The sequence below is a fragment of the Vulpes lagopus genome, chromosome 3, assembly GCF_018345385.1.
Source record: "Vulpes lagopus strain Blue_001 chromosome 3, ASM1834538v1, whole genome shotgun sequence".
NCBI lineage: Eukaryota > Metazoa > Chordata > Mammalia > Carnivora > Canidae > Vulpes > Vulpes lagopus.
The window spans coordinates 150,081,816-150,370,173 of NC_054826.1; the positions used below are offsets into that span (position 1 = coordinate 150,081,816).

The 288,358-nt window shown below is 37.6% G+C and overlaps 2 protein-coding genes and 1 pseudogene across 3 annotated transcripts; 2 read left to right on the forward strand and 1 right to left on the reverse strand.

Moving 5' to 3' along the window:
• Positions 1-2,615: 2,615 nt before the first annotated feature.
• On the reverse strand, positions 2,616-176,704 carry HS2ST1 (heparan sulfate 2-O-sulfotransferase 1). 2 transcript variants are annotated; one of them, XM_041749034.1, is made up of 7 exons: positions 176,204-176,704; positions 42,368-42,606; positions 33,168-33,253; positions 22,659-22,797; positions 10,473-10,570; positions 9,018-9,175; positions 2,616-7,640 (listed from the first exon to the last, which is right to left on the reverse strand). In XM_041749034.1, the coding sequence occupies exons 1-7, from the start codon at positions 176,325-176,327 to the stop codon at positions 7,411-7,413; spliced, it is 1,074 nt and encodes a 357-aa protein (XP_041604968.1). In that variant the 5' UTR covers positions 176,328-176,704; the 3' UTR covers positions 2,616-7,410. The 2 variants fall into 2 exon arrangements, with proteins under 2 accessions (XP_041604968.1, XP_041604969.1); XM_041749035.1 differs by having other exon boundaries at positions 2,616-7,637; positions 176,204-176,702.
• Positions 176,705-177,084: 380 nt separating this feature from the next.
• SELENOF (selenoprotein F) lies at positions 177,085-226,224 on the forward strand. Its single transcript, XM_041749680.1, has 5 exons — positions 177,085-177,382; positions 185,897-186,064; positions 214,059-214,122; positions 222,932-222,981; positions 225,390-226,224. Exons 1-5 carry the CDS (start codon positions 177,308-177,310, stop codon positions 225,519-225,521), a joined length of 489 nt encoding a protein of 162 aa, XP_041605614.1. The 5' UTR covers positions 177,085-177,307; the 3' UTR covers positions 225,522-226,224.
• Positions 226,225-231,707: 5,483 nt separating this feature from the next.
• LOC121487159 lies at positions 231,708-234,022 on the forward strand (annotated as a pseudogene).
• The last annotated feature ends 54,336 nt before the right edge of the window (positions 234,023-288,358 follow it).

Genomic DNA, 288,358 nt, shown 5'->3' on the forward strand with positions numbered 1-288,358 from the left:
CCACCACAGAAGAGCACGCTAGCACTTCTTCAGTGATCACTATGTAGCAGGAACTAAGTACCAGGTTTACACGCACATTATCTCAATCCTTGAACTAACTGTCCATTTTACAGATGAGGAAACTGGGTCTCAGAGGTTGATGCTCGTGAGCAGTGGTGCTCCAGAGCCCGTTTTCTAACTCCCGTGAAACTGCCTCTCTTTCGCAGCCTATCGTGGGACTCTATTTTGTAACTGAGTCTTTCTAAGGTGACTGTGAGCAGTCCAGCTCTGAGGGTCTGCAGAAGCAACGTGGTGCCTGGTGAAGGGCCCTGGGGACACGGAGGGGGCACTGAATCCTATAGGAAGAGGGGAGATCAGGTGAAGGTGGAGAGCTGTTTTCAAGGTGAATAGCAAGGATATCAAGTTTTTCAGAAAGGGGTATGATGATCTCACCCAGATGGTCATGTGGTTTTGAATACACACAGGGCCAAAAGCTGGAAGGAAAGGAATAACCACCAGTCAGCTCTTAGCGGTTATCTTCTCGTGATTTCCCACAGTCATCGTTTTCAAACCAAAAATGTCATCTACTCAAGGGACTTTATTCTCTCTTATAAAATGACACGGATAAAAGGTGGCAGCAACGACAAACTCAACTTTTTTCCTGTTGTTACTCCTTGAGTGGTATTTACATTCATTATTATCTAGAAGTCCACTGTACCTTATATACGTCCTTGGAATATTTTTAAAGCTTATATTTAGTTTCATGCTACTAGAAGAAATATAGCAAATCACAAAGAGAACAGCCTTTATAAATTTTTCCTTGTTTGCTCATTCCTGGAGTAGAAAGGGGGAAAACCTGCATTTTGAATTTTGTTTTTGGTGCTGTTATGATTTGGTTGCATGGTGACACACCTGTGGTCTGTGGTAACAAAGCTGAGACAGGGCATGGAGAAGACAATGTCAGGCAGTGGTGGGGAGATGCCTTCAGAGAAAGAAAACCCAGGGACAGTGACTTGGCATGTGCATTTCTGTACGTGTTACTGGGGGAAAGTTCCAGAAGCTGAACTGCTGCTTTAAAAAACAGGTAGTGACAGGCTGCCTGGCTCAGTCGGCAGAGCATGCAACTCTTGGCCTTGGGGTCATGAGTTCGAGCCCCATGCTGGGTGTAAAGATTACTTAAAAAATAAAGAAAGCTCACTAGCTTAATTCTATTTTTTTAAAAAAAGGTAAGGACGATGAGAGTACGTGAAGGTTTAGGCAACAATCACTGGGTATTAAATTTGATCTTCAGATGTCCTAAACACCTGGAAATCTAACATGATCACCTGATTCGTAAGTCTAAGGCAAATGTTTTCTTAAATAGAGTATAGGTTTGTTTGTTGTTGGTTTTTATGTTGAAAGAGGGCAAACCATTTTAGTCCAGGCATCCTCAGCTTTACACAGTACTTCTTGGCAGTCCACACTGTTCAAATAGAGTATGTGGGCACAGCCACTTCTGGAATATGCAAGTCCAGCCTCCTTCAGCACAATTAGCACCTCCCACCTCACACTTTTCTCATAGGAAATTTGTAGTTGGAGACAAGAGCAGGTATCAGAACCAAGAATATGTTATGGGTGCACAGGAGGCATCACAATAATAACTTGTCAGTAAAAAGTAAAGTTCAGTGGCATTTGAAAATATTTATGGGATCCCTGGGTGGCTCAGCAGTTGAGTGCCTGCCTTTGGCCCAGGGCGTGATCCTAGAGACTGGGGATCGAGTCCCACATCGGGCTCCCTGCATGGAGCCTGCTTCTCCCTCTGCCTGTGTCTCTGCCTCTCTCTCTGTGTCTCTCATGAATAAATAAAACCTTAAAAAAAATCTATAAGATCTTCTATAAAGTGACACAACTAGCGCTCCGCAGGGTCAGAAGGGCAGGCCAGCTTCCTAACAATATTCTAAGAGAGCATAGAAGAGCTAGTAGTTATTAGTCTGCCCCGGGCCAGCAGTTCATATCCCCAATGTCCAACCTTCACTTCACAGTACTGTTCTCCCCATTTACTAACGTCACACCATAAATGGAGGCCCTTCTGACTCTCATACATGTACAGACCAAATTCTGTTTCCAATCTTTTCAGTGAACTGGTATGTTATTCACCACAAGACTATATAATACAAAAAGAAGCAATTACTTGCTCAGAACAATGAGCCAGTGGCTGGAAATTGGCAATCTACACAACTGAGAGTTTCTCCTTTAAGGGTGAAAAAACAATGATTAAAAATGTATATTCTGAAAAAGCATCATGGGCATGTCTGCACTGCGTATAAATGTTAATCAGATTACCCCCCCACCTCCTTCTTATTCTAAGAAGATAGCCCTTATTTCCTTTATTCTTCTAATTAAGTGTATGTATTAAGTATACCTTGTACATTTTCTATCTGAAATTTCAATACTAATGATGAAGTACCAAGCAAAAAAGCGGCAGGGGCATGTCTGTCTGCATGTCACAAATAAGCCAGAAAATCATTACAGACCAATGATGATGCATACGTTTCTTGAGGCGGTGATAGCTGAGACATCCAACACCGAGTCCACTTGGAAAACGTCCATCAGTGTCAAGGCTACGGAAGAAAATATTAAAACAGGACACCAAACCATTTTTCCCCTTCCCACTGAGTGTTTATTTTATAGCTTTTGCATCAGGTAATCAACTGAAACACTTCAACAACAGAAAGCTAGCAGAATGTTAAGGAAGAGGAGTGATTATCTCTCCAACAGATGTGACAAAATGGTTTCAAGTTGGAAACAGTATTGCATAAATGAATCAACTGCGTGGGGGGGGGGCTGGGGGAGAGGCGGGAGAGCCGAGACAGGAAGGCCGAGCATCTTCCAACATGGATTGTGGTGGGGAAGGCACTGTTTAGCTCTCCGGAGTATTCATAAAATAAAAGTCAAAACATACAATCCATGTTTCTCAAAATTACATTCAACGCTGCTGTAGAGATGCTCCCATACCCGACTCTCAGTGGAAAGCTAGGGAGGCTGTCTAAAAAAAAAAACCACATAGACAGCACCGGTGGCTCTAAATCACAGGCTCACCAGTCATGTGTCTTAAAGAGATCATCACCATCAGGGTCCTTCTATAAATAGTACCGCAAAGGTCACAAAGCTGCATGAACTTAAATTATAGGATAAATCTGACTAACCGATCGCCCATTTCAATCTCTAAAATTCCCACTGCGGGAAATCAGAAAGCTCGCTCCACTCCAGAGGAGCTGAATTGGCAGTGCATTTGAAACAGGGTTGCTTTTCCCTCAAAAGGCTGCCTGAGCAGCAGTCTAGTTGGCGAGGTATAGCAATTCCGCAGAGGGTAAAAAGATGCAAAAATCTCACAGCAATTGCCCTGCTTCCTCTCAGAGTAAACAACACTAATTTAGGAAGAGGCAAATTTTCAAAGCATAAAGTCGAAGCACCTGGGCCTCTTACAGACAAACTTCATAAAAGGTTACAGTACCGTACAGCCTGGTACTTCTCCTAATAAAGCCTTCTAGGACCATAGGTGTGTTGGAGAATGATCAGTGGGAAAACCTAGATAGATGGCTTACGCAGATGTTCTCTATGTGGAATTTGAATATAAATTAAAAGACCAGCTATGCACTTGGGAACCAGCCTTTAAATTCTCTAGCGCTTTTAAGAATTTTTATTTCATTTTATTAGAAAAAGAGAATCATTGTCTACAAACTATTTTCTTTCTAACTATGCAAATACAATGAGCAAATCATCTGCAATATCAAAATACTGTTTGTAAATCACTGATGGCACTAACAATTTTAGGAATTTCCAACAGGACATATATTGAGAAAGAACAACAAGAGATTTCAAATTATAGGCATTAACTGAATTTTAAGAATAGAAAATAAAATTTAAAGTTTAAAAGTAAGTTTAAGTTCTCTGATTTTCAATTTAAACCCAATCATTGAGAATTCAAAAGCACCCAATATGTTCAAAGTTGCACAAATGGGTATGGATGATAGAAAAGTAATCCCCATGCAATATTTTAAGTGTTGCTATCAGATATATTTAAGTGATACTTTACAGATTAAAGCTCCGTAAAATCAAAATATATCCTCCCCATCACATTTTAAAACAGTCACAATAATTTATCAACAGTTGCCATTTCACAGCAATTAGAAAACAGGAGTTGATACAAGTTGAACAAAAAAAGTACTTTTCCCTCTTTTAGGAAATAAACATATGTATATATTTATACACACACACACACATACACACATAACATCATCTTTTAAAATTCAGAGTGGTTAATTTGCTTTTGTATTATAAAAAAAAAAAAAAAGAATTTCCCTATGGTCAAAATACTGAAAAGCCCAAAGGCTGAAAAAAGAAAACCACATTTGCCACTTTTAAAAAATACATTATTGTCTCAGTGGTCCTATTTTTTTTAATTATTATTATTATAAAGTTAGGTATTACGAGGACTCTGCACTCGTCAGACTCTTAGGACTGTACTGGACCAGATGGAATTAAACCTAACCCTTTATCCGTCTCAAGGAAGGATACTCCTTAACCAATCCTACTAGATGATAGAATAAATGCCTCTATTCTGAACTGTTAAACTGGGAAAGAAAACATGCCCACCTGGAAGCAATCTAAGTCATAAAAGTTTATGAATCTGGGGTAGAGACTGCCTGAATAAGAAAGCTATTCTTTGGATATAAGTTAGGAGCTTTTGGAAGTATATAAACTCTTTTCGGTCACTAGAATACAGATTTAAAAAATGATTTCTCCATAAATAATGATCTAATACGGGGGTTGGTAAACTACAACCTGTGGTCCCTATCTGGCATGTCACCTGTCTTTGAAATAAAGTATTACTGGAACACAACCATGCTCACTCATTTATGTGTTGTCTGTAGCTGCTTTTGTGTTAAAATGACAGAGTTGAGTAGTTTTGACAGAGACTGTATAGACTGCAAAGCCTAGAACAGTTACCCTCTGGACCTTTACAGGAAAAGTCTACTGCACTCATGACGTAGGGCACTGCATGCCACTCTAGTTTCCTAAGAGTTAATGCACCTTAAGATTTTAGCATGTGCTCCAAGAATAACCTGCATCTTGGGGAGTTCCTTAGCAGATTAAATGTCAAACACCCACCTGTGAAGTGGTGCTTTCCTTTTGGGCAAGGGAATAATTTGTATAAATTTCCCATAAATATCCGTAAAAGTTAATAAATACACAAAAAAAGCAGAAAGCCAGATAAGGAAACTATATGCCTGTCAACGTTCTCTTAATGTTGTCTAATTGCTGGGAGAAAAGGGTGCTAAATGATTCTGGAAACTTCCTTTTTAGCTTTTCTTTATATTTGTTTATGGATTGATAAGTAGTGCTCCCTCCACCCCCCTACCATTAATAACCTTTACAGCAGCTTGCCTAAAATGTTTACTTGCCTAGTTTGGTGAGGCCTTGTTCAGAAACAGTATTTATTTAAACTAAACACAGTAAAGATTAAATTTTTTAGGAAATGTTTCTGAAATTCTTCACCTCTGTTACTCTATGAAGGGTAAGACGGTACAGGGAAATTAAACTCTGCGATACATACCTTGACAACCCAGAGGTATAAAATAGCTACCATTTCTCAATGGTGATGTAAAATAAAAACAGACAAATCTCCCAAATTTGAAGAGTACATTTTCCCCTGCCCTGAGTCAGCTAACGAAGTGTTTTTCAAGAACTCAAACCTCCTGAACTCAAGCAGCTGTTCATGAATCTTTAAGAGTTCACAGGTGTTTCATATTTCCAAAGTTGTTGAAACAGGGAAGATACAACGTGGAAGATATTTATCAAACATAAATTTATATCAAGATTAACCACTTTTCCAACCAGCTTAGAAGTGGACTTTTCCCTTTCTTTGTCCCAAAAAAAAAAAAAAAAAAAAAATGAACGTTATGGAACCATACGTGAAAGATGTTTCCATCATCCCTTACTTTTCTAGAGCGCGTTAACAGTTTTCAAAGTGCCTTCACGTGCCGTCTTGTTTATTCCTCACAACACCCCTGTGAGGTAGGTACAGCAGGTATTAGTCTCCTCATTTCAAGATGAGGAAATTGAGGCAAAGAGAGGTTAAGTGACTTGCCCAAGATCACACAGCTGAAAAGTGGCAGAGCCGGGACCAGAAATCAAATTTTCTGACTCCTTGGCCAGTACTCTTTCCACTCTGACTACTGCCCCCAATTATGAATAATGTACTGTGTATCAAAATTGAAAGGTTACTGAAGTTCATTTCAGTGATGTCTTAACAGTAAAGTTAAACAAGAACTACAAGAACAGTAGGTCTGATGATTTTACTTGAAATAATAAAACTGGTGCAAAACCACTTTTACCTAATTACTTATAACCTTTTGGTCCAAATACATAAAATATGCAATATTTACAGCATTTTCCTTTCTTTCTTTTTTTTTTTTTTGTAAATGCAATGCTTTAAAACACATTATAAAGCACCTTAGTAAAAATAGTCTACAAGTAAAAGTACAGAAGTAGGGAAATCCTACCCATACCACAGCTCACTAATGAGTCATAATATGGAGTCACCAATATGTCAGTTTACCGCTCTACAAATAACCCATGGAGGAACGAATACTAAACTTACTTTTTTGATATTAATGTGTGGAAGCCTTAACTAAAATTCCAGAAAGTGTCAACATTCTTTGAAGTGTCTTCCCAGTCTTAGAGACAGGGGAGACAGGAATGAGAAATACTGCTCTCTTTTAAAATTGGTTTTTAACACTAATGATCAGGTTTGGTTTGTTTTTTTTTTTAAGAATATTCAAACAACCTACATAAATATGGGCAATTCCAACTATAGCAGAAACATTCTTAGCAAACAGTATCAAACATTCCAATAAATTTCATGAGACATGATTCACAGAAACAAAGCACACACTGCCAAACAGTTAGTAACACTATTCAGTAGAGGTGTATAACCCAAACCTCCAGGTGAAGGTGGAAGGAGCAAATGGATTCATCTTCATTCATGGTTAGGTGAAAAAAACAAAAAGCTTTATCAAAAAGAGAATACCAGAACTTTTTTTGAAATTGTATTTAGCCTCCAATGAGACCTGCTATGTGTTTATTTTTGGTGATGTGTAGGCTTTTTCCAGGCAGGAAATTATAACTCCCACCAAAATTTAACTGGGGGGTGGGGGGAGAAAAAGGAAAAAAGAAAGAAAGAAAAAAAGAAAAAAGGCAGAAACTTAAACCTCTTAGGCCACTGAAACTTACCAGCCAGTATCCACTTCCTCCGTGTTACTGCCCCCTAATGTGGCTCAATACACATGGTCTTACACACCGATCCCCAACCCGACTTGTGGAGCTGAGTACTAAGGTGAAGACAGGGTCAAGGTTTTAGTTCAAGAACCTAACAGTCACACCTGGCACTCAGTTCGATTTCGGGTAAATCTTTTCATAGAAAAAGTTTTGTGCGAGGATGTAGAGGTCTCCGTCTTTTTCCCGTACAGCGTGGGCTCTGATGAACTGGAACTGCTCTAGCGCAAATTCATAGAACTCATTCTCCATTTTCCAAATGTCAGATTGCTGTAGTTTTGCAATGGTTTGTTTAGTTGGGAGTTTCTTCTCTGTGGTTTTCCTAAGATGAGATTTCTTTCCTACTTACAAAGGAAAAAAAGAAAAGGTGAATAATTCTGAGAACACACAAAAGAGTGATGCTTCTTTATGTGGAGAGATGGATTGAGTTGATGTGGCACACTGAAGGCCATTAACAACTGTTTTTGCATTAATATCATTCAGGCAAAATTGGTACCCTAATCATACTAGAAGTGTCATTTAAAAAAAAAAGATTTATTTATTTTGAGAGAGAGAGAGAGAGAGAGAGAGAGAGAGAGTAAGTGAGCATGGGGGGGGGGGAGAGTGCAGAGGGAGAGAATCTTTCAAGTAGGCTCCCTGCTGAGTGAGGAGCCCAACTTGTGGCTCAAGTCCCAGGACACATGAGATCATGACCTGAGCCAAAACCAAGAGTCAAACACTCAACCGATTGAGCCACCCAAGCACCCCTAAAACTGTGATTTATTCCTTTATAGTGTAAATCCTTAACCTGTTAAAGACTTAATGAGGGATGTCTGGGTGGCTCAGTGGTTGAGTGTGTCTGCGTTTGGTCATGATCCCGGGGTCCTGGGATCGAGTCCCACATTGGGCTCCCTGCAAGAAGCCTGCTTCTTTCTCTGCCTATGTCTCTGCCTCTCTCTGTGTGTCTCTCATGAATAAATAAATACAATCTTAAAAAAAAAAAAAAGAGATGCCAAATAATAAAAGTAAGGATTACCACTCAGTAAAGTGTAGGCTGTCACCTTTCATGTTATACTGTTCTAATCTCAAATTCTTGGTGCTCTGACTAGTTTAATTTTTCAATATGATAGAATCTCTACTTTCAAACTTAATACTAATTTACCATAACCTGTTAGAACGTAGGGCATATGCATACTCTAGGAAGAGTTACTATATTGTATCTTACCAAAGAACGGGGGAAAAATCCACATTAGATTGGACCAGAGCCCTGTCACTTCCAGATATGTCATACAGTCGAGGCTGCTGAAGCACACTTCACCAGGACAGACACAGCACATGCTGATTATCATGGGTGGGACTCAGTCTCACCATCCCATCCTTACTCTAAACAGCATTAGGCAGGACTCAGGTGCAATATGGTCATAATGTTTGGTGTCTGGCATTAGCTAATATTACACATTTCTAACTAAGGCTGGTTCTGCAGATCATATCTTTCCACTATCCCTACAATACCTTCTAACTATCATGTTTATTTGCTCAAAAAAATATGTAATGAACACCAGCTGTGTGCCAGGCACTGTTTTGTATTGAAAATGGTTAAGAAAAAACAGGCAATATACCTTCTTTACTGCAGTTATTTCTCGTGCTTTGAGTTACTCAAGAAACATTAAATCCCACATTTTTCAGGTTCCAAACAAACAAAGTTAAAGACAGCTTTAACAAGAAACCCATCCTTTATATACCTGTACGGTAGAGTTCTGTAGCGCCCCTGAAGAACCGGGGCAAAGCTGCCTCCAGCAACATGATAAAATCTTCAAGTTCTTCAGTAACTCCCACCAGAAAGTATTCATTAATTAGGTTATACTTGGCTTGATCCATAGCCCACCTGCTTCCCACATTCCTAAAACCAAAGAAAAGGAATTAAAAACCTAGCTGTGAAATCTACTAAGTATTTTTGATGCCTCTGACACTATATACTATGGAGAAAATAAGCACATGTCCATCCAAAATCTTAATGCCCTTTTATTAATGTCTTTGGTGGGAGGGGAGTAAATTACTTGATTTCGAAGGTCCTTCCCAGTTCTATGAATCTATGAAACATACTAAAGAAGTTCAATTAAAATCACTTCACTAACGTCCAAAAGAGCAGTACCCTTTTATTGCTCTAAGGCGGGGATTGGCAAACTTTTTCCTGTTAAGTGCCAGAGAGTAAATATCTTAGGTTTTGCAGGCCATATGTTCTTGGTTACAAATATTTAACATTGCTCTTGCAGCATGAATACAGTCATAGACAAGAAGTAAATAAATGGAGATGGCTGTGTTCCAATAAAACTTTATTTATAAAAAACAGGTGATCGGCCAAATTTGGTCTCCAGGTTGTAATTTGCCAATCCCTGTTCTAAGGAAATGATTAAAAATTGAGATGTTCTTCCTATGATTCCAATTCTTTTTATGGTGTTATTATGATCTGATATAGTCTACTGAGTAGGACCTTACAGTTCACAATGATCTAATAACATGTTTCATATAATAAGGTAAAGAATTAAGGGATTCCTTGCATTTCTCATCATGGTTTTAAGGAAGAGATACTAACTTTGAATGCGTTCCTCTTTCTGCTTTTCCTATTAAAATGATTAGAACAAATAAATATATATAAACATGTACTGTTTTTTAAAAACTGAAAACTCTGCACATTCAGAGGAAATAAACTCTTCCTTAAAGATAAAATTTATTTTCCACCTCACGTTTATTAGCAGACTAAACCATAACCTTGGCTTTTCTCAAGGTAAAAAAAATCAGTTAACAGTAAAACCAGGTGAATAATGTACTCACTAAGCCTTTTCTTGATCTAAAATGAATGGCTAAAACAATAAGCTTAGGAGAAAATGAGGTTTATGAAATGACCCCTGGCCTCTAATTAAGAGCTCTGCTGGAATATAGCAAAACTTGGTAATACCAAAAACAATAAATTAAAAACCAGCATCTGTGAAAACACTGCAAGGATATGATGTATGAAGAATCTTTTCTATGCACTTAAAGGTAACTATAAAACTAGATATTTAATTACATGCTATTTTTAATCCGGTCTTTCACTAAATGCCCTACATCTAGCCCTTGACTAGTATGTTCACACTTGCGATATACAAAATACAGAGATAATAAAGAAGATTATCAATTTAAGCTAACTATGTCCCTACCAGCATTCCGAGCTATGGCCACAGAAGAATGGGATTTGAAGCCAGAGCTTCTCCGGAGCACAGTCTGAGCCGCCTTCAGCTACACACTCATCAAAGGTCTAGAACAGACACAAAGCAACATAGGTGAGCCATAAATGGAGGTCTTAGTTATCAAATACCTTAAGAGGGTAAGTTATGAAATACACAGGCAGCAGCTGGTGGGATGAGCTAGTGAATGGAATAGGTGGGTTATAAAAACATACTTCAGATATTAAGGAAAGTTAAGCAGATTTTTCTCCTATCTTTGTTTAATGCCAATGTATATAGGAGTTTGGGGGGGGGTTGTTTTGCTTTGTTTACTGTATGAGTTAAATCCTCCCCTCCCTCAGGTAATAATTTGTCCTTGAGAATAAGTACTAGTTCATGTTGAACTTGTGTATTTGCATTTTCTAGCCCCCCTACAAGGGAAATTAAATAAAAACAAGGCTAAAGATTCTCTATGTGAAATCATTTGAAATGAATATAAAGGAGGACTACATTTAAGTCTTCTCCCCTTTTCTCATTAAAACAAACAAAAATTCATTGTACAAAGCAGAAATGACTTCAGATATTGATGATTTGTATACCCTCCTGGCCAGGGCATCTGACTGAATTATTTAAAAGGGAAAGAGACTCACAGGTTATCAAACTAAAATTAATCAGCTTCACTTCCTCAGGTACTTACTGTTTGTCACAGGCATTTTAACAGTAGGCACTACCTATTTGAAATGATACTGAGATCCCAGAGAACAAACTTGGGAGCTCTAGTTGTCGTTGTGAGACTTTTACAAATGCCACCTGTTAATGCTGAGAAGAAAAAGTATGAAAGAATAGAAAGAGCATGAGAGCATGAGAGCCTCTTGAGTTTCTGGAACCAGGTTTGACCTTATAAGTGTCTTTAAGGACTCCAAACCTCAGTTCTCTGAGAATAGAGCCAAAAAATCCTTACAGCTGGTGTCGGGTGGCACTAGACTGGAATGATTCTCTTTATCCTGGCAACATTCAAAAGACAACAGCAGACCACAGTTCAAAATTTGCCCATTGGTTTTACAGATGATTTTCTCCATGATATAGCAAAAAGGTCAATGACTTGGGTTTGAATCCTGAACCCAGAAAATGTAAGCTTTGCATTTGTTTCCTTATGTAAAAAAAGGAGGACACGATCTTACTTTGAGGAAGAAATAAGGGGCAGCCAGGGTGGCTCAGCGGTTTAGCGCTGCCTTCAGCCCAGGACAGGATCCTGGAGACCCAGGATGGAGTTCCACGTCTGGCTCCCTGCGTGGAGCCCGCTTCTCCCTCTGCCTATGTCTCTGCTTCTCTCTTTTTCTGTCTCATGAATAAATAAAGTCTTAAAAAAAAAAAAAAGCAAGGAAGAAATAAAATCATGGATGCAAAAGAATCTACCACAGTGACTGTTCATTGTAAGCATTAGATAAATGGAATGTGTCTGTCTGTGCCTGTCTCTCTCCCTGCCTTGCCTCCCTCATAGTCAAATACAAGGTCTTATTGGTTCTTGTTCTCCCTGACCTAGATAGCATTTGACCATCTCTCGTTTCTGAAAATCTCTTGGCCTCTCTACCCCTAAAGGCTTCTTGTCTATGTCTTTGGCCACTCCCCTTTCTGGCTTTGTTGGTTCTCTGTACCTTTCTGAATGCACTATCATCATCTTCTTTGAAGGCACGTCCTTCCATCAGGTATGGAAATTCATCTCAGTGATCTTCTCTTTTCCCACTCCCTTCTTAACTTATTCACACTTCTTACTTCCTTGGCTTCATTTATCATTTCTAGGCACAAGACTTCTACAACTGTACCTCCAGATCAATCACTTCTCATCTTCTAATACTTAGTGTGCATTTTCATTTAACTTTCCAATATTACTTCATACTCAATACTCCTGGCAACTGCAAGGACATTTCTAAATCTTTCTTCTACAGACTACATTTAAGTCTTCTCCCCTTTTCTCATTTAAACAAACAAAAATTCATTGTACAAAGAAGAAATGACCTCAGATATTGATGATTTGTATACCCTCCTGACATCATTGAGGTAATGTCTTTCTTTTTTTTTAATGTTTCTTTATTTATTTATTCATGAGACACACACACACACACACACAGGGAGAGAGAGAGAGAGAGATTGAGAGAGAGAGAGAGAAGATAAGGGCAGAAGCACAGGCAGAGGGAGAAGCAGGCTCCATGCAGGAAGCCTGACATGGGACTCGATCCCGGGTCTCCAGGATCAGGTCCTGGGCTGAAGGTGGCACTAAACTGCTGAGCCACCCAGGTAATGTCTTTCTAATCCATCTCTTCTTTTTTCAATCTTGGTCCTCTCAGGGTCCTTCAATGCCATGTCTCCATTGTTACAATCATTTTCTAATGGGCTCCCTTCACTCCTTCCCTCAATTCCTTCACCTTGCTCTGTACAGTTACCAGATTAGTCTAAGGAGTCACTTCTAACATTCTCTACTCAGAAACCTTCAATGCTTTCCAATGTCTCAACAAAAAAAAATCCAAATTTTTTATCCTGGCTTTAAGAAATGCTTTATACTCTGACCTTGAAATGCTAGTCTAGCCTTATCTCTATGTGTAACTTCCACGTTTGCCAGATTAGCCTGTTTTACTGTTTCTCAAGTATGTGATATGTAACTTAAATCTATATACCTTTGCTGACTACATTTTCTTCCTCTAAAAGCGCCTTCCTTCTATGAATCTAGTTTACATGAAGACTATCTTTCCAATGATTCTGGCCCAAAGTTACTCTTATTTTCTTTGGGCTTGTACAAATTAATTGTATACTACCTTCTAATAGCCAGCTCATAGGCTCCAGTTATGTGTATCTATCTATACACCTTTATCTGAAGAACTTGCTTCATGTACTTTTTTTTTTAATGTGTATTATATTCTCACCCAACTACAATGAAAACTTCTTTGAGGGATCATGCAATATGCATTTGTGTCCTCCACAGCATACAATCTATTGCTGTACAAATTGTCTGCAGAGTTGGTAGTTGTAAACGACTGGAAAGACTGTACTTCAGCGATTTACGGAATATTAAAGGCACAGTTCTAGTGAAGATGAAGATAGGACAGGAACATTTTCTCGTGAAGCATTCTGACAGTCCTTAGAGTTCTCTCAAATTCTCTTAGGTTCTCTCTGTAGCTAGCTAGATACACATACACAATTACACACACACACACACACACACACACACACACACACATACATACACACATGAAATGAAAACAACTGAGTTTACTTTTAAGACTCAATAAACCCCATTTCAGTGGCCATAACATTATTTCTGAATTTTATGACATGGTCTGACTTAGATGTGCTGGCCTAAGTCACTTTCTAAAAAGTCGTTTTATTATCATTTATGCCAACTTGTAGCTCATAAAAATAAAACAACCGATGTATGTATCTATCTCAACCATGTTCCAATTTCCAAGAAATCTTTGGCTCAATGAACTGAGTGATGATATATTGGAAGGTTTCTGATTCCATGCCTATCCAATTTAAAAAAGATCCTAGATCATAGTGAGGTGCCTCTGAAGCTCAGAAGAAGCGCTCTGCTTCTTTACACCTCCATCTGATTAGAGTTCCTGATAGAAAATAAATGAATTATTAAGGTGATTGTGGGTGAATGCACAATCTCTACCACCATTTTGTGTGTGTAAGACACTGAAAAGATTTTCCTTAAATATAAGAAACTAGGGTTTTAAAATGCTGCAGTATTGAAAGTTTCCATAGAGTTACTCTATGGACAACTTTGGGAATTCAAAGATTCACTATTGGAATAAAAACTAATGAATAGGGACACCTGGGTGGCTCAGCCGTTGAGCGTCTGCCTTCGGCTCAGGGTGTGATCCTGGGATCCTGGATCGAGTACCGCATCAGGCTCCCTGTGAGGAGCCTGCTTTTTCCTCTACCTGTGTTTCTTCCTGTCTCTCACTGTGTCGCTCATGAATAAATAAATAAATCTTTAAAAAACAAAAAAAATAGATAAAAAATAAAAACTAATGAATACGCATGAATTAAATTCTCTAGTTAGCTCCTAATTCCTGTGCTCTTCAAGTATTTTAGTACTGTAGATAAAACAATGTGTAGTTAATCTTCAAGTCTATTTCTGGCCAGTAGTTTTAAATTTGCTAGCCCACTCTGGCAGTCTACAAAATTCATTCTTCATCCTTCCGGAGTCATATAGTTTTAGCCTCTCTTGCAGTTCTTGTCAGTGGACTGAAGGCAGAAGTGATATGAGCAGGCCCTGGGTCATTTGGTTAAAAGGAAACTGCTTGCCCTCTACTTCCTTCCTTCACACAGGCTGGAATGCAGATGTGGTGATGACCCAAATCCAACCAAGCACATAATGACAACTTCCTAAAGAAGAGCAGAGTAACAACACAGTAGGAAACTAGGTCCCTGAATAACAGTATGGAGCAAAGTTGCTCTAAGAGCCTAGGCCCCTCACTTTTAGGCTTTCAAGTATGATAAAAAATAATCTTATTTGGGCACATGGGTGGCTCAGTTGGTTAAACATCTGGCTTCAGCTCAGGTCATGATCTCAGGGTCCTGGGATGGAGCCCCATGTGGAGTCCTACAACCTGAAGTCTGGAGCCCATCCCCAGGGCTCCATGCTCAGCAGGAAGTCTACTTCTCCCTCTCTCTCTCCTTCTGCCCTTCCCCTCACTCATGCTTGCTTGCTCTCTCTCTCTCTCTCAAATAAATAAAATCTTTAAAAAAATGAAAATAATCTTAAATTACTTGGGTTTCTTTTAGAAGGCTAGCATCTACTTTAATTCACCAAATACTTTATTAGACAATAGAAAAATAGAAAAATAAATTGGGTTTTGCTTCTTTTATCATTTGGGAGAGGAATTTTGCTCCCATCAACTAAAAGAAACAATCCAAATATGGCCAAGTAGCAAGAAGGCATGGAGAAAACAAAAGACCATGAAAAATCAAAATTTGGTGAATGTACACAAGTGTGCCAGATCTTAGCATAACAGAAGTTCTCTCATTTCTACATAAGTATTTGATGAATTAAGTAAACCAAGTATTTCCCAGTGAGAGAAACCAAATTAAGACATCTCAATTCCATCTTTACCACATACACCTTGATGATTCAGTCCACTAAGATTTTAATCAAGATGAGCTGCTGCACGGACTTCCCAACACTGACCTCACTCAGCACCTGGGCTTCTGTACTCCTAAGGCTCAAGACTGTCACTCAAATGCATGGTCATCAGAATTTTCCCGCTTATTTCCAAATTCTATTAGCCTTCTCCTACACATTTTGGTCATATTTCAGAAATAGGATTTTCTCTACATAAATATTTTTCTCTTTTAAATTGAAGTCCTTAAAATAACAGAGCAAAAACAAATGAAAGCACTCCAGACTCTCTTTCTCTCCCACAAAACCCAGTTCAGTACACCACAGAAACAAAAAATTATGATCAGTTCTCTCACTTAAAAACCATCTATTTTTAGAAAGAACAATTCAATATGAGCAAGATACAGATGTTTTTAAAAGCATGAAATATCAAAATGTTCTTTAGACTATTTAGATTATTAGTTTAGATATTTAATTCCTAAAGCTGAAGTTTAAGAAAATTAATCAAAATTCGATGCTTGATAGTGATGGCAATTATATTTACACTCAAATCCTTTTCTGCAAATGATCTTACTTCACACTTTATATAAAAAACTGAGGCTAAGAGTAAGCTCCCCCAATTTCCTGCTTAGACAAAAGCTTATCTGCATTTCTAGCCCCCTGCTGCCCTCATCTTTAAAGAGGTAATTCTTTCTCCTATCTTTGAATACCATCCTCACCCCCTTCTGAGACCCTGCTCCATCAATTTTTCTCTAGTCTCTTGTATCAGCCATCACCCTTGCTCTCTTTAGATATATAATATGCCCAAGTGTCTGTCATCTTAAAGAAATATTCCTGATGCTTTTTGTTCCTTCTAAAGCCAAACTTCTATCTCAAGAGTGCTCTTTTCTCTGGGTCTTAACTTCATTTTTCAGTTACTCCTCCACCCTTTGGATTCTACTTTTCTTCTTTTTTTTAAGATTTTATTTATTTCCTTGATAGAGAGAGAACAAGCAGGAGTGGCAGGCAGAGGGAGAGGAAGAAGCAGGCTCCCTACTGAGGACATCTTGTCTTTGAAGACAAAGACGAAGATGAAGATGAAGATGCAGGGCCCATCCCAGGACCCCGGGATCATAACCCGAGCTTAGTCTTAGTTAGGCAGACACCTAACTGACTGAGCCACCCAGGCATGCCCCTGGATTCTACTTATATTACTTTCTCAAAAGCCCTAATGACCTCCTCATTGACAAATCTAAGGTACAGTTTTAAATCCTCAATTCACTAAACCCTTTGCAACTGAAATTATTTTCCTATCCATTTGGACTCATTGGGTCTATCTTCTGATTCCCTGACCTTAATCTCCTTGCCATGCTCCTCTTTCTCTGCCTACTCCTTAAATGCTAGCACGACCCAGAGCTACACATTTGCTCCCTTTCTTTTTCTTCTTCCTTTTTTATTTGGACCTTTTTTTTATTTTCCATATTCTAGGTCTTCTAAGTGCAGTTTCATTAACTCCCTTGTTTCAACTCCCTTCCCAACTAATACTGATGACTCCCAAATCTATAATTTAGTTGCTTGAGATACAAATACAATTTTTGGAGGATACCTAAACTGACTTGTACATTACTAAAAATAATATTCAATTTGAACTCATCATCTCTTTCTTCAACTCCATGATAACTGACTCTTCTGTTTGTTCTCTTTTGGTAAAAGGAAATACCTATGGTCCCATCAGATACCTGAGAAGAAGAAAAGTCAAGGCTGACTCTAGGTTGTTCACCTTTTACTGAGACAAAGAATACTAGTCTATATGTATGAAGCTTTCAAATAAATATGAGCTATAACAAATTATATTGCTTTCCTGTGATGCTTTCAACATATAAAGTACTTGCTATGCAAACAATAATTTTTTAAATGCCTTTGTGAGACAGAATTGTAAAAGTCATGTTCCATAAACAAAGCATGGTCAGGGGATTGTGAATTGTTAAGAACTGTACAGGTAGTATTTTGTAAGTTAATGACTGAATTGGCTAGCACTAAGTATAGATTTCTTCTAATCTCATTACTATCTTTTATAAACTAATATATGTTTTTGGGTAGAATATTCTAAATTCACTGTAATACTTAATAGCTGTCAATAAATCTAGTTAATTTAGAGTAAGAAAAAAAGAATACAAATTGGGGTAGAAACTGTGATCCCTGGGACTAGTGAGTACTTAAACATAAACTGATTCTCCTTTAGATTGTTATTTTGAGCACTTAACTATTTACTCTTAGAAATATGACTCCCTCCCACTTGGTGTTAACAAAATAATAGTTAATTTAAAAAATGTTGGGATGCCTGGGTGGCTCAGTAGTTAAAGCATCTGACTTTGGCCCAGGGCATGATCCTGGAGTTCTGGATTGAGTCCCACATCAGGCTCCTTGCATGGAGCCTGCTTTTCCCTCTGCCTGTGTCTCTACCTCTCTCTCTCTCTCTCTCTCTCTCTCTCTCTGTGTGTGTGTCTCTCATGAATAAATAAATAAAATCTTTAAAAAAAGTTTAATAATCTATAGGGCAGTTCAAAGCTGAAATATTTATAATATTTAGACAATGTGAGTGATGACTATTACAGGCACAGTTAATATTACTTAGAAGCTATACGAAGGCTCACATTGAAAGAAGGACTGAGAGACAAACTATGGATTCAAACTTGGATATTTGGTAGATTATTTTCTCAAAATGAATGAAGTGCACCTGCCACTTGGCAGAAAACAACTGACAGTATTAGTAGCCCAGTGGTTCCCAAATGAAGCTGTTTTGACCCAGCAGATAACACCTGGCAATGTCAAGAGACATTTTGGTGCTTACAACTAGAGAGCGTGGAGAGGATGCTATTAGTTTGAGGTCAGAATCACTGGTTAACTTCCTATGTGTATAGGCAGCCCCTTACAACAAGGAGTTGTTTGGCCCAAAACAACAATAGCGTACAGGCCAAGAAATCCTGTGGCAGGTGATGACAAAAGTTAAGCTTTCAAGCAAAAAAAAAAATAAAATTTTGGAAAACCTGATCTGTCACCACAGGTTTGATAGTTTCCCAATATTTAAAGACTTCTCTGATGAGATCTGTGGCAACATTAATGAATGTGAATTTCTGATATTGTACACAAAAATGTGTCAACATTTGGAAGGTCCACCTAATTTAGTGTATGAATGTTTCCAGTGACCAATGCATGATGTTATACAATTATGCTCAGTTGAAAAATCCATTGAAAATATAAAATATATCAAAGGATTTTAATGTAGCAGAGCATAAAAAGTTCACTACTGTGGTTTCAGATTCCATACTTCAACAACTTTAAGAAGCTACTACTTGTCAAGTTTTAGTGTAATATTAAAGAAAAAACATCCACAATCTTCTAAAAAGGCTATTAAAATCCTACCTTTTCCAATTACATATCTATGTAAACCTGGATTTTCTTTATATACTTCAACCAAAAGAACATACTCAAACAGATGGATTCAATAGCAGATATGAAAATCCAGCTGCCTACATTAAGCCAGATATTTAAAATAATTTGCAAAAATGTAAAATACAACTCTTTATGCTTTTTTGAAAAATGGTTATTTGCATTAAAATATGTTACCATATGATAGGTTTCCTATTGTTACTTTTAAATTATTATTTTTAAGATTTCCCAGTAAATTGGTATATTTATTGATACTGATAAATATCACCCAAACACAGGCTCTTTGGGGTCTTCAAGAACTTAAAAGTAAAAGGAGTTCTGAGACCATAAAGTTTGAGAATCACTGATTTCTCTATATAGTTCCTTAGCACTGACCTTTGTATTATTTAATAAAGCTTGAGAATCACTCATTTCTCTAGTTCTTTAGCGCTGACCTTTGTATTATTTAATATCCCTATTTTCCAGGTTCTGGGCAGAGATTACACTAAGTAAACCTCTAGTTACAAATATAAAGAACAGAGTATTTGAAATCTCCCAAATAAAACAAATCTTTTGTTTCTTACAAGATCAACTGAAAGCTATCATAGGTATACATATGCCTGAAATGTGTTTGAAATTACTGTTTGACAGTGTAAGGAGGAAACAGTTTAGATTATGAGGTATTACAGTTTAAAATACAATAGTTGCCATGAGTGCTGAACTGAATATTATCTAATATGCTTTCAAGTATCACATGAGGTGTAAACAATATACAATTTAATGGAAATGAAGCCAATGCAAGGTATTTCCAACCTTTGCCAGGTATTTCCTACATCATCATAGCCACCTATTAATCCCCCTTATCTTCAAATACCTTGCCATTTAAAAAATGTTGTATGTCATGTAGTCTTATCAACTCTATAGATATGAGTTTATTAATGAATGAAAGCTCTTTCCAGTTTAAGATATGGAGTTATTTGCAATAAAATAACATCATTTAACTAATTAGGTACCAGAATGTTGCCAACACTTGAGACATAATAAGCCGTTTTTAATGTGTATGTTTCAAGACCAAAAGGTCCATTTGCCTAACACAAAACAAAGTAATTGTTTATTTTAAAAAAGCATTTGTAGATGATAACACAAAAGTATTTTGCTGATGTTACTAATATTACATCAAAATATTACAACTAAATAAAGTAGTGTATTAATATGTATTTTGCAATGACATAAAAAGACAAAAACAGGGATGCCTGGGCGGCTCAGCAGTTGAGCACCAGCCTTCAGCCCAGGGCATGATTCTGGAGTCCTGGGATCGAGTCCCACATCAGGCTCCCTGCATGGAGCCTGCTTCTCTCTCTGCCTGAGTCTCTGCCTCTCTCTCTCTGTGTTTCTCATGAATAAATAAATAAAACCTTTAAAGAAAAAAAAAAAAAAAAAGACAAAACAAAAACAAATCAAGCTCCATCATTATCAGAGTAAATGGTTAAGTCTCCAGGCTTGAGAGGGCATATATACCTAAAACTTTCAAATACAAAAGGAAAATGATGTTAAAACATCTGCCTGAATTTTTCTGTGGGTATTGAAAATGCAACATGGGAACATCTCTCACAAATAAATGTCAGGTAACATGTTGTATTCCCTCTCTCCTTTTGAAAGAGAATAGAGGGCTTAAGACGGTGAGCTCTGGAATTAGAGTACTTAGGTTTAAATTCCAGCTTTACCATTTACTGGTAGTATAACACTGGACATGGCACTTAACCTTTCTGTGCCTCAGTTTCCTTATCTGTAAAATAGAGACAAGAACAGCAGCCACCCTACAGAACTGCTGTACAGGCTTCCTGAAAAAATACACACATCTGTACATATATAAAACAGTACTTGATACACAATAAGCATTCAAGAGATGTGAACTATTATTGTTGTCATATTAAATATTATGATTACCCTAATTATCCCAACTACATAGGGCAACAATCACTAAACCATGGTATCCAGGGCTTACAGTGACCGATGTTGCATATAAGACCTGATGTGATTGTACATCTTCTCTTTACCCACATTAATATTCCTTTGGTCAAACGTGTGAAATGGACACTAACATTTACTGAGTAAAAACACTGTAAGTGAAAGGGCTAAAATAAAAAAAATAAAAGAAAGAAAGAAAGAAAGAAAGAAGAAGGAAAAGGAAGGAAGGAAAGTAGGAAATAGTGTTGGAGTGAATTTAGAAATAACTATCAATAAATTCTAAAGTACAAAGTCACAAAAGAGTTACATTATTAGATTTTATAAAACACTGCAGAATCACCATAATAACTAAGTATACATATTTTTAGAAGATTAAATAATGCTAAGAGATCAATGGACATTTAAAAAAAAGATCTGGTCAGTTATCTGTGTTTGAATCAGTACTTTTTGCCTAAAGCTTTAAGATTAAGGAAAGAAATAGCAATTTCTAACAGAAAAAAGTAAATTAAAAAAACCCCACTGCCTCATGTGACACAAAAGGCACATCCAACTTAAGAAAAATTAATTGTCAGATCAGGTATCCAACATCATGATTATGCAACACTTTAGGTTTCAAAGATGCAGGACTCATTCAGTCAACTCATTTGCTAATAAGCCCTTCACTGTGCTGCACACTAGGGAAACGTGGGAGAGTGAGATACAGCCCCCACTTCAGGAAGCTCACAACCTTCTGAAGGAGACAGATATGTAAACCAGTAACTCAAATACCACAAATAAATGCTTTAAAAAGGGGTTTGAATAGAGTGCTCTGGGAGCCTTCAAAGAAGCGACATAACTAACTGCCAATGGCGCACCAGAAAAGACTTCATCAAAGAGCTACCATTCGAGCTGGACCTTAGAAGTGGACGGTTTTCCAGAGGGAAGGGGAGACGTTCTAAGCATGGGGAACAAAGGTGCCCAAGTATGGAGCGACAGTAAGTTTGGAGGACAGCAACATTTTATGCGGCTGAAGCACTGGGCGCCCCAAGGACAACAAGGCCGGAGAAGTCAGTCTCAGGTGTTGTCAGATTGTGTCTCATGTGCCTGGGGCAGACTTGTGAGCAATGGGGTCCCAGTAAAGGTGTTCCACCAGAAAAGTGACAAATCAGATTGGTTTCTCAGAAAAGTAAAAGTGGTGCTACTCTGAAGATGCACTTAAACAGAAGACAACCCTTTTGAATAGAAGACAACCCAAATCCAAACCTGCTAATAAGTAAGAACTGTTATTCTCATCTTGCCTGAAAAAACCCAGCTGCTTTAGCAAAACAGTGTTCTTAAACCAATGAACAGATATCAATATAAATTGCCATGATTGAGACTAAGAGAACCAAAGGACATATACAAAATCATCACATGAATGAATAGTTATAATGGTCTCACAGAAAATTGTTAGGACTATAGTGAAAGGAATATTCAGCCGTGGAACTGAAGTATCGTTTTTTAAATGACCAAAAGAATGATGTGTACTCCAAAATATCAACTATCGTTTTACTTTTGCTTCTTCATATTTTTGGGTTCTTTTCCCAAAAATTCCCACCATTAGCAAGTAGTACATTATAATTAAGAAAAAAAATTTAAAGCGCACTGTTCATTGCAGTTGATAAACAATTATCTTTATAGACATCTTAAAACTAAAATATTACCTTTTTGTCTCCTTGTTTTCGTCTTCTTAATCCTGGTCTATAATCATCTCCAAATCTCAGAAAGTAATAGTAAGAAACTAGCCTCTCAATAGGATCCCTTATGACATTAATGTAAATTGGCTTCTTCTTCACACCAAATCTGAAACAGAAGAAAAATGTAAAAGGTAAAATCTGTATTTTCACTTGGCTTAGGGGGGGTCCTAAAATTATAAATTCTATATGGAAAGAAAAACATGAATTTAAATAAAACAGAGTATGTAGAGATTAGGAAATAGTTTATGATTATTTATGCTATAATACAGTGAACAGGAAATAATTTAAAAATTACTGCTGACGATAAAGACGGGAAGTTTGTATGAAAAACAATTTTACATTTTACTGGTAAGAATTACAAAAAACATTTTCATTTTATGTAGCAATGATTTCTCATTTCTGGCTCACTGAACGAGACACATGTTATCCATGGATTCAGCTTAAATCCATGTAAGTGTGACCACTGGAGTCTACCTTCTGCCATTGCTGATTTTAAAGACAAGAGTGAAAGACATTCAGTTTCCAGCACAGTTTCCTTAGGGAATGAGAAAGAGGTGATAGAACAGAGGAGACAGAGAAGGCTTTCACTGTAGCCACCGGGGCAGCCCCTAGAAGCATCCAGCTGGCTCCTGTTCTAATATCCGCACTGTCCCAGTCTTGAGACCTTCGTGTTATCTTGACCTTTATTTTCCTTTATCCTTCATTTAGTACAGTTACCAGGTCCTTTTGATTCTTCCTGCTGTTGGCTTCCCCACAGATCTGACCTGTCCTCATTGCTCCCTTCCTTTCCCACTACCACCCTCTCCCAAGGCCTCTTGTTTGGATTACTCCAATAACCTCATTGGTTTTCTTGCCTCAGGCTTACCTTTTCAACCTACCTTCCAGACCAATTCCCAACTGATAATCCAAAAGCACCACTGGTTAGATTATTCTTCTTAGGAAGCTGGAACAACTCTACTGTTTATGTTGATATCAAACCCAAACTCCTTTGTCTGGTTGCTAATGACTCAGGTACCACCTTACTGTCCTCAAAGAAGAAACCATCCATCTGTTACAGTTTGGCCCACCTCTTCTATCTCACCCAACATATATTTATTCCTATTTCTCCTTACACGCCTCTGCTCCTTAACTAAAATGCCATTCTCATTTTTCTATTCTATTACATTAGTTCATTTTAAAAAATACTTTTTTGTGTACCCAATACATGCACCAATATTCTAATGCTACGATTACAGCAGTGAGTTAAAAAAAAAAAAAAAAAAGACTAAATTCCTTGTCCTAATGGAGCCAACGTTCTACTTGGGGAAGACGGAATATAAACAAATAAGTAAATATGTGAGATGGTAAAAAGTACTGAGGAAAAACATGATGCAGTGAAAGGGAACAAGGACCAAGAGAAGTGGGGACAGAGTACAATTCAAAATAGGCAGGCCTCACTAGTATTATGTGATGAGAGAAGGGAGCCATGGAGCTATCTGGAGGAAAATGTTCCAGGAAGATGAAACTCTAGGAGTATGAAACCCTCACCCCAAGCTGCTAAGTGCCAGGCATTTTCAAGGAACAGCAAGATTAGCCTAGCTGCAGCAGAATCAGAAAGCAAGGAGAGAGAAGGAGGGGGAGTGGAGGAAGCACAGATCATGTAGACCTTTATAAGCACCAGGAGGGAAGCCTGAGTCAGCACTGAAGTGTCATGATGTGGGTTGTAGTCAACAGCAGGGTGACTAGAGTTACCAACACTGTATTGTAAACTTGGGAGTTCCTACGGAGAGTAGATTCTAAATGTTCTCACCATAACAACAGCAACCACAAGATAGTAACTGTGTGAGGTGAAGGATGTGTTAATTAACCTTATCCTGGTAAACATTTTACAATACACAATGTATGGTAAAATAGAATCACACTATACACCTTAAACTTACACAGTGTATATGTCAATATATCTCAATAAAGCAGGAGAGGAAAAAACAACTGGCTGCTGTTTGGGAATAAAATGCAGTGGGGCAATAATGAAATCTTGTACAGCCTAGGAAGCCGATGGCACACGGTACTATCTATCACTGACACCTGCACCCAGGAGTCACTGCTCTGGCAATTCTACTCCCTGCTTATCCTGCTAGTGTTTCTCTTCTTTTTCTCCTAGTATGATTAAAAACCACTTGAGAACAGGCACAGTACTGTACCCTTATTTTATATATTTCACAGGGCCTCATATACATAAATACTTGCCCACTCATTAGTACTAATTTCAAAGATTAAAAAAAATATTAGCAATTTCTCCTAAAATAGGAATCACAATGAGAAACAACAGAACTATGCTTAGGTTGTGTGACTCTGGTAAGAGATGGTGAAAGCTGCTTATTCTTTTAACCACTTTTTAAAAAAAATATTTTTATTATTTATTTGAAAGAGAGAGAGTGAGTGAGTGAATGAGCACAAACAGGAGGAACAGCAGAGGGAAAAGCAGACTCTTGGCTGAACAGGGAGCCTGACCCAGGGCTCGATCCCAGGACCCTGGAATCAGGACCTGAGCTGAAGGCAGATGCTTAACCGATGAAGCCACTCAAGTGCCATTCTTTTCAACCACTCTTGATATTTTCACTCATCTGTTCACAGAAACCTTCAATTTTAGCCAATAGATTATAACTGAAATTTCCCTTCTTACTAAAATCTTTTTCCAAAGGCACTAAAAAGCATATAGCTGAACTAAACAATTTCACATTTCCCTGTCTTCTGCCCACTGCAATCAATGTCTTGTACTCAGCAGGCATTCTATAAATGTTTTCTACTTTGTTCTTAAGCAATTGAGTAGAAAAGAGATAATAGAAGAGAAAAAAACAGGGTGCCTGGATAACTCGATTCTTTCAGCCCCTGAATTATTGAAAATTAACTAACCAGGAAGTTTCTAATTTACAAATAGGTTGTAATCTATAAGAACCACTTTGTGTGTAAGAAGGGGTCAGCAGTCTTGACTTCTAGTTCTTTTCTCACTATTAAGTGAGTGACCCAAAGTCACTAAAATTCTGTGTACATATGGAAATACTGCAAACTACAAAGAATCCTTTGTCAAACATTATAATACTAAAGCTGTGAGTTGAACAGAATTAGTATGCATTTTTTTCAATCATAAAACCATAAAACCAATAACACAGTAAAAAATTTTCACCATTTGTTAAAATAGGAAACAGTATCATTGCCAAATATATGGCACTGCCATGTTGGGCATTACAATAGAAGCTCCTTGAGGGCAGGACTGTTTCCCTCGTATTCATGGCTTTATCACTAGTTGTTCAACATAGTGCCAAGACACACTTGTTGAATATTATAGAATTAGGCTGAAGAGACTGCTGGGAAGTAACCACTTAGGAAGTCTTTCTGTAGGAGAGCGAACAAGGTAAGAAGAGGCATCAGAAATGCACAGTTGTGGGGTGCCTAGGTGGGTCAGTTTTGTTTTTTGTTTTTTGTTTTTTTTAAAGAGAGATGTGTTTATTCCATGATTAGTACAGACCAAATGCATACTCACCATATGAAAGTCAAACCAGTCAGTGACTCCAGAGTTTGGCTAACACTGAGGCACCAGCATCATGGTGTAGAGTGGGTTCTCATGGCACACGTAACCTCACCAAGGGCTCCAATTATAAAATTAAAAAAAAAAAAAGTGGGGGAAGGGGCAGCCGGCTGGTCGGGCTGGGTGGGGAGCTGTGGCTCCCCAGCCCCCGGAGCCCGCCTCATCCCCTGACCCTTCCTTTCCTGGTAAAAAACAACTCAAACAGATTTGACATGAAAAACAAACAAGGGGAGAGGGAAAAGAAAACATGGCTTTATAATTAAAAATAGACTAATAAAGTTTGAAACTGAGTAAAATATAGGCAGGTTTTTTTGTGTGTGTTTTGTGTGTTTCTTGGTTTCAGCTTAGGTTGGATCTTGGGGTCCGGAGATCAAGACCCGAGTAGAGTTCCATGCTCAGTGTGGAATCCACTTCAGATTCTCTGCCTCTCTCTGCCCTTCCCACTCATGCTCTCTCTTTCCCCTTCTTTTTGTCTCTCAAAAATAAAAAATAATAATAATAATAAATCTTAAAAACGGGGGCAGGGAGCCTGGGTGGCTCAGTGGTTGAGCATCTGCCTTCGGTTCAGGTCGTGATCCAGGGTCCTGGGATCAAGTCCCACATCAGGCCCCCTGCAGGAAGCCTGCTTCTCCCTCTGCCTATGTCTCTTCCTCTCTATGTCTCTTGTGAATAAATAGAATCTTAAAAAAAAGAAAACAATTACACAGTTGCTACCTTAACTGAGAGTGCAGAGAGTCTTGTAATAGGAAGCTACAAGGAGGAGAAAGCACAGGACGATGGACAATGACTCCAATCTTAAACCTGTAGGATTCCCTGGGAACCCCCTTACCATCTCCATTATTAGCCAGTGACCACCCTGAGTCATTCTTATGGGAATTACCTCCCCATATCATCTCCCACCATTGCTTCCTCTTTTTCCCTTCTCCCCGATCTCTGACATGTGGGACAGACAGCAACTCTTACCAAGTGGCACTAGAAAGGGGATATGGCGCTTTACAAAATTCTTCTTGCTGTCTGGAAAATGACTTTCTGGGGCATGGCTTTGGGTGACATTTATGTGTATGAAGTATGATTTTAATGAGATAACGTGTGAACTCATTCTGAAGATGGAGAGGATTATTATTTATAAGTTAGTATGGTTATATAGACATGGAGACAAGAGATTTTTTTTTAAGATTGTATTTATTTATTTGAGAGAGCGATTGAGACAGTGAACACAAGCAGAGAGGAGGGGCAATGGGAGAGGGAGAAGCAGACTCCCCAATGAGCAGAGAGCCCGATACAGGGACTGATCCCAGGACCCTGGGACCATAGCCGAAGCTGAAGCCAAACAACTGAGCCACCCAGGAGCTCCAGGCGCCTGTGTTAGTTAGAATCTCTAACAGAAAACAGACATGATAAAAATAGCATCTGGGCTATTCAGCTCAGCTGGTTAGGAAACAAGCATCCTTTTAGGTTTGTAGGTTTAATTCTTTTGCCAGCCAGGTAGTTTTGTACACGGGGAAAATGTGTTGTGTAGTCACAAACTCTACCTTTAACCTTGGCCAGGCATCTGAGCTGTTCCTCAGGAGGGCTCAGGTGAAGAAAGAGACAACCTATCTTCATTCCAAAAATAGAAACTATTATTGACCTGTTAGAAAATGATCTTCTTAGGAAAAGAACAGCATATTGGGTAGGAATGTTCTGTAAAGATCAAAAGGCAAAAAATATAATCTGAGGAGCAGGTTGGTAAGAAGACACTTTAGAAACCTTATTCTTGCCACATCAGCATATGTGATACGACACAGCAAGGAATACAAGGTAGGCTCCTGTCTTTACAACTACCCTCCATACAGTTTGGATAAATGGGTAAACATCGAGAATGGTTGAAAGAATTAGTGCACACTCAGAACATTTGAAAGGAACTTGTCCTTAGCTGGCCAAAGCTGACATGGAACATGATGAAGCTGAAAGAGGGCTGACTAGCTTTGGGAAGCACAATGCTTTGTGATTTTTTTTTTTAATATTTTATTTATTTATTCATGAGAGACATAGAGAGAGAGAGACAGACACATAGGCAGAGGGAGAAGTAGGCCCCCTGCAGGCAGCCTGATACAGGATTTGATCCCAGGACTCTGGATCACGACCTGAGCCTACGGCAGACACTCAACCACTGAGCCACCCAGCGTCCCTGCTTTGTGATTTCTGCTTCATTTTGGATTTAACATCTCTAGGAAAGCAGCAGTCTCACTAGGGACACTGGTATCATATATATATTTGTGCTGGACTTTCTTAGCCCTTCACAGAAACTTTCAAATGCTTCCCATGAGACAGGTTCCCATGGCCTTGTTTCAAAAATAGTGAATGACCTGTTGGTATTTGGCACTCCCACTGGTGATGTCGTTTTTGTAGTAATTACTTACCTCTTAAAAAGGGCATTCATCTACTATGTATCTATTAGAATGGCCCAAAATTTTAAAAAAGAAACAAAAGAGGTCTAACAATAACAGATGTTGGCAAGGATGCACAGCACCCAGAACTCTCATACACTGTTGGTGAGATTGCAAAATAACACAGCCACATGAAAAACCAGTTTTGCAGTGTCTTAGAGAGTTACTATACAATCTAGCAATCCCACTTCTAGGTTTTACGCAAGAGAAATGAAGACATATGTCCACATAAAACCTATGTGCAAGTGTTTTAGCAGTTTTACTCATAATCACTAAAAGCTGGAAACAACCCAAGTATCCAGAAAATGGTGAATGGATAAAGACTGCGGTGTATCCACACAATGGCATACTATTCATCCAAGAAGTACTAATGGATGCGTACAATAGATGAATGTCAAAAGCCTCAAGCTAAGTGAAAGAAGCCGAACTCAAAAGACCTGGTGACTGATGAAATGTATGTGGTAAGGAAAGGGGTTGAGTTTTTGGCTTCGAGGTTTTGATAAAGAAAAATGGGTAAACTTCCCAAAAGGGAATACTGAGGCAAAGATAGAATCTTGAGCAATGCCTTATTAAGAGTTGGGAATAAGGGCAGCCCAGGTGGCTCAGCAGTTTAGCCCCGCCTTCAGCCCAGGGCGTGATCCTGGAGACCCGGGATAGAGCCCTATGTCCGGCTCCCTGCATGGAGCCTGCTTCTCCCTCTGCCTGTGTCACTCTCTCTCTGTGTGTGTGTCTCTCATGAATAAATAAATAAAATCTTAAAAAAAAAAAAGAGGGGACTAAGAAGCGCCAGCATGGATTCAGACTGGGAGAAGAAGAAAACACCAGTAAGACAATGTGGTTACCGAGAGAAGACAGAATTATAAAAGAACATAACACTGCTTTGTGTGAGACACAGAACCTACTGCTTCACATACATTTTCATATTTAATCCTTGCAACCACCAGGAAGTAGTTACTTTAATTATCTTCACTTTACAAATCGGGAAAATGCAGATCTGAAACGATGTGGCTAAAACCACAGAGCTGGTAAGGAAGGGGTGGGGGTGGAGGGGTGTTTACTGCAGATCCAGCCGGCTTCAGAGGCTGCTCCGGAGCAGTCTACAGGATCAGTGCTGTAGAAAGAGCTGGTGGTACAAGGTCAATAAAAAGGCAACTCTTACATATTGCCTATAATGATTACAATAACTTAAGAAATGTTTCTATAGTGTTGTGACATATTTGCTGAAAACGATAGAAAATGGTGAAACTTCAATTGGTTTAGCAGAGAAGCACAAGGTAAAAGGGACAACCTCACATAAATCTAAAGACTCACAAACTATATTAGGCCTAAAAATATTGTCATTTTATTACTCTCCAAGATACTTCAGACCTAGTGAACCATTTGATTATGTGTTTCTTGTCCTGACATAGATGCTCTTTACTGAGTCACCTCAATTGTTCTGAGAAAGACAACGGGTGATATGGAGAAACCAGAATGACAGCGATTAAGACACACACTCATTCCTGGGCACAGCCACAAAGGCATACACCTGACAGGCACCTGGATATGACTGCTGTCTGTATCAAAAATAATTTCCAAAGATCGAAGAGAGATGCTGACATGTCACCCATAGGTAGCTAGATCATAGAAAATCTCAGCAGACTGATTGAAACCAGCATTCACACAGTTTTCTTTCAGCTGAACATTATTCACTATAAAGGAAAATGTCACTGAAATAAATGAAAGGGATATTCTAATGTTTTTATTTTGTAAAATCTGAAGAAAATCAAAGTGGAGGTAATAGATGCCTCTGGTAAAGGAGTATGAATTTAAAAGGCAGGATGATCTGTAATATTTTCACTGTTTATAATGAAACATAATGAACTGATAATTACAGAAAAAAAATGGGATTTCAGTGAACTCACTGAGGACAAGAACTACAACTTATTTATTCAACTTTATATTATCTGCACTCTTGGACATTTTGAAAAAGTCCAACCTACACACAACTTTATATTATCTGCACTCTTGGACATTTTGAAAAAGTCCAACCTACACACATTTTTTAGTGAAAAATGTTTAAATTTTAAATTTATAACATTAATGATCCTATCCAATTTAATTTAAAAATTGTGCTGCCCACCAATTGAAATGAAAACAAAAATTAATTGAACACTAAAGAGAAAAATGGAAAAAGGAACTAGGAAATGTGCTAAAACAAACAAACAAAAAAATCGAGAATAAGACCATGAGAAAAAGGAGCAACATAGAACAGGAATATAAACTTGAAACAAGGAGATGTTGTTATTATGCTGAAGTTCTGAATAAAACCAGAAAAATATAACCAAAACATGGCTTGAGCACATATAGGCTTGCAAATAAAATGCTTATTTCTTAGTGATCAGTCTAAACCAAAAAAACCACTTTTCTTTTTTTATTTTCTTTATCTTGCTTCCTGGGTTTCCTGGGATATACTGAATTTATATGCTTTTTAGGGACTCTTTTAAGGCAATTGAAAAGCTAAGTGATTAAACATTTCTTTCACCAAAGTCAACTGTTTTCTCCTGAAGGCAAGTATTTTAATGGATTCCACAAAGTACTATGGCAGTCGAGAATATGTTTTGAAGAATAAAGCATTTTAAAAATTGGTGATATTTCTTTCCTCTTTCTTACTCATTCATGGTCAGTATGTCTGTCAAACTAAAATTAATTTTAAAAGATACTGGTTACATCTACAGTAGTTCTTGACTATATACTTCAAAATATATTTCTTTTAGGTGATTTCTTTAAGGTGTTTGTTTAAAATCTTGTAAAAGTCTATTGAAATTTCTTACAATAATTTTCACTTCCAATAACATGAGACCCATTATGAAAATATTCAAAACCTTAAACGTTCATGTTAGTATTTAATAAATGAGATTAATCTTTTCAAGAAACTTTATACTTTTTCAACTGCAAGAACCCTAGCATATACCAGAGCTACAAGTACAAGACTTTTGCCAAAAGCAAAAGCACTCAATATATTATTTTAATAATGGAAACTTCAAGTATTAGAAACCAAGCTGTGTGTGGAAAAAAATAAATCATTTAGGTGAAAGGGTAACAAACATTCAATTGAAGGATAATGCAGCCCTGAGGGAAAATATGCATATGAATGGAGTTTATGAAATTGGTTCAGTGCCTCTGCAAGGAAAAAATAATTAGTTTATTTTAAAGCTGCCTATAAAATGTTTTCAATATTGCAGTATGAATTATTTACAGAAAAATGTACATCTAACTTTATTTTTTTATTTTATTTTTTTTACATCTAACTTTAAAGATACCATTTTACTGAGACATCTAGAGTATTGTGGAACTAGAAATAAAAATATATCGTTTACTGTACGTAGTATCTGGGAGATTCTCTTTTAATTACATGCCTTTCAAAAAGTTCAGGGCTAGTATCTAAATCAGTGGTAATTCAACTCTTTCTCTTCAATATAAGAAGTTAAAGTGACTGGAATATCAATTTAATTTTCAACTTTGATACAGAATGTTCTCTAGAGCTGACAAATACTTGAGAGTATATTACTATTAAGTCATGACTGCTAATGAAATGACTGAGGGAACATATCTTAGATGAAATAATTTTTAAAATACTTATTAAATATGTCTTTGAAGTTAGTACAGGTTTTTGGGGAAAAGATTTGGATTTGAGGTTTTAACCATAATGCTACTCTATGTGTTACAAAAAATATTCAAATGGATTCACAAAATAACCCATGTTTAGAATATTCCTTTACCCAGTTTTTTGAATAGTACCTTAATGTGGCACAGACTGGGGGGGATTGGGTTGTGTGTGGGAAACACAGTGCTTGGATACCATGCGTAGGCCTCTAGTTTTATGAACTTTTCTTGAGAGAATCATGATAGAATTACCATGAACCCACTCTACTCCCCAAAATATGGAAAATCAGAGATACTTATCATCAGTTTCAAGCAAATCACTAAAGGAAAATCACTATGTTTTTTAAAAGTCAATTTTGAATATATCACAATTTTAAAGCTAAAACTAGGGAGCCCAAAACAAAGTGTACACTTTACTGTGTCCTGGCTGAAAAGTAGATGCAAAGTAGGTATTGGAGTTCTTCGCTTTCTCAGCTCTCAGTCAATAATGTAGTAAGTCAGAATCTGATTGGTCTCTAGGTTAAAACGTGGGGCTCTCCTAAAACAGTGTCACGTGCTTATACAAGACACACAAATAGAATAATGTTAAATAACTTTAGAGTATTATCTGTATTGAGTCTACTTTGAATTTCTAAAATTAATGTGACAATTATCAATTTATGAACACTAGAGGGCAGTAAAACACTAGAAGGTGTATTTAAATTACATACCTAAAAGTGGCAAAGGCAAGCCAGTACACTTTTTTAATCAAAATTCTAACAATTTAATAAACTCGTTTCTTTTTAGGTTGCTAAAGTACAAAGCATTCTTCAGTGTGTCATTTTAGGTATAACTTACTTTGCAAAATCCAAATAAGAAACATGTCCATGATAAAACCCTGGTTTCATCTCTTTCCAGGAAGTTATATTCTTTACAAAGCGTACCTAAAACAGGAGAACACACTCATTACTGAAGTTCAATATAAAGGAAAATGAAATCTGATGATAGCAAAATACTTTCCATTTAGACATTTAAAACAAATCACACCAGTTTGACAATTACAGTGCTTGAAACACAGGTTTCAACTAAGGAGAGCACAGTGTGATCTGTAATTACCAATTCATCACAGAGAGAGCTATTATCACCACACTCAGAAAAGAGAGAGAATCCTGAGAGAAAAACCCACACAGTGCAATCATTTACAATGTTGCACTGTGAGTAATTCACATGGGCGAGGGGAGAGTGGGTACCAACACATATGCCCAAGTCTGTTTTCCACTCCCAGAGACTTGTTATTCATATAAACTCATACTTATCAACGGTTCAACAAATTAAAACAAAAAGTAATCCTTAAGCCAAAATGATTAAAGAAAAGATGATAATTATCAGAGGACTTAACAAAGAACAGATATCATAAGCTTGTTGATAAAAGAGATTAATAAAATTAGAGAGGTGATATTTTTTGGGTAAAATTTTTAAAAACTTGAATATCTAATTATTACTATTTTAATTTGCTGGAATTAAAGGTGCTCAAAAGATTAGTTAATAGAAAAATTCTTTTAGTGTAAATGTGCTAAAAAAATTTCAAGAACTGATTAATATAGAACGTGATAAGACTAAGTATCACCAGCTGCAAAGCAGTGATACACAATTTTTCAAAGAAATGTGGTATATATTTTTGATGAGCAAATTTCTGCATTATAAGCAGCAAGTGGTTAAGACTCTCTTCTGGGGACTGGCTGTCGGGTGGTGGAGAAGGGCTGAAAGGAAGGGGATCCACCACCTTAAACTGCGCTAAGGCATCTGCAAGCTGTGACCTCAGCCTCTGGAACACAGGCCTGTCAATTGCGTACTTCTGACAATTTATCAATCTTGCATTTACATTTTAGAATAGCGTATGTCACATGTAGATATTCTGGACCACTTCTATCAGATTAGCCAATAAATTAATGGCAATGAATGATGATGGCCACCTCCTAGAAAAGGCTTATTTGTATGGCAGAGTACAAAACAGTGCAGAAGCAGCCATATGTCAGAGAATGTGAACTAGGGAAAAACAGAAGGTTCTGGGGAAATTTATTTTTTAGGGAAAGCATTAATAACTCCGATACTAAGGGAAATAATGGAGTTCTTAGAAGGAAAGTGATATGAACCTTATCTTATTATCTTATGTACACATACACACTTAAATCTGAAAACTGAATGTAGATGGTAAAAGTATGTTGCATTAGAAAATACACAATTATATTTCAACAGATATTTACAATTTTTCCCACTAGAAAAAAGAGCCAAATAAATGTGTGATTTGAGGTTCTCATGTTCCTTCCTATCTGTTCTTTAAGGCACAAGAGAATGAAAATATCAAATGGCAAATGAAAATTAAACAGAAAATTAAAATTATATAACCTAAAACTGAATCCTTAAAAAATATCACGTTGAACGTGTAAAGTCCTTATAAACTGCCACTTACTGGTAAATTATTTCATGTAAGCCTTTGGTTCTGTGAAAATCAGTTCCATTATTTTAGCTGAAAGTGAGGGAGAAATAGAAGGAAAAGAGAATAGGAATGGGAGGTGGTGGTTTGAGGGTATTTAAGGCATATTTAGCAACTGAGCTCTATTTTCCAGAAGCCCAGATTTAATGTGGAGGTGATGCTGTAGGAGAGAAACGAAAGGAGATGCTGGATTGAAATCTGAGAAAATGGTGTTATGTAAGCCAAATGTTAGAGAGGATCAATAGTACAAACTTAAGAGTACATGGTGCGGTGAAAGACGGAAATAAGGTGGAAATGAGAGTTAGGTATGAATATAAACTTCAAGGATACTTCTTTCTTGCACCTTTCCTAAGGATGGTCAGGATTAAACTGAACCCTCCTAAGGACATACTTCATCCAATATGTGCCCTTCAGTGTCAGGTGAAGAGCCCAGGGAGCTGGACAATATGTGGACTGCTGCAGGGCTTCTCAAACAAATGAATCATCTGGGACTCACTCCTGATAAAACAAAGATTTTGATTCAGTGGGTCTAGAGTGGGGCCCAAGGTTCTGCACTTCTTACAAGTCTCCACATGATGGCAGGTCAGCGGACCACACTGAGGAGCACAGGTAGGCAGGCCCAGGAGCTACTGTGTGGTTTTATTTACATGAAGCTTCTTTTTGTAGTTGCTTTGCAAAGGAGGCCCTGAGGTCTATAAAAGCTCTTTAGCAGAGATATACTCTCATGTTCACTACTTTTATGATAAGGAAAAAAAAGTATACTGAAATATAACTGATTTTTAAAGATCATCTTGTAAGCCACCACAATATACAGAAGTGAGGACAGGAGCAGAATGAACTCTGCTTGCTCAGTCTCCTACCCGCACAGTGACGCCTGAAGCATACTGGAACTGAAGCATTCCAAGAAACACAGTTTAAAAACTAATGAAGTGAGAAAAAGGGTTGTACTTCCAGCTGGACTCAGGGAAGAGTTGGAGATGGGCGAGACCAGAACAAAGCATGAATCTTCCACTGTTGTCACCAACCTCAAACTCTATAGTTTAGAGAATCAGCATTTTAGAGGTGGAAGGAACTTAGGATATCTTATACTCTTTATTTTACAGATAAAAAAAACTGAAGCTCAAGAACCACACACCTTAAATTTTGGTCTAATAATCCTTCTAAACCACAAGATAATTTCTTAAATTTATTATTGTTCAAATTAAGTTGAGAGGAAAAAAACCCAGAAGGATGTGAAAAGAGAGTAATTGTATCATGACTTTGATCAACAAACTTGGGCACTGAGAATTTCATGTTTTATCCACTGCTAAGGAAATGTCTCAGATCCAGTCATTCAAAACACCTCAGGCACCTGGGTGGCTCAGTCTGTTAGCGTCTGCCTTTGGCACAGGTCATGATCCCAGGGTCCTGGGATCGAGTCCTGAGTGGGGCTCCCTGTTCAGCAGGGAACCTGCTTTTCCCTCTACCCCTCCCTCCTGCTCCTGCTCTCTCTCTCTCTCTCAAATAAATAAAATCTTAACAAACAAACAAACAAAAAAAACACTCCTCAACCCACAAGATCTCAATCCACCTGTTCACTACTCTTTATTGGACAAGGATTTTGTAACGACTGCTGACTTATTCTTGCCTTTCTACTATCTTGGGTAACCTCAGGGGTTGTTGAACACTGCTAGTCAAAACTAAGAGACCTGATTTAAAAGTCTATATAGGACTTTACATTTTATTTTCTAAATTCATTCCGAGGTAAATTTACATGGGTTATTATTGCTTTTAAATTCTCTATATTATTACTATTAAAGTCTCTTAAAACACACAGAATCTTTCTCTAATCTCCAGCTACAAGAATATTGAAGGCTACATATTTAATATATATGTGCATATGTTTTTCTTTCATCTCATCAATATTTAAGGCAATGTGGTAAAGTCTCATTAATAAAGCTGTGGCTGATTTACAATTTGCAATAAATCAAAAGATGCTGAGACTGACCTTCCCTTTACAGAAAAGAAAAAAGTGCTAAGCAAACAAATGATGTCGATAAGGTTCGAGCAGCAGTTCAGACTAATGTGGCGAACAGGTGGAGCATTTAAAAGTGCCATTTACATACTGCTGAAATTCTAGAACTATCCTTTAACCCCCTTTGAAGAACAACCTTTTTAAAGTTCCTTTTTTTGAGGGGCCTGGGTGGCTCAGTCGGTTAAGCAGACGACTCTTGATTTCAGCTCAGGTCACAATCTCAGGGTCATGAGATGGAGCCCAGCATCTGGCTCCATGTTCAGCAAGCAGTCTGTTTCCCGTCCCCACCCCCAACTCCCTCTCCCTCTGCTCCCCCACCTCCCCTTAAAATAAATAAATAAATCTTTTAGAAAAGCTTCCTTTTCAAAGTCTGAATTTAGCCACTTCTTTTAGCCATGTTCACTGGTTCTCCCCAGAGTTCCCCCTGCAGGGTTTCCCTTGCCTCTCCTCCCTCCATCCCCATTCTCACCCTTTCACCAGTCAGCCTCACTGCAGTTCCTGCCCTATCATTTTCTGCCTTCTGCCCTCTCCTGTACCATTCACCTAGCCTTTCATTTTTCTTCTGGTTTTCCCCTGCAGTGGGGCGTTCTGCTCAAGACCCTGAGACAAGGCTCTGGAATACAGAGGAATGAGTGGACATGGAGATTAGATGAGCAACCTTCCGCACCATTTACTGTGTGGACTCTCCCCAACTAGACCTGACACTAGTGAAAGAGAAAGTAGTAGGTGAAAGGAGCAAAACGTTAACAGTAGCAAATGAAGTGAAGGAGAGACTGAAGAAGACACTGAAAACAGTGGCTTGGGGAGAAGAAAGTCACCATACTGAGTTTATTCAAAGAGTATTTTCATACTCTGATTGAAAGAGACTATCAAGAAGGATGTTTCAGAAGTAGTTGTTAGATATACTACATAAAAAGAGACGTTTTTATAACTAGCCTGGAGCAGATCCGAAACTGTGATTTCTGTCAGATTTTATAAGTCAAGCAGAGTCAGGCTAGCAAGTAACCAGAGAAGACCTTTAGGGAAAACACAAGTGGTATAGGGAATGGTGCTGTGATTCATCTGCTAGTGGATTCAGACCTGAATCAGCGCTAGAGGAAAAAGCTAAGAAAGCACCATCTTATAACAGGGTACTCAGACCTACATTCTTAATAAGATTCATCTTAACATTAATTATCTGAAAGAACTTGTTTTCATTATCCATAAGTAGGAATGTCATCCTGACAATCCTGGCCAAATTCCAACTTTGTAATTACTACCTAGTGAATGAATACTACTATTAACTTGGGTAATGACTATATACCAAACTCCTACTCATGAGTATACTTAAAATACACATCCACTGTAAGGCTGTGGGTAGTTTTATGAGACAAATCTAGAGAAGAAATTTTCTACACAAAAAGGAAAAATGAATAATAATTGGATAAAATATAAGAAAGATCCAGCAGCAATAAAACATAATATTTTCACCAAAGTCCAGAACTGTATTGTTCAATCCTTTCTGCAGAGGCAGGGTGGGTGTGTCCCAAAACACCTGAGGTAAGGGGAGACCATATTACTATCAATCAGAGGGGCTCATTCTGCCAGTAATCATCATTATTGGCATTGTGCTCCACTAAGAACTACTTTCAGTACCTAAGCCCATTCATTTGTTCTCTCATGTGTTCATTTAACAGAATTCATAAAACATGTACTACGACTCAGACACCATTCTAAACACAAGGAATACAGTGGTAAATAAGACAGGAGCTTATACAGAAGAAAAGACCAATAGTAAACAAATAAATCAGTAAGTAACAGGAAAGATACAGAAAGAATGGTGATGGTACATAGTAACCTGGAAGATGCATTTAATACATAGGATGGCCCAGTAAGGTTTTTCTGAGAGGATATCATTTAGAGAATGTTAAAAGGATAACTAATATGAAGTCAATGGTGAGAAACCAGGAGACGTGCATTCTAAGACAGAATGGTTAAGTGGAGACAGCTTGCAATGAGAAAAGCTTGATACATCCAATGAACCAGAAGACTAGGCTAGTGTGGCTAGTAAACAAGAATTTGGAGCAATGGACAAAGACTAGATTTAAAAGGGCCTGTTGGCCAAGATAAGAATTCTGGATTTTGTTGGGGAGGTTGGAATTTGAATTTATTATTTTTTTTATTTTATGTATGTATGTATGTATGTATGTTTGGAATTTGAATTGAAAGGTAAGTACTTCACTGTCCTGGGAAGATTATAATATGCATCTTCTCATAACCCACTGAGAACTGTGTTTTGGTCTTTGCTACTCAAACTGTGGTTAAAGGACCAGAAGAACCAGTTTTGGCCTCAGGTTCCATCCCAGTCCTTCTGAATCAGAATCTGCATCTTAACTAGTGATTAATATACGTATTACAAGTTAAGAAGCACTCATCTAAAGTGATGCTCTAAAAAATCAGTATCTGAAACTAACACCAAATCATGGACTGTAATGCAAAAGACCAGAAGGTGCCTTAATAGTGAATTAAGAGGGGGAAAAAATTACTATGTTGTCCTACAGAGAATGAAAATTCTGGATATTTCCAATGCTCAGAAAAGGGTTAAATATGATCACAAACCTAAACAGTTAAGAGTAGAAGAGAATTAAGAAAGATCCTAAAAGATGCTGCCACTTAATACTTGACAGTTAAAAGCAAGATGTTCTCTAAAGCAGAGAGATTTTCATGATAGAAGAGTAAACTTCATCTTCCAACTACAAAAGCCAACTAATTACCTGTCTCCTGACAATCCCTGCCTATTCACTGAGTAAAGCCTGCCTCACAGATATAACTCCCACAACTCAGTCCATCTCAGTCTCATTGCATCCCACACTTCATATTCTCAAATGTTTATCTTTTCATTTCCTAGTTTTAACTTTCCCTCTTATTTTATTTCAATTTCTTAACTGTGAAAAAATCCCTGAACTACAGAAAAGTTGAAAAATAATATGGTCAACATCTGTACACTCATTCACCAAGATTCACTAACTTCACATTTTGTCAATCTGCTTCTCTCTTTGTTCTCTCCATATGCATGCACAAACTTAATTTTTTCTGAACCATCTGAAAACAAGTAGCAGACATTTTTGATCAAAGATCCAATTACAAATCACACATTACACTTGGTTTTCATATCTCTTTAGCCTTCTTACTTCTAAAGAGGACTGTCCTGCCTTACCCCCAACCACATCTTGTTTGACTGTCATGATGTTGACACAATTGTTCAGGACAATTATTCTGGAGAATGTTCTAACAAGACAGATTTATTTGCTTGTTCAAGATTAGGTCTAGATTAAACATTCTGGTGAGAAACAGTTTGGTTTAAATAATTTGGTAAGAATAACATAAAATGATGTTTTCTTTAAACAGTCCTCATGATTCCTACATCTATGTTTTATGTTCCAAGTTAATTACAAATAAGCTTCTTGAAGGATGTAGCCTTACTTTTTAATTTCTTTAAGAATGTAGCACAATCTCTGTACATACTATATACTCAATAAATGAAAACTTGAGAGCATAGTTGACAACTGTTTCTAAGGATCAGAGGATATGCAGAGATAGCTATTACTCACTCAACAGTTTTATACCAGACTCAAAATATTTGGACTCTGCCTCTAAAATTTGAGAAATAATGAAGTATGTGAACAGTTTAGCACAGTGCCTAGTACAGCACATACAAAATACATCCAGGGAAGAGCTGGAGCTAAAGACTATTTCTCTACTCTGCCCCACACAAACATGTTTTAAGTGTTCATTATGAAATCCAACTGCTTTGAAGATAGTGTTTATGCCTCTCCTCTAATGGTTTTTTTTCTATATATAACTAACGAGGTATTGAAAGAAAAACAGAAGGTTTATCTCATCCAAATGCAACTGGGAAAATGTATCATTACATGATGCCCGTAAATGTCATATGTGGAGAGCTTCCATAGATTCTTATTTCATGAAAAAAATGGTCGGTCAATGTCACCATCAGACATCTTGTAGCTGCCATACAATTTTGTAATGCTGGACACAAAATAAACAAGGTAACTTTATTTTCCTAAAAAATATTACTGAAATAAATCTAAAATTACTATGTATTAAGAGATGTTCCTTTTAAACCAAGATGTATTTTGAAAAGCAATCAAGCAAAGAAATTTAAAATCTACCACACACTATATAAAAACAGATTATTTAGGATACTTGCCCTTGAGATATACAATATTACATAATGAATAGTTTTTATGATCCACTTAGCTTAATAAGCTCATGTTTCTTCTCATTTACAGAAGAGTTGTTTAGTTTGGCTGATGGATGCAGATTTTTGGTTTTATGAAAAAGAGTAATTGAGGATGCTGCAGAGAGCCAAGAATTATATGGCCAGATGATATGCTATATACTATTAGCCTTTATAAACAGCTCTTGTTTTGGTTAAGAAACCAAATCTTAACCTTATGAATCAATGTTATTCTCTTGCTTCAGTGTAAGGATTTTAAGTATGCTTAAGAGTGGGATAAGAGTAAATTCTGTAACAATTAAACAAGTTCAGCTGCCCTCAAAGAGATCAATAATTCTTAACTGTCTATCACAAAACCTTTCCAATAAGGCTACCTTAACATGGTATTTAATCCTAGATAGTATTGTCAAATATTTTCTCCTCATAAGGCCCAATTCCATTCCCTTCAATATTTATAGAGAATTCTTTTTTTTTTTTTTAAGATTTTATTTATTTATTCATAGAGACACACACACAGAGAGAGGCAGAGACACAGGCAGAGGGAGAAGCAGGCTCCATGTAGGGAGCCCGATGTGGGACTCGATCCCAGGTCTTCAGGATCACGCCCCAGGCTGCAGGCGGCACTAAACCGCTGAGCCACTGGGACTGCCCTTTTCAGAGAATTCTATTTATAATTATAATCAGAACTCCGGGTGTGGAGAAAATGTGTGCGACTACTGCGAAAGAGATAAGGGATTTTATTTCATGAGATAATTTCCTCCACTTTTCTTAAAGCTATTTATCTAAAGTTTCTTAACAACTTAAGAGGCAAGATTATGTTAAAAATATAAGCCACAATCTCTGTTCTCCAGGAGTTTGTATCTAATATTATATAAATTACTAGTAAGGATAAGATGAAGTTTAGGAGGCTAGTCACAAAACTGAGGATACAGAACATAGGTATTCATTAAATAAAGATTTCTCTATCATAAAATGAGATGACAGAATGATTTTATTGCAAGGTATCTTGCTAAAAATATTTCATATTTCTAAAAGGATACCATACTAAAGAGCATCATTTTCTCTTCAAAAATTCAAGCTTTTAATAAGTTCATTAATTTTATGAATATTTGAATATATACAATATGCAAAGAAATGTATCAAATACTGTGAAAGATATAAAATTACAGAAAAGTTGTTTGGTACTGTTCCCCAAGAGACTTATAATTCAATGAGGTCAGTACACAAATCCCTTAAAATGCTTTTTCCTCTTGAGATACAAAATATGAGTGAGGAAGTGTCAGAAAACATTTATTCATCCTCTACGAGTTTACCTGGTCTTGCAGTGACATCACTGGATTATTTTTGGTAGTGTTGATGTGAAGAACATGGTATTTATTCTTTGCACACAGGTCATAGGCAATATTGGTAAAAGAGGTGCTTGCAGTTTTGGGGACTCTGTTATAAATGATCACCATGTCCTCTTCCTCATCCAGTGCTGCCTCTTGCCGAGGGCCATCCATCGTATGTCGCTGCTCAATTTCTCGAACTTCATGTCTTGCAATCGCCCTTTCTGCAAAGAAAAACAGTTACGAACTCAGATTTTAAAGACAATGAAAATAATTTCCCATTCCTGGAACATAATTTTCCTATTCAAGAAATGTGTAAGAGCACTTGAAGAAATGTTCTGAAGACCGAACATTTAGAATTACTCTTCAAAGGATAATACATATGCATATACAGAACAACTGAATAATCAGTCATCAACTTTAGAATACCACAGACCAGAGACCAGTGCAGTTCAAAAGTCATACTACATCCTAACAGAATTTCTACAGCCTGAATTAATTCTCAAGTACACAAAGACAGATTGCATGGAATACTAAACTTCACAGTAAAAATGCACTTAGAAAGTCATTGTAACTTAAGCAAAGATTCTCAAATTTATACTTAGTATTTAATTACTCCCTGGTTTATTAAAAAGTAGCAGGGTAGTGGTTATAAATGCTGGAGTGATTTTAGGAAACAAGAGTAGAAACTATACCATTACAAATCCTTTTTCTTTTTGGTGTTGCATTACATTCTAAGTCCTGGCTATGCTTACTCCTTAAATTCTATGGTTTGTCTAACTCAAATCACTACCATGCAGTTTGAAAAATAGTTAGCATTTTCCATTCTATTACTATTATTCTCTATTTAATACAAACTTCAGCTTTGGATGTTTTTTAGAATAAGGAAGCAAGAGAAGGGAAAGAGAGAAATTAGAGGATAAAAACCTCTAACAAGATTACAAAAGTTACCTTGCACACAGACAGCTGCCTACACATACTGTGCACCCTCCTACCACCAGATCTTTGTGCAAGCTGTCTCACCTGCTTTGCACACTCTTCCATTTCCCCTATACCCTAATGCTGCCTGGTGAATTCCTCAGCCTCCACACAGAATGCCCAAAGGGGAAGTATTATCTGATCTCCCTAACACAACACATTCATGTATACCCCATGCCACAGGTCTCATAATTGCAATTTTTAAATATCGTGTTACTGATGGTCTACCATCATATCATTATGTCTACCATAATACCAATACTCCACTTAACATAATACTCCATAATACTCCACTTAACAAAATGACATGAAAAAGCAATGAGGTACAATTACAGTAACAAGTGCAGACTTCAAATATGGTCAAATCATGCATCTTCTATTTTGGTTCAGAAGATATGGTCACCACTTTATAGAAAGTATACTCTGAGCTGAGATTCACAGTCACAAGACTTGAATAAAAGTTCCAGGCCTGCTCTTATTAGGAGTGGGCTTTCCAAAACAGAAGGAGAAGCACATATATTCTATATGTCTATGCATATATGTGTTCTTTTCTTTTTGTTTTCCTCTTGGGAGTGTTAGATGGGAATGTTCAGTGAACGAAATGAGCTTAATGATGAACACACTGTTAGATTGCCTGGGATATCCAGATGTTATGTAGATAACTGGGCACATGGGTCAAGAGTTGAGAATAAACATTCAACTACAAGACATCTGGGAAAACCACAGAAAAGAATGAAACTGCCTAGATAATCTAGAATATGTAGCATGGGAAAGAGGCTGTGGGACAGAATCTTAGGAAATGCCAGTATTTAAGGAGCAAGTAGAGACAATCTATAGAAGGAGGCTAAGAAGAAAAAGAAAAAAACAGGATAAACTTTTAAAAAAGCACATGCCACATGACAGAATACTTTTCAAATGGACCTATAAATCAAGGTAATACACGAGGCTACAAGCATCTACATAGGATTTGGAAGCTACCTCAGGTTAAATTCAACAAGCATTTATTGAGAGCCTACACACATCATTATATTTAATAATTTTTAAGGACTCTAATCTCCCAAACCTCGAACTGTCATCATAGTCCAAAACTCTTACGATATTGTTATATACACATGCCATCCTCTTTCCACAAAAGAAAATAAAACAGTGCTGCTGTCATTCAGGTGCTAACAGAAACATAAGAAGTCCCCTTTGGCAGCCCAGACATGCATAAAATTGCCTTTAAAAGATTCACCTAAAAAAAAAAATTAAAAAAAAAATTAAAAAAAAAATAAAAGATTCACCTAAAAGCAACAAGGCTGAATTCACTTTAACTAGTTTTTCTGACATCAAGCATTTGGAAAAGAAGATTTTAGGTGTTATTTCATAAGTGAGTATTCATTTTACCTACAGACTACTTAATGACTAAAGAAAATCTGCACTATTAATGGTTTTTATAATTATTCCATCTATTTAATAAAATTTTACAAGCTCAGTAACTGCTGGGAAAATTAGCTACTAAATTAAAAATATTTTTAAAAAGAAGTGACCATTTAGTTCATGGATTTTTTTATTTCTTAAAGTGGTCACATGTTATAAAAATTAATCATAATTCTTGGCTCATCGTGTGTATTAAATTATATGACTGTATGTTAACACAATTTAAAAAGACTTCTATGAAAAGGTACAAATATGGGAGTCACTACTTTCCTGATTCAAATTATATATTCATATGCATTTCCTGTTTTTCAAGCATCTTTGCTTTGACAAACAGAATAATTATTAACATAGTGTTATGCCTAAAACTACATAAAGATAAAATTGCGTGTAACGTCAAGAGAACTTTGGTTAGTAATATTTGCTTATAAAATCAAATCTCGGGGTGCCCGGCTGGCTTAGTCAGTTAAGCATTCGATTCTTGATTTCGGCTCAGGTCATGATCTCAGGATTCTGAGGTAGAGCTGGGCCCGTGTTGGGCTCTGTGCTCAACAGGAGTCTGCTTGAGATTCTCACTTTCCCTCTACTTCTGCCTCTGCCCCTCCTCCTGTTCATGCTTTCTCTCTCTAAAATAAATAATCTTTAAAAAAAAATCAAATCTTTAGTTGAATAATAGTAACAACTGGTGATGGTAAAAAAACTCTCTTTCCACCTGGGACAAATGTAAAACCAGCAAGGGTGTTTGCAACATAGCCATATTCTTTACTTACTAGGTATTTGACATTTCCAGTCTTTTTTTTTTTTTTTAATCAGAGATGCTCTGCATCTAGTTAGTACAGCTTCTTCTGATTCTGACTCTCTTAAATCAATAGGGAAGCTCTATTAGTTACAGCACATTTGTTGTGCACTTAGAGAATGTAGGCAGTAATTTAAAATACTTACGATGTTTTCTGAAATAATTTTTTTTCATGTTTGAGTAACGAATTATAAAGAATCTGCCATGCAAGCTATTTCAGAACTACCACAAAATGTATAGCAACATGGGATGCGATCTGAGAATCATGAAACTACAGAGAGGCCAGGTGCCACTGGCACTAATGCTCCCAACACTGAAGAAAGATACCGAATGTCATGGTAATTCTAGTTCTTTCTAGGCTCCTGTGTAAGGAGGCATATCTTTCAGCCCAATGAACCTTTCCATGTGGCAGATTATCAACAAACTTAAGTCTTTTAAAAGTCCATTCATAACAGCAGTGATTACCTACTTCTGAACTGGAAGGGCAATAAAGGTCTTATTTAGTCCAAGAACATAGTGATGAAGCTACATATAAAACACTGCACTAAATACACCAAGCCAGATCCTACACAGCATTAAGTCACAAAGATGTATGTATCAGACATCTGATACATATAGAAAAACGGAATAAAACAGAAAAAGAGTTTTTTTTTAATCACAACACAACTTTTTTTTAAAGATTCTATTTATTTATTCAAGAGAGAGAGAGAGAGGCAGAGACACAGGCAGAGGGAGAAGCAGGCTTCATGCAGGGAGCCTGACATGGGACTCGATCCCAGGTCCCCAGGATCCCACCCTGGGCCAAAGGCAGAGCTAAACCGCTGAGCCACTGGGGCTGCCCCACAACACAACTTTTTATGACAATTTTTTTTAATATTATGATTGTTGTTTTGGGGAAACACCTTTCCTCTTTGAACACGTTATTAAATGTTCAATGTACACATAATTTAACTTATATCTTTATAGAGAAATAAGAGAAATTATAGAGAAACAAGTTTTGTGTTTTATACAAATAAAAGGATCCATGCATATGTAACTCTCCCCCTGCCACAGCTCAATTTTAAAATGGTCTTAGCAGGAAATAAATACTTCACAAATGTCCAAAATGTGTAGTATTTCTGTATTGTGGATAACAGATTAGGGCCTGAGGGACAAAAAAAAAAAAAAAGAAGAAGAAGGAAAGAGCAATACATTGCCTTGTCTTTAAATACTGAAACTTCTGCATTTTCAAATAAAAAAATGTAGTTAGGTAACAGGTAAATAAGTAATAAATAAGAGAATACTAAGAAAAAATTACCAACTTTTTTCTAATTATAAGAAAAAACGTAGAAATTGGAAATGACGCTACTAATACTTCAGTAGATAATAAGGTTTAAAAGAGATATAAATCATATATGCATGATGCAGGGCGGAGCAAAGGTATTAGTGGCATTATGACTTTTTGGGTCATGGAATCTTTTAAGAGTATGATGAAAACTATGGACGCTTTCTCCAGAAAGACTGACTTGTGCATTTCAGGAAGGGGGCTCTATGACTCCAGATTAACTACTGGGGGAAAATAAAAGCTCCAAGGACAGCAAGCCTAACAGTAAACTGCCTTTAGGCAGTAGGATATAATAATATATAGGAAAAAAATAGGTTACTCATAAGTAAGGATTGTAGGTGGAAAGAACTGAGGAAACCAGCAGTGTCCATCTGAGAAATAGCTATGGGTGAGGATGCCCTGGCACAGAACTTGACCTGTCCAGGCCCCATGGCAAGTGTGCCTATTGCACAGCTAGATAAACTGGGCTCTAAGAGCCTGGTGCCATCAAATACCCTAATTAAGGTGGATCTTCAGCATTCTCTAGGGACAGACTTTCAATTGTGTAAATCCCTAAACCGTGTTACAAAGTATAATTTATTCAGCAGGCATAAAATGTGTACATTATGCAAAGTAGGAAGCGACAAAGTTGCACCAAAAGAAAATTATTATGAAGCTATTGAACTGGTCCTTTCTTCAGCACCATTCCCTGTGAATGTACTATCTAACCAAACACCACCTGACCCTTATGTACGTAGTACTTGGCAATCATTATAATTTAAATAAATTGGTTGCCTCACTGTATACATCACTTTCGTAAGAATATTTTTAGCCTAGACCAGCCTTCTTGAAATCAATCACCATGGGGACAAAATAAATTTCTATATGAAATGCTGAAGACTGGACACTTAACACTGGCAAGTGCTTTCCTGTGTGGCTTCCAAGCAGTCAATAAGGGTGCTTGAGCTATCATTAAAAGTTGTAAGTTTAAGTGGATCCTCCTGTAAAACGGAGCTGACAGCATCCTTCACTTTAAGGGAGATGGGGTAGACCAATGTTCTGCTATACTTTTCACTACGTACAACTAAAAACCCTGCACATTATATACAAACAAGCACAAGACTCTCAAAGACGGGGAGAGAAGGCAGCCAACGAGTTAGGGTTCTTAGGACTTAGGAATGACAAAGTGACAAGTTCCCTACCTTTTCTTTTAGCTTCATACATCCCAGATTTGGAGCAATAGAGGCTGATAGCCCAGAAATGGGCACACGCAGAAAGAACCCAAACAATACCCTATTCTCTCTAGCCAAAAGACCAAGAGGAGGACAGCAAGGCAAGATTTAAAACTGGTAGACAATGACTCTACTTTAGTCAAACCCTACAGAAAAAAACTGTGGTCTCATGTCCACCCTCAAAGGTCCAAGGACAGCAAGTCTAACAGGTGGGTAGCCCAGACTTCTACCCTCATCATGAAGCTATAAGAAGGAACTCCATTTCCCTGATAGGGTGGTTTCAGAGAAGATCAAGGAGGTAGTCAGGACTTTCATCCTGGGCAGCAGGTCTCATATCACCTCTACAGTGTCAGGGAGACCATGCAAACATACCTACTTCCACATGCCAGTAATGAGGGGCCTCTTCCCCTCCCCTCCTTGGTAGTGTTAGAGGAGACCTAGTGGAGAGTCAGACTTGCACCAACCTCCACAGTGATAAAGCCACTCACATCCCTGCCCAGCAGTCCCCCAGATCTTGACAGTGGCTGAGCAAGGACCTGGACTTCCACTTGGAAGTGAAAAAGAGCACACCTTCCCTTGTCAGAGCAGTGTCAGAAAAAAACTAAAAGAGAAGGTTTAAATAAGACTGAGTCTCACATAATATAAAAATGTTCAAGTTTCAATCAAATACTATTCAACGTACCAAGAACCAAGAAGATCTCAAACTCAATGAACAGAGACAAACAAAAAATGACAACACTCAGAAGACAGAGATATTAGAATTATTAAAGATTTAAAGTAGTCACGATAAAAATGCTTTCATGAACAATTATGAACAAGATTTAACCAAATTAAGAAACAGAAAGGTTCAGCAAATAGGCTCAGTAATGAAAAATATATATAAAAATAAGGACTTAAATGGAAATTTTAGAACTCAAATTTTTTTTGAATAAAAATTAAAAACTCAGTGAATAGGCTCAATAGCAGAATGGTAGGTAGGAAAGGAAAAAAGTTCAGTAAACTGGAAGACAAAACAAAGGAAATTACCCAACAGCAGTAACAGTGAGAAACTCTACTGCAAACAATAGTAGAACCTCAGGGAACTGTGGGATATAACAAAAGATCTATTTATTTTAGAAAGAGAGAGAGTGCAAGCACAAGCAGAGGGGCGGGACAGAGGGAGAGAGGAAATCCCAAACAGACTCCGCACTGAGTGTGGAGCCCAACATGGAGCCCAATCTCACAACCCTGAGATCATGAGATGAAACCAGGAGTTGGACACTTAACCAAACGAGCCACCCAGGCACCCTTCTGTCACAGAATCTTGAAAGGAGAGAAGGCAGCACCATAAGGGTACTGAAAGAATTCACAGCTGAAAACACGACATTCTGACAAGAGACCAAAACATAAATATTCAAAATACTGAATAAACTCCTAACAAGAAAACCAAAGATATCCATAATAGGACACATCATAATTAAACTCTAAAAAATAAAGACAAAGAAACAAATCTTGAAAGTAGCCAGAGCACATGAAGCCCTAACTATAGGAGAAAACTGTAATGACAGGAGAATAACAGCATGAAGTTGTACAATGTACCTCAAGTGCTGAAACAAACAAAAATCCAATACTCAGAGAAAATAATCTTCAGGAATGAAAAATATATTCTCATAAGTAAAAGTAAAAAAAGTAAACTAAGAAAACTTACCACCAGTAGATTTACCCTAAAAAACTGGCTGAAGAAAGTTATCTAAACCTTGTGTGATGTAGTTCTAAATATATACAGAGGAAGTATTTAAGACAATTATGTTGTAAATGGCAGATAGTAAAGGGATGTAAGTGGAGATAAGGTTTCTATACTTCACTTATGGCATCAATAGACTGTGACAAGTGATATTTATATAAATACATAAAGCAACCATAAGAAAAGCTATAAGAAGACATTACACTCAGAAACACTAGATAAATCAAAAGTAATTCTAAATAATAATTTTTAAAAACCTACAGGAATGCAGAAAGAACAAAACAGAAACAACAAAACCAGAGAAAACAAACAAAAAGTAAAAGCATCACGGGGAATTTTAAAAAGACAAGTGAATTAAAAGAAAATTTGTGGGATATGGCTAATGCAGGACTAAGATGGAAATTTACAACGCTGCATGCATACATAAAAAAAAGAACAGTCTCGGGGATCCCTGGATGGCTCAGCGGTTTGGTGCTGCCTTCAGCCCAGGGTGTGATCGTGTAGTCCTGGGATCGAGTCCTGCATCGGGCTCCCTGCATGGAGCCTGCTTCTCTCTCTGCCTGTGTCTCTGCCTCTCTCTCCCTCTCTCTCTGTGTGTCTCTTATGAATAAATAAATAAAATCTTAAAAAAAGAAAATCTCTAACCAATCATCTAAGTTCCTACCTCAAAAACCACAAAAAACAGCAAGATAAACTCAAAGCAAGAAGGAATGAAATAAAGAACAAAAATCAATGAAATTGAAGACAGAATAACAATAAGGGGGAGATCAATAAAACAAATACTAGCTCTTTGAAATAAATCAATTAAATTGATAAAATTTTAGCAAGACTGATAAAAACAAAGACAAATTACTAATATTAGGAATAAACAAGACACCACTAGAAATTCTGTAGAGATCAAAAGGTTAGAAAACTACAACTTAACACACATAAATTTGACAGCCTGATAAAATGGACAACTTCCTTGAAAAATAAACTGAGAATTCATTCAATATGAAATTTATAATTTGAGCTTCTTTGTAACTGTTATTTCATCTAGATGATTAGTGTTTTTCTCAGATTCATAATAAAGTTGTAACCTAAGAATTTCACATTTTAAAATTTGTGTAATAACTAAAAAACTATAACCAAGCTTAGCAAGTATATTAAGTAAAATATAACTCCTATGCTTTTAACTTAGTAACCTAACAACAAAAAGAATTATATTGATGGTTACTGGATTGATGAGATATTTAACAGCTACTTTAATATTCTTACCTAATCAACTCAAGAGCATTAACCAATATATTTTTAGTGGCAGTTAATCAGTGAGATGAAGTTTGGAAAGAAAATTTTATTTTTATAATGTATTCCATTAATGTTAAGAATTAATGTACAATTAATGTACATACATAATGTATATGTAAAACATGATTATAAGGTTTAGGAGAAGTCACTGCATGAGTAGAGAAACTCAGTAATTACCTGTTAAATTAAAAATAAATGAGTGCTGGGATGCCTGGGTGGCTCAGTGGTGATCCTGGGGTCCTGAGATCGAGTCCTACATTAGGCTGCCTGCAAGGAGCTTGATTCTCCCTATGCCTATGTCTCTGCCTCTCTCTGTGTCTTTCATGAACAAATAAATAAAATCTTAAAATAAAATAAAAATAAATATGAGTGCTTTATACACTGTTGAGTGTCTTAAAAATGCTTTTGTTTAAATATTAATGAACCCATGTAAGATCTTGTGAATGTTTTTGATAATTTTTAAAAGTGAAGTTCTTATAACATAAAATTAATCACTTTAAAGTGAAAAATTGAGTGGCATTTACCACATTCACACCATTTCTATCGAGTTCTGAACACTTTCTTCACCCTGAAGGAAATCCAATACCCAGGAAGCAAGTGCTCCCCATTTCCTTTTCACCTGCCCCCTAGCAACTACCAATCTGTGCTGTCTCTATGGATTTACCTCTCCTGCATATTTTGTTATGCAGTATCATGATGCTACATCAACAAATATTTATCCATATTCAAAAAATGAGCTGATAGTGAAAACTTAAGAGGTATGTTTATATGTAAATTTAAGCCCTCATTTTAACTTTCAACCTAAGTGCTACCTTTTTTTCTCCTCAGTTTAAAATTTCCTTTCTCTTATATATAACCTAACCTCTTATATATAACCCCCCTTATATATTTTAGAGGGGGAAACGCCAACTTACGCATATGAACACATACTGATTGTGAAGAAAATACTCACATGGGCAATGTACCCGAATAGATATTTCTCCAAAGATGATAAATGATCAACAAACATATGAAATAATGTTCAACAAACTAGTCATTAGGAAAAACAAATCAAAACCAGTCACACCCACTAAGATGACTATAATTAAACCAAACCAAACCAACCAACCAACCCAACAATAAGGATGTGGACCACTAGTGGGAATGTAAAATGGTGTGATGATGGGAAGGGGCTTGGAGGCACACTACTGAATGATGCATGTAGGCCCTAAAAGTGATTCTTGATAAGGTTAGAATTTGGGAGAAGGGGTAAGGGCAAGGGAAAACATGAGACGGACCGGTGGGCGGAGGCCCGATCACAGTGTCTTAATCACCACTGTGGGGATATGAACTTTGAAGTCAGCAGTTCTCAAACTTACTGATCTTGGAACTTCTTTATATACCTAAAAACTGAGGACTCCAAAGTTTTTGTTCATGTGGATTATATTTATCATGATCCTACTAGGAATAAAAACTGTAAAACTTAAAAATATTAATCCATTTAAAAATAATAAAACATATTAGAATAAATGACATATTTTTGTACTTTTTCCAAAGGAAAAAAAAAATTTAGTATAGAGTTTTTATGTATCTTTTTAAATGTTTGGCTTAATAGAAAACTAGATTCTCATATTTCTCTATTTCTCTATTCAAAATGAAAACATATTCTCTGGATTGGAGTCTATGAAGAAAATCAGACTCCTACAAATGCACAGTTGAAGAAGGAACATTTTAACAGCTTTTGCAAACAATTGGGAATAATCTTTTTTGATGCTACATTAAAATTCAAGAAGTGTTGGTTTCTTAGAGTTAATTACAATGGGATATAAAACCATATTAATAAACTTTTCATACATTGTTATATCGATCTACCTAATACTGTCACTTTAAAAATACTGGTTCAGGGGATCCCTGGGTCGCTCAGCGGTTAGCGCCTGCCTTTGGCCCAGGGCGCGATCCTGGAGTCCCGGGATCGAGTCCTGCATTGGACTCCTGGCATGGAGCCTGCTTCTCCCTCCTCCTAGTGTCTCTGCCTCTCTCTCTCTCTCTCTCTCTCTCTCTCTGTCTATTAAATCTTAAAAAAAAAAAAGAAAGAAAGAAAAATACTGGTTCATGGTGTTATACAGAATCTCCAAATATTAATACATTTAATGATATAATCCCACCCCCTGTGCAAAAAAATTACAAGCATTACATCACCATCATTCTCATGAGAAAAGCTCTTAAGTATTGGGAAGATGTCATGTTTGCGGTAGCAGTCACAAGTTTGTCAAATTTTAAAACAGCAATAAATACTGTCAGTCAGCTGGTTTTCCTTGAAATGACAAGTTCACTTTGTTTCTTAGGAAATATCTACCCAAGTTTGAATAAACACAGTGTACCTATTTATTTTTCTTTCAAGTGAAAACAGTATACTATGAAAAATCGGCTTGTTGAACTTACAATTAAAACAATCAACACAAGTACTTTTCCTTGTGTTGATGACCACTGTGCTTGGTGTACTTTCCATTTTGTCACAGAATATTAAAAATATATATATTAAATGGTCAAGATTTAATAGATTTAATAAGGTCAATGGTTTTGACTGCTTTATAAAGGATATTCTTACATGAAAATGGCTTCATTTTGTAACTATGAATCAATGTGGTAAAGAATACAAAGATTACTAGTATAGTCTGACATCACAATTGCTTTTGTACCATGAGTACAAATGGCAACTAATGGAAAAGGCAACTAACAACTCAGAATTATTATGGAAATAGTTGTGGACTACTCTCTGAACACCCTGAAAGGATCTTGAGAAGCCCTGATATCCATGGACCATCCTTTGAGAATGACTTTTTTGTAAGCAGTGTAGACACGTTCTTGAAGAGTTTTAAGTAACAGCCCATATAAGACCTCTACAATGCAAGGTTCCATGAAGCATCATTTTATAGAGGGATACCCCCCTGGAGTTGACTATTCATCTTCTGAAGACATAGTGGAGATGAAGACCTGAAGGATGGCAGTTGTAATAAGGATGAAGCTAGACAGGTAGGAGACAGGTGAAGAGAGTAGAAGCTTAGGAGAAAAAGTAGGTGGGAAGCTGGAAGAGATTAAGGCTTTTCTCTAAGCTTTTGTACCAAGAAGGAAGATGATGCCATTCACTGAGTTTGAGCATTAGGAACAGGAAGAAAAGCAATTGGGATAGGAGAAGAAAGGAATTCAAGACATTTGGGAATTGACACTGAAGTTCAAACTGAGAAATCAAATATGTAAGTGTTATGCTGAAGAGTCTATTTCATAAGGGCTTTTATCTTGAGCTTATATAAGAATACTACTAAGTTCAAGAGGTCTGGAAGACAGGGTAGAGAAAACACAATAGTGGGAAAGATCTGGAATGAGTGTAATATGGCATTTCCTCTCTCCCAGCCTCATGGACAGCTAGATATATATATATATATATCTCCATGTGTTTGAGCTGTTGGGGAAAGGAAATGCAGGACGATGATAAAGGAGCTGTTTTTAATGAGATCTGTAATACACAGGGTTACTATTTTAGTTAGGGAAACATAAAGTACTAGAATACATAAAATTTCAATCACTTACTACAACAGAAGCTTATTTCTTATTCAAGTACCAATTTGAGTGCTCCAGATTGGTAGATGGCCTTCTATATAGTGAACCAAGGAATCAGCTTCCTTCCTTCTTATAACTTTGACATTCCTCCAGGAACTCAAAGTATTTTGCAGCCAGTTAGCAGATATGGCAAGACAGAGTGGAGAAAACACAAAAGTGTCTCAACTATCTTGGCAAACATTAGTCATACGGCTACACCTAGCTGCAGAGGTAGTGGTAAAAAAATTTAGCTTTGGGTGGGCAGTTGCACCCTAGCAATAAAGACACACTATGAGAGGGAAAGCATGAATAGTTGTTATATAGTTAGTCAACTTCCTATATGGGCAAACAAATCAGATTTACAAGTGACAAAGTATGCCATGGATGGGGGCGGATATTAAGAAATTTCTCTATTTCTACATGAAACTTGATATCAATCCTGGCACCATGAAGGCTCCAGAACTTTCTGACATTTTCTCTTGGGGAAGTAGCAAAAACAATGACGCTTGACTGGGGATGGTTGCTCAGTTGACAAAAAGGAGATAGGGAAGATCTTGGAAGTAGAGAGGATTCTTTTTTTTTTTTTTTTTTTTTTTTCCCAAACACATTTGAGGTGCCTCTGGAAAATTTCTGAAGTATCAGAATGACATTTTAATGGAGAATAAGGTCCTCCCCATACATCTGGGGTCAAGACCAAGTGAAAAATAAGCTACTATGCAATTCTGATTCCATAAACATTCACAGAGCTAGTGCAAGGAAAACCTGGATTATCAGTTGTAGACATAATTGGTTTTAGGTGCTATGGAATATCCAGCCAATAATGTGTAGGTTGCTAAAAACATACAGCTCAGGAGAAATTTCTGAATTAGAGATAGAATTTTAGCAGTCACAACCAAAGGCAACAACTGATACCAAAGGAGTGAATAAGCTCATGAAGGAAAAGTAGGGAATTAAAAAGAGTATATAAGTTTCAAAACAGTATATAAGACCACCAGCCTTCAGTCTAAAGATTTCATTCACTAACACTACCTATATGTGCAATACAACCAAAACCAATCTAAGAATATTACTGCAAGATCATGAGTTTACCTACTAATAATAGACATTTCAAGTGTTTCTGACCACACTGACCACTTTTAAATATCCGTATTTAGTGCACTTCAACAAGCAAAGCAGTTGTAAGACCTATACCCTTGGCTTCAATCTTACTGATAGGCCTTTGGAATGCCTTTTGAGTGCTTGATGAGTTTTCTAATTCAGACAGTATATATTTGGGCCTGATTACTACAGAATGCTCTTTACTAAAATAAAACTCTGCTAGCATTCTTTTTGAAACGTAAAATAAAGATGTGATAACACGAAAGATGTGAAGGTAGAAAGTAAGTTATTCAGGGAAGACAAAAACGGTTCCCAAAGACTCAGATTCTAGCGTAAGTCCAAACTGCCATTAAAATAGATGTGCTTTGATTACGGAAATAAATACCATACCAAGAAAATTAAAGCATTTTCAAAATCAAGAAAGAAACGCCAATACTGTCTACAAAGCTGAATTATGTTCACACTTCAACAACTGCACCTGATGTTCCCTTGACTAGTAAGTAAAAAGAATAAGGAGTAACTAGGGCTCAACTCCAGCTGGGTTTGGAGATCATTAACTAAAACCTAATGCAACAGCTGTTTGAGTTAGAATTCGTGATGCTGAAAACTTGCCATTATTTCACTGGAGCTTGATATATATCATTCCATAAAGTAGTGGTTTTCAGTTTGAGCACATAACAGAATGACTTGCAGGATTTGTAGAAAAGATATTCCTGCCTTCCCACCATCTTCAGTTAATTAATTCAGGGCCCAAGGAATTTACATTTCTGTCAAGTTCCCAGGTGATGTTGATATGATGGTCCAGGAACTGAGAATTCAAGTTTTACAGACTATTTCTTTTGGATCACTATGAAGACAGTTGTAGATGTGATGAGCACTGGGTGTTATACTATATGTTGGCAAACTGAATTTAAAAGGGGAAAAAAAAGGAAAATGTATGAAAATGAAAAAGAAAAAAAGCCTCCCAATGTGATGGAAGACCCTGAGTGACCTAAAAGTTGTGCATATGAGTCGTTACAAAGCCTACTAAACAAGACTAGAACCTGGCTAATACATTTTTGTTAATTCTAGTTTATGACCCCCTAGGTATCATTCACCATTTTATCCTACATAAAACTAACATATAATGGAAGAATTCTCTGAGGCATAACGTCTGACCTTTGGAGGCCATTTGGTTTCTAATAGAGTCCCTGTTTATTTCTCAATTTTGCCTTTTTTTTTTTTTTTTTTTTTGTGGCTGAAGATAAACTGGAAATAAAATCTAAATATAATAAAGTGGTCTTAAGGACAAATAAATTTAGGAACAAGGTTACTTGATAGGATCTACTAAATAATTCAAATTCTTAAATCCTTATTTATAATTATGAAAGTTGATATTTGCACATTAAGAGCAAATAATATATAAACTGCAATGAAAAGGCAAAGACTGTCAAACTGGATAAAAAATTAAGATTCATCTATATCCTGCCTACAAGCAACCCACCTTAAATAAAAGAAACAAATGATTTAAAAGAAAAAGGATGGAAAAAAACATTTAACATGTTAACATAAATCAAAAGAAAGCTGGAGTAGCCATATTAATAATGAAGGACAGCTGAAGGGCAGGCAGGCAGGGACAATGGACCTTGATGCTAAGAGGAAACCACCCTTAAAAACATTTTATACCACCCTGGAAGGAGCCCCCCACCCTCTCCCACGTGAACAACTACCTGATAGATGGACACAGGCACAAAAACCTGGCTGGGTGACAGGCACATGGAGGACTCATCAGATTAAAACAGCCTGCCAACAAGCCCATAAAAGCCCTTAGACTTAGAAACTTTAGTGGCAACCCTCTTGGGTCCCCTCCCTCTTTGGGAGCTTTGTACTGTTGGCTCCATAAACTTTTCTTTGCTACCCACCACCCTTCATCTGGTCTACCTCTTCATTTTTCAAAGTAACCTGACCAAGAGCCATGGGCACTAAAAGACAAAGAAATCCTGTAACATTAGTAACATGGATTTCAGAAGAAAGAATACTGCTAGAGGAAAAAAAAAGTTATTCCATTATAATAAAGAGGTCAATTTATGAAGCAGACATAATGACCTTAAGAACCTGTGCACATTTAAGTCTCAAAATACACAAAACAACCTCAAAAAATAGACAAATCTACAAATATAATTGGTGATTTCATCATTATGCTTTCAATAATTGACAGAACAAGTAGACAGAAAACCAGTAAGGATACAGAAAACTTGAATAATACTATTGACTAAGTGGCCAATTGGCATTTATAGAACACTCCAACCAGATCACAGATAGACTTTCTTTTCAAGTGCACCTGGAACATTTAACAAGATAGACCATATTTTGAGTCATAAAAAACAAGGCTTGATAAATATGAAAGAATTCAAATCATACAAAGTATGTTCTCTGACTACAATATAATTAAATGAACAATAATAGAAAAGATATTTGAAAAGTCTACAAATATCTGAACTAAACAACATACTTCAAGTAATCCCAAGGACAAAGAAAACAATGAAAGGAAATTAGAAAAGCATTTTTTCAAACGTAACAAAACTGAAACATATCAAAATTTCTAAAATGTAGCTAAAGCAGTGCTTACAGGCAAATTTAATAGTACTACACGACCATATAAAAAAAGAAGCAAGGTCTAATATTAATGAACTAAACTTTGCCCTATGAAACTACAAAGAGTAAATAAGAGCAGAAATCAACAAAATAGAAAAGAGAAAATATAGGAAAATCAATAAACACGAAACACTGCTACGTCTGTAGCTAGACTGATGAGAAAAAAGACAAAATTATCAACATCAGGAATAAGAAGTCACTATAGAAAATAGAGTAACATTATATAAACAAATCTATGCCAATATATTTGACAGCTTAGCAGAAATGGCCAAATGTTTGGTAAACAAAATTAACAAAGCTCAGTCAAGTATGGGTAACTAAACTAAATAACCTTTTATCTACTAAAGAAATTAAATTTGTAGATGAGGGATCCCTGGGTGGCGCAGCGGTTTGGCGCCTGCCTTTGGCCCAGGGCGCGATCCTGGAGACCCGGGATCGAATCCCACGTCGGGCTTCCGGTGCATGGAGCCTGCTTCTCCCTCTGCCTGTGTCTCTGCCTCTCTCTCTCTCTGTGACTATCATAAATAAATAAAAATTAAAAAAAAAAATTGTAGATGAAAACCTTCCCACAAAACAAACAGACCTTCCCACAGATAAAACAGTAGGCCCAGATTGATTGATTCACTAGGAAATCTACCAAACATTTAAGAAAAATACCAATTCAACACAAACTTAAGGAAAACTGAAGAGAGAACACTTCCCAAGTCATTCTACATAGCCTTCATTACTGTGATATGATACCAAAGGTAAAGTTGCTTGCAACCTGCTATTCATGGAGATGAGAGTTGGACTCTCCAGTCGAGGCTATTATTGCTGGTGGTGATGTCATTCCACATATCCACAGATCTTTGATTAGAAAGGAAGGACAACTGAAAACTGTTGAAAGGATGCCTAGATTTCTTATTATCTCAGGACTCTAAATATTCTTAACAGCAGTCCAGTGTTGATGATTCCAGGGGACTATATCTCTGTGAAAAACACAATATTGCCTCTTTGTAATTCTATTTGAGAAAGTTAGAAGTTTAATTATCTTTCCAACCAACCAAATGTCTGCATTTGAGTCTCAACCATGTTTAAGTGTTACTGTGGCTTCAAAGAAGTTATTGATGCTGAAGTAGTGCATGTTGATTGAGTTGACTGTTTTTAAAAAATTGTTTGGATTTTAATTGTGAGGCAGAAGTTATAACAACAAATGTTTGGTTCCATACAGGAATTATTTCCACTCCAGTGGATAAGCTCAATAAAGATCATATTCTCCACCACCACCAAAAAAAAAAAAAGACTACAGACCAAATCCCATAAGAATACAGAGGCAAAAATTAATTTATTTAAATAATTAAGTACAATATATAAAAGGATAATCATCATACCCATGTAGGAATTCAAAGTTGGTTTAATATTCAAAAATCAACACAATTCATAATACCAAGCTAAAAATGAAAAACTGTATGATCATCTTAATACATGCAGAGAAAGCATTTGACAAAATCCAATATCCTTTCATGATAAAAATCTGAGCACAGTAGAAATAAAAGAAAATTTCCTCAAAATGATAAAAGTATATCTTTGAGAATTCTATAGCTAACATCATTATTAAAAATTAAAATGGATGTCTTTACCCCGAAATCAGCAATTCAGCACATTTCATCACTTTTATGCAACACTGTCATGGAGGCTCTAGTCAGTACAATAAGGTGAAAAAAAAAAATGAAATAAAGGCACAGAAATTAAAGGGCAAAAAGTAAAACTATATTTTGTTGCAGAAAGCATGGTTGTCTCTGCATAAATTCCTGAGGAATCTACAAGAGACCTAGGAGAATGAATGAGTTCAGCAAGGTCACAAGAAACAAAAATCAGTAACATGTCAATTTATTTCTATACACCAATAACAACCAAATATTAAAATTTCAAAAACTACCACTTAAAATAGCATAGAATATGAATAAATTTTCAAAAATATATATAAGACATACAGTGAAAACTACAAAACATCACTGAGAAAAATTAAGACCCAAATAGAGACATACACTATGTTCATGGATGAAAGATTATTATAAGATGCTGATTCTCTCCCAAATTTATATATAGATACCATGCACTTCCTAATTTTTTTGAACGGACAATAGTCTAGCAGGCTTTTTGGTATAAATATTTGGTATAATACAATTTTAAAGCTTATATGGAAATGCAAAGGATCTAGAATAGCTAAAACAATTTTGAAAAAGAGCAGTATTAGAGAACCCCTACTACTTTATTTCAAGGATATTGTCAAGTTACAGTAGTCAAGACAGTGTGGTATTGGTGTAAAGACAGACATCAAGATCAAAGTAATAGAACAGTTAATCTAAAAATATAACCATATATATATATGATCAATTGATTTTTGAAAAAGTTAGCAAGGCAGTTCAATAGGAAAACTGATCACTCTTTCATGAAATGATATAGAAACAACTGGATAGGCATATGTTGAAAAACATACTTCACACAAGATAGAATTCTTACTTCACACTACTAGAAAACAAACTCAAAATGGATCATAGACCTAAACATAGGAACTAAAATTATAAAACTTCTAGAAAAAGTACAATCTTAGTAACTTCAGGTTTGCAAATATTTCTTAAATATATCACAAGAACTACAAAAGCAAAAATCAACATATTCAACTTCACTGAAATCAAAAGACATGAAAGTTAAAAGGAAAGCCACAGAAGAGGAAGTAATATTTGCAAAATATATAGCCAACAAAAGATTTGCACCTAGTATATGCAGAAAACCAACCTAATTTTTTTGAATGGACAAAAGACTTGGATACTTCCCCAAAGGAGATAGAGATAACAGATAAGAATGTGAAGAGATTTTCAAAATTCCTACTCGTTAAGGAAAAGAAAATTGAAAACACAAGGAGATACCACACATTGCTGGTAAGATGGCTAAAATTAACAAATGACCATACCATACTAAGTCTTCAGAAGAATGTGGAGAAACTGGAATTCTCATGAACTAGTGGGAATATAAAATTGGACGACTCTGGAAAAGTTTGAGAGTTTCTTTAAAAGTCAAACATACATCTCACCATAGAACTCAGCCATTCTACAGCTATGTATTTACCCAAGAAAAATGAAAACATATATCCAAAGTCTTATGACCAAATGTTCCCCTTTATTTTTAATAATAGTTTGAAAGAGAAAACATCAATATGTTCATCAAATAAATGGCTAAACTATTAAAAGAAAAAAAACCTATTGCTATATGCACCATGAATGAATCTCAAAATATTATGCTAAGAAGCCAGATCCCCATGTCCCTCCAAAAGAATACATACTATACAATATATACAGTAACAAAGAACAAAGTTGCTAGTTTCATTAAGTTCACCTTTTGGTCAACTGTTCATTCCCAAACTACTTTACAACTAGTTATATTTCATATTGTAATTGTATAAATCAATAATATATGCGTGCAAAAAGTAAGAGGGCTGTTGCTTCCATGACAATCAAACTGGATACTCTGGGAAGACCAAGTAAAAGTAAAAATTACTCTTGAATCATATATTGATAAGACAACTGCAAAAAAACTTGAGAAAAAAATTTGGAGATCTAGGCTGCTTTGCAAAGGTATTGCTTTTCTCTGTTACATATTAAATAAAGAAGCTCAAAGTAGAACATACAGACTAAGTATTAGTGCTTAGTGCTTAAAAGTATGTGCTTTTAATAAATCAAAACTAATGTGAACTCCCATAAGTAGATTCATAGTCAAAGAAAAAAATTTCTTTTATATTTTTGATATATGCATGAATGAGTGTACTTATATATTCTGACTTAGAATATTTACGGTACAATTCCCACATATACCAAACAACAAAGAGGGGCTTAGCCCCACTAAACAGGAATAGTTTCTAGGGTCTTTTGAGTGTAGTTTTCTCCTGTTGCAAAAGCTGACACACTCCTGAAAAAGATGGAGTCACAAAACTAAAAAGAAGAAGAAAATAACACACAAGCTCGCCATCCAAATATAACCATTGTAAATATCTAGGAAGATTTCTTCAGTTTTTTTTCCCTATGCTTTTATTAAACCAGTAACATACAAATACTTTTGTATCTGCCTCTTCCCCTTAACTTTATACACATTTTAGTTCTCCCATATCACTGAAAAAAATTGCTGTTTCAAAGAAATGCATCTGCCCCAGACTTCTAAAATTATTACAGAAGATACACACGCACATACTAATATCTATCTATACTGAGGCACAAAGAGAGCCATCCATTTCTCTTCTTGAACTGAAAATTAGAAATTAAAGACAATATGGATTAAGAAAAAAAAAGCTAAAAACTGGATTCCTTAAAGAAACATGCTAGACAATAAATAATTGCTACTTTAAAAACAAGGCCTGCTCTATTATTTCTCCCCTTTATTCTCAGTTATTATCTCAGTTTATTTAAATCTATAAAAGCAGCTTCTCAGAAAGGCTGAGACAACCAGAAAATCGCTGCTAACTCAAATAGCGACCTGTGGCATTATCAAAGCACTTCCCACTTCAAAGGAGAACAGTACAAACAATTACCTACGTGGAGTTTCTAAAACACCCTCATTTATGCGTCAAGACAGAAATATATTCTGACATCTCATTCCTAATGTCTAACTGCCACTTTCCTATGTTTGCACTCCAGAGAATCAATAAAATAAATATGATAAAGATGACAGGAATGGTTAATGATGTCAACTAGGAAGCTAAGAACAAGTATAGCTGAAATGTTAAAAAATGTGGTTACTGCCCATAATTGCTGTTTATTTAATGGCTTTTATTTTCTTCTGTTCTAGGTCCATATAGCGACAGTAATACCACATTTCAAAATTATATGACTGAATAATGCTCGTATTCAATACTACAAAACCCTTTTCCTACCAAGTGGTTTAGCCTGTTGATTACAATTTGTTCTAAGCTCAAATTTCATGATTCTACATAAATTTCAAAGTTTAACTGCTCTGAGACTTAAAATACAAGGGTATTTCCTAGTTATTTTCCAAATTGTCTAAAATAAGCATTACTTTTGGAATCCAAAGAAAATTTATTCTCATAGAATATATTATAGCACAAATATAGTCACCCAACTAAGATACAAACTACTATATATTTCTATACATGCATTTTGTGGCAACAGCTACACTTTTGCTGATAAGCATTAGAGCTGATATATAGAATCAGAGATGATGCATTTAGCAAAGTCCTATGCTAGAAGCATTTTTATGTACTTAAGAATATAAACAGGGCAGCCCGGGTGCCTCAGCAGTTTAGCGCCGCCTTCAGCCCAGGGCCTGATCCTGGGGACCCGGGATGGAGTCCCATGTCGGGCTCCCTGCATGGAGCCTGCTTCTCCCTCTGCCTCTCTCTCTGTCTCTGTGTCTCTCACGAATAAATAAAAATAAAATCTTAAAAAAAAAATTTATATATATATATATATATATATATAAAATTTTTTTAAGATTTTTAAGATTTTTTTAAGATTTTATATATATATATATATATATATAAACATCCACTTTTCTCAGTAAGAAAGATATGTTTTAGTTCCAAATGACCATACTCACAGCAGGGAATGAACTAACCATGCAGAATGTAAGGCAGGACTTTAACAATAAAATCTTTACTTTCACTTCTGACCGAATTAGAATGTAACAAATAACAAATCTCCACCATCTGTTTCTAAATTTTTTTTTTTATTATTATTTATTTATGATAGTTACAGAGAGAGAGAGAGAGAGGCAGAGACACAGGCAGAGGGAGAAGCAGGCTCCATGCACCGGGAGCCCGATGTGGGATTCGATCCCGGGTCTCCAGGATCGCGCCCTGGGCCAAAGGCAGGCGCCAAACCACTGCACCACCCAGGGATCCCCACCATCTGTTTCTTTAAGGAAAAAATTAAATCCAGTAACTGTTTTGCTTTATAATAAGTTTAGAATAAATTTTTTTTGTTGTTGATTACTAAATCAGTTAAAGTGACTTTCACTTTAAACAGGTTTACTTGGTCTTATAAAATGATTCAATCTAAAGGCTTAATTTAGAGCCACAAATAAAGTAACACTACAGACTAGTCTTTGGAATGCTAATCTTAAAAGATTAACAGTTCTTGAATTTACAAAATTTCTTACATTATACCCAGAAATAGGGTTAATTCTAAGGATACAGATCTAGGTTATTATCCCTTCACATCAGTCCTGCTCCATACAAAACAGGGTTTAAATTATCATGAAGATCCTCCCTAGTATCACTTCTTTGCCTTGTAGTATCTTTTGAGTTATAAGACCCAGTTAAGAGAACTGTTCTCTATATAGACAGACTTGTTATATGCATCCCCTTACACAAATATGTTCCTTTCCATAGGCAAAATCTATTCTTGAAGGGTGAAAAAAAAGGGGAGAAGAAACAGTAACATAGCTCTTCACTTTCATTTTAAATGATCACATGAAAAGAGCTGGGTTTTAGATATGCTATTAGCAAGGATACACTCATTTAATTTTTTCATGCGTGTAAAGCTGAAAAAAAGTCTAGAAATTACTATGAATCATATACTTTTTTACACAGTATTTCATTTAACATATTCTCTAAAATATAGTATTATAAAATATAGCCAATTATAATCTATTCAGTGATGACTATGGAAATACATATTCTCCAATAAATGATTTATCATCTTGATGCTCTAGAAGAATTAATACACAAGATTTCTTTTTTTTTTTTTTTTTCCATTCGTAAGCATTTATTGAGTGCTGACTGGGTGCCCAGTGCTGGATAGGGAGGGCCAGGGTGCCTGAGGGCCACCTCCAACCTCATGGGGTCTCTTTCAGCTGTACTCTCAGGCCCTGCTCTCTTAGCAGGCCTCCAGGCTGGGGCAAGGGTCCAGAGGCAGGTCCTTGTAAAACACAAGATTTCTTCATCAAGATTGTAATTTGTTTGGGGGCACTTGGGTGGCTCAGTCAGTTAAGTATCTGCCTTTGTCTCAGGTAGTGATCCCAGTGTCCTGGGATTGAGCCTCATATGGGGCTCAGCTCAGAGCCTGCTTCTCCCTCTCACTCTGCCCCTCCCCGTTTGTGCTCACTGTCAAAAAAGGGGGAGGAGGAGGGGGAGGAGGGAGATGAAGAAGAAAATCTTAAAAAAAAAAGGAAGTTAATTTGTTTTGAAGGAAAAGGCTTGTATGTTTAGGTGTATTTGGCGGGCAATGCAAGAGAGCACTTTTTCTCTATTTTACACAGCTAAAGCCTATTTCTCCAAAAATGTTAAAAGGAGGCATGCATAAAAAGAAAATGGGCTTTTCATTTTTATTTTAAAAATAATAACTGCTGTAAAACGGAAATGCAACTTAAAATAGATTAAAGACTTAAAATTAAGATTTGAAACTCTAAGACTCCTGGAAAAGCTTCGTGACATTGGTCTTGACAATGATTTCTTAGCTACATCATCAAGCACAGGCAACAAAAGCAAAAGTAGAGGGGCACCTGAATGGCTCAGTCAGGTAAGTGTCTAACTCTTGATCTCAGCTCAGGACATGATTTCAGAGTTCTGAGACTGAGTCCCATGTTGGGCTCACTGATGGGTATGGAGCCTGCTTGAGATTCTCTCTCTCCTCGTCTGTTCCTCCCTCCATTGCTCACCACCACCACCCCACAGGCGCTCTCTAAAAAGAAAAAGAAGAAAAGCAAAAATAGACAAGCCAGACTACATCAAACTAAAAATCTTCTGCACAGCAAAGGAATCAACAGAATAAAAAGGCAACCTATGGAATGGAAGAAATTACTTAGCAAACCATATATCTGAAGGAACTCCTGTAACTCAGTAGCAAAAATACAAAAACCCAATTAAAAAATGGACAAAAGACTTGAATAAATACTTCTCCAAAGACATATAAAAGGCCAAGAGATATAGGAAAAGATGTTCAACATCACTCATCATCAGGGAAAGGCAAATCAAACCACAAAGAGGTATTATCTCACACCTGTTAGGATGATCATAAAAAACAAACAAAAAAAGAAAAAATAGTAAGTGTTAATAACAATGTAGAGAATTGGAATTCTTGGACACTGTTAGTGGGAATATAGAATGGTATAGTTACTATGGAAAACAGTACTGAGGTTCCTCAGAAAACTAAACAGATAAGTATCACATGATCCAACAGTTATATTTTTGGATATTTATCCAAAAGAATAGAAATCAGGCTCTTGAAGAGGTATTTGTACTCACATGATGACTATAGCATGACTCATAATAGCCAAGAGGTAGAAGACCTAAAATGTCCATCAGTAGATGAATGAATAAAGAAAATGTGGCATATACATACAATGGAATACTATTTAGTCTTGATAAAAGAAGAAAATCCTGTCATACACAATATGGATGACTCTGGGGGATGCTAAATGAAATGAACCTGTCACAGAAGGACAAGTACCGCACAATTCCCACATGTCAAGTTATCTAAGTAGTCAAACTGACAAAAAGAGAAAGCACAGTAGCTGCCAGAGGCTCAGAAATGGGAAAATGGGTCGTTCTTGTTCAGTGAGTATAGTTTCAGTTATGCAAGACAAAAAAATGTTCTAGAGGGCAGCCCGGGTGGCTCAGCGGTTTAGCGCCGCCTTCAGCTCAGGGCGTTAACCTGGAGGCCCAGGATCGAGTCCCACGTCAGGCTCCCTGCATGGAGCCTGCTTCTCCCTCTGCCTGTGTCTCTGCCTCAATCTCTCACGCGCTCTCTCTCATGAATAAATAAATAAAATCTTAAAAAAAAAAAAGTTCTAGAGATCAAGTATACAATATTCATGCTAATAGTTAATAATAATAATATACTATCCACTCAAAAATTTGATATGAGGGTTAAAAAAAAGGCTCATGATTATTTTTGCCAATTTACTTTTTCCATTGGAAATTTAAAAACAATTCATAATTGGGCCCTGGGTGGCTCAGCAGTTTGGCACGTGCCTTTGGGCGTGATCCTGGAGTGCCTGGTCAAGTCCCACCATCAGGCAGGCTCCCTGCATGGAGCGTGCTTCTCCCTCTGCCTGTGTCTCTGCCTCTCTTTCTGTGTGTCTCTCATGAATAAATAAATATTTTTTAAAAAAATTTATAATTGTATATAATAGGCACTCTATTAAAATTATAAATTCTTTTGAAGGGGGAAGCCATTTATTCAAGTGGTTCAAATATTAAGAAGTATTTTTAAAAGAATATGCAAAACATCTTGAGAGATCTTATTCCAACTGCCCGATTTCCATTCTTCACAATATGTAACCACTGTTCTTAGTTATCCCTTCAGAGATCATTTTATATAAATATGAGCAAAAACAAATACCTCTTTTTGACACAAATATTAGGATAATATATATTACCTTGTCTTTATTTCTTTTTAACTTAAATATATCTTAAGGATTTTTCCATATCAAAGCATAAAGACATTCCTTGTGCTTTTTTTTCCCCTTTTTAAAGCAGCACAATGTTCACTATGTAGATGTATCATACTTTCTTCAATCAATCCTACTGCTGGTTTCTGCTCTTTAGTCATAATAAAAATATATTGCATTATCTGGCAGATATATCAAGTTATGGAATTTTTCATCCTTAACAATGAGTGCTGAAAGCTTGAGGTACAAAACTCTTTTTTCAACAGGTATGACTGACACAACCCTTTAATAATTTTTTTCTCTCATCTGTAAAACGAAGGGTTGGGGCTGGATTAGATCTCTATGGTCTCTATAATTTTTACTGGACTTTTCATAACATCTGCCACATACAATATTTTTTAGCTCTAGTTTTATAAACTTCAATTAATTTTCCTGAACTTGTGTTTCCATTTGACAGATTTGAAATTTTTCATGACAGTAACTTTACAAGTAAAAGTTAGAATAATATACAAGAGTAGTTTACTTACATGTATATTGAGTCTCCATGATGGCACCCCTCAAACCCAAAATAAAATGCATGAACTACTAATAATATTTGCTTAAAATACTTATTTCGGTGATAGTGATGAATATACACATCCCTGTATTCAATACATTTCACTATTTTCCTTAGTCATAAAAGATTCATTATGAGATAACTGCTGGGGGCTAATAGCCCAGCATATTGTAACAGAACACATCAAAGCCATCCTGATTAAAAGAATGATCATGACATAACCAAACATAATTTGATAACTTTTAAAGCTGTAATATTAAGAAAGAATAAAGTTTATGTCTATTTATAAGTAAAATATCATTGGTTAAAATAAAGCATATTGATCACTAATACTACAAAGCTTTTGCCTATCACTCTTCTTCCATAAGAGCATCCAAAATCAAATTCTACCAGATGAACTAAACACTGATCAAGAAACAAGCTCCCAATAAAATGTTAAATGAGAAAAGAGGCCACAAAAATATATAGACAGTGGAATCTCAATTTTATTAAAAATAAAAATTATACACACACACAATATGTTGTGAGTACAATCTGGTACAAATCACTCTGCGGGCAACTTGGCAATATAAAGATATGCATCCTGTGCCAAGTAATTTTGTTTCTAGGCACCTACTAAAAAAGCATTTGCTTATGTGTACAGAGAAACACGAATAATGCCGACAGCTAAATTGCTTATAATTGGTTAAAAAAAAAAAAGATGCAACTTAAAAGTCCATTAGCGGGAGAATAAATGAAAGACAGTATATCTGAGCTACATCACAGCTAAAAGAACTAGATTTAGAAATATCAACATGGCTAGCTACCAGAACTGAGTGAAAATGCAAGCTTTATACAGAATGACACATACAGTGTGATAAACATCTCCGTACATAAAAAACATTTTTTCTATGGTTACATACATGTGAGTGAAAATATTAGCAAAAAATAGTAGATAAACACACATCCAATACATAATTACTTCTAAAAGAGAGACAGGGATCAGAATTAGAGATGGTCAACTTTTCAGCTTTATTTGAAATTTCTTTGTTTAAGAAATAATTTATGTGATTTTTAAAATGTAGCTATGGCTAAAAGTCTGGAAGTAAGTATGCTAAAGTGTTAATATTTCAAAATTCTGAGAGAACAGAATTAATTTATACTTTTCTGTATTCTTTTAATTTTTAAAGTGTTTTATAAAAGAAAAATACTGAGCATAACTTATGTACAGATTTATTGGGCCGGAGAATTTTATTTTACAGTTACAAACATGCAGAATAAATAGAATGACTAGAAAACATTTTAATTTGTGCTTTTCACTTTTCAACAGTTATCGAACTCACTAACCACCTTAGCAACCTCCAATTGCTGTCTCACATCACAGGAAGACATTTTTCACTTTTGGACCAAAAGCAAACTATCACCAAGACAGTCACTATTTAAAATATTACATAATTAGTAAACATTCAGGTACCTCTTTACCAGAAAATGAGCATATTTAAATGACAAAAAAGCAGAAGTTGTGAGCAGATAAAGAAAATGACAGTATCTGTAAATGTGATAGATAATCAAAGAAATAAATCAATTTATATTATTCATTAGAAGAGGAAAACCACTTCAATTACCAAAATGTATACTGTGTAATTTAACAAATATGGTTGGGAAATGATGTGACACATACAAGTGAATTTTCCAGATAACCAGAACTCATCCTTTTAAAATCAAAATCTTACAATTTAACCATTCTGATGAAAATCCTTCAAAAATTATATACCTCCCTGTGATTTAAAATACATATATCAAAATAACCAAGGTTTTCCTTGAAAACTACAAGTCACCATTCATTCATTTATTAGCAAATGAGATCTGTCTTCACAGACCTTCCAATCTAGATGCTCTAATCTTGATATTAAATAATCTGATTAAGGTAATTTTACTATTAGTTGATCAATTTAATTAAAAATAAAATCCAAAAAAAAAAATAAAAACAAAAATCCTACAAAGATAGAAATTTTAAGCACTTTTTCACTTCACTTTAGTATCTCACTCTTTCCCTAAATAAAGCTTCTCTTATGTTCCCATTACCTAGTTCATTTTTTCATATTTTTGAGCCTTTGCTCAATGTTTACTCCACTTGGAATATTCTCCTTCCAACTGCTGTCAGTTTCATCCTTCAAAGCCCATCTCAAATTTCAACCATACTATGAATGGTATTTGTTATTTTCCTAATTAAATCAACCATGCTAAAAATCTAAGATAGTCACTTTCCTCAACAACTTGTTTATTTCCTAAACTATAGTACTGGAAATTGAACTGTATTTATTTTTTTTTATTTTATTTTTGGGGGGTGGGGAGGCGCAGCAGGAAAGTGAGACAGGGAGATTGGGGGAGGGGGGGCATGCAGAGAGATCGTCTTAAACAGGATCCACACCCAGCACAAGCCCAAGGCAGGGCTTGATCTCACAACCCTGAGATCATGACCTGAACTGAAATCAAGAGTCAGACATTTAACCCAAGTGCCCTTGGAACCTGAATTTTAAATCCTTCTTGGGAAAAAAGATTTACACAGCAAATACTAATTTCTTTCAAACTAATGGTCACTGGGTCACACTCAGGACTCACTTGTAAAATATATATAATGTCAAACTTGCAAAGTTATGAAACTTGTAATCTATATAAGGTGTCTATAGCAATGATGGTCATATAGTAAATGCATGAAAAACTGATAAATATAACTTACACCACAAGTGGAAAACCAAGTTACTTACCAGACTATCATGACAATATCATTCTTTCACTGGTATGTAGGACCATCAGAAAATCTGGGCCATGGAACTCAACTATGTCATTTGTCTAATAGAAAAAAGTAATTTGCAACAGGGGGTCACTCATTTATCTGAGTACATGGAAAGTCTGAATCCTAAAGGAGAATAAGTTTTTCAAGAAAAAACATATTTTTAAGAAATGTTTAGAAGTACTGCTTATAATGTGAATAGGTCAATGCTACTGTTGAAAAGTATCCCTATTGTTGCTGTGACAAATTACTACAAATTTATAGCTCAGAAGAACAGAAATTTATTGTAATTCTGGACTTTGGAAGTTCTAAAATAAAGGTGTTAGCAAGGCTACATTCCTTCTGGCAGCTCTAGGATAAAAGAAGCTTCTTCCAGTTTCTAAGAGCTCTCTGTATTCATTCCTTGGCTCATGGCCTCTGCTCTGCCTCTACCTCTACTTCCAAGCTTGCATATCATAACATCTTCAAATATCTGATTATGACCCCTGACTCCATCTTCTCATCACCTTTTCTATGACACTCCTGCCTTCCTCTTAAAAGGATCTTTGGAATTACACTGAGATTACCTAGATAATCCAAGATAATCTGTAGATCTCAAAATGCTTAATTTAATCATGCCTGCAAGTCTCTTTTGTCATGTAAAGTAACATACTTACAAGTTCTGGGGCCTATTATTCAATCTACCACAATGAATATTTTTATCTCTTTAATTTTATAAAGATTGCTGACACTTTAATTCTTTTATCTAATTTTAAATAATATTTTAAAAAGGAAAAGCTTACTACAAATACTTGGTAAAACTGTAATTGTTTCTCAACTGATAGAATTCAAAAGTTCAGATTCTTGCAAAAGATTTTGATTTCTTAAAGCCTCACTCTACTAGCCTGATACAGTATATTTGCATTTTTGAAAATGTAGTTCATTAAGTGGTCACACTTATTATTAGCACATTTACACTTGAGGATAATTTTAGTGAATAATTTAAGATCCCATAATGAAAAGAATTACAATTGCTTGAAGAATAAAATTATCAATCCCATTATTAATTTATTTTCTTCCCTCTGGAATCCAGGAAAACCATACCTAATAGTTACCCTGAAAGCCACAGATCACAGGAATTGAAGAGAAAAAAAGAAAATCCTAAGTGCTCTAGAATAATGATTTTCCAAGTGTATAATATATATTATTTTCCTATAATACTAATATTTCTAATCTCAAAGAATTTACATTTTCATTTGTCATGGAATAACTTACTATGATTGTCTTCACTGGTATCTTATTAAGTCATTCTTACAACAAGTTCCATTTTTATTCATTTATTTTTTTTAAGATTTATTTATTTATTTATGATAGACATAGAGAGAGAGAGGCAGAGACACAGGAGGAGGGAGAAGCAGGCTCCATGCCGGGAGCCTGACATGGGACTGGATACCGGACTCCAGGATCAAGCCCTGGGCCAAAGGCAGGCGCTAAACCACTGAGCCACGCAGGGATCCCCCAACAAATCCCATTTTTAACACCTTGAAGCAAAATAAAAGGTAGGCAGTCTACTCATTTTTTAGATTTAATCAAGATTAAGAACTACTTCTGGGATCCCTGGGTGGCTCAGTTTAGTGCCTGCCTTCAGCCCAGGACGTGATCCTGGAGATCCAGGATGGAGTCCCACACATCAGGCCTCCTACATGGAGCCTGCTTCTCCCTCTGCCTGTGTCTCTGCCTCTTTCTGTGTCTCTCATGAATAAATAAATAAAATCGTTCTTTAAAAAAGAACTACTTCTGTCTTAAAAGGAACAAGAGAAAAACAACTAGTTATGAAGAAGGAAATCCCCCAAAGACTGTTAGCTGATCTTTCAGCAAAAACTTTAGAGGCCAGAAGGAAACAGCAAAATATATTCAAAGCGCTGAAAGAAAAACAGAACCAAGATTACTCTACTCACCAAGGTTATCACTCAGTACTGAAGGAGAGATAAGGAGTTTCCCAGACAAGCAAAAGCTAAGAGAGTTTAACATGAAACCAGCATTACAAGAAATGTTAAAGGGACTTCTTGCGGGGGGGGGGGGGGGGGGGGGACCACAAAAATAAGAAAATTATGAAAGAAAATATCTCACTGACAAAGGCAAACATAGTAAAGGTATAGATTAACACCCTATATAGCGAGTATGAAGATTGTAAGACAAAAGTAGTAAAAATATCTAAGATCTACAGTAATTAGTCAAGGAATACAGAAAATAAGATGTAAAAGAAGATATCAAAAAACAAATTGTAAGGGAAGGGGAGTAAAAATGTAGTGCTTTGAGAATGCACTTGAACTTGAGTCTACCAACTTAAAATAGACACAGGATATTATATATGAACCTCTTGGTAACCACAAATCAAACACCTATAGTAGATGCACAAAAAATAAAGAGAACAAAATACAAACATAACACTAAGGAAAGTCACCAAATCACAAGAGAAGAGAGCAAGAGAAGAAAAAAGAAATGGAAAATTACAAAAACAATCAGAAAACAATAAACATACCAATAATACACAAAGACACTTCATACTTATACTGCAGTCTTAGTAATGTAGTTACCATATGAATCATTTAACTCCAGCAGAAAATTCCTATTTCCCTCTAGCAAAGATTCTTCATTACTTATTACTTTTGAACACCTGACGGGCTTCTTGTAATACATTCATTCTAGTTTGCCAAATATGTGTGTCAATAACTCCCTTGAGGAATATTTATAAATAAAATGATACAATGTCTAAGATATGCTACAGGAGGGGGTATAAAAGACATAAATTTGTGAGTTCATATTGCTGTAGCTTGATAATAAGTATACAGGGATTCATTTTACGATTCTAGTTACATATTTTGAAAATGATTCAAAAATATATATAATCTCAGCTTTCATAATTTATTAGGGCATTTAAACAATGGCATTTATCATTATTATTTTTCAATCTAGAGGCTCATCATAATTAGAAGACTGGGTTTACAACATACTAAATTGATTATGAAAACTAAAGACTGGGAATGAGTCAGATGAAAGGGAGAAAATTATTTTTATAAAGGGCAGTCATCACAGATGGTCAAATGGAACCAGCTGTTCATCCATTAAATCTATGGGAGTTAATCTGGAGCCTATTCAAAACTTTTAATTACACTGCTCTTCCAATATATATACATTTCATAGCTTTTTAGGCCAAGAATACGTGTTTTGGGGACTACCTTCAATAATCAAAATAATTGGAGAAAAAAACAGCAACAAAAAGAAAGGAAAAGAAAAATGTAGTCTTATTGAAACTAAGAACTCAGAATAGATCAACAGGAAGCAGGACCATAAATAAAGAGAATCCTGACCACTTCGGAAATTAACCCTTGATAGTAAAGAGCTATCCTAGGCAATCTAGAATAACCTCCAACAATCCATATTTACTCTGAGATAACGCAAATAATTTCCCATAAACATCAAAATAACAAAGTATCGGGCAGCCCTGGTGGCACAGCGGTTTAGTGCCGCCTGCAGCCCGGGGTGTGATCCTGGAGACCTGGGATTGAGTCCCATGTCAGGCTCCCTGCATGGAGCCTGCTGCTCTCTCTGCCTGTGTGTCTCTGCCCGCACCCCCCCCCCCCCGCTCTCTGAATAAATAAAAAACAAACAAACAAAAAAATAACAAAGTATCAAGTGTATCAGTAACAGAAGCTGAGATGACCTAAACTGTCTTAAAAGTGAGTAATTCAAATTAGAGCTTCAATTAAGTTAGCATTTTGATATTCAGTTCCATTTTTGACCTTTAACATATAAAATTATGCAGAGTTGGGAAAGAGAACTGACATACCACAGTTACTCCAAAAAAGATGAATTTTTCCCCAATACTGTTTATGGTACTAATATGTTCTTTGAATATAAAGATGTTTATAAATTTATAAGTTTCACATCATACAATCAACTTTAGTTTTTCTGTAATAGTCAAAACGTTCTCATCAGCCTGTATTCTCAGTCCACTCATGAAAAACCTTTTTGGTATGAGTTATTTGCAGATATAATGTTTATTGATTAACTGGTATAGTTAAAAGCAACTATATTCTTAATTTTCTTCAGCTATCATTACTGAAGTCTTATTCAATAGATCACAGAATATTTTACATTTTAAAACTGACCTGCAATCATTTTTAATAATTAACCATGTGTAATTCAATTATCTCTTGTGACAATAAAGAAAGAATGGTGCACTGAAGCAGTAAATTATGCCATAAAATATTAGAATTATAATATCATGGTTGCAGAGTGGAACGTTTTCCATTTTAGAGGATTGACACCTAAACTTTATCATTTGTCCTTTAAAAATTTGACACACAATATTTTTAACCTTCCAAACTTTACCATTTCCATTTTCTAATTAACATTCTTGTTTATTATGACTTTAATATTGCAATAGCGATTTAATTAGCAAATTTTAGACAACTATATAGTGAATATTCAGCCATAATTTAAGAACTAGGAAAGATCGTCTTCGAGAAAGTGCTACTTAAAGGTCTCATTTGAGGGCAGATAAGGACCCTGTGCCTGAATGTAAATTAAATTCACTATTTTCTAATCACCAAACTCTATCAAAAAAAATTTTTTTTTCAGCCTAATTTAACAATGCACTAGTGCTTTACATTTTGGTACAAGCTCCACACATCCTCACAGACTGGTAATAAACATTTGGAGACTGGCAGGCAATCTGTGAACCACAATGAGTCACACTGTCTCATAGATCATCTAGTTCAGTGGTTCTCGATCCTGGCTCCACAGAAGAATCAACCAGAAAGTGCTAGAAAATATGAACATCTAAGCTTTGTTGCAGAGATTCTGATTTAATTGGTATTGGCTGGTGCATAAGTATTTTTGCTGATCTAAGCTCCCCCCTTTCTGCACCTGCTAACACTGAGGCTAAGAGAACCAATTCCCAGTTTATAAGGCCTAAAAATCAAAGAATGAACATTCATTACAACATACTTCCCACTATATCCCAAACATAAGATTCGTTACAATTATTACAGCACCATTTTACATTCAGAATATTTTAAGAATGGCAACCTTTGTGAATTTTTTTGTTTTTTACTATTGAAATAAGGCATGATAAAGTGTAAGGGAAACACGACATGGTTAAATTTAGGCTACCTAAATTTTAGTTAAATTTGGGTTATCTATCTTATGATACAAATTTCTGTTACCAGAGAAAAACCCTAAGGGGGTATTACTAAGTTAAATACTCTGGGCTTTTCTTTAAAATACTGACTTACCAATTCTTCTTCTTCTTTTTTTTTTTTTAAATTTTATTTATTCATTCATGAGAGACCTAGAGAGAGACAGACAGACAGACACAGGCAGAGGGACAATCAGGCTCCATGCAGGGAGCCTGACGTGGGACTGGATCCTGGGTCTCCAGATCAGGCCCTGGGCTGAAGGCGGTGCTAAACCCCTGAGCCACCTGGACTGCCCTGACTTATATCAATTCTTGAGCAACAAGCTATTAGCAAATTAACCTGTTTTCATACCAAGTGGAAAGACATATTTTTTCTAAATTTGAAAAGATCGTATGAATATCAAAGACATATGGTCTGTTTTCTTTCTCTCCTGATTTAATGCTCACTGTGAAAACAGTCAACCAGCTCATCCTGGCCACTGATGAGGATGTTTTAAATAAGGACCATAGGGCTTTAAGTAACTCTATCAGGTCCATAAACCATCAAAAGCATAGACGGGAGCAAGCCAGAAGAAACATTTCTAACTTATGGAATGCTTTGTTTCATCTGCATTTGAAAATAAAACTGCACACTGACTTGTTTTCTTTTTACTGAACTACTTTTCTTCTGGGACATGAAACCAAAAAAAGTAGTATATATATATATACCATAAGCAAAACCCAATTCTACTTAAAAGATCAATATAGTTAAACCTGGTCTTTATCCATCTGTATGAGTTCTTTGAAAATGTTTCTTCCCCTTTTGGAGCTTCAGCTTCCTAATCTCGATATATCTCATAGCCACTTTTCTGAACATCATCTTCCTTACCCAGATGAATTGGTTGCCTTTCCTTTTCATTTTAGCCTCCTATATAGAGAGCTATCTCATTTTAATGAGGCTACATGGAACCATTAAAGAAGGATGGAAGGTAGCACATAACCAAGTATGCAACTGTGTGGTTTTGACAGTAAAAGTTATGCATTTCAGAAGAAAAGGGGGACAAACAAGAACTAGGACTGCTTCGTACATGAGATGGGATCTGACCTGAGATTTGAAAAATGGGTAGAATCTTAAGATGGAGGAAAGCAATGAAGCAGGGTGTGTTAGTTGGCTAGGGCTGCTATAACAAAATACCAGACTGTGTGGCTTTAACAACATACATTTCTTTCTCAGGGTTCTGGAGACTGGGAGATTTGCTGTTGATTTGGTTCCTGGTTGAGAGCTTTCTTTCGGGCTTGAAGATGCTCATCGTCTTGCCAGTGGAAAGAGTTCTCTGGTGTATTTTTCTCTTTTTAAGAGGGCTTTAAATCCTATCATGAGGGTCTACCCTCATGACCGCATATGAAACTCATCATCTCCCAAAGTCCATAACTAAATATAATCACTCTGGGGGTTAGGGCTTTAAAATATGAATTTGGAGGTGGAAAATTCACTCCAGAGCACAGTATCCCGTCAGAGAATAATAATATTAGTGAAAGCATTGAGGTGATAATGAACACAGCATGTTAATGGACATAGGCAGAGACCTAATTCTTCAGATCCACTGAATCTTAGAATACAAGAAATCCAAGAATTCAAGGGATATAAAGAATGGGATCAGATTATGGAAGATCTAGAAAGCTAGTTAAGGGCAGCCCAGGTGGCTCAGCGGTTTAGCACTGCCTTCAGCCCAGGGCGTGATCCTAGAGACCCAGGATCGAGTCCCACGTCGGGCTTCCTGCATGGAGCCTGCTTCTCCCTCTGCCTGTGTCTCTGCCAGTGTGTGTGTCTCTCTCTCTGTCTCTGTCTCTCATGAATAAATAAATAAATTAAAAAGAAAAAAGAAAGCTAGCTAGCTTAAGATTTAACTATGCTAGAAATAAGGTGACACCAAATGTTGCAGAACAAAGTAGTGACAAATGGAAAAGCATTTTTTAAGAGTAGTGGCAAAACTGAAGCTTGGCTTGCAGTAAGACAAAAAATACCCCAAACAACTTTAAACCAACATGTGTGCAGAGTTAATTCAGTATACAGGGACCCTAGAGACTCAGGAGTTGAGGTGGCCTAGGGATAGATATGAATTGAGATAGAAGCCACACTGCAACCTGTAATTTTGTATCAGATATTAAGGAAGTAACAGAACAACCTCAAAGTTGAAAATCTGAGTAAGGAATCCCTGGATACTTTATTGTTTCACAATCTTGTCTTTGATAGACTTCCCTCAAACATCATCATCCTCATCCTATCACCATCAAAACAAAACAGACCAAACAAACAAGTACCCATTGTACCACCACTGGCCCCCCCCTCCACCACCACAATGAATTTAATCTAAAAGAAAACACTTAGGAAGTGTAAGGAACACTTAATTTTGGAAGGTTAAGTTCTCATGTCCAAAGGAATGATAATCCAATTATTTCAACCAGGAATAGAACACTAGAGCAAATTTTGTTTTGTTACCTTTGTAGAAAACAGCCTCTGACTTCAGTAGAGGTTAAAACAAACAAACAAAAAACTGTATACCAACTATATTTTTAGTTGAAACTTATTTTTCAGTAGAAAAATAATAAAATAATGGTGGCAGTAAACTTCAGAAATATAAGCTTTCCTTTTTTACAATTTTTTTTCCATATAATCCTCTTTGACCATGAAGTCTAAAAATGATGGGCCAATATTATCTTTAGCCCTGAGGAAAGAGCAATAATATTTCAGTCGGTATGATGTTCCACTCAAATAGAGTATATGCTCTTTAGGAAATCTTATTCAAATATTGAAATATATTGCTAACTTCCCAAAACTAGACTCTACAAGTATATATGTGTCCAATATATAATATATTTCTCACTGTTAAAAATATCCAAAAGTTTTAATTCCCTATTCTTTCCACCATTTATTTATAGGGTGGTAATCAAACCAATGTTGTCAGTTTCATGTGGAAGAATAGAAAGCAAAATCTCTTTAGAAAAAAATTTCCCAAACTGAGTATGCTAACCATAAAGGAAGGGCAAGTATTATTTGGGGGAAGGCTCTTCCATGTTAGTTAGTTACTTTTTTTTAGAACAGATCTCCTTCCCCTAGTAAAGTCTTTTGCAAAGAAACCAAATAAATTTAAAAAAAAAAAAAAAAAAAAGGAAAATGTGGAAGTGCTTTGATTTGAAGGGTAATTCAAAGCCCAACAGGTTTCTACCCTGGTTCTCAGAGCTGGGGGTGAGGAACATTTATTAAGACCCTGAGGTTACCTAGTATGCTATCTAGAAATCACTGCCCAGATTTATCTCAGCTGGAAGTTTCAAAATGGACTTCTCCTGACATGAAAACCACTTGACTGGTAGACATATCTGAACAGTCCATTTCTGAAAGTTTTGGTAATTCTCCAGTGTTATCCTATACTTTCAGGCCCTTCAAAGGAATCTTATTAGACCTAACAGAAGTAGGAGAGAGGTAACAGTTAATGCCAGAAAACCACCAGATATAATCAAAGGCAGTATTTCTTAATATTTTAAAAACTTCTGTCCCATTCTGATAACAAGACTTTTTTGTCCCCCACTTTTCCCAGTTGAGGACTTGTAACTTTTCATCCCTACCAGTAACTGAACTTTACTCCTGTGGATAGTATTACAAAACACTATCTTCTTAATTTTCATTCTCCCAGCATAAAGTTATGGTATCACATGTTGTGTGCTTTTCAAACAATATCACCACCTATTTTGATCTATCTCTAGGATATGATTCTCATTAAGAAAGAATGATTTAAGCACTATATGCTGACTTCTCATTCAGGTTTTTAAAATCATGCTTCTTTCCTATAATGTTCAAACACATTGTCCACTATATGCTTCCCTTCCAGTGATCAGTAGTACAGTGATTTGATTATAGTGCTTATTTTACAAGTCTCCAAGACACTGAGTAACTCAGGGCATAAAATCACAATAATTTAATTAAGCAATTGTCCTTATTTGAATGTGAACACTAAAGAAAGGATGTGGAAGCAGCTCGTGAGAATAAATACCTATTAGAATTCCAGTTAGAGAAAAAAGGGTTAACATGTAGAGCTGTGTACAGTGCTTGAAAATTGACACTGGCATTCCAATGGTATTTCATAATCAAAAATCTACACTGCTTTCAACCAGTATTCTTCTTAAAGATTTATTTATTTGGAGGGGTGGGGAGGGAGAGGGAAAGAAAAATCCAAGCAGACTCTGCTGAGCTCAGAGCCCAACACAGGGCTCAATTTCATGACCCTGAGATTAGAGCTGAGCTGAAACCAAGAGTTGGATGCTTAACCAACTGCATCATCCATCCAGACGCCCCTCAACTAGTATTAACTAATTGACCTTCTTCATCTTCATTGCTGGTAAAAACATGATGAAGAAAAATGTTTCGATACACATTTTAGACTATTACCAACATAGGTAACAATGCTGTGGAGGGTTGATTATGATTAATATAAATCAGAAAACTAAGGTGATTTTAAATTTCACTATTTAAATCAACATATTAATAAATGGTTTCCAATAAATTTCAGGATTATTTTAATCAAGAATTTCCTGATTCTTTGCACCTAATATCGTATTTTTTTTTCTTCTAAGCTGTTAGTTAAAGACTCCAGTTTTATGTTGCCATTGAATTGCCATTCAAGTTAGGCATACAATTTAAAGCTCATAATTAATGACATGAAAAAGAAATATCAAAAAGAATTTCTAAGAAACTTTACCAATATGTTTTTTTTAATTGAATAAGATATTCCTTAACAATTGCAACCAAACTACAAATTTTGAATAATTTTGTTAAATGCTTAGAATGTAAAAACTGTAAAATCTACCTTCCTCAAATAAAGGTATTGAGATATTTTAAGGGTAGTAAGACTATTTGCTAACATTTATGTAACTTCTATAAATCACTACAATGCTACGTGTGACCAACTCACACAATTCACCTAAAGTGTTCCTTCAGGCAAAAGAAAAGTGGTTTCAAAAGTATGGTCATAGTGTATTTTTACAAAAGGTGTATGCTAAAGCATGCTTAACAGCAACTACAAGATTGCCCATTAGAAGACAGGAACGTAATTCAGTGACAAGGGCCAAGAGACAACCATGGCTTCATTGAGAACTGAAATGTAATGGACATGTCTAGTTGAAACATGTCTTCATTGTATCCACACATCTGCTACGGATTCCAGTATCTGGGGGGAAAAAATTACTTTCTTCAAAAATACCAAATTCTTCTTAATAAAAAACACAATTGTGATCTATTGGTTCACTTTGGTAAAGAAGAAAATATCTTTTAAATCATAAAGACAGCCTTATCCCTAGAAGTACAGCCTGCTCTGACAGGAACAAAACAAAACAAAACAAAAAACCCCACATTAGTAATTTTACTCAAATGATATCTGTGACTGCAAAAATGAAGTCACACTTTAGGGCAGCCGGGGTGGCTCAGCGGTTTAGCGCCTGCCTTCATCTCAGGGCATGATCCTGAAGACCCGGGATAGAGTCCCACGTCGAGCTCCCTGCGTGGAGCCTGCTTCTCCCTCTTCCTGTGTCTCTGCCTCTCTCTCTGTGTCTCTCATGAATAAATAAATAAAATTTAAAAAAAAATGAAGTCATACTTTAGTTTATAATTTTAGAATGTTTCATGTTACATTCTGCAATCTTAGTTCCTGGGAGAATCACATACAATAAAGAAGAAAAAGGTTTTCTAGAGACACATGGAATTTTAGATCAAATTTTTAACAAAGAGTTGAGCTTGGAATTCTTGGTCAACTCAGTCATCCTTTCTGGAATGAACATATTTCAAATCATTGATGAAAAGTGTATGTACAGGTTAAGTCCCTTCTAGAGGAAAAAGGATTTCAAAGTGCAAATTTTCAACATGAATAAATACATAAATGTGGTATTAAAAATATGATAACAGAGATACTCCAGAGAGGTCTCTGAGCCATCCTTCACACATTGTCTCTTAATTCCAAATTTACCTTTCTGTACTCTGTTGAGTGATCCTGGAGTTAGGGATATGCAAACTTACACATTCAATTCTCCAACACCTATTTAACCAGTTCCCCATATTAAGTTATCTATGTTTTAAACCCTCGCAGATACAGTCTCTACAGTGTTATTTGTATCCATGTAATCTTGGGTAATCACCTTAACTGAAAAACATATCTTATTATTATTAAAATATACATTAAGCATGGTTAGCACTCTAGAGGGGCATTTACTAAATTCTCCCAGCTCAAAATTTTATTTTTGCTATGATAATTCAATCACAGACATATACAAATGTATACTTAATACATAAAATAAAACTTACAAAAGTATCAGCTTTACAATGGATCCAGAAACCAAACAATATAATTTTGTACCCAAAAGCATTCCTGTTTTTTTTTTTAAGATTTTATTTATTCATGGGGGGGGGGGGGGCGGGCAGAGACACAGGCAGAGGGAGAAGCAGGCTCCATGCAGGGAGCCCGATGTGGGACTTGATCCCGGGTCTCCAGGATCACACCCTGGGCTGAAGGCGGTGCTAAACCGCTGAGCCACCCGGGCTGCCCTAGCATTCCTATTTCAATGGCAACAGCCACCATTTATTGAGGGCATAATATGACACGGTATTGGGTACTTTACCTTTTCTTAAACCTGACAGCAATCCTATGAGATACATTTTATTGTACTTGTCCCACAGTTAAGGAAATTTAAAAAGCTAGGTTTCTTGCCCAAGGTCACAGTAGTTCCTAAGAGGCACAGCATTCAAACCCAGATATGCTTGGTTCTAAAAAAAGGACTACAAATCTCTCCATTTTACCATTAATCCTGACAGGAATCTTTGTACAAACAATTGCTACCAAAAGGCTTTACAATAAAGCTCTTTCAGTTGTTAATAGCTGTTAGCGTGCTCTTTCATTAGGCTGAAATTTGTCTCCATGTATCTTCTATATCTATTATAACCCTGTTTCTGTCCTTTGCAAAACACAGAACTAACTTAAATAATGCCTCCTGGTGACAGCTCTTCAAATATTAAAAACTTAACACGTCTGCCCTTCATCCTGTTTTCCTCCTTCTCCAATTTCTTCAATGGCTCTTCATCATTTAGTTTCTCTACAATGGACTATGTTGCATTAGCATGACCCCCAAAGACACATTTAAACCAAAACCCCAATAACAGGATAATGTTCTAAGTATAGGAAAAAAGCTTGCTGCTTGAAAACAAAACAAAGAAACAAAACAAAAACCAGGAATATGAATGAATACCTTAGTAATTCAATCATCATCAGTTGGTTTTACATTTCATATTCTGTATATCAAATTTTCTTATAGATACGAATGTTAAGAGACATGTCCATTTTCTCATTCAACATGTCCTTATTTGTGTGCTTGGTAAGAGCTAGGTACTATGCACCCTGCTGAAGAGAGAAATAGAAATAAAACATAATTCCTGTCTTTAAGGAACTCAGTCTTATTATCAAGATATTACTGTGGGCTTCAGTTTTACTCTGTTCATATAAAAACACACACACAAATAATACTTTTCATGCAAGTGATAGCATATTATACATACTGTTCTAAATTCTGGTTTTTAAACATATCTTGAGGAGTATCACACACCAGTTTGTGTTAAGTGGTTATCCTTAACAGCAGCACAATAGTCCTCAGAATGCAAGAACCATTACTTATTTAACCACTGATCCGCTGATAGATATTTAAAATGTTTCTAAACTCCTGTTACACACTACTGCTTCAGTGAATATCCTTGTAAATTCAGTGGAGTCTGCTTCTCATTCTCTTCCTGCTCACGTACACTCTGAATGAATGAATGAATGAATGAATGAATGAATTGTTATTAGATTTATGTATGTGTGACCAATGAAATTTTTGAGTGGTGAGCCCCTAACCTCATTACTCTCACAAGCCCTGTGGCTTTTTATTGCAAGATGTTGCCTAGCACAGCGACTTTTTTTTAGGAACACATATGTCAAAATATGGCAAAACTGACTCTACACTCTCTTTAACAATTTATGATGACTGTTTTCTAATATTTATTTCAAAAACTGCACTGGAAATATTTTAAATCTTATTAACATGATAGGTTAGAAAAGTACCTTAGGGGTTAACTTGCATTTTAGTTGTAGTTTTAATACAAAGAAAAATGAAGAAATAAAAATATTCACTTTTTCCACTTATTGAGTCTAGTGAATTGTTGAATTAAAATCATCTCTGTCGGGGATCCCTGGGTGGCTCAGTGGTTTGGTGCCTGCCTTTGGCCCAGAGCGTGATCCTGGAGTTCCGGGATCGAGTCCCGCATCGGGCTCCCTGGATGCAGCCTGCTTCCCCTCTGCCTGTGTCTCTGCCTCTCTCTCTGCATACTCATAAATAAATAAATAAAATTGATTTTAAAAAAATAAAATAAAAATAAAATCATCGCTGTCAAGATATATCTACTGACTTCAGCCATTCTACTACTTTTCCTTTCTAAAATTTTCTCAGGAAAATTTTAGAAAACCTGTACCAAAACAGTATACCTGCTCCCTCCACACTTTATAAATCATCTCAAAGTATAAAACTGTCACCTCCAGAGTATTCTGTGATCTTCAACACCACGTATTATAAGAAGCAGGGTATCATCTTCTAAGTGGTATAAAATAAATGAGAATAAAATTCTTGGTTGAAATATAAAGAGTTTATGGATCTGTGCTATCAAGAGGTGTATGAAATAATATTGTCAGCTCCCAACTATGAGATGGGTCTTATTTTTGTTTGAAAAATATGACAAGCTGAGTACCCTGACTTAAAATGTACAGTATTTCATTATTCCAAGAAGGGATTCATTAAAAGATGGAGTTTTTGTAAGGCATACAATTATTGGCTGAAAGAATGAATCAATACCATGTGGTCTCTGAACAGGATCTAAATTGCATGCTTCTTGCAAACTCAAAGTAAGAGTTGGAAGGAGCGCAGATCCAGAGGGCTAGTAGGATGGACCCACAGGAGATCTATTTCTAGGTTATGAAAAAACTTGATACTTAAAGACAAATCAGTGGAAACCTTTAGGTAAACACTCTCCACTAAATCCCTTTAATTACCCTTTAATTATCTTCCTAGACAATATCTAGGGTAGAGATAAAGGTGATCCTAAATGAAAATTCAAAAGAACTTGATTTTAAAAGTGGAGGGGAGGACTCTTCAATGCATCTTTACAGAATGATGCTCAAACTGTTAATGGTCATGCTTCATTTGGGTGAAGGCTAAAGATCTTGATATGTGAACCGTATCCACCTAGTGATACTATAATAAGAAATAAATAGACATATATATATTTGGGCTTCACTCCACCTCTCGGCCAAAGCTCCTTAAATCCCTTGAAATTTCCTAAGTGAAAGAATGAAAGGAGCACCTTTTACTATCATATTTGGTCTTTTGTCCATATGAGTGAAAAGACTGTCTTATGTTCTTCCCAACAAGCCCCTTAACCACATCTGTGTTTATGCTTGAGATGACTTGGAAAGTCGATAGATAATCTCAGGATGGAGGGGTAGTGCGAGTTTGAGTTAATTATTAATGGTCAATGATTTAATCAATCATGTCTATATAATAAAGCCCTGTTTGGGAAAAAAAGAGGGTGCGGAGATTGATGGATTGCTGAATGCAATGCAGGTGATGAGACAGTGGCATACCTGGAGAGCACATGGAAGGTTGATATCCCTTCCCTCTGTACCTTGTCCTATGTATCTCTTCCATCTCACTGTTCCTGAACTGTATCTTTTTACAATAAGCCAAAAATCTAGTAAGTGGACTTTTACTGAATTCTGTGAGCCATTCTAGGAAATTATCAAATCTGAAAAGGGCATTGTGGGAACCTCCAACTTATAGCTGGTTGGTTAGAAAAACAGGTAACAACTTGAACTGGTGCCTGGCATCTGAAGGGAGGGTGGTGTAAACTGTGGGACTGAGCCAGTAACATGTGGGGCCTGATGGTAACTCTAGGTGATTAGTGTCATAGTGAATTTTACAACACCCACTTGGAGAGTAGAGTACAGAAAGTGGAAGAAGTGCTCCCTTATATACAGCCCCCGCCCTATTCATATTTTGAAGTCCTAACCTCCAAGTACCTCAGAAAGTAACTCCATTTGGAGAAGTGTCTTTAAAGAGGTAACTAAGGTAAAATGAGGTCATATGAGTGAGCCATAATCCAATCTGACTGTTGTCAAGAAGAGATCAGGACATAGACAAGCACTATTATGGAGACAGACAATAGCAGAGAAGAAGAGGAGCCTTGGGGGGAAAAAATCAACCCTGCTAATACACCTTCATGTTAGGCTTCTAGCACACAGGGCTTTAAGAAAATAAACTACTATTATTTAAACCACCTAATCTGTGATAATTTACAATGGATACAGACTAAAAGAAAATAGACAATGAAAACAACTAATCAAATTAAGAACAGTAAATAAATGTGTTTGAAACTCAGGAAGGAAACACAGTGCTACTTTGTAATTATGAGTGCAGGGGAACACAGATTGGCGGGAAGTATGGTTTTCCTCACTCACTGTAGCACTGCATCTGCTGGCAGAGACAACAGATAAGAAAATGACCAGATGGCAGCCGGTCAGACCTCAGAATGAAGGGTGTATCTGCAATAGTGGAATAGAGGCAGCAGACACTGTGGGAACAAAACTCAGCTGGAATTACTCAACACTTTATATACCCCAAAGACCATCAGATGTATCTCCTTTCTTCTATTCTCAACTATAGAGCCAAAGAGATGTGAAATGGTTAGAGTTCCATATGATAAGGGGAACTGCTTTTACTTATTAAATGTGAATACAGTACCAAAATAAAATTTAGCAAAAATTATACTGTGACATAATAAAAAACCCAAAATAACCCCCCACCCACTCCTGAAGTTAAACCACGCCAAATAATGGAAGATATTCTCCATGGTAATAGAAAAAAGATATTTTTTAAGGATACTGAAATTGACTTACACTATCTCCCTGCCTGCCCGGCTTCCATTATTAGTATACACATGAGCAAACTGTCAATTTCTATGGAAGTCAGAAAAAGTTTTTATTATTGACAGCACAAACACACACTGTTGAGCAGATGCTGTCATCAAATTCAGTTATTCAGTTATTCTCCTTTGAAATTAAGTGAAGTACTTGTTTAAAAATGTTTTCTCATTAGAATATACAATGATCATTTTAAATTCTATCTGCTGCAATAGGACAGTTCTATCACCCTACAATCTGGACTATGCCATAAACACTATTGTACTCGAACAGATGGAAATCATAAAGTGATATTTAGCTACAGATTTCCTGTCATATAGTTTTGCAAACTGAAAACGGAGAAATCAACATTTGCAATCAACTAAAAACAAAATACTATCTAGTAAGCTAAAGTGATGCTAATGTGACACAGGAATATAAATGCCTTCAATTTAATGTGCTGTAGCATCCAGGGAAAAGAAAATATTAAAATGATACCTCACAAAGTTAGTCAAGACCATGATATGTGGGGGCAGAGCTGGGGAAGGGGTGATACGTAAGATACCTACACAGACTTGCCGGACATGGTGCATGATAGTTTTAACTGATCAAGTGATATATGTTCCAATGAGCTTACCATTTGATGCTTACAAAATATCCAAGAGTACTAGGGAATAGCCTTTGAACTTTAGAGTCTTAATTTCTTCTTAAAGAAAATGAGGTGGTGATACTTGCAACCTAGTTCATAAAATTACTAAAAAACTAATAAATTTATGTAGCATACTATAAACTGCATGGAGTTTTTTTTTTTAACTCAGTAGATGGATGTCTAATCTATTATTAACCACAGGATATAAGGTCATATTGCTGATGCATGTATCTAAAATTCTGAGTTCTGAACTTAGTTGTAAAAATCAAGTCATCAAAATTAACATTATGATGAAATATATTCCACTCCCCATGCCCTAGAACAGCAATCTAAAGAAACATCTCAATGGGAAATTTTTATGTATTAGACTTCACGCATTTTACAAACACAGTATTTCAGTCAAGGTCCAATTAGGAATTAAATCCACCCTTCCCCCAGCAATTTGAATAGAAACAGTGGTTTGGGTTTTGTTTTTCTTTTAAAGTAGGTTTCACCCCCAGCGTGGAGGCGAACATGGGGCTTGAACTATCAGACCCTGACTGAGATCAAGATCTGAGCTGAAATCAAGAGTCGGACTCTAAACCAGACTGAGCCACCCAGGTGCCCCAAGAGAAAGCTTAATATAAAAAATCATTAACTATACAGGTATTGAAGTAGTAAGAGATTGGCTACCAAGAAGAGAACTCTGAAGAGTAAAAACAGTAGATATAAGGAACAACCCACTACCCATAGGACTCTAAGAGTGACCAAGAAAGAACTACATCCCATGCCTGGCTAAGATCCAGATATTGTTGGAAAGGTCACAGCTACAATTCACTGGATAGCAGAGAAGCTGCTGTGGTGCTGCACCAGCAGAACTTCCTGGAAATCTATCCTCAAGAATGTTAGAGAAAACCATTCATGGTGAGGTGTCTTACCAGAAGCACTCCATTATGAAACCACACAGAAACTGCTGGTTGTCATACAGTGCAGAAGGTGGACACCGTTGCTGCAGGTGCCACAGGGAACAGAAGTACTTTGCTACAAAACTGTGTGGTGGGTGGAGATGCAGGTGATAAAGGACTGAGGAGGAAGCTACTGGTTGTTCAGGGGTTGCTGACCACTGTGCACTGCAGGAACCAGGGAAGCTGCAAGTACTCCAGAACCACAAAAGAGCTCCGTTTCTCCTTCAATGGGACTGTGTCATGACCCTCAACTACAATACTTGACACTGTGCCAAGTGGAAAAGGAAAAACATTTAAAACATTCACTTCAATTTTTCCAGAGCAGCCAGTGAAGGTGAATATGGAGTTGAGAGGTAATAAATTGATGAGTGGAACACTCAGCTAGAATTCTAAACTGCTACAACATTTTAACTTGAAACCTAAAAATAAAGATATAAATGAATGAGTCAAGGACAAAAGAACCTTAGATAAAATTCATTCCTTGAATCCCAATTTCCCTAATTTACTAATGAAAGAATCACCATTCACATTTAAGACTCATTCGAGGGGAACAGATTAATAAAATATGTAACTGAAGATTCACATTTGGGGCCTGTTTTCCCTCTGAAACTCAGGTGAAGGCAGGGGGAAAAACACACTTGTGTAAAAAAAAACACAAAACAAAAAATAAAACCACACCTTATAAGGTGCAAGAGGAAATGGATGAGAGAAGAGACGGGAAGAGGGACAAGTTCATAAAGAAATATATAAAGGTTTACATGTGCATACCTAATTACCTACAACACAGTAAGCAAAACACAATTAAAGCCAAAGCTACTCACTTTGGTTTTAAATCTTTTTTTTTTTTTTTAATTTTTATTTACTTATGATAGTCACACAGAGAGAGAGAGAGGCAGAGACATAGGCAGAGGGAGAAGCAGGCTCCATGCACTGGGAGCCCGACGTGGGACTCGATCCTGGGTCTCCAGGATCGCGCCCTGGGCCAAAGGCAGGCGCCAAACCTCTGCGCCACCCAGGGATCCCTCACTTTGGTTTTAGATAAAAACCAAGGTATGCATTGAAATAGTAATTTGGGTTTTTCTTTTTCCGTTAATTTATTAGTGTAGTAAGTTATACTGAGTTTTCCAATTAATAAATCACCTATCATTCCTAGGATAGACTCTTTTTAGCCTTTTTTCAGTTTTAGTGAGCTACAATTGACAGACATTTGACATTATATTAGTTTAAGGTATACAGCATGAGTTGATGTATGGGTATGTTGTGAAATCACTACCATAAATTGAAGTTAACACATCCATCATTCCCATAGTTAAAAAAAAAATTGTTTCCTTGTGATGAGAACTTAAGATTTAAAGCCACAGCAACTTTCAAATATACAATACAGTATTGTTAACCGTAGTCACCATTCTGTACATTACATCCCTGGAAGTCCTCATGATCATACTTCCGGAGCGCCTCTATTACTAGAACAGAAATACAACGCTACTTGATTCTCTGCCCTCAAACCGACCCTCATCATCTCATGCCCAGGTTATTAGAGTCTACTAATGATTCTCTCTGCCTCCAATTACTTTACTTTTAGGTACTAAATGTTTTATGTACTTGCTGTCTTCCAAGAGAAAGCAGCTTATTTTAAAAAGATATGTGTAATATGACTGATAAAAAGGAATAAAAAGAAAAGAGAAAAAAAAAGCAACTACGTCAACCTTAAGGTTCAACATACATAGCTACCATGACTGTTTCCAAGGCACTCAAGGCAAAACTTCCATGAAGTTTCCAAGCACTCAAGGCACAAAAGAAAATTCAATCTTTCACAGAAATCTTCATTACCAAAAATGAGGAAACATACCATATCCTATAAGATATATCCCAAAATAAACTTTCTTAGAAACTTGTCATTTGTAAAATTATGTAATATAATGAACAGTGTCCTCAACAATAGTCTTCCAGTAAATAAAGAGAATTCACAGAGCTGGTTTCTCCAAAGTCTTTTTTTAAAAAGGAAAGTGGGCACAGCCCGGGTGGCTCAGCGGTTTAGCGCTGTCTTCAGCGCAGGGTGTGGTTCTGGAGACCTGGGATCCAGTCCCATGTCAGGCTTCTCTGCATGGAGCCTGCTTCTCCCTCTGCCTGTGTCTGTGCCTCTCTGTGTGTGTGTTTCTCATAAATAAATTAAATCTTAAAAAAATAAAATTTAAATTTAAAAACTAATAAAAAAGGAAAGTATAAAACTGAGGTACAGCTCAATAATTTTACAAAACATTAGGGTGATTTGGTCCAAACATATATTCTCTTAGGAACCTGAATGGATTAGGGAAAGGATTTAAAGTGCCTAAGGAAAGGATGGACAGCCTGTTCTTTGGACAAAATGTTTCTACATTTTATTCTTTAGATCTTAATTCCCCCAGAATCCCTAAAAGGGTAGGCTGACCTAGGGCACAAAGTAGAGAGGACAATTCTAATCCCCTTAGTAAATCAGTACCACTCTAATCCTATGTCTATATACAGGCATTTAAGCCATAATGTGTTATATGAGTCCTAGGAAAAAACCTTGTCTTCTACAAAGTCACACACTATAAGTAATTGGCCTTGGGAGGAAAAATAGGGTTACTGCAGGCCATTTATACTATGCAATTTGAACCAGAGAACTAAAAGACATAACTACTCAAAAAGAGACACGTGGTAAGTCCCTAATGAATTATAAATAGTAAATATGGGGTATTTTAAAAATTAAAGAGAGCTTGACAGAAAGGAATGCAAGAAACAGTTGAGTTTATGAGAAAAAGGGCTGTGGAGCACAGAGAAGAAATACTTTTAAGATACAGTATGTGGCCAAACAAAACCAAAAGGTAGAATGTGGGGTGAATGAGCTATGGGCAGTTTCAGGATTGAGTTTAAGAATGCTTTCACTCAACTGCTACAATCTGGAGGTACTGAGAAATACCACTATAAATCAATCCTACTTCCAACTACACTGACATTGTTACCTTATTTACCAACTGTGTATAAGCCAAATTAACAGTGTAACGGGACAGACTTACTATGTTTCTCTAACATTTTATCTGAAAAAGAATTATACTGAAAAGAGGGAAGAGGGATGTATGGGAGGAACAAAGAAAGAAAAAGGAAAGGACAGGAAAGAAGAAAAAAAGAGGAATTAATTCCTTTACTAATTTGGAAAATAACTGTATTACATTATCTCCTAAAACTGACTTCTCCCATCCAGGTTTCTAATGGGAGGTGAAGAGGGAATGAATGACCTCAAGATTAGTATTACTGATGATAAACTAAGATTCCTAGAAGCTATGCCATTCTGTTTTTAACTGGGTCTATGCAAAGTGAGTTGACATTTGACTTTAAAATCTGAGTTAAATGAAGATATAATACCTAGGAAAACCTTCTTTCTTTTTGAGAAAAAGAGCTAAATTATTTTTCAGAGGTGGTAATTTTCAACTCTGTGATATAAATCCAGATATAAACCCTATCACTACAAACCATGAAGTTTAACTTAGAGGAGGATGGACCATCTGAAGGTGTTTCCTTCCAAATGCCCTTCTAGAAAATACCTAACTTGAAGTTTGATACCAAAGAAAGTTACTGATGAGTAAAGGCATATAATATAGCTATTCTAAAATTTTATTATGTGAAATGAAAGTTTGACAGTGATAGAAAAATCTATGATATAGATATAAGTACCAGTAAAAAGGTAAAAATACTGATGGGGAAGTAATTCTCAGATGAAGAAAAAATACATGGGCAACTTCTAAACATTATTGGCAGTTTCTATTCTCTGAAAGCACTGTGAGACTGTATTATGGAGAGGTGTGAATTAATTAGTTATATATAAATGCAATGCCCATATACTGAAGGAAAACTTTGATAATTATGTTAGTACTCAGCTACAAAAAAATGAATTGAGAGAGAACTCCCTTCCTAGTCACTAAAAATATATAAATATGTCCTAGGTAAGCTACTTGCATCTCCAAAATCATGTATAAAGAAGAAAGTTACAGCATCAATTCCTCAAAGTACATACCTGAGACCTAAATCTGTCATTTTGACAAACTACCTTTAGCTTTGCACTGTACTGCTACCAAATAAGAAAAATTCTTGTCTACCCTGATAGAGGTGCTCAATATGATATTAAGATTTAAATTATGCCGATTTTGCTAGATAAGACAGATGGCTGCCCTATAAAATAACAATACACAATGCCCTAATTCTATTATTAATGAGTGAACTGAGGAATGAAAAGGAAAGAGAATAAGTTTATAGAATTAAACCTTTCAAATGGTATTACGAATACCGGGGAGAGCAGCAGAAATAGCTCAGTTGGGAGGAGGTTTGACTGAAGAAAATTGGGGATACGATTTTGGCAAAAAGTTAATGGTAATCACTACAGAAAAAAAAATAATGAAAGCAGTTTTCTATGAACAGAAAGGAAGTTCAGAATCCCTATTTTATGTTTGGCATGATTTGCTGTACATTAACAAAAGTATTTCTCTGTAACAGATTTGAAGAAGCCTCAAAAATATGTGGGTTATAGGACTGCCACAATTCCCACACATCCTAATATATTTTTATTCAGGGTAATTTATTCTTTTTAAAATCTCACTTGGTTATCACCAGGACACTATCCTGCCTAAAAATTATGTCAAAACTCTTAACAATGCTACAAGGTAAGTATTATTCTTATAGCTGAGGAAATTGTACCATGGAGAGGTTTAGGAACTTGTGCAAATTGGCAAAGCTGGTAAGGAACAGAGCTGAGACAGGAAGTTCAAGAGAACAGAGAAGTTTCTGTTTCTATCCCATTTTCCTGAGAGTTTTCTAGGTGAGTTGGTATTGTCAGTTCAATCCAATTTCCACAGGAAAACCAATTCTGAATTACAGATAAGGAACAAATGATATAGAACAGAATCATTTCTGTAACTTGGGACCTCTTTCTGTATTTCATCCCATCCAATGGCTCGAATGTGACCATACTGTGGAGAGTAAAGCACGGGAATATGCCTCCGGAGGAGCCTGGGAGAGCAGAGCCAGGAGGGGTGGCATTATAGAACAGCACACGCTTTTAGGTTTAGCAGGAACATAATTCAATCCAGTTTGCTTGATTTCTTCTAATCTACTAATTCACTGTTCATCTTGTTCTATTTTGAAGACTTTATGAAAGTCAAATTTGAGTTTTGTCTAATGTTTCTGTCTCTGATAGGTTAAAATCTCCATTTGTTACTTTATCCTCCATTTTCCTGTCCTAAGTAACTGCCTATGACCCTACAGGATACCTTTTCAGCATCTCTCTTGCTTCCTACTTTTATTTGGTTATTATTTCTTGGCTTCATCCCAGAAACCTTTGTCAAATCATATCTTTTCAATCTACAAGGCTACTGTCATAGACTTACTTTTTAAAATCTCTAGCATGAATGAATGTTAACAGCTGATTCCCCTAAATGCAGGGGAATGTTCCACAAAGGAGATAGGATTTTATGACTGGAGAGAGGTTATTATTTTATCCTATTAAACAAAAATTCTTCAGGCCATTAATCCAAACTTCTTAGTTGGCAAATCAAACTCCTCGTAATCAAGCCCCAAACAAGCATTTCCACTTTATCCCCATTTCCTCCTCCACAGATTTCTCCCTATTCTCTATTTAACACAGTCTTGTATAGTTCCCTTCACTCTAAGTACTATTTTTTTCCCTTAGTTACCCCTCTAAGCTTCCTACACAGTCTTAAAAGGCCCAGCTGAAACCCACCTTCCTTGAAAACATCAGGGGCAGGCCTCTAGACACTAAGTTCCAATAATTTGCCTCCATTTATAATACAGCAAGAACACATGTTATAGTTATTCACTATTTGTATGTTTGTCTTCCACACCAGAGGTCTAGGTCATCATTTATAACCCAAACTTCTAATCCAAAGCCTGGCATAGATAATGTAAGTACTCGATTAGTGTTCACTGTTCAAGCAATTAAGAGTACCACACTGGATGTTAGCAAAACTGCAGAACATGAAGTTCCAGCTCTCACTTCCCCAAGGAAACATCAATTTAACAACAACTTAAACACCAAAATACTTTACAAGATTTCTAGAGTCCAATTAAAAACTTGCAGTACCCCAGACAGGCACAAAGCCAAAAAGAGCTGCGCTGATACAGGTAAAAAGAAAATCTCACTATCCCTGCATCAATCCTTCCACGTAGCCAGGACAGATCAGCATCAAGAGATAGCCTTGGCTTGGAACTTCTCACTGGGGGTAGAGGGAGAGAAGAATGGACTATGCATCAAAGATTCTGGCTTTTTGGAAGGAATATCTGAGGGACTAGTTTCTGTCACACCCAACTTAACCAAAGAAGAAAACACCTGCACAATGAAAACTACAAACCATTATTGCAAGAAGTTAAAGACAACACAAATAAAAGGAAAGACATCCCATGTTCATCAATTAGAAGACCTAAATAACATTAAAACATCCATACTACTGAAAATGATCTATAGATTTCAATATAATCCCTATCACAATCCCAATGAAGTTTTTTGTTGTTGTTTCATAAACAGAAAAAAAGAATCCCAAAATTCACATGGAACTACAAAGGACCCCAGAGACCCAAAACAGTCTTGAGAATAAAGAACAAAGCTGAGGGCCTCACACTTCCTGATTTCAAAACATATTACAAAACTACAGTAATCAGAAAAGAATGGTATTGACATTACAGATGAACATATACACCAATGAAACAACGCATCCCAGAAATAAATCCTCATATACATACAGTCAAATCATCTTCTACAAGGGTGCCAGCACTCTACAATGGGGAAAGGATGGTTTCTAACACATCATGTTGGGCAACCGAATATTCACAAGCAAAACAATGAAACCAGACACTTATCTTACACCATACATAAAAATCAACTGAAAATGGATTAAAGACTTAAATGTGAGACCTGAAATTATAAAACTCTTAGAAAAAACACAGGGAGAAACACTTCATGATATTGGTCTTGGCAATGATTTCTTGGACAGGATACCAAAAGCACAGCAACAAAAGGCAAAAATAGACAAAGCAGGACTATATCAAACTAAAATCTTCTGTTGGGATGCCTGGGTGGCTCAGCGGTTGAGCATCTGCCTTTGACTTACGGCATGATCCCAGGTTCCAGGATCGAGTCCCACATCAAGCTCTGGCAGAAAGCCTGCTTCTCCCTATGCCTATGTCTCTGCCTGCCTCTCTCTCTCTCTCTTTCATAAGTAAATAAATAATATCTTAAAAAATAAAATCTTCTGTTAATAACTCTTGTTACTTTATCAATTAACAAAATGAAAAGGCAACCTACACAATGGAAGAAAATTCTGCAAACCATATATCTCATAAAGAATATCCATAATCTGTAAGGGTCTCCTATAACTCAAATGCAAAAATACATCTGAATTTAAAAATGGGCAAAAGACTTGACTGAATGCACACTTCTCTTAAAAAGACATACAAAAAAAATTTGTGTATTGGAAAAGACATTTAATATCACTCATCTTCAGGGATATGCAAATCAAAACCACAAGATATTACCTCATACTTGTTAAGATGGCCAATACAAAAAAATGCTGGCAAAAATATGAAGAAATTGAAACCCTGGTGCACTGTTGGTAAGAATGTAAAATGCTGTGTGTAAAACAGTATTGAGGTTCCTTAGAAAATTAAATATAGAAGTACCATATGATCTAGCAATTCTACTTCTGGGTTTTTTTCCAAAAGAATTTAAATCAGGATCTTGAAGAGATACGTGCACTTCCATGTTCATTGCAGCACGATTCACAATAGCCAAGAGTTGGAAACAAAGGTCCATTGACATATGAATGGATGAAAAAAATGTTGTATATACATACAACGAAATATTACTTAGTCTTTCAAAAAGAGGAGGAGGGGCCTCTGGGTGGCTCAGTTAATGTAGTGTCTGCCTTTAGCTCATCAGGTCACAATCCCACAGTCCTGAGATTGAGATCCATATTGGGCTCCCTGGTTCTCCCTCTCCTGCTCCCCCTGCTTATGCTCTATGTCAAATAAATAATTAAAAAGTTTTAAAATAAAAATTTAAAGAACAAAATCCTGTCATATGCAACAAAATGTATGTGCCTGGAGGACATTATGCTAACTAAGCTAGTCACAAAAGGTCAAATGCTGCATGATTCCACTTATATGAAGTATCTAAAGTAGTCAAACTCACAGAATCAGAACATACGTAGAATGGTGGTTGAGAGGATGGGGTTGCTGGGAGGAAGCGAGGAGTTGCTGTGCAATTGGGTATAGTTTCGGTTACACAAGATGAGAAAGTTCTAACGATCGGCTCTACAATATTGTGCTTTATAGTTATAAATATTGTACTTAACACTTAAAGTTTCTTAAGAGTGTAGCTCTCATGTTATGTGTTTGTGCTTTTTATCACCAAAAAACCCAAACAAACAAACAAACAAAAAACCCCAAAACACTACAATGTTGATGATTGTCTTTGGGAGTATTACAGACTATCTTGGGAAAAGGCAAAGAGCTTGCTATATAGGTCAGCCAATAATGGATGATTCAGGTTGCCAGGATGGGAGTGTGTACTTTTACAAAGAGAAAAATTTTAAGCAGACACAACTTCCAAAGTGGGAGTACTAACCAGAATGGAGACTGTGTCAAGTTACTAATAAGTGTAAACTAGGATATGTAAACACAAGGAAGCATACTTAACATTTCAGCAGAGAGAAACTGAAAAGAAAAATCTACTCTGATAGGGTTATACCCCTAAGAGGTGCTTGGGGATCATTTTTTACTGTATAGCAATCACAAATTTTTAAAAAGGTAGGGGGTGTCTGGGTGGTAGAGTTGGTTGAGTGTCTGACTCTTGGTTTCTCCTCACGTCATGATCTCAGGGTCGTGAGATCAAGCCCTGCATCTGGCTCCACACTCAGTGCAGTCTGCTTGGGAATCTCTCTCCCCCTTCTGCTCCTGTGCTCCTATACATGGGCTTTCTCTCTCTCTCTCCTCCACTCCCTCATCCTCTTGTGCCTCTACCCATTCTCTATTTAAAATAAATCCTCTTTAAACACAGACAGACACACACACACACACACACACACACACACACACACACACGGGCGAAAGGAGGGTGGGAGGCAGGAGATGGGAACAAATATCCCAGATTCTGGATGTTATTTAAGTAAGAAGAGTCAAAGTCCTCTATGGAACTCTTAGAAACAAACATTACTTCAGTATCTAAGCCAAGAAATCACTATGGAAATTTACTTATTGAGAACAGTGAAACCTATCACATCAAACTTGAGGGTATCAACTCTTAAACACTGGCAGGGTTCTCATTAAGAGAAAAAAAATAATTTGGGACCATACAGAAACCATCAAACCCCACCATAAATCCAACATTTTCTTAATAAGACAATGCATATAAAAGTGCATTGTAAACTATAAAGCCAGCTATGTTATTTATAGCTATATAGGTTTATATAGTGATATATTAATAGTTTAGTAATGCTCACATAGCAATATTTATATATTGCTAATTTCTAGTGTAATCTCTTACATTATTTTATGACACAGATAATCTGAGCCATCTGCAATAGCTTTTTTAAAATTTTTTTAAAGATTTATTTATTTATTTATGATAGACAGAGAGAGAGAGAGAGAGAGAGAGGCAGAGACACAGGAGGAGGGAGAAGCAGGCTGCAAGCTGGGAGCCCGACGTGGGAATCGATCCCGGGACTCCAGGATCACGCCCTGGGCCAAAGGCAGGAGCTAAACCGCTAAGCCACCCAGGGATCCCCTGCAATAGCTTTAATATCACACAAAAAAATATTAATTTAATTGTAGTGGTTTTCTGTTTACTTAATGGGAAAGGTGAAATTTTTTTTTGGGGGGGGGGGTTAAATTTAACCAGTGTCTGGTATGTTATATTCTAGCTACTAAGATTGTTATTAAAATATTATTTTTATTTATTTTATCTAGCATTTTATTATTTTCCCTTATATAGACAATTTTCTATACCAATCCTCCTGAAAGTTAACATGAGGCATATGACACCAGACAGGCACTAAGTAAAAAATTGTCATTATCTCATATCATTTTGTAATGCCACATCCCAACATGCAAAGTCCCTTGCATTCATTAAGTGGCAATTGTTCATTTAACGATATGTTTCTAACTCTAAGCAGAAAATGCAGCATTTTTAACACAATAAACTAACACTTAACTTATTAACACGAAAGTCATTTTTAAAATTTCTAGCCTCCATTTTATTCTCTTAAAAACTATCATGGGGGTACCTGGGTGGCTCAGTGGTTGAGCATCTGCTTTCCATTCAGGACGTGATCCCTGGATACTGGGATCCTGGGATTGAGTCCCACATCAGGCTCCCCACAGGGAACCTGCTTCTCCCTCCGCCTATGTCTCTGCCTCTCTCTGTCTCTCATGAATAAACAGGTAAATAAAAACTATTAATAATACACAGTATAGACTTGAAGGTTTATATACACATTTAGTCTTTTCCCTTCATCTTTACCTCCTACTCTATTTTTTCTAATCTACATTGCTTCTCCCTTCCCCCAAAGTTGTTTCAAATTCTGTGTATTCATAAAATTTACAAATTAATATTTAAAAATAGCACTTAAAAATACAACAAATGTAATTGCTCAGAAAATTTTTTTTAATTTTCACAAATATTTTGGATTGAATGGATGATATTCTGCAATGATGCAGAATTAGAAGTGGAATTTAGTGACTTAACTTTAGAGAAGACTGCATCATGTAAACCAAGAATTCTGTTTCAATTACTCCAGCAACTAAACACAGCATTTATTATTACAATCATAACATTTGAAATGTGTTGACAACTTTTTAAACAAAAGCATTACGGATCTGGGGGAAAAAAAGAAAAAAGCTATCTATTAAAATGTGGCTTAAGGTTTATTCTGACTACTCCAACTTTTATTTTGTCTATACTTAACTATCTTAAGACTAATTTTCTTCTCTAATCCTAGGAAACTGCCTGAAAGACTAATTAAGAAACAAAGCACTACTTTTTTTTTTTTATCTGGTTTTAATGAAAGATGGGCAGGAAAAGAGCCTGGAAAATCTGAAACACATCAATACCATTCCAGTCACTATATATTGAAGGAGTATCTTTCAGGTTTTGTTGGATCTGGTTTGGATGGGATAACTTTAGCTCAATAATCTCATCAAACTGACTGGATAAAAGAAGCACTTTTTCCACTTAGAGTGGGAAGAGAACTATCCTGAATACTAGTGAGAATACTGTTTCAGATCTGGTGTTGGTTAAATTCCTAATGAGATAGTCTCTAAGGAGTAGGTGTTTGGTTTTTTCTTTTAGGAGTGGGTCTTACGGAGCCTGCCTATGCAGAAGTGAAGACCATTAAAACATTATCAAAACCCCAAGACAGTTTAATAACTAAAATCGAGCATGACTTTATAATATAAAAAACCACTAGGACAATTAAAGTTAAAAAAATATAATTTAATTTAAAAAAAATTTTTTTAATTTATTTATGATAGTTACAGAGAGAGAAAGAGAGAGAGGCAGAGACACAGGCAGAGGGAGAAGCAGGCTCCATGCACCGGGAGCCCGATGTGGGATTCGATCCCGGGTCTCCAGGATCGCGCCCCGGGCCAAAGGCAGGCGCCAAACCGCTGTGCCACCCAGGGATCCCTAAAAATTTTTTTAATTAAAAAAAATAAAATAAAACCACTAAGACAGATCTCCATTACAGCACTTATATTTTATATTTATTATCAGTCTTTCTCAGAACTCAAGACCTAAAAGATTATAATCATTAGTCAATAGTCTGGTAAATGAATGTTTTGCTTGTTAAGGCACTTTGAAAGAGTCTACTCTTCCAAAATGTACTAGTTGGTTTGAAACCAAATACAAACCAAGCAAAATTTAAAAATAATTTTTAGTGAAAAATAAATTCAGAGTATCCAAAGTAGATGCAACAAATGATGGAACAAAGAATGTAGAAAACTATTCTGGTATAACAAAAAACTCAACTCCACATTCTACAAATGAAGACCCAAAATATATTAAGATATACCAAAAAGTATGCTTTTTTAAAAGGACAATACAACTTATAATTAACCTTGACAATTTCCAGGAAGGAGTGATTTGTACCATTAAGTAGTTGGTTGCTAAATTTGTGTGACAGATACTTTTAACTCACTAAAATTACAGTTCTGCTCTTTTCCCAATGTTAACAAATGCATGATTGACATTATGTAAATATACCCCTTTTCTGATCAGAAACAGGAAGAATATTTCATTAAGATATGCACACAATACACAGAAGTCAGTCCATATCACCACAGTAACGTTTCTGCAGTAATATGCAGTAATAACTAAGCACTAAGCAGAATGCAGGCTGGCTTATGGAAGGCAATACAATGAATACCTAACAGTAAATATTAGAAATGTATATTGCTTTAACCAAACTGAAAGCAAAGAAGTATATTTTGATTTTTAAATGCTTTTATTGAATTTTAAATAATAGGGATACCTTACTTTAAGAGCTTTGGTACTTAAAAAAAAAAAAAGCTTTGGTTCTTCAAAATACTTCAAATTTATATCCATATGAACACAAGAGCAGAATATCTACTTTTAGTCTACTTAAGAAAATTTCTATTATCAGTTATAAAAATGTATATTACAAAGTAATTTGTCATTCTAAATTTCTCTATTGGTTCATTAATCCCCCAAAAGTATTCTACCAAAAATATAAGAGGGGGAAGAGATCATTTTTTTCTACATTACTGTCAACTCTTTTTTTATAATAACTCAGAAGAGTGTGGTTATGAATGACAAGCTCTGTAAACTAATCTCTCTACACTTACTAGTGTTAATAATTTTACTGTTACTTCTTAATTCTTGTTAAATAATATGTACATAGTAATTAAGAAAAAAAGTCGGGGATCCCTGGGTGGCTCAGCGGTTCAGCACCTGCCTTTGGCCCAGCATGTGATCCTGGAGTCCCAGGATTGAGTCCTACACCGGGCTTCCTGCTTGGAGCCTGCTTCTACCTCACCTGTGTCTCTGCCTCTCTCTCATGAATAAGTAAAATCTTAAAAAAAAAAAAAAAAAAAAAAAAAAAGAAAGAAAGAAAGAAAAAAGAAAAAAGTCAAGGGGTGTCTGGGTGGCTCAGTCAGTTAAGTGGATGCCCTAGGCTTGAGTCATGATTCCAGGGTCTTGGGATCAAGCCCTGCAATCAGGATCCCTGCTCAGTGAGAAGTCTGCTTCTCTCTCCCCTGATTGTGCTCTCATTCTCTCACTTGCTCGTCACTCTCTCAAATAAAATCTTTAAAAAAGAAAAAAATCATATAAAAGCTTTAAAAAAGGTCTATACTTCTCTATAATAAACAGTAGTGGTAAGGAGCTGGTTGGTAAGGGTGGGGAGATAGAAATTTTAAGACCTGTATGACAGATTTTATTACTGTCCTAATATTAGCTGCTCCTCTTTACTGGGTCTATTTCTATAGGAGAGTTATATTTCCTGCTTCTATTTGACCTGCTTTTACCAATGAAATGTGAAGTGAGATGCACCAGTTTAAGACTCATCCTAAAGTTCCATCACCTTTTCCTTCTCCTTCAGGTCTCAGAACGAGGAGGGCATCTAGCAGACAGTCATGGTAGATCCTCAAAGTATACATAAGAGGAGAGTAATTAAGCCTCAGACCTTTAGAGTTGCACACTCACAATGTAGCGAAAGTTCTCTAATACATCCCATCTAAGGCATGTGAAAGCAGTACCCAATATTATAAACACGGACATTAAGAAGTCAAATGGTACATATCCATGACAACCATTCAATATAAAGCCCATTTCTGTATTCCTAAGTACTAGCCTGGTTAAATGTCAGGAGACAGCCATAACAAGGCCAGCTGTTTCCATCTTCTTGGATGCCGCTCTGATGTCTGCAATTCCATTTAATCTGAGCCTGCTTAACTTTTCTATCACTCTCCAAAGATTACATTAGGTCAATAACCACATTTACATTACACACAAGGCAAAGGATGGGGAAAGGAAAAACAATGCATGTTGGACACAACAGAGGTGGCAGTAGCCAGCTAGACATTAACCATCATGGACACAGGAATTTTCTGATCTCAGACTCCTCAGTTTTGCATTTGGACAGCTACAGAATTAGCTATTTAACATTAGCATGAGGGATTTTTACTATAATTGGACTTACTTAACCTTCTTGAGATATACCATCCAAATATAAACAGTCATTACATCTATTCAAAGTCTTTTTAATTCTATTTTGTATTGTTTCATAATAAATTCACCTACTTGCCATCTTAAAAGGCTTGTCAAAACATTAATTCATATGCTAGGCTAAAAGGTTACATACTGCGGAGTTTAGAAAGTTCACTGAAGAAATGTGTTGAAGCTTTCAGATAACAGTGGAATAAATAGTACTGAACAAGGCATTCACATGTCACTTTTGCTCCGCAATTATGTTTCAAAATAACACAATATATAAATGCTTTGTCAAAACATGGCACAAGCGATCAGTCTTCATTTTTGCTTGAGTACTAGATATAATTTAATTATCAAATTTCAAATACGAACCATTAACTAATGGTATGTATGTCCTTCAACATGTCATATGTTATTTTGCCCCGAAAACATGAGCTGTGAAAAGAAAAATGAGACAGATTTCCATGTAAGACTCACTGAACTTGTCTTGCAATATTTTAGTCCCCCCCCCCATATACAATGACTATTTAGGGAAGATTTTATATACATTAACTCTGAGATTTAATACAGGACTTATTTGATTTAAACTACTTGTCAGAAAGCCTAGGCCTAAGCAGTGGCCAAGAATGCTTGATTTAAGTAATTTTCTGATACAGTATTGTTTTCGTCACAGTTCAGAAATATGAATATCTCCTTTAGCCATATATGCTACAATTTAAAGAAGAAATTTTGACTTTTTATTTTTTTTAGTTTTTATTTATTTATTAATGAGACACAGAGAGAAAGAGAGCGTGCACATGCGCACATGCAGCAGAGACACAAGCAGAGGGAGAAGCAAGCTCCATTCAGGGAGCCTGATATGGGACTCGATCCCAGGTCTCCAGGATCAGGCCCCTGGGCTGAAGGCGGCACTGAACCGCTGAGCCACCAGGGCAGCACAGAAATTTTTACTTTTAGATTAATTTTACAAATAAGGTGAGAGGACAAAATGATTTGCACCATTTTATTTTACTGAAAATAAAGATAACATAATTGAGATTACTGCCAGTTTTTTTTTTTTTTAAGATTTATTTATTCATGACAGAGAGAGAGAGAGAGAGAGAGAGAGAGAGAGAAGCAGAAGGAGAAGGGCTCCATACAAGGATGTGGGACTCAATCCCAGGACTCCAAGATCATGCCCTGAGCCGAAGGCAGACGCTTAACCGCTGAGCCACGCAGGCGTCCCTACTGCCAGTTTTAAAACTGGATATAGAGAAGTACACAAAAATTGTAAGTACAGCATTTAAAGATTTCTATGCTGTGTTTAAGTGATAAGAGACAGTAAACATAGTACTCAAAAATTACCGAGAAGACATGTATAGTAAGCTCAGAATTACAAAAATATATTAGCTGTGTGTGACATCAGAGCTGTCAGAGGAGTCCCATGTATTTTGAAGTGAAAACAAAACAAAACAAAACCTCTGGATGGAAAATAAGAGATGAGAAGTTAAACAGTAAGAGGTGATTTCACTACCACATTTTAACTAAACTTGCTGTGCATGGGTACCAGAGTAACTGCCTCATAGCACTTCACTTTGCATCCTTCTGTGTGTATTCTGACACCCAGAGGCCTGTGCCAATCATTGTGGGAATCTTGGCAGGATCTACAAATGAAATATTTGGTAGATCTCTTCATTCCCACTAGGAGGCCAAAGATCACAATATCTAAGGGAGACAGAAAGATGCATGTCCATAAGTGTGTATCTCTTAGGATTTTCTATGAATGTATGTATGTGAGGGTGTATGAAAGTGTATTTGAAAATCTAGCTTTTCTTTTTTCTTAAGCTGTAAGAAATCGTTTCATAAACTCTGATGAACCTGAGTTCCTAAATGGCTGAGTTCCATCAGCTTCTGGTGTGGCCACAGGCCTGAAGAAGAAAGAGAAGATTATTTAGGTACAATGCACACAGAATTTATTAACCAACAATTTTTTTATTAATATTTCACCTTTTTAAAATATTTATTCATTCATTCATTCATTCATTCGAGACACAGTGAGAAAGAGAGGCAGAGACACAGGCAGAGGGAGAAGCAGGCTTCCTGCAGGGAGCCCTATGTGGGACTGGATCCCAGGACTCCAGGATCATGCCCTGGGTCAAAGACAGGCGCTAAACCGCTGAGCCATCCAAGGATCCACAAACAAACTTTTATAGTATTGTTAGAAAGAATTTAACCTTTTTTGGAGATCTTTATCCACCTAGTTGAAAAGCACCACTTTAAAATGCTTTCCCTTTCATAAAATTGATATTTCAACCAATCTACATAACAGAGGAAAAAAAGTTTTACGTTAAAAAAATACTAGTAACCACAGGGGCATCTGGCTGGCTCAGCTGGTAGAGCATGGGACTCTTGATCTCAGGGTTGCAAGTTAGAGCCCCAAAACAGGCATACAGATTACTTTTAAAATAAATAAATAAAAATTAAATAAATAAATAAAATAAAATCAAGGTACACAGCTGGTTCGGAGCATGCAAACAGCTCTTGTGAGTCAGGGGTTGTGTTGAGTCCCACACTAGATGTAGAGATTACTTAAAAAAAATTAAAAATACTATTAACCACATAAACGAAAGGATTAGAAAAATTATGCAACAAAATATTAATAATGACTTGTCTTTAATGCTAACTCAGCAGCTGCTAGTGAACCAAAATTATGGCTATACAGGGATTAAGCCAGCATTTTATGTTAGCAAATATTTGAAGGTTCAGTTCAGATTAATCATAATACATTAACATTAGAAAAAAATTAACTAAAATCATTCAAACCTTACTTAGAATACTCATAGCATGAGTTATCTTTAAGTAGCAATTTTAAACTTCAATAATTTCAAGTAGAATGAGTCAATATAATAAAATGATCCAATCAGAATTTTCATCTGTACAATTTTAATTAACTAAAATCTATAATCATTTGGCTATTAATCATTTGTCCACAGAATTACTGAACTGTTACCTTTAATAAATACAATCTCATGGTAATAGGCCTCATCAATCAGTAGGCAGGTATCGCTTATATATGCAAACCAGCTCCTGTTGACTAAGTGCTCTGTGTGCATTATTTATTTTGATGCCCCTTATTTAAGGATTCCCTGCATATTTTGGTAGTGTTGTTAACAGTGAACCAGTTCAGCAACTCCTATGGCTCACAGCATTACTAACTGTCTTCTGCTGGATATTTTGACAGCAAAAAATAAGCTGAGTGGGTTATGTCAATGCTAAAATTTTTCATTAATTCACTACCATCCCTAGGCATTAGTAGTACATTTTAAGGTAATGGAAAACATTACTAGGAAAACAGTAAGTACTCCTCAAATCTCACTGGGATGCTAAATGGCCTATTACAAAACTTGCCAGCATGTTTTAAGAATTTCATGGGAATATTCATCTAAAATTTTGTTTTTGTAGCAAATTAGAAAAGAATACTTCCTGTTCTATCTGATATTTAAAATACTGTGAAAATCCCTACTTCTTTGCAAAAATAATATGGCTCTAGCAATACATACATCTTTCTCTTCACTCAATTACATAATGAGGATATTTTCTTTACATGAAAGAAGCAGAAGCAAAAGTGATGTAATCTTCCACGGCACGCAAAACTAACAGAAATACACTCTTTTCTTCAAGTATACCCATTCTAAAAAATTGGACTAAAAAATTATTTCACTAGAAAAGAATTCTTCCAAATATACTAAGTTTTGGTAATGCGATTAGAGAACAAAGATTGGCATGTGATGCCTTTCACGAATTACGTTTTAGAAGCATCTCAGTTCTTTTAATAAAAAAGATCTCTTAAACACACAGAAAAGCAATCTAAATACTCCTATCCAAAAAGTAATGATTTGTCATGGAAGAGCTTTAAAAATATCCCACTGCTGTTGTACAGTTCATGATTGCATAGACTGAAAAAACATGAAAAGCAAATGTATAGAATTTTGCCATTAATGTCTCTGCTCAATTAATTTTGTTACTAAAATATTTTTCTTAAGATATTATTTATTTATCCATGAGAGAGCCACAGAGAGAGGCAGAGATATAGGCAGAAGGAGAAGCAGGCTCCATGCAGGGAGCCTGATGTGGGACTGAATCCCCGGACTCCAGGATCACGCCCTGAGCCAAAGGCAGACGTTCAACCACTGAGCCACCCAGGCGTCCCTGTTACTAAAATTTTCTTAAGATTCTTCTCTTTATAGCTACTCTGCATCTTCCTAATTTTTTTCTCTTCCTAGTGTACTCCTAACTAAAATACACATTCTCATTTAATTACTGAAACCAAGGAGATCATACGTGTTAACTATTCTTTCACCTGGTGTAAACCACCACCATCTATTTAAACATAAAATTTCTAATATCACTCGATTTTGGCTTTTATTGTAGTTAATTTTTAAAGACTATATATTCACTATGTCATTAAATACAATGATTTTTAAGAGACTAATTTTTTAAATATACATGGAACTGATAAAATATTTTCTTCCCCAAAAGATTAGAGATTAATCTGAACATTTAGATCATGTAACCAGCCTACCACCAAAGTTTCTCAAACTATCAAGGCATAAAACATGAAAAGCTCAAGAAAAATGACAAAGCCAACATACACAGAAGAGATTCTGCCTAAATGTGGGCAAAGGGAATTTAGACATGATAAATGATTCTTCTGAATTTGAATGTTACAGCAAAAAATATATACTAGGCATTTAAAAGAAAATTTACTGGAGGAGCATAAGTATCTTTAAACAGGTCAACTGCCATCATGTGGAACTCTAGATAAGATTAGGCTTAAAAATTATTAACTCAAAAAAAAAAAAAAAAAAAAGTTAGCTCCAGAAGCCAAAACAGACCACAGAACAGAAAATAAAAGGCACCTTTAGCTTAATTAACAAGGAATTTTCCAATAATGATAGCTCCTTAAAAATGAAACTGATCATGCTTTACTGTTACTGTTGGTAGAAATTTTTAAGTAGATGACTTATGCTGGCCTATCAAAAATAATATGGAGATTTCTATATTGGTTGAGAGAGTGGACTATGTAGCTTCTAAATCTCACTCTATGCTTAATATTCTTTGAAATACGTGAAGCTCCTTAGAATCTTAATGTTCACCCTGAGTCTTCTGCCAATACTGCTAGATAGATTTTTTTTTTTTATATTCTCATATCAAACTGTGTATCAATGAGTTCAGGGAACACATTCAAATTGGAGCATAAATTTTTATTTGGTCATTCTTCAGATGACAGTGATTCATTACAGAACTAAATATTTCTTTTATAAAAGCTTATAAGCAATATTTGCTCCTCGGATAGAGAAACATCTCCTTAGTAAATAATCACATATAGTAACAGTTTAAATCCTGAAGTTAAATGTTTGAGATGTATGGCTGGCATTCGATATTTTGTTAATCAATAAGTAAATAATAAAAAGTATTTGGAAATTATGTTTGGTATCATAAGCAAACATTTTCCTTAGCCACATACTAAGAATCTTGTTGCAAAATACACTAAGCTGCTGATTAAAGCCACACAATTACATATCTGATGGTGCCCATAAAGATAGCCAAAATTCAAGACAAGCACCAAATTATATAAAAATTGACTCTTTTTGTTCTAACACAAACTCAGAATATGCACCTCTCAGCACATGGGATTAAATGGGTCAATGTAATGTACACATTTAACTGTGTAATGCCATTTCATGAAGACAAAATACAATGGCTTTTTTTTTTTTTTTTTGCTTGTGATCACTACGCATTTAAAGTTTATTTTTTAACTTTGGTTAACTATATATAAAATTCCATCTAGTATGGATACTAATGGTAAGTTTCTATCCACTATCAAGACTGTGTAAACATTTTTCTTTTTTCTCAACTTTAGTCTCAACTAATTTCATATCTAACACAAAACAGATGTAAAGCATCTTAAACAGCTGTTGATTAATCCTATGATCTATCTCAAGGAAATCAACCATAACCAACCATTACTCAAAACTTATGAGACAACACACTTTGCTTTCCCTTTTGAAAGATCCTTCTTTATCTGATCCATCATTCATGAAAGGCCTATTCTTAGTCTAGACTGGGATCCTGGGACCCCGCTCCCCCACGGTCCCTTGGCTTACATAGTACATGGGGCTAAAACCCCATCTCTGCACCTACTGCCTCAAAAGAATAATATATTACTGTCTTACATTTATACATGCTAAGCTTCTATGAAAGATTTTAATTAAAGAGTTCCACTGCTAAAATGTTTGAGGAGCTATTGCTCTAGTATATAGGCCTGACTGATCAATGATTCCCAAAAGGCCTCCCATGATACACAAAAGATCCAATCAGGAGTAAAGCAAGGATTTTCAGAGTTGTTGGTGATCAATTAGTGGACCATACAAAGTATTCAGTGGAAAAAAGAAAAGAAATTGATATTTTGTTGAAAAAGCATGTTAAAGAGTAAGAATTTTATAATAATCTAAAAACTACACGGAGATAAGTGAGATACACAGGCTTACCATTTTAGAGTCTAAATAGTAGTGACATACAAAGTTGTCACATACTAAAGATTCAGAAGCAAGTGTCACTGAAAAAATACAACAGGAACTGATTACAATAAAAACTTCTCTTGGTCTTCTTAATATTATTCTTTAAAGTTCTTTATTCTAAACTCTAAAGTTCTAAGACTCTTTCACTTAATTTCAGAGTATAATTGTTTTGAATCTTTAAAAATCACTTAAAAGTAAATATCTGAAGCTACATTAAATTTAGACCTCAAATATCTTCCTTGCAGATAGCCCATAAAGAAAAGGATGGCGTAAGGAAATTTTGTAAAATGACTAAAATAGACTTTACTTTTCAAACAGCAATAAAGATCTGAATCTCTTGATACTAACAAAATTTAATCCAGAAATTATTTTGGAGACAGGAACTTGGTTCAAAAAGATACACAGTAGATTATGAGAAATAGCCTGTAAAATAAACCCACAGTGCCTCTCCTCCTGACCATCCCCATCAAACATTTTAGCATTTTAGGAAAATGTTTTTAAATAATTTTTGCTCTAGCTATTCATCTAATTTTCCAATTCTCCAAGCTAATATAGTGAGATTATCAGGGATATGCTCATTTCAATGAACACAAAAATTTCCCCCCATTTATACTTGAGATTAGAGTTCTGGGTAACTGCTCACTTCCCTCATTGCCCAGTCCTCCCCAGGCCTGGTGTATGTCTGGGTAACCATCGGTGAGCAGAAGTTACTGTGACTCAGATCCCTTTCACATATGTACTCATGTCAACTGCAGAAACTCCCTCCCCATCGGGGGATGAGGCTTCTCTTACTCTTCACAGAGTCCCAGGCTCATGTGGGAAACCTCAATGCACCCACTAACCCACTCACCAATTAAGACTAACTCACCTCATCAAAACAACAACAAAAAAGAAATAAACCCTGGAAACCAATAAACGATGGACATAAATTGTGATGTGACTGGTATCCTAAATACCTTTAAAGTAATAGTAGGAATATTTAGTTACTCTTCAATAAAAACTGAGAGTAAAACTGTTAAAACTGTTTCAGTAGTTATAACCCAGAAAACAAGGGAGTTATTTTCCAAAGTGTAAAACTGAATACATTCCCACTGTGCTATTCAGCTGAAGCATACAGAAACTATAAAAGCTATAAAATGCTTGTCACACCTTATAAAGAAAAACTTGGAAAAAAATGCAAAGAGTGAAACTTGGCAAAATCTTATAGGCTTTTAAACACACAATTGTAGATGTCTCCAACAATCCATTAACCACAAACTACCAAGCACATCCTACTCTTTAGATCATTTTTTAGGACATGGAAGATTTTTGTGTTTAAAATACTCACATGCACAGTGTGATGCCAAATGTTGTCGTTTAATCTAAGTGCAAATAACCTCTTATTCCAAATTAGAAGTACACATAATTTGGAAATTTTACACCTTTAAGCTTCTGGACTTTAAAAATCAAAAGCTAGGAGCACCTGGGTGGCTCAGTGGTTGAGCGTCTGCCTTCGGCTCAGGTCCAGATCCCAGGGTCCTGGGATCCAGTACCTCATCCGGCTCCCTACAGGGAGCCTGCTTCTCTCTCTGTGTCGCTCATGAATAAATAAATAATAAAATCTTTAAAAAATAAATCAAAATCAAAAGCTGAGAGATGTGCCCTGCATACTTTTTTGACATGAAACAGAAACATTTAACTGCTGTTCCCTTTATTATAACATTAAGGGGGGTATGATCTTTAATGTTCTTCCATTCTAAAAATATTTTTTAATAGAAGTTTGTATTAATTAGTTTCCATTTGTATGATTTAATACAGCCTTAAGAAATAACTACCCGTCCATTTTATACTAAGCTATCAAATGTAAATGTTAATTTCTCCTTTTAGGTACCTAAGGGTGAGTGAATTCGTGTATTTGTTTTTATAAAAATCATTCTATTGTTGGGGGTTTTCATTTAGGTTTTGGTTTTCAACGAGTCAAATTTGGATAAGAGTTGGTTACTGCATAACAGGGAAACCTCATTAACTATACAACACAAACTTAAAAATCAAAGTTCACAGTCAACCAATTCAGCCAAATGTATCTGCTGCCACACTATTTTCAACGTAATGATTTACAGTAATTTTTTAATTTAAAAAGATGCATTTATTTCAAAGACCATCTTGTATCAGAAACTATGTATAGAAGTAATGTGAAAATAAGAAGTGTTGAAGACATGAATTCTAAACGTATATCTTCTAGAGCGGATGAAAAGTGGTTACAGAAATAATGGAGAAATTTCTATATACAAAAGAAGTTGTAAAAAGACCTGGAGAATTTGAGGCTTTACTATAACCTAAAACAGATAAAAAGGAAGTTAGGAAAGAAAGCACTGTGAAAAGGATGATAATATATTCTAACTGGATCACAATGAATGTCCGAAGTATAAGATAAGAACCAAGAAGGAGAACTTAAGGCTGATAATGATTTTAAAAGTCTACAGCAAAAAAGCTGAGAACTAAAGATGTGACTGGATTAGCAAAAAAGAAAGAAAGGGGATATAAAACACACACACACACACACACACACACACACACACAATAAAACCACTAGGAACAAAATTAATATTATTATCTTTACAGCACAGATCACATCAGCCTCTCATATTCCTTGAAATTTTTTTTAAATGCAGATCTTGGGGTGCCTGGGTGGCTCAGTCAGTTGAGTATCTGCCTTTAGCTTGGGTCCTGATTGAAAGGTTAGATAGATTTAATACAAATGCTAGAAACAGGCTGTTCGATCAGTGCTCCTCAAACTTTTATGTGTATAAAAATCACTGGAGCATATTAAAATATATTTATTGGGGCACCTGGGTGGCTCAGTGGGTTAAGTACCTGCCTTTGGCTCAGGTCATGATCTCAGGATCCTGGGATAGAACCCCCCAGTTGGGCTCCCTGCTCAGCGGATAGCCTGTTTCTCCCTCTCCTGCCTTGCCCCCATGCTCCCTCCCTGTCAAATAAATAAAATCTTTAAATAAATTAAATAAATGCAGATTATGATTCAATAAATCTGGGGTAGGACCTAAGATTCTGTGTTTCTAGTAAGTTCCCAGGTGATGGCCAGAGAATGTGATTCAAAGGACCAAAGTTTCATAGCAAGATTTTAGATGAACTTCTAAACATTGTGCCATACATTAGATTTTGATAAAGAAGTAACAATATATTACACTTTGTTGATTTTATTGAAAAGTTCAATGGAGATGCTTGAAACGTGTTTAAAACAAACATATATTGTGATCAAAAAAACACTAACCTTTTAAAAAGCTGTATTGTGTGTATGTGCATACACAAATTTATAGGAAAACTTAAGACTCCCCTCAAGACCTAACAAAATCAATCTTAAAAAAAAAAAACTAACAATTCCCATTAAGAAGAAAAGAGGGAAAAAAAAAAGAAGAAAAGAGGAATGACTTTTTATACTTTTGTAGTATAACTACTGTGAACATTAAGTAAATAGAGACATTATGTCACCTGAGAGAACAATTTTAGTGTTCTGCTTTACATATTGCTTGAAAACTTTTTGGTGCACTCGACTTACTTAGACAAGCATATCTGAGAAGGTACTTTAAAAATAATTGTCAGCAATAGCTCTGTAGAAAATTCACTGTAAAAACAAACAAACAAACAAACAAAAATACTCCTAAGTAGTGTATGTTTCTGTGGATGCTGAATGCATATATGGTCATGCATTAAATGTGGTCAATCCTGAGGATATTTTAGTGCTTACATCAAATTTCCCTAACCACTTAAATGTCGGTTGTATGAAATGAAAACTTTTAGCAAAATAAAAACAACAACAAAAAAAAAATGACTTACAGAATTACATATAGGCCAACACAAGGATATCTGTGACCTCTAAGTACTTATCTCCTGTTGCAAGATACAGCAAATGAAGTTAGTTAAGAATCATATACTGTTTTTTTTCAGACAGTATACAGTTATGACCCAAAGATGTATTATTTTCACAGTTTAATCTCCAAAAACTCAAGCAATATATGTGTTTGGGACATATCCTAACTCTTCTCTATTTTATAAGACAAAAGATCACAATGTCTAGTCTCTTATATTTCTTTAAACAGATTCTCTTTCATCAATAGCTCTTAAAAACAAAGAAAGTAACTATACACAGATGAATATATCCCTGCAGGTGTGCTTTTTTTTTTTTTTTTTAGATAATTGCTTCAGTGTGTCACTTACTAGTTTTGATGAACCTGAACTCTAATCTGTATCCCTCACAGTGGCTGAAATTTCTGCTCAGCTGTTTATCCTCACAGTCAACGTTGTCTGATGGGTTTCTAAAGTCCTGTCCTGGGCCTGGTAGTATTAAACTACCACATTTGAGGTATAGTTCACATGCAGTATTATATGTAGAATATTCAATTCCCTATAGGTTTCTTGCCTCAGGGATTTGGCCTCAGTTCCATTTTATGGACCCTTCACCCAGTAAAAATGCTGCTTTCTGCTTGAGCTCTATTGGGCATCAAAAAGTGAAAAATTTCCTCGAGGGAAAAACCAGGAAAAATCTAAAGATCTTTCATGAACTTTCCTTTTCTGAAGAAGCATAGTCCCTCAAGTCCAGTGGATATTGGTTGCTCTCCAAGGCCCTTCAACTAGTTGCCTTACATACATGGCTCAACTGTTATAACTGGTTTCAGTAGGAGGGTTCATCTAATATAAGATAACCAACACAGACCGAACCAGAAGGCTCACCCACTTACTGTGTTTTTCATTTCTAAGTCTGGTTTCTTTTCAAGTCTATGTTGCTTTTTATGGTTTCCTTACAGATATTTTCATGTGTGTCACAATTTGTAAGCACAGTTATTTAGGAAAAAAAAAAAGATTTGAGAGAGCAGAGAGAGAGGCAGAGGGACAGACTCTTGAAGCTGACTCCCTGCTGAGACCATGACCCTTTAGATCACAACCTTAGCCTGAAGTCACAAGTTGTTGCTCAACCAACTGGGCCATCCAGGCACCCCAGCACAGTTATTTTAAATCTGTGTCTAATAATTTCAGTATCTGAAGTGTATGCAGTTTTGATTCTGTTTATTCCTGCTGGTTCTTATTAGTTTAATTGCCTTGTTATCTTTGACCACCTGCTCAAAAGTGAATTTGTAAGGGTTCATTGTAAGATAATGTGATTCGTCTACAGAAGTTTAGACCATTTCCAGCCAAGTTGGGCCACATGTATCAGCCACACAAATTGTATGAAAGGCAGTTAGTTGGTGGCCATACTTCCCAGTTATTTCTTTTAAAAATACCTTTCCATTTAATTCTTTATTCTGCTCAGTGTTAAAATATTCCTATCGGGTTACAGGCTGTTATGTAAAAAGTGGCTATTTTTTCAGAGCTTCAGTATTTTTAAAGCATTTAAAAATATTTTTTATACAGTATATTTACTCTCAGTGAAAAAGCTGAATAATTTAGCTTACCATTTTAAGAAACCAGACACCACTGGTACTCTCTCATCATCTTAATTATCACCCTTTCAGAGAGACCTTCCATGAGCACTGAATCTAAAATAGCTCCCCCAATCACTCTTTATCACTCTATCCTCTATTGTTACCTTCATAGGAAACACTTATTGCTCTATGAAATTATCTTGTTTACTTATTTTTTGCTATCCCTGAATACAACATAAGCTCCAGTGAAGCAGGAAGCCTATCTATCCTATATAGCAATATATCCCCAGAATTTACCGAGCATAGTTACTAATATGGCATAGTTATTCCAATACATATTAAAGGAATATATTAAAACAATAAACGAGGTTACAAATCTGAAATTTCCAAATAAAGTAGTAAGCCCAAGGGGGACAGGGAGGGGGGAAGGAGTGGAGAACACCTTTCATTTCATTTCTCTCTTTAGAGAAACCTCAGTTTCTAACAGCTCAGTCCCAAAAGGCCAAATCTAATCCCTTCTATCTAACTCTTTGTCACATCTCTATGTTGCCAAGGAACTGCTAATAAAGAAGAAAAATATAATGTTGGTGTTTTTAAGAGCTTTCAAGTATCAGACTGTGAAAATGACTATGGATCATATCGTGGTAAACAGATTAATACTCATCAGAACTCTTAAACGCTAAGGTAATCATACATGCATCACCAGTAGCTATTTTTATACAGAGATGTTAATGCTTAGGGTAAATGGCTTACAACAGATTGAAATTTTTACATTTAAATACATACTTTTGAAAACAAACAGGTCAATTATAAAACCAAATGTAAATGTTTGTTTTAATTTCCCAATTGAGAATCAAGAAATCCAACAACTGGGACGCCTGGGTGGCTCAGCATCTGCCTTTGACTCAGGTCATGATCCCAGAGTCCAGGATTGAGTCCCACATCAGGCTCCTTGCAGGGAGCCTGTTTCTCCCTCTGCCTAGGTCTCTGCCCCTCTCTCTTGTCTCTCATGAATAAATAAATAAAATCTGAAAGGAAGGAAGGAAGGAAGGAAGGAAGGAAGGAAGGAAGGAAGGAAGGAAGGAAGGAAGGAAGAAGAAAGAAAGAAAGAAAAAGAAAGAAAGAAAGAAAGAAAGAAAGAAAGAAAAAGAAAGAAAGAAAAAAAGAAAGGAAGAAAGGAAGAAAGGAAGAAAGGAAGAAAGGAAGAAAGGAAGAAAGGAAGAAAGAAAGAAAGAAAGAAAGAAAGAAAGAAAGAAATCCAACAGTTAAAGAACCATACAGGTTGGACTCTTTCATCTTAAAGCATAATATAATGAGAGTTAGGTAAGGGAGAAAAACTTCCTAAATTGAAACTTAACTTTTTTTAAGGTTTATTTATTTGAGAGAGAGAGAGTAGGCAAGTGTGTGTGAAAGGGGTGGTAGGGCAGACGGAGAGAGAGAAAAAAATCCAAAAGGAGACTCCCTGCTGAACACAGAGCCCAAAGCAGGGCTCAATCTCAGGACCTAACATCATGACCTGAGCTGACCAACTGAGCCACCCAGGCGCCCCAAGACTTTTTAACATATAAAACACCTTTTACATTAAAAATAGTTTAAACAACAGTCAACTTTCTTCTTTATTCTTAGTATAATTAATACTACAAAAAAAGTTTTGTCAATGGAAAAGAATTAGAAATTTGAAATATTCACATTCCTAAAGTACCGTTATATGGATAACAGAAATCCAGAAAACTTCATAACTGAACACAATTAGAGTGTTAAGTGTTGGATTTCTTTCTTTCTTTCTTTCTTTCTTTCTTTCATGCATTTTTAGTCTATTAATTCTTCAAGAAACAATACAGCTTCCATATTAGAATAAAAGAGCCTAAAGCATTAGCTTTACTTATCTTGCATTAGGTTCAACCACTGAAATTTCACTACAAAGCTTCACATCTCACAAAGATTACAGGATATTCTCATACTCTCCTTCTGAAACCACCACTATTGTCTTTTTTTTTTAAGAAGAACTGATTTTTTTTTTAAAGAAACTGATTCTTCCCAAAGAAAGGGAGGGCATCTTTGTGTTGAAAATTTCAATCTCAACAGCTTTTATCACAAATACTTTTGTATTCTAGAATTAGCCAACAGTCAACTTGGAGCAGTTTTCACTATGAGACCTAGTAAGCTGTAACAAAACAATTTTGTTGTCCATAATTAAGAGAAAACATGTACCCCATCCAATTTCTCTACACACCACATAAAACACCCACTGAAGAGCATTGAAAAGGAAAATGTATAAAACTACATATTCTGTAGAACATTAGTTTGTATCTATACAAACACCAGTTTATCAAATTGCATCAAGAAAATGCACTCATATTGAATAGATTATGATTATAAAATGATTAAAGTTCTCCCTCTTGGTGCAATTTGGCAAATGTTAATTTATGTAAATGTGCAATGATAATTTATACATAATTCATATAGAAATGGGACTAAGGTTCTTACTATTTAACACACTTTTAAAAACACTACATTTATAAACTGTTAAGTATCAATATAGTTGCGTGTATATGTGTCTAAAGTACCGTTAAAGGATCCCTGGGTGGCTCAGTGGTTTAGCGTCTAACTTCAGCCCAGGGCGTGATCTGGAGTCCCGGGATCAAGTCCCACATCAGGCTCCCTACATGGAGCCCGCTTCTCCCTCTGCCTGTGTCTTTGCCTCTCTCTCTCTCTCTCTCTCTCTGTCTCTCATGAATAAATAAATAAACTATTTAAAAATAGATAAATAAATAAAGTACCGTTAAGACACAAGGACATGGGACGCCTGGGTGGCTCAGTGGTTGAACATCTCCTTTGGCTCAGGGCATGATCCCAGGGTCCTGGGATTGAGTCCCACATTGGGCTACTCCCAAGGAGCCTGCTTCTCCCTCTATGTCTCTGCCTGTGTCCTTCATGAATAAATAAATAAAATCTTTAAAAAAGAAAAAGAAACCTAAGGACATGATCTATACAGTATTTAGATGTGTCAAATAAGAGTGAGTGTGTGTGTGTGTATATATATATATATATATATATATATATATCTTAGTGATAAGACTGCATTTATAACCCCTGCCCCGAAAGGGTATATAATCAACTTTTAAATAGTCTAGAAATAAAGACAATAAAACTTTAAAACAGATGTTCCTGCAGACGTGAAAACAGGAGACAAAAAACAGTGTTTTGTTTTGTTTTGTTTTGCAAAGAGAAAACTTTTTTTTCTTAAAGATGTTATTTATTTATTCCTGAGACACAAAGAGAGAGGGGCAGAGACATAGGCAGAGGGAGAAGCAGGCTCCCTGGGAGGAGGCTGATGTGGGACTTGATCCCAGATCCCAGAATCATGTCCTGAGCCATAGGCAGATGCCCAACCACTGAGCCACTTAGACATCCCAAGAGAAAACAATTTTTTTTAAGAGAAAACAATTTTGATATAAGTACCAGATAAGCACATGTAGATTTAGCGGCAGCCCCCACCCCACCCCCACCCCCGCCCCCGCCAATACCCTTATGAGGTTTTAGATTTCTAAGTATGGTTGCACAAATTACCAGCAGGACTTTTTATCACAGAGGATTCAAAAGCTTTTGAAATGAAAGCCAATACATATAAAGGAACAGAAAACTAAGGTATTACAAAACTCCAACTAACTTTCAGAGTATGAGTTACTCAAAATGGGAAAGTTTTCCAGATAGTTGAAATCTAATCTCCTTGAGACTCAAAAAATATTTAATAATTTTGGTTACTAAAATGTATCTTACTTCTTAGAGTGTACTGGATGTACTTTATCCTCTTGATACTGAAGGTTAGCAGAATATGCCATCACAAAATATGACTAGGACCTCAGGACAAATTTTGGTTACTGATTATTTTGAGCTGTAAGAACTTGAGAAACAGCAAATGTAGGGAGAAGCTTTTTGTGAACTTTTCATATCTACCTAAAGAAAATTCCTCTAAAAGGAATTCCACTGTCTTAAGTCTCCTACCCAAGTCATCAACCAGAGGGCTGACTCCTATCACAGGGGAGAAGACTGGAAGTCAACACCACACCCTGACAACCTTTGTCACAAGTTATCATACCTCCATCTATTCTATAAGGACCCACTTATCTTTCCTAAAAATCCTTTATTCTCCCCTAAAACACCTTCATATCCCTTCCCTTATTAAGATGGCAATTAAATTCTAAACCACTTCAAGGAGTTATTCCTTTTCCCTGGGTATATATCTCTTATGTATACATGAGGCATACATGTGAATAAACTTCTGTTTGTTTTTCACTTATTAATCTTTTATTACAGGGGCCTCAACTGAGAACTCAGATGGGTAGAGGGAAAATTATTTTTCCTAGCCTACAACACATTAATATGGGCATCAAGGGGGCTAAGTATGCTGGATATTTTTATACATTTTCTCATTTAATCCATTAAAACAACTCCATGAGACAGGCCTTATCATTTCCATTTTACAGATGAGCAAACAGTGCCTTGGAAAGGTTGTTTCTTGTCGGAGGAAATTGCATGCCCGGGATTTACCCATAAGCATGCTTTACTCCACATACTAGCTCTTTTTAAAATAAGCTGGCTGCCCAATTAAAAAAAAAAAAAAAAAAAAAAACTATCAACATGGTTTTTACCTGACATGTATACACACAGAGAGAGCTTCATTATGGGTTTTTTATCTGAAATGCATAAATAGAGCTTCAATAGTAAAGGTAGGTATACTATAATCTAAGAGTCAAAATCTTGAAAAAATGTGGAAAATAAAAGTTATGTTATACTCTATTTCTCTACATTTCTTAGTGTAAACAAAAGGTAAAATATATTTGTAATATAAATTAAACTGCAAGTGTCTTTAAGACAGTGTCTTCTGAACCCTTGCCCCAAAAGAATTGGGATTGATCTATTAACTGACTTAAAGAACAAAATGAAAAATAGAGAATAATGTATAGGGTGAAGACATAGGAAGGGAAAACAAATTCAGAGATAAAAGGAAAAAGATGGGGAAAAAAAAAACCAAAGGAGTAGCAAAATGAATTTTATTTCTTAAAAAATTCAATTGGGAGTGCTAAAAAACAAACAAACACAGGACAGGGAGGCTCTTACTTGAGGAAATAAACACCCCAGAGGTTTAGACAATAAAGACAGTAAAGAGGGGCAGCCCTAGTGGCGCAGCGGTTTAGCAATGCCTGCAGCTTGGGGTGTGATCCTGGAGACCCAGGATCAAGTCCCACGTCGGGCTCCCTGCATGGAGCCTGCTTCTCCCTCTGCCTGTGTCTCTGCCTCTCTCTCTCTCTCTCTCTGAATAAGTAAATAAATAAATATTTTTTTAAAAAGACAGTAAAGAGGAAATAAAATATAGAGGCGAGAGCAGAGTCTGAATACTCATTGAGATGTTACACTGGCATTTGTGTTCTGCAATATTATATTGTGACCTGCAGTTTCCTCTTCCCACAGGAGCGCGTAAGGCAGGAAAAAGTCCTCAACAAGCCACAGTGACGTCTCTTACCAACCTTGCCACCATTCTTATCACTTTTGCTTCTAATCACATCATCAGAAGATTTAGGAGATTATTTTTTTTAATCTTACTTTCCATCTTTTTCATGTGACCTCAGAAAGACAGCCTTTGATCTTCACCTAGACCTTCAATCTCACTGCAAATGAAGCTGAAGTGAGAGACACCAACAACTAGTATTTGGATCATCAGGGGAAATCAAGCTCTTAATCCTGGAAATTTGAATTGCAATGGCAGGGATGTGTGTTGGGAGGGACTGTAACCCAGCAGCCACAGACTCAAAAGTCAAAAACAGAGATGGCAGGAATTAGCAAACTGGGGAGGAATGATGCTATAAATTTAAAGGAAGAAGGTGTGTATGCTTGACTGAGGGTAACTTCTCTCATTGAGCAAATGGGTTGTTACTGCGCAGCAGCAATGTGCATATACTCTTGAGGACAATACTGACTTAAGTAGAAGAGTATTCTGAGTAGCCTGAAAATATTCCAGGGAATAAGAATGACCTGTATAGTCTCAAAAGAGAAGAGGAAAGACTATATATAGATGCCAACAGGTACACTTAGAAGTTAAGTGTAAACAACAACTGTTCTTAAAAAATAATAACAGCTGTTCTATGGAATTTCTCAGAATTCTGTTTGAGGATATCTGGGAAAATAAGGAGAGCAAGGTCAGAGTATGTACTGCAAGTAATGTTAAGCAGGTCTACCAATTTTGAATATTTATTGTATGAATAATGCCTGAGAGCCACCATAATCTCTCACAGGGGCCTTGATACAGTTAAATCATGGTGCAAGCTTTCTTGACAATATATCCACCATCAGCCACATCTAATGACAGTAATAATCTTAAAGTTGATCCTATCTAGCCTTAAAAACTGATGGAAACAAGGGAAGAATAGATGATGCTCTTCTGATTAGTTTGGAAGATAGTTTTTCATGTTGAATACTTAATTAATTTGATCCATGCGCATGGTTTAGGGAGATGTGAAATAAACCTGCTCCTTATCAGTAATTCCTGTGGTTTACACAGATCAAGATCACTTACGTAGAGGGCAAGCAACATTTACCAAAGTTCCTCCTTCTAAAGAACACATATAGGGCAAAGAATTGAGAAAATTTTAATACCTAAGAAAAGCATAGTAAAGATTTCTTGCAACCTACAGAATTATCCATAATGGGGTATAAAACTCTGATTCTGATGTTATCTTCTAATTTAGCAACCACAAACTTTTCTTTAGTTGCTAAGAAGTCATAAGACTGATTCAACCTTATAATCATTCATTGCTAACCTCTGAAATGTAAAGAACATATAAAGACAGGTAATAGAAATGAGAGGTTCTATAAACAAAAAAACAACAACAAAAAATCTAGGGCAGCCCAGGAGGCTCAGCGGTTTAGCACCTGCCTTCAGCCCAGGGTGTGATCCTGGAGACCCGGGATCGAGTTCTGCATCGGGCTCCTGGCATGGAGCCTGCTTTTCCCTCTCTGTGTCTCTGCCTCTCTATCATGAATAAATAAATAAAATCCTTTTTAAATAAATAAATAAATAAATAAATAAATAAATAAATAAATAAATAAATAAAAAATTTTAAGGATTTATAATTTGGATAGCCACTCTTTGAATGAACAATGAGTTCACTTCATATGTCTACTTTGAAATGGGTGCCAGTATTGTTTATTTTTTCCTCCAGGGTAAGTAAACTTTTTTTTTTTTTAAATACATGCATCTAATAATAATGATTACTCTGCAAAATCAAAAATAAAAATACCTTTTCAAATTTATGTTCAAATGCTCTACCATATTATTTGTGGATAAATCAAGTCAGTAAAAAGTTTCTTATTCTATCATAAATGAACACTAGAATTTATACAAGACTAGTGAAGAACTGTGAGGAGGGATGCCTCATGGTTTAGTGGTTGAGCATCTGCCTTAGGTTCAGGTCATGATCCCTGGGTCCTGGGATCAAGTACCACATCAGGCTACCCAAAGGGAGTCTGCCTCTCTGTGTCTCTCATGAATGAATGAATGAATGAATGAATGAATGAATGAATGATCTTTTTTAAAAAATAAGCTGTGAGGAAAGATTGAGAAGTGACCCCAATCTGTTAAACAAAGACTCAGCTGTGCATGACACATGCACGTGGCAGTAAATATAGTAGTAGAAATAAAATTAAAGTAATTCCTCTGAACTACTAGAACACCCTGGTAAGATACTTATATTTCACAATAATCACTTATTCTACAGATTAAAGGATAAATAAAGCCACGTTCAATGAAAGAAGTCTTATTTAGAATCAAAAAAAAAATCTCGAGACAAAGAATATAAAATGGGTCATGTAGCCCTTCCAATTCTTGAAAAGCCAAAAGCACTTTCAGAAATGTGTGTTTGCTTCTTCAAGAAATATTTATTGAGAATCCATAAAGTTTTGGCACTGTTACAGGTACCAGTGATATATCAACAAAGAAAAATAATTACTGTAGTGGAATGAAACATAATTTTTTTAAAAACCAACTGAGTAGATTGCATGGCATATTAAAAGGTGATAAATAGGAGAAAACTAAAGCTAAAAGGATTAGATGTATTCACACGGGTTAGAACTATAATTTTAAACAGGATAGGCATGGAAGGTCTAAGGACAATAGTGTTATTTAATGGAAAAGCTAAAGGTGAGGAAATAAATCATGCAGGAATCAGAGGCAAGGGTGCCAGGTAGAAAGAAGAACAAACACAAATGCCCTGCAGCAAAAGCATAATACAGTCTAGAAATAGCAAGAAGACAATGTTCCTAGACCAAAGTGAATGGGCATAAAGGAATAGGAGATTTGGTCAGAAAGGTAATGGAAGGGTCAAAGAGTTTATGCCAATGTGTGTAACGGTAAGATGTAGGTCATGGCAGAGGCAAATGACCTGGAGCAAGCAGCTGTTGTAGCAGCCTCCAGATTCAGTGGCTTCCAAAGCATAGCACAGGGAGTAGAACAACTTAGTCTATCTACTTTTGCAACCTGGAAGCTCAACCTGTTCATCTTGCCCTCCCAACAATTCCCCATATTATAAAGCCATTTAAAAATCCATGTTAAAACTTAGCTACAGTGCATTCTTTATCTGTGAGTATCATGTCAAATCCAACTCTTGATAAGGAGGAGAGCCTATAGACTGCAGCTCTGAAGTCAGCAGGGGGAGAAGCCCTCCCAGGCTGATTAGGAGGCATCATCTAGGCTTAGAGTGAGTAACAAGAACCAAAGATCATGGGAGTTAGGTGGTGTATTATTTCTATAGATGTCATAACAAAATATCATAAGTTTAGAGGCTCAAAACAACACAAATGTATTATCTTACAATTCTGGAGATAAGTCCCAAATGGGTCTCACTAGGCAAAACTCAAAGGGTCAATAGGACTGCATTTCTTTCCAGAGTCTCTAGGGCAGAATCTGTTTCCTTACCTTTATCACTTTCTAGAACCCTCATTCCCTGGCTCATGCCCCTTTCATCTTCAGAGTCAGCAGTGTCAGTCAAGTCTTTCTCACATGGCATCATTCTGACATTGACACTCCTGTTTCCCGCTTCCACATTTAAGGATCCTTGTGTTTACACTGGGCACAGCTGGATAATCCACGACATCTTTTATTTAAAGTCAGCTGATACCAACCTTAATTTCATCTGCCCACCTTAATTCTCCTTTAGCATGTAAAAAAATATATATTCACAAATTCCAGTTATTAGGACACAGACATCCTTGGGAGCCCATTATCATACCTACCGTAGGGAAGAGAATTAAAAGACTGGCTGGGTAATGGGCACAAAGGATGGAACAATTGTTTAGCAGTAAGATACCAACCTAGTGGAACTAATACAACCCTGGAGTTGACAAAGTAGCCAAGGTAACTGTAACAAACATGGGCCAGAGTTTTTGCTTTGTGGATTTACATATATAAATATTTATATAAAGTTATTTTAGGGGCACCTGGGTGGCTCAGTTGGTTAAGCATCTGCCTCCAGCTCAGGTTGTGATTTTAGAGTCCTGGGATTGCGTGTAGAATCAGGCTCCCTGCTCAGCTTTGCCCCTCCCCACTGCTTGTGCTTGCCTTCTCTCTCAAATAAATAAAATCTTTTTTAAAAAGTCATTTTAAAAATTCACTACATGATATAAACCCTAAATCACATATTCAATTAATCACTTTAAATAAATTTAGAAGTAAAACAATATTTACCAAATGCATCAGCGAAAATAATCTTTAATTGCATGAAAATAGGACTATTCTGAAAACCAGAGAGGCTTTTTCAATTTCTGAATAAAGCTAAGCTCATTAATGTATACAGATAACAAACACCGTAATATGCCATAAACATGCAAAGTCCATAAAAGGAAAATAATTTGTATTACTTTCTAAAAAACCAGGTGTCAATTCCTACCTTCTAGGTTAATAAAAACAGTTGATCTCCTTCATATGGTTGCTGTAGATCAAATTTGTTAGGTAGAGGGTGAGCAAAATAGGTAAAGGTAGTCTAAAGGTACAAACTTCCAGTTGTAAAATAAATAAGCCCTGGATATATAATGTGAATACAGTTAGTAATACTGTATTTTATATTTGAAAGTTGCTAAAACAGTAGATTAAAAGTTATCACAAGAAAAAACACTGTGAAAAAAAAGAAAAAACACTGTCGATGGTAAACAACGTTAAAAAAAATTATCAGTGGTATTAAGTTAGAAGTAAGGGGAACAAGCACGTAGTAAAATACTGTAAAAGATTTAGAAACTTTGGTCTTTGAAAATATGTTCTTTTTATAGATAAAATCTCCCTGAACTAACAAGACTGCAGGTGTCACATATATTATCAAGTAAAGAATGTAAGATTTTCTTTTTGGGGGGAAATTTAATCTCAAACACTTTAAAAAAATCAATTGTAGATGTGTACCAAAATTGGAATTGGGATTGTTCTGTTAGAAAGGTTTATACTTTAAAAAACTATTTGACCACAAATTCCAGAAGCCACACCATAGAAAAACTTTAACAACTTCAACACCTTTACCTAAAGATCATTGAATCAAAACAAACTGGCTTAAAATTAACCAAGAACTGGTGTTATAAAGATTCATAAATAACTTTGAGGAATTAATTCACATTACGGAGGACCTTGATTTGTAAGCCAGAATGCCAATTTAAGTATTTATTGATGGACAAAACAAAGACAGCAGAGTCTCTATCCCTATTTGTCAATAACCATTCAATAAGCATCTCCATACCAAAAAACATATAGCTAAAATATATTTAACTATGAATATCATGTAATTAAGGAATAAACCAGAATAAGTGGATATCAACATCTAGGAAATTGAGGGAGATTTATACATCTTGTAATATTTTGCAAATGCTAACAGGATATTTCATAGTTTATTGTATTCAACTGGATTAAACTGTTATCTGTAAGAAATTGCATAATTTATTTCTTTTAAACATTTAACTCAAATGAAGCTTTGAAAATCCCATAAGAAAACAGTATTAAGCTGAGTATATCTTAAATCTCTCTTTTTCCTTCCTTTTCAAATCCTAATTAATCACCTTACCTCCATTTTCTCTAATTTCAAGGTGGGGTGGGGGGTGGGAATGACCACAGGGGACAATGACTCTTGGAAAGAACTTCTTCCTGGAGAGCTGAGATGACAAAATGAATTGAAAGCTAGATATCATGTAAACTAGGCAGCTACAATATATAGCTAGAAATATTGAATCAAGCATAAGAAATCTATAAATATATCCATTTCTATGCCTTATTGGACATCTTATCTAGTTTATTAGTTACTGTTCTTATAAGCCTAAAACATATATTATTAACTTGTGGCTTCGGAAAAATTGACTAACATTGCTAAGCCCCAACTTCCTATTCTATAATATATACTTCTACAGGGTTAGAGACACTGCATGCTCTGTAATGCCTGGTAAATATCAGGCATCTAATAAATGGCTATTACTCAGCTGAAATTTCTTTGAAAGGGGCCTTTTCTGTACTGGTCAGGAAAAAGTGAGAGGAAGAGTTCACGGAAGCAGTGGTGGTCTTCAACAGTCAGAAAGCCAGAGTCTAGGATAAAGAGGAGTGAGAAGGCAAGGGTCAAAGCTGACTGACTGGCTCCCTTTCTTTCTTCCTTCAAAGGCATCTGAAGCTTCAATTCCTGCCATAGCTTCCATCTCTGCTCCTCTGCCATAGCAACACACAGCTTCCTCCCCAGAGTCTCTTTCTGAAGTGTTATTCTATTACTAAGTAATACACTGTACTTGCTATGCTGAGGGGTACTCTTCAAATCAGAATGTGACATCAATTTAGAATAACATAGTTATTCAAAATTCATTAACCTTTTATGATCTTACATATTACCAGGACATATTTCTTTTAGCCAGAAAGAACAGACAATAGCGAATTTTCCACTATTTCTTTTCTTGATTAAAACGACAAGTTCCCTTAAAAAAATCAAGGTGTTTTTTAAGTGATACTCTTTATTTACACTGGAATATTTTTTTTTAAGATTTTATTTATTTATTCATGAGATACAGAGAGAGAGAGAGAGCCAGAGACACAGGCAGAGGAAGAAGCAGGCTCCACACAGGGAGCCTGACGTGGGACTTGATCCCAGGACTCCAGGATCACTCCCCAGGTTGAAGGCTGCACTAAACCTCTGAGCCACCCGGGATGCCCTACACTGGAATATTTGGATAGTGCTGGGTAGAAATTGACCAAAACTAAAAACTACCTTCCTAAAGTTAAAATTTAACATTCTTCTTTGATCACAATAAACTCTGGATTTACTTGGCATGAATTCAAGGTAGACAAAATGTTCATTAATACTGAACAACATAAGAGAAAAAAGATTTAAACAGCATCCATAAATTCCTTTCCATTAATGTACATGTAATTATCTGTAATTTCTAAAGTAATAATAGGTGCTCACTGTAGAAATTTCAGGAAATTTAGAAAAATTTAGAACCACTGTTAATATTTTTTGATATTATCTAACAATGTCTTTTCACAAGCATTTTTTTAAATGAGGTAGTAACTGGAAAACATACAACATAAAATGCTGTAATATGTATGCTTTAATATGTTAACCATTTTCCCTGAATACTGTATTCCCTGAATATTGTATACATCCTCTTTGAAGCCACAAATGTCTTACAAATAAATTCCACAACAGTTATTATGTTTTTTGTGTGTGTGTTCATTAGCTTATTGTCTGTTTTTCCCATTAAACTACAAGTTACCTGAGGTTAGGGGTTATGATCTTCTTATTCATCACTGCATCCTCACTACTTAGTACAGTGCCAGGCATAAAACAGGTGTTTGATACATATTTGTGAATAAATGGATGAGTAAATGAAAATATTTAGCCATTCTCAAACTGTGAAATAATTCTTTGCCCTTAAAGCAACAGCTTATGCAGTATAGTATCTTTCATATTGAACAAAATTTTCTTAGGAAAATATAATAAATCCAGTGAAGAAAAGGATAATCCTAAACAGAAGTAAAAACAAGGATACACTCCACACCCCTAAGGATGGCTACTGTCAAACAAAGCAAAACAAAACAAAACACAAAAGAGCAGGTATTAGCAGGATGTAGAAAAACTGCAATCCTTGTGCATTGTGAATGGGATGTAAAATGGTGGAGCCGCTGTGGAAAAAGGTATGGTTACTTCTCAAAAGTTACACAAAGAATTATAGTATGATCCAGCAGTTCCACTTATGGGTATATACTCAAAAGAATTAATAAAGGCAGGGAATCCAACAGATATATTTGTACACCACATTCATAACAGCATTATTCACAATACCCAGAGGTAGAAGCAATCTGAATGTCCACTGATGAATGGATAAACAAAATGTAGTACTCACATACAGTGGAATATTATTTAGCCTTAGAAAGCAGTGAAATTCTGATACATAAGTATGAACCCTGAAGACTATGTTAAGTGAACTTAAGCATAAAAAAGACAACTACTGCATGATTCCATTTAAATCAAATACCTAAAATAGTCAAATATTCACAGGAACAAAAACTAGAGCAGTGGTTACCAGGGATTGGAGGGAGATGAAAATGGGGAAGTTACTGTATAATGGGTGTAGAGTTTCAGTTTGGGAGGATGAAAAAGTTCTGGCAATAGATGGTGGTGATGGTTGCACACAATGTGAATGTACTTAATGTCACTGAAGTATACTTAAAAATTATTAAAATGGTAAACTTTTATGTTATAAATATATTTCATCATAACAAAAAGTGAAATACAGAAACCAATAAAGATTCATAGTAAAACAAATAAACCAATCAACCTAGGAATCAGTGTTTTTCGATTAAAAGATTTCAACTTTAGGTAACAATGCCAAAAGGAACTAAGATATAGTTCAATACTCATCTTACTATTATCAATATACCCTCAATCACAAATAACTCCATCTCTATCATTATGCATGTATAATTGTCCAATTAGGAATGTAATTATGATGAATCACATATTCTCATTGTTCAGATCTTCTGCAACATGCCAAATTATACAACTAGGATTTATTAAACATACACCTATAATATCATCTGATGACTTAGATGCTATTATTTAAATATTGTCTGACCCCTTGGCCATATGAATATCAGCTATAAGAAATATAATATTTCTCAATGAATTCAAAATTGATATCGTATACCCTAAAAACAGGATAGAAATCTGCCTTTTAATATTACATATTCCCATCTTTTAGAGTAAAACTTGTCTAGTACAGATACATTTGAATTAGCTCCACCCTTTGACACTACCCAATATTATTTATTGACTAAAACATAATAGTTTTGATAAATTCTTAAAATTCCCCTAAAAATTTAAAAATACTTAGTTCTCCAAGATTTTTATTAAATTTTATGTGTATTAACAACACACAAAACAATGCCCTGAACTTCTCTTTTTACTCTTAAATTTCTGTGATGCCCATCTCTACATTTCCACACATCTCAAAGGCAAAAACAATAGGTGTTGCCTTCAGCTATATACATTCATTCCCTCAAGTACTTAGCCTTAAAAACATTACCAAATAGCCAAAGAACAGAGAAACAAGACTCAAATAAATTGGAGACACTGTCTTACTTTCTTTTGTACCTGAGGTTAACAGCCTTTCCATTTGTCAGTTAAGTATTAAGAGGCATCCTCATTTAAATACAAGACTTTTAGTATTTTATTAGATGGTCTTTCATATGCTCAGATGACCAAAGAATCATAATTCTGTCTCAGAAAATGTCACCACGGGATCCCTGGGTGGCGCAACGGTTTGGCGCCTGCCTTTGGCCCAGGGCGCGATCCTGGAGACCCGGGATCGAATCCCACATCAGGCTCCCGTTGCATGGAGCCTGCTTCTTCCTCAGCCTGTGTCTCTGCCTCTCTCTCTCTCTCTCTCTCTCTCTGTGACTATCATAAATAAATTAAAAAAAAAAAAGAAAATGTCACCACAATAGCTGCATTATCTCAGGGCATGACATTATATATATATATTTTTTTTTTTTTTAAGATTTTATTTATTCATGAGAGAGACAGAGAGAGAGAGAGAGAGAGAGAGAGAGAGAGAGAGAGAGGCAGAGACACAGGCAGAGGGAGAAGCAGGTTCCATGCAGGGAGCCTGACATGGGACATGGGACTCGATCCCGGGTCTCCAGGGTCAGGCCCTGGGCCAAAGGCAGGGACTAAACCGCTGTGCCACCCAGGGATCCCCAGGGAATGACGTTATAAATATGTAATGTGTCTTAAAGCTCCTAAGCCAATGATACAAAATAACCTCAAATTAATCAAAGGTCTGTTTGTTAGCTTTACAATACACTGATACTGCACATAGCTCAGTGTGTATATTAAGGATCAAAATCACAGAAATTGAGGGTAATGCAAATAGAAAATAGTCATTTACCAAAAAAAGATCTCTCTCCCAAATAAAAAAAACATGACTTTTTGAGCACAAAATAGAGTGAGAGGATTCTCTCCAGCATTTCTATATTGTCTGAAGACAAAAAATGTGTAAAGAAAAAGACTAGATTTTTAGTTGGAGGTTAATACCCATCACATAGCTAATTATTAGTCTAGGAAGAGTTGAACTATCATTCTTCCTATAAAGGTAATATAAAACAAAATACTCTTCAAAAATCACTTATAGCAACCAAAATTAAAATGCCATGGTTTTCAAAAGAATAAGTGGAAAAATGAGGAGCAGGAGGTGCTAGGATATGCTTTCTTTTAAAAACATGGACATACAATTTTATAAAGAAAAGATCAATCTGCACTTGTCTCATGAATCTGGAAGTAATACTCAGAAGTAAACCCTTTCATAACATACAACTTGGATGTTTCATTGAATTGGTCAAAAGTAATGCTATATTGACTCATTTTTTTCTTTAAAAATATCTAGCTTTATCTTGACTGTTTTTAATCGAGAAGAATCCATTCTAATTATATCTAACTGAAGCCAATGGTTTTATGAAGCGTTAGTCTTTCTAACTTACATCCCATTAGGAAGCATTCAGCTTTGTCCCACGGAAAGCTTTCTAACAGAACAGTTCATCCTTCCTACTCATGGGAATAAGCAGCCAGATAGATCACTTCAATGGCAAAGATAAAAGATGAGATAGCAAGTAACTTTGCCATGGCAACAACTTTTAAAATTCTAAACAGATCACTTTCTCCTATTTAAATATAAATGCAATCTAAAGCAGCTGCTACAGTGACAGACAAGTTCTCAATCAAAATCTATTACCATGAGAGTTTCCAACTTAGGATGTGTAACAATATCTGCTACTGAACAGATACAGAAGCTTAACATGTATCATTCCAAACTATGTTTCAGCTATAGATACCTAATTGCAGCATGAGACTAATCTTAATCATGTGTTTAATAAAAGTATACTTTGTTTTATTCTAGAGAATGAGGACAAATAAATATCCCATATACATTTGCCATGTTTTTTTAAGTTTGGGTTGTAAAGCTGGATTTCACAAGAGCTATTTAAATCCTCCCAAGTATTTGTCAAAATGTATAGCCTATAGAAATAGCTAGTAGAAAAACAGTATTCTTAGTTTAGATTTTGTACCCCACCGTAAAATAGTCAGGTTCTCACAGGAATATAACATGAAAACAAACCTTACAAAACTTCTCTATTAATAATGATCATACATATTATGTATACTATACAACATACATATAATATATATAAAGATTAATAAATGCCATCAGTTACATTTAAAAGAACAACACAATATTTGGCAGAAGGTATAAAATATATGGTATCTTAAAATGAACAGCTAAAAATCCAATCCTGATTTTTTACTTCAGATTTAAATACAACACATAATTGTTAACTTATCCAGCACAGTTTGAAGTCATCTTGATATCACTAACAAAATTATATAAAGCACCAACAACGAGTCAAAAGCTCTACCCTTGTCTTTCTTTACACAATCTATCATTTAGTAGCTTCTCTGTAAATTCAGAATTTCTATTTAAATATATTATTATCTAAAAAACTGATGTCATTGTACTTAATCTTTTCGGCCTTTGATCTTTCCAGAGGGAGAGTTGTCAACTGAATTTACTTCAGAGAAAAACAAAATTAAACGGCCTTTAATATGCTGCCAATTAGCATTTTGAGCACTACAAATCCCAAAAGCACTGCTTCCTTTGCCTAGCATCAAAATAAGAAAAGCCAGAATTATAAGATACTGATCTACTTTCTATAGAATATGACTTGTAAATCACATGGAAAGGAACAAGATTTTAAAATACACATATAAGGGGTGCCTGGGTGGCTCAGTCAGTTAAGCACACACATGGGTACACCGACAAAATTAATCTTAAGAACTATAGGTTACCAAGTAAGAACTTGCAGGGGCTCATCAGGGTCTGGCAAGTTCTGGAGTTGCAAAGACAAAATTCTGTATGCAAAGTGTTTCAAGAATTTGATTTCAGTCAACTTGACCTCCTGGATAATCAACCCAAAACGTCCTAGATAATTAATTTAAAAAGTTCTAAGAAGATAAAGGTTCTAAGCACACCAAGAAGATCCTAAGGGTTTGGAAACCACCTTAGGAAGAGTGACTTAAGAGTCTTAGACCTGAGACATACTAAAATATAAAGACTACAGACCTTAATGAACTTCAGATCGTTCTGCAAATGCCTAAGGTGACACAAGGCTCCTCTGAACTAGGTAAGAGTTAAGATGTTTTCTAAAATCAAAGGCTTTAATGGATTCCAAGTAATCATATCTCGCATTGTTATCTGGAAAACAATGTTCCAAAGGAACAATTTCAGTTTTTAAATTAACTTCACTGATATACAATTTATATACAATAAAATATGCTAATTTCAAACATACAGAACGATGAGTTTTGGAAAAATAATTAAGATTTAAGAATTTCCTTCATCTCAAAAAGCTTCTTCAGCCCCCTTTACTTTTTTTTTTAAGATTTTATTTATTTATTCATGAGAGACATACAGAGAAAGAGAGGCAGAGACACAGGCAGAGGGAGAAGCAGGCTCCACGCAGGGAGCCTGATATGGGACTTGATCCCAGGTCTCCAGGATCAGGCCCTGGGCTGAAGATGGCACCCAACCGCTGAGCCACCTGGGCTGCCCCCTACAGCCCCCTTTAAATTCAACTTCCCATCCTTGGCCCCAGGCAACTAATGATGCACTATCATTACAAATAGTTTTCCCTTTTCTAGAATTTATATTTATTCCTCATTAATAATTCTGTGACATTAATGTTTGGCTCAGTTAAGCAAATTACACAATTTCACACAACTCCAAGACTCAAAATAAGGACCTGAAATCAGGTCCCTCTGATGCCAAAGCATACTCTTAAGTGATACTACAGGATCTGAGTCTTGTTCATTTTTACATTCCTAGTATTTTGCATACCTGACCCTTCAAACAAAGAACTGAATTTAAGGAAACTGACCTGAACTGGGTGGGGCCCAAGGAAAAGAAAGATCCATTTTGAATGATAAATCAGTATGCCTTGGGAAAGGGAAAAAAGAAAGATAAAGGGTCTTTGTTATTTGCAGAGTCTCAAAGTATCCCCCAAGAAATTTATTAACTACAAAGGGAAAGATCGTACCTTTACAGTGAAGAAATCAGCAGAAACCACCTTAACCAAGGGAACAAAATCAACATCACTAGTAAATAAAACATGTTGATTTCACAAATACATATAATTTCTGTGATACTCTTGTCAAACCTGTATAACTTTAGTCTAATTGACGAGGAACGGAAGCAGAAAAATGCTTACCTTTAGCCCAGAAGGCGGACCTATAGCCTGCATAGTTTCTATGAGAATCAAATAAATGCTGGTTTCTGTATTCTTAAAGGGCCTCATGACTGCCTGCACCTCTCATCAATAGTTAGTACTAAGCTGAATGATAAGCACCAGAGGAATCTTAGGAAAGTAGTTTTTTAAGAAGAAATTCGAAGAAAACATTTATGATCTAATACTCCCTGCACACCCCTCCCCCTTGAGCACTAAGCATATAACTACCAGCTTCATACAGCAAAAGTGCAGCTCTTTCTGCCCACACATTCTGTCCCTGTGCAACGTGAATAAACTTACTAAGTTGCACCATGAAACATCTCAAGAATTTTTTTTTTAAGGGCAGCCCAGGTGGCTCAGTGGTTTACCGCCACCTTCAGCCCAGGGCCTGATCCTGGAGACCCGGGATCAAATCCCATGTCAGGCTCCCTCCATAGAGCCTGCTTCTCCCTCTGTCTCTGCCTCTCTCTCTCTCTCTCTCTGTCTCATGAATAAATAAAAATCTTTAAAAAAATTTTTATTTATGGGGGGGCGGTGAGCAGGTACAACGAGCAGCAGAGGAGAGGGACAAGTAGACTCTGTGCTTGGCACGGAGCCCAATGTAGGGCTCAATCTCATGACCCTGAGATTATTACCTGAGCCAAAATCAAGAGTTGGACACTTAATCGACTGAGACACCCAGGTGCCCCAAGAATTCTTTCTTGACCGTAGTGCTCAACAATCCTGCAACATAATCATGAGAGAACACAAAAAAAACCAAACTGAGGTCATGAAAGACAAGAAAAGTCTGAGGAACCATTACAAACTACAGAAGAATAAAGATGAAATAAAAACTAAATCCAATGTGGGATCCTGGAAAAGAGCATTAGTAGAAAAACAGGTAAAATTCAAATAATGTCTATAGTTTACTTCATAGTATTATACAACTGCAACTGTTAATTTCCTAGTTCTGGTAACTGTCCAATGGTTATGCAAGGTGTTAACATTGGATGAAGCTGGTAAGGGACATACAGAAACTCTGTCCTATTTTTTCAGCCTTTCTGTTAAGTCTGAAGTTAGTTCAAAATAAAAGTTAAGAAAAGGAAGGTTAAACCAAACCTGTGATAAAGTTATATATAGTCAATTTCTATTAAATTCAAAACATGCCAACATTTATTGAACATTATCTCTATGTAAGATGGTATAAAATGTGGTGACCTGGTGACTGCCTTCAAGCCATTTATGATTTAATAAGTGAGCTATGAGAAGGGTGCTCATTTTGGGATTCCTGGGTGGCTCAGTGGTTGAGCATCTGCTTTTGGCTCAGGGCTTGATCCTGGAGTCCTGGGATCAAGTCCCACATCAGGCTTCCTGCAGGGAACCTGCTTCTCCTTCTGCCTGTGTCTCTGCTTCTCTCTGTGTCTCTCATGAATAAATAGATAAAAATCTTTTAAAAAGAAAAGAGAAGGGCACCTGGGTGGCTCAGTTACACATCTGCCTTTGGCTCAGGTCATGATCTCAAGTCCTGCGATCAAGTCCCATGTAGGACTCCTTGCTCAGCAGGGAGTTTGCTTTTCTCTCTCTCTCTCTGTCCCCGCCCCCCCCCAATGATTTGTGCTCTCTCTCTCTCTCTCTCTAATAAATACGATCATTAAAAAAGAAAGAGAAATATAAAATGTTGGAGGCCAGAATCTTGAAAGCATTAATTCAAAACACAAAACCAGTTATTCTAAAAAGTAATAGTTTTCACATCTTCTGAGACCAGAGTATTTTTGCTTTTTTCATCTTTTAAGAATGAAGAATTCAACATCAGCCAGACTATTAAATAGAAGTACTAGATCCTAATTTCCAGAAAATCCCTATGAGTTCTTAATGAAAACACGAGATACTATAGAATATGATTTGAAATTTGAAAACATGTATTATAGGTATATGCTGTAGGGACATTGCTTTGTTGGTAGTGAACAAAACAGAACAGATTTCTGATGTAAAATGCTCATTTCCCTACTCTTAAGATTCAAATTGTTAAGAAGCTACCATCTGTATGCAAATTCCACTGTCCAGTCTAGGGGTAGACATCTGACCTAGGCAGAGTCCATCATAAAATTATGGTCCAATTATATAGTAAACTCTTTTGGTTTAAAACAAATTTAAGAAATTATAAATAAGAGAGGGAAGCAGTCAGCTTTATTGGGAAGATTGGACAGATACTGGGTAAAAGCTCACAGAACTAAAGAAAGAAATCATCAGGATGACAGAACCAAGGGAATTCTGTAGACCTTAATAGTATTTATTTATGGGCCTTCCTCTTGAATGCCACCATTTCTATGTCAAGCCACAATTTAATCTGTTTCAGGGGGGCAAGAACTTTATCTGTCTTTTCCACCAGTGTATCTCTAGCAATTGAAACGTCTATTATATAATAGGCCCTGAATGAACAAACATTTGCTGACTGAATGAATTGATAAAACTAGCTAAAGTCATTCCTGGGTAAGGAAATGCCATTGGCTCAGTTTATATCAGGAATCTATTCCTTGATCCTATATAAGTTGATGTCATTTTGGGGCCTTTTCCATAGACAAGACACTCGTAAATGATGCTAATGGGCACCTATTAGACATACAAATATTAAAACATTGACTGTAAATTACCACATCAAAGAAAGGCATTTTTAAGTAAATTTAAAGTCCTCTAGATTTTGACATTTGTATCATCCCTTAATTTTCTTATGTTTTTTCTCAAAAACAATATGTGAATCAAAATAATTTTAAACATGGACAATCACGCATGCCACTACTGGCAAACTAAATAAAAAGCACAAATGCTAAAATTAGGCTTAAAATCCTTTAATTGGGTTTCATGAAGCAGATTAATCATTCAGTTTTTGATTCATAACTGATCTATATTTCTTTCAGATTCTTCTCAGTATTAGATTACTAACATAGAAAATTAACTTAATCATGTTTATTCACATTAATATATTATTTGTAAAAATATGCATTGGTAGAATAACCTAAACAAGGTTTAATCATTCTGTTATGAAATGTTAAAGTTATTTCTCTTACTGAATACTCTTAATTTTTTAAAAAATGTTTTTAATATTTTTATGTAACTCAATCTTGTCAGTAAACAGGTTTAATCTAATTGTTATAGTTCAAAAGCAAAGGCCAACTAAATATTTATCAAATTGTATTTATAAACTTTTAATATTAGCTTCTCTAGTTCATACAAAATTCTAAATTTCAGAATACCTATACAAATGCCTATTTGTTTATAACATGTGTTTTAAAATGTAACAGTATTATAAAAGTCAAGCCTCTGGAAAGAAAACCATGAAATCATTACAACCTTCAAATTAAGAAGAATTATATGAAATTAGCTGAGAAAGAATTACTTGCAGCTGCAAACCCTCAACATCTTTGTACACATGCACAATTGTTTAAAAGCTACTTCAGCAAGTCAGAATTAGAGAAATGGGCTCCATTAGACATATTAAGATGTTTGCTTCAGAAAGGGAAGGCACAGAAGGCAAATTTATCCTTAAAAGAAAAGCTAACCCAGGTTTTGAAGAATCTAACTAGATACTTGCAACTGAGCACAGAATTAAGAAATAAACCTTTAAACCTGAAAGGCAATTTTAAACCTAAAAGATTAATGGAACTTTGTTTATGAACAGGATTTTAAGAAAGAACCTCTATGGGTCGATCAGTTGCTGTAAGTCAAGTAAGAAAAGTATACTTAGGATTTCAGAGCACAAAAAGTGAAATCAAATTACCTTCAATCCTGGTTGACCTGTATTAGCTGTATAACTTAGAGTAAATTACTTCTCTATGTTTCAATTTCCTGATTTGTAAACACCTCACAGGTTTGTAAATATCAATGTAATACTACATACAAAACACCTGGAACTGTATTTGATACACAGCCCTCAATACAGGATAGTAATTCTTTAAAAACTGTTGGGGATCCCTGGGTGGCTCAGCGGTTTAGCGCCTGCCTTTGGCCCAGGGCGCGATCCTGGAGTTCGGGGATCGAGCCCCACATGGGGCTCCCTGCATGGAGCCTGCTTCTCCCTCCTCCTGTGTCTCTGCCCCTCTCTCTCTCTAGGTCTATCATAAATAAATAAATCTTTAAAAATAAATAATGTTAGATACAGTAAGGGAAATTCTTTACATTACATAAAGAAACCATTGCAGTATTTTTCTAAGGACAAATTAGTTGTCCTCATTTAAAGCTCAGCCTTGTATTAACCACATCAACATAACAAAATAATTCTCATGAGGGGTGGTTCTAAGAAGCTCCTTTTTACACTTAACTCCTACCCTAATTTTTTCAAATAAGATCAATGAACTAATTCTAGGAATTGAAGAGATTTATAAAAACTTATGTAAATGGTTGGTTGTCATAGGACTGGTTAAAATAATAACACAAATGAATATCACCACCATGGCTAACAATTTTCATAATACTTTCATAAGTCCTAGGCACTGTTTTAAGCACTTAGAATATACATGAATTAATTTAATCCACAACTTTATAAAGATCATTGTATTTTCTCCATTTTTAGAGATGAAATGATAAAATATCCTACCTTAAAGCAAAAGACTAGAGAAAGAACCAAGACTTAAGTCCATGTAGTTCCAGTGCCAATGCTCTTAACCAAAGGCTCTGAAACAAACATCGTAAAACTTAGGTCACTGTCTTGACTGGATTGGGCTGTCTTCAGTACAGATAGATGACCCCTGAACAACAAAGGGGGTTAGAAGTGGTGACCTACCCCCCTGTGCAAACATCTGCACATAACTAAATTAAGTAGTTAAGTCAGCCTAAAACTTAACTACAAAGAGCTTACTGTTGATCAGAAACCTTTCTATAGTAACAGCTAATCAACACATACTTTGTATATGTGTTATATATCATATTCTTACAATAAAGAGAAAAGAAAATGTTATTAAGAAAATCATAAGGAAAAGAAAATACATTTACACTACTGTACTTATCAGAAAAAAAAATCTGTCTGTAAATGGACCCATGCAGTTCAAACCCGTGTTGCTCTAAGGTCAACTGTACTTGTGGAGAGTTTTTGTTTTTAATCTTTGCTTGCAACATCTTTTTTTTCTTTTTTTTTTCTTTTGCTTGCAACATCTATTCCAAATGTTCACTCAAAGCAAAGAAATAAACAGATTTTTTCACTGAACTTTTGATATGGCCAATAAAAACAATCTTTAAATCAATGGTTCTTAATCTTGGCTAAATATAAAAAAAAAAAATCTGGACATTTTTAAAACATACCAAGATCCCAACCCCAGAGTTCTAGTTTAAGAGTCATCCTTATCATAGTCCAATTAAATCAGAATCTCTTAGAATGGGGCTCAGACATAATTTTTTTAATTCTTCAGTAATTCTAGGTGGAAACAAAGTTGATGGGGCAGCCGGGGCGGCGGGGGCGGGGGTGGGGGGGTGGCGTTCAGCGGTTTAGCACCGCCTTCCCTGCAGAGCCTGCTTCTCCCTCTGCCTGTGTCTCTGCCTCTCTCTCTCTCTCTGTCTCTCATGAATAAATAAATAAAATCTTAAGAAAGAAAAAAACAAGATTGAGATCCACAGCTTTAAATAGTAAGGTTCTAGAGGAAAGGAGATATTTTACATGAGTTTTCAGCAGTTCCTATCAACAATCAAGAATCCTATTAGCAAACATTAGGTAAGGGAAACACTGTCCAAACAAAACAAAACAAAAAAACTCTGTCATCAAGAATCAAAACTAACCAAGGCCATGAGATTAAAAGGAACAAAAAGGGGGAAAGTCCATGAAGCAACTACTTCCAAAGTCAATGATTAAAGCTCTGCCCTGTGGATAAGAACAAGCTGAGATGCCAGGGTTCCTTTTATGAGATACTGGCTAATTACTTATAGGAATGTAAAAGGGAAATGACCTTCAACCTGACATAAGAAAAACTTAAATTATGTAAAAGAAAGCCTTAGAAAAGGAGACAGCGCTTTCTGCTAGGACTCTAACAGGCTACACCTGAGGAGCAATCATGTGAATCAGAAATAAAATAGCCCTTGTACAGCCTGCAGCAGCCTGGCTTTAAGTCATCCCCATTCCCTAGAGAATCTCAAGTCCCCAAACTGAAGGTGATTCTGATTACTAGTACTCCAAGGTACCTGACCCAGGTACACACAGGAAAATCCTCCCTGGAGAAAAATAACAATGACCAAGGCTTCAAATTATCTCTATAAGTAATGTCTTAAATATAAAGGCCAACATACACTCAAAGGAGATAAGACCACCCAATAAGAACCAAGAGGGGATGAAAATAAGCACCAAAACCAGCCTACCAGGACTCCAGATATTGGAACTGTCACTGACTGTGAACCAACTATGCTTATGTTCGAGGAGTTTTTTTAAAAAGAGCCGAAAAACTTGGCAAGGAACTAGAAAACTCCAAAAAGACAATTGAGTGATTTCAAAAGAAACAACCAAAAATCCTACAACGGAAAAACAGTAACTAAAGAAGTAACTAAAGAAGTCAAAAGATAAGTTGAACAGCAAATTACATCTGAAGAGCTTTACTGAACTAACAGGTCAAAAGAAACTATGCTGAAAGAAGCAGAGAGAGAAAGTAAAGGAAAGTACAGAAGAGATACAGAGAAAACAATGAGATATCCCAAAACACATTTAAGAGGAGTTCAGAGGAATAAAAAGTATGTGGCAGAGATAATATATCAATAGATAATGGCTATGTATATTCTAAAAGTAATAAGAAATCAGTCCACATATCCCAGGAGTCCAATAAATGGAAAGCAAAATAAAGAAGCACATTTAAGAAAAAAAAAAAGATTTTTTCAGGCAAAAGAAAAAAAATCCCTAGAAGTAGTAAAAGTAGAAAGTGAAGACCAAATAAAAATGGATAGTACTGGGGCATCTATGGAATTGAAGAGAAATCAGGCTGGGGTATATGAATGCAGAAAAGGAAGAGAGGAAAAGAAAGGAAAGGAGGGGACAATAAGGGTAAATCCAGAAATGAAAGAAATCTTAAGTCTCATCATCTTGGTTCAAAATAATTACATAGGAAAGAACAAAGAATTTAAAATCCCAAATTAAATCAAACCCAAAAAAAACACTAAGATATGGTATGAGGATCTATGGTCCATAATTCTCCACCTTCAACCTTAGTACCATAATATTTTTGATAAAAATCTGAAAACAAAACATAATTCATCTTCAAAGAAAACATTTTAAAAGTTCTTCTGGAAACTTGATGTTTAGATCTTAAAACACATCTTACGAAAGAAGTCATAAATGATGAACAGATCTGATTCCCAGTCCACTCTATAAAAATACACTTCACATGAGAATTATAGGTTGCAATGACGATGATATAATCATTTTTTTTTAAGTCTAAGGAAAATGTTTGAGAGTTTCAGTGTCGGGAACCTTTTCCTCAGCTGCTGGGTACCAAGACAGTATTTTTTTCTTTTTCCTTATCTCACACACTTATATAGCATCAGAAACCCTAACACCTGGTCCAGGCAATGGGGGTAGAGTTATGTAGGCACTTGTAGTACCCAGGAAGTGTTTTCCCTGTTTTTGGAGCAGACATAGTTAAAGCACTTGGAGAACAGAAGTCTTTAATCACGAAGGGGAGTGAAACGATGAGGTAATGGGGTAAATGAGAAGGAAAAGTTGAAAAAAGAAGTTGTATAGTTTTTCAAAAAAAAAAAAAACTAAAAATACATGTCCCTACCTAAAGGATACACATATGTCAAGAAATCATATATTTGGAACAACCTTACTTATATGGAATTAGTACAATGAAGAATTTGATGAAAGTGTCTTTACTCCATTCTTTCAGCAAAAAATCCAATTTTCTATACTACTCGCAGAATGGTATTGATTTCATATTCCTGTCTTGACATAAATAATAAGAGAATAAAATTAGTTTACAACACTTATTTTCAACAGGGTTGAAATTAAATTTCCAAACATGTTTTTTTTAATATCTTAAATCTTAAAATCTAGCAGCATGAAGTTTTGTTTTTAAAGCACACCAAAGATACTTAAACAGTCCACAGAAATAAGGGTTAGAGGAACCACTACGTTTCAAAGATTAAAGAGATTAAGTAATCCAAAACTGACCTAAGCCAACACCATACAAATATTCATTATGTCTTTGCCAGGATTTCAAGAACATTGGTACCCAATACATATATATGCATTGAATATCATGCAAAGCCTACATCTGAACAAATAAATCTCCAGAGAAAGAAATACAGTGAAGTGGCCACATATTAATGAACTAATTATAGTTATCAGGACACACACACAAAAAAACTAAAGATCCTAAAACTTGTTCAAAGATCTATAATTATATTGATAAACTTAGCAAGTATCTTAAGTGTTAGCTGCTTTTGTATTGTGTTCCCAAGAGCCCTAATGGTCTAAAAAAAAAAAAAATCAAAAGAATCAATTAAATAAATTCTCAGTAATATGCTCTAACAAATATGGCAATATAATGTACTACACTCTTCTTTTCATAAAGAAAAAAGGTCCTTGTTGAAATAACTCCCTTGTATACTAACTACAGTGCTGATCTTAAATCCCTAAAAAATGGAACACATTCTATTATTTTTTAAAATAATCCAAATTAAAGACAAGATTTATACCATGGATTAAAATGTAAGAAACAAAACAGTACCAACAGTATTCTTAACAAAATAGTTAAAGGACAAGAAGTATTACTTAAAAGATGATTACAAATGTATTTAACAATGTTTTACTTAAGAAATTCATTATAAAGATACACTTCCCATCAGATTTCTAATCCAACTGAGAAATAATATTAGTAAGAATTTCCCCCCATACTCATTAGTATGAGTATGTCCCAGTGGCTAAATCCAGGCAGAAGGCCCTGAGACAGAAGGAAGTGAAAATTCAGAAATGAATCTAAAAGCTAAAAGGCAAATGATAATACAAAACACACCCCAAAAAATCTTTCCCAATATTAGTAGATATCAAACAGACCTTATATTTTATCATTTATTTATATCATATCCTTGTCTAACCTATGCCTTTTCCCACATAGTAGGAAAAATTGGTTAAAAAAATAGGTAAAAAATAGTCCTATATTCCTCATTTTAATGTTATTTTTAAAAATTCATTATGATGGGCAGCCCAGGTAGCTCAGCGGTTTAGCACCGCCTTCAGCCCAGGGCGTGATCCTGGAGACCTGGGATCCAGTCTCACGTCGGGCTCCCTGCATGGAGCCTGCTTCTCCCTCTGCCTGTGTCTCTGCCTCTCTCTCTCTCTCTCTCTCTCTCTCTGTCTGTCTCTCATGAATAAATAAAATCTTAAAAAAAAAAAAATTCATTATGATATCTAAAAAATCTAAGGATTATTTCTAAGTAGGTCAAGCCCCATAGGATTTCAAGGGTCATCTACCCCAGTAGTTAGATTTTAATCACTGGCTAGATATTTTAATCATCTAAGAAGTTAAAAGACAAAATGAAACAAAAATGCCCAGCCCCCTCAATCCTGCCCCCAAACTAATTATATCAGAATCTCCAAAAGTGAAGCCCAGTCATTGGCAGTTTCTTTAAAACTTCCCAAAGTGATTTTAATGTGCAGCTAGGCTATACAAGATATTGCTAGAATTCTAAGGATTAAAAACTAAAATATACTCATAGCACCCTAATGTCACAGCCAGAAGAGGGCAGCAAGGAGCTATTATGCAAAGTCACACATGGAAAAATAAGATACTAAGTAAGAAGCTGTCCTCAGGGAAAGACCCCATGGAGATTTAAGTGCTCTGGGAGAAATGTCATGTCTCAACTGAGAACTAATGAATGGTAGGGAATCAAGCAGAGATGAGCCAGCAAACAGAAGGAGTTGAAGGAACACGAGACAGCCAGGAAATGTCTTAAGTAGTGCCTGACACAAAAAAAGACCATTTAAAGGATGGAAAATATAAGTTTAGAGTCACTGGCAAGCAGAAGGTAATTCCCCAAAATAAGATGACAGGGGTTAGAACAGTTTCTTGAAGCCTCCATCTTTAACAATAACAGTCCCTGCTGAACTAGAAAAATAGTGTGATTCTTGAGAGGTGGTTTTGGAATTCACAAAAAAAATAAAAATAAAGCTTTAGCATAAAATAGCTTTAAAAAATATCGGGCAGTATAATATAAAGAACTAATATGAGATGTCAGAGTATTCCATAATAAGCACATATTCATTTTATTATTTTTAAGGACTTCATTTTATTATTTTTAGGACTTTATTTGAGAAAGTATGAAAGAGAAAGAGAGCATGGGGGGGGGGGGAGTAGACTCCCTGCTGAGCAAGGATCCAAAAAGCCAGACTCAGGATTCTAGGATCCCAGGATCATTACCTGAGTGAAGGCATATGCCAACCAACTGAGCCACTCAGGCACCCTCATATACCCATTTTAAAATCAAAACTACAGAACCTTTAGCAATGAGTATTAAGATTTCATATCCCTCTTCCATAGGATGCTTGAAAAGAAAACAAGTATGTGTTCCAATTCAGACACTTATCTACAATTATTTATACCTATATCTCTTTTGGCAAAGGAAAAAAACACACCTCTCATTTTATAAACTAATCCTTCTCTTCACTGGTCATTAGGAAACTCACAGCTTTTAAGAACCTTCTCGGTCTTCTAAGGTTGCATGTTAAGGCATACATTTTTTATGTATTAACATTATTCTTAGAACTATTATCTTCCTCCTGCTTATTTTCCAGTCACTCTGATTTCCTTAGCTATTTATCTTATTGTATCAATGAAAAGTGAATAAAATCCTTTTTGAAATGAGACTGAGATTAAGGGAAGCGATTAAAATATGATCCAGACTTATCTAACCTTTGCTATTGGATCATTTAGTACTTTATAAGCACTATTAGTAATACTACAAATACATGATACTCAAAAATAGTCCAGGTGTGAGTTGAGTTTACCAGTACAAATCTATTTCAGTGATTAAAAAACAAAAAACAAAAACAAAAAACAACAACAAAAAAAAAAACAGCTCTAAGCATATGGGAGACTCATTCTTTATAAATGAAGACAATATATGTATTACTACCAATATCCCTGCCTACTAACTACATAATAAAAATAATAAATTGAACTAAAGAATTATGCCTTTAACATTCAGACTGGCACTGAACCAACTGTTCATTATTTTAGGAATACAAATAAAATTACTGAAGAGTATTTTGAAAGTTACTTTAGCTTTAAGATTTAAATTTTTGACAATTTCATTTTTTGACAGAAAAAGAGAGAGAAGGGCGTTCAAAATGTCTTGGGACCCTTGGTTTTAAGCTAAAACCTCAGCCATTACCTATTCAAAAATAAATACAACAAAACCACTTGTTCGCATGCCATCATTAGCCAGGGGCTGAGGAGCAGAGGAGAATCATAAGCTTGGAAGAAAAATCAATTATCAGATTTTTCACTTGTAACTCACTTGTGATCACAAATGCTTAGGTGACCACAGCACCCAGGTGAGCTTAATATCCTAACCAATCATCCGTGTGCAAATTTCGTATTCTATAGTTTTATAATTAACTCAATCTATATTACCTTAAAATTACTTCATAGGTGGCCTCAACTCTATGCGGTGGCTCTGTAAAATGTGTACTGTTCATCTTCTGCTTTTATAATGACACAGTAAAATTCCACATGCTAAATTATGTTTAAATTTCTTGGGAATAAGGGCTTAATTTATCTCTGTATCTCTCAATATTTAACACAATGCCATTGATGACAGTAAATATGGTCCCAATGAAATCTTTTCCCTTATTTTTTCATTATTACATATGTATCTTACATATACTGCATGAAACTAAATGTAAAGAATGATTTTAGTCAAACTATTAATAATGCCAAAAGTTAGAACCCAGACATTCCTCAATGGATAAATAAATGAACAAGTCATGGTATGTACATATAATGGAATATTATTCAGCTATAAAGAGGGATGAAGTGCTGATACACCCACAACTTGGATAAATCTCAAAACATTATGCCACCCCACACTGAGCACCCTGCTCAGCAGGAAATCTACTTCTTCCTCTCCCTCTGACCCCCCACCCCCTTGCTCATGCTCTCATTTCGCTGTCAAATGAATAAATCTTTTAAAATTTTTAAAAAAAACATGCTAAGCAAACAAAGTCGGACAAAAAGGTCACATACTATATGATTTCTTCACATATTCAGTATGGATAAATCTAGAGAGACAAAAATCAGATTCAAGATTATAAAGGGATTGGAGGATAGACATTATTGGACTTCCAGATAAAGCTATAGCAATCAAGACAGTGTGGAATTGGTGAAAGAACAGACAAGTAGATCAATGAATCAAAACAGCCCAGAAATAGACCCACATAAACACAGTCAACTGATCTATGATAAAGGAGCCCCAGTGGGAAAAGCAAAATAGTCTTTTCAACAAAAGGTGCTGGAAAAAAAAAGATATTCTCATGCAAAAAAAAAAAAAAAAATCTTTTACAAAAATTACCTTAAAGTTGATCATAGACCTAAATGTAAAATACAAACTTACGAAACTCAGGGCACTTGACTGACTCTTGATCTCAGGCTCATGAGTTCAGGCCCCACCTTGGGTGTAGAGATTATTTAAATAAATAAAACTTAAAACCACACACACAAAACTATAAAACTCCTAGAAAATAACATAGAATAAAATTATGACCATGGGTTTGAAGAGGACTTTTTAGATACATATCAATGTTAAATACATTTTTATTGTCCAAAGATTCAGGGAAAAGGAGCCGTATTTTACAATTTCTAAATATATTCCCTAATTCCTTAAATTAAACTAGCAAAGATCTATGAAACTAGTAAGACAATGATACCCAAAGTCTAAACAGAGAAAATCATGTAGCAATACAAACCTTTCTAAACGGAGGATCTTTTATAATGGAGATGTATCAAGCACCATAGAGTAAGGTGACATTTTTCCTGGTGGGGAAATCTTTTTAGTGGTACCCTAAAAGAAGCCAATTCTTTATACATTAACCATAGGTTATCCTGTAAGAAAATCACAAGTCAAGACAGCAGAGCGAAAAGTCAGATCACACAAACTGGAAGTAAAGGCCTAGTAAGGAGATAATCTGAAGAGGGGAAAGAAAAAGTCCCTTTCACCATCAGTTCCTTGTGGACAGGTTCACATTGCTCAAAATCAGATTTTCAAAAAAAAAAAAAATCAGATTTTCACAGGAGTACTATTGATATTTTTCTGTAACCACGGTGGCCACCTGGGAATATTGTCTAAAACTATCTTCCAGCTAAAAGTATCTAGGCCATGCTATGTTTTAAAGAATTTTAAGGACTTGACTGATTCCTTTTCAGCACTAAATCAAACACAGAATTATTCCTTCAGAAAACCCTGGCTTTACCTGCAGGTTCTCTATTGGCCTACTTTCCTCTGAATGTGGGACAAGCTTGGATTCAGAAAGAAATTTTTTTAAATCCTGAATTTTCAGAAAAGGAAATTGTGAGATAACAAAAAATATATACTGGTCTCCCCCCACTTCCTGGCACAAAGCTCCTAAAACCCTTATAATTTCCTGGGTGATAAAAGTGTCTTCTGTTCTAATGAGGTGGCTGTGAGTGGGTTGCTGGATGGTGTCACTGAGCTTGTGATTGTCATTTGAAGGCAGCAGGGTCATTCTTGTGGGACTGCCCTTAACCTGTGGCATTTGATGCTATCTCCAGGCAGAGAGTGTCATAGTGTCAGAACTAAGTTAAATTGTAGAAGATCCCACTGGTGTCACAGAGAATTTCCTGTTGGGGAAAAAAACCACCACACATTTGGTGACCAGAAGTATGAATTCTATGTAAGTAGTAAAGAAGACTCAGAGGGAAGAAAGACCTAGTAGGGAAGAATTGAGTTTTTTCCTCCACATAGAAGGTGGAAAATAGTTTCCTTTACAGAAACTATTACTTTCATGTTTATTCCTTAAAGCAATAAATATACACCTAATTGATAATCCAAAATAACTGTCATTCAAGCCCCTCCTTTGCCCAATTATTATCAATAAGGAGACTGAAAGAAATTATATCTTTCATAATACACATATACTCACACATAACTTATAAATGTGTGTGTATATATACATACAAATATAAAGGAGAGAAAATGAAAACTCTTATCTGAAGGATATACAGATTAACCATTTCTTGATATACTCAGGGTTTTATTTTTGGATAAAAAAATAGATCCCCCACCCTCCACCTCCAACAAAAATTATACCTCAGCATCATCACCTCAGCTTTCACTTAGGACACTGTTAGCTTTGTGAAACGCACTACGTCATTCAATACACCCTACATAAAGCCCCATTCAAGAATTTTCTCTCAGAAATAAGAACTAGGAAAGTTTTTGCCCCCTCCAAGGAACCAGTGTGTTTTATTTTTGACTTTAGACAGGAGAAGGAAACTCTCAGAACCAAATTCTCAGATCAAATTCATCAAGCTATATACTTCAAGATTTACACAATTTTCTGTAAATTATAACTCAAAAATTTTTTTTCACATGAAACTAAGAAATTATTAAGGACTCTGAGGTAGCCTATGTGTTCTAACTGTTCCTGTAGTCTTAACTTACTATTCTAATTTATATTTTACCCTGATTCTAAAATTGTATTCATTTTTCATCTATTTTATTTTCCATTGATACAGAGATAATCTGGAAAGGTCCTACAACATAGTAAAAACCACTAGCTTGAAATAGCACTGTCCAGTTTAACTTTATGCAGTGATGAAAATGTTCTAGACCATCAACAGTGGCTACAAGCCACATGCAGCCATTGAGCGCTTAAAATGGTCCTGGTAGGACAAAAAACAATTTTTCATTTAAATTTAAATAACCACATGCAGCTTAGTGGTACTGTACTAAACAACACAAGAGAGCCTTCACTTTAAAATCTGGATCATCATTTTCTGGGATAGCTTACCACTTTAATGCAAACACATGTAACACACATAAGCAGCTTTAAAAAATAATAATATGGTAAGAGGAGTAGTAACTATCATTTGAGAACTTTCTAAATGCCACATTTTACATAAGATGCTTTACAGGTATTCTCATTTAATCCTCAGTATGACCCTTTAATCAAAAGTATGCCATTTTGGAAAAAAAAAAAAGTATACCATTTTGAGAAATGTTTCATAATGAAATTACCCATGTAATTAGAGCATCGATCTCTTGAATAAAATGTATTTTGAAAGTCTAGGGTCCATTAAACTGTTAATTGGATCAGTATTTTGCTACACTTAAAAAATTTTAATATGAAAATAAAAGCATTAGTTGGAGAAAATCAACTCTAATTGCTAGACATTTTAAAAAATTAACAACACCTTTACTACTCTGGCGTTTAAGAAAGGGCAGAAGGGAAACTTTATTAAATTTCTAATGTCACAGACAGCTTAAGAATATAGACCATATTGTGCATGGAGCAAGTGATAAGGTTTTCAAATGTAAAACAAACCCAGAGGACTCTGGGTCCAAACCCTCTAGTCAATGAGCAAATATAGAGGTCTGGTTAAATAAAGCTATTTGAAAATTTCATTACTGTGGGGGAATTAAATTAAAAAATTCCTGGCATATAACAACTTTGAATAAAGGACAATCTTTCATATCTATATGTACATCACACTTTGCCCCTGACAGGCACACTCTAAGCATCTGAAATAAAACACAGAGGAAAAATGTTTTCAGGTAAAAAGAGGAAAGTAAAGGGATAGCATGTTTTCTTTCAGCATACAAGAATTTGAATATCTTAAAAGAAAATTCAGTTAAACAGAACACCTTTCAACTAACTAAGCAAGTTAATTTTCATATTACTATACTTGTAGATGTATAGTTAAACAGAAGTTCTTTTTCTCAAAAAAAAAAAGACAAAGTGCGCAGTGGTCACACTCCTGACACTATTTTTTAACATTTTTCATTCAGATTGAGAATAAACAATTGCCAACTTTGTCTAATACAATATGATGCCTATTGGGAGACAATTTTCCACTGGTCTATCTATTACATTTCTGCATGCTCTGCAAGCAGAGGCAGTGATTGCTCTTTGGTCCAGACTGCTTTAGGTGGCTGTAAAGCGATAGTCTTGGAAGAAGGGGATAATGTCTCCTTCTAGAGCAAAAATTAGAGCACAAAAATTTGTGCAACTCAGGGCTGCAGGAATGCACCTCACTAGGTGTATTTACCAGCCCACTTCATGGGGCTTCTTAGTCCACACTATGCTAAGAGGCACTAAGGAAGCTGGTACAAAAGGCTAATACTCATTTCTTCTTACCAACATCCATAAAACTATGGCAGTCTAATTTATTGGTTTAAAATAAAATCTCAGAATTTACATACCCATAAAAGTAATCATATAGAAGAATCAGAGGTCTCACAAATCTTATATTTTTACTTACAGTTTTTCAGAACATGTATGGATATCTTTTGTGAACACTGTGAAGGATAACTTTATGGTATCCATCGACAATATGGTTATTAGGTTACTGAGCTACGTGTTTCAGACACCTATTTTCAAAACACAAGAATATTTTGCATGCTTTCTAGACACAGGACCTACACTTGCTCATTAAAGATGCTCTTAATATGATGGACTCTTTTGCCAACTAGTTTTAAAAGAGGGGTTAGTATATGTATTTTGTGAAAGATTCCCAGAAGATTCTAACATACAACCACAAGTATCTCATCCACCTATGACCATGGCTATAGGTAGTCCTGCCTTATAACCACTAAGAGACTCTGTCAGTTATGGCAGTTGTTCACATATACTAAGTGGGTACCTGCACCAGGGTAGTGCCATTTGGTAAAAAGAGTTCTAGCTCTAACAGCCTTAAATAAGGAAGTAGCTGCAGCCATATCATCTAATTTCTTGCTTCATCTGCCTTACCTGTACAAGAAGACTTTAGTGAACAATTACTAAGATCCCTTCAACCCCAAAGTTCTCATGCTGTTACTAAAATTGCTGTTGTTCAATGGAAGACATTCACCTACTACAACAATAACAAAAAATACTTCTGTTTGGCATTCCTTTATTTTATTTTTAATGGTTGTGTTTTCTTTTTTTTTTTTTAAGATTTTTATTTATTTATTCATTCATAGAGACAGAGAGAGAGAGAGAGAGAGAGGCAGAGACACAGGCAGAGGGAGAAGGAGGCTCCATGCAGGGAGTCCGACGTGGGACTCGATCCCGGGTCTCCAGAATCACACCCCAGGCTGCAGGTGGCGCTAAACTGCTGCGCCACAGGGGCTGCCCATGGCGTACCTTTAAAATATAAAGAATGCCACTTCTGAGTTAGAAACAAATTAAAATAAACACATATGGTTCAGCTTCTAAATTCAATGAGCCAAAACGTAATTAGCCACATTATTAGTAAAAACCAGATGCTTTTTGACCCAGACCTAAACTATCAAATACTTAGGGCCTATATAGAGTGATAAGCGTCTCCATGAACATACAGGTTGGAGTATTTGTCCCAGAGACTTTCTATTATTTTAAAGAGCCTTGGATATCGAGAAGTTATTTTGTTATCCAAAATAAACACAGTCTTCTTTTTGGGGCCATCAGTTCATGATCCTGTACTAGCAGACTCATATTTGAAGTTCTTCTGAAGTTTGGCACATTAATAATCATGGCTCTTCACTCAGTCCAATATTAACAGTGATTGCCTAGTTTATAAGAATAAAGTTCCAGACCATTGCAAATTTCTTGTATAAAATCTACAGGGCACTATAAACTAACTTTAATTAGCTACAGAGGCCTAGGATGGCAGCATAGCTTAAGAGAGATGTGGATTCAAATCTAACCTAGCTCTTTGAGTCTTATCAACCTATTTAACCTCTCTAAGCCCCAGTTTCTTCAGAGGAATAGGAATGGTGTTTGTAAGAATTACATGAGATTATTTCCTAAAAAGATTAACACAGACCTAGACACACACACCTAAGTGGTCAATAATCGATAGATAATATTACTAAATGACCTGGCATTCACTGAGTTCCACAATCTTTTACCTATCTTCTCCATGGTATCTCCTTCTATATAACCTAACAATACATTTTTACTATCATATTACACCTCATATGCTGAATATACTGCATGTGCCTCCATTTTCATACCTTTTTTTTCCCCTATTTCCATACTTTTGATCATGCTATACTCTCTGCCTGAATTTTTCCTGTCAAATTCTTGTCCATTCTTAAAATCCTTGATCAAATTCCATTCTCCATCAAAGGAACTTCAAATACCTACTCCTTTCAGAGAGTCAGTCAGAATGCTGGTGCTTGCAGCTGGTGCTCAAAGGGAAACAAATTATTAATCCCCAAGAAAATTTAGAGGGCTCTAAGAGATAACAGGTGCTGGCTTTGCAGAACTAGCAGCTTGAACATTAGAAATAAGCCAAAGGAACAGATCACTTTGAAGCTAAACTTACAGCAAAAGTGGGGCAAAGACAGCAGAATGTCCAGTATACACAAGAGTTGCCTCATGACTATTTGAGATAATGAACATAACAGGAAAAGCCTGGGAAATTTAAAATATTATTTTTCAGGCAGCCCCCAGTGGCCCAGCCGTTTAGTGCCGCCTTCAGCCCAGGGCGTAATCCTGTAGACCCAGGATCGAGTCCCACATCCAGCCCCTTGCATGAAGCCTGCTTCTCCCTCTGCCTGTGTCTCTGCCTCTATCTCTCTGTGCCTTTCATGAATAAATTAAAATAAATAAAATAAAATATTTTTCTCACTTCTATGCAGATTCAGGAACCAGGATACCCATGTTAAAGAAAAAGGCCCACCACAGCCATTATAGCCTTTAAGCAAATATGCTTTCTATCATTAAAAAAAAAAAAAAAAATCCTAGATATCAAGATACTATTGAGAAAGATATATCAATTTTCACTAATGCTTCACTTTTTTAATCACTAGGTCAAAAAATGTTGTGTCGGGGGATCCCTGGGTGGCTCAGTGGTTTGACGCCTGCCTTTGGCCCAGGGCGTGATCCTGGAGACCTGGGATCGAGTCCCACGTCGGGCTCCCTGCATGGAGCCTGCTTCTCCCTCTGCCTGTGTCTCTGCCTCTTTCTCTCTCTCTGTCTCTCATGAATAAATAAATAAATAAATAAATAAATAAATAAATAAATAAATAAATAAATAAATAAATAAAATATTTTTTTAAAAAAATGTTGTGTCATTCTGAGACTTAACATTTTCTGATTTATATACACAAAGTGACTTCCCATTCTACCTTAAAAGTAAATTCTCAAAAGCAGCTACCTGTCCTTAAAATTTTGTTTAGGCTTCCTATCCACCCTTGCAGACATTTTCTACTATCAAATAAATTTTTTTATAATTTTTTAGTATTTTCATAAAACCAATAACCTCTTTTCACAATGTATGATCCCCAAAGAAAATGAATACACTAAATCTTTCAAAGAGACTTTTGAAATCCTTTGTAAGAAGACTTCAGAAATAAAAATTTTGAATTAAGACTTTTTCTTTGGGGACCAGGTTCTCCCACTTGCCCAGATGCTGGTCAATACAAGATTAGAGTAAATTTACTCTTCTTTCTTCAATAAGAACTAAATTTTTTCTTCAGGAAAAGTTAGATACAAGGCTCAGTATCACACATTTAAGCCTTATTAATATTCAATGATTCATATGTAATATTAATACTAAGACTTCACACTCAGTACAAAGTTCTAAATGTCTCATTCTCAATTTCCAGGATCCTTTTAGGTCAATCTGATCTAAAATCAGTACTTTCTGTTCAAAATTTATTATTAATATTCCTTCAACAAGGCTTTAATATGACATTTTAACATTTAATTTTAGATTGTAAAGGTCATCATAGTATTTTAAAGCTGGAAGAAACCTCAAACATCTCAAGCCTGTTATGAAATGAAAACCTTATAGTAAGCCTAGAAGAGAAAGAATAGAGTACAGGAAGTTTCGTAATTGACTATACATAAAGGGAAAGAGTCAAGGATCACTCCTGGTTTTCAAGCCTAAGAGATACTTAGTAGTATCTCTACAAAGTAGAGCTCAAAAGGGAAACTAATTTTGGGGGCAGGAAGAGTGGAATGCAGGGAACATTGCTTTGTTGTTGTTTTAAATAAACGAAGTAGGATGCTAACCTTATCTTATCAATGAAGAAAAGTATATTTCTTCCTAGAGAGGTGGATGAGGTCAAGGGGTTGAGATGATGATATTCACAGCATCAGCTTGAAGCAGAAAGGATCTAACCACACAGATCCTTTTCCGTTTCCCACAAATAAATAGCTAAATTAGTGCCCCAGGTAAAGTCCTCTAAAAGTTGATTTTCTTAAAAATAATAAAAAATATTTCCATTATTTCTGAAATAATTTTACTTACATTTTTGAACTCTAAAAAGGTCTATAATCTTTGTTTTACCCTCTTCTGAATTACTTCAGCGCTTTTCATGGGAACCAAATAGAACAGCATAAAGAATCAGGATAACCTAATCAACAATAACCTATTTCAGCAATGCATCGTAAATTACAGTCCTAAAAGAATTCTATTCATTATCTAAAATGTAAAGGAATTGATCTCTTATTTGACAGAGATAAAAGAGTTGGCTGGTTTCGGTGATGCTAGCACTGTTAATTGTGCCTGCCAACAACCTACTCCCATAAACACTGAATTCTGTTCATCCAATGGTTCCTTGTCAACAAGCCATAATCACATTTCAACACACATTACTAGATTTTAACAAAGCAGAATTAATCCTCTGTGGCCCCTTACAGCCTAGGTTCACAAGCTTTTACAAATTTTTAACAGGAAAGTCTTTAAACAATCAGTAGAGAACATTCAGATTCAGGATGAAAAAAAAATCTAGACGCAAAATTGGTTTTATCATTATTAATAACCTCTAAGTGGGGTATCAAGTGTCTGCTCATAAGGTTTTCCCTCCCAAATTTCACTCAGATTGATTTGGTTTACGAAAATACTTCTGAAGAAAATAAACTCCACACAGTGGTTACCTGTGCAGAAGAAAAGAGGGAAATGGGTTCAGTTACAAATACCGGAGGCTCTGATATACTTGTAATGTTTTAGTGTAACTGTAGGAATATATTAATATTTTAAAAAACCAAGCTGGAGATACCCAGGCTATATGGTAAGCATATGGTTGGAAGGAAAATTTCAAGAATTGCTTTCTCTGTCAACCCACCATTCTTACTCCCCCCTCCAGTAATAACCTTATGGGTAACAGAAATTTTGATCAAAAGGAGAGAAGAAATTTGGGAATATTATATATTTCATAGGAAGACAAATCTACACACTTTATAAAAGGTAACTGAAAAGAACAGCATCACAGCACAAGAGACAGAGTAGGAAAGACTCCAAAAAATAGGCAATTTTAAAAGTCATCATTTTCCAAAGTCATATGAGAATGCTGGTTTAATTAATTTTCCCATATCCAGATATGAGAATAAAATGGTCACCTTTCCCGAAGTGACATCAGCTGCTCTGAATAGAACATTAAATGTCAGTTTAAATCCAACTGGACTTCCTACCGTAGCCTATAGAATTTGGAAACTATACGAAGTCACCTAAAGAAGCTCCTAAAAAAAACATGCAGCTTTAGTAAATAGTAATTAACTATTATTAGAGTAAGCAATCTATTTTAATAGCACTTGCATATAAAACTTCAAAAATCTGTTCCAATTTTGAAAATGAAAGAAAAAGGACTAAAATTCACATGAATTTACAAAACACCTTGTGAAAACATATTGCTAACAGGAAATGTACTAAGCTTTTATTCATGCCCCTGAATATAAGTTATGAAATGAAACAACAAAAAAAAAAAAAACAGTATTTCTCTACTTATCTTTTTCTTATATTTTGAAGGAAATAATAGCTCACTATGAAAGCCAGTTTAACTGTTAAGCTTTTTATCTTTTGGCCAAATCTGGTAAACTTGCAAAACACAGGTAGTATCAACAATGCTCGTTTTAAGGTAACTACGGTAAATTCAAAAATATAATTTAAAATAGTCATAATGGTCTTGTAACGATGACAAAAATTTTTAGGAGCTAATCCTAAAAAACATTAGCCTGTGTTCAAAATGAGTGGATTCAGTCTGAGTCTTTAGAATAGAGGCTTCCAACCTTAGCTGCACAAGAGAGAATCACACCAGGAACTGATGCCCAAGCAATCAAATCAGTCTTCGGAGGGTGAGACCAGCCAGCCCCGGGTTTTTTTGTTTGTTTGTTTTGTCTTTAAGCTTCTGAGATGACTCCAAGTGACTAACACTGAAAACCACCACTCTAAGATTCTAACAGTATAAACTTGATTCATTATTTCACAAACAGAAAATGAAAACACATATATGATATGGAGTAAAAAAGCTAAGTAGTCTTTGTGGTACAACAAACAGTAACATTTTTCTAAGTGATCCTGACATACTTCAGCTCAAACAACTTAATTTTTCCATCACAAAAACAAACTCAGCAAATGGATCAGATAACAGATAACCCACAGATTTGGGAGGAATGGAAAAGACCTTTTACTATTGTATTAATAAAGAGCTGCAATTAGTCTATACCCTGAAATAAGTGGGAGATTGGAAACATTTATCTTTCCAAAGGATTTACATTTAACTCTTATCCTTAACGAAAATAAAAATCCAAAAGGTTAATGATGAAAATGGCTCAGCCCTATCGATGAGAAATCACCCAGTCTGAAAGCAAACGTCAAGAAGCCTTCCTACACGCTTTCTGTGGCAAGAAATTTAAATTTAAATTTGCATAAACATTTCACAACTTTTTTAAAAAAACAACACTTCAGTTTTACATATGCTCAAGGACTAATTAGTATTCAGAATGTAAGACCATACAGAAACTCAAATCCAATTCTCCCTTAAAGGAAGATTCTTCTACCAGTACCAGTTCAATTACTTTTTTTTTTTTTCCAACATAGCTTTTACTGTATCATAATAGTAGTCTGCATTTATACTGCTTTAACATTTCTCAGGCTCTCTAAGAATCAATTAATCCATCCAACACCTCACTGAGGTGGATACTAATCAGTTATCCACACATTATTCTCAACTCCTATTTTTTTCAACTCATTTCTAAGGCTGAGAAAAACTTACTCATAAACAGTTACTGATCTGAGCCAAAGGTGAATGATACAAAAGAAGATATACCTGAACACTTGCCAACATTCACTATTTTTTGTTTTTGCTTTTCTACTAATCTGCACCACCTTAGCCAATAAAAGGAAAGTTATAATGTGAACATTTATCCCACTGTTTTTCATAACTGGGCTATCACAAAAGCTAGGTAGGGAGTCCTTGCCTTCCAAAAAAAAAAAAAAAAATGCTGTCAGAAAAGACTGAGTATAAAGAACTCAACTGAGAAGAGAATGAAAAAGCTTGAAAGAGAAATGGGAAGGAGGAATTGAATTATTCACAGCAACTTAAAGTGATGGATATTTGTATTGGGAAAGAAGATTCTCATTTAAAGAATTAAGCAATGGAGCTAGAAAATACCCCTAATGCCAAAAAGAAAAGTCTACGTACACTTTAATTTCAAAATTTCAAGCCATTTACCTCTAATAAGTTCACTCACCTTCTCATTACCTTAGCAAAGAACTTCAGAAAAAAAGACATCTGTAGATATAGTCCATCTTCAAACATAAAACACTTTATACACCTTGTTCTACCAATGTACTTTCCTTTGACCAGAAGAAATCAACATACCAGAAGAAATCTTTATCTCTCCTTCCAGAAGATTTCAGAGAAGTAATGTTATGTAACAGCTTGGTGAAAGTAATGCAAGCTAAAAACATTTAATGAGTGATCCAGTCAAATATCAGAGAATTAACTGTTGAGTACACATGTAACCAAAGTCAATGACAAAATACAATTTAAAGGATTAACTTACTACATTGTTAAGATAAATAAGCACAAGCATGGTTTTACAGCTTTTACCTAATTAAGTTACTGAAATAAGTTTAAGTGAAACAAAAGGAACCAATGAATGCCAATGCAAAACACAAAAGTGCCTAAAGAAAACAATATAGGTACACTAAAACTGGTTCAAATTTGAAAGAGATATGTACACACAAGACAGGAGGAAAGGCAATGATTTTAAAAATAATTAAAGACTGCAACTAGAATAAAAAATTAACCCTTTTCCCGCAAATAACATGCTAAAAAATGTCAGAAAAGAAGTATTCCTACAATGGAAAGGAAACTGAGTAAAATGTCCTTCAAGGCTCATTTGAAATAAAACAGTCTATATTACTCTATCATCTTAAAGTCATCAGAAATAAGAATCCATACTAAATTTAAACTGCAAGGGAGATCACATTTGATGTTCCTGAAAAAGTTAATGTTCTCTATAATTAAGTATACAATATTAACTTCTTTGTACTCCCACAATTAATTCCACATCCATCTCACTAAAACAATCTTGACATATTTAAATACACAACAATAGCTATATCTGCAAAAGAAAGGGAGGGAGAAGCAGGCTTCGTACTTCTATCCTTTAAAGAATATACATTTTTGATACATATACTTAAACACTGGAATAGCAATTTGCAAAGTATTTAATCTGAATTTTATAAAATTAATTTAATTCCAGAATACCACCCCATAGAATTAATGCATGCCCTAGAATCAAATTTATCCGAATAGCTTAAAATTCATCTTTTGTATTGCTATAGGAGATAAAGAATTGTTAAATGCAAAATGAATAAAAAACTTGAGTGTGAGCTAAGCTATGAAACTTTAAATTATTTAACCTAAACCAATTTACTACTCATCTGTAAACAGAGACAATAGTGACACCTGATTTAGGAAGTTGTGAAGATTAAATGAGATGATTTGTATAATGTGGTGAGAATTCCAGAAACATGGCAAAGCACTCATTACATATCAATGATTAATTTTAATAGCAAATATTAGAGAGATCAACTAATAATACATATCGATAGCTGATTTTCCCCTTAAATGTGAGGCCCAAAGGACAACTACAGAAAAATCAGAACAAAATAACTAGAAATCTAGCCAGTGCAATATGACAGGATACAGAAAGAAACAAAAATAACACTATCAGCAAATGAGAAGATTATATTTCTAAAAACCTCAATGAAAGCAACCGAAAAGCTTTTAGAATTTCAAATCTGTTGGCAAAGCAGCTTCCTGAAAATTAGTATCATTCTCACTCTCCAATAGAGAGGAAGGGGAGGTAAGGTAGAAGGATGAGAGGGCAGGAAGTGTGTAGTAAAAGGCCATTGCAAAAATAGCAGACATATAGACATATATATTTAAGAATGCATGTAAAAAATTATGAAATCCAAATAAAGTCCTTAGTTAATAGTATCATTCCAATGTCAATTCCTGGCTTTGATAACTATATTACAGTTTTATAAGATGCTACCATTGGGGGAGCTATGTGAGTACACAGGAACTCTGTGTACTCTATTTGAGCAACTTCCATGTAGGTCTAAAATTATTTCAAAATAAAAAGGGTTTTAAAATGCACAAAATACATCTCACAAAAACTTACATAACTGAAAACAAATTATAAACCTCCAACTGTAAAAGACCTGAATAGCCAAAGATAAAGATTTCCAGATAGGGAAGCCCAAACAAAACACTATTATTCTAATCCCATTATTTATCTGAAGTATTTCAATTAGTAATCTTAATATTTTTTTTTAACAAAATGATTCTGAAGTTCAACTGGAATAAACAAATAAAGCAAAGAATCATGAAGGAAAGGTTATCGCTACCAGACACTAAAGAATATAAATAGGCTATAAGAATTTAAAAAAGCAGAAAACCCTAACCCAAAGATTGTTAAGCAAAGTAGTGCAAACAGATACATACCCTATTCCCTATATTCCTACAAATCTAAATTCCAGATGGACTGAAAACATAAAAGTCAAAAACTAAAAGTAGCAGAATAAAATTGTGTGATTACTTACAAAATATCACTAAAGGTGTTTCTGATTAGATGTGAAAAGAGCTTGGAAGTCATTACTACCATGTTCACAATACGAGAAAAGCTGAACAAACTGAAAATCAACAACTCTTGTTAGATCCATCAGAGAATCGAGGACCAGAGCAAACTGCGCCCTGAAAATTGGAGAGACAGGTGAATACAATCACAGCTTATAGGAGCTGTGAAGCCCACAGGTGGGGCCAGTATCCCTGGGAACACTAACTATAATTGGTAAATTACTGAAAGTTCAGTGTGGACTAACTTGAACAACAACGACAAAAAAAAAAAATTTAGGGAATGGGCAGGCTTGGGGAGATGAACTTTCCTAAGTTTTTTTTACCTCCAGCTGCATCAACAGGTTTACACTATGAAGACCTGAGAAAAATCCCCTCTTACTTCCAACAGAGGGATGGGGAAAAGCAGTCATTTGAAATTCCCCAGAGCTCTCTGTTCTCCATAGCAAAGTCCTGCCCTCAAAGAAAACTACTTTACCAAAGCCTATAGCCAACCCCGGGTAAAGGAAATACCTAACTTCCATCCTCTCCAGAGTTCTTGTCTCACCTGCTGAGGTGAGAAGGGCAGGAGAGCTAACAAGCACTACAGAAAGTCACTGCACAGGCTCACTAAAAGACTTAAATCTAATTATAGGATAATAGAAGGCTTTCCCCACCCCCATACCTACCTGCCAACAATAAGGCATATCTTGTAATATCTAATAGCTGTAAGAAATACAAGCCTCAGGAGTTACTAGAGAAACCCAAAGACAAGGACATTAGAGGAAATTTTAACCTCGGACTTACAATTAAAGCCTGCTAGCCAGATAGCATAAAACTTCATACTGAGGCCTATTTACCTGAGTTCCTTTTACTCAGTACATCATGCCGGGCTATCAAAAAAATCACAAGGCATGCTAAAAGGCATGTTAAGAGGCAAAGCAAGCATCAGACTCAGACTCAGATATAACACGTATTTTCAGAATTACCACATCTGAGAATTCAGTATCTATGACTAATATACTGAGGGCTTCCATGGAAAAGGTGGACACCATGAAGGAATGCGTAGATAATGTAAGCAGAGATATGAAAACTCTAAGAATGAATCAAAGGAAAATGACAAAATTAATTAACACTGTAACAGAAATGAATGCCTCTGATGGGTTAACAGACTGCATACAGCCAAGAAAGTAATCAGTAAGCTTGACAATAAATCAATACGAATTCCCAAACTGAAAGACTATGAGGAAAAAATAAACATAAACAAAAAAACCCAGAATATCTAAAACTGTGGGATGATTACAAAATGTGTAACATATGCATAACAGAAACATTGGGAGACAAAAAAAAAAAAAATAGAAGAAATCTGAATGAATAATGGCTGAAAATTTTCCAATGGATGACAGATATCAAATCACAGATCCATAAAGCTCGGAGATCACCAAAGAGAATACTGAAAAAAAAAAAATTATGCTTAGGTACATCATATTCAAACTACAGAAAAGCAAAAACAGAAGATCTTGAAGGAAGCCAGAGGAAATAACACCTTACCTAAGACAAATAACATTAAGAATTATATCAGAATTCTCTTCAGAAACCATGCAAGATGGGACTCCTAGGTGGCTCAGCAGTTGAGCATCTGCCTTCTGCTCAGGGTGTGATCCTGGGGTCCCAGGGTCAAGTTCCACATGGGGCTCCCTGTGAGGAGCCTGCTTCTCCCTCTGCCTATGTCTGTCTCTCTCTCTCTCTGTGTCTCTCATGAATAAATTAAAAAAAAAAAAAAGTAGGTGTGAATTTTCAAAAAAAAAAAAGAAAAGAAAGAAAAAGAAACCATGCAAGCAATAAGAGACTGAAGTAAAAGTGTTAAAAGAAAAAAAACACACCAACCTAGAACGCTGCATCCAGCAAAATGATTCTTCAAAAGGTGAAGGACATTATCAAGATTTTCTTTTTTTTTTGTTTTTTTTAAATCTTTTTTTAATTAATTAATTTATTTATGATAGTCACAGAGAGAGAGAGAGAGAGAGAGAGGCAGTGACACAGGCAGAGGGAGAAGCAGGCTCCATGCACTGGGAGCCCGACGTGGGATTCGATCCTGGGTCTCCAGGATCGCGCCCTGGGCCAAAGGCAGGCACTAAACCACTGCGCCACCCAGGGATCCCTCTTTTTTTTTTTTTTTTTTTTTTTTTTTTTAAGATTTTATTTATTGATTCATGAGACAGAGAGAGAGGCAGAGATACAGGCAGAGGAAGAAGCGGGCTTCATGCAGGGAGCCCAAGGTGGGACTCGATCGCAGGTATCCAGAATCAGGTGGCACTAAACTGCTGAGCCACCCAGGCTGCCCAAGATTTTTTCAGAGAAACAAAAACTGAGGGAATTTCTTACCATAGACCTACAAGAAATGTTAAAAGTTCTTCAGAGATTTAAAAAAAAAAAAAAAGTTAGAAAATATGTTTAAATAAGGAAATGAAATTTCTTAAAAGAATAAATGAAGATAAACTAGAATACCACTGAGCACATACTCACTTAAATAAAATTATATAGATGTTACACTCATACATATATATATATATATATATATACACACACGCACACACACACACACAACCAAAGGCAAAAACCCTAAAGGATGAATAATTTTGTCAAAATCAAAATCTATGGCATACATAAAAACACCATGAGCCAAACTGAAAAGCCAACTACTATATAGGGAAAAATGTGAAGTTAATAGCCTTAATACCAAAAAAAAAAAAAAAAAAAAAAAAAAAAAGGCTCATTCATAGTGTGGGGAGGGAGAGAGTAAAAGATGGACTTTTCTGATGAATTTGGGAGATGGAACTGGGCATGCTTTGTTCAGTGTCGCATAAATTCTTTTTCATTTAGAGCCAGTCTTTATCTGCAGATACATACAGTTTTTGCTGTTCTATGTCGTAGACCTAAACATATGTTCTGACCTGCAGTTGTCTAGCGTAGGAAATGGTTGGAAAAATCATCAGAGATGAAGAGTATTGGGAAGACATAGTGGTGACACATCTAAGCCAAACTTTCCAATCCAGCTTTATCCAACCAAAATTCTTATCTACACCTGATTCCCTTATGTATTTGCTCAACTGGTACAGAATTTCTATGGATGGGGAGGGATTAATTATCTGTTCCACAGACCTAAGCAGTTATCTCCAACATTAACCAACTTTTATAGCTTCATCTAGTGTTTCACAAACGAAGTATTCACAATTAAAAGGGCTGAGTGTAAGAGACAAAAATATATAGATGGAAAGATGTACAATTTGCTTTAAAGAGAAAAAGAACAGTCCTTTTGTATATCAGAGAGTACTCTCCCTGGGCTTTGAGTATCATGAGGCATCAGAAGGATGGAATCACTGTGGATTTATACTATAAAACTAATAAAGTTAAAACTTTCAGTTCATATTTGGCATGGTCCCCCTTCCAAAAGTCGTAGACATGATTTTCTATTCATATTTTGTACTTTTTTTAAAAAAGGACCCCTGAAATTATAAAAGTTAGAGACCTCACAAAACCTTGATCAGCTATGAATGAAACCAAATGGCAAAGCAGAATAAAAATAAATATATTCTAGATTGGGATTTCTTTTTTTTTTTAATTTTTATTTATTTATGATAGTCACAGGGGGAGAGAGAGAGAGAGAGAGAGAGAGAGGCAGAGACACAGGCAGAGGGAGAAGCAGGCTCCATGCAACAGGAGCCCAATGTGGGATTCGATCCCAGGTCTCCAGGATCGTGCCCGGGGCCAAAGGCAGGCGCCAAACCGCTGCGCCACCCAGGGATCCCTAGATTGGAATTTCAAATTTCAATCCAACTAAGGAGAATCTGAAACTTATATGTTATTATATTTAGAATATTACAGCTAAATGAAACAAAATCAATACAAATGATTATTTTATAGTTTACCATAATGAAAGGCTGAAATCCTATTAAAAAACTATTTCCTCTCCTCAAAAAGGGAGCTTATTATTCCACGGTTATGTTAGCTACTGTGACAACCTAGGAATATGTTTATGATCTGATGTTAAATGAAAAGATAAGGGACACCTGGGTGGCTCAGCAGTGGAGCATCTGCCTTTGGCTCAGTTGGCAATCTCAGGGCCCTGGGATCAAGACCTAGTGGGGAGCCTGCTTCTCCCTCTGCCTATGTCTCTGCCTCTCTCTATATCTCTCATGAATAAATAAATATTTTTTTTAATGAAAAAAATATTATAATGACTTTTATGTAAGAAACCTACGTGAAAGAAACTTGCAGAGAATAGGCGTGTTAGTACACGAAATAAGGATTCTTTCCTTCCCCTTTTTCCAAATAATCTATAATTACTTTTATAATTTAAAATTTTAAATCATAATTTTAAGCTTTGCCTATAAAGAAATAAAAATGACCTTGTATAGTTTTATTTAAAAAAAAAAAAAAAAAAGATTTGAGAGGGAGCGTGAGTGAGGGACACAAGCCCAGGTAGAGAGAGGGAAAGGGAGAAGCAGTCTCCCCACTGAGCAGGAAGCCCAATGTGGGCTCAATCCCAGGACCCTGGATCATGACATGAGCTGAAGGCAGACACTTAACTGACTGAGCCACCCAGGTCCCACAACCTTCTGTAGTTTTAAAACTTCTAAAACCAATTCCATACAATTCCAAAATATTTTTTCAAGTATTTTTTATTGTATAATTTTCTCAAGGTGACAACTTTGAAAAAAGAGTCTTATTTTGTGCCGTATTATTTTAAAGGCATACTGTAAATGCATTAGTTTCTTCAGAACTGCGCTCAGAAGCTTTTAAGGAAGCCAGGTCACCATACTAACTTAACCTAGATTGTTGCACTTTTCCTCTCTTCTGCCTCCTTCCTTGAAAAGAGCTCCCACTTCTTATGTCTGACAGTGCATGTGCTTTTAGTAGCCATCTTCCTTATCTATTATAAATGCTATTCTAATATAGAAAAAAGACTTGCTATTATGTATTACTATTTATTAAATCAGTAATTTTAATTATATAAGTCATACGTTAACATATTTGATCATGACCCTGGCCTAAAACAAAACATTATACGACTTCTGTGCATCACTTTATTTATTCAGGAATATGTCCATCCCCAGGAAAGATAATTAGGTTGCTACTGCTTAGGCTATAAAATGAATCAGTATATCACATCAGTTATGTGATACTGTATGTACTATGAACAACCAGAGAAATGGTTAAAAAAAAATTAAAAATAAAGGCAACAGCTCTCTTCAAAACGATCTTTAACTTAAGCTTTGGCAAGTTCTTTTTAGCCTTTAATGTTAATCCAACAATACTTACTTTAAATCATATTTGAAACCTGTAGCTTAGAAATGTCAACCCAGCCCAATTCTTCTTAGCTATCATGGCTATGCGAAGAAGTTATAAACTATCAGATTTTCTTAAACTAAAAACCAAATAGATTACTTACATACTATTATTTTTTTCTAAATAATCAACAATGTGGTCTTAAATTCTCTGTCAAAATTCAGTTAATAATAAATATATAAGGTTCTACCTTAACAGGTTTTACAGTGAGAACCACTGTAAATCCCAGAACCTGTAATATCATAGCAAGAACAGTATCACAAGGCATTTATGCTACAATATCATATTACCTCAATCCTTATAACTAAATGCCTGATTTTCCCAAACTGTCTTTTGTTATTACTAAGTTAATAAGACCTTTCCACTTCACTCTTATTGTGTAACCAAATGCAAATATGGAATGTTTCCTTGACTCCTTAAATAAAAGGCAGCAATGATGCTATTACTCAAAAATTTACCTCTGAGGCTGAAGTAAGTGTTTTATTTAATTGTAGTTGAGTGTTGAAAAATTTCTGATGCTGTGTCTATTATTTAGGAGTCTCATAATCTCAGCATTAAATCTATAAATACAATTTATTCTATATTCAAATAAAAAAGTAAGGAAAGTTCAAATTCCTCAATTAAAATAAAGGATACAGAACACATTTTTCCCCCTGTATTTGAGAATATGACAATGAATCACTGTGGGGAAAACTGACAATAAAGGAACTAGCACATAAAACTTTTCCATAGTGGAGAAATAGGCTTGGGCTCCTTTTTCCTCCACTAATTTGAGTATCAACACTTTTGAAAAAATTATTTAGAACCTAAGGAGTATTACACACACACACACACACACAGGAATTTCCTTGTCACAATTCAATTTAACACGCATTTTATAAAAATCCATCCTAAACTTCCAAGTTGGCAAAGAATAGTAGGAAAGAGTGAAGGAACTTCATTCATGCTAAAGAGCCAGGACTTTTCTGTAATTTTCATCAAAGTAAAAAGATGTCTAAAAAAAAAAAAAAAAGATGTCTATCTTTAGGAGCAAATAATAATAATGTCAGTGATTTTTATTCCTTCCTAAGTGAGGAAAGAAATAGTTAACCCGAATGCCAAATCTTTAACTCATGTAACATCATTATTTATCTAAACGCTATCAGACAAGTGTAATCCTACGAGATAAAGCACTGGACAAAGCCTACAGCAGCAAAAAAAGAAAGTAAACTCAGAACTACAAAAAGACAACTACAAAAAAAAAAGAACTACAAAAAGACAACAGCAACAAAAAGAAGGTAAATATATTATCACTATTAATAACTTGTAGTTTTTTTATAGTTTACAAACATTTTCACATTCACTACATCATTTGAAGATCATTTTATCTTCCCACTGAGGATGGCAGAAATAAGCAACATTTCTACTAAATGAAGTTATACATATAAAACACTAAACGTATGCCTAGGTTACAGTAAGTATTCAACAACTGTTAGTTATTATTATATTATAGATAAAGGTTCATGGGTCATGATGGCTTGCCATTGGTGGGAAAAGCAGAAAACCACTGAAAAAACATGGGCCCAATGGTAAAGAAGGAAGAGATTCAAATCAAGTAAAAAAAATAAATAAATAAAAGGGAAGTCAGAGCAGTCATGAGAAGGACTAGTTGTAGCTAGTCACAGGCTTAATTAGTCAGAGTTCTAACCTAGGACAAAATAAAAAGGGTGCAAATGACATTTCATCAATCAGACATCCGTGGACAGGTTTATCCCAAATCAGAGAGAGACTATCACTAGCAATTCCCAGGTTCAAAGCAAAAGTCACACATACCCCTAATTTTCCTTGCTGAGAAATCTACTATGAAACACAAATTTCATTAGAAGTATGTTTGCTTCTTTTGTTTTAATCTTCAAAACATGAAGGGAAGATAAGAAATTTATGTTCTAGAGGACAATGGTGAATGGTTTTTATTCCATCCTATTTAACAAAATGAAGAAGCTGTTCACATAAATATACCTTAAGATCATGTTAAGCCAGTTTTACTAATTAGCTCTTCTATGAAGGAAACAATTTAGCTACGCTGGCTTTCTGCCACAGGTGTATAACACACTGTATTTTATTAAAAACAATACTATGGTGTAATTAAAAATACTGGTAATTAGAGGCAGCTTCCTAAAATCTAAACACAAAATAATCACAAACTTCTCAGTTGTATTTGACCAACAATCTTCATGTCAAAATCAACTGTTGAACTAGTTTTAGTATAATATGAACAAAGCTAAAACAATTAAATGCAAGGCTGGAGGGGGATTTTATCAATTTTAATTCAACAATTCATTTTACTCAAAGCTCCAACATTCCTCCCTATATTCGAAATATAAGATTTATCAATTTATCAATGACTACTTAAGACATTGTCTTTTTACATTACACCTTAGAAATTAGAAAAACCACAGATAGCCCTACACACTAAGCTCCTTTCAGGTGAACAAAAAGAAGGGCTGAGTTTACAACTCTCTTTACTGAAGACGAGATAAAAATTCATTTTTGCGGTAGGACTTCAGTTATGATGTTTACACTGTGCAGCTAAATTTTTAATTCATATTTTTTAAGTTACTATTAACCAAAATAACACATACACTGTATCAAAAATATTAACTAAAATAATATGCATATTAAAACATGAAGAAAATTACAGCAAGGTCCATTTTAGTTACTTAAAACCTAGTGAAAATCTTAAAAGCAGTCAAAAGAAAAAGGACATTATGTACAGCTTAACAAAGATAATAATGATGCAGCCTCATAAGAAACAATGTGAGCCAAAGACAATGGAGCAACATTTGTAAAGCACCGAAAGAAAAAAAAAAAATATATCAACCTAAAATTATATACCCAGTAAAAATATCTAAGGCAACTAGGGACTTTTTCAGACATACAAAAGTGAAAAGAATTCATCACCAACTAATTTTAGTACCCTTGCAATTTTATTTGTTTCAGACAAAGAGAGAACAAATAGTGGGGAGGCACAGGGGAACAGGGAGAAGCAGACTCCCCACTGAGCTGGGAGCCCAAAGCAGGGCTCTATCCCAAGACCCTGGGATCATAACCTGAGCCCAAAGCAGTTGCGTAAGTGACTGAGCCATCCAGGCACCCCAGCATGATTAATTTTAAAGGAAATTCTTCAGGATTAAGGAAAATAGTACCAGATGAAAACCTGCATCTACACAAAGGAATGAAGAGCACTGGGAATGGAAAATGGATGACTAAATAAAAAACAGGAATTTTTAATCTCTTTAAAAGAGAACTATTTAAAATAACTATTATGGAACCTATATGTAAAGCTAAAATATATAATAACAGTAGCAAAAAGCCAAGAGACAGGAAATGGAAGTATAATTAAGGTTCTTACATATGACATACTATAATGTATGCCATAAACCCTAAAGCAACCACTAAAAAAAAAAAAAAAAATCACATGGAAGTGCACTACTTATAAATTAACAAATGAGATAAAATGGAATAGCAAAGTACTCAATTAAATCCTAAAGCAGCCAAAAAAAAGAGAATGGGGAAACAAGGAATGGATGGAGCAAATGCAAAACAAATAGGAACTCACACATTTAAGCCCAACCACATCAATAATTACATTAACAGTAAATGCTCTAAACACCACCATTTATAAGGAGGATTTTGAAATTGGATGCAAGCCCCAACTACATGCTGCCTATACAAAATTCACTTTAAATAAAAAGATACAAACAATGTAATATCAAAGAATGGAAAAAGATCTATCATGCTGACACTAATCAAAAGAAAACCAAAGTGGCTAATCAGATCAAGTAGGTTTCAAAGCAAAGAACATTACCAAGGATAAAAGGGGTCATCTCATAAAGAAAAAGGAGTTAATTAGTCAAGAAGACATGACATTCCTACACATTTATGCACCTAATCATAGTACTTCAAAATACATGGAGCAAAAAATAACAGAGCTTCAAGCAAAAACAGACAAAGCCACAATTATTATCAGAGACTTCAAAACCCCTGTCTATAATTGATGCAACAAGAAAGCAGAAAGATGATCAAGGATATAGAAGTACAACTTTACCAACCAATTAGACCTAATTGACATGTACTGCATATTCCACACTATAACAATATACATTGAAAAATAGTCACACAGTACACTTACTGAGACAGTTTATATGCTGAAGCATAAAACAAATCTAAATAAATTTTAGGATTTATGCAAAGGGCTTCAAAAAATTCAAATGTATGCTGCCCCCTTCCATAATACACAGTTGTAACTGGTAAGAAATTGCCAACTAAAAACCCCATTTCCCAACCCCACACTCCTTGAATAGTCCTCACCAATAAACTGAGGATAAGAGAGACCGAAAAGTTTAGAAAGGAGGACCTCCTCATCCTTTTCTTGCCCCTTCTCAGGGCTGACAGCAGAGAACTCCAAAGCCTGAATGATAGAACTAGATGACAAGAGTACCCAAGACCCTAATCAATCACCCATGTAGAGGAAAACTATCCACCAAAATAATCACCTAATACGTGAACAGACAAAAAAAAAAAAAAAGTTATTTACCGTGTTCAGCCAATAAAACCATGGGCTTTGTTTTAAAAGCAGCTAGTATCACTCTAATTCAGGAGTGATAACCTCTCAAGAGGTTTTTGGGTTTTTTTTTTTAAAGATTTTATTCATTTATTCATGAGAGACAGAGATACAGAGAGAGAGAGAGAGGCAGAGACACAGGGAGAGGGAGAAGCAGGCTCCATGCAGGGAGCCCAACGCAGAACTCGATCCTGGGTCTCCAGGATCACACCCTGAGCCAAAGGCAGTGCCAAACCGCTGAGCCACCCGGGCTGCCCTCAAGAGTTTTATAAAGAGTGACGTGATGTGATTTGATTTACATCTTAAAAGGATCACTCTAGCTTTTATATTAAGAATAGTCTGGGGATCCCTGGGTGGCACAGCGGTTTAGCGCCTGCCTTTGGCCCAGGGCGCGATCCTGGAGATCCGGGATTGAATCCCACGTCGGGCTTCCGGTGCATGGAGCCTGCTTCTCCCTCTGCCTGTGTCTCTGCCTCTCTCTCTCTGTGTGACTATCATAAATAAATAAAAATTAAAAAAAAAAAAGAATAGTCTGTAAAGGGGATCCCTGGGTGGCTCCGCGGTTTGGCGCCTGCCTTCGGCCCAGGGAGTGATCCTGGAGTCCTGGGATCGAGTCCCAAGTCGGGCTCCCTGCGTGGAGCCTGCTTCTCCCTCTGCCTGTGTCTCTGTTTCTCTCTGTCTCTCTCATGAATAAATTTTAAAAAAAGAAGAATAGTCTGTAGAAAGGCAAGAATGGAAGCAGACTAGTTAAGACATGGCAGTAATCCAGGGAAAAGATGATGGTATCTTGAATTACGGTGAAAACAGTGCAAGGGCTGAATAGTAGTCATATTCTAGAAATATTTGAAGGTAAAGCTAACAAGATTTTTCTGACAGATTAGATGCGGAGTGTGAAAAAAGAAAAGTCAAGTAAAACCCTGGCAACTGAAAGGAGAGAGCTGCAATCAACTGAAATAGGGAACATCAAAGATAAAATGGATTCAGGTTGGATGAGGCAGTGGACAGAGATATCAGAAAACCCATTTTGGACACTTTGAGCTTGAGATGTCTCTTAATTACTCAAAGACAAAACTCAAGTGGTTACCCAAATTCCTAGGAAATAAACTTGAATTAGAAATATATATTTGGAAGTTGTCAGCATATAAATCACCAACTGAGGGAGAATAGGGAAGAGTTCCAAGAACTGAGCCCTGGGCTATTCTTATGCTAAGAGGTTGAGGAGAAAAGGAGACTCTAACACAGGATTCAGAGAAGTAACCACCAATGAGGTGGGAAGAAAACCAAGAGTATAGTATCTTAGAAGAAAATCTATGAAAAAAAGAAAACGTGATCAATTGTGTTAAATTTTGCGGATAGGTCAAACCAAATGAAGACCAAAAATTGACCACAGGATTTAGGGAAACTACCGGTGAGTTTGACAATTAGAGTCAGTGAAACTAAACAAGTTTTTAGTTTTATTGCAAAGGGAATACAAAATATGGAACAAAGGTTGGTTGAGAAAAGGGTAGTCAAGAGAGTATTGATGGGGACGCGTGGGCGGCTCAGTGGTTGAGCATCTCGGGGCCCTGGGATCAAGTCCCACATTGGGCTCCCCACAGGGAGCCTGCCTCTCCTTTTGCCTATGTCTCTGCCTCTCTCTGTCTCTCATGAATAAATAAATCTTTTAAAAAAAAGTATTGTTTTGGTTTTGGGATAGAGGAAATAATAGCATGTTCATATGCTAGTGAGAATACTCAAGCGGAAAGAGAAGCGATGATTATAGAAGAATGAAGGAAAACTTCTGGAATCCTGCCTTGTAGGTTAGAAAACTCGTTCAGGTGCACAAGTGGCCCAACAGGCAGTTAATCTATGGTTAAGAGGCAGAGTGCATAAACACAGTTACTAGTAGGTGGGTAGATAATTGTAAATAATCAAGCTATAGTGAACAATGGCTGTAAAATCCAGATATCTATAAGAACATCCTTCAGAAGTGGTCTTCTGGAGAGCAGTGTTTGAATATTCATTATTTCAATTCCACCAGGTGCCAAAAAGCTATTAGAAGTCTTAATAGAGTGGTAGACAGACATCCTGGGATTACCTTAATTGAGATCAATTGTTTCCAGTGACTACTTCATAGCACTAGATATCCTATCCAGGACTCAAAAGTGAAGCACTAATTAGCAATTCTAGAATGACTGCATTCTAATTAATCCAAGGTCTTCTAAGCAGTAGATCCTGTGAAAATTTCCAACAATTTCAAAAGTAGAAAAATCCAGCATTCTTGGCAACATCACAGATATTGTTACATGATTTCAGGTACTTTAAATACTACCAAATTCCAAAAAGCAGTCTCAACCTTTTTCCTGGAGTTAGTTCACTAGTTTAGGAAGATTTTAAGAGTAAAAAGAGTAACACAATTTTCACCAATAAAGAGGAATACATAATCCATTCAGAGTAATTGTCCTCATTTAAAAGATTATGTCCTAAGGTTCACAAACTAACATAGTGGTGTTAAAGCATTTGAACAAGAGATACTATTTTAAATGTCTAGATCTTATAGAAAATAAAATCATCGGGACGCCTGGGTGGCTCAGCGGTTGAGCATCTGCCTTTGGCTCAGGGCGTGATCCTGGGGTCCAGGATTGAGTCCCACATGGGGCTCCTTGTGGGGAGCCTGCTTCTCCCTCTTCCTATGTCTCTACCTCCCTCATAAATAAATTAAATAAAACAAAGAAAGAAAGAAAAGAAAATCATCAAGCATATAATTCTAACACTGATATCACAAATTCATTGCACTATTTTCATCAGTCAGCATTAGCAACAGGTATCTCTTTGAGATTCAGAAAAAACTTTGTAAAAGCAACAAATTTGGATATGCCATTCTAACAGCTAAGTAAGTAGTAAGCTAAGTAACACTTTTCATTGGCTCCATGTTATCTCCCATATCTCATTAGAAAAATTAAGTATACATTTTAATAAAGTTTTTCAATATAACACCCCAGAGAACTTTTTACATAACTAATGTGTTTGTATCCTGAATGCAACTCACAGCTTGCATGTTATAAAATGCTAATATTAAAAACAAAGAAATAAAAAATGTGCTTCATTAAATACGAACCATCTACTGCAAGTCAGTGTTTCCTACCATTGAGGGGATCACATATGCCTTTGCAAATCTGATGAAACCTATGCATATAATTTCAGGGAATTCATGGATACCTTGAAGCCTATCATAGGTCTTGAGAGTTTAAGGAATCTGTAACTAGTAGAAAAAATGGAGTCCAAAATCAATCCAAAAACATAGGAAAATTTAATATATGAAAAAAAAAGGAATTGTAATATATGAAAAAAAGAACTGTAACATACAGAGGAAAACAGATGATTCGTTAATATATTATTTGCCATAAGTTGCTATTCATTGAAGAAATAATCTCTATAAATGTATAAATGCTTTAATGAACTAAATGTAAAAAATAAAAATTATAAGATACTATAACAAAATATAAAGAATGTACATAATCTTGGTTGGGAAAAAAATCTTCCCAAGTAACAAAAGAAATCTACTTCCCTAAAATGATAGATTTATGTAAACTTTAAAACTTTTGCATAAGCCTGGAAAAACCCTTACACTTAGAGAAAACAACTCCAGACTTTTATGCTACAACAGAAATAAACTATTTCAGTCATTTCATTGTGTAATATAATTATATTCATTATTTAGATATAAACAAGGAGCAGACATTACACTAAACCAATTTCTTTGTGTCAGAAATTAGATTTTCCCAGAATTATATTCATTCTTAGCAATAAATGCAATTAAACATTGATATTACTATTTAAAAATTCTATTCAAACTGCTAAATCTTGGTCTAATGTCAATATAAAGTCCCAAGCAGCCTGGTATTATTAAAGAAGCACTTGATTTGGAATCACACGTACCTGGGCTCCAATCCTGACTTTAGCACTTTTAGCTATGTGGTCAAGTGTATAACCTATGAGCCTATTTCTGCATCTGTAAAGACAGCTTTCTATGGTGTTCTTGGAAGATTACATAAGAATATCACATATGAAAGCCTGGTATAGAGGCTATGGTCAAACTATGTCTTCTGCTTTCCTTCCCAAAGGAAGATTATTAACTGGTAATAACTCTTTTAGTACTGCTTTTTGTAAGGCTTTTCTTTTTAAAAAAAAATCAAAACTGCTGACATAAAGTTACACATTTTACTTGCCATGTTTTTGCAGCTCCAGAGCATTGATAGTTCCAGCAAGCGTTTTGTATTTGAGCTCTTCTTGGCTCATTTTTGAGTATTTGGTTTGATCTGTACTTCCTATTTCTGATGAAATTTAAAGGTTTCTTGTAAACAATCATGAAAAAAAAACACAAAAACAAACAAAAAAAACAGACCTTCTACCTGTGGCTTTCTACACGTTAAGATAATCCTCTCTTTAAAAATCAATTAGGTTGTGTCTATGGAAACCACTTTCAAGTGTTATGAAAAAAATCTGAGGCATAAAAAAAAAAAGAAAAAATTGAAGTTATCCTAACCACTGCAATGTGTTCAAATCTTAATTTTAACATAACTTTCAAATTTCTCTAAGAGGAGTCATTTTTTTTCTGTAAAGTTGGATCATTAATGAGGCCAGAATATGGCCCTGAATGCTAAGTGGATCCAAACAAAAAGGAAACGTGTTTTGGTCAATTTTCAATGTTGAAGGTGAATAATTTTTCCATCACACAAGACACATTAATAAAATCATGGTAAATAAACTTAGTATCTCTTCAAAATTGTACAGGTTAAGTTTTACCCTAGCGTTGAGGACTGGAATTATCCTCAGCTCCTCCTTCAATTTTAGTTGCACTTCGATTAGATTTGATAGATTGCTCTTTAAAACGTTTCCAAGCTTTTTCCAAAGTCTGCCAAAACTACAGATAGGCAGCTGTATTTCTAACGTTACAGTTATTTACTAATACTTTTTCCTTCAGGTTAATTATCATCCACAGCAGCTCCTGGCTGTCACTTGGTCTAAACGATTTTGCTGCTGGTATTTTAAGTGCTTGCTTCTCAAAAAGTATTTCAAAGGCTGCTGGGGTGAAAGTATATACATAAAATCACTTCGCATTACTTCTCCATATTCAAACTACCGCCTCTTGAGCCCACTTTTAAATGCCACGTACATTTTTAACACCGAAGTGTATCGCAAACATTCTTTTAACACCTCCTCCCCATCCCAAACGCCTCCCAAATGCCAAAGTCCCCTCCTGATTGGATGGTGCCTATTACCCGTGCGTTCTGCTGGTCGTTCACAACTTCATACCCCAACGTTACACAGTTCAGACCCCTCCGCTCATTAAAGTAAGCACTGTTAACTCCCTAGTTACTTAAGCATATGGTGTATTAACTGTGTAATCTTACTCTTCCTTTCACAAATTTAAGTCTTTTTTTTTTTTTTTTTTTACAAATTTAAGTCTTAACTGTAATTCCCCTTCAGCGTTCCCTCCTCCTATAAGCTCACTACATCATTCCTGGGGGCCACGGACATACATATTCCTATTCTTAAACCTGAATGTTAATAAAATTTAGCTTTCCCCCGCAAAAAAAAATATTTTTTTAAAGTAGTTAAATGCCAGGATGCCTCCTTCCAGGATCACGCTGAAGCTTTGTATTTCTTTCCTGTCCTACCTTGGCAGCCTAGTCCTCCCGTCGGTTGTGTGGTCCCTTGCTGCCCCCAGCACAAGAGTGCAACTCACTACAGTGTATTTCTTTCACTCCCCATCATTCCCAGTATCTCCCTCCATTTCCGAGCATCTATCCCTTGGTGAACCTGTCCGTCCCCCCCCACCCCCCCAAGGACCTGTATCCAGAGGTGCCCACATCCCAAATCAGAATACCCCTGGACTGACACTGCCCGGGCTGGCTTTCAGCAGACTCCAGGAAACACCCGAGGCTGCGCGTTTCTGCCTCCAGCAGCAGTTCCCGCTCCCAGGGAGTTCGGTGTCCTCCTGCCGCCTCCCGATCCCCCTTCGGCACGGGAAAGCCCACCTTGGCGACCTCGCGAGCCCAGCACGCCGCTCCAGCTCGACTCACACCGTCCCCAGAGCTTGTGTTTCCGACGCCCCCAGCCCCAGCTCTCGCTGCAAGCCCTTTCACCCTCTTGCCCCCCACCCCACCCCCCCGAGCCAGATCGCAGGTTTAGACCCAAAAAGCCTCACTTGCTCCGGTTGCAATGCCTCCCTATGGCCCGGCCTCTTGCACACCACTCACCCCGGAGGGGCTCTGCTGCTTACCCAGCTTCGATCGGGACTCCTCCAGGTTCTGGATTTGGTTCTCCAAGAAGAGCATCGCCACTGCGAAGGCCACCACCGCCAGCAGCTGCAACTTGGGCGGCATCATAATCCTAAGGAGCCCCATGAAACCCGCTGCTCGGGATCAAGACATACCGCGGGGGGCGGGGAGCGGGGCCCCGGAGGCGAGGGGGACGCCGGGGGGGAGCCCACCCAGCCGGGAGAGAACGGCGAGGAGAGCGCGACAGCCGGAGAAGCACCGCAGCGACCCCCCTTCTCGCCTCCCCGGTCCCCCGCCCCCAGGCGCCAGCACCGACGCCGCCGGTGCCCGCTTCTCCCGGACCGACTCAGCGGCCGCCCCCTCCGGAAGCCCGCGCAGCAAACAGCGCGAAGCGGCTGCCGGGCTCTCGCCTCTCCTACTGCCTCAGTCCCCGACCCCCGCGCCCGCCCGCCCGCCTGCCTGCCCGCCCGCCTCCTTCTCTTCCTTCCTTCCCTCCCTCCTTTGCTCGCGGCCGCGCGCTCCTCCGCCAGCGCTGCGGCTGCGGCTGCGCCGCCCTCGGCTCCGCCCCCTGCCCATCCCCCTCCGCCTCCACGCGCACGCATCCACGTACGCTGCTCGGCAACCAGAGGCCCCGCCCCCTGCTCCCGTCCCGTGGCTCCTATTGGCGCGAAGAACCCCGGGAGCCTCCGCTCGTGGTTCGTGTTCCGGTTGGTTTCCCTTGCCAGGGGTGTCAACCAAGTCGGCATGCGATTGGGTAACCCTGGAGAAGGAGGCCGGCCCAAGCCGGCGAAGGCGGGGTTTCCTGGCGGCAGGACGAAACGCCGTGAATGAAAAGAAGGAGCCCGGAGCGGCTCGGACTTGGGGGGTTTAGCAGAATGCCTGACAGGGGTTTTCGAAAGGACCCGGCGATTTTATATTCATCCCAAATGTAAAGATGTGTGACGGCCTTTTAAGCTTCCATTTACCCTTAGGTAACAGCCGTCTCCGCGGAGTAGGGGGTTTGATGGCAACGGCCCTTGGCAGCCTGCTTCGGATCAGGCTCCGGAGTGGACGCCCCTAGCGGAGGGGTCCTCCGGGCAGCCGCAGGCCGACGGCCGAGCGTAGCGATGGCGCCTGGACCCGGCGGGCGGCTCGGGCCGGCGCTGCGGCTGCGGCTGCTGCTGGCTGCGGTCCTTCAAGCGGTGAGTGGCCATCACCTCCGCGGCGGCCCGGAGCGAGGGGGGCTGTTGCGCCGGGGAAGACGAGACATTCAGTCCTGCGTTGGTAGCCACACTTGGGGAGAGTGCGAGGACTGGGCTTCCTTAGCGCCTGCTGCGCCCAGAAGGCGACGTGGCTTCGTTCCCGGGTTGATGCTTCCCTTCCCTTCCCTTCCTCCCTTCCCTCGGTTTCTAGCGGTTCCTTCTCCCGACTTCTAGCGGCTTTCTCTTGACTTCAGAGTATCTTGAGTAGTACTTAACCTTCTTTTGAGTAGCGCTTCTCTTTTGCACCTAAAAACGTGTAAACCGCACAGCGTGGGGGGAGGGGGGGGGAGGGGGGGCAATAAATCCCGGAAAGGAATGAAGATGGTTTTCCAACGGGCAGAGGACAAGGGACTACTGTTGCTTCTGATAAGACTTTCGAAATTTTAAAAGGGGCAGCCCCGGTGGCGCAGCGGTTTAGCGCTGCCTGCAGCCCAGGGCGTGATCCTGGAGACCCTGGAGCGAGTCCCACATCAGGCTCCTTGCATGGAGTCTGCTTCTCCCTCTGCCTCTCTCTCTCTCCCTCTGTGTGTGTGTGTGTGTGTGTGTGTGTTTCTCATGAATAAATAAATAAATCTTTAAAAAAAAAAAAAGAAATTTTAAAAGAACCCCCACCACCACCACCACTACCACCAAATCTTTGGTCCAGGCTACACTTCCTGTTTCCTTTTTTCCTTTCAATGGTCAGTGGCCTCTAATTTCACCGTTAGCGTTTTCTCTCTGGTCTCTCTTATTGACGTGCTGCTGGATGCATTTCAGGGCCGTTTGTGGTTTTAGACCGTGTTGTTGCAGTAAAGGAGCCACTCGATACTAGAGCATCATTTATCTTTGAAAAAAAATTTTTTTTTTTTAATGCTAGCCTTCATCTCGTTTAAAGTCGGGCACTGTTAACGTTTCTATGTAGTTCTTCACTGGCGCAACAGATAACGCTCTTAATCTTTGAATGAGGAAGGGCTGATTTTTGTCTTATTTTTCTATTCACTCGTGCACAATTAATATTGGTTAATTCCTCCTGAGAAGGTTGCAATCCGTGTTTTGCTACGTGAATGACTTGTTTTTGTCTAGGCACTGTGTAGGAGCTTTTACACATTTCATGAATCAGCTCAATTCTTCGAGTATTCTCTTTGCTGACCCTTCTGAAAAGTTCTTCTCCTAGGAGTCCTGGTCTCCTTGACCCGTGCGAAGTTTAAGGGAGTTAGGGCCTGTACCGAAGGCCTCTACAAACAGCCTCTGCTTTTCTTTCCTCGGAGTGTTTGAAGATCGTGCCTTTTTGTTTCTGCAACCCCTAAAAGATGGATTTTTAACTTCTCTAGTATTACAGTATTCTCTTATTCAGGCCTTTGGTGCCTTAGAAATTACTGGAAGACCCTTCTCTAAACTTTGTACTGGAGTTTGTTTTTGTGTGTGTGGTTTTTTGTTGTTGTAGTTCTTTTTTTTTCTTTTTTTTTTTTTTTTGCCAATCTTAGGTAATTTGAGTTCACCACCTTGCAAAGATAAGGAATAACATTTTACATTGACTTTTCCTGATTTTTCTATCTTTAATTATCAGTGATGTGTAACCATCCCAAAATTTGGTGGCTTAAAATAAAAATTTCTCATAATTTGTCAACAGTTCCTCTGTTGATCTCTGGCTCATTATGGAGCTATGTTGAGCTAGTAGGTCAGCTGAACTGAAAGGTCCAAGTTGGCTTCGTTCTTAGTGCTGTCAGCAAGGGTGACGTGGTTCTCTTTCATGTGATCTCTCATCTTCCAGTAAGCCAACCCAACTTCTTTTCACAGCAGTCTCAGAGCAGCACTCCTAAAGAGTAAAAGCTGCAATGGCATTATGACCATTAGGTAATCTACCACTGTGACCATCTACATCATGTAAGTCAGAGAGTTGGGTATCATCTTTGACTCTTTTTTTTTTTTTTTTTTACATGTCTCATATCAGGCAGTTACAAAGTCTTATCAATCTTTCCTTCCTAAATAGCTCTCAGATCCTTGTCCTTAATGTTAATCCCTCATTCAGACCACCATTATTTCTCTCCTTAGCATTAATCGCCTCCTGGTTCGCTCTTCTAATTATCAGAACCTAAATGGTTGGCTTTGTCAGCTTCCCAATTGCCCAACCCAGTAAGTAGTCATTTTAAAAGTCATCTTCACTCTCTGAACCCAATTAACCATTAAACCCTTGAAAATCTCCAAGCCAGTTCACTTAATTCTGGATCTACCAGCAGTACCTAAAATTTTGCTTGCCCACAACAGCTTCCTTAAACCAGGTTCCATATTTCATTTTCTCCCTTTCTAATCCAATCTCTACAATGCATTGAAAGTTGTCTTTTTAAAACTTAAATCTATTATTATTAAAATTCTTCAGTGGTGGGACGCGGGGAGGGGGCGGGGGCTCAGCCTTGATTAAGCATCTGCCGTCAGCCCAGGTCCTGATCCTGGAGTCCTGGGATCAAGCCTCACCACCCCACTCACCCTGCCCTCCTGATTCCCTACTCAGGAGGGAGTCTGCTTCTCCCTCTCCCTCTGCTCTTGCACTCACACTAGCTCTCTCAAATACATAAAATCTTTAAAAAAAAAAAAAGTCTTCAGTGGTTCCCTGTTGCTTTTAAGGTGAAATCTGTTCTGAACCTTCCTTAACAAGGCCTGTTTCACCTGATACTTACTTGTCTAGCCAGGCTTAATCCCCAGAACTTCTGCAAGAGCCAAAAAGGTAGAGGTGAAGAATTGGGGTCATTTGTTTTAGCATATCTGACATACCATATTCTCCCTGTCAGGCCTAAAGTAAAGTGTTTAGGTAAAATGTGAAGTTGAATTTCATACCATTTCCAGATAGGCAGTCAGAAATACTCTTCCTTTGCATATTCTATCATCCTGTCTTACCCTCTGTTATACAGATCCACAATCTTAAGAGCACCAGGCCTCTGCGTGTGTTTTTGTATCCCTCCACTCGCCCTGCTCCTGTGCCAAGAATGTAGCTAAAGGGAGTGCAGAGACCTTTTTTTGGTATTTTTTAATATTGTGCCTCATATGATTCAGTAAAAAAAAACATCCCTCAGAGGTGTGAATGGCCTCCTAAGTAGTTGACTTGTGTTCCTTGCTATCAGTATCCTTAGGATGTCTATAGTTTGTGTGGATTGGTGATGAACCCCACTCACTTCCACAAATACAAAATGACTCCAAAAATCGAGTCCTGAGCAGTTCACCTTTGTTGAACTAGTTTAACTTCCCCAAGGTTTATTTCTCTTTCTTCAGTAATGAGTAGTAGTGTTAACATAAGGCAATACCTTAAGAATGAAAAGGGAAAAAAAAAAATAAAAAAAACAAAACAAAACAAAAAAAAAAAAAGAATGAAAAGGGAAGTGTGGGGGATTGTTGGAAAAAATACTAAAGAGTTATAAAACTGCGTTTCACAGTGCGTCTGTGGGGGAGGGGAAAAGACCAGGTGGAACATGTTGGCAGTGTTTTAAAAAAAATCTTTGGAACCTGACATGAATAAAAAGAGAATGAGAGAATCTCTTGGCACCTTGAGGTTGAACTACCAAGATGGAGAGAGGACTTAGCCCCTACTTTTGTTGATTTATACCTCAAAGTCCTTAGACTAACTAAACAAGTTTTTACCATTGTGCCATGTGTAGCCCTAATTTAAAGTTAATAGCAGTGTATCGTCATCAGCATTTCAATGAGGTGACAACTGGGAGGATATAAAGTAATTCTGAAAATGCATTCTGAGTATGCTTTAGCATTAGAAAAGTAACATCATACAGGAGGGGTTCTTAGGAGCACCCCAAAACTAAGTGGTATTCAAGTCTTCATTCATCTCCTACATATTATTTCTTCATATACTGGAAGCAATATGGGATGATACTCTGTATCTTTGATCTTGAGATGTAACACCTCATCCTTCTTCACAAGTTAAACTCCTTGTTCCTATGGACCTCACAATTGTAATGGCCAGCATTTTTGTTATTATTCATAGTGGTATATACCATAATGATATGTCCAGGATTCTGGGAGATACAGTAGTTAATAATAAGGGTTTTGAGGGCTGATCAGGATTAGAATCTTGTTGCTAAAGACCAAGTGAACAAGTCTGGAGGCAAGGCCAAAAAGAAGAAGTGGTCCAAAGGCAAAGTTCGAGACAAGCTCAATAATCTGGTGTTGTTTGACAAAGCGACATATGACAAACTCTGTAAGGAGGTTCCCAACTATAAGCTTATAACTCCAGCTGTTGTCTCTGAGAGACTGAAGATTCGAGGTTCTCTGGCCAGGGCAGCCCTTCAGGAGCTCCTCAGTAAAGGACTTATTAAACTGGTTTCAAAGCACAGAGCTCAAGTAATTTACACCAGAAACACCAAGGGTGGAGATGCCCCAGCTGCTGGTGAAGATGCATGAACAAGATCCCACCAACTGTACATTTTGGGAAATAAAACTTTATTAAATGAAAAAAAAAAAAAACTGTTTGCTGTGTTGTCTTTGATTACCTTAACTATCCTAAGCCTGTGTTTCCCTGTCTGTAAAATGGGGATAAAACCTATTTCATAGAGCGGTTAAAATTAAATAATAGTGATGGAAAGTGTGTGGCAAAATATCTGGTGCTTTGTGAGAACCTGCTGTAATGGTTATGTTTCTGGTATTCGTTTTCATGGGTTCTTCTGTAAACCCATCTGTTTGGTTTAGTCTCATTTTTGAAATCTGTTTACAATTGCATGAGAATCCTGAGTTTTCTGAGATTAAGGACCAATTAAGAGACAACTAATATGTATGTATAATAGGATATATATCTATACCAGACTTCTGCCTGAAAAGATAATGTTACAGTATGGCTAATCCAGTTTCCCTGTCTACAGTCCAAATCTACAAAGAAATAATACTAGAAAAATAAACCAGTTAGTAATGTATGGGGGGGGGGGGGGAATGGAGTCTCTTAGCTTGTCAGTCCTACTTTGAACTGGAGAAATTAAATTTATATGGTTATCCCAGTCAGGGTTAGACTCTGTATCTTTCTTAACAAGTGTGACTGATTATTTTAAATTTTAATGTTTAGCCTTAATTAAGGTGCACATTTAAGTGTTATTCAGTTCCTTTTTGGTAATAAAAAATGAGCAGGAAATAATTTACAATTTTGAACTCCTATAGTATTTAGCATTTGATATTTATCAGTGAAATACTTAAAAATATGTCCCAATATCCTTAGATTCAAAGCCTTGAGGGGCATCTGGGTGGCTTAGTAAAGCATCTAACTTAAGTTCGGCTCAGACCATGATCTCAGGGTTGTGAGATGGAGCCCCACATCGGGCTCATGCTGGATGTGGAGCCTGCTTAAGATTGTCTTGCTCCCTCTCTCTACCCACCCCCAAAACAAAGCCTGCAGAACTAACTAATGATAGAAGACCAGAAAGAAGTAGTTCACTCATGAAACTCAAGTTAATCTTGTATATCTTTACTACGCTTATTCTCTATCTCATGTCTAATAATTAAAACATAAGTAGTGTTTTGTAGTTCTTAAGAGGGTTGAAAGTACTGGAAATTGGGAATAATGCAGACATTTATCAAGTACCCACAGTGTCCTGGGTAGAACTAGATGTTTCCTGTACTTTTTCTCCTTTAATCTTCAAAACTCTGTGAGATAAATGGTAGTTATTCCTATTCAGAAATTCAGAAGTAAGGTTGTTCTGTGCTGGCATTTGAATCAAGATGTCATCAGACTCCAAAATACATGTTTTGCATATTTATGCCACCTGTCAGAAGCTCAATAGATACCAGAATAAAATCAAATAATATGATTGCATGATCATTCAAGATTTTTGTTTTGTAAAATATGCTTTGGTAATAACAATTTCTTATATTGTTAAGCAGTTCGTGGTTTCAAAATGATTCCACTTTTATTGCCTATTTTAGTTACCATAGCTGCAAAACACACCACTGTAAAATTTAGTGGTATAAAACAATTATTTTGCTTTTAGATTCTGTGGGTCAGCAATTCAGACAGGTCACAAGAAAGTTGTGTGTTCTATGGTATCTCAACTGAAAGGGCTGAAAATGAAGTTCTTTATTCGTATGTCTACTAATTGATGATGGTTGTCAGCTGGGAGCTTCAGTTGCTCTCTACATGGGACTTTCCATGTTGTCCCTCTAATTTAGGTTACCTTAGAGCACAATGGCCAAGTTCCAAAGGTGAGTGTTCTGAGAGAGGCAGAGACACAGCATGTAGGAGCACTAGCCACTCAGGCTGTTTCCTTTTTTATGACCTGCCCTCAAAAACCTCATTGTATCCCTTCTTTTATACTCTGTTCATCAGAATCAGTCACAAGCCCCTGCCCAGATTCAAGGGGAGGAAAAACAGACTCCTACTTCTCAGTAGAGGACTGCCAGTCACATCGTAAGAACAGCATATGGGATGATGTGTATGTGTTGGTGTGGCCATCTTCGGAAAATACAAATTAACCTGTGAAATAGGTTAATATCACTAATCAAGAAATTACTCAAAGTACTAATAAAGTAGCCCTGTCTTAGGTGCTTCCCTTAAGACTGGGATCTATTTTGAATATACATACATTCCACATTATTACTGAGATAAGATCAAAGATGTATAACGAATCAAATTAGGGTATTGACCAGCACAAGCCCAATGAGTTAGTTGATCAACATTTTCAGAAAGTATGTGAGGATTTTGATCTACCCGGTTTGTCTAGAAAAAGGTTGGCAAACTAGCTAGTGGGCCAAAATCAGCTAGCCCTGTTCCTGTAAAGTTTTATTGGAACACAAACAGTCATTTATTATTGTCTGTGACTGCTTTTGGGCTGCCATAACGGAGTTGAGTAGTTGATTTAGCCACCAAAGCATTATAGAATTACTATCTGATCAGCTTCTTGGACGTAAGTTGAAGTTCACAAGATGAAAAGGGAGTCTTAGATGTAGGAAAAGTATGAGCAACTGTATGAGTAGGAATTTTATTCTTCTAGGAGTTCATTATAGCTGAAAGTAGGGTGGGATTGGAGAAGTAAAGTTAGGACTGGCAGTGACCATGTAAGCCACTGAGGCAAAAAATGATTTGAAAGCTCTTTAAGAAACAGAATTGTCAAAACTTGTTAACTAATTGCTTATGAGAATGGCAAAGAATGTACAAACTAAGATGACTGACCTGGGCAACAAGGTGGTCAGGGAAAATGGTGCCATTTTGCTAAAATATCAGATACATTGGGAGGAATAGATTTAAGCAGAAAAGATAAGTTTCACTGTTGGAGATTTTGAATTTGCAATGCTAATAGAACATATAAATGAGGTCGGTTAGGCTGTTGGCTTTAGAAGTTTGACACTCAAAAGACTGAGGAGTTTTCAATAAGTGGGTATTTGAAGCCTTGGGAAAGATGCAGTCATCTATAGAAAATATGTAAAGCAAAGAGAGCCAAAAATAGAAATGAGAAACAGCAGCACTTAAGGAGGACGGCCCTTGGAAGGAACAGCTGGAGCTAGAATAGTTTTGAATCCCTTACCATCTAGTGATTTTTGGCGAGTTGAGTAGAATGGTTGGATCAGAAGCTAGACTATAGTAACAATTCAGAAATGGCAGAATGTGGTGAGAGCAATTAGAACCATGAGGCTTGAATACACTGAAGAATTGAGTTACCGATTAAATTAAATCCCTGTGGAAATGGCAGAAGATAGATTCCCAAGCATGGGTAGAGAGATTGACCTTAGATGAAGGTATACTGTATTACAGAGACATGCATGAAAGAATGGATAAGGGAACAGAACAGATATTTTTGAAAGCCTGCTTTTGTCCGTCGTTCCGATTGCTTGCTTAAGTCATTTCATTCATCTATACTGCAATCTACTTTATGTAGGAATTATTGCCCCGTGCTTTATCCGTGAGGAAATTAAAGCCAAGGGAGGTTATCTTGCCCAGGATCACACAGTTTATAAACAGTGGAGCTGGTACCTACACTCCAAAGTTTTATTTCTGACGCGTTCCTGCTCTTCTCACTCCATTCTTTTCCTCGCCCTTCCCCCTGCCACATGTTAGTGAAGATAAGTCTGTAGGATGTGGTAGAGACCTAGAGGTTAATGTTACTCCATAGGCCCACATCAACAGGTGCTAAGTTCTTAAAATGACATGGGAATTTTTCTTCTTAAGGAAATTCCTTTTCAAAAAAATTCTAAATGTCTAATAGTTTTTTATATGCAATATATATACTATAAACTATTATATTTTTGTTAATTCAGATTTCAGCTAAGCTGAAAGATGGCAGATTCTTAAGAAAAAACTTTGTCAGGGAATTGGGAAGAGCCAAAGACTCATAAGGTTATAAAGTTTAAAAATAATTAAGAATTTGTCCCCAAATGAGGCATTTCAGTAATTCATCTCTACTGTGTTCAATTTTGACAACCCTAGGTTTTCCTTTCTTGGAAGCTTTACAATGTAAATATGAAATAGTGTTTTATTTCTCATTATTTTATTTTCAGGTGTCTACATTCGGGGCAGAGTTTTCATCAGAAGCTTGCAGAGAATTAGGCTTCTCCAGCAACTTGCTCTGCAGCTCTTGTGATCTTCTTGGACAGTTTAACCTGCTTCAGCTGGATCCTGACTGCAGAAGGTGCTGTCAGGAAGAAGCACAATTTGAAACAAAAAAGGTATGTTTTCTAGTATCTTTCTTCCATTAGTTGGTGTAGTTGAGATCAGGTGAAATGTTAATTTGTGTCAACTTAAGTCTCTAGCTTTTACATGTTGTAATTTTAGAAAGTCAACTGATTTCTGTCTGACCCACTAGATCAATTAAAGCAACTGGGAAGGAAAAGTTAAGGTTTATATACCAGGACCCCATTCCACCATGGTTGTTTAGCAAAGGGGTTGCAAAATTACTATAGAATGCTTGGATTCTGAAGTTATCCAGTATTTCTAAACTTCTGGCTACATGAAGACACTTCTATTCATTTGTAATAAGAACTCAGTCTTAAAATAAAATTTGAGATGAAAGTATAGCACCTACCACCTGTCACAGAATTATAGGCAGTGAACTATAACTTACCTTAACAAAGAATATGGTCTGTTAATAATATTTACAGACACTTGATCTCATCTTTAACACCTAAAAATAGCCAAGGATAGGTAGTTCTGTCTAATAAAATCTATGTTTTGTCTCATTGTTCAAATTAATAGTAAACTTGTTCGATTTTTAAATCTTTTCACGAAAGCCCCTACACTTTTTAAAATAGAGACATGACCTGAAAAGATCATTTATATATGCCACATAAAACTGAATTAGTGAGTTCCCTGTATGGGGAGGGGGGGTAGTTAGCAACTCTGTTATGTTTCCTTTTCATGTTCTTTCACTTGTACATACTGAATTCTGTTTTGAAATGTTACAGTGTATAAGGCTTTCCATAACTATCTTACTAGTCTTACTAGGTAGTAAAGGTTTTTGTATCTTATTGGGTAGTAAAGGTTTATTTCTAACACCAAGTATAATTTTATCATTCTAAAAGAAAAATAAGCAAATGTTTTAAAATGTTAATATTTAACCAGAATTTAATATTTGATTTCTCCATTGTGAACCTGAAATTCCAGCTGTCCCAAAAATAGCTTCCAAGTCTTCTGTGTTTTTCATTTTCTTGGATTCACATATACCATTGATATGTTTTTCATGTTTAGAAGATTTCTATACATATGAGTTAGTCTTCATTGCATATAAGGTCATATCTAAACAGTTTTTAAAAACTTGATTTTAGGGATCCCTGGGTGGCGCAGCGGTTTGGCGCCTGCCTTTGGCCCAGGGCGCCATCCTGGAGACCCGGGATCGAATCCCACATCGGGCTCCCGGTGCATGGAGCCTGCTCCCTCTGCCTGTGTCTCTGCCTCTCTCTCTTTCTCTCTCTGTGACTATCATAAATAAATAAAATTAAAAAAAAAAAAAAACTTGATTTTAAATAGATTTAAGATGTAGGACTTAACTAGTTTAGTAAGACCCCTCCCTTGATTAAGGGTTTTTTGTTGTTGTTTTCTTGGTTTTTTTTAATGAGATATTCACATGAGACAAATTGCCAAAGGAATCTGTATGTCATCTTCTAATCATAATACTGTTCTATGATCCATACTACTACTTAGTCAACAATGATTTCCTGAGACACCAAACTTAAAAGAATTGAATAAAGGTGTGTTTATCACATACCTCGTCATGTAATTAGGGTAAATTGAGAGGTTCTGTCATTTAAGTGATATCAGATATTCCTTATTTTTAGTGTTGTTTGTTTTTTGTTTTTTCTTTTTTCTTTTTTAATTCATAAGAGACACAGAGAGAGGCAGAGACATAGGCAGAGGGAGAAGCAGGTTCCTCAAGGGGAGCCTGATGCGGATCTTGATCCCGGGACTCTGGGGTCACATCCTGAGCTGAAGGCAGACACTCAACTATTGAGCCACCCAGGAGTCCCTATATCAGATATTCCTAAACTGTAAACCAAGTGCATATAAAAGCTATTTTTACTTAACTACCCTCAGTAATCCTTCATGGCATACCATTTTTATGTTATACTTTTGCTCAAACCAGACTTGAATCACACACTTCTCAAATTATATTCCCATTCAGTTTTAATTATCACTTGAGCTCTGTGTGGTATCTTGATGGTTCTCAGCATTTAAAATAACCATTGACAAGTAGTCTACCAGTTAATATATGTCTAACTGGTTACAAACTGAAATAATTATCAATTATTGCAGGCACAAGTGAGCCTGTATGCTAATAAAACTTTTATGCTGTATCCATTGTTTTTTCTTTACTCCTTGTCCCTCATCTCTACAATGTGCATACTTCTCATTAAGCATTTGCTAGCACACTGTTGCACAGAACCGGTGAATGGTGGAACCAAAACATGGCAGAAACATTTAGAAATGTAACTGGGCATACAAAAGTATGGCATTTTGGACAAGCTGCCAATTAAGTATAGAAGTAATACTTGATTTAATGTGTACAGTACAGTACTGCTCTCTACATTATTGGTATATGATCATATATAACATTATATACATTTTTTAATCTCCACCCTAGCTTAAGGCTTAATTTTGAAATCATAGTTTAATTTAGTCTTAGTTTGATAAAAGTAAAAATCTGCAATATGTAGACTAGTGCCTTACATTAAAAATTTTTAAGATACTGAGTATTTTTACTCAGTAAATGTATTTTACTCAGTATTAAAAATGTCTGAGTGTGTGTAAATCATTGTGAATATAAATTCTTCGGAAGAAAAAATTGTACTTTATATACAGGAATGTTTTAACAATTTATATATACTGTAAGACCCATTGGCTACCACAGCAGCTATGTGGAATATTGCACTGGAGTACAGACAGATGAAACCCTAAAGAGCAGATATTAGATAAGCAATCCCATAGATAACTGTTACCCGCCCCCCCCCCCCCCCCCCCCCCACCCATGACGGAACAGCTTCTACTTGAGCTGTCTTCAAAGATTTAGTTCAAGTATCCATGCTTCTGTGAAGGCTTCTAATTTCAACTCCCTCAGCTTTCCACCACTAGTACTCCAGATTATGTTAACTATACCTCTATATTCCCAAAGCATTGAGGATACCTTGATATGCACTTACCTTCATTCTACTGTATCTATTGTTTTGTTTTTCTTTCTCTTCCCATAAATTATGCTTTTTGAAGTCTAGGACAGTTTATTTCTGAATCCCCAGCCTTGAGCATATAGTATTTCATAAGTTTTTGTCCTTGAATGAGGCTGTTTTTACTAAGAATAAGTTGGAAAGGTGTTTGTTTTTTGTTTTTTGTTTTTTGTTTTGTTTTGTTTTTCATTAAACATTTACTGTAATACCAGGCACCAAGCCAGGCATTGTTGATATAAAAATTGAAGGGCATGGAGTGCTTGGGTGGCTAAGCATCTGCCTCTTGATTTGAGCTTAGGTCATGATCTCAGGGTCATAAGGTAGAGCCCTGCATCAGGCTCTGTGCTCAGCACGGTCAGATTGAGATATTCTCTCTCTCTCTTTCTCTCAAATCTTTAAAGAAAAAAAAAAAATTTGAAGGGCAGTCCCTGCCCTCAAGAGCTTACAGTGTAGTGGGGATATAGACCAGTAAGCAGGCCGGTAAGCCCAGAGCGATAGGTGTGGTACGCTAGCAGAAAGGGGAACAAAGCTTGGAGGAAGTGAAATCTAAGTTGAGAATTGACAGAAAATGTACCCATGTGGGCAGAAGAAAAGGAAATCAAAGTGGCATCTCTGGATATAGGAGACTGGGACCCAGAGAGCAAGGTGGCAAATGATGAATCCAGACAGGCAAGCTGGAACCAGGACATCATGAGTCTCACAAGTTATGCTAAGAGGTCTGAATGTTTTATCTTGAGGGAATGGGAGCCATGGAAGTTTGTAAGGCCAGGAAGTAACTTGATCAACTATGATCAACTACTGAAAAACATAAAAAAGGTGATTTAAAAATATATATGTATATATGTTAAAAATGCATGAACTTTGCAGACACTTGTGAAAGGCCTTTTTCATATATTTCAGTTGTATATACTGAATATAAGTAAGATTTCTCTTTGTTGGCAGTTATCAATAACGTTTTTAATTATTCATCTAAATGTATCTCTCATTTGTATATTTATAAGGATATTGCAGGCATCCCAAATATATCCAAAAAGATGTTAATTTTTTAACACAGATTTTGAGTGATTGCAATCTGACTGCTAACTTTAATACTTTTTCAAACAGTATAGGACTGTCAGATTAAAAGTTTCCTGGGATTTTTTCCTGGAGATAAGCATAAATCAAATTTTTTTTTTTTGTTAAGAATTTTTTAACTTCTAAGATTTTTTTTTTTTTAACATCTAAGATTTATAAGATTAAATGTAGTGTTTCAATAGATGGGCTGTTTTTCTCATCTTTTTATCATCTTTCCAGTTCTGTGAACTTGAACTTCATTAAGACAGCTTGGAGCTTTTTTCTATCTCCTCATTCATTTAAGGTTTTTATATCTTAATGATTTCAGCTTCTTCTGGACATAGTTATTATAGAACTTTTCTATTTCTCCTTAATTGTATGTTCTTATTTCCTTAACCTAGTACATGTTCTCTTTAAGATCTAGATTCATCGAGATCCTTATAGTCCCCCTGTTTTCCTTTTGCTTTTGAAATATTTTTCTGTAGTTATTATTTAATTAAATAATTATGAATTATTTAGCTGATTTTTAATACTCCTTATTCTTTCACATTAATACGTATCTTATCTGTGAGCTATCATTCTGAAGGTTTGGCTAGCAACAAAACCAGAGTACCTTCTGAGAAAAAAATTGACTTAGCTGAATTAGTCAAAAATCTGAACCAATAAGCAAATGATTTCAACTTAATTTGCTCTTCATTCAGTCTTGATTGTATCAGGAGAGAATTGAGAGTAATTAAGAGCACAGGCTTTTTTTTTTTTTTTTTTTTTTTGGAAGCAGAACATTTATTCTTCTTGGCTGGGGAAGAGAACTAGCGGGTGGTGGTGCGTACTACCCCCATCCCCCACCCCCCCAGAACCGAAGAAGATAGGCAGAGCCACCAAAGGCTACCTCTGCCTGCCTGTCTCCTTTGCCTAAGTGGAGGCAGGTGAGTGCAACGCAGGGCTGGAGTGGCTACGGTAATGGGGCGGCCAGGGCTGGCCAGGGCTCCAGGGCTGAGGAGACCAGGGGGGCTTCTCAGGTTGGGGGGATGGGTGTGGGGGCACGTCTCGTCCTGGGAGCTGGCAGCTGGCATAGGCCCAGAGATTAGGGGACCAGGACACGGTAGGGGCTGCCCGGGATGTGCTCATCACCCCCACTTGACCACCAGCGTGTACTCTCCCTTGTCCTTGAGTAGGTAAGACACTCTCTAGAGCCGGCTGCCCACGTGCTTCACCAGGATCTCCTCGCAGGGCGTCCGGGGGCCGTGCACCCCTACCAGCAGCATGTTGTTGCCTGCTTTGCTGCAGTCCACCGTGAAGCTGCTCTTTTGGCCCACAGGAATCAGACTAGGTTCAGAAAGCTTTTTGCTCTAAATTTAGCTGATAATCTTGGACAAATTACTTGATCACTCTGTGTCTGTTTCCTTATTTATAAATTGGAGATAATGATAGTTACTCTCTTCATGGAGTAGTTATGACGCTTAAACAAGTTAATATATGTATACTACTTAGAATAGTCCCTGGCATGTAATAAATTCTAGGTAGATAGTTGGGGCTGGTGGTAGTTATCTGATTTGTTGATTAAAAAAATAATAATAATAAATTTAGGGGACTCTGAGAATAGAATAATAATTATTGTTGGCAAAGTAGGATAAAAAAATAGATAAGAGATACAGCATGAACTGATACACTTGCCAGTGTTAAAAATTTGGAACAAAATTTTGTTCCTCCACTTTCAAGCTCCTGAATCAGTTGAAATCAAGAAGAACAGTTTCATGATTGGATTGTTTTGTTTCTTTGCTGTTGAGTTTAATAAGTTCTTTATAGATCTTGGATACTAGCCCTTTATTTGATATGTCATTTGCAAATATCTTCTCCCATTATGTAGGTTGTCTTTTAGTTTTGTTGACTGTTTCTTTGCTGTGCAGAAGCTTTTTATCTTAAGTCCCAATAATTCATTTTTGCTTTTGTTTCCCTTCATAGACGTATCTTGCAAGAAGTTGCTATATGAATTAGTAGTTTGAAAACTTTGACCATTCGCAACTACTTTTTTTATGTTTATGTGGAACAAAATAAATTATGCTGGACGTAACTCTAGATTTCAGATTTTTGAGTCCTACTGATTGGCATATTTTAATAAGAAAAATATCACAAAAATGAATTTTAAAAATATGTACCATTCTGATCATTTTCAAATGCATATGAAAATTGCATTTAGAGAGAAAGGATTTTACTAAAAAATTTCAAAACAAGGGCACCTGGGTGCCTCAGTTGGTTAAGCATCTGACTCTTGATTTCAGCTCAGGTTATGATCTCAGGATCATGAGATGGAGTCCTGCTTTGGGCTCGTGCTGGGCATGGAGCATGCTTAAGATTCTCTCTCACCCTCTCCTTCCTACTCACCCCACTCTCTACTCGCACATGTGGGCATGCATGTGTGGTTGCTCGCGTGCTTTCTCTCAAAAGAAAAAAAAAAAAAAAATATATATATATATAGGTAAAGTAGAGCTTTTTCTTAGAACAAACCTATTCCAGAAATTGAATGAGACTCTTTTTTTGAGACTCTTTTTTTAAAGTCAGTTTAGAATAAAGTATATTACTAGTTTTCAAACTAGTTTTAGTAATTTTCAGATGACACATCAGGTTAAAGCTACGAAACTTCTTTGAAACCCAAAATAACATTATAACATTTTTTTAAATTTTTTTTATTTATTTATGATAGTCACACACAGAGAGAGAGAGAGAGAGAGAGGCAGAGGCACAGGCAGAGGGAGAAACAGGCTCCATGCACCGGGAGCCCGACGTGGGATTCGATCCCGGGTCTCCAGGATCGCGCCCTGGGCCAAAGGCAGGCGCTAAACCGCTGCGCCACCCAGGGATCCCAATAACATTATAACAGAAAGTAAATTAAACTGTGTTTGTAATATAAAATGATCACTTTGTGAAAAAAAAGCAAGTTATCAGACTAATTACAATCTGTTTTCCTACTAACATTCCTCTGCTGCTTACCATTTTATTCTAATACATGGTAACAGATTTCGAAGGTTTAAGAAAATTTTGGAAGAGAAAAGCTTAAAAGTGATTTTTTTTTTTTAAACTCTACAGATCTAGAAAAGGTTTCTTTTGTTTGAATTTTGGAACATCTTGGTCTCATTCACAGAGTACAAGTAGAAGCCAAGGCTGCAGGTCCCTAAATTATACCATAACTGGTTCTGCAAAATAGCCCAAAGTTCAAGTTGTTTATAAAAGGCTTTTATTTTCACTTAAAAATATACTACTGTGATAATAAAAAATATTTATCTTTGAGAATGATTGTATTACACTATATTTAAATAAATGGACCTAAGTATTGCATAAAATAATTTTAAGAATATATTTAGGTCTCTTCCATTTCCCACCCCATTACCTAATTGGAGTTAGACTAATGCTAATTGACTCACTTTATGTAGTAGCATGGCCATTTTCTATGTGTATAATACTCTTCCTTCACATTTACATGCATTCCTAGCGAGCCAGAGACCACAGAGACAAAGTATTAATATAAGTATAGTTTATTAGAAATTTTTCTTCTCTGTTTATAAAAGTTTTTGAAAGAGTTGAATTTTTATCTTAGCTACTAGTTTCGTGACTTTGAGTTAGCAAATTACTCTGGAATCTTCAGTTTTGTTGTAGTAATTACATTGACTCACCTTTGAGTGTTTATTGTGTCTTGGCTATATGCTACAGTATCTTACCTACATTATTTAATTCTCACAAAAACTCTATAATGTAATACTACTATTCTTATTTAACAGAGGAAACTAGGGTGTTATCTATCCAAAGTTACCCAAGCAATTAGTTGCCACAACCTGGCTTCCTCTCAAGTCTGTAGGACTCCAGAACCCCAAGTTTTTAAACCTCTATTCTATTTTGGCTCTCATTTTGAAAATGTGAATAGTAATATCTACTTAACAGACGTACTGAAAGAAAACTAATGAGTTAAATATAAAACACCAGACTGACTTTCTGAAGGTACTTTTTGCATTTATAGTTAACACAATTCCATCACTAGTTTTTATTTTAAATTATTAAATTTTTGTTCTTCAGTTTACCATAGATCTTAATGACTCCCATTATTTGGTATTTTTTTGAGGTTATATTAACAAATTTGGCTTATTTAAGGCCCAAACATTTTAAATAAGCCACATAGTATTTCATAATTCAGGTAAAAGAACATCAAAACATTTAGTTCTATTCAATTTACATGGAAAATCTGTAGCCAAATCAGAGTAATTTAGAAGTCAGCTGAAGCAGCGTTATTCAAGAAAGTGGCATCTGTTAAGCTTTAGCCTATCTACTACTGGTAGAGATGCTACTGGCTTGTAAAACATAGAAGGATGAAATGGAGGTTAAGCTAACTGTGCGTGAAATTGTAGTCACTAAAGAAATTTCACAGTTGCTTAAAATAGCTTTTGTAGTGTCTCTAGCATCAATACACGAACTGATTTCTTCAAAGGAAACAAAAATGTAAGTCTTAACAGATTACTCTAATTATAATATTAAAACATTCACAAAGAAGCTTTTTTTAAAGATGTGAATAATGTTTGGCAACAGTTCTAATTCAGTGAAAGAATCAAGACTCCTGCATAGCAACACAAATATTTACTTGATAATAGCCGCTACCATTTGTTATTATGTGAAGGCACCGTTCCAAGTCCTTTATGTAAATTAATATATAAAGTCTAAGGCATAGACTGCCTTGAGTCTAAGGCATATAGATTTTACCTAAAGTCATTCAGCTAGTAAATGGTTATAAATATATGTATATTATATTTATGTAGCAAAAATCTTAAAATATTTTGTGTCATTATTGAACTAAAAATAGTTTTTTTAACATTTTCTAATTATGGCATTTCCTGTATCTGTAAGTTAAAAATGTTAAGGTTTTTTTAGGTATTTACAAATTAGAATCAAGATTCTAAGCGTGTTAAAACATTTTATCACATTTGCAGATTATAATATTTAAACCCTTAAAGTAATTCATAGTCTATGTCCCTGCTACCTTACAACTGATTTCCTAGACATACCAACCTCAGAGTCAAAATAGACTTTGTTTATACACTAAGTATTTCTTCTTGATATAGACTTTGAGAATGTCAAAATAAATGGTCATTGTCCCCAGGGAGTCAAGTAGAAGAAATAGACATGGAAATAGAATCCAGTTGGCAAGATATTTTATTAGGCTAAAACATAATATCCAGTGCTTTGGAGATGACCACTAAAAGAATTAGAAATAAAATAAAAGTTGAAAAGAGGACAGAATCGATAAATCTCTTAAAGTTGATGTATTCAGAACTATAGCTATAATCACATTTAATCATTATGGAAGTGACCAACGGAAGAACTAAAAAAAGTTAAAAAGTTGAGTGGCAGGTGGGAGGCAAAGGAACTTTTTTTACTTCTTATTTTATACCTTTTTGTACAGTTTCTTTATTATTTCCAAATAGAATTGGTTTCTTTAAAGAATCCAATGAGAAATGTGCTGTTAACAAAATATACTCAGGGGGCAGCCTGAGTGGCTCAGTGGTATAGCACCTGCCTTAGGCCCAGGGTGTGGTCCTGGAGACCCAGGATCGAGTCCCACATCGGGCTCCCTGCATGAAGCCTGCCTCTCTCTCTGCCTGTATCTCTGCCTCTCTGTGTCTCTCATGATTAAATAAAATATTTAAAATATATATATTTTTTAAATATACACACACACACACACACTTAAGTGCTCTGAAAGCACACAAAAGAGTCGTACAACCTTTTGACAGATGGGGTAAATACCACCACTTATGTAAAAGTTACTGTTGCTGCTAACTTGGAAAATAATTAGGAGAAAATCATCTCTGGCAGAAGGAAAAGTTAATGAAAAGGCAAAGTTGTGAAAAAGATAGCCATGTTACATAGGATGGTAGGGCCTGTGTGCCTTGATAAGAACTTTGGACCATCCTATAGGCAGGGGACAAAATTAATAGATTATAAACAATGAACTAGCATCAAATTTGTTTTTCAATGATTTTGTTGGTGTGAAGGATAGTTGATACAACAGAGGGGACTACTGTTGCTGAAAAAATAACTTGCTGTTTTCCAGAGGCAAGATAAAAGGGCTTAAGCCAATATATTCGTAGTAAAAACAGAGAAAGGACAGATCTGAAACAGATGTAGGTAATAAAACCTTCAGGATTTACAGATTTACTGTATTGGAAAGGGGAAGGGATGAGTAAAGAAGCTTGAGAAACTGGTAGCCTCAAGGAAAGAAGGCTACAGTAGACTAGCTAGTTACAAGGTAGGGTAGCCCAGTAAGGCAATGGTGGAAGATGGGTGGAGCAGCAGTAAAGAGAATGAGTTTTCATAGAAGCTTACCCTTCAGGGACAGACTGCCTTTTCAGTTTCCTTTTGAAGAAATAAGTGTTGAAAGTTTTAATTTAAAACACCATAGCTTATCTGGGTACCATAACGAATTCTAAAATTGACAGTGTGCTTGTCAAAAAGTGGGCAAAAAATGAAAGTGTGTGGAACAGCCTCTAGTGTCTTTTCTTCTGCTTTCCTCTTGCCACCTTAATATGTAAGATATTTAAGCTTTTGATTATAGCTTTCTTTTTGTATCTTAGTATATATTAGGTGATTACCTTCTTTAGTTTCAATAGAGAACAACCATAATATAATTTGTGCTGGCTGGTTTTTTTTATTTCAGACATTTGCAACCTTTCTTAAAGATGATCATAATTACCCATTGTGGGACAAATAATGATCTTCAATTTTGGCGTGGTAATAACGCTAACACAATTGAATTGAAAAGCAGCTTTTGCTGCCATGTAATAGCACCCTTGCCTATTTTTGAGGCTATTGAATGTTTGGGTGTTGAGCCATATTTTGTCTGGATCTCAATTTTTCAAATTAAGAGGAAAATAGGTTGTAGTTTTCAAACATTTAGGAGTAAAAAGACATTGGATTTTTATTTATTGAGTACTAATATACTAAATAGTTTGCCATTTTCTAAAACATTTATACTTATTACCAATGGGCTAGTTGGTTTTATTTTAAAACTACTATGATATTCAAGCTGACAGTCTAGATATCACTAGAATTGAATGTGTTGTTCCCAGCTGATGACCCTGGGTTATTCATACTGTAACTAAAATATAAATGAGGAGGGGGTTGTATCTTTGAGTATATTTCTTTTCAGGTGAAAGTCTAATCATTACAGTCCTAACTCATGGTTATGAAATTCTTTTTAAGTACATACACAAATTCTCTTATTCATCACAATATTGAAAGAAACCTTTTTTCTGTTTTCCCTCATAGTTTCATAGTTGGAATGGTCTGATTTAGAATGTGGTGATGTCAAAGAAACATTTTGTTTCTTGGTTTTTTTGTTTCATTTTGTTGTATTTTTAATAATTTTCATTGAGCGTTTTAATGGAGCAGTGATTTTATCTTAAGAGTCTCCTAGTGTATTCCTACTTTCTTAAAACTTAAAGTAGATGTTACCTTGCTTGTTTGGTAGCTTTCTCAATCTCAAGGCAGGTACCAAATATATAAAAATGAATAGTACTTTCATAGTGTAGTAGAATAAGCTTTAAACTTAGCTTCCTTAGACATAGTCGTTGCTTTGTATTTTCAGAGTTCATTAGAAAACACCTAAAAATAGTGTAATCTTAGGGATATAATATTAGAGAATTATATTTACCAACTTCATTTGCTAAAATTGTAAAAACTGAACTTATTCCCATAATCCCCCATAGTCATTCATTGTTCCTTTGCAAGAATGCCATTAGTCCCAAGTGTACGGAAGTGTCAGCATATAAACCAGTTGCTTTATACGTCTGCTGCTTCACTTGAAGTGAAATCTTGACAAAAGCTTTACTACTAGATCTCAGAAAATTTAGTACCCTAATGTCCATGTGTAATTGTTGCTTGTTGCTTCTAGCACTCTATGCACTTTTAGAAATACCAAAAAATATGGGAATGATTTGATGATGAATAATGAATTAAAATTTAAGACATCAGCAGATCGCTAAACATAGAGTCTTGGTTGAAAACATTTTCCCTGAGAATTAACTAGCCAAATTTTGCTAAAAATTGTTTCAGCATCATGTATTTTTCTACTATATAAAAGGAGTAAAGTCAGTTTTAAGAAATTACACTGGATGCAATTAATGTTTGGAAGAATGGCTCACTTATATATTTGAGTACATCATGATCATTTTTATTTAAGAGCTCTCAGTAATATCTCTACTTTCATTATGTTATAGCCATACTTCCTTATTTTAAAATTCCTACATTTAAGAGCAAGCCTTCAGTAGACTATAAAATAGTTACTCCCCATATCTGAATTCTATTCAGCAGTTAAAATTTTTCCTTTGGTTTGCATAACATTAGAGCATTTTCTTCATATTGCTACTTCATATTGAAAGTTTCTTCTGATAGTGCTACTGAATTTTAATAATACTAAAGTTTTGCCTTTAAATGAGGATTTCGAAAATAAGAATGTATGCCTATAAGCAATGTTTCATAAGGGAAGAAAACAGTATGAATTGGTTAGTCTTTTGAGCAAAAGCTTACTGTTTTTATTGCAATTTTTGCATTATTAATACTTGAGTGTAGTCCAAGGCAGTGATTCTCATCCTTGGCTGTTCATTACAATCACTTTTAAAGCTAACCCACTTTAAAAGTAGTAGTAGTAATTAAAGTATTCATACCTGGATCTTATCCCCAAGTATCCTGATTTAACTGCTCTGACATTAAGCAAGTTTATAGATTTGTGGTGGTGATATGATGGCAGTAAAAGTTAACAAATGCAATGCCTTCTCTCAAATTCAGAAAATTTACTAACTCAAAAGTGTCACCTTTGTTCAGTGTTTAAAAATTAACTTCTTTTGTAATCCCGTTACCCGGTGAGAAACTGCACTTTTTTTTGTCTTACCTGTTAATCGAACCATTTTATAGCCACATAGTTTTACTTTAATTACAGCAAAATTATCACCATAAAATTCCGCTTTTGGCTGTTTGCTGTATATGAAAACCTCATTATAAGCCCAAACTAAGATTTTAAAACAAGGGGTTGGACAGGTTCGTATCAGAGGGGAAAAAAATTATTATACATGGCCTAAGGTATGTTTCCTCTAAATCTACATCTTAGAGTTTTTATCATGAATGGATGTTATACTTTGTCAAGTGCTCTTTTCGCATATTGAGATGATCATACAGTTTTTATCCATCATTTTGTGAATGTGGTGGATCACATTGATTTATTTGTGAATGTCCAATCACCCTTGCATTCCTGGAATACATCCCTCTTGATCATGGTGAATAATTTTTTTTTAATGTAATGTTGAATTCAGTTTGCTAATATCTTGAGGATTTTTGCATGTATGGTCATCAGAGATACTGGTCTGTAGTTTTCTTTTTCAGTAGTGTCTTTATCTGGTTTTGGAATCAGGGTAATGCTAGTGTCATTGAATGAATTTGGAAGGTCTCCCTCTTCTGTTTTTTGGATTATTTCTAGAGGAATAGTTATTAATTTTTTAAATGTTTGGTAGAATTCATCTGTAAAGCCATCTGGTCCTGGCCTTGTTTCTTAGAAGTTTTTTGAATATGGATTCAGTTTCATTGCTAGTAATTGGTCTGTTCAAATTTTCTGTCTCTTACTGATTCAGTTCTATATATCTAGAAATTTATTCCTCTAGATTGTCCAATTTATTTTATCATTTTTCATAATAATCTCTTAATACTCTGTATGTCTGTAGTGTTATTATTTCTCCTCTTCTGATTTTGAGGTTTGTGTTTTGTTTTGTTTTGTTTTGTTTTTATGAGTCTGGCTAAAGATTTACCAATTTTATCTTTTCAAAGAACCAGCTCCTGATTTCAGTGGTCTGTTCTATTGGGTTTTTAATCTCCATGTATTTATTTCTTTTTTTTTTTTTAAGATTTTATTTATTCATGGCAGAGAGAGAGAGAGAGAAGTAGGCTTCATGCAGGGAACCCAATGTGGGACTTGATCTCCGGTCTCCAGGATCACACCCCAGGCTGAAGGCGGCGCTAAACTGCTGAGCCACAGGCAAATACATGCCCTCCATGTATTTATTTCTGATCCAGTCTGTATTATTACTTTCCTGTTACTGTCTTTGGGCTTTATTTCTTATTTTTCTATCTCCTTTAGGTTTAAGGTTAAGTTGTTTGAGATTTTTCTTGTTTCTTGAGGTAGGCCTATATTGTTGTGTTCTTCCCTCTTATAACATTTTTTGCCATATCCCCAAAATTTTGGATCATTGTGTTTTCATTTTCACTTGTCTCCATTTATCTTTTGATATAGTCTTTGATTTCTTAGTTGACCCATTCTTTGTGTAGTAGCATGTTATTTAGCCTCCATGTATTTGTGTTCTTTCCACATTTTTTCTTGAGTGATTTTCATACCATTGTGGTCAGAAAAGATGCATGATATATCAGTCTTTTTTAATTTATTTGGACTTGCTTGTGGCTTAACATGTGATCGTTTCTGGAGGATGTTCCATCCGCACTTGAAAAGAATGTGTAGCTCCTGGGTGGCTTAGTCAGTTAAGCATCTGACTTTGATTTTGGCTCAGGTAGTGACCTCAAGGTCATGGGAATCGGTCCCACATTGGGTTCAGCACCTGGCACAGAATCTGCTTGAAATTTTGTCTCTTATTCTCCCTCTGCCCCTCCCCTTCATGCTCTCTCAAAAAAAATAAAATTTCTTTTTTTTTTTTTTTTTTTTTTTTTTTAAATTAACTTTTATTGGTGTTTAATTTACCAACATACAGAAAAACACCCAGTGCTCATCCCGTCAAGTGTCCACCTCAGTGCCCGTCACCCATTCCCCTCCAACACCCGCCCTCCTCCCCTTCCACCACCCCTAGTTCGTTTCCCCGAGTTAGGAGTCTTTATGTTCTGTCTCCCTTCCTGATATTTCCCAACATTTCTTTTCCCTTCCTTTATATTCCCTTTCACTATTATTCATATTCCCCAAATGAATGAGAACATACACTGTTTGTCCTTCTCCGATTGACTTATTTCACTCAGCATAATACCCTCCAGTTCCATCCACGTTGAAGCAAATGGTGGGTATTTGTCGTTTCTAATTGCTGAGTAATATTCCATTGTATACATAAACCACATCTTCTTTATCCATTCATCTTTCGATGGACACCGAGGCTCCTTCCACAGTTTGGCTATTGTGGCCATTGCTGATAGAAACATCGGGGTGCAGGTGTCCCGACGTTTCATTGCATCTGAATCTTTGGGGTAAATCCCCAACAGTGCAATTGCTGGGTCGTAGGGCAGGTCTATTTTTAACTCTTTGAGGAACCTCCACACAGTTTTCCAGAGTGGCTGCACCAGTTCACATTCCCACCAACAGTGTAAGAGGGTTCCCTTTTCTCCGCATCCTCTCCAACATTTGTTGTTTCCTGCCTTGTTAATTTTCCCCATTCTCACTGGTGTGAGGTGGTATCTCATTGTGGTTTTGATTTGTATTTCCCTGATGGCAAGTGATGCAGAGCATTTTCTCATGTGCATGTTGGCCATGTCCATGTCTTCCTCTGTGAGATTTCTCTTCATGTCTTTTGCCCATTTCATGATTGGATTGTTTGTTTCTTTGGTGTTGAGTTTAATAAGTTCTTTATAGATTTTGGAAACTAGCCCTTTATCTGATATGTCATTTGCAAATATCTTCTCCCATTCTGTAGGTTGTCTTTTAGTTTTGTTGACTGTATCCTTTGCTGTGCAAAAGCTTCTTATCTTGATGAAGTCCCAATAGTTCATTTTTGCTTTTGTTTCTTTTGCCTTCGTGGATGTATCTTGCAAGTTACTGTGGCCAAGTTCAAAAAGGGTGTTGCCTGTGTTCTCCTCTAGGATTTTGATGGAATCTTGTCTCACATTTAGATCTCTCATCCATTTTGAGTTTATCTTTGTGTATGGTGAAAGAGAGTGGTCCAGTTTCATTCTTCTGCATGTGGATGTCCAATTTTCCCAGCACCATTTATTGAAGGGACTGTCTTTCTTCCAATGGATAGTCTTTCCTCCTTTATCGAATATTAGATGGCCGTACATTTCAGGGTCCACTTCTGGGTTCTCTATTCTGTTCCATTGATCTATGTGTCTGTTTTTGTGCCAGTACCACACTGTCTTGATGACCACAGCTTTGTAATACAACCTGAAATCTGGCATTGTGATGCCCCCAGCTAAGGTTTTCTTTTTTAAAATTCCCCTGGCTATTCGGGGTCTTTTCTGATTCCACACAAATCTTAAAATAATTTGTTCTAACTCTCTGAAGAAAGTCCATGGTATTTTGATAGGGATTGCATTAAACGTATAAATTGCCCTGGGTAACATTGACATTTTTACAATATTAATTCTGCCAATCCATGAGCATGGAATATTTTTCCATCTCTTTGTGTCTTCCTCAATTTCTTTCAGAAGTGTTCTATAGTTTTTAGGGTATAGATCTTTTACCTCTTTGGTTAGGTTTATTCCTAGGTATCTTATGCTTTTGGGTGCAATTGTAAATGGGATTGACTCCTTAATTTCTCTTTCTTCAGTCTCATTGTTAGTGTATAGAAATGCCATTGATTTCTGGGCATTGATTTTGTATCCTGCCACGCTACCAAATTGCTGTATGAGTTCTAGCAATCTGGGGGTGGAGGCTTTTGGGTTTTCTATGTAGAGTATCATGTCATCGGCGAAGAGGGAGAGTTTGACTTCTTCTTTGCCAATTTGAATGCCTTTAATGTCTTTTTGTTGTCTGATTGCTGAGGCGAGGACTTCCAGAACTATGTTGAACAGCAGTGGTGAGAGTGGACATCCCTGTCTTGTTCCTGATCTTAGGGGAAAGGCTCCCAGTGCTTCCCCATTGAGAATGATATTTGCTGTGGGCTTTTCGTAGATGGCTTTTAAGATGTCGAGGAAAGTTCCCTCTATCCCAACACTCTGAAGGGTTTTGATCAGGAATGGATGCTGTATTTTGTCAAATGCTTTCTCTGCATCTAATGAGAGTATCATATGGTTCTTGGTTTTTCTCTTGCTGATATGATGAATCACATTGATGGTTTTACGAGTGTTGAACCAGCCTTGTGTCCCAGGGATAAATCCTACTTGGTCATGGTGAATAATTTTCTTAATGTGTTGTTGGATCCTATTGGCTAGTATCTTGTTGAGAATTTTTGCATCCATGTTCATCAGGGATATTGGTCTGTAATTCTCCTTTTTGGTGGGGTCTTTGTCTGGTTTCGGAATTAAGGTGATGCTGGCCTCATAGAACGAATTTGGAAGTACTCCATCTCTTTCTATCTTTCCAAACAGCTTTAGTAGAATAGGTATGATTTCTTCTTTAAACGTTTGATAGAATTCCCCTGGGAAGCCATCTGGCCCTGGACTCTTGTGTCTTGGGAGGTTTTTGATGACTGCTTCAATTTCCTCCCTGGTTATTGGCCTGTTCAGGTTTTCTATTTCTTCCTGCTCCAGTTTTGGTAGTTTGTGGCTTTCCAGGAATGCGTCCATTTCTTCTAGATTTCCTAATTTATTGGCGTACAGCTGTTCATAATATGTTTTTAAAATCGTTTGTATTTCCTTGGTGTTGGTAGTGATGTCCCCTTTCTCATTCATGATTTTATTAATTTGAGTCTTCTCTCTCTTCTTTTTAATAAGGTTGGCTAATGGTTTATCTATCTTATTAATTCTTTCAAAGAACCAACTCCTGGTTCTGTTGATCTGTTCCACAGTTCTTTTGGTCTCGATATCATTGAGTTCTGCTCGAATTTTAATTAACTCTCTTCTTCTGCTGGGGGTGGGGTCTATTTGTTGCTTTTTCTCTAGTTCCTTTATGTGTAAGGTGAGCTTTTGAATTTGAGATCTTTCCAGTTTTTGAATGTATGCTTGTATTGCGATGTATTTCCCCCTCAGGACTGCTTTTGCTGCATCCCAAAGATTTTGAACGGTTGTATCTTCATTTTCATTAGTTTCCATGAATCTTTTTAATTCTTCCTTAATTTCCTGGTTGACCTTTTCATCTTTTAGCAGGATGGTCCTTAACCTCCACGTGTTTGTGGTCCTTCCATATTTCTTGTTGTGATTAAGTTCTAATTTCAAGGCATTATGGTCTGAGAATATACAGGGGACTATCCCGATCTTTTGGTATCGGTTCAGACCCGATTTGTGACCCAGTATGTGGTCTATTCTGGAGAAAGTTCCATGTGCACTTGAGAAGAATGTGTATTCAGTTGAGTTTGGATGTAAAGTTCTGTAGATATCTGTGAAATCCATCTGGTCCAGTGTATCATTTAAAGCTCTCGTTTCTTTGGAGATGTTGTGCTTAGAAGACCTATCCAGGGTAGAAAGAGCTAGATTGAAGTCACCAAGTATAAGTGTATTATTATCAAGGTATTTCTTGAGTTTGGTTATTAATTGGTTTAAATATTTGGCAGCTCCCACATTCGGGGCATATATATTGAGGAGTGTTAAGTCCTCTTGTTGGATAGATCCTTTGAGTATGAGATAGTGTCCCTCTTCATCTCTCACTATAGTCTTCGGGGTAAATTTTAATTTATCTGATATAAGGATGGCAACCCCTGCTTTCTTTTGAGGACCATTTGAATGGTAAATGGTTCTCCAACCTTTTATTTTCAGGTTGTAGGTGTCCTTCTGTCTAAAATGAGTCTCTTGTAGACAGCAAATAGATGGGTCCTGCTTTTTTATCCAGTCTGAAACCCTGCGCCTTTTGATGGGGTCATTAAGCCCGTTCACATTCAGAGTTACTATTGATAGATATGAGTTTAGTGTCATCATATCTATTCAGTCCTTGTTTTTGTGGATTGTTCCACTGAACTTCTTCTTAAAGGGGAATTTTAAGAGTCCCCCTTAAAATTTCTTGCAGAGCTGGTTTGGAGGTTACATATTCTTTCAGTTCCTGCCTGTCTTGGAAGCTCTTTATCTCTCCTTCCATTTTGAATGAAAGCCTTGCGGGGTAAAGTATTCTTGGTTGCATGTTCTTTTCATTTAGGACCCTGAATATATCCTGCCAGCCCTTTCTGGCTTGCCAGGTCTCTGTGGAGAGGTCTGCTGTTACCCTAATATTCCTCCCCATAAAAGTCAGGGACTTTTTTTCTCTTGCTGCTTTAAGGATCTTCTCCTTATCTTTGGAATTTGCAAGCTTCACTATTAAATGTCGAGGTGTTGAACGGTTTTTGTTGATTTTAGGGGGGGATCTCTCTATTTCCTGGATCTGAATGCCTGTTTCCCTTCCCAGATTCGGGAAGTTTTCAGCTAGGATTTGTTCAAATACATATTCTGGCCCTCTGGCCCTTTCCGCGCCCTCGGGAACCCCAATTAAACGTAGGTTTTTCTTCCTCAGGCTATCATTTATTTCCCTTAATCTATCCTCATGGTCTTTTAATTGCCTGTCTCTTTTTTCCTCAGTTTCCCTCTTTGCCATCAACTTGTCTTCTATGTCACTCACTCGTTCTTCCACCTCGTCAAGCCTCGTCGTTAGGACTTCTAGCTTGGATTGCATCTCATTTAATTGATTTTTAATTTCTGCCTGATTAGATCTAAATTCTGCAGTCATGAAGTCTCTTGAGTCCTTTATGGTTTTTTCTAGAGCCACCAGTAGCTGTAAAATAGTGCTTCTGAATTGGCTTTCTGACATTGAATTGTAATCCATATTTTGTAACTCTGTGGGAGAGTGGGCTGTTTCTGATTCTTTTTTTTGAGGGGTTTTCCTTCTAGTCATTTTGTTCAGTGCAGAGTGGCCAAAAACAAGTTGTATTGGGAAAAGGAGAAAAAGAGAGAGAAGGAAAGAAAAGAGAAAAAGAAAAAAGAGAAAGAAGAAAAAAATAGGGGAAAAAGAGAAGAAAAAGAAAGAAAGGAGAAAAAAGAAAAAAGGGGGGGTGGGGGAAGCAATCAGAAATCAAGAAGAAAGAGAGAAAAAAAAAAGCACAAAACAAAACAAAACAAAAAAAAAACAAAAACAAAAACAAAAAAACAAAAAACAAAAAAAAAAACCACGGGGGAGTATCTTCCGATTCTGTGTAGTTTAAGTCCCTTGATTTCCCTTGGAACTGGTCCGTCTCGCTGGTCTTCTGGGGGGAGGGGCCTGCTGTGCTGATTCTCAGGTGTTGGCACTTGGGGGAGCTGCTCTGCCCCTGCCTGGTGCAGGGCTCGGTGGGGGTGTTCACCCCGTGAGGCCCCGGGAGGAAGCCACAGTGTCGGGGGCAGCTCTGGGACCCTGGAGTCAGCCCCCGCAGTAGCTCCGGGGCTCTCCTTCTGCAGGGCCTGGGGGCTCCGGGGCGGGGCCGCTGATCTGCTCAGTTCCAGGCAGGAGCGTCCTTGCTGTCCTGGGCCCTCCCGGCCTCTGCCTGTCCCGGGGGAGGCCGGATCCTGGGCTGTGTCCCGGCGCCCTGTGCTCCGGGGCCTGCGCTGTTGGATTCGCGCTCCCGGCGGTGCAGCCCCCTCCGCGGAGCCGCCGCCCGAGCCTCTCCGAGCTGTTCCCGGAGCCGCGCAGCCCCCTCAGCGCGGAGCTTCTTCCTCTGCGCGAGCCGCCGCCGCTGAGCTGTTCCCGGAGCCGCGCAGCCCCCTCCGCGCGGAGCTTCTTCCTCCGCCCGAGCCGCCGCCGCTGAGCTGTTCCCGGAGCCCCGCAGCCCCCTCCGCGGAGCCGCCGCCCGAGCCCCTCCGAGCTGCTCCGGGTCCCGCCGAGCGCTGCAGCCCTTAGGGAGCTCGGCGCACTCTCCGGGGCACAGTTCCTCTGTTACTGTCCCAGGGAGCCCGAGGGCTTCCCCCCTTTCTGGGGATCCTGCTCCAATTCCCCGGGAGGCCTTTCCACCCGGGAAGGTCGGTGCAGCTCCTGCTCCTCCGGGACGGGGCTCTCCTGTCCTGGGGACACTCGCCCCGGCCTCAGCCCAGCTCCTCGCGGGCCCCTCCCCCTTGGCGGCCTTTTGTTCCTTTATTTCTCTTTCCCCGTCTTCCTACCTTGATAGAAGCGCGAACTCTTCTCACTGTAGCGTTCCAGCTGGTCTCTCTTTAAATCTCAGGCCGAATTCGTAGGTTTTCAGTATGATTGGATGGTTTTCTAGGTAATTTGCTGAGGACAGGTGACCTGGAGACCCTACTCCTCCGCCATCTTGCCCCTCCCTCCAAAAAAAATAAAATTTCTAAATTAAAAAAAATAGAATGTATATTCCTCTATGTTTGCATGGAATGTTCTGAAAACATGTTAGGCCCATGTGGTCTAATGTGTCATTCATAGCTACTGTTTCCTTGTTAACTTTTCTTTTTTAAAGATTTTATTTATTTATTCATGAGAGGCACAGAGAGAGAGGCAGAGACACAGGTAGAGTGAGAAGCAGGTTCCATGCTGGGAATCCAACATGGGACTCGATCCCGGGTCTCCAGGATCACGCCCTGGACTGAAGGTGGCGCTAAACTGCTGAGCCACCCACCCGCGCTGCCCCCTTGTTGACTTTCTACCTGGCTAATGTATACATTGATACAAGTGGGGTGTTAAAGTTCCCTACTATAATTGTATTACTGTCAGTTTCTTCCTTTATGTCTGCTAATAATTGCTTTTTTAGGGACATCTGGGTGACTCAGTTAAGTGTCTGCCTTTGGCTCAGGTCATGATACCCAGGGTCCTGGGACTGAGTCCTACATTGGAATCCCTGCTCAGTGGAAAGTCTGCCGGTCATGCTGTCTGTCTGTCTGTCTCTCTCTCTCTCTCTCTCTCTTTCTCTCAAATAAATAATAAGTATTTTAAAAAGAATTGCTTTATGGACTTAGGTGCTTCTATGTTGGGTGCATAGATATTAACAATTTTTATATCTTCTTGTTGGAAATAACAAGTGTTGGCAGATATATGGAGGAAAAGAACCCTCATGCTCTGTTGATGGGAATGCAGATTGGTGTAGCCACTGTGGAAAACAGTATGAAGTTTCCCCCAAAATTAAAAATAGAATTACCATATGATCCAGTGATCTCACTACTATTTACCCAAAGAAAATAAAAACACTAACTCACAGAGGCATATGCACTCCTGTATTTATTACAGCATTACCAGATATGGAAGCAACCCCAGTGTCCATTGTTAGGTGAATGGGTAAAGATGTATATGTATATGCATACACCCAAAGTGGAATAACTCAACCATAAAAAAGAAATCTTGCCGTTTACTACAATATTGATGGATCTGGAGGATATAATGCTAAGTGAAATAAGTTAAAGATAAATGCCATATTATTTCACTCCTGTAGAATTTAAGAAAGAAAATGAATGAACAAAGAAAAAAGACAAACAGGCTCAAATACAGAGAACAAACTGATATTTGTTGGCTGAAATAAAGGGAATGGCTAAAATAGATAAAGGGGAGTAACAGTACACTTATCTTGAGCACTGAATGTGTAGAATCAATGAATCACTATGTTGTACACCTGAAACGAATATGATACTGTTAATTATACTTCAATTATAAAAACCACTTATTTTTAAATGAGGTGGAAATTAAGGAATTCAGAAGTCATTGTTTACTAATAAGGCAAATCAGTTATGAGCTGAAGCAGTTAGATATTTTTGCTTTCTACCAGGAGGATGGTTTAGAAAGTTTAGGAAAATCTATTAATCATAACTTATGTGGAAATCGGTATGGACTCCTAATGGGGAAAAGAATGCCATTTTTCATATCATTTGTATATTTTTCTAAATATGTCCATGTGTTTCCACTTAAATTATTTGGGTTAGTATAATATAATGGAATAAGGACCTACTAGTGCCTGGAGTTAGATTGTCTATACAAATGAGCTCCTGTGAGGCATACAAAAAAGAGGCCTACCAATTTGGTATTAAAAAAATAATAATAAGCTTGCTGTATAAAAGTTACATAGTTTTTTTATTTCTTTTCCATTGAGTAGTTTTCTGCAAATGTTGAAGGTCAGCATTTTTTCTATGGCAGTGATGTTACTTTAAAAAGACCAAATGCTAAGGGGAAGAGTCAAGGAATTACAAGTGTAACATTTTTTAATTCTTTCATACTTTATACCCTAGAGAATTCCTATTAAAAACAGTACATATTTTCTTTCTTATGTGAATTTGTGTGATGCCAAAGATGCTTATCAGTATAAGTCACCAAAAATTTATCATAATTTGTAGTTAAATTATTTACGAGGAATAACCAGTGTTTTTCTATGAACACCACAAACTCGTAAGTAAAATGCCAACTAGTTACTCAAATTAATGCTTCGAGAATTTGACATTAATAATCTTAGGCAGCTCTGAGATAAATTTTCATTTTCTTTACCCTAGACTGAAATTAAGCACAATGTACTCTACAAGTATGTCAAAGGAACTTGAAATATTTTTAAAGTTACATAATGAAAAAAGAGGTATTCAATTCTGTTAAATGAATAATTCTCTCCATTCAGCAAACATACATTGAGAAGCTTTGTCTACTTCCAGGGGTAGTTATGATAAATAAGACATTTCCTTTCCACTGTTAAGTTACATAATATTTATAGTACATTATAGGAACAAAATTCTGCGGAAAGTACCTGAACTGGGTAGGAAATCAACAAAAGTTTTGATTGTCCCATCTGAGCTGCCTATTTATTAAAAAATACGTTTTTAGGATTTTTTTTATAAATTTATTTTTTATTGGTGTTCAATTTGCCAACATATAGAATAACACCCAGCTCATCCCATCAAGTGCCCACCTCAGGGCCCGTCACCCAGTCACCCCCACCTCCCACCCACCTCCCCTTCCACCACCCCTAGTTCGTTTCCCAGAGTTAAGAGTCTTTCATGTTCTGTCTCCCTTTGATATTTCCCATTCATTTTTTCTCCTTTCCCCTTTATTCCCTTTCACTATTTTTTTATATTCCCCGAATGAATGAGACCATACAGTGTTTGTCCTTCTCCGATTGACTTATTTCACTCAGCATAATACCCTCCAGTTCCATCCACGTCGAAGCAAACGGTGGGTATTTGTCGTTTCTAATGGCTGAGTAATATTCCATTGTATACATAGACCACATCTTCTTTATCCATTCATCTTTCGATGGACACCGACGCTCCTTCCACAGTTTGGCTATTGTGGACATTGCTGCTATAAACATCGGGGTGCAGGTGTCCCGGCGTTTCACTGCATCTGTATCTTTGGGGTAAATCCCCAGCAGTGCAATTGCTGGGTCGTAGGGCAGATCTATTTTTAACTCTTTGAGGAACCTCCACACAGTTTTCCAGAGTGGCTACACCAGTTCACATTCCCACCAACAGTGCAGGAGGATTCCCCTTACTCCATATCCTCTCCAACATTTGTGGTTTCCTGCCTTGTTAATTTTCCCCATTCTCACTGGTGTGAGGTGGGATCTCATTGTGGTTTTGATTTGTATTTCCCTGATGGCAAGTGATGTGGAGCATTTCCTCATGTGCTTGTTGGCATTGTCTGTGTCTTCCTCTGTGAGATTTCTGTTCATGTCTTTTGCCCATTTCATGATTGGATTGTTTGTTTCTTTGCTGTTGAGTTTAATAAGTTCTTTATAGATCTTGGAAACTAGCCCTTTATCTGATACGTCATTTGCAAATATCTTTTCCCATTCTGTAGGTTGTCTTTGAGTTTTGTTGACGATATCTTTTACTTTGCAAAAGCTTCTTTATCTTGATGAAGTCCCAGTAGTTCATTTTTGCTTTTGTTTCTCTTGACTTCATGGATGAATCTTACAAGAAGTTACTGTGGCCAAGTTCAAAAAGGGTTGCCTGTGTTCTCCTCTAGGATTTTGATGGAATCTTCTCTCACATTAAGATCTTTCATCCATTTTGAGTTTATCTTTGTGTATGGTGCAAGAGAGTGGTCTAGTTTCTCTTCTGCATGTGAATGTCCAATTTTTCCAGCACCATTTATTGAAGAGACTATCTTTTTTCCAGTGGATAGTTTTTCCTCCTTTGTCGAATATTAGGATTTTTCAATCATTTTCTGGTGCAGAGAAATGCTTTCCATGAATGCATTACAAGTATGCTAGGATATGGAATCCTTCAGTGCTTGTGACAGCCAAATGGGGACTGGGGTACGCAGAGCACACCAAGCTAGTCATCTCCAGTTATAAACCATCTTCTCTTACCCCAGTGCTCCGTGAAGTTGTTAACCATTTCCACGTGTCATGATACAGAGAATATTGTGAAATAGTGGTATAGAGAAATGCTATTATGTAAAGTAATGGAGTCTCCACTTAAAATTCCCAAGGGATCACAAACTTGCAAATAAAAGATAAATCTAATATCCAATTTTAACATGGCCTTACTATTTTTTAAATTTCTTAATTCTGGTAATATATACATAACATAAAATTCACCATTTTAACTAACTTCGAGTGTGCATGTATCTCCAGAACTTTTTCATCTTCCTAAACTGAAACCCCATTCTCTTTTTTTTTTTATTTTTTTATTTTTTTTTTAATTTATTTATGATAGTCACAGAGAGAGAGAGAGAGGCAGAGACACAGGCAGAGGGAGAAGCAGGCTCCATGCACCGGGAGCCCGACATGGGATTCAATCCCGGGTCTCCAGGATCGCGCCCTGGGCCAAAGGCAGGCGCCAAACCGCTGCGCCACCCAGGGATCCCTGAAACCCCATTCTCAATAGCTCCTGTTCTTCTTCCCCCAGCCCGTGGCAACCACCATTCTACTTTCTGTTTCTCAATCTGACTGCTCTAAGTACTGCATAAAAGTGGAATCATACAATATTTATCCTTTTGTAACTGCTTTAGTTAGCTTACTGTCTGTAAGGTTCATCCATGTTATAGCAGCTGTCATAATTTTCTCTAAGACAATATTTCATCATAGGTATATACCACATTTTGTTTATCCATTCATCTGTCAATAGACATTTGGGTTGCTTCTAACTTCTGGCTAGAAGTGGGAATTGCTGAATCATATAATTCTATTTTTAATTTTTTAAGGAACCACCATTTTATTTTCCCTAGTGGCTGTCCATTTTACATTATCAACAGCAGTGCCCAAGAGTTCTAATCTTTCCACATCCCCACCACCACTTTGCTGCATTTGTGTTGTTTTTAATAACAGGCATCCTATCTAGTGTGGAATGGTAGTTCATTGTGGTTTTGATTTGCATTTTCCTAATGATTAGTGATGGTGAACATATTTTTGTGACCTCATTGGTAATATGGCCTGATATTTTTAAAGATATTCTGGAAGCTTGTCTAATAAGATTGACTAAATCTTCAGAAGTAACTTACTGCATAAAATCAGATCAACCTAATATCAAATTATTATGCTGCAGAGAATCTTTGGAGATATCAGAGCTCTTCATCTGAAATCCATCAGTGGTTTCAGAGAGTCCATGAATAGTCTCAATTAAAGCAAAAATTCATCAGATTCTCAAAAGTACCTGTGACCCTCAGAAATTTCACAACTATTGATCTAGCTCAGGATCTCCAAAATGTTTTTAAAAAATTCATTATCTCTTGGATAAAGTAAATTTCTAATTTCTACTCTTTTTTATATTTCCAAAATGTTTAAAATAATCATAGTACATAGTGCATTGATATTTATGCTATTTTAGAACTTAAAAAGTAAAATCCATCTTTAGCTTTTGGACCTACAGTAAAAAAGTGTAAAAGCTAACAAGAAATAAAATGGATACAGTATGTTATTAGAATTGCCTGCCATTTCTTAGAGCCTTAGGATCCCCATGTTACTGCAAAAAGAATGGGCAGGCTCTACAGCTGAAAAAAAGTGATGTTTACCATCCAATCCATTTCAGCTGAATTCATTGCAATAAAATATTTGCATTGGAGTTTTTTTATAATGAGCTTTTACTCTGAAAGAGATTGTGTAGGTTCTAAATAGCTAGAACAGCAATATTTATCATTTAATTCATTTCAAGTGAATTTCATTAAAGGAAAATATTTGCATTTAAATTCTTTCTAACGAGGGGCATCTAGGTGGCTCAATCAGTTAAGCATCCATGCTTGGTTTGGCTCAGGTATTGATCTCATGGTTCATAAAATAGAGCCCCATCTAGGGTCCCTCTCTCCCTTCCCTCTGAGGGTACACATGCATTCTTGCTCTTTCTAAGTAAATCTTTTTTTTAATTTTTTTTTTTTTTTGCATTTATTTATGATAGTCACAGAGAGAGAGAGAGAGGGGCAGAGACACAGGCAGAGGGAGAAGCAGGCTCCATGCACCGGGAGCCCGACGTGGGACTCGACCCCGGGTCTCCAGGATTGCGCCCTGGGCCAAAGGCAGGCGCTAAACCGCTGCGCCACCCAGGGATCCCTCTAAGTAAATCTTTAACAAAAATTCTTTCTAATGAGATCTTACTGGTTTTCTAGTATCTTTACGTACTGTATATTATAATTACTTTTTAAAGGTGTTGGGGTTTTGTTTTTAAACAGTGATTGCTTAATTTTAACAGCAACCAGGAAGAATTCTCCTTAAGTATCTATGTTTGATAGATGAATACAAAGCTATCTTCAGTCTAGCATTCTAAAACTCTACCAGTTCAAATCATGGTCAATTCAACACATCTTCTTCAGTCTTTTTCCAAGTAGGGCTTAAATTCCTCAATCATTTAATATCTTTGGGTCTCTATCTCCTCTTCAGTCGGCCTAGAACTACATAGTTCTCTCCAACTCCTAACATTAGACTCTATGTTTAATAGTTATGCTGTGCAATAACTATATTTTAAAAATTATAACAGGGAGCCTCTGGGTGGCTCAGTTGATTAAGCTTCCAGCTCTTGATTTCAGCTCAGGTCATGATCTCAGGGTCACGAGATCGATCCCCACATCAGGCTCCATGCTCAGTGCAGAGTCTGCTTGAAAGATTCTCACTTTCCCTCCCACTCCCGCTTGTGCTGTCTCTCTGTTTCCAAAACAAATGAAATCTTAAAAATAAAGATTATACCAGTTTTTTAGATTCTTGTTTTTTTCCTTTTGCAGCTTTATGCAGGTGCTATTCTTGAAGTTTGTGGATGAAAATTGGGGAGGTTCCCTCAAGTCCAAGGTATGTAAAATCATCTCCAGTAAACTCTCACTGTAATAACCTAAAATGAACATTTTACAAGAATAATTTCATTAAATATTCCCAAGAATTAGAATTTTTAGGATTATACTTTCTCAATGTATTTTTCCACATTTATTTTCATGGAGGTAGAGTTTTATAGTAATTGTTGAATACAAGGTTACTTGCAGCAGGCATAATACCTGATACAACACATGATGAAGTGGTTATTTCCTTAGGAGAGCCTTTGTTTTACCAGATATAAGTGTAATCTCTTTAATATACCATTCTATCTTAAATGTAACTTGATTCATATAAAAACCTCATAAGGAATAATTGGAGTGAGATAAGACCTATATACAAAATGACTAATTGTCAAGAGATAATTAATTACCATAGAACTTGAGGTGCAGAGGAGAAGCAGTCATCCGTGTAAGTTGTCACAGGAAATTTTAAGGATAAATATATGAAAGGATAATTGTACAAATATATTCTTTTGGTTGATATCAAATAGTAATGGAGCTTTGCATCTCCAGAAGACTTGGACTAAGACTTTTCTATTCTGTCCTGGCATGTCATTTGAAAATCAGTTTTGTAAAGCTGAAATTGTATAAAGGTAATGTTTGGTTTTTTTTTTTCCCTGAAATACGTAAGTGCTCTATTTATATACCTTATTTTTACTTCTGATTTCCTCATGGTTTCTCACCTTGTTTACTTAATGGCAAGAGAATTTCTTACTCCTCTTATAAAAGTGTACCATCTTCTTTCCTATTTCCACAAATGGCAATATCAACAAGCAAAAGCATAAAGTACAAGAATCATGACTGTCCTTTATTTAACACTTCATACCCAAGTAGGCACCAAATGGTATCTCTTCCTTTCCTGAAGAACTTTCAAATCTTACTTCCTCGGCCTTCTCTGTGATTTTAATCTAGCCTTTGGCATCTTTCTCCAGAGGATTACTTGTTATCTGGTCGAGGTATCTCTATTCCCTTTTCCTTCTTTTGTTGTATCCTCTATACAACTACCAAAAAAGGTAAAAAACTAATGAATGAGACTACTTAGCAAACCAATGTAGCTTCATAACCTTAGGTATCACTGGTATGAGAAATTGGTATGAGTAGTAAAAATCTGCTATCTCAGTTCTACATTATTTTAAAACTTTTTTCTGCCTTCATAGGTATAGGATTCTTTTTTTCTTAAGGTTCATTCATTCATTCGGGAGAGCAGAGACACAGGCAGAAGGAGAAGCAGGCTCCATGCAGGGAGCCTGATGTGGGACTCGATCCCACATCTCGGGATCCCACCCTGAGCTGAAGGCAGCCGCTCAACCGCTGAGCCACCCAGGCGTCCTGGTATATGATTCTGATAAGGAACTAGCAAACTATGGCCTGAGGTCCATAGTCTAGACTGCTGTAGTAAGTACAGTTTTACTAGAACAAAGCCCATGTTCATTTAAAAATAGTCTATAGCTGCTTCTATACTACAAAAGTAGAGTTCAATAGTTGTAGCATCTATCTTTGTTGCCTGTAAAGTTAGAAATTTTTATTACCTAGCCTTTCACAAAAAGGGACTATCCAGAACTAGAACTCTGCCAAATGCGGGGAGAGCTGCTGGCACTCTCTCCAGGTTGGAGGAGCTGGGTGAGTGCCATGGTTTATGTTTTCCCTCTACCTTGAAAAATTGGATGGGAGGGTCCAGATACCCTAACCAGCCTGTTGCTTCAGTAAGTCCTGGGCCCCTAGCCCACACCAGCCCCAACCACCCCAAAAAAGCAGCTCTAGCACATTGCACATCAGGACACCCCTGGTCAGTGCTCACTATAGATCCAGTAGTTGTGCCAATGTGACACAAACACTGGCTTTCTAGGACGGCCCTGGCACAAAGCACACTGGGGCCTCCTGGCTCTCACCTGGTTCAGCTTTATTTTTTTATTTTTTAAAGATTTCATTTATTTATTCATGAGCGCGTGCGAGAGAGAGAGAGAGAGAGAGAGAGAGAGAGGAGTAGAGACACAGGCAGAGGGAGAAGCAGGCTCCATGCAGGGAGCCCGATGTCCCCAGGTCCCCAGGATCACGCCCTGAGCCAAAGGCAGACGCTGAACCTCTGAACCACCCAGGTGTCCCTGGTTCAGCTTTATAAGACATGCTTCTAAACAACCAATGGGTCAACGAAGAAATCGAGGAAATTAAAAAAAAAAAAAAAAAATACATGAAGACAAATGAAAATGAAAACTGACCTGTAAACAAAACAAGAAAAGTTTCAATATAACCTTACACTTAAACTAGAAAAATAACAAACAAAACCCAAGGTTAGTAGAAGAATAAATATTAGAGCAAGAGTAAATAGAGACTAAAAATACAGTATAAAAGATCAATGAAACTGAGTTGGATCTTTGAAAAAAATAATCAAAATTCATAAGCCTTTAGCTACACGTATCAAGAAAAAGAGGACTCCAAATCAGAAATGAGAGTAGAAGTAACAACCAAAACCACAGAAAACCGAAGTATTTTAGGAGACTACTATGAAAAACATACGTCAAAAAATAAAAAATAAAATAAATAAAATAAAAATAAAAAAACATACGTCAACAAACCGGACAACCTGCAAGAAATGGATAATGTCCTAGAAACACACAAAACTGAATCAGGAAATAAAACAGAAAACCTGAACAGAATAACTCCTAAAGGAATTGATCTAGTAATCAAAAAACTTCAACAAACAAGATTGACAGCAGATGGATTCTACCAAGTATTTCGAGATTTCATATTCTCAAACTATTCCAAAAAAAAGAGAAGAAAAGCTTATGAATACATTCCACTAGGCCAGTGTTACCCTAATACCACAAAAAGGAAATTATAGGTATCTCTGATTAACATTGATGCAAAAATCCTCAACATATTATTCAATCAACAATAAAGGGATCATTGACCACAGTCAAGTGGGATTTATTCTAGTGACGCAAAGAAGGTTCAATAGTTGCACATCATTCACTTTGACATACTACATTACTGAGAGAAAGGATAAAAACTAAATGATCAGCTCAACAGATATAGAAAAAACTCTCAACAGGGATTCTTGGGTGGCTCAGCGGTTGGGCGTCTGCCTTTGGCTCAGGACGTAATCCCGGAGTTCCAGGATTGAGTTCCACATCGGGCTACTATTGGAGCCTGCTTCTCCTCCCTCTGCCTATGTCTCTGCTTCTATGTCTGTCATGAATAAATAAATAAAATCTTAAAAAAGAAAACCAAAAATAAAAACCTCTCAACAAAGAGAGACACAGAGAAAGACAGAGAGACACAGAGAGATGGGCAGAGACAGAGGCAGGGGGAGAAGCAGGCTTTATGTAGGGAGCCCGATGTGGGACTCGATCCCCGGACTGTGGGATCACAACTTGAGCCAAAGGCAGATGCCCCACCGCTGAGCCACCCAGGTGTCCTGGTATATGTAATTATTGTAAAAAGTGACAACTGTCCTTCATGTACTATTCCACAGTATCTTTAAGATAATGAGTCTAAAAGTGGGAATATAAAAATGGCTATACTTAAAATACACCAGTTTCTTATGGACTCAGAAACACTGGCATTATACATAATTATACTGAATACGGTTATGCATTACAGAAATAATTATTTTCACTCAAAAAACCCTATTATTTATATGTAGAGTTAAAATCCAATTGTTTTCAAAAAGAAAAAAACAGTATAACTACATGTACCCAAAGTACGATATTTAACTATGCCTATGAAATATATATAATTAAGTTCCACTACAAGGACTGATAAACTCCACTCAAGTTTTTTGAAGACTGAACTTCCAACTGTAGAAATTACCAAAGACATAATAAAATCTGGTATCATGAATAAGGTTAATTGTGGTATCAAAGCTACTCTTAACATCATGAAAATCAAAGTCACAAAAAAATATTAAAATAAGTCAGTAATATGAACAATAAAATTGAAAACAATTTCTAGGATTAAGAGTGATCAAACTATCATTGAGAGAATGGATATAAAAACCAAAAGCAACTATGGTACAATTTAGAGTGTGGTGAAGAAGAAGAAAAAATTCAGCACAAGGAACTAGATATATTCTGTACTATATCAGAATGTGTTTATTCTGACAAAGAATGTATTTTGTATTTAATTAGATGTGTATCTGCTTTGGGCTTCATATAAAATGTCCCCAAGCCAAGCTATTATTCTAATACATTTGTGCCAAAAAGAACAATATATTATTATAAATAATTCTAGGTCAGCAATAAAGGGCATGTGTGAATAAAGGTAATTTTTATAAGATACTAAATCCAAAAATTCCAAAAAAGACTTTTGCCAGTAGACATATTTGGTTTCTGTGCCCCTTATTTAAAATCCTCTATAGTTCCCCATCACGGGGCAGCCCGGGTGGCTCAGCAGTTTAGCACCACCTTCAGCCCAGGGCCTGATCCTGGAGACCCAGGATCAAGTCCCATATCAGGCTCCCTGCATGGAGACTGCTTCTCCCTCTGCCTGTGTCTCGGTCTCTCTCATTCTCTCTCTCTCTCTGTGTGTCTCTCATTAATAAATAAATAAAATCTTTAGAATATATATATATAGTTCCCCATCACGTACAGTATAAACATCAAACTCAGTAGCTTCCCATACAAGACCCATCACAACATGCTTTCTCATTTCTTGTTCACATCTCTAGTTCACATGCACAACTGTCTGCATTTCTTGGAGCTCTGACCTCTAAGGCTTTGCACATATTGCATGTTCCTCCTGACTTACGCCCCTTCCAGTTCTTGTGGCATGCTGCTATTCATTCAAAATTTAGTTGAGGCATTCTTCTTTGTGGCCTTTAGACAGAATTTTTCACCTTTATATTCCACACTTGCCACAAAATATTATGTATTTATTTGCTTTGTTGGTCTTTTGCCTCTACCAAACTAGGAACTCCTTAAAGCCTAGAATTTAAAAAAAAAATTTTCCATCCATCTACCCAGAATCTACCTAAACACCACTCCTTGTGTTAAGTGGAATTCAAGGGACATCTGCATGGCTCAGTGGTTGGGCATCTGCCTTCGGCCCAGGGCGTCATCCTAGAGTCCCAAAATCAAGTCCCATATCGGGCTTCTTGCATGGAGCCTGCTTCTCTCTCTGCCTCTCTTTCTCTGTCTCTCTTTTGCTCTCATGAGTAAATCTTTTTATAAAAAGGAGGAAAATTCAAATATTTATTGAATGGATGAGTAGATTTACAAAATTTATCGAATTCAAGGTTCCCCCACTTGTGACAAATGGAAATCAAGTGAAAAGCCTGTGTTTACATTGGTTAATATATCCCTGGTGAACTTATAAACATTTTTTTCCCTGACTTCATCATTCTGCACTAAGTCGTGTTTTTAGTTTGTCTTGTCTTCATTATCGTACCTCTGGTTTCCTTAGATTCTTTCAGTTTTTTAAGTTACTCTTCTCTGAATGTTTTCAAGTGCTTTTAAATGGTCTTGTTGGGAAGACCCAAATGACTCCTAATTCTACACTCCAAATGGTTTGTATACAATAGTAAATTTTTATTTTGGGTGTACTCTCCTAGGTACCCAGAAGCTTTCTTGAGCATAGTTGAGAATTCAGTTCTAGTGTATTGTTGTTTCTGGGTATGACATTTTTATTTAGACTATATTCCGATTCAGATGGTTATTTTTATCAACAGGAAACCATCTAATTGTCATCTTATAATTTTATGTGATAGTTCACAAGTCTTAACCATACTTGTTATAAGCCCTTATAATCAAATTAAGTCTTAAAATGTAGAGCACCTTTTATGACTACTGATGCCATCAAAGGTTTATCATTACACTTAGCCAAGTATATTGTCTTTTTTCATTTGTATTTTCACTTGTTTGTTCTGGAAATAAATTCAAACCTTTTTCTTTAACTTCAAGACCTACCTATCCTTTCTATTATCCCATCTCCAATTTTATCCTCTTTTTGTAACTAGGAGGATAGATTTTAGTATTGTTTTTAGTTAACTCTGAAGAGTCTGAATTTTAAGAGTTCTACAAGTTTGAGTAATATGTATAGCAAAACCAAGCTCCTCTCCAGCGTTGCTGTGTAAATGACATGCTGATAAGAATCCAGTGAAAAGTTGAAACATTCCCTGTGTTTTCTAATCTTCTGTATATTTGAACATTTTCTGGAAATGCAATGACTGGATTTCTTTAGGAATCTTCAAACTGATGTTATTGAGCTAATTTTAAAATAGAAAATAAGTTACTGTGAAGTCTTCTTGCAAGTTTTATACTCTTGTATAGCCTGTCTTAGTGCCTTGTGTACATAAAAGCCCCCCAAGTATCTGTTAAAAGATTAATTCGCAGCTTATAAAATGTCATTAAGCTACTTACTACAGGGTATTTTAACAGATACTCCCCTCATTCAAAATTAGTAGGCTTTATAGATCTATGTTTAGCAGAACAGAGCAAAAAACTGACGGAAACAGTCATTAGTGACTCATACTAAATTTAAATTTGTTTATTTCAGCCTATTAAAAATCTGTTGAATTAAAAATTATTAAATGTGCTAGGCTCTATTGGAAACAAAATATGTAAGAACAGTTCTTTCCCTAGATAAGTTTCTTATGCAGAAGTGTCCTGTGTTTTGCAAAGGTGTACATACAGCATTTCCCAAAGGGATGCTATAAAATGCAACAAGATATCATGAGATTGCAGACTTCTGTCGAGAAGAAATTCTAACAAGCAGACTGACCATCAGTTTTACTTTGAACTAAATTCTGCAGGGGAAATATAGATAGGATATCTGAATCTCTTCAACAAGTTCTGAACCTTAAAAACTGTTTACTACTGGTCAGCTCAGATGGCTCAGCGGTTTAGCGCCACCTTCAGTCCAGGGAGTGATCCTGGAGACCCGGGATCGAGTCCCAGGTCGGGCTTCCTGTGAAGCCTGCTTCTCCCCTGCCTGTGTTTCTGTCTCTCTCTCTCTATCTGTCTCTATGAATAAACAAAGTCTTTAATTTAAAACAAAAACAAAAACTACTTACTACTGTTTTACTGTCCTAAATGCAGGTATATAAAGACCTTTGTAATAAAACATGTCAGTAATGCTATTGCTAGTTTAATTGTAAGTTTAAAAAATAAGTTCTCAGAAACCTGTAAACCATAAAATCTAAGAACTATCGAGTATCAATATGAAATATCTGTTATTTTTAGAAAAATGTTCTAAATTCAACATCATTACTTAAAAAATTGGTAAAATATAGATCAACAACCCAAAAAAGGGAAAACATTTGTTTAAAATTTCCCCAAATCCTATGCTCCAAATATAACCCCTTATTAAAATTAAAATAATAGTTAACATTTTTTAAGGGTTATAAGATTCATGAATAAATTAAAAATTTTTATAACAACCATAAGAAAAACTGATCCCAGACTTGCCTTTTAGGAGTTTGCTTCTATGTCACTAAATAGATTAATTTTTAATGATTGGAAGCATTCTATAGTGTGGTCCATGTTCATTTATTTAACCTGTAGCTTCTTATACATATGGATTTTTTTTCCACATTTCTAGGTGTGGTTAGTAGTAGTTTATATATCTTTTGCAGTATGTTGTATGGTTATTTCCTCAATACAGAAATGCCTACCAGTAGACTTTCCGATTTAAAGAATATATACGTTTTAGGACTTTGGGTTCATTTTGATAAATACCTCTCTGGAAATATGTGTCTATTTCTCCCGCAAATAACCCCCCAAGAAAATCCCTCTCTCCACCCCCCAACCTTAAATAATTCTTTTTAACTTTTGGCACCCTGAGTGAGGGTACCTCATTGTTTTGACATTTGATTTCCAGTGAGGATGAACATTCATTTCAAATGTTCATTGACCATTTGTATATGTGTACATTAGTCCATTCATTTCTCCACCTAATGTATATTTCTTATTTATGAATTTCTTATTTACTTCTATACATTATGTTAGAGATTATTCTCCCCAGTATATCATTTTTACTTTTAATTTTGTTTCTAGTAGTGTTTAACTGTCCTGAAGTTTTCATTTTTGTATAGGCATATCAATAAAGCATTTCCTGTACGGTCATGGTTAGGAAGAGTTTTATATTCCATATTCAAGTTGTTTTTGTTAACCTGTCTGTAATACTTATCACAGCTGAAATTATTAATGTGATTATTGACTTAGCATCTCTCTCCCTCACCATACTGTAAACTCTATAAGAGCAAGAATCATGTTTTGTATTGCTTTATTTCTGCTATCTGGCATTCAGTTAGATCTACAATAAATATTTGTTGAATGAATTGAAAATCTTATATCTAAAAAAAAAAAAGAAAATCTTATATCTGAATGATAAGCTTTCTCTAGTGTGTTAAATAACTCACATACACACACACACACACACATTCTCTCCTTCCCTCTCTGATTTGATAATTTTAATCTCTTTGGATTTCCTAATCTGTTTTATCCTGGTATCAGTATCACATTATCTATTAACAAATTCTTCTCCCGTATTTCACTTTTTTCTAAACTACCCAGACTTCTTAAACATTTATTCTTCTAGAGCTTTAGTACCATTTTCCCAAGGCCTCAGGACCCCTTTAGAATTTGGGATTTTATTAGTGTCAAACAATTAACATCTTAAAATATTATTCTCATTGAATAGTATAAAATGCCTTTACATTTATTTATATAGTTGAATTTCCTTCATATATATATATGATCACATGTTTTATTGAGTGTATCTGTACCTTTTGTATTAATCTTTGTGGCTAGCTTGAGTTTGGAAGTGAATAACTGGAATCTTTTTTTCTTAAGCTTTTGTCAGGAGTGACAAACCCAAACTATTCAGAGGACTACAAATCAAGGTAAGAGGATTTTAATGGGATTCTTTTTTTTTTTTTTTTTTTTTCAGTTTTTTAATTAAAATATTTCAAGTTTTTTTTAATACCTTAGAACAATTTTAGGTATACAGAAAAATTGATCCAAAAGTAGGCTACTTCCATATATACCCCCTCACTACTCCTATCTCCCCACCAAGTTTCCCTTATTAATATCTTGCATTTATGTGGTACAATTAATGAACCAATATTGGTACATTAACTAAATTCCATGGTTTGCATTAGGATTTTTTTGTATCCTACAGTTCTAGTTTTGCCAAATGTATATGATAGCACATATGCGCCATTTTCGTATCTTCCAAAATAGTTTCATTGCCTTACAAGTCTCCTGTGCTTTACCTCTTCATACCTCTTCTTGACCCACCCCTTACCCCAAACCCCTGGCAACCACTGATCTTACTGTCTCTGTAGTTTTACCTTTTGCAGAAGGTCATGTGGTTGGAATCATACAGTATGTAGCCTTTTCAGATTGACTTCTTGGACTTAGCAATATGCAATTAAGGTTCTTCCCATATCTTCCTGTAGCTTTCTTGTTAACACTAAATAGTATGAAGATTCTATTGTACCATGGTTTTTATATTCACCTATGGAAGGACATCTTGGTCGCTTCCAGTTTTTGGCAATTATGAGTAAAGCTACCGTATACATTTTTGTATAGACATAAGTTTTCAGTTTAACTGTAATTACCTAGAAGTGCAGTCGCTAGATTATAGAATCAGATTGTTTAGCTTTGTAAGAAATTCCCAATCTGTCTTCTAAATTGGCTGTATCATGTTGTGTTCCCCACTAGTTATGAGAGTTTCTATGGTTCCATGTCCTCACCAACATTAAGTATTGTTAATAGAATGGCTAAAATGCCAAGCACTAAGTACACTATGTACTTGTCTTGTTATTTCAATTTGCAATTCCCTAATTGAGCATCTTTTCATTATTCTATTTGCCATCTGTAGATCTTCCTTTAGGTATCTGTTCTTTAGCCCACTTTTTAAATTTTTAATTGTGACAAATTCATAATATTAAATTTACCATCTTAACTATTTTTAAACATACAGCTCAGTTCACATTGTTGTGAAATAGATCTCTAAAATTTTTTCATCTTGCAAAACAAACTCTATACTCATTAAACACTAATTCCCCTATTCTCCTCCCAGCCCTTGGACTAACCACCCTTCTGCTTTGTTTCTGTGATTTTCACTATTTTTAGAGACTTCATATGAGTTGAACCATGCAGTATTCATCTTTTCATAGCTGGCTTACTCTACTTAGCATAATGTCCCCAAGGTTCATCAATATTGAAGCATGTGACAGGGTGCTTTTTCGGCATCTACTGATATTTTTCTTATTTAGCCTATTGGTGGGAATATATAACAAGAATTGATTTTCAAAATGTTGCACGAGGCTTGTATACCTGGAATAAATCCAAATTGGTCATGGCATGTAATTCCTTCATACATGGTTAGGTTTGATAATATTTTGTGGAAGATTTTTATAGCTATGTTCTATGTAAATTTTTATCTTTTGTGGACTAAAGTGAGTTTTTGAATCGTCAACTCTTTACAAACTATTTTAAGATAATCTAACCAAAAGTGGTTAAGTTAGTAATGGTATTGATTCATTACAAACGGGTTGAGAATATACCAAATGCTAATCACATCAGAGTTGGTCTTCACAACCTGAAGAGAGAACTGAACTGAAGAGAACTGAAGCGTAAATTGTTGAAGGCAGCTCTCAGAACCTCTTTCATCATCACTACTATATTTTTGGTTATGTTCTAATTAATTTAGCATTGAAGATTGATTTTTAATGAATTGGGATAGTGTTTAGTGTTTGTTGATCATGTTGGTCACATTTAGCCAGAATTAGAATTTCTCGATTCTCTGTCAGAATATTAGGGTCAACTAGTGGGTCTGAAGTTTCAGAATTCCCCCTAATCCTAAACTAATTCTCATCACAACAATGAATTACAACAAAAAAAGAATTGAATTTCTTAAAGAATTTTAAAATTCACTACAGAATTTTGATAATTGGTGTGCACAGCCTATTTCTACGTTAATCTTAGTCATTCTAATTTTGTACTTGTCTGCCTCCATTAGGTTTGAAGCTCATGTAGAGTTTGAGTGCTGTAATAAATATTTGTTATATTCAATAATCTTAAATCTCAAACCATCTTGGTACCAACAGGTGTTTTTCTTTTTAGAGGTAAATGTAATTTTTTAATTCTCATTTTTTTGAAATTCTGTAAGACCTATTATGATCTATCTACAAGCCTTTTTCATTACCATTAGGTTGGGTTAAACTAGATTTGATTGGTTTTTGGTTGAGACTGAGAAGGCTTTTCTAAGCAGATAGTAATAATAATGTCCTTCTTTTTGTAGTATGTTCGTGGTTCAGACCCTGTATTAAAGCTCTTGGATGACAACGGGAACATTGCTGAAGAACTAAGCATCCTCAAATGGAACACAGACAGTGTAGAAGAATTCCTGAGTGAAAAGTTGGAGCGCATATAAATCTTGCTTAAATTTTGTCCTACCTTTTTGTTACTTCATCAAATGAAATCTTTCAGTACCTAGAGAATATTTCAGTTTTGCTTCCTTCTGATCAGTCCTGGTCTCTGAGGCATTAAACATCTAATTAACAGTGAAGTGGCAGCACAGCCCTTGGTATCTAAGGAGTTGGCAAGCTTAACAAAACCCAGTTTTCAATAGATTTCCATCCTTCTACATTTGTTGATATCACTAATGAAATGCTTTGTAATAGACTTGGCTAATTATGCAAATGATGGTTTGTAATAATTGGTCCAGTTTTACAAACAACAGATTTTTAGATTAGGGAGGTTAATAAGGGAGATGCCTACTGTGCCTCTTGCGTGTGCTGGGTGCTCTTTGAAAGCATCAGCAAAAACTACAAAGCAAGTAAGATCTTCTAAGCCTCAACAGATTGCCTGGTTCTCATTCTCCCAGCTTTCCTTTTAATAGAAATGTTATAGTTCATAATGAATGTATTGCATTAAAACTTTATGGCTTTATTATTGTAAAACAGATTCAAGAGAAACATGCACAGAGATTTGCATTAATGAAGACTACACAGAAAACCTTGAGGAGGATTTGTGTGGATCTGATATTTAGCAAAATTTTGTGTTTCACACTCTTACAGAAAAATCAGAAATAATCATTTAAGACCAAAATATAAATAAAGTTTAAAAAAAATCAATGAGAATTTGAAATTCTTCTGATTTATCCTCATGTTTATTCTCAGTACATTTTTATTTTTCCAAAGAAGCCCTCCCCATTTTATCCAAATGTTAAAATGGCTACACTGTGTTAAACTTACTGTGGGTAAAATCTCTTTATACTTGTGTAGCAGCTTCTTGAAGTACTTTCATCGGTGAATGCATTTTTATTGATATCTCTTTTAAGGATAGCTTTTAAAATGCAGAATTTTTATGAGCTATTAAAAATTATTTTTCTTGCTTGACATTCTGTCTGGTGGTTGGTTCAAGAACATTCATCCAAATGAATTTAGGCCATTTAAACGTCTTACTAATTTATCAGATTAGACTGATTTTACTATGTCAGCTAAATCTCCAGATAAAGTCTTAAAAATCTAGAAACTTTAAAAATAAATTCAGAATTAAACCATCTTAATGAAGGATATTTGAAAGTCTTTTAAAGACAACTCTCCCAGGAAATGTTCATAGAATATTTTTAAGAGATTGGTTATTTTTGCTAGCATTTTACACTATGTCCTATTTTAAGTATATTTATAAAGTCATGAAGAGAATAAACCCCTAGGCAACTTGGTTAAAATAAAATACTATGAGTAGCCTTGGCAAACAGAGTAAGATCTATTTTTGATCATTTAGAGTGAGAGCCATCATTTTGATAGTGCAAGATCCTGGATGGTGTGGCACTAATCCCCAAGGGCCATTATTACTTGAGAGCAAGAGGAAGGTGAAGCCAGTCATGGACAGTGGGGAAAAATAGACGAAGAGGTGCTACCACACACAGATGAACAGTAGGATAGAAGGGATGAAACTTCAAAACTTCTGGGATTGGCACAGGAAACTAATTGGACTGCTCTCTGGGCAGGAAGAGCCAGTTAAATGAGTGTCTGGCATTGGTTTAAAAAAAAAGTGAAGTTTAAAAACTCTATTCAAGTTATTATATTCAAGTTATTATGAGAGATCAAACGAGGCTAAAGAATTCCATAGTATCTTAGAGCTTGAAGTTCTTGGGTTGATGAATATCCATCAAGCTCTACTATGTTAATTGGGAGGTTCAAATTAATCAGCCAAATTCTACTTATCACCAGTTCCAATCAAAGAACAGCTAAAAGCTCTTTTTAAAAAAAGACAAAATGATTACCAGGAAAGAGATACAAATTCTGATCCAAAAAGTGCCATTTTGTAGCTTATTCAGGTTCACAGATATGAATATATAATACTCAGTTTATAAATGTGTTTCCCCTGCCAAAATGTTATTTATAACCTAAAAGTTAGTTTATCTTTAAATTCTTGAATTTGGCAAAAGCTTCTTAAAAAGGAACTATGAACTAAAACTGACATTTCCTGTTTTAAGAGGATTTGAGGCTTAAAAGCTAGTCTAAAATTAAAGATAATAAAATGCAAAAAAAAATACTTCTGAAAGCAAATACATGGGAAGGAGCTATATTCCAAATAGCACAGCTAGGTAAGTATTTGTTTTACTTGAAAATTAAAGTACACACTTTAATTACATTCTGTGGTGACAGAGGACTTGTTCTGGGAGAAGGCCTGCCTGCATTTGTGATCAAAAATTCAGAGTAGATTTTTGCTGAACATTTTACCCTCATACTGGCCTGGCCCTTTGCCAGAAGTCAGTAACATGAGACATGATTATATAAAAATATGGAGGAAATAAAACTAAGAATAATTGTCTGAAGCCTCTATAACTAGTCTTTTCCCATTAGCCACTCTTAAAACCTATTTCACAAATACAGCATTTTATCTGTCCAGCATTATGAAGATAGTGAAGCTTACCCCTAAAAAAAGAGTTTGGTAGAAGAACTACAGTTGATTCTTATCATTTGTGAATTCCAGATTTTCAGATTTACCTACTCGTTAATATTATCTGTAACCCCACAGTCATAATACCCAGGACACTTTTGAAGTCATTTGTGGATGGGCACAGAACAGCAAAAAATTTGAGTCACCCCCCTCCACCCCCAGCACCACTGTGCACACGTTCCCAGTTCCAAACAGGGTGACACACTGCCATGTTCAGCTCTCATGCTGTAAACAAATATCCTTTTTGTAGTCTATTCAGTTTTTTGCATTTTTGTGTTTTTTGGCAATTAGGCCTTTTGAAACGGCCCCCCAGCACAGCGCTGAAGTGCTGTCTAGTATTTCTAATAAGAGCAAGAAGGCTAGGATGCACCTTAGGGAAAAAATGCACTTTAGGTAAGCTTTGTTGAGACATGAGCTGTGGGCCATGAGTTCAATGGTGATAAAGCAACAATATGTATTAAAATGTTTAATTTGAAACACATGAAATAAGATTATAGATAGATTGACAAAAATTTGGTGACCAGAGGCTTCCAGGAACGTAACCTGCCTGTATGTCCCCGAGATCAGTGGTCTGTTGCAAGTTCAGTATTTGCAGCAACTTTATAGAACTGTGAATACTGAGAATGGACTAGAACTTTAACATTTGTATTCAGATTCATTTAAAACCACTTAGGTGCCTGGGTGGCTCAGATGGTTAAGCATCTGCCTTCAGCTCAGGTCATAATCTTCAGGTCCTGGGATCGAGTCCCATGTCAGGCTTCTGGCCCAACGGGGAGTCTGCTTCTCCCTCTCCCTCTGCCCTTCCCCTGTTCATGCTATCTCTCCGTCTCAGATGAATAAATAAGTCTTTTAAAATAAAACCCACTAGAGTGTACATCTCACTGTTTTAGTATATTCAGAGTCCTGCCACCATCACACTATCTAAATTTAGAACACTTTCATCACCTCAAAAAGAAATCCTCTCTATACCCATTAGCAGTGGGACTCCTACAGCCATCTACACCCCAGTCTGACAACCACTAATCTTGCTTTCTGTCCCAACAGGTTGGCCTATTCTGGATATTTCATATGAATGGACTCCTATAATACATGGCCATTTATCTAGGGTCTTTCATTTAGTATGTCTTCAAGCTTCATCTGTATTATGGCGTGTATCATCAGTACTTGATTGCTTTTTATGGCTAATATTCCTTTGTATGACTATACCGCATTTTATCCATTATTTGGTAGACATTTGGGTTGTTTCCACTCTGGGGCTGTGATGAATAAAGCAGCAATATATATTCATGTACAAGTTTGTAGAAACATTTTCATTTAGAAGGGAACTGCTAAGTCATACAATCTATGGTTAACTCATTAAGGCACAGCCAAACTTTTCCAAGGTGGCTACACCATTTTGCATTCCCAGCAGCCGTGTACAAGGTTCCAATTTCTGTTAAGTCCTAACTCTCTTGATCTCTCATTAAAAGTGCTTGTTTTACAGCCCTATCAGGGACTACTGAGATGTCCGTTTGACATTTCCCTTCATTAACTTTTTAAGTTCTTTATATATGTTTTATTCTCTCAATTTTACCTGCCTCTTCTGCCTACTATCCCTTTACTACTGGATTTCATTTTTCTCTTCCCCAACTATAGTTATTAAAAAAAAACTAATGTCTCTAAAGCACCTGGGTGGCTCAGTCAGTGTCTAACTCTTGGATTTTGGCTCAGATCATGATCTCAGGATCATGAGATTGAGCCCTACGTTGGACTCCTCACTAAGCATGGAGCCTGCTTAAGACTCCCTTCTCCCTCTGCCCCTCACCACCGCCCAAAAAAAATTTTAAAAAACTACTTTTCAACTTGCTTTTAGGACAAAAAAAGAGAAGCCTAAGCATGAATGTTATATTTTATGAGAGTCCACTGTTCATTTGTAAACACAATAAATGAATTCTTAAAATATTAACTAGTTATAGGAACTAATAGGAAGTGACTATTATTTCATACTTACTCAGGCATCTTCCTTGCCATCTTTAAGCGCTAATCTCAATTCTACTTCCACTGAAACATTGTGGAGTTCCAGCCTTGGAACTATTTGACTCAACATCTAAGATAATCTCTATTGTTACCACCTCCATAGTAACTAGTACCAAAGTTCTTGGGACTGGTTCAATTTCCTTCTATACTCTTTGACCTAAGTCCCTAGAGTCTGGGTTATAGACATTTAGTTGTTTTAGAGAGAGTTGCGGGGAAGGGCAGAGGGAAAGAGAATCTCAGGCAGGCCACACAGTGTGGAGCCTGGCATGGGGCTCAATCTCATGACCCTGAGGTTATGACCTGAGCCAAAACCAAGAGTCCTGCTTAACTGACTGAGCCACCCCGGCTCCCCTAGCCCAGACTTCCTGATGGGATTTCTGTGGTTTCATAACTCATCTTCTTTAAATCCACGTATTTTATCTCTGTATCTTAGTCCAACAATACAGAACTCTCAGTTCTTTCTCATATACAATGAAATCTCTGTCCGTCTCTACCTCCTGCCTATCCACTTGGCACTGGCTAGATCTTACCCCACAGGCCAAGCCCAGATCCCAGCCAAACACCTAGTCAAGTTTCTTTTGCTGTATAACAGGCCACTCCAAAGCTTAATGGTTTAAAACTAACTATTTTACTTTCAAATACATACTTTGGGCAGGGCTCAGTGAAGATAACTCATTTCTGCTCCGCCAGGCATCAGCTGGGACAAGAGGATCCACTTCCAAGATGGATCCGTCTGACAGCTAGCAAACTGGCAGGCAGCTTCAGCTTCCTCGCAGCGTGGTGGCTGAGTTCAAAAACTTCCTTCTAAGATGCAGGAGGTGGAAACTGCCCATTTCTTAAGGCCTGGGCCCAAAAATAACATGGTGTCACTTCCACCGTATCCTATGGGTCAAACAGTCACAGGAACAGTTTCCTTCCCCAGATTCAGGGGAAGGAAATGTGAACTCAGTGGAGGAGTGTCAAAGGATTTTTGGAATTGTGTTCTGTTAAAAACACGACACTTGCATAGCCCAATGCATTCAGGTGGCTTTTTGTTTGTTTGTTTTTTAACACCCTCTGCGGGTCTTTATTTTCCTTGAGCATTTTTCTTCAGATTTGCTTTTAGTGCTGTTTGAGAAATTCTTAGTTGCTACAGGTGGCTTTAGGTCTACGTTAGACATTCCCAGTAACTTAAAACTTTCACACTTCTGATTAGAGCAAAGCAACTTGGTCAGTTTTGAACTGCAAATTTTCAAAGCAACATGAACATCTCTAAGCTACATGACAGCCCCATACTTAAAACCAATGTCAGATGCCCGCCTGCCGTCACAGCACAAGCCAATCGTTCTGTTTCTCTGGTTACCTTATTTATAAATGGTATAAAGGTCACATTCATGAACGTGAATGATGATTTGTTTTAAGTAATTAACATTCCTTCTTGTGATGGGTCAAGTTGGCCAGGCCATGGTCCTCAGTTGTTTAGTCAAACACTAGATGTTGCTAAAAGGTACTTTTTCAAATGTGGTTAATATAATCTGTAATCTGGGTGAGCCTCAGCCAGTCACTTGGAGGCCTTAACAACAAAGCCTGAGGTTTCCTGACCTAGAAGGAATTCTGCCTCAGGAGTGCAACACGGAGAGGGTTCCGGTCCCAGATGGCAACAGAAGACCCTGAACTCACGTCGTCCGTGGAGGCGCCGAATCTACGCCTGTTTATAGAGCGATTCCTCCTGAAGAGCAGGCCTGACGGAACAGCTGCTACAGGATCAAAGACCACGGGGAGGAGGCCAAGTTGAGACAGAGACACAGCGACAGAGAGCCCTCACCTGCAGTGGGGACAGGCGGTACTGAGGGACCCTGAGCGGATTCATCGGCCCTGAGGCAGGAAGAAAGGCACTAGAGGGCGACTAGGGGCTGAGGAGTCACGGTGGAGGAGGGGGCCCCAAACCTTGTCTCCTCCTTGAATACCACCAGGTAGCTCCCAGTCCTTCTGAGACCCGAGAAACCAGCCAGAGGTCTGAGGAAACCGATGCGGCGAGTCTACAAGGAGAAGCGACCACCGTTTGGGAGGTAGGAGGTGCGGAGACCTGGGTGGTGTGATCCAGCTGAGGGGGCCGGGTGCGGGCGGCGTCCAGGTGTTGCCGCCAGGAGGCCACCGCAGTGTCGCGAGCCAGAGCCACCGAGCACAGACTCGGAACTCTTCGACGCGTCAGCTAGGCTGGGGGACGTGCCTGGAAGGTGCTCGGGCGCCCCAGCCCGGCGGAGCCCGCGGAGGTGAGCCAGGCCGCGTGCGACCCCGAGGTCACGGGGGCACCGGGGTCACCGGAAGAACAGGCGCGCGTCCGGGAGGAGGCTCCCGCTCCCGCTCCCGCCGCCCCAGGCACGAGGCCCCCAGCGGCCGTGGCCCGGCTTGCAGGAGGAGGCCGCGCGAAGCAGGAGCCTGGGAGCCTCCGCACCACCCGGGGGCGGCGTGCGGCCTCGGGAATCCCTACAGCCGGGAGTTTGGGCAGCCCCGGGTGGCTCAGCGGTGTAGCCGGTGAGATTTAGAGTCAATCTGGGCTGGGCCTGTGGGGTAAGATCTAGCCAGTGCCAAGTGGATAGGCAGGAGGTAGGGACGGACAGAGATTTCATTCTATATGAATTTAGTTCGGCCCGGGGCGTGACCCTGGAGATGCGGGATCGAGTCCCGCGTCGGGCTCCCTGCATGGAGCCTGCTTCTCCCTCTGCCTGTGTCTCTGCCCCCCGCCCTCCGCTCTCTCTCTCATGAATAAATAAAATCTTTAAATAAATAAATAAATACATACCTACATACATACATACATACATACATACATTAATTTAAAAAACCAGGAGTTTTGAAAGCCAGTCACGTTCCTGAGATAAAAACGCCAGGACACAGGCGGGGTGAACACAGTTCTGACAGAAACCAGGACACAAGAGCGACCGACCGCTCTTCTGGGAGGGCTCACTGAAGAGTAGTAGGGGGCACAAACGCTCCACTGAGTGAAAAGACCATTTCTAGGGTCCGGCCTATCCTACCTGCTCTTGCAATTGCCAGTGCTCACCGTGAGGCCTCGCTCCCAATTGCTGGACATGTTGATGGAGAAGCTCTGAGTACACTCGTTTTAAAGAGGCTAAAAGGTGGTCTTCAGGTTGTGGCAGTCAAAGCTCCAGGTTTTGGTGACAATAGAAAGAACCAGGTTAAAGATATGGCTATTGCTACCGGTGGTGCAGTGTCTGGGGAAGAAGGATTGACTCTAAATCTCAAAGATGTTCATTTGGCCTGACGACTTAGGAAAAGTGGGAGAGGTCATTGTGACCAAAGATGATGCCGTGCTTTTAAAAAGGAAAGGGTGACAAGGCTCAAGTTGAAAAACGTATTCAAGAAATCATTGAGCAGAGTTAGATATCACAATTAGTGAATATGAAAAGGAAAAGCTGGATGAACGTCTGGCAAAACTCTCAGATGGAGTAGCTGGGTTGAAGGTTGGCAGGACAAGTGATGCTGAAGTGAATGAAAAGACAGAGTTGCAGATGCCCTCAATGCCACAAGAGCTGCTGTTGAAGAAGGCCTTGTTCTGAGAGGGGGTTGCGCCCTGCTTCAGTGCATTCCAGCCTTGGATTCAATAACTCCAGCTAATGAAGATCAAAGAGTTGGTATTGAAATTATTAAGAAAATACTCAAAATTCCTGCAATGGCCATTGCTAAGAATGCAGGTGTTGAAGGATCATTGATAGTTGAGAAAATTATGCAGGGTTCCTCAGAAGTTGGTTAGGATGCTATGCTTGGAGATTATGTGAATGGAAAAAGAAATCATTGATCCAACTAAGGTGGTAAGAACTGCTTTATTGGATGCTGCTGGTGTGGCCTCTCTGTTAACTACAGCAGAAATTGTAGTCACTGAAATTCCTAGAGAAGGACCCAGGAATGGGTGGAATGGGAGGTGGTACGGGAGGTGGCACGTTCTGATTCCTAGAATAGTTGCTTACCATTCTTAATGAACTGCGAGAGGAAGCTCAAGACTGTGTTCTCAGCCAACCAACTTCAGAGAAGTCAGTTGAAGGAAATGACTGAGGAAAAAGGCTGGCTGATGTTTAAGAAAATCACTATAACCATCAGTTACTGGATTCAGTTGACAACATAAAATGATTAACTGCTGTCATTGTCCATGCCTACAGATAATTTATTTTGTATTTTGAATAAAAAGACATTTGTACATTCCTGATAACTGAGTGCAAGAGCCATGTACCAATGTACTGCTTTCAATTTAAATCACTGAGGCATTTTTACTACTCTTCTTTTAAAATCAGGATTTTAGTGTTTGCCATCACCAGATAAAAAGTTAAGCAGCCTTTCTGTGGAGAGTAAGAATAATTGTATGCAAAGTAGAAAAATATCCAATTATGTGACAACCTTTGTGTAATAAAAATTTGTTTAAAGTTAAAAAAAAAGGGATCCCTGGGTGGCGCAGCGGTTTGGCGCCTGCCTTTGGCCCAGGGCGCGATCCCGGAGACCCCGGATCGAATCCCACGTCGGGCTCCCGGTGCATGGAGCCTGCTTCTCCCTCTGCCTGTGTCTCTGCCTCTCTCTCTCTCTCTCTCTCTGTGACTATAATAAATAAAAAAATAATAATAATAATTAAAAAAAAAATAAATAAAGTTAAAAAAAAAGAGTAGGGGGCACAAATTTTCAGCTCTAGAGCTAGAAGTGGGGGTGGCCACCACAGCACCCTGCCCATCAGTACTGAGAACCTTCAGGGAGCAAAATCAGTGCCACCCAATGGAGTCCAGAGCCCGGACCCCAAGCCCAGCCTCCCTGTGCCCTGATGGCACATTTCCAGTAGGGCAAGTCCACCTGGATGAAGAATCAGCACAATGGGGAAAACAGTATATAGCATCCTTTGTATTTTTATTCTTTAGTCTTTTATTTTTCAGTTATTTTGTCGATTCTTTTTTATTCTTTTAAAATTGTTTTTACATATACTTTATATTACTTTATATTTTTGTTTCCTTATATTTTGTTACAAATTTAAAAATATATTTGTATATATATGTTATTGTAAATAACATGTGGGGACAGGAAACGTACCCAGTGGACACACTCAGCAGGGCTGAGAACCATGCCCTGCTGTCCACGACAGGAACACCCAAGGCTGTCCAAGGCTCAACCAGGTCAACAAACCACCCAGGAAGCACCACTTACATGGCTGGGTTGCTACTTCTGATTGTTTCAGTTTTCCTTTGGCTGAAATTTTTCAAACCAAATCCCATAGAAGAAATGATTTAGTGTTATTAATGAGAACTCAACAGAAGGGGCCCTGCCAACTGCTCTTCTTGCCACCTTCTGCAATGACTTAAACAGGAAAGGTACATTTGGCCAGGGGGTCTAATCTTCCCCTCTGCAAAATCAAGCAAGATCCAGTGAACATACAATGATGTATATATACACACAAAGATGTATATATTTCTTTCCTATTTTGGGATCTACTTTCTTTTAACAACAAACCAAAACCAAAACATACCCAGGATCTAGGGGTTTTTTTGTTTTGTTTTGTTGTTATTCTTTTTCTTTTTCTTTTCTTTTTTTTTTTTTCTTTTTCTTCTTTTCTTTACTGGACAAAATGATGAGATGGAGAGATTCACACCTCAGAAAAAAAGAACAAGAGGTAATACTTGCAGCTAGAGATTTAATCAATGCAGATATATATAAGACATCTGAACTAGAATTTAAAACAATAACTATAAAGATACTAGCTGGACTTGAAAAAAGCATAGAAAACACTAGAAAATCTCTTACTATAATGATAAATAAAATCTAGTCAGGACAAATTTTAAAATGCCATAACCAAGATGGAGCCCCAAGGTGGGGACCATAAAAATGAGGATGAACAAAGGTTACCAAATCAGTGATACAGAATATAAAATTATGGAAAATAATGAAGCTGAAAAGAAGAGGAAAAGATGACTATTAGATTATAAAGGTAGACTTAGACAAGTCAGCAATTCCATAAAGTGAAATAGTATCCACGTTATAGGAGTCTCAGAAGAAGAGTGGGGGGAAAAGCAGCAGGTTTATTTGAACAAATTATACCTGAGAACTTCCCTAATCTGAGAAAGAAAACAGGTGGAGACACAGAGACACAGAGAACTCCAAGAGACACAGAGAACTCCCCTAAAAATCAACAAAAATAGGTCAACACCATGATATAGTGAAACTTGCCAATTACAAAGATAAAGAAAAAATACTGAAAGCAGCTCAGGCCAAGAGGTCCTTAACCTACAAGGGTAAACACATAAGTCTGGCAGTAGACCTGTTCACTGAGACCTGGAAGGTCAGAAAGGACATGATATATTCAACATGCTAAATGAGGAAAATATGCAGCCAAGAATACTTTATCCAGCAAGGCTGTCATTCAAAATAGAAGGAGAGATAAAGAGATTCCAAGACAAACAAAAACTAAAGGAATTTGTGAACACTAAACCAGTCCTGCAAGAAATATTAATATTTCTGTGGGAAAAGAGACCAAAAGTAACAAAGACCAGAATGGAACAGCAACTTTACAAATAATACAGTGGCACTAAATTCATCTCTCTCAATAATTGCTCTGAAGGTAAATGGACTACATGCTCCAATCAAAAGACATAGGGTATCAGAATGGATTCAAAAAAAAAAAAGACCCATCAATATGCTGCTTACAAGAGACTCATTTTAGACTCAAAGACCCCTCCAGATTGAAAGTGAGGGTGTGGAAAACCATTTATCATGCTAATGGACATCAAAAGAAAGCTGCAGTAGCCATCCTTATATTAGACAAACTAAATTTTTTTTTAACTTTAAAATTTTTATTTTTATTTTTATTTTTTTATTGGAGTTTAATTTACCAACATATAGTATAACACCCAGTGCTCATCCCACCAAGTGTCCCCTCAGTGCCCATCACCCAGTCACCCCAACCCCCCGCCCACCTCCCCTTCCATTACCCCTTGTTCATTTCCCAGAGTTAGGTGTCTCTCATGAAGACAAACTAGATTTTAAACCAAATACTGTAACAAGAGATAAAGAAGGGTACTTTATCATAATAAAGGGGTCTATCCAACACAAAGATCTAATAATTTTAAGTATTTATGCCCCTAACTTGGGAACAGCCAAATAGATAAATCAATAACAAAATTTTAAAGACTCATTGATAATTCAATAATAGTAGGGGACTTAAACACTCCACTCACAGCAATGGACATATCATCTAAGGAAAATTTCGATCAGCAAAGAAACAAGGGCTTTGACTGACACACTGGACCGGCCGGACTTCCCATATATTCAGAGCATTTCATCCTAAAGCAGCAAAGTGCACATTCGTCACACATGATATTCTATGTAGAAAAACTGAAAGACATCACCAAAATATTTCTAGAAAACTGATACATGAATTTTCACAGCAAAGGAAAAAATCAACAAAACTAAAAGTCAATTTATGGAATGGGAGAAGTTATTTCCAAATGGCATATCAGATAAAGGGCTAGTTTCCAAAAATCTATAAAGAACTTATCAAGCTCAATACCCAAAAAACAAAAAAATCCAGGCAAGAAATGGGCAGAAGACATGAACAGAGATTCTTCCAAAGAAGACATACAAATGGCCAATAGACATATGAAAAAATGCTCAACATCACTTGGCATCAGGGAAATACAAATCAAAACCACAATGAGATGCTACCTCATACATGTCAGAATGACTAAAATGAACAACCCAAGAAACAATAGATGTTGGTGAGGATGCAGAAGAAAAGGGAACCCTCTTACACTAGTGATGGGAATGCAAGTTGGTGCAACCACTCTGGAAAACAATATAAGTGTTCCTCAAAAAGTTAAAAATAAAACTACCCTACAATCCAGTAATTATACTACTGGGTATTTTATCCAAAGAATACAAAAATAGTGATTTGAAGGGGTACATGTACCCCAATGTTTATAAAAGCAATGTCCACAAAAGCCAAACTATGAAAAGAGCCATTGACTGATGAATGGATAAAGAAGACATGGTGTATACAAATACAATGGAATATTATTCAGCTATCATAAAGAATGAAATCTTGCCATTTGTGATGATGTGGATGGAACTAGAGTGTATTATGCTAAGTGAAATAAGTCAGTCAGAGAAAGACAAATACCATATGACTCATATGTGGAATTTATGAAATAGATGAGGGACATCTGGGTGGCTCAGCGGTTGAGCATTTGCCTTTGGCCCAGGGCGTGATCCTGGAGTTCCGGGATCAAGTTCCACATCAGACTCCCTGCATGGAGCCTGCTTCTCCCTCTGCCTGTGTCTGTCTCTCTCTGTGTCTCTCATGAATAAATAAAATCTTAAAAAGAAAAAAAAAAAAAAGAAATGAAACAGATGAACACAGAGGAAGGGAAGGAAAAATAAGATAAGATAAAAAGGGATTGAGAGGAAGACAAAGATACTCTTATCTATAGGGAACAAACTAAGGGTTGCTGGAGGGGATATGGGTAGTGGGTTGGGTAATTGGGTGATGAGCGTTAAGGGGGGTACTTGATATAATGAGCCACTGGGTGTTATATGCAACTGATAAATCACTAAATTCTACCCCTGAAACTAATAATACAGCGTATCTTAACTAAATTGAATTTAAATTGAAAAAATAAATAAAAGGGCAACTAGAATATGAAGGAACCAGCCCTGGAACCCTATCAAATGGCTGGGGAGCTGCTGAAACTCTGCATCAGAGGGCTGGCAAACACCAAAGTCTCCCTTTTCTCTCCACCTTGATAGTGCAGACAGGAGCAGGGTCTGGATGCCCTAGGCAACCTACCATCTCAATGAGCCCTGGGTCCAAGCCCACACCAACCCAAGCCATCTCACCAAGGAGCTCCAAGCAAAGTGTACACCAGGACAATCCTGGTCAGTGCTCACTACAGCTCCAGTTGTCTTGCTGAAGTGACACAAGTACAAAGCACCCTGAGACCCTCCAGGCCCACACCATTTTGACTCTGGGCACCTTGTTAGAACACTGTTGGCACAGAACACCCCAGGAACTCCCAGTTCATAACTGCTTTGGCACTAACTATCCCATCATGGTGCCTTCTTTATAAAGTGACCTTGGACTCCCTGGCCCATACATGCCTCAGCTCCTGCCATAGGATCCTGGATCCCATCCTGGACCCCATCACCTGGAGATCACAACCTAACCTGAAGAGAAGAATCAGACACTCAATGACTGGGCCATCCAGGTGCCCTATAGTAATTTTTGAAAAGTTTTTCAGCTTATTTCCAATTTATTAATTGTTTTTGTTTTCTCCTCTGTTCCTTTTTTTTTTTCTTACTCTCTTTGTGGATCCCCTGCACCATATCCAATTGAGCTCCATGCACCCCAGCAGGGTACATCCACACTAAATGCCCCAGGATGACTTGGCTTACACCAACTTCAACTATCCTGTCAAGGCATCTTCAGTGCTCTGAGCCCCAGGACCCACTGGCTTACACTTACCTCAGCTGCACCTATCCTGCCAGAGCACCCTCTACACACAGGGTACTATGGGCCCCTGACATGTACCTGTTTCAGCTTTCAGCTGTCCTACCAGGACACCCTCAGTGGAGAACCCTAGGTGTACACTAGGCCCATGCCCACTTCAGCTCCGACCATCCCATTAGGGCCGCCCCAGCAAGGAGTGCCCCAGGTCCCCCAGTCCATATCAGCCACAGCTCAGGCAACCAATAAATCACCAGGCACAAGGGACAACCATACACAGAGCATTCTTTTAATTTTAGAAGTAAATGTTCCACCTAATTCATAGGAACAGAAAACCAAGTCAAATGAGAAAAGAGAATACTCTCTAAATAAAAGAATACCACAAAACCTTAGTAAAAGAACTAAAAGAAATGGAGTTAACCCATCTACCTGATAAAGAGTTGAAAGTTGTAAACATGCTCACTGGCCTGGAGAGAAGAACTTCAACAAAGAGTTGAAAAATATAAGAAGAACCAATCAGAGTTGAATAATACAATAACTGAAATAAAAATACACTAGAGGGAATCAACAGTGATTAGTAGATGAAGAAGAATGGATCAGTGATTGCAAAGACAGGGTAATGGAAAGCACCCAAGCTGAACAACAAAAAGAATACAAGTTTTGTTTGTTTTTTTGTAAAGGAGGAAAGGTTCAGGGATCTCTTAAACAACATCAAGTGAAGAATCATTACCATTATAGGGGTTCCAGAAGGAGGAGGGAAAGAGAAAGGAGCAAAAATTGTATTAGAAAAAATAATAGCTGAAAACCTCTCCAGCCTCGGGAAGGAAAGACATTTAGCTTGAGAAAGCACAGAGTTCCCAGCAAGATAAACCCAAGGAGTTCTGCACAACTCTTAATAATTAAAATGTCAACGATTAAAAGTAAAGAAAGAAGTTTAAAAGCAGTGAGAAGCACCTAGTAATGTGCAAGGGAAACACCATAAGGCTATGAGCTGATTTTTTTTTTCAGCAAAAATTTTGAATTATCTTTTCACTCCCTTCTGGCCTGCAAGGTGCCGAAAGGAAAGAACTACAACCACCAACACTCCACCTGGCAAGGCTATCATTTAGAAATAGATAGAAAAAGACTTTCCCAGATAAATCAAAGTTAAAGGAATTCACCACCACTAACCAATCTCACAAGAAATGTCAATGGGACTTGTTTAAGTGGAAAAGGCCATAATTAGAAGAAAATTATGACATAAACAACTCTCATGAGTGAAAGGAAACATACAGAAAAGGTAGCAGCATAATCATTTATAAACCTGGTATAAAATATAGTAAAATTTAGTATACCTAAAAAATTTAGTTAAGATTAATCACAAAATAAAAAGATGAATATGAAAAATACAGATAAAGCAGAGGGAACAGGGGCACCTGGGTTGCTCAGTGGTTGAATATCTTGGGGTCCTGATCTGGAGTCCTGCATCAGGCTCCTCACAGGGAGCCTGCTTCTCCCTCTGGCTATGTTTCTGCCTCTCTCTGTGTCTCTCATGAATAAAAATAAATAAATAAAATCTTTAAGTTCTTTAAGAATGAGGTTGAACTTAAATAATTATCACATTACTACAGACTACTTATTTAAAATGTTATATATGAACTTCATTACAACTACAAATAAAAAACCTATTAATAGCTGCACACAAAATAAAGCCAAATGTGAGACTACAGAAAAATCACTAACCACGAGTAAAGAGAGTAAGAAAAAAATAAAGGAAGAGAGGAGAATAACAAAAGCAACCAAAAGCAATTAATAAATTGGCAATAAGCTGAAAAACTTATCAAAAATTACTATGGAGCAACTGGATGGCCCAGTCATTGAGTGTCTGATTCTTCTCTTCAGCTTAGGTTGTGATCTCCAGGTGATGGGATCCAGTCCCATCTAGTCAGGTGTTGGGCTCCTGGCTCAGTGTGGGTTTTTCTCTCCCTCTCCTTTCTCTCCCCTCACCCCTGCCTCCCCTGCCTCCCTCCTTCACACTCATGCTCTTTTTCTCTCTCTAGAATAAACAAATCTTTTTAAATGTCTAAATGCTTCAATATGACACATAGGGTGATGATATGGACAAAAACAAAAACAACCCATCTATATGCTACATATAATATAGATTCATATCAGAAATAAAGACACATGTACAATACAAGTGAAGTGGGTATAAAAGAAAATAGTCCATGCAAATGGAAGTGGTGGTGGTGGGGAAAGAGGTTATAAAACTTATGTCAGACAAAATAGACTTTCAAAAACAGACTGTCACAAGAGACAAAAAGGGCATTACATACTGGTAGAGGACTCAAAACAAAAAGAAGATATAACAACTGTAGATAAAAAGATTCCAAAATGTGAGCACCTAACACATAGGCAAACATTAAAAGAAACAAAGAGAGAAATTGGCAGTGATATAGTAATAGCAGGGGATGTTACCACTTCATATACATCACAGGATATATCATCCAGGCAGAAAATCAATAGAGAAACAGTATTTTTGAAAAACCTGTTTGAACAGACTGATTTAACAAATATATACAGAACATTCCATCGACAAACAACAAAATACACGTTTTTCTCACATGTATACAAAACATTCCCCAGAATAGATCAAACATAGGCCCCAAACAAGTCTCAATACATTTTAAGAAAATTCAGGGATATCTGGAATCTATTCTGAACAAGGTGATATGAAACGAGAAATAAATTAGAATAAAAAGCCTAAAAAGCAGGGGATCCCTGGGTGGCGCAACGGTTTGGCGCCTGCCTTTGGCCCAGGGCGCGATCCTGGAGACCCGGGATCGAGTCCCACGTCGGGCTCCCGGTGCATGGAGCCTGCTTCTCCCTCTGCCTGTGTCTCTGCCTCTCTCTCTATCTCTCTGTGACTATCATAAATAAATAAAAATTAAAAAAAAAAAAAAAGCCTAAAAAGCACACAAAGCAGTGGAAATTAAAGGGCATGCTACTAACAAAAAATGAGTCAACATGAAATTTAAATTAATAGGTGAAGGTGCTTGGCTGGCTCAGTGGGTGGAGTGCGTGACTCTTGATCTCAGAGTCGGGTTCAAACCCCATGTTGGGTATAGAGATGACTTAAAAATAAAATCTTAAAATTACAGAATTACAAAAATTAAACAATAAATGAAAATATAGGAAGGATGAAAATACACAAATATCCAGAAAAAAAAAAAAAAATCAAACCAGAAACTGGTTCTATAAGAAGGGACCAAAGTTAAAGACTCTCTTGCCAGACTAGTCAAAAAAAAAAAAAAAAAAAAAAAGACAGCACCCATTAAATGAGTAGACTAAGATAGGGAAAAGGAGATGTAGCAAGTGATACTACAGAAACAAAGATGACTGTAAAAGATTATTACAAAAAAATATGTGTAAATTGGATCCTCCCAGAAGACATGAGTAACTTTCAATAAATATACTGTCATTCCAAACTGAACTGAGAAGAAATAAAACATCTGAACAGGCCAGTTCCTAATAATAAAATTGAATGGGTAATCAAAAAACTCAAAGCTAAACAAAATCCTAAATCCAGATGACTTCACAAGTGAATTCTACCCAACATTTAAGAGACTTACTACCCGGGGCACCTGGATGGCTCAGTCAGTTAAGCATCTGCCTTTGGCTCAGGTCAAGATCCTGGAGTCCTGAGATTGAGCCCTGTATCAGGCTCCCTGCTCAGCAGAGAGCTTGCCTCTCCCTCTGCCTCTCCCCAACTTATGTTCTCTCACTCGCCTGCTTGCTCACACACACACACTCTGCCTAAGTAAATAAATAAAATCGAAAAACAAACAAACAAACAAACAAACCCTACCCTACTCTCCTCCAAGGACTCCAAAAATAGAAGAGGAAGGAAAGCCTCTAAATACATTCTAGGAAACCAGCATTACCTTCACATGAGGATAGAGGCAAGGAGAAACTACAGGTCTCTATCCCTGATGCACACAGACACAAAAAGCTTCAATAAAATATTAGTAAAATACATGCAACACCACATTATAAGGATCACTTACCACAACCATGTGGGATGTATTCTAGGAATGTAATAGTGGTTGTTGAGCATTCATACGTACATACACCAAAAAAACCAACAATAACAAAACAACAACAACAAAAATCAATCTACGTGACCCCCACATGCACAAAATGAGGGATGCAAACCATAGCATCATCTCCGTAGGTACACAAAGAGTATTTGACCAAATTCCTCATCCATTCATGAGAAAAACTCTCAACCCAGTAGGTTTGAGATGGAACAAACATCAATATATTACAGGCCATCTGAGAAAACCCACAACTAACATCAAACTCAATAGTAAAAGCCTCACAGCTTCTCCTCCAAAATCGGGAACAAGACAAGGATGTCTACTCTTGCCACTTTTATTTCACATTGTACTTGAGGTCCTAGCTGTAGCCATCATATTGGAAAAAGAAACAAAAGCACCCATATGGTGGGAAATAAGTAAAAACAGTCACTGTTTATTTGCACATGACATGATACTACACAGAGGAAACCCTTAGAGATTCCACCAAAAAACTATCAGACCTGATCAACAAATCCAGGAAAGTTGTAGGATCCAGAGTTAGTAAATAGGAATGCAACTGATTCTGTACTAACAATGAAGTAGCAGAAAGGAAAGCAACAATCACATGCACAATGGCACCAAAGGGAATAAAGTGCCTATAAAGAAACTTGACCAAGGAGATGAAAGACCCGTTTGCCGGAAGCTATAGAACAGGGGTGAAAGAAATTGCAGATGACACAAACTGGTGGACAGACAGACCATGCCAATGGACTGGAGGAATTGAAGTCATGACAATGTCTGTACTGCCCCAAGCAATCTTCAGATTCAGTGCAGTCCCTGCCATAATACCAATAGAATTCTTCACAAAACTAGAATATTCCAAAAACTGGGGTGAAACCCTAAAGAAACTTGAACAGCCAAAGCAGTCTTGGGAAGAACAAAGCTGGACACATCCTCATCCCAAATCCCAACATATACCACAAAGTGACAAGAATCAAAATAGGATGGTGCTGCCACAGAGATAGACACCTAGGTCAATGAAACAAGATAGAGAGATCAGAAATAAACCCATGATCAATTAATCTCTGACAAAGAAGGCGAGAAAATACAAAGTAAGAAGACAGTTGCCTCAATAAACAGTGCTAGGAAAACTGGACAGCCACACGCAAAAGAATGAAGTGGGACCCTTTCTTACACCCTACCCAAAAATAAACTCAAGATGGATTCAAGACCTAAATGTGAGACCGGAAATCAGAAAACTTCTGCAAGAACACACAAGCAGCAACCTGTTAACATTAGCCTTAGTGATTTCTTTCTAGCCATGGCTCCTCAGGCAAGGGGAAGAAAAGCAAAACCAAACTAAACTATCTGGGCTACACCAGCATAAAAAGCTTTGGCACAGAGAAGGAAACTGCCAACAACACGAAAAGGCAAGCAACTAAATGGGAGAAGACAAATGCAAATGACATATGCAATAAGGGCTTCATACCCAAAATATGTAGAGAACTTGTACAACCCAACTCCAAAAAGACAAACAATCTGATTAAAAAATGGTCAGAGGACCTGAAAAGGCATTTTTCCAAAAATGATATCCAGATGGCTAATGGAAACGTGAAAAGATGTTCAACAGCAACAATCATCACAGAAATACATATCAGAACTGCAACTGGACACTACTGGACACGACTGGACCCCTAGCAGAATGGCTGGAGTCAAAAGATAAGACATAACAAGAGTTGGCAAGGAAGTGGAGAAAAGAGAACCCTCCTGCGCTGTTGGCGAGAGTGTCAGTTGGTGCAGTCACCGTGGAACCCAGTACAGAGGTCCCTCAGAAAAAATAACAAATAGAGCATGTGATCAGTAACAGCCCTGCTGCATATTCGCCCAAGAAAACAAAAACACTAGTTTAAACAGATATCCTGGGATCCCTGGGTGGCACAGCGGTTTAGTGCCTGCCTTTGGCCCAGGGCACGATCCTGGAGACCCGAGTTTGAATCCCACGTCGGGCTCCCAGTGCATGGAACCTGCTTCTCCCTCTGCCTGTGTCTCTGCCTCTCTCTCTCTCTCTCTCTCTCTGTGACTATCATAAATAAATAAAAATTTAAAAAAAACAAAAAAAATAAAATAAACAGATATCCTCACTCCTCCGATGATTGCAGCATTACTTACAAGAGCCAAGATGTGGAAGCCACCCAAGTGTCCACTGATAAACGAGTGGGAGAAGAAGATATGGTCCCTATCTGCATGCAGTGGCCTAAGATGCAGCCACACGCACACGGACACCCACACGCCACACATGAGATGGTGTGATGGGCAGCAACACAGACAGACGCAGAGGGTGCTGTGCTCAGTGAAATAAGTCAGACTGAGAAAGACAAATATCCTGGGACTTCATTCCTCTTGTGGAATCTAAATACAAAACCAAGGAAGAAACAAATTAACAAAAAGTAGAAGCACACCTTTGAGCTCAGAGAACCAACCCATAGCTGGGAGACCAACTGGAGGAGCGGTAGGCTGGGCAAGGTGAATGAAGCAGAGTGCCAGGTAGAGGATTTCCCATGGATGGAAGCAACTGGTCGTGACAAGAAAAGGCACAGCACAAGCAATACAGTCAATACTATTGTAATAGTATCGGGACAGATGGTAGCTACACTTCTGGTGAAGTTCTCATTATGTATAGACTTGTTATTCACGGTGTTGTTTACCTTAACCAAAAGAATATTTTGTGTCAATAACCAACCAATCAAGAAATGACTCTAATACAAAAGTCTTGTTTTTTTAGTCCGTTTAGGCCCAAGAGAACAACATCAACGTTCACCTGAATTTCTCACCTGATGTATTACTATATATATTGTAGACTTTCCAAACTGCGCTATGAAAGGAGTCAGTTTCTAGATATGATAGCTGATGGCAGGACTGGTAATTCGTCGCTGTTTGAGAGGTCGGTGGGTGATTGAGGAGTCCTCAGTGTAGCCAGAAATCTTACTTTGTCTGACATTATATAGTTATTTGTGAAGTAGAAAAAAATTTGATCTAATACCTTAGTTGCCTTAGTTTTTATGTGTGTCCATTTGAGAAAACTATGAACAAATGCTTCAAAAGTTTTCAGAAGTCAGCATAAAGCAAAGCAAGTGGCATCTTCAAGTGTCCATGATGTAAAGTCCTATGACTCACAAGAATCATGTTACTTGGTGGAGTGGGGTGAACAGTGCAGAGAACTGGAGATTCCAGTTTCTCTCAATCTTTCCTCCCACCCCCCCATTGGTATTTGACTCTCATTTGCCTTCCCTGTGACTTCCCTTGGCCTAGACTACAAATCTGCTTCAGCCTCACACTCCTTGGTGCCAGTCATCTATGAAAGTAGTCCCTCTTCCCTCGGTTTTAATGTTTGGCCTCCTACTGATTTTTCCCCATTGCCGGGTGCATAAGAGCTTTGTCTCTTCCATGCTGTCATCACATTTTGAGGTACTGAAGATTAAGACTTCAACATTTAAATTAGGAAGGAAGAACACAATGCAGTACATAATACTGCCAGCAACCCGTTTTCAAGGGAGGTAAGGAAAGAACGGAGTTGAGAAATTGGGAGGTGGAAGTAGAACTGTTTGGAGAAACTTGAATGACTGGATTTGAGCTTCAAAGGAGCATTTGTTTTGTTCTGTTTTAGTGTGAGAGAAACTTGAGTGTATTTATAAGCAGAGGGGAAGATGCCTGTGAAGAAGTAAAACAAGAGGATGTGTGGAGAGGCTTGGCTTCAACCAGGAGCGAAAGCCTAGACAACAAGTGATAAGAAGAAGCAAGAGCATAGACAACATGGTAGGAAGACAATATGGCAAGTGTAGGGACCTATACTTTCTCAGTGATATAGGAGGCTGAGGGCATTCATCAGGATTTGAGAAACAAGACCAAAGTACATAATGGATATGTAAAAAAAGATTTGGAATAGCTGCTGAGGAAAGTAAAAGAGATAGCAGATGGAGGACAGTTCTAGAATTGCATTGATCTTACTATTTGGAGTCTAGCCCTGTAACTTCACTAACCTGCTCTGTGAGTTTGGCTACATTATCTAATTACTTTTCATGTTATTCTCATCTGTGAAATAGGGTTAATGGTAGCCACTGTGAACACTCTTCATTACCGTGAGGATTAAATAGGAAAATGGCTTAATTTTCAGTGACATTAATAGCATTCTGTTTCTTGTATTGCTCCCCAGTAGGACCCTGGGTTAGCTAACTAGTCCTAACTTCTCCTTTTTCTTTATTCAAGCTTCACCTGGGCCATTTATCAAGAGTGCGCTTGTCTGATCATATAGATTTGATAACGGCATTCCCATTTTTCATTCAAAACTTTATCCTGGAGGGGTTGCCCTGCCCATGGAGTCTTAACTATATCCAGAACATCCCAAATAAAGCCTGCCCTTTCTCAAAGAAAAGAAAACATACACATACCAAAACATTTTCAAATTAAAATAGGCATGGAACAGACATATTTCTGCCAAGAATAACCTCTGCTCTACTCAAAACTGGTTTATAGGATTGTAAATTGAGACCAGCCTTTGCTACTTACTCTATAGGGGCAGTGAGTCAGGATTTCCTGAAATTAAGCAATCATGTAAAATGCATTAGTGGCTTCTAAAAGACCTCCTGCTTCCTTGTGCTCAGAAATTAACCTGTTTTCTACTTGGCAGCTCTTTTATATTCTCCAGTGACCTTACTTAAGGTCCTCCCAGCAGTCTCAGAGTCAGTATGACATTGGAGTGAAGATTCATCGATGAGAATATATTTTGTTCTAGAAACATTCAAGCCAGGCGCTGACTGCTGTCTATCAGTGAGAAGGTGGGAATCCAAGTCTGACTCGTGATTTTTTTTTTTTAGTCAAAGCTCCATTAGCTATTAGAACTAGTTCAATTCCTTGCTTTGATTAACCCAATAATAACCTAGTCTAGGTCCCACCTTTAATAGTAATTCCTAATTGCTAATCCCCATTCTCATTCTATTTGATCTTTCTGTACCAATTTCACTTCTCTCTTGAAACACATTTTGCTTTCGGCACACTTCTCCCAGTTCTCTTCTATCCTTCATTGGTTACTTCTCCTTTGCCAACCCCACAGAGATCCCTCCATTGCCCGCCCTAATTTGCAGGTGTCAGAAATTCAAATGGCAGCAGGGGCCAGGCCAGGCAGGCAGCATGCAGGTCAGATATAATTAATAGGGAGAGAATGCATACTCCATATGAGGGCACCCATAATGGAAAGTTTCTTAAACACCATCTTGGCCAAAAATCCTTTCATGGACCGCATTAGATGGTAGAGCTGTTTAGTGACAGCAGTTCTCAGGACCCCAGTCTTCTTGTCCAGGATTCTGAGGAGAGGACCCATTTATAGGGTGTTTTGTAGACCACTTAACCCCTGCATAAGTAAACAATCATTCTTGACTTTGGGTAAGTTGCCCAACTGGATTTACTTTTAATCTATAAAATAGACTTCCCTAGAGACTCATATTTGTTTGACATGACGCAAACATTTTGCTAAGTGGCAGTGACATCATTTAGATCTTAAAGGTTTTCCAAAAGGCCCTTTCAGCTTCTATAACATAGAAGAAATGTCACCTCCATGCATCCTGTGGTCCTGTCATCTGGGTCACCCATCCAGAGTTCACTTACACCATACATGTGGCACGTGGGCAGAACTTATGAGGGAACATCATAGTTCATTACAAGGAAAGAATTCACCTTCTTTATCCAGAAATGGTTTTTTATTTTTTTATTTTTTATGCTCTCCCTGTGCAGTGTTGGTAGATTCTGTTCTCCTGGGCTTAGCATTACAAATATGTGTTTAACATCTTTTCTCCCTGAAGTTCAATTTTCTATGAGAAAATTTGCTTCAAGAAGATTCTTCAAGAAGAATCTGAATGAAAATCCCACTTCTGAAGGCGCTTTTTCTTATACAGACTAAACGTTAAAAAAAAAAAAAAAAAGAATATTTTGAGAAAGTTCTTGAAAAGATACAGTCTCTCACAGTTTTCATGTTTGCTGAATCTGCTACGTGTACACCAGAGGAATTACTCTATAGACCAGAAAATAAAAAGACACAGCTGCTTTTCCACAATGTGTTATCACCAGCTCAGCAGGGCCAGTTCAGTTTGGCTCAAGAACCACTGGTCCTCACTTTTCAAGGTTCCAAACAAGTGAACCTTGGTTTGAAATAAAAGATGACCCAGGTTAATAAGGAAGGAGACAAAAAATAGACACAGGAAGGAGCATAAAGGCAAAATTTAGGCCTCCCACACCCTCCCACGCTAACTTTTCCTTGGTGTCCCCTACTTTAATCCCCTCTGCATACCAGAGATTAAAATACCATGTGTTTTCATGAAGTCCTTTCTTGAAGCAGTTACTCCGAGCCCACCCTTCTCCAGTGTGCATCTGCTTGCCTTTGCTCTCCAACTTTGCCTTTAACAACGGATACAAATTTTCTCCTTATACTGGTGTTGCCTGCATACCCTGCCAGAGTATAAACACCACAAGAGCAGGGGCCCTGTTGTTTTTATTAGCATTGCGTTCACAGGGCTGTGTCCAGTGTCAGGCTGTGCTTCTTAAATTCCTGTCAAGATAAATGGAATGTCCATTCATAGTGCCAGGTCTTTGTTCCAGTAATTCTATCTGGAATGTCTTCACTCTTCATCTCCAAATTCTCCGGCCCACATTCATCTCTGTCATAGACTGGATGTCTGCGTCGTCCTCCCCCTCTCTTGAAAAATATTCATAAGTTGAAATCCTAGCCCTCAATGTAATGGTATTAGGGTGTGAAGCCTTTGGGGGACGTTTAGGTCATATAAGTGGAATCTTCATGAATGAAATTAATGCCCCTATATAAGAACTCTCTTATCCTTCAACTCTGTGAGGACATGGCAAGAAGATGGTTATCTATGAATGAGGAAGCAAGCTCTCACCAGACACCAAATCTCCTGGTGCTTTGATCTTGCACTTTCCAGCCTCATGTAGTGGGAACTAGATGCTTGTTATTTATTAAGCCATCCAGTCTATGGTATTTTGTGATAGCAGCCGGCTGAACTAAGACAATCTCATTCTCTTTAGGGGGATGGCATTTTAAGTTTGCTCTATACAATTTAGTGTTTGAATATATCCCACACTGGTGATATCCTTTCAATTTTCAGGTCAAGATGTGGTCTATTGTTAAGTTTTTTGCTGCTCCTTACATGTTAGGTTGCTCAGTGAACTCTGGAACTCAGTAAGTAGATATTTATAATACCTACAACTTGCCAGGAGGAGCTCCATTTATGTTTGAGGTGAGACTGCAGTTCAGCTTTCAAACAAGTCAGCTTCATTCCAGGAAAGTCTGAGTAATTGCAAGAAATTGGTCAGGGAGGATAGAACAAGCAGTCCTGATCCAAGAACATAAGATCCTCCTTATAGGGGAGTCATTTCCTAGGGAGTGTGATACATTTTCTTAACAGGAATATTTGGTTTTTTTCCTAAAGAATTCTTTCCCTCCACACAACACCCCCTCACTCCCATTTTCATGTTGACTAATTAAGAATCCTTCTTATGGGGTTATTAGCATTTGTGGATGACACCCTTTGGGATCCTTCAGAGGAGTATTTTGGTCTCTTGCGGATTGCTTGCTCTAAGGCAAAGCCACAGAGGGGTACTTGTTCCTCTTTCATGACAAGGAGGAGATAAACACCAGTTAAAATCCAACTTCTGAGGCAGTGACATGTGACCCTAAACAATTAGCAGTTGCAGAATGGACTTAGGGAATTTGCGCCACCCCCCCGCCCCGAAGTTTCTGCTTGTGACAGAAATGACAGATTGATGTACCATTAGGCAGTCAATCGGTGATGTACAAGAATAATTAAGGTTATATTTAACCAAATGGAAGATTTTATCAGGACTCTTTCCATTGGATTGCTATAAATCCAACTCAAACTAGCCTCAGCCAAAAAGGGGATTTAGTGGCAAACCTAACTGAGAAGCCCCAGTGTGGTGGAGCTGGCAAGCTATAGCCCATTGTCTGCTGTTGTAAATAAAGTTTTGCTGACACATAGCCATGCTTGTTCTCAGACATATTTTCTACAGCTGCTTTCAAGCTAAAACAGCAGTATTGAGTACTTGCAAGAAAGCCCTTATAGCCTGCAAAACCTAAAATATTCACCATGTAGTCCTTTCTAGGAAAAGTTTGCCCACCTGCAGCCTTGGAGCTCAAATGTCATTAGGATTCTCTATCTCTTGAGAGTTGTCTGACATGGTTTCACTTTGGGGCTTCACATGTGTCCTAAACAACTCCAGCAGGGAGTCTTAGGATTTACTCTCAACTGACAACTTGGGGAGATTCCCATCGTGGATTGCTGCCTGTGGATTTACACTGAATGGCTTAGGCCTGGGTCACACTGTTAGTCCGGTTGCTGGGATTGAGTCAGCCACCTCCAAGCCACGGAGACTGAAAACAAGGGAGAGGCTCTCTAAGGGGGATGCTAGTAAGTCGAAATCTACAAATGTCTCTTACAAAACTTGTCCCTCCAATTCGTAGTTGGTCACATTCTGATCCTGGACATTTCTCAAGGCCTATCAACGAGGCCTTTATGTGATTTCGCAGACACTTAAGGGATTACTAGTAATAATTCTAATAATCAGTGGTTATTGGTGAGGTTCCAGTCCCAATAATTCTGATAGCCAGTTGTTATTGATGAGGTTCCAGTGCCAAACACTATCCTAAGCACTTAACATTTTCTCATTTATCTTCCCAAAAGCTCTTAAAAATTAGGTCTTCTTATTTCCATTTTACTCAGGGCTTGTGTGACAGTACCTGAGAGTCTGCCATAGTGGGTGACAGGACGCCCAACAAGTGCTCCCTCCATACTCATTCCATAGCATCATTTCCATTGCTTCCTATCAGGTTTTTTGTTAAGTTTAAGAATAAAGGTTTCTATTGAAAAAAAAAACAAAACATAAGACTAGTAGATCGCCAAGATCTCTGCCAATATTCTCTGCTTATTGTTGCAAAACCCCTCTGCTTTTCTCCACCCTGCTCTGTATCCTGGGACGCTCACCTGTATGGACTGCATCAAAAGGTTCCCTTGTGCTCTGGCTTCCTAGTGAGTGGGTTTGGTCAATAAGAGAATACCGGATAACAAAAGATGAAAGGAGACAGAGGTCAGGGTATTAATTCTCAGTGGCTAAGTTCAGACACTACAGCTCCTGTTGGGTCCTCTTCAGGTTTGGCTGAATGTGTCATTCTATGGCCCCATCTGGTCTAGATGTGGTAATAACTCACCGCTGTTGCTAGCACTGGCCCACATCACCAGCATTTGGAACCTTGTTGCAATGAAAACATGTCTAGTTTAGGTCTATACTTTTGTAAATGGTCCCTTTTTAAAATGTTCTTCCTTTGCCCATTTTGAATGGGCCATTAGAACCCTGACTATATAATCTATTAGGATTTCAGGATCTATGATTCTATCCATAGTAAACTTAGGTTCACCTACCCCATATCCATTCCCACACCACTTACATGTCTGCTATATGCCAGGGACACCCAACAGTGGATAGTTCCTTTAGCTCTAACATCCTCTCAGCCTTTGACTCAAAACACTTTATCAGAATTTTTTTTAAGTTTATTTATTAATTCATGAGAGACACACACACAGAGAGAGAGAGAGAGAGAGAGGCAGAGACATAGGCAGAGGGAGAAGTAGGCTCCCTGCAAGGAGTCCGATGTGGGACTTGATCCTGAACCTTGGGATCACGCCCTGAGCTGAAGGCAGATGCTCAACTGCTGAGCCACCCAGGCATCCCTATCAGAATTTTTTAAAAAGAAAACTAAGCAAAAGATAGAAAAATAAACTGACATCTGTGGATTTCTTTTCAAATATCTAGAAGAATAAGTACATACTTTTCCCAAATGTTATTGCTTTTATTTCTTTACTCATCCATTTAACAAACCTGGAGTACCTGCATTCTAGGTATTTGGATTGGCTTTGGAGATCTAGACCCAGCACAAATGTCAAGGATTTTACAGACCCATGGGGGAAAGACAAGTAAGTTTACCTATCATACTCATGATTCACTTTCAGACTTGCAGAGATATCCTGCAGCACCAAAGACAGCTCAGAATCAATCTTTCAATAAGGATTGCAATGGAAATGTGTCTGGTTAACTTTGGTTACTCTGAGAATAAATTTTACTGTTAAAATAACAGTAAATAAAATAAATAAATAGAAACCTATTATGGTTTCTAAAATGAATTCTCATTCATTTGGATTCTACTGATTTAGATTTTGATTCATTGAAATTTTCATCTTCACAACTGATTGGAATTTTTGAATTTGGTAATTCTTTCCTCTGTAGATTATCAGAGTCTTTTTCATTAACATAAAGAATTCAATACAAAATTTTAGGGTTACTTGGATTAAGACAAATACATAAGTAATTTAAAATAATGCAAAATAATGGAGAAATAGGAAAACTATGAGAAGCATTATGCTCAGAGAAAGAAGCACAGTAAGGAGATAATATTTGAATCTTAGGGCTAGGGAGGGATCGGTTGGTAGAACTTGGAAGGGAGAGAGTATTCCAGATCAAGACCATAAGCTCACTAGCAGGAAATGATAGAATGTGCTTCAGACATTATAAATAGTTCTATTTGACTATAATGCCTGTGTTAGAGACACCTATTATCTTTACCACTCAACAACCACAACTATTCATCTTTCTTCTAATATATGATGTTACTAGATACTGTACTAGATTTTATTTATTCATTCATGTGAATTGTAGATATTGTAGATATTGCACGTTGAGAATAACTCTCCCTGGTGTTATCTGATTAGAGATGAGCCAGGTTGTGAGACAGACAACCTTCAGTTCCAGGGTTGGCCTCACTTGGTCAGTTACTCAGCACATCTGGATCACAGGCCAAAGTGATTGGTCTAAATTGGCTTACATGCCTCTCACTGAACCAATGAGAATCAGATGCCGGACTTCTATTTGATGTGGCAAAGATCTAGTGAGAATCTCACTCTGAGAGTTCTCTTTCCACTGGATTTGAAGTTAAGAGGTGGTAGAGGAAGGAGCTGCTGCAGCCAGCCTGTGATAGTGAGGGGAAAATCTAAGAATGAAGCCAGTGTAGAGGAAAGGCATCTTGAAGACAGAGAGAGAGAGAGAAACTGGTCTCCGATGTACTCCTGAAGCTGAGGTAATCCTTGTGTATTCCATTAACCAACCAATGATTACATTTCTCAGTACAATCCCTTTATTTCCTAAGCCAGTTTTAATTAGGATTTCTAGGTCTCCTTGTAGATGAAAAGAGAGTGATAAGCCTGGATAGTTTGAAATCAGAGTACAAAAGGCCTCGAATACCAGGTTTTGGACTAGATTCAATAGCAAGAATTTTTGCAAGGGTTGACCTAATTCTTAGATTTTTTTTCTTTAGGGTGTATAAGACATTTTCACACAAATTAACTCATTGCATCTCTAGTTACCCAATGCAATACATGTTATTCATAATTTGTGAACAAGGAAATGGAGTCCCAGGAAAGTTAAATGACTTGCTTAAAGTCATGCAAATCATGAAACAGAGAGGAAAGCTTCCATCTTGGGTCCTTGATTCTGAATCCATGATGCTAATAGCAAAGCTGTCTCACCAACACGCACAAAATGCTGAATCTGAAAATCTCATAGGATTCTCAATCACAAAGATACCTTTCTGGTTTCATGATCTATCTGTATTGTAACTGATGTAACTTTTGGACAGAATGAGGTAAAGCTGGTACAGATGTCTTCTGATCCTAGGAAGCATCTAGAGTGTGTTGCCATGGAAAGAACATGGGCTTCAAATACATAAGGCACTTGACTACTCTAACAGCAAGGCCACTGGGCAAGTCACCTCGTATTTCCTCTTTTGTAAAATGTTGATGACCACAATTCCCACCTTGTTGGGTCAATATCAGAAAATAATATGGAGGGCAGCCCCGTTAGCCCAGAGGTTTGGCACTGCCTTCAGCCTGGGGTATAATCCTAAAGACCCAGGATCGAGTCCCACATCAGGCTCCCTGCATGGAGCCTCTCCCTCTGCCTGTGTCTCTGCCTGACTCTCTCTTTCTGTCATAAATAAATAAAATCTTAAAATAATAATAATAATAATAATATGGAAAGTTCCTGGCACAGAACAGGCTGTCTATAAATGTTAGCTCTATTATGAAGGATTGTAAAAGCAAGGCTTTTGAATCACAGAAGTGGGTTTAAATCCTGACTCTGCTCCTAAAGTACTGTATGACCTCAGCTATACAGTAAGTTTCAGGATGGCAGAGACAAGCAGAATGAACCTATCCTCATTCTTGCTGAATCTACAATGGCCCTAGGAAGCAGTCAGTGAATATTTGAATGAATTTAAGCAAATGACCTAAGTTTTCTTTTTCTTTAAGATTTATTTGAGAGAGAGAGAGAGAGAGCACAAATGAGAGGAGGGACAGAGGGAAAGAATCTTCAAGTAGCTTCTCAACACAGAGCTCAATCCCATGACCCATCAGATCATGACCTGAGCTGAAATCAATAGTTGGACACTCAACCAACTGAGCCACTCAGGAGCCCTAGTAAATGACTTAAGTTTTCTAAGCCTGAATTTAAAAAAAAATTTAGATAATATTCAAGACTATTCTAAGGAATGGAGGATACAATACATATAAGATGCTTGCCTCAATGCCTAGCCCATAGTAAGTGCTCAGTAAATAATATTTGTGGCTAATTTCTATCGAAGGCTTACCACGCTTCTAAACACTCTACATATATTCATTCGCCTAATTCTCAACCCTCTCCCCTTCCCTACTTTACAGATAAATGAGTTGCAGCCCTATTTTTTTTTTTATTATTATCTAAATACTTGATGCTGTATTAGGCTTGGAGACTCCCAGAGTCCAACTCTTTCTTTTCTTTTTAAGGTTTGAGACCCTCAGGGCATCGAATTCAGGGTCTGTTAAATGAGGGCTTCTCTTTTTTCTCTTTTGCTTTATGAAGAAGAAATAAAAGCTCCTTTCTTTCAAAACACAATGAAGACTTTCTCTGGTCCTCCTCCTCCTTCCCCCATTATTTCCAGAGAGTGAGGCTGGACTGCCTGAGGTTTTGTCTGGCAGGAGCCCTTTCATTCAAAGACCGCCAACAACTCAACGAGCCAGCCAGGCCTTTGCCCTCTCTGGGCTGACTTGGAAGCCTCAGTGGGGACCTCCCTGGTTCCAGAGGTTTCTCAATTTTTCCCTGAATTGCCTGCTGCCATCTGCTGGCCGAATTAAGTTAGAATGATCACCTTGTTTTCCAAGTCTCCCAAAGAAGCTCAGGCCGTTTCTCAGCGCGGCCTCCTGCGGCATCTTCGGCATCTTGGGGGTCACCAGACCCACCGGGCCAGACCAAGCCCGCCTTGGTTCAGGCCCAGGGGCTCAGGCAAAGCCGGCTGTCAGCAGATGTCCATTCCGGAGCGCAGAAGCGAATGTTCAGCTCGCCTCACAGGTGGAAGCAGGGGACCTCTCAAACCATTATCCCAAAACTAATCTGCCTCCTATCCTACAACTGTGCCATCTTGTCTGGAACCAGGTGTCTCACCTCCTTCACCCCTACCCACCCCCGTCTCCCACGGGCCTCCTTCATCTGCACTAGTGACTTTGCACAAGACTCAGATTACCAGGACAATCAACTATGATTTCTTTTCTTTTCTTTTCTTTTCTTTTTTTTTTTTTTTTTTTTGGTAAACAATCCCACTGGAAAGGTTATCAGGATAGTGAAAGAAGCCCCCATATCCTTCTCCCAGAGGCCCCACTCAAGTTTTCCCAATTGTTAGTAGCTCCTTTATAGCAGAGGAGTCAACCCAGGATCACATGTTGCTCCATTTGTCATGTTTTCCTAGGATCACTCAACCTGGAATGTTCTTCATTTTTTCCTTGAAGGCCTATTATGACTTTCATAACCTTGGCATTTTAAAATAAGTTACATGCCAGCCGTTTTTGTAGACTGTCCTTCAAGTTGGCATTTGTCTGATGTTGTCTCGGAAGAAAACCCAGTTTATGTATTTGGAGATAAACTATAACACACTATGTCTTTTCATTGTATCCTACCTGCTGCTACAGAGTCTGTCCCTCTGTTTCTGATGGTGTTAGTTGTGATCACTTTCATTAAGAGTCTCTGTCAGATTACTGTGAAGTTCCTCTTATTTTTTTTTAATATTTTCTTTATTTATTCATGATAGACAGAGAGAGAGAGAGGCAGAGACACAGGCAGAGGGAGAAGCAGGCCCCATGCAGGGAGCTGGACGCAGGACTCGATCCTGGGACCCCAGGATCACGCCCTGGGCCAAAGGCAGGTGCTAAACTGCTGAGCCACCCAGGGATCCCTGAAGTTACTCTTTTTTTATAATTGCATTAGTCTCCTATTGCTTCTGTAACAAATTACCACAATCTTAGTGACTTAAAGCAACACAAATTTGTTTTCTTACCGTTTCGGAAGCCACGAATCCTATGGGTCTCACTGAATTAAAATCAGAGTGTCCACAGGTCCATGTCACTAATGGAGGCTCAAGGAGAGCATCGGTTTCCTTGCTTTTTCCAACTTCAATAGGCCACCTGCATTCCTTGGCTCATGGGCCTTCCTCCCATCTTCAAATCTTTCTCCGACTCCAAGCACTGCTCCTGCTTATATCTCCTTCTCTGCCTCTCTTTCACTGATGAGGACACTTGTGATTCCACTGGGCCCACCTGGATAAACTTCCCGCATCAAGATCATTAACTTATTCACATCGGCTAAGTACCTTCCACCATGGAAGAAAATATGTTCACAGGTTCTGGGATAGTACGTGAACATCTTTGAGGGGCTGTTACGCTGCCTACAACGGTAATCAATAAATATTTTATGGAGAGGTATTTTGAGACGATGGAAACTTGTTACCGATCCCACTTTCACCCATGAGTTTTAGCCTCCACTGATGTTCTCCTGATTAATGATTCCTATAGTTATTACTGATACCAAATAGTGATTTTCTAATTCCAGTATTCTTTCTTTCTACATTTATTAGTTGGCTTTCTACTGTAAGGGGAAGCTTTCTCTTCTCTCCATATATTTATCCATTCATTCACTTATTTATATCAGTGTGAACTTCTTAAATTTGTAGATTAGGATCCATTATTATTGGTATTTATTCTGATGCTTGAATTGCCCCAGATTTGGCCAGTGGGAGCCTTTTGAAGTTGCTTTTTATGTCCTTTTTTTTTTTTTTTTAAGATTTTATTTATTTATTCATGAGAGACACACAGAGAGAGAGAGAGGCAGAGAGAGAGGCAGGCTCCCTGCAGGGAGCCTGATGTGGGATTCGATCCTGGGACTCTGGGACCACGCCCAGATATTATGATATATAATATATAATGGGTGAAGGCAGGCACTAAACCTCTGAGCCATCCAGGGATCCCCCCTTTTAATATAATTTTTTATTTTTTATTTATTTATCTTTTTATTTATTATAGTCACACACACAGAGAGAGAGAGGCAGAGACACAGACAGAGGGAGAAGCAGGCTCCATGCACCGGGAGCCCGACGTGGGATTTGATCCCAGGTCTCCAGGATCGTGCCCTGGGCCAAAGGCAGGCGCCAAACCGCTGTGCCACCCAGGGTTCCCGGATCCCCCCTTTTATGTCCTTTTAACATTCCCTGTCATTCTTCATTACTTTCTGTTAAAAGATAATCCAGGCTCATCTTGTCATTTCTTGGCTCCAACCCTGGAATCAGCCATTTCTCCAAGGAACCCTGGTTCCTTCTAGTGGAGAGAGACGCTCATAATCCAGGATCTGGGCAGTCTGTATGCTCATTGCTACTGGAGTATCACGGCTTCCAGCTCCTCTCAGGCAGCAGAGCGAGGAAATACACATTTACATGTCTCTATTCCTATCTGTATATTGTGAAAACCGAGAGTTCATGATGTCCACAATTCTAATTTACCACCACAGGATTCATTTTAGATTTTCTTCTTTGCATATTTATGCCTTTGTGAGAAAACTGACTCAGAGTTACCCTCAATCTATGTAAGCTATTTGCTCAATTTTCCTGTATGTGGTTGATCTCTTGACCCTGCTATGGTGCTGTCGCCGTTCTGTGCAGACTGTAATCCCTGCTCAGGCCTGCCTCCTCCACTTGGCCTGCTGACTCTGTTTGCTCCTGCCTAATCGCTTTTTGATGGAGAAAGGGAAAAAAAGAAAGGCAGGCAGACAGGCTTTTTTTTTTTTTTTTAAATTTTTAAGGGAAGGGAAGGAAAGGAAAGAGGAAAAGACAGTCATGCACATTTTTAATGGACTTCTCATCCCTACCACTATTGTCATTACTTGTTTAGACATTATTTTCTCCATTAAAATTTAAACTCTGTGGGGACAATGACCTTGTGTGCCTTGCTCACTGTGGATTGAATCCCTAGGGCCTAGCACAATGCTTAGCACATAGTAGGCACTTAACATATTTTAAAATAAATGATTCTGTAAGGCAATAATAGCACAGTTGTAACTATTGAACAGTTTATAACACAACCAAAGGTACACCATCTAAGCAGATACCAGTGACTACATAGCCCAAATCATCTGTGACCTTTTTTCAACTAGAAACCATATGTTGACACTTTAAATAAATTTGCTTTTTACTTTATTTATAAAGATTTGATTTATTTATTCATGAGCGACACAGAGAGGCAGAGACAGGCAGAGGCAGGCTTCCTGCAAGGAGCCTGACATGGGACTCGATCCCAGATCCTGGGATCATGCCCTGAGCCGAAGGCAGACGCTCAACGGCTGAGCCACCGGGCGTCCCAAATTTGCTTTTTAGAATTTTCTCCAAGGCCGAGCGCCCCAGGGTAAAGAGATCCCATTTAGTGAGCCTTTATCGTTATTAAACATTTCTCTGGTTTTGAAATCTAACGTTATTTCGAACAGGTTTTTGAAACAAGAATTTCAGTGCAAAGTTGTATTGTTGGACAGTTTCAAAAACCATTGGGCGCCGCACTTGGCTGAACTGCTGCTGGCAGCGCAGGCCAGACGACGGCGTGTTCCGCAGTTCTGTACCAATGACCACTGCCATACCTATCACACACGATGGTTTTATTATTATTAACGATGTTATTTATTTATTCATGGGAGACACAGAGAGAGAGGCAGAGACCTAGAGGGAGGAGCGGCTCCCCATTGCTGGATGAGTCCAGCAAATAGTCATGCCCTGGGCCCCTGGCAGCGCCCCCCCTCCCCGCCCCCGGGAGCCCGACGTGGGACTGATACCGGGTCTCCAGGACCATGCCCTGGGCCAAAGGCAGGCGCTAAACCGCTGAGCCACCCCGGGATCCCTCCCACAAGCATTTTTAAAAAGAGCTGGGGGATCCCTGGGTGGCTCAGCGGTTTAGCGCCTGCCTTTGGCCCAGGGCGTGAGCCTGGAGTCCCGGGATCGAGTCCCCCATCGGGCTCCCTGCCTGCCTGCCTGTCTCTCTCTCTCTCTCATAAATAAATAAAATCTTAAAAAAAAAAAAAAAAAAAAAAGCTGTGCTCCTTGGTGCCAGCTCCTCTGGCCCCAGCTCGGCCGGGCCGGCGCCTCGGGTTTCCCGGAGCACGGGCGTCCTTGCAGGGACTGGAGGGCTCGGAGGCTGCTCCGGCACAGGACCTGCCAGAAGGTGCCAGAAGGTGCCAGAAGGTGCCAGAAAGTGCGCGCACGGCCGGAGCGGCTGTCGCCAGGGCTGGGCGCCTTGCTCAGCGCCAAGGGCTACAGCTGCGGGGGAAGAGCCGCCTTCCCTCCCTCCCTCCCTCCGAGAGGCTGCCTGGGTCGCTCGGGTTCAGGAGGTGCTGCAGCCCGGGAGCCCCGAGGTGGTAGAGCTGCGCCGGGGGGGGGGGGGCAGCGCAGAAACTCGGGGGGCCTCTGTGCCCGCCCCGGGCCGCCCCCAGCCGGGCGCTTCGGTGCCTCCCACCCCCGCCCCAGCGTCCCCTGCTGCGCCCCCAGCCCCCTGACCTGTAGGCCCAGGAAGGCCCGGGATGGGGGGGGAGCAGTGAACTGACCCCCCACTTTTTTTTTCTTTTTTTAAGATTTTAATTATATTCGTGAGAGACACACAGAAAGAGGCACGGACACAGGCAGAGGGAGAAGCAGGCTCCACGCAGGGAGCCCGAGGTGGGACTCGATCCCGGGGCCCCAGGGTCACGCCCTGGGCGGAAGGCTGCGCTACCCAGGCTGCCCAACCCCCCATTTTCAGCGGTCTCATTGCAACCACATTCCCCTACCCCCAAAAAGAGCTTCAAGATCCCGTTCTAGATCTCATTCAAAGTCAAGGTCACAGTCTAGATGGAGTTCCAGGGATTAACCTAGAACTCCACATTCTTTGCACACTATCATGGAACACTTTCCTACTTGCTCAGGCAGTTACTCTTCCATGTATGTACTTGGCCTCTTCTGCAAGAGGAATCTCCTGGAAATGGGGGCACCCAGAGATTTGATTTGTGGCCAAATTTGATGGGAAAAAAAATGAGGTTCTAAGGAAATGGTGGCATGAAGACCCTCTCCCTTCTTTGTAGAATTAACTTTGATTTTATGACTTTTGAGCTAAAATAACTTTTGTAAAGATTAAGCTCATTTAGATTTTTTTTTTAAAGTATTTCAGCAGAATCTGCTGCAGGGGCTTTGTTGTTTTGTTTGCACTTTTCAATTAACCGTTTCAAGCTTTGAATACCTAAGGCTTTAGAGGGAGATCCTGATTTTCAGTTATGTTGGCTTTTTATAAAGCTTGAGTTATGTAAGATTTCAATTAAAATTTGCTACCAAGGGCAGCCTGGATGGCTCAGCGGTTTAGCGCCGCCTTCAGTCCCTGGTGTGATCCTGGAGACCCGGGATGGAGTCCCATGTTCGGCTCCCTGCATGGAGCCTGCTTCTCCCTCTGCCTGTGTCTCTGCCTCTCTCTCTCTCTCTCCTCTCTGTGTATTCTCATGAATAAATAAATAAAATCTTTAAAAAAATAATAAAATAAAATTTGCTACCAAGATGATTGTCTTATTGAATAGGTCACTATCAAATTTCTTTAAATATTGATAATTTGCTTTTTGTGGAAACAAAATGTAAAGTCTACGTAAATGTAAAAGAAAGCAAGCCTCAGACCAGCAATAAATTACTTAATTTGGAGGAAAAAAAAAAAGGTTCACAACTCTGACTGCCTAGAATCATTTTTATTAAAATCTCAGTGTCCTGGAACCACCACCACTACCGATTCTGATCTCATTGATTCAGGGGGTGCCCAGGCACAAGTACATCCATTCAAAAGCGGGCCCTGTGATTCCTGGGGGCAGCCAGGCCTGAGAACCACCGTCTGCACCCTTGGTCCTCGTAGGCGTGTGTGAGGATGAGTCCAGGAACCCCAAGGAACGTGAGCTTCCCCTCAGCACAGTGGTTCTCTACCTTGACACACCTTACAATCACCTGGGAATCTTTCTAAAATCCCAGCACCCAGGCTGCTCTCCAGGTGAATTACATCATAATCTCTGGGGATGGGATCCAGGATCTGTATTTTTTAAAGGCTCCTCAGGAGATTAAAATGGGCAGCTGAGTTTGACAGCCACTGAGCTTGAGTGTTTCCCAGGGTCTTCTGAAATGGTGCTTCTCAACTGTCTGTGGTTAAAGGCCAGTTTTGCTTTTTTTTCTAACTTTTCATTCTTTGCTGATGATTTTGTAAAATGCAATAAAAATGAATCACTAGAGGGGCACCTGGGTGGCTCAGCTGGTTAAGCACCATATTCTTGATATCAGCTCAGGTCTTGATCTCAGGGTTGTGAGTTCAAGTTCCGAGTTGGGCTCCACAATGGGCATGGAGTCTACTTAAAAAAAAAAAAAAAGCATCACTAGAAAAATGAGATTTAGAAAGCAGACATAAGAAAATACAAGCTCAGATATTTTAATTATTAGATTGGAAGTCTCAAAATTTGCTGTTAAGTTTCTAAATTGTCTTGATTTCTATACTTATGGACTGTTAACAGCTTGTGAACCAGTGCTGGTCTGCGAGCCACACTTGGAATAACAGTGTTCTAGAAACACCATTACAGGAACTATAGATAGATGTTGTATGTGGGAGAGGGAATCAACCAGAGTTGTTAAATATGGTAGAGTATCTTTCTAGTTCAGGACACCAAGGGCCCTCGGCTTTTGAGGACTCTGATAAGTTCTGAGGTGACAAAAATTGTTCTTTTTTTTAATTAATTTATTTATCCTTCAAATAGGCTCCACGCCCACGGTAGGGCTTGAACTCACAACCCTGAGGCTGAGAGTCCCCTGCTCTGCGGACTCTCCTGGTGCAGCTCATCTAATTCACTGTTTCCCAATCTTCTAGGATGGGGCTGCTTCTCCTAATGAAGCAGCGGCTTTATTGCAGGTATGAAGTGTGATCTGCTTAACTGCTCAGCTTCCGCCTGGTGACGCCTGCAGACTCCGGCGAGGGAGGCACATCTTAGCGGAGTCCTGCCCCGGTCCGGCCTGTGTCCGACGCCGGCTCCCTCGCCCGTGGCTCCGCGTCGGTGGCCTCGGGGCGCTCATCGGTTCTGCCCGACCTTCCCCTAAACGGGCTTCGGTCTGTCCGCTCCCGTCGCTGCCTCCCCCACCCCCCGCCCCGGGACACCACCGTCTCACTCAAATTGCCGGAGCCCTCCTCGCTGGTCTGTCCGCCCTTGCCCCGCCGCCTCCCCTGACCCGGCTCGGCCCGTCCGGGGCCTCTAGGTGCCCCCGCAGCAGCAGCGCCTGGGCCTGGGCGTCCTTCCTCCACCGCAGCTGCTTCTAGCTGCTCCCACCCCTCCCGGCCCACCCGGTGGGTCTTCAGGGTGGGCCCATTAGGTCTTGGGGTGGGTCTTCAGGTTGGGCCTACTAGGTCTTCCCGGTGGGTCTTCAGCGTGGGCCCACTAGGACTTCAGAGTGGGTCTTCAGGATGGGCCCACTAGGACTTAAGGGTGGGCGCATTAGGTCGGTCTTCAGGGTGGGTCTTTGGGGTGGGCCTATTAGGTCTTCAGGATGGGACCATTAGGTCTTGGGGTGGGTCTTCAGGGTGGGCTCATTAGGTCTTCAGGATGGGCCCATTAGGTCTTCAGGGTGGGTCTTCAGGGTGGGCCCATTAGGTCTTCAGGATGGGCCCATTAGGTCTTGGGGTGGGTCTTCAGGGTGGGCCCATTAGGTCTTCAGGATGGGTCTTCAGGATGGGCCTACTAGGTCTTCAGAGTGGGTCTTCAGGGTGGGCCCACTAGGTCTGCAGGGTGGGCCCATTAGGTCTTGGGGTGGGTCTTCAGGGTGGACCCATTAGGTCTTCAGGGTGAGCCCAGACATCTCTGCCCAGGGACACTCCCCACAGCCACCAGCCTAGGGGGTAGCCCCCTCCTGTGGTCCCTCCAGACGACTCATCCAACAGCTTGGGTTTCCATCGACTGTTGACCCCACTAGACTCGAGCTCCTCTAGAACAAGACTCGAGCCTTCCTCGTCCTTCCATCTTCGGCACCTGGCCCTCTGCCCATGCACACGAGGTGATCCGTACATACTCATTGACCCGCCGGGTGGAGGAGGGAGCAAGGGAATACAGTGTCATCTATGTGCAAACCACAGGAGCCCCAGAAGACCCCCTGAAGATTGCGCTTCGGCAGCCCAGAAAGCCCTCAGGCCTGCCCTGTACCTCCATTCGAACTGCATCATCAGGCCAGGAGCCCAAGGGTCTTCTTGTTTCTTTTCCCAGGGTCCAGCCTCTGTTCAGCTCCTTCAGGCTGATGTCTTTGTGGCATGATCTGCCTGATTTAGAGTTTGGGTTTTGCGTGGTTGAAACTGCCTCTCAGGTTGTTCTCAGTCGTTGGCCATAGCCAAGGATGTGGAGTCCTCCTTTCTGGACTGTGGAGCAGCAGTTGGGCTTTTGCCAATTCCCTGGTGGGGTGAGGGCATCCAGCCCGAGGCCACTGCATCTACTTACCTCAGTCCTCGGGCCCGGGTGACCTGGCCAGTGCCGAGGACCTCCTGAGACTTGTGGGGTTACTGACCTGCTGGGCTAGTTATTGTTTGCTCCTCTGTACTCCTTGTCTACCCTTCTCTGTCGTGCTCTGTGCATCACATTGGCTTCCATACCCTGCGGGTTCCTGTTAGATTTAACCAACATGAGGCCCTGAAAGGAGATTGGAGGTTGAGAGGAGAGAGAAATCTGGAATGTATTCCTTGGCTCCGTCCTATTGGGCCAGGGTTTTGGTAGTGCCTGAATTTCTCTCTACCACACTTCCTGTGGGCTGGCCTCTCTTCTAGGGCTCCAGCTCTCACCAGCTTCTAAAAACATCATTCCCTACCCTTGCCCCTTTCAGGCTGCAGGACATAACAGCTTCCTGCTGCTGTGAGTCCCTGGGTGCTTCTTGTCTCTTGCTGGTTCACTTCACCTTGCCCACACTTCTATAAATAATTCCCTGATTAAACTCACTTTAATTCACCCCTTGAGTGCACCATCTGTCTTGCTGGCACCCTGTGTGATGAGATCCTCTTCTGGTACCATGTCTTCACCTCAAGGAAGCTAGAACCCATGTCTCTTGGACTAGTCCGGTGTCTTTCCACCCCCATTGTCATCACCACCCTTGCTCTGGAATCTAGAAACTATTTTCTTTTTTAAAAGATTTTATTTTTCAGCAATCTCTACACCCAGTGTGGGGCTTGAACCCACAACCCCGAGATCAAGAGTCACACGCCCCACCAACTGAGCCAGTGAGGCGCCCCTAGACTCTAAATATTAAACATACAATAATAATACTGTCATTTTGAATTTTTTTATATGCCAAACATCATGCTAAATGTTTTACATAAATGATCTCATTTAATCCTTACAGCAAGCTTATGAAGCAACACTGCGAGGCAGGTATTATTTATTATCCTCATTTTAAAAATGAAAAATCTGAATCTCACAGAGCTTAAGTTACCCAGCAGAAGTCATGCAGCAGAGAAACAGCAGAGCAGGGATTTGAGTCTGACTGCTTGACTCCAAAGCTACCACTTTTAGAACTACTGGGTTATTTGCTTGTGAGGCGACCCTATCATTCTACTGACTCTTGGAGCTTCCTGTCAACCGAAACCCCATCACATGACAGTTGTGGTCTGGCTGGGGCCAGCTGGGAAATCAGGGTGAGGGAAAAACCGCCCAGAAAACAGCCCTGAGATGAGATAGCTCTGATTGAACAAAGGGGTTGACACAGAGTCAGAGCTTAAAGACCCTGGTGGTGTCCTAACAAAAGAAAGGGCAGGACAGGCTTCAGGTGGAAAAAGCTGCAGGCAGTTTACGTCACACTCCTCACTGTGGCCAGCTTTGGTGCCCATAAGGCTAAGTAAGAAAAGTTCTGGAAAGCCCAGAGGGAAGTCAGACTTATGCTTGGATTTTAAAGAGCAGGAGAGTAGACTTGGCCATTGCAGGCATCCAGGCCAGAGTCAAAGTCAACATTGTCTGTTGACCACTGACGTCTCCAGGTGAAGGAAGAGAAAACAGGAACCTTTGACCACGGGAAGACCAAGCTTCTCTCTTTTGCATTCCTCATCCTCACATGGCCCAAAAATGATCAAAATGTGACCTTTATTTTGTCACTTGTCCCCCAGTAAGAGTAAAAAACTTGAGTTCTGTACTTCTTTGTTTCCTTATATATGTGTCTCTTAAAATTGTTTTTAAAATAAAAATACATTTTGTGGAAATTTTAAAAAGATACAGAGAAATAAATGAAATAAGTAAAATCACCTTTAATTTCACTTTCCATAAATAATTATTAATGCATTTTTATGTATGATTTTCAAATTGTACCAGAGAACTCCCTGGAATACGGATGTGTCTAGTTCATAGCATGCAAGAGAACACATGGGCAGTGCCCCAGGTCCCCCACTTAGATCATACCAGAGATGTTCCCTTTAATTTCTACTAGTATTTGGGATTCTGCATGAGATTTTGAGTGGGGTACACAGAGCAGCTTTAGAAAGTCATGAAAACAGGGGCCCCTGTGCGGCTTAGTGTTTGAGCATCTGCCTTCGGCTCAGGTCGTGATCCCAAGGTCCTGGGATCCCAAGGTCCTGGGATCGGGCTCCCTGCAGGAAGCCTACTTCTCCCTCTGCCTGTGTCTCTCATGAATAAATAAATTTATTTTTTCTTAAAAAAAGAAAAAGACATGAAAACGACTGCTCTGCATCTTCATGTTTAGTGGCTTCATAGTATACAGACAGGTCACAATTTGTCAAACTATCTGCCCAAAATGAGACAAGGTCTGCCTTCAGAGAGGTGTCTGGGAAAGAACAATAAGAAATAATCAGTTGAGAGAGTTTTCACTCTCCCCATCACTGTCACATTTCTCTTACTAGAATTAAATCCCAAACTCTTCAATTTCCAAAGACTCCTTAAGACATTGGTCCTGTGAGTACCTCAGTTTCTTTCTCTACCAATTATTTTCTTAAATTTACCTCCAGAAAAATAACCATTCGGGGAAAAAAAAATATAGTGACGTTTAATGAATATCTGCCATTTTTTCTCCTTCCAATGAGTTCAGAGTTGTGGACAAACTCCTATATTCCTTCCAAAGACAGAGTGAACGATTGTAAGATGTTTTCCTAAGAAACATGGAGAGCTGGGGGATCCCTGGGTGGCTCAGTGGTTTAGCACCTGCCTTTGGCCCAGGGCCTGATCCTGGAGACCCGGGATCGAGTCCCACATCTGGCTCCCTGCATGGAGCCTGCTTCTCCCTCTGCCTGTGTCTCTACCTTTCTCTTTCTCTCTGTGTCTCTCATGAATAAATAAATAAAATCTTAAACAAGAAAAAAAAAGAAACATGGAGAGCTGGGAGGTTATTGTTGTTGCTGTTATTTTTTCTGTTCTAGATTAAAGAATGAAGTTCTTGGTGTCAGCGATGTTTCTACATTGCACAGGTAGCTACAGAGGAAGAAAATGAAGAAACCGGACACTGTGTTATAACCATTTTCCCAAGCTCATTTCATGTTCTCTGAGGAATGAAGTTATTTATGTATTTATTTTAATAGTTTGACTTTTTAATTTTTTAAAAAAGATTTTATTTATTTATTCATGAGATACACACACACACACACACACACACAGAGAGAGAGAGAGAGGCAGAGACACAGGCAGAGGGAGAAGCAGGCTCCATGCAGGGAGCCCAATGTGGGACTCAATCCTGGGTCTCCAGGATCATGCCCTGGGCTGAAGGTGGCGCTAAACCACTGAGCCACCCAGATGTCCCGAATGATATTATTTTAGAGTGTGTACCATTATGAGTGCTTTTCAGTGGAGAGCTATGATTCCAAAGGCACTACCTTTATGAGGTGGCAATTTTGCAGTATTACATACAAGACAGTATTACATATATGATGGAGTCATCGCACCTGTGAGAAGCAATGAATGCTCTCAATGGAAAGTGCACTTCTAGAAGGAAGAGGAAGGCTGAGAAGCCAGGGCAGGAGAAAGAGGAGAAAAAGGTGGGCACGGCCGCGGGTCAGGATGCTGTCCCCAATCCTTTGCACAAACCCCAGTGTCTGTTGGGAGGCTGACTTTCTATCAATGCCTTGTGTTAAGGTTTAAACTCTACACCTTCCAGGCTCATCCCACCAAAGAGTGTTTTATTTGCAGAGGGAGAACTGTCAGATCTTTCTTTTTCCTTTTGAAGTGGCAATTTCCCAATTCGTGATTCCGATTTTAGCAGTTTTGCTTCTACTTATAATTGTGTAGAGACATTTTAAAGCCTTAATTCATTTTGCAATCCTAAATAGTTCCCCTTTAATCGTTCGTGTCAGACACCTATTAACATTTCTTAAAAATTTATAAAACAGTTCTGATCTGTCAGAAAAAGAAAACCTCTTTAAAATGCAGATTATTAACTTGCTGCATGTTCTCCATGTTAATGTGCTTTCTATCAGTCACTGGTTTCACAAAACTATTTGTACAAGGCTTAATATTCAGAAAGTAATTTTATATTTTTACACCTGGGAAATGTTTTCCTGTACTCTTAGACTTAAGTATGCTGTCTGTCAACCTCTTCTATTTGTTACATTTTGGTTTATCTTTGACTCCTTTCAATGTCTTTCATCTGAAGGGATTGATGACCACCACTTGGGGGAACTGAGGTAGCCAGGTAAACAGCAGTTAAGTGCATGGCTTTGGAGTCAGGCCGGCCTAGGTCCGAGTCAGCATGGCCTCTTCCTAGCTATGGGACCGTAAGTAAGGTCAAATCTTCTGAGCATCAGTTTCTACCGCTGTTTTGTGGGCGATAGTACCTACCTCACAGGTAAAGTTCAAGGTGAAGATGCTAGCATGGCCCATAGTAACTGCTTTCTAAATTGTAGTTACACATATGTGAACATGTGCACACTCACGTACACACACACACACACACAGTCTGCAATGGTCTGTTAGCCTCGTGGTGAAGTTACCATCCATCCTTCCATCTTTAGGGTGAGATAGTTGGGAGCCATTTCTATTACTCACAGGAACAACTAGAATAAAGGCATAAGAAAATGCAGAGATGGAGGATGAAAGTCATCCAGGTTTGTTAACTTCCTCTGTGGTATTGGAAATAGACTCAGTTGGTAGAACTCATGGATATGAACAAAAATTGACCTAGACAAGTAAATAATGTGAAATGGGTTCTTGGACATCCTTAGGTATTACAAAGATTATTTCTTACCCTTTTCCATTTATAAATACTCTTAACTACAGCTCAGAACAGGCATGGTAAGTGTGTAGTTGATAAACAACAATTATTACTCCATACCTATGACATGCTGAAGAGAATATTAAATACATGAGATCATCCTGCTGCTAGAGTGGAGAGAAAGGCCCTGGGGACTGGGTAAAAATCCCGTGAACAACTTAAAATTTCCTCTTCTGTGAACTGGAGATAAGAGGAAATATCTCACAGAGGGGTTGTGAAAGAGAGACAATGGATGTAACATTACCAAGCCCTGTGCCTGGTCCTTGGGAATGCTCAGTAAATATTAGCCCTTTCCCTTCAGAGAGCTTATAGGTTTTGTAAGAAGAAATAATTAGAAAAGATGGTTCAAATGCCAAGATGCTAAATATAATCAAGAGCAGAGAGAAATAAATAGGTGTGTCTAGAATGGTGAGTGAAGGCTCCTGGAGAAGGGGGGGGTGGGTCTTAAAGTCAGGTGGAGCTGATGAGAAGATATCATCCATAAATCCAGAAACCTACCCAGTTTTCTACTTTTCGGTGAGACAGGGGCCTATGTTTGGGCACTAGTGCTTCCTAGACAGCAGGCTCCATCCAGAACCTTCTGATCATTTGCTTCAAGTTGGAACAACTTGGGTTATGAGTCCTCTGAATCCTAAGCAGCAGACTGGCTGGCACAATATTCTTCAGTGTCCCCTTCAAGAAGCCAGTATAAGCAGATCATGCTAGGATCAAGGGGCGAGGCCATATTCCATTGCTTTCCAGACTGCGAACCTGGGAGGAATCCTACCTGCCATCACCCAGTTTTTAAGCTAGAGCCTGGTTATATTTCCATTTTTAAAAAGCAAGTAAGGAACGAAGATGCCTCAAACCAAACAAACCTTCCCTGCCATCTCCTTTCATCTGATAAAGGCCCCTTTCCCCCCTTCTTACCCACTTTGGAATCTAAAATAATCTCAGCGTCCAGCAGTGGAATCCCACTGGCAGGTCTCAGGGGCCCCAGGCACAAAACACAGCTGTCCCCTCTCCTGGTGACCTGTGGCTTTCCCCACATTACCCTTCACTTACGTCTGTATTTTCACTTCCCCGCCTTCTCTCTGACAGCAGCTGAGGGAAAGCTCGTGGGAGGGGAACAGTTTTGAGAAAAACTGAGGGCCAGGTTAGGCTTCCGAACCTAAGCAATGTATGTTTACCTTCAGGCTCTGTGAGCGGCTCCTAAAGCCACAGGTGGAGTTCTGCCCTCTGAGTACCCTCCATAACGGCAGGCATTTCGGTTGGTTCCAGGCACCCACCAAAGACAGAACTGTGGTCACATTTTCCCTTTACTCCAGAGAGCAAAAAAATGAGTGAGAGGGGAAGAAAGCCACAGATATGCCTCTGAAAGCTTGACACTTGCCAGCCCTGACATGTTTTAACAGGGATGTCAACAACCCCAGGGAGGACCCCATGGGCCACAGCCGTGAGAAACCGCTCTCCCTGAGTCCAGTCCAGCCAAAGTAGGGCCTAGAGGTGGGGGTGGGGAGGGCCCATGAAGCTCATTCCACTGGAGGCTCCAGTATTCCCAGCACAAGGGCTTCTTAAAGGCTACCGAGCAAAGCAAGCAGGTGGTGAAGGAACATAAAACTCTGCCACTGGAACAGCTGAAGGAAAGCAGAACAGTGGTCTTTACATGGGAAAAGTGTTGTTAGGGAGAGAAGAGATTAGGTTTGTTCCAAGTGACCTTGGACCAGGAGGTAGATCTACCACCCGGGGCCTAAAATCAGATATCTGTATTCTAAATGGCTGATTTGTCAAAGGACTATTTTTTGAAGTAGAAGCATCATAGGAGAGGTCGTATTGGTCAACTTTCAAAGTCCCTTTCTTAAAAAACAAAACAAAACAAAAACAACAAAGTCTCTTTCTTCCTTTTTTTTTTTTTTTTTAAGATTTTATTTATTTATGTGTGAGACCAAGCATGAGCAGCGGGGAGAGGGAGAAGCAGTCTCCCTGATCAGCAGGGAGCCTGATGTGGGGCTCAATCCCAGGACCCTGGGATCATAACCTGAGCTGTAGGGAGGTGCTTAACCAACTGAGCCACCCAGGTGCCCCTCAAAGTCTCTTTCAATCTTGAGATGCTGTGAAGAGCAAAGGAGAGGTGCCACTGCTCTGTTCCCTTTCTTTCTCTTTGCAACAACCCCCAGTGTGGTTTGGACACTGCATGACTCCATTTTTTGTGAGCCAGTGGGAGACCTGGGCTATACCAGTTAGCTCATCACACACACACACACACACACACACACACACACACACATGATTAATTTAGTCTTCACTGGGCATGTCCCTGTAAATTAAATGACAAGAATTTTCTAGGCCTTTTAAAACAAATACCTTCTCTTTTCTGCTGTATCTGACTAAGGAAGCAAGAAGTCCTGGTTGCTACTGGCAGATATTTGGGACCACTATCAAAGCCATCTTTAAGAAAAAGGCAGAGATGGGGAAAGGAAAGACAATTGTTGCCTTGAGTCCAGCTTTATCTGAAGTCAGACCTAACTCTGGGCCTTCAGTGCTATGAACCAACACAATCCCTTGACTGTGTAGTCAGTTTCAGTTGGGTTTTCTCTTATTTGCAAATAAAGTGCCTCAATCAAAGCAGGAGCACCAATAAGAAATCTAAGTCTCTCAGTCCCTGAGAGACATTAGGGGAGATGAGACATTTCTAGGATACATTTCTAGGATACAAAGAACAATACAGGAGAAGAAGGAGACGTTAGATGTGGCTGCATAAAGTAAAGTACCAAATGGGTATCGCCCAAAACATAAAAAACTATAGGAAAGACTGAAAATAATTCTGTAAGCTACTGAAGAACAGGGGCTGTGTTCCATCTCCTTCCTGCCTCATTTCTGGTATGCATGGTGAGGCCTTGTGGCCCAATGATTGACGGCATGGTCTCTGGAACCAGACTGTATACACTTGACTTCCAGCTTAGCCATTACTACCTGTGTGATCTTAGGCTAGTAACTTAACCTTTCTGCACCTTAATCTTCTGATCTCTAAAATGGGTATAAAACAGTAATTACCTCTTAGGGCATATACAATGTACAGTAAGTATGGCTATTACCATGATTCAAAAAATAGTTTGTGAACACCTATGATATATTAAACACTCTATTTAGAATAGGATAACAATGAATGAAACATAGTCTTTGCCTTTAAGAAGCTACAACTTTGATGAAGTGTACAGAAAATAGCATACAGGCAATTGGATGAGAAGAGCAGAAGAAGAGGAGGAGGAGAAAGGGGGGGGAGGGAGATGTGAAGGAGGAAGAAAGATGGACAGATGGTAGAGATCTGTCCACTTCTCAAGTGGTCTCTTTGGTTGAAAGAAATAGATTTTCCAGTGAGTCTCTGTGAGGCTTGGGAGGGGGATGAAGGCTGGAGGACAGCTGTTCACAGGAAATTGTGTGGGATCCAAGCAGGAAAAGAACATAGTGGCTCTTGTGGGTGATGCAGCTGATAGGGTGTTTCATGGACCATGTGGAAACCCCTTTTAGAAATACTTGGGAGAGAGGGGAGGGACTTAAAGGGAAGGCCTGAGTTCCTTCTGTGTGTGTATGTTTGTGTGTATGTGTGTGTGTCTGTGTGAATGCAAGGGGAGTGGGGTGGCAGTTCATGCATGACCTTGTAGTTTGGGCACAATTGTAAAGAAATCTCATTTTTGGGACGCCTGGGTGGCTCAGAGGTTGAGCATCTGCCTTTGGCTTAGTGTGTGATCCCAGGATCCGGGATCGAGTCCCACGTCGGGCTCCATGCATGGAGCCTGCTTCTCTCTCTGCCTGTGTCTCTGCCTCTCTCTCTCTGTGTCTCTCATGAATAAATAAATAAAATCTTTAAAAAAAATAGAAATTCTCATTTTCTAGTTATAGGCTGGAGGCCTGGTGTTTGAACCGGACAACCTGATGTCAAGGAAACACAAAGAAATATCCTGGGTAAGGATTTAAGTATTTACTATTTTGTTTCCATGTCACTTGAGCGGGGGTACTTTAGCTAACCCTCTGGGTCCTTGGGACACGTTGCTATGCCAGTTGGCCTCATTGTGGATTTTCCAAAAGCCTCAGAGTAGCACAGCTGAGCTGGATCACAGTACAGTTTCTGCAAGCTCACAGGGCATTTTCTATTAGAGAAGATAGGAGGTTTCTTTCTATAAAACTAGAAGTAGTATTTAGAAGTCCTTTTTTAAGGTGAATGATATTTGTTAGTTTTTTTAAAGCCACACTATATTAATTTTAAAAAGTAATTTGGGACAATACTTTCTAAAGGTCTTTAATTATGGGAAATTCTAAATATACTCTGTAACAACTGATAAATATTTGATCAGAAATTTCCATTCATGGTACAAAAAGATCATTTACCATCTTATGTAGTTAAATTTACTTCCGTTGGCAAATGTGCTACATGAAAATCTCAGGGGTTTGGGAATAGATATTTCTTTTAGAAAATCAACTGTATTGTGCTCTGAGTACTTTGAATCTGACTAATTTTAAGGAAAATTCCTTTGATGAAGAGATTCGAGTCTGGATATTTTGCCATAGAATAAAAAGCTCCTTTGTTTTAGGAGGAAGCTGGTGCATTTATCTTGTGTTCTATTACCTTAAGGAGGATATTATTTCTTGATAGATAGAAATGCCTTAAAAAAAAAATTAAGAAAAGTCCTTGAGTGCCCTGCCCAAAAACTTGGACTCCACCACCTTAGTAAACTCCAAGATTTCCAACTGCCTGTGTTGGTCTCTTCATGCCTGAGAACTTTCTCCAGGACGAAGGCAAACTCCCATTTAGCAGGCAGGATGTACTAGAGGATTAATACTACCCAGGAATAGTCCTTGATAAATGACCGATCGGAAGTAGTGTGTAAACACCCAAGCTTGACCCTCCTTTGGGGGGGATTATTCTGACATTTGTGTTTTATAATGTTTCTTTCAGTTTCCTTATGGGATTAAGCTCCAACATCACTCACAATGGTAGTAGGCTTAATGATCCGCTTTAATTAAACAAGGAGGCCATTAGAGTGAGGTTCTTTCGAATGCTTTAGTGGCCCACATAGGCAAACCAAATCTAAGCCTGCAATGCTTCAAGTCTAAGAATTCAAAACTAAAGACGATCAATCACAAATAGCCAACGAGGCTTTCCCAAATAATGCAACTACTTGAGCTACAGCCAATCAAATAATTTCTTCTCTTTGCTTCTATGTCTTCTCTATAAAAGTCTTTCCTCCAGCTCCTATTTGTGGAGTACTCCTAACCACTTCTGGTTTGGTGCTGCCCAATTCAAATCAATCTTTGCCCAAATAAACTTCTTTTTTTTGTGGCTCAGTAATATTACATTGTATATAGATACCACATCTTCCTTATGCATTTATCTATCAGTGGAAATTTGGGTTGCTTTCATACCTTGGCTATTATAAGTAATGCTGCAATAAACATGGGGGTGCATATATCTTTCTGAATTTCTGTCTGCCAGATTGGATGCAATTTGATTCATAAGTTGGATAAAGCCAATAAGATCTTCATAGTAGTCTAAAAAATAAATATCACAGGACACAGCATCTGGGTGGCTTAGCGGTTGAGCATCTGCCTTTGGCTCAGGTCGTGATCCCAGAGTCCTGGGATGGAGTCTCACATCGGGCTTCTCCCTCTGCCTATGTCTCTGCCTCTCTGTCTCTCTCTCTGTCTCTTATTTGTGAATAAATAAATAAAATCTTAAAAAAGAAAATCACAGGACATATATCATCATCCTCTGAAAATTGTACCTTTTTTAAAAATTAATCTTAAAGGAATCTAAACCGATTTCTTTAACATCACAATACATTTTTCTTCCCCATGTCCAGTTGTGATCAATGATGTAAAAAGATGTAGATAATGAATTTCTGCCTTCCACTGTACTTTGTTAAAGAGCCCTGAAGGATTGTCCCATTATCAGCTAATGAAACCCACCTGCCCACTGCCGAGTCTGCTTAAACACTCAATTTGAAAACTCAGAAAAGATAAGTGAGGCGCACCCCCTGCTCTGTGACACCAGGCAATTTGTAGTGGAAAACTTTTGCATATTATCAGGAATTAAGTGGTGGTAGTTCAGGAGACATTCTCAAAACCTGAGTTCAAATAGGCTCTTGTCTCCCTTGATCTCTTTAAAAGCCAGCAACCCCTGAACGCTGGCAGGAGAAGGGAGCATTTTCTCATTGTAAATTGAATGACCTGATTTTTATCTCTAGTTGGATTCCAGAAGGAAGCATGATGTCATTTCAACCACTGGCCAGAAAACTTCTTGCTTAATGAGCACTTTGAGCTTACTGGCAGCCAAGAAGGTCTTTGTTTACAGTGCTTAGAAACAGAGGTCAAAGATCCTCTTTCTCTGACTTGAAGGAACAAAGGGGCAGGCTTGCTAACCAGCCCTTGTCTGTGAGCAAGCCTGAGAGAATGGCAGACAGATAAATACAACGGGCTCCCCCCAAAAGGTTGTAGAGTCTAAGAGGTCAATCAGACCGGAAAGAGGAGCTGAGATGCCATCAAAGATGGGGTTTTGGCCTTCTCACTGTGGTTCCTAAGTCATCCCTAGCTGACCACATGTGGGGGCTGACTTTCAGCCCCTCAGCCTGTGGCAGGTGTGTGCCCCCACTCTCATGAGCTCCTGCACTGAGCCCCCCACCCCCGGCTGCCCTCAGCTGTCTGAGCAGTTGCTGCAGGGCTCAAGTGGTCTCCACCCACTGGCAGCTGCTGAGATCCATTCTGAGAGTGGGAGCAGAGCTCTACAAATCCGGTTACTAACTGAGGGCGGTATCAGCAAAATTAGAGAAAAAAGGGGAGTCGTTGATTTCTGCTTGTGGTACATAGTAAATTATATATTAGGCAAAAAGGTTGAGTATTAAGGAAAAACGTATAGTGAAGCCCATTCTCCAACAGAGACAGTATAAGCCCTCCGGTAGTTTTTCTTTTGGAAGAACAGCACTATTGAGGTATAATGGACATACACTGCACACGATTAAAGTGCACAATTTGAGAAATTTTGACACATCCATCACCACAGTCAGGATCATCACCTCTGAAGTTGCCTCTCCATCAGCCCTGCTCCCCGGGGCTAGCCCTCCCACACCCCGCTTTCCCCAGGCCTGCGTGGCCTCACTGCTCCCTGTCACTAAAGAGGAGTTTGGACTTCCTGGAGTTTGACACACATAGTCATTCACTATATGCTCTTTTTAAAACCTGGCTTCTCTCACTCAGCCTATTATTCACGTTGTTGTGTGTAGCAGTAGTTCATTCTTTTTATTGCTGAGTAGCATCCCATGTGGCTACACCACAGTCTGTCAATTTGTCTATTGATAGACATTTGGTTGTTTCCAGGTTCAGATTATTACAAATAAAGCTACTGGGGCACCTGGGTGGTTCAGTCGGTTAAGCATTTGTCTTTGGCTCAGGTCCATGGTCCCAGGGTCCTGGGATCAAGCCCCGAGTTAGTCATTTTACAAAGGGTAACAGGTACCCCATTTTACAAAAGGTAACTCAGTGGGGAGTCTGCTTCGCCCTCCCTTCCTGCCCCTCCCTCCTCACTCAGGCTCTCTCTCTAATAAATAAATAAAACCTTAAAAAAAAAAAACAAATAAAGCTACTATGGACATTTATATACAAGTCTGAGTATGGACATATACTTTAATTTCTCTTGAGTAAATACCTAGGAATAAAATGGTTGGGTCATATGGTATGGCCACATTTAACTTTTAAAGAAACTGCCAGACTCCTTTCCAAGGGGGTTGCAGTATTTTACATTCCCACCGGCAATGTTCGAGGGTTCCAGTTCTTCCCACACGGTCATCAACAGTTGGTATGGTCAGTCTTTTTAATTTTGGACATTCTAGTAGATATGCAGTAGTATTACATCATGGTTATAGTTTGCGTTTTTTTCAATGACTAATGATGATCGGCATCTTTTCCTGTGTTTGCCATTTGTATATCTCTTTGGTGAAATGTCTGTTTAAATTTTTTGCCATCTTTAAATTAGGATGTTGATTTTCTTATTATTGTTTTGAAAGTACTTTATTTTTTTTTAAAGATTTATTTGTTTATTTATTCAGAGAGAGCGAGAGAGAGGCAGAGACACAGGCAGAGGGAGAAGCAGGCTCCATGCAGGGAGCCCGATGTGGGACTCGATCCCAGGACTCCAGGATCGTGCCCTGGGCCAAAGGCAGGCGCTAAACCACTGAGCCACTGGGGCTGCCCTGAAAGTACTTTAAAAGGGTGCCTGGCTGGCCCAGTCAGTGGAGCATGTGGCTCTTGATCTCAGGGTTGTGAGGTCAAGCTCCAAGTTGGGTGTAGAGATTACTTAAAAATAGAATCTTAAAAAAAAAAAAAAAAGAATACTTTATGTATTCTAGATAGAAGTTCTCTATCAGATCTATCATGCAAATATTTCCCGTCAGTCTGTATCTTGTCTTTTCATTCCCTTAACAGTTCTTATAAAGAGCAGAAATTCTTAATTTTGATGAAGTCCAATTCATCAAATTTTCTGGTACTACTATTTCTGAAAGGTTAGAACACTATTTAGGTAATGTGATAGACTTGATTTAATTTTAAGAGCCATCTCAGAATTATGACTTGATTTAAAATTTTTTTTAAATTATTCTATTTTAAGGTAGTGGGATTTTTCTTAAGCTAGTGTTTATTTTTAACGTGTTTTTCTTGTTCTTAGAGTTCATTCCTAATTTTAGATTTTAAAAAATATTACATAATCTTTTTGCTAAGTAATTCAAACTTTGACTATCTTCTTAATTTTGAAAACATCATATTGTATCCAAAATAGAAATACAATCTTCCGCAATTACTAATTCAAAGGTGATTTGTTATTTATTTTCTCCTGGAATGCTCTGAAGAGAAGTCATTCCATGGTAGTGGATTTAACCTAGGAAGTTTTTGTTTTAATAACAATTTAGTTTTATAAATCTATTTCTCTAGTTTTCTGATATTCTTACATTTTTCCCCCAATATTCTTAAATTCCTCAATGAGGTTTGTCTTTCCCTCACATATTTATCATACTCTTTAATGTCTATTTCATATTTACATATGAAATATGTATCCTTAAACATTTTCTCCCTATATTTTTCTTTAACCTGTATGATTTTACCTGAACGTTACCACCTTCCATTTATTCCTGTTACTCTTTGTAAAATGACGATAGATTAAATACTAGTCTGTTTCATTATTTTATTATTTTCTCATCACTTTGTATGACTTTTTTTTTTTTTTTAGGATTTTATTTACTTATTCATGAGAGACACAGAGAGAGGCAGAGACACAGGCAGACAGAGAAGCAGGCATTCTGCAGGGAGCCTGATGCGGGATTCAATCCAGGGACCCCAGGATCACACCCTGAACCAAAGGCAGTTGCTCAACCACTGAGCCACCCAGGCTTCCCTTATGACTTGATTTTTAAATGTGGACTAGCAAGTTCTTTCCTGGTCCAGTTTTGTTACCAAAACAGTCAAATAGCTACAGGATATCCAAGTTCCAGTGCATACCTACTTATTTCAAGCAAAATTTGATAAAGTAAAATTTCAGTACCAGAAGGAACCCTGCACTGTGGCAGTGCTATTTTTATAAGCATAGCTCCAGGAAAGGATAAAGCCACTGAGCTGAGCTTCTGGGGGCTGTGGGAAGAGCAGCTTTCTCTTCAACTGCGGGAGATAATAAGGGCCAGAAAATTAGGCCCAAATCACCCATGAATCAGAAATAAAGAGATTCCAGTTCTGCCACCGGGGAAGGAATGAGCCATGGCTCTTTACACAGACATTGGCCAGCTGTGCATTTTAGCATGAGAAATTCTCCACATGCCTCCAAAGGAAGCCAGAGCCTTTTTTTTTTTTTTTTTTAGATTTTATCTATTTGAGAGAGACAGAGCACAAGTGGGAGGAGGGACAGAGGGAGAAGCAGACTCCCCACTGAGCATAGAGCCTGACTTGGGGCTCCATCCCAGCGCCCCAAGATCATGACCTGACCTGAACTCAGGCGCTTAATCAACTGAGCCACCCAGAACCTTACTATTTTAAATTATTTACAATTTAGATAATGGATTCAAATAATAAAAATAACAGTTAACGGCCAGTGCTTATGCTTGCTAGAGGTGTTTTCTCATAGTATCCCGTGATTTTTTTTTTAACTAAAGAACAATTATTCATTTTCTACCAAGACTTTATCTTGAGGACATAACTAAATTGTCACCACCACCCCCCACCCCAACGTGAAGAAGGGTTAGTACAGTGAATGTTATAAAGCAGATATGAACAGTTTGAAGGACTGGAACCAACATTAACTAACAAAAAACTTCCATCTAAATTATCATAAAAATGTTTAAGTAAAAAAAAGGGGAGGAGGGGAAGGGGATGATGAGGACTTCAGATTGAGCAAGATCCTCGCATTTCATCTAATACATTCAATCCTGGCTAGAATATTCCAAATGGAATGGAAACAAGATTACTATAATACAAAACTTCCACTACAGCACGCTGTGCACACCTGTGTTCCAAGCCCCCCCCCCCCCCCCCCCCCACTCCCTGCTGCTTCCAGCTCCACTGTTTCCTGGCCTGTTGGGCCTGCCAACGAAGGAGCACGTAGATCCTGACAACCTTGTGAAGGAGGTGCTAGGGGATGAGGAATCTGAAGCACAGAAGGATTAGGTGAGCAGTACACTAGACAGTTCTGACCCCAGGGTCTAACCTCCTCTTCCCCATCCCCTCCTGACACTTCCTCATGGCACTTACATGTGTGGACTCTTGTGTCCTCATGAGTGGTCTTAGTTTGTGTCTTGTTTATTTAGGTCTATTCCCTGCTTAAGTGAATCACCTTAGAGAGGGACCATAAGGAGGTCACACAAGCACAGTGCTGAGCCTAGGAGGGGTGGTGGGTGCCTCCCGACCAGTGTGCCCTGCCTGTGTCCCTCAGCCCCTGCGCTCCGGCACATGGGCTGCCTTCATTCAGCCCTTGTGCCCCACCATCAGGGCCCTGTGAGAAGTCTGGCTCCCTCATGAGACTGGGGGCCCCTGTCATCCTAGTGCTAGTGTTTATTCAGCTGGTTCTTGATAAACGTTTGCTGATTAAGGGAATGAAGGAATCTCCTAACCTAGCCCTGATGAGGCCTTTGATTCTAAATTTCCATAGTTAAGAAGGACTGACTGTTTCACATAAAAACTCAGCATCCAGGTAACCGATGGCATGTGCCAGATCAATTCTTCTAGCCGAGTGGTCAGGCCAACTCCAAAGACACTCAGGTATCTTTATTCTGGGAAAATACTGTTATCTTGTTGCCAGAATGATTCAGAGCCTCTCTGTGGACATGGGTAGACTAACAATGAGGGACTTTGGTATGTGCAGCCACAGGATTATGGGTAGTCCATAACACCTCAGTCCTCAGGAGGAGCCTATACCATAGTCATGGAAGGAAAGAAGTGGGGGAACTTCACCCAGGGAAGCCTTTGAAAGAATCATCATCATGATACTGGTTGTCCCTTATAGAGCCTTGGCTGCTGTTGCCCTGTTCTTTACGTGTGTTAACTCACCTTATCTCCAACACAAAACAAATGAACAGTGAATCACCAATAGTAGTGCAAACCGATCATCTTTTTATAATTTGTATCAATTAACATAGTTTTATATAGTTATTTATATGCTTTTATCTTTTAAATTCTATACCTGAATTAAAAGTGATTTATGACCACCATTAAAGTATTTAATACTCTATTTGTCTGTGTATTCATAGAGAGTTTATATCTTTATATTTTCATATGCATTTGTGTTGCTGCTTAGAATCCTTTTGTTTGAACTTGAAGGACTCCCTTTAGCAATTTTTGCAAAAGCTGGTGTAGTGATGATGAATCCCTTCAGCTTTTGTTTCTCTGGCAGAGTCTTTGTCTCCCTTTCATCTTTTTTAGAAGGGGAGAGGGGCAGAGGGAGAGAGAGAATCCTAACCAGGCTCCCTGCCCAGCACAGAGCCTGTCATGGGGCTCCATCTCACAACCTGAGATCATAACCTGAGCTGAAATCAAGAGTTGGATGCTTAACTGACTGAGCCACCCAAGCACCCCTGCCCTTCATTTTTTTTTTTTTTTTTTTAAGATTAGTTATTTGAGAGAGAGCAAGAGCAGGGGGAGGGGCAGAGGGAGAGACTCTTCTAGCAGACTCCCGGCTGAGCATGAAGTCTGATACAGGCTGGATCCCACGACTCATGAGATCACAACCTGAGCCGAAACCGAGAGTTAGATGTTCAACCGATTGCACTCCTCCCCTTCATTTTTGAAGGACAGTTTTGTCTTCTTGAGACAGCAACTCATCATGTACGAGGAAGCTCCCCAGTTAAATGAAAGTTGAGTGAGTTCATCATCACTTCTAGGCCTGCTGATTTGGTTCAAATGAAACAGCTTTTTTGCTCATTTCAATGTGGCTGTTCTTGGCTTTGAACTTGCCTGGGTGCCATGACTTTCAAACTGATTTCTTGATTTCTCATAAAGGCTTTTTGACTATGTTGTTGACTATGTTGTCTTTATAGGGGAACAAGGTCTGGAGCTTCCTATTCTGCATCTTGCTGTGTCACTCCATAACCTACGCAGTATTTTTACTAAAAATGTTTAACCTGAATCTAAACATGAGGAAATAATCAAACAGATCCAGAGGCAAACTGAAGACAACTAGCATGCATATGTCAAAAGTGTTAATGTCATAAAAATCCTCCTTCACCCTCAAAAAAAGCAGAGAGAGTATCCTGGTTTAAAGGAGACAAAAGATGGGATGCCTGGGTGGCTCAGCAATCGGGCTTTTGCCTTTGGCTCAGGGTGTGATCCCAGGTCCAGGGATCGAGTCCCACATTGGGCTCCCTGCATGGAGCCTGCTTCTCCCTGTCTATGTCTCTGCTTCTCTCTGTGTGTCTTTCGTGAATAAATAAAATCTTTTTTAAAAAAATAAAGGAGACAAAAGATATGGTAGTACAACTATGAAGCTTGACTGGATTCTGAATTTTTAAAAGAAAACCATAAAAATCGTTTTGAAGATCATTGAAGGAATTTGGATATGTACTGCTTATTTACTAAAATCAGTAGTAAATATTGGGCACCTGGGTGGCTCAGTCAGTTAAGTGTCCACCTTCAGCTCAGGTCATGATCCGGGGGTCCTGAAACTGAGTGCTACATTGGGCTCCCTGCTCAGCAGGGAGTCTCTTCTCCCTCTCCCTCTACACTTCCTTCCCCTGCTCATGCACTCTCTCTCTCAAATAAATAAATAAATAAATAAATAAATAAATAAATCTTAAAAAATAGTAAATGTCTTAGGTGTGATAATTACATGGTGGATATGTAGAAAAATGTGTTTGTTATGTGATGCTAAAATATTTAGGGGGGAAATACCATGATGTCTACGATACGCACACAGAATGAACAAATATGACAAAATGTTAACTGTTGGTGAATCTACATAAAGATTATAAAGGTATTCTTTAAATTCATCATAGATTTAGTTTTCAAAATAAAAAGTTAAGGAGAAAAATCCTATGAGACATATATTCTTTCATCAAGACATTCTTTTTTAAAAAGATTCATTTAGGGCAGCCCTGGTGGTGCAGTGAGCCCTGGTGGCACAGCGGTTTAGTGCCACCTGCAGCCTGGGGTGTGATCCTGGGGACCCAGGATCGAATCCCAGGTCGGGCTCCCTGCATGGAGCCTGCTCCTTCCTGTCTATGTCTCTGCCTCTCTCTCTGTGTCTCTATGAATAAATAAATAAAATCTTAAAAGAAATACTCTAGTTTGCTTTTTTAAAAGTAAAAGATTCATTTATTTCAGAGAAAGAGAGAGAGAGAGAGAGATCACAAATGGAAGGAGTAGAAGGCAGAGGGAGAGGGAGAGAGAATCTCAAGCAGACTCTGTGCTGAGCATGGAGCCTGACTCAATCCCAGGGACCCTAACATCACTACTTGAGCTGAAACCAAGAGCTGGATGCTTAACCAACTGCCCCAAGATATTCTTTTTTTAAATGTATTTATTTAAATTCAGTTAATTAACATACAGTGTTATGTTAGTTTCAGCTGTACAGTATAGTGATTCAACACTTCCAAATATCACCTGGTGCTCATGTCAGCAAGGGCACTCCTTAATTCCCATCCCCTGTTTCACCCCCCACCTCCTCTCTGGTAACATCAGTGTGTTCTCTATAGTTAAGAGTCTATTTCTTGGTTTTTCTCTTTCTTTTTCCCTTTGCTCATTTGTTTTATTTCTTAAATACATATGAATGAAATTATATGGTATTTATCTTCCTCTGACTTATTTTGCTTAGTATAATACTATCTAGCTCTTAGCTCCATCCATGTCATTGCAAATGGCAAGATTTCATTCTTTTTTAATGGCTGAGTAATATTCCATTACATATATATAATTATAGAATATATATAATGGAATGGTGGTGTGCATATATATATGTATATGTATGTACATATATACACACCACATCTTCTTTATCCATTCATCAGCTGATGGACACTTGGGCTCTTTCCATAGTGTGGCTATTGTTGATAATGCTGCTATAAATATCAGGGTACATGTATCCCTTCAAATCAGTATTTTTGTGTTCTTTGGGTAAATACTTATAGCACAATTTCTGGGTCATAGGGCAGTTCTATTTTTAACTTTTGAGGAACCTCTATATGATTTTCCAGAGTGGCTGCACCAGTTTCATCAAGATATTTTTACTATCCTACTTTATAGATGAGAAAACCAAGGGTCAGAATGATTCCCAGCCTATTCTATGTCACACAACAGAAAAGCTGAGAATTCAACCTGAGTAGGTTCGCACAATTTTAATATCATATTAAAGTGAATTCACAGCATTTGACATAGGAATTGTGGCCACTTTTTTTTTGGGGGGGGGGGCACTTTTTTATAGAATGAAATCTGAGGCTCCAAGATGGGGCTAAATGACCAGAGTCATGAGGTGTAGGAGGTTGAGCCAGAGCATCAGTCCAGTGTTTCCTTTGGAGTTTGGTGTTTTTTCCATTATGTGTTGCTGAGATAAGTAGAGAGAGAGAGACAGAACGAGAGAGAGAAAGGATTTGATTGATTGGGCAGGGGCTAAAAGCCTTACATTTTCTCTCTCTGATAAACTCCCCACCATTTACCCTGACAAATATTTTAGTAAGATCTGGGAATGAGGCCAATCATGAGACATGGCAGCTGTTGGCTCAGTTACTATCTGATGAATCCTATGTATGCGCTGTTCTCTTTGCTTACCCTGCTCTCTCCTGATCCCTGTTCATCCCACTCCACTCTCTCCCTTTTCTCTCATCACTCAGCCCTAAACCTTACCCCTACTCATCCTTTGGGCCTCAGATTAAATTCCATTGATTTCAGGAAACTTTTCTAAACTTTAATCTTAACCTTAAAATCCTGCCCCACACCATCCTGTAGACTAAGATCCCATTTCTTTCAGAGCTTCCTGTTATCACACATATTATGAGCACTTAAATGTATAAATTCACTTAGTCCTCAAAGCCTATGAGATTGATAGTAATATTGCCATCCACATTTTATGATAAAGAAATCCAGATGTAAAAAAGCTAGTTAACTTCCCTAAGATTACAGTTAGTATGAATTCAATCACAGGTATCTGGTTCAAAGCCTAAACTTTTAGCCACTATGTGGCAATTGTTCTTCTTAGCATGTAGAGAGACTACAAATATTTGTTTACTCTATGTCTTCCCTGTTTAACTGAAAGCTTTATAACTTGTTCATTAGTATATCCTGGTACTTAGCTTTGGGCCTGTCATCATCAGGGCCCAATAAATATTTGTTGAATGACTAGTAATGTGGGTAGTGTTATGGGAAGAACAAGGTAGCAGGAGTCAAACAGACCAGAGTCAGTCACTTGGCCACTTACCAATTAGGTGATTTTGGAGAGGTCAATTGACTTGGCAATGGAGTAGTTTTTATATCTGAAGAATGGAAATTAAATTACTATGTGAATATATTGCAACTCTGTGGAGAATTGGATCTGAATCGTACTGTATAAAGGTCAATTATGATGGTTTATTGTACCTGATGGGTAACAGGATCCTGGTTTTTCCACTTCCAGAAGAGAAATAAAGTAGACACTGTGTCCAGAAAAAGTCACTCCCTGCCTATGCTGTCCTCAAGGGTAGGCCTGAAATTCTAAGTTAGGCCATAAGAACCTGACTAAAGAGGCCTGACAGGGGAGTTGGCTAAAGCACTCACATCTACTCCTCTTTGTGAGCTCTGCTTGGAGTATAAGACAGTGCATCCATGTGGAGCTGAGGGTTGAATCCAGGAATGAAACGGTGCCTGGCGATAGTGCTGGGTCAGAATCTGAGAGTAGGAGTGAGGGGAACGGGGAAACCATTGTTGTTACTCATCCTACCCCCAGGGGAGGACTGCGAGGGCCAGACCATGTGCTCTGCAGAAGAGGATGCTGTGGGCACCGTGAAATTTGTTCCTTTCACCCACCCTGTTCTTAACTGCCCATGTTCTTAACCTTCTCTGCAGACATGGGGTAGGCTCAGGATGAGCATTTAGCTGCGAAGAATGATGTTGGGGAAGTAAGTAAAACAAAGCAAGAAATCCCAAAAATCTTGGGCTCAATTGTATAAAGCTTAGAAGTAATTAGTTTTTTAAAAAAATTTCTGAGTTGTCTATGTCTACGGGTATTCAATTCCCTGTGAGTTTGGCAGGAGTCTAGCATGATGGCTAAGCAGATGTTTTGTGAAGACGGAGAAAAGAAAGCTGTGCATCTCAGAGCTCGCATGAACATGGCAGGAACAAATGATACTTTTACTAAAAAAAACTTAGTTGCTTAATTAGAGACTATGGGAAGTTGCAAACCCAGCAGGCCTGGATGTCAGAGCTGGACAAGCCTTCCTGAAAGACACTGGGAGAGAAATATGAGTGGGAGATGACTGCCAGAACCCGAGCTGAGAGATGATAGAAATACAAAGAGAGTAAACGCAGTCCTTGTCCTCAAGAAGCTCTCAATGTAGTGGATTTTTGTTTAGGGTAATTCTAAGCAATTAAACAAAAATATCACAAAGGTGGATGGATTCATGAAGAGTTCGCTGGATTTCTATTGCTCTTATAGTGCTACTCAACATTAAAAAAAATCAAAGGTATAGAGACACAGAAGGCATGACAATCAAATTTTTAGGTGACAAAAATCTGAAGGGGTAACTAAAAGGTTGGAAACATAAATCAAAACTTTTAAAAAGTTCCGACGTGGGATGTCTGGGTAGCTCAGTGGTTGAGCATCTGCGTTCAGCTCAAGTCATGATCCCACGGTCCTGGGATCGAGTCCCACATCAGGCTCCCTGCATGGAGCCTGCTTCTCCCTCCGCCTGTGTCTCTGCCTCTCTCTCTCTCTCTCTCTCTCTCTCTCTCTCTGTGTGTGTGTCCCTCATGAATAAATAAATAAACTCTTAAAAAAAAAGTTCTGACATTGTCAGAATCAGTTAAGTTCAAGTTGAACCTTAGTTTCAAAATAATTAATTGGCAAGTATACTGTTAAATAACCTCTGATTTGTTTATGTTTTTTCAAAGAAAGTGAGGTTGTGTTAGTGAAGCACAGATTCAGTCTGAGGCCACGAGTGAGACGTGGTTGCCACGAAGATGAAGGCAGCTAGAGGATGTGGTAATAGATGCAGCACATCTGGAACAAGGGAAGCCATAACACCCCTGTTGACTGTTCAGGTCTAGTCTTGCTTAGAAAGAATAATGTGTGGTTTTGAGTAGCACATTTTAAGAAAGATATATTTATTATAAGTTCCCTATTCCTCCAGAAAGTATGCTTTTCACTTTTTGGTAAACAGACTGTTGAAAATGCACTGAGGATTTTTATAATCACCTAAACAGAAGAAGTTTTAAGTAATGACCCAGACTTAAGATCCAGAAGCCAAAATACTCATGCGTGGAGATTAGTCTTCTTTTTCCTGGATCTTGTCATTACATTCCATAGATTTCATCATTCTGTTCTTTTTTTTTTTTTCTTT

Coding starts and splice junctions, on each gene's coding strand:
- HS2ST1 (XM_041749034.1), bottom strand. CDS start 176,327: ATGGGGCTCCTTAGGATTATGATGCCGCCCAAGTTGCAGCTGCTGGCG. Junction 42,607..176,203: donor GGAGTCCCGATCGAAGCTGG/GTAAGCAGCAGA, acceptor TTTTCTTTGCAG/AAAGGGCGATTGCAAGACAT. Junction 10,571..22,658: donor GAAAACAAGGAGACAAAAAG/GTAATATTTTAG, acceptor TGTCTGTTCTAG/ACCTTTGATGAGTGTGTAGC.